General features: G+C 42.5%; 48 protein-coding genes, 3 long non-coding RNA genes, 3 other non-coding genes and 1 pseudogene across 80 annotated transcripts in view; 32 read left to right on the top strand and 23 right to left on the bottom strand.

Annotated features, from left to right (window-relative positions):
• The first annotated feature begins 4,572 nt into the window (after window positions 1–4,572).
• On the top strand, window positions 4,573–8,649 carry LOC6527439 (tetratricopeptide repeat protein 30 homolog). The gene is made up of 5 exons (XM_002088495.3): window positions 4,573–6,077; window positions 6,135–6,313; window positions 6,391–7,392; window positions 7,526–7,736; window positions 8,058–8,649. The coding sequence occupies exons 1-5, from the start codon at window positions 6,018–6,020 to the stop codon at window positions 8,571–8,573; spliced, it is 1,968 nt and encodes a 655-aa protein (XP_002088531.2). The 5' UTR covers window positions 4,573–6,017; the 3' UTR covers window positions 8,574–8,649.
• A 2,398-nt stretch (window positions 8,650–11,047) lies between these two features.
• LOC120320783 lies at window positions 11,048–11,971 on the bottom strand. The gene is made up of 2 exons (XR_005560336.2): window positions 11,195–11,971; window positions 11,048–11,137 (listed from the first exon to the last, which is right to left on the bottom strand). It is a non-coding gene; the product is annotated as an uncharacterized LOC120320783 (long non-coding RNA).
• Window positions 11,972–14,844: 2,873 nt separating this feature from the next.
• On the top strand, window positions 14,845–15,722 carry LOC120320691. The gene is made up of 2 exons (XR_005560215.1): window positions 14,845–15,108; window positions 15,382–15,722. It is a non-coding gene; the product is annotated as an uncharacterized LOC120320691 (long non-coding RNA).
• Window positions 15,723–18,330: 2,608 nt separating this feature from the next.
• LOC120320680 lies at window positions 18,331–18,708 on the bottom strand. The gene has a single exon (XM_039371055.2). The coding sequence runs from the start codon at window positions 18,538–18,540 to the stop codon at window positions 18,370–18,372; it is 171 nt and encodes a 56-aa protein (XP_039226989.1). The 5' UTR covers window positions 18,541–18,708; the 3' UTR covers window positions 18,331–18,369.
• A 254-nt stretch (window positions 18,709–18,962) lies between these two features.
• LOC26535359 lies at window positions 18,963–20,210 on the top strand. 2 transcript variants are annotated; one of them, XM_015199128.3, is made up of 5 exons: window positions 18,963–19,232; window positions 19,290–19,380; window positions 19,445–19,537; window positions 19,592–19,727; window positions 19,789–20,210. In XM_015199128.3, exons 1-5 carry the CDS (start codon window positions 19,089–19,091, stop codon window positions 19,832–19,834), a joined length of 510 nt encoding a protein of 169 aa, XP_015054614.1. In that variant the 5' UTR covers window positions 18,963–19,088; the 3' UTR covers window positions 19,835–20,210. The 2 variants fall into 2 exon arrangements, with proteins under 2 accessions (XP_015054614.1, XP_015054613.1); XM_015199127.3 differs by having other exon boundaries at window positions 19,592–20,210.
• Window positions 20,211–30,491: 10,281 nt separating this feature from the next.
• On the top strand, window positions 30,492–34,918 carry LOC6527440. Its single transcript, XM_002088496.3, has 4 exons — window positions 30,492–30,668; window positions 30,729–33,353; window positions 33,478–33,926; window positions 33,984–34,918. The coding sequence occupies exons 1-4, from the start codon at window positions 30,630–30,632 to the stop codon at window positions 34,822–34,824; spliced, it is 3,954 nt and encodes a 1,317-aa protein (XP_002088532.1). The 5' UTR covers window positions 30,492–30,629; the 3' UTR covers window positions 34,825–34,918.
• A 7,655-nt stretch (window positions 34,919–42,573) lies between these two features.
• LOC6527441 lies at window positions 42,574–43,075 on the bottom strand. The gene has a single exon (XM_002088497.4). The coding sequence runs from the start codon at window positions 43,013–43,015 to the stop codon at window positions 42,695–42,697; it is 321 nt and encodes a 106-aa protein (XP_002088533.1). The 5' UTR covers window positions 43,016–43,075; the 3' UTR covers window positions 42,574–42,694.
• A 275-nt stretch (window positions 43,076–43,350) lies between these two features.
• On the bottom strand, window positions 43,351–43,771 carry LOC6527442. The gene has a single exon (XM_002088498.4). The coding sequence runs from the start codon at window positions 43,726–43,728 to the stop codon at window positions 43,435–43,437; it is 294 nt and encodes a 97-aa protein (XP_002088534.1). The 5' UTR covers window positions 43,729–43,771; the 3' UTR covers window positions 43,351–43,434.
• Window positions 43,772–59,340: 15,569 nt separating this feature from the next.
• On the top strand, window positions 59,341–60,862 carry LOC6527443 (glycogen synthase kinase-3 alpha). Its single transcript, XM_002088499.4, has 2 exons — window positions 59,341–59,441; window positions 59,510–60,862. Exons 1-2 carry the CDS (start codon window positions 59,438–59,440, stop codon window positions 60,682–60,684), a joined length of 1,179 nt encoding a protein of 392 aa, XP_002088535.1. The 5' UTR covers window positions 59,341–59,437; the 3' UTR covers window positions 60,685–60,862.
• A 440-nt stretch (window positions 60,863–61,302) lies between these two features.
• LOC6527444 lies at window positions 61,303–63,882 on the top strand. Its single transcript, XM_002088500.4, has 2 exons — window positions 61,303–63,007; window positions 63,100–63,882. Exons 1-2 carry the CDS (start codon window positions 61,460–61,462, stop codon window positions 63,793–63,795), a joined length of 2,244 nt encoding a protein of 747 aa, XP_002088536.1. The 5' UTR covers window positions 61,303–61,459; the 3' UTR covers window positions 63,796–63,882.
• A 187-nt stretch (window positions 63,883–64,069) lies between these two features.
• On the bottom strand, window positions 64,070–65,877 carry LOC6527445 (dnaJ homolog subfamily A member 2). Its single transcript, XM_002088501.3, has 3 exons — window positions 65,674–65,877; window positions 65,161–65,607; window positions 64,070–65,086 (listed from the first exon to the last, which is right to left on the bottom strand). The coding sequence occupies exons 1-3, from the start codon at window positions 65,740–65,742 to the stop codon at window positions 64,433–64,435; spliced, it is 1,170 nt and encodes a 389-aa protein (XP_002088537.3). The 5' UTR covers window positions 65,743–65,877; the 3' UTR covers window positions 64,070–64,432.
• Window positions 65,878–66,373: 496 nt separating this feature from the next.
• Window positions 66,374–70,441, top strand: LOC6527446 (NAD-dependent histone deacetylase sirtuin-1). Its single transcript, XM_002088502.3, has 2 exons — window positions 66,374–68,006; window positions 68,216–70,441. Exons 1-2 carry the CDS (start codon window positions 66,806–66,808, stop codon window positions 69,499–69,501), a joined length of 2,487 nt encoding a protein of 828 aa, XP_002088538.1. The 5' UTR covers window positions 66,374–66,805; the 3' UTR covers window positions 69,502–70,441.
• A 71-nt stretch (window positions 70,442–70,512) lies between these two features.
• LOC6527447 (polycomb protein Sfmbt) lies at window positions 70,513–76,777 on the bottom strand. 3 transcript variants are annotated; one of them, XM_002088503.3, is made up of 7 exons: window positions 76,585–76,777; window positions 75,319–76,198; window positions 73,534–74,832; window positions 73,142–73,391; window positions 72,569–73,080; window positions 72,120–72,478; window positions 70,513–71,635 (listed from the first exon to the last, which is right to left on the bottom strand). In XM_002088503.3, the coding sequence occupies exons 1-7, from the start codon at window positions 76,729–76,731 to the stop codon at window positions 71,303–71,305; spliced, it is 3,780 nt and encodes a 1,259-aa protein (XP_002088539.1). In that variant the 5' UTR covers window positions 76,732–76,777; the 3' UTR covers window positions 70,513–71,302. The 3 variants fall into 3 exon arrangements, with proteins under 3 accessions (XP_002088539.1, XP_015053112.1, XP_039226587.1); XM_015197626.3 differs by having other exon boundaries at window positions 72,189–72,478; XM_039370653.1 differs by lacking the exon at window positions 75,319–76,198 and having other exon boundaries at window positions 76,585–76,717.
• A 79-nt stretch (window positions 76,778–76,856) lies between these two features.
• On the top strand, window positions 76,857–77,950 carry LOC26535227. The gene is made up of 2 exons (XM_039370656.1): window positions 76,857–77,637; window positions 77,727–77,950. The coding sequence occupies exons 1-2, from the start codon at window positions 77,470–77,472 to the stop codon at window positions 77,907–77,909; spliced, it is 351 nt and encodes a 116-aa protein (XP_039226590.1). The 5' UTR covers window positions 76,857–77,469; the 3' UTR covers window positions 77,910–77,950.
• Window positions 77,951–78,084: 134 nt separating this feature from the next.
• LOC6527448 (sorting nexin-29) lies at window positions 78,085–79,961 on the top strand. Its single transcript, XM_002088504.4, has one exon. It carries the CDS (start codon window positions 78,210–78,212, stop codon window positions 79,770–79,772), a length of 1,563 nt encoding a protein of 520 aa, XP_002088540.1. The 5' UTR covers window positions 78,085–78,209; the 3' UTR covers window positions 79,773–79,961.
• A 208-nt stretch (window positions 79,962–80,169) lies between these two features.
• On the top strand, window positions 80,170–84,576 carry LOC6527449 (UDP-N-acetylglucosamine--dolichyl-phosphate N-acetylglucosaminephosphotransferase). The gene is made up of 5 exons (XM_002088505.4): window positions 80,170–80,555; window positions 80,614–80,755; window positions 80,818–81,031; window positions 81,147–81,381; window positions 83,904–84,576. The coding sequence occupies exons 1-5, from the start codon at window positions 80,410–80,412 to the stop codon at window positions 84,394–84,396; spliced, it is 1,230 nt and encodes a 409-aa protein (XP_002088541.1). The 5' UTR covers window positions 80,170–80,409; the 3' UTR covers window positions 84,397–84,576.
• LOC6527450 (beta-1,4-mannosyl-glycoprotein 4-beta-N-acetylglucosaminyltransferase) lies at window positions 81,387–83,617 on the bottom strand. The gene has a single exon (XM_002088506.4). It carries the CDS (start codon window positions 83,440–83,442, stop codon window positions 81,979–81,981), a length of 1,464 nt encoding a protein of 487 aa, XP_002088542.1. The 5' UTR covers window positions 83,443–83,617; the 3' UTR covers window positions 81,387–81,978.
• LOC6527451 (radial spoke head 1 homolog) lies at window positions 84,552–85,809 on the top strand. The gene is made up of 2 exons (XM_002088507.3): window positions 84,552–84,656; window positions 84,768–85,809. The coding sequence occupies exons 1-2, from the start codon at window positions 84,582–84,584 to the stop codon at window positions 85,725–85,727; spliced, it is 1,035 nt and encodes a 344-aa protein (XP_002088543.1). The 5' UTR covers window positions 84,552–84,581; the 3' UTR covers window positions 85,728–85,809.
• A 71-nt stretch (window positions 85,810–85,880) lies between these two features.
• LOC6527452 lies at window positions 85,881–92,971 on the bottom strand. The gene is made up of 5 exons (XM_002088508.4): window positions 92,851–92,971; window positions 88,488–90,533; window positions 87,968–88,260; window positions 87,271–87,902; window positions 85,881–87,207 (listed from the first exon to the last, which is right to left on the bottom strand). The coding sequence occupies exons 2-5, from the start codon at window positions 90,486–90,488 to the stop codon at window positions 86,360–86,362; spliced, it is 3,774 nt and encodes a 1,257-aa protein (XP_002088544.1). The 5' UTR covers window positions 90,489–90,533; window positions 92,851–92,971; the 3' UTR covers window positions 85,881–86,359.
• A 180-nt stretch (window positions 92,972–93,151) lies between these two features.
• LOC6527453 (ER degradation-enhancing alpha-mannosidase-like protein 3) lies at window positions 93,152–97,776 on the top strand. Of its 2 annotated transcripts, none has more exons than XM_015198206.3 (8): window positions 93,152–93,584; window positions 93,658–94,051; window positions 94,419–94,565; window positions 94,620–95,439; window positions 95,507–95,900; window positions 96,108–96,352; window positions 96,547–96,645; window positions 96,711–97,776. In XM_015198206.3, exons 2-8 carry the CDS (start codon window positions 93,900–93,902, stop codon window positions 97,230–97,232), a joined length of 2,379 nt encoding a protein of 792 aa, XP_015053692.1. In that variant the 5' UTR covers window positions 93,152–93,584; window positions 93,658–93,899; the 3' UTR covers window positions 97,233–97,776. The 2 variants fall into 2 exon arrangements, with proteins under 2 accessions (XP_015053692.1, XP_002088545.1); XM_002088509.4 differs by having other exon boundaries at window positions 96,108–96,379.
• A 624-nt stretch (window positions 97,777–98,400) lies between these two features.
• Window positions 98,401–104,249, bottom strand: LOC6527454. Its single transcript, XM_002088510.4, has 5 exons — window positions 103,528–104,249; window positions 101,745–103,448; window positions 99,619–101,691; window positions 99,351–99,549; window positions 98,401–99,288 (listed from the first exon to the last, which is right to left on the bottom strand). Exons 1-5 carry the CDS (start codon window positions 103,985–103,987, stop codon window positions 98,562–98,564), a joined length of 5,163 nt encoding a protein of 1,720 aa, XP_002088546.1. The 5' UTR covers window positions 103,988–104,249; the 3' UTR covers window positions 98,401–98,561.
• A 643-nt stretch (window positions 104,250–104,892) lies between these two features.
• On the top strand, window positions 104,893–111,874 carry LOC6527455 (ethanolamine-phosphate cytidylyltransferase). Of its 3 annotated transcripts, none has more exons than XM_015198207.2 (7): window positions 104,893–105,367; window positions 109,111–109,361; window positions 109,422–109,488; window positions 109,680–109,792; window positions 110,490–110,653; window positions 110,720–110,905; window positions 110,967–111,874. In XM_015198207.2, the coding sequence occupies exons 1-7, from the start codon at window positions 105,276–105,278 to the stop codon at window positions 111,282–111,284; spliced, it is 1,191 nt and encodes a 396-aa protein (XP_015053693.1). In that variant the 5' UTR covers window positions 104,893–105,275; the 3' UTR covers window positions 111,285–111,874. The 3 variants fall into 3 exon arrangements, with proteins under 3 accessions (XP_015053693.1, XP_015053694.1, XP_002088547.1); XM_015198208.2 differs by having other exon boundaries at window positions 104,894–105,367; window positions 110,547–110,653; XM_002088511.3 differs by having other exon boundaries at window positions 104,896–105,367; window positions 110,526–110,653.
• Window positions 111,813–112,933, bottom strand: LOC6527456. Its single transcript, XM_002088512.4, has one exon. It carries the CDS (start codon window positions 112,829–112,831, stop codon window positions 111,890–111,892), a length of 942 nt encoding a protein of 313 aa, XP_002088548.1. The 5' UTR covers window positions 112,832–112,933; the 3' UTR covers window positions 111,813–111,889.
• Window positions 112,934–119,937: 7,004 nt separating this feature from the next.
• On the bottom strand, window positions 119,938–122,898 carry LOC6527458 (leucine-rich repeat-containing protein 24). Of its 2 annotated transcripts, none has more exons than XM_015197624.2 (3): window positions 122,751–122,898; window positions 120,630–122,443; window positions 119,938–120,565 (listed from the first exon to the last, which is right to left on the bottom strand). In XM_015197624.2, exons 2-3 carry the CDS (start codon window positions 122,287–122,289, stop codon window positions 120,279–120,281), a joined length of 1,947 nt encoding a protein of 648 aa, XP_015053110.1. In that variant the 5' UTR covers window positions 122,290–122,443; window positions 122,751–122,898; the 3' UTR covers window positions 119,938–120,278. The 2 variants fall into 2 exon arrangements, with proteins under 2 accessions (XP_015053110.1, XP_002088550.1); XM_002088514.3 differs by lacking the exon at window positions 122,751–122,898 and adding an exon at window positions 122,505–122,648.
• Window positions 122,899–123,429: 531 nt separating this feature from the next.
• LOC6527459 lies at window positions 123,430–123,625 on the top strand. The gene has a single exon (XR_005560460.1). It is a non-coding gene; the product is annotated as a U2 spliceosomal RNA (small nuclear RNA).
• A 12,933-nt stretch (window positions 123,626–136,558) lies between these two features.
• LOC120320879 lies at window positions 136,559–136,747 on the top strand. The gene has a single exon (XR_005560445.1). It is a non-coding gene; the product is annotated as a U2 spliceosomal RNA (small nuclear RNA).
• A 907-nt stretch (window positions 136,748–137,654) lies between these two features.
• LOC6527461 (actin-binding protein IPP) lies at window positions 137,655–141,301 on the bottom strand. Its single transcript, XM_002088516.3, has 5 exons — window positions 140,421–141,301; window positions 140,163–140,354; window positions 139,049–139,893; window positions 138,735–138,990; window positions 137,655–138,652 (listed from the first exon to the last, which is right to left on the bottom strand). Exons 1-5 carry the CDS (start codon window positions 140,883–140,885, stop codon window positions 138,518–138,520), a joined length of 1,893 nt encoding a protein of 630 aa, XP_002088552.1. The 5' UTR covers window positions 140,886–141,301; the 3' UTR covers window positions 137,655–138,517.
• A 220-nt stretch (window positions 141,302–141,521) lies between these two features.
• Window positions 141,522–142,887, top strand: LOC6527462 (peptide chain release factor 1-like, mitochondrial). Its single transcript, XM_002088517.4, has one exon. The coding sequence runs from the start codon at window positions 141,596–141,598 to the stop codon at window positions 142,772–142,774; it is 1,179 nt and encodes a 392-aa protein (XP_002088553.1). The 5' UTR covers window positions 141,522–141,595; the 3' UTR covers window positions 142,775–142,887.
• A 75-nt stretch (window positions 142,888–142,962) lies between these two features.
• Window positions 142,963–143,808, bottom strand: LOC6527463 (exosome complex component RRP41). Its single transcript, XM_002088518.4, has one exon. It carries the CDS (start codon window positions 143,727–143,729, stop codon window positions 142,989–142,991), a length of 741 nt encoding a protein of 246 aa, XP_002088554.1. The 5' UTR covers window positions 143,730–143,808; the 3' UTR covers window positions 142,963–142,988.
• A 274-nt stretch (window positions 143,809–144,082) lies between these two features.
• Window positions 144,083–145,921, top strand: LOC6527464. Its single transcript, XM_002088519.4, has 4 exons — window positions 144,083–144,243; window positions 144,365–144,781; window positions 144,842–145,429; window positions 145,488–145,921. Exons 1-4 carry the CDS (start codon window positions 144,225–144,227, stop codon window positions 145,832–145,834), a joined length of 1,371 nt encoding a protein of 456 aa, XP_002088555.1. The 5' UTR covers window positions 144,083–144,224; the 3' UTR covers window positions 145,835–145,921.
• Window positions 145,922–146,045: 124 nt separating this feature from the next.
• LOC6527465 lies at window positions 146,046–146,882 on the bottom strand. The gene has a single exon (XM_002088520.4). It carries the CDS (start codon window positions 146,782–146,784, stop codon window positions 146,290–146,292), a length of 495 nt encoding a protein of 164 aa, XP_002088556.1. The 5' UTR covers window positions 146,785–146,882; the 3' UTR covers window positions 146,046–146,289.
• Window positions 146,883–148,116: 1,234 nt separating this feature from the next.
• Window positions 148,117–149,948, top strand: LOC6527466 (protein Mabiki). The gene has a single exon (XM_039370548.1). It carries the CDS (start codon window positions 149,394–149,396, stop codon window positions 149,946–149,948), a length of 555 nt encoding a protein of 184 aa, XP_039226482.1. The 5' UTR covers window positions 148,117–149,393.
• Window positions 149,949–150,342: 394 nt separating this feature from the next.
• On the top strand, window positions 150,343–153,676 carry LOC6527467 (protein Mabiki). Its single transcript, XM_002088522.3, has one exon. It carries the CDS (start codon window positions 151,452–151,454, stop codon window positions 152,217–152,219), a length of 768 nt encoding a protein of 255 aa, XP_002088558.1. The 5' UTR covers window positions 150,343–151,451; the 3' UTR covers window positions 152,220–153,676.
• On the top strand, window positions 153,636–154,665 carry LOC6527468 (proteasome subunit alpha type-1). The gene has a single exon (XM_002088523.4). The coding sequence runs from the start codon at window positions 153,730–153,732 to the stop codon at window positions 154,597–154,599; it is 870 nt and encodes a 289-aa protein (XP_002088559.1). The 5' UTR covers window positions 153,636–153,729; the 3' UTR covers window positions 154,600–154,665.
• Window positions 154,666–155,323: 658 nt separating this feature from the next.
• LOC6527469 (protein Mabiki) lies at window positions 155,324–156,541 on the bottom strand. Its single transcript, XM_002088524.4, has one exon. It carries the CDS (start codon window positions 156,423–156,425, stop codon window positions 155,805–155,807), a length of 621 nt encoding a protein of 206 aa, XP_002088560.1. The 5' UTR covers window positions 156,426–156,541; the 3' UTR covers window positions 155,324–155,804.
• Window positions 156,542–158,313: 1,772 nt separating this feature from the next.
• LOC6527470 lies at window positions 158,314–161,021 on the top strand. Its single transcript, XM_002088525.4, has 4 exons — window positions 158,314–158,549; window positions 160,021–160,401; window positions 160,555–160,701; window positions 160,761–161,021. Exons 1-4 carry the CDS (start codon window positions 158,444–158,446, stop codon window positions 160,913–160,915), a joined length of 789 nt encoding a protein of 262 aa, XP_002088561.1. The 5' UTR covers window positions 158,314–158,443; the 3' UTR covers window positions 160,916–161,021.
• Window positions 161,022–161,898: 877 nt separating this feature from the next.
• LOC6527471 (circadian clock-controlled protein daywake) lies at window positions 161,899–163,387 on the top strand. The gene is made up of 4 exons (XM_002088526.4): window positions 161,899–162,059; window positions 162,113–162,487; window positions 162,542–162,688; window positions 163,159–163,387. The coding sequence occupies exons 1-4, from the start codon at window positions 161,981–161,983 to the stop codon at window positions 163,308–163,310; spliced, it is 753 nt and encodes a 250-aa protein (XP_002088562.1). The 5' UTR covers window positions 161,899–161,980; the 3' UTR covers window positions 163,311–163,387.
• A 310-nt stretch (window positions 163,388–163,697) lies between these two features.
• Window positions 163,698–163,848, bottom strand: LOC120320880 (annotated as a pseudogene).
• Window positions 163,849–164,293: 445 nt separating this feature from the next.
• LOC6527472 lies at window positions 164,294–164,414 on the top strand. Its single transcript, XR_005560447.1, has one exon. It is a non-coding gene; the product is annotated as a U5 spliceosomal RNA (small nuclear RNA).
• Window positions 164,415–165,726: 1,312 nt separating this feature from the next.
• Window positions 165,727–169,934, top strand: LOC6527473. Of its 2 annotated transcripts, none has more exons than XM_002088527.4 (4): window positions 165,727–166,365; window positions 168,867–169,283; window positions 169,348–169,497; window positions 169,556–169,934. In XM_002088527.4, the coding sequence occupies exons 1-4, from the start codon at window positions 166,149–166,151 to the stop codon at window positions 169,705–169,707; spliced, it is 936 nt and encodes a 311-aa protein (XP_002088563.1). In that variant the 5' UTR covers window positions 165,727–166,148; the 3' UTR covers window positions 169,708–169,934. The 2 variants fall into 2 exon arrangements, with proteins under 2 accessions (XP_002088563.1, XP_039226868.1); XM_039370934.2 differs by lacking the exon at window positions 165,727–166,365 and adding an exon at window positions 167,321–167,381.
• A 1,438-nt stretch (window positions 169,935–171,372) lies between these two features.
• On the top strand, window positions 171,373–177,415 carry LOC6527475 (transmembrane protease serine 9). Its single transcript, XM_002088529.4, has 5 exons — window positions 171,373–172,253; window positions 175,427–176,546; window positions 176,603–176,738; window positions 176,820–177,116; window positions 177,176–177,415. Exons 1-5 carry the CDS (start codon window positions 172,043–172,045, stop codon window positions 177,329–177,331), a joined length of 1,920 nt encoding a protein of 639 aa, XP_002088565.1. The 5' UTR covers window positions 171,373–172,042; the 3' UTR covers window positions 177,332–177,415.
• A 20-nt stretch (window positions 177,416–177,435) lies between these two features.
• Window positions 177,436–178,715, top strand: LOC6527476 (N-alpha-acetyltransferase 20). The gene is made up of 2 exons (XM_002088530.3): window positions 177,436–177,505; window positions 177,583–178,715. The coding sequence occupies exon 2, from the start codon at window positions 177,704–177,706 to the stop codon at window positions 178,316–178,318; it is 615 nt and encodes a 204-aa protein (XP_002088566.1). The 5' UTR covers window positions 177,436–177,505; window positions 177,583–177,703; the 3' UTR covers window positions 178,319–178,715.
• Window positions 178,716–179,069: 354 nt separating this feature from the next.
• On the bottom strand, window positions 179,070–179,699 carry LOC6527477 (N-alpha-acetyltransferase 20). 2 transcript variants are annotated; one of them, XM_039371008.2, is made up of 2 exons: window positions 179,620–179,699; window positions 179,070–179,536 (listed from the first exon to the last, which is right to left on the bottom strand). In XM_039371008.2, the coding sequence occupies exons 1-2, from the start codon at window positions 179,669–179,671 to the stop codon at window positions 179,139–179,141; spliced, it is 450 nt and encodes a 149-aa protein (XP_039226942.1). In that variant the 5' UTR covers window positions 179,672–179,699; the 3' UTR covers window positions 179,070–179,138. The 2 variants fall into 2 exon arrangements, with proteins under 2 accessions (XP_039226942.1, XP_002088567.1); XM_002088531.4 differs by having other exon boundaries at window positions 179,070–179,690.
• A 1,252-nt stretch (window positions 179,700–180,951) lies between these two features.
• LOC6527479 (putative mediator of RNA polymerase II transcription subunit 26) lies at window positions 180,952–204,378 on the top strand. 12 transcript variants are annotated; one of them, XM_039371000.2, is made up of 12 exons: window positions 180,952–181,132; window positions 181,463–181,652; window positions 191,559–192,229; window positions 192,498–193,324; window positions 193,927–194,409; window positions 194,605–194,671; window positions 194,935–195,148; window positions 195,288–195,359; window positions 195,965–196,242; window positions 196,602–196,646; window positions 196,754–196,891; window positions 197,397–202,682. In XM_039371000.2, the coding sequence occupies exons 2-12, from the start codon at window positions 181,642–181,644 to the stop codon at window positions 201,971–201,973; spliced, it is 7,383 nt and encodes a 2,460-aa protein (XP_039226934.1). In that variant the 5' UTR covers window positions 180,952–181,132; window positions 181,463–181,641; the 3' UTR covers window positions 201,974–202,682. The 12 variants fall into 12 exon arrangements, with proteins under 12 accessions (XP_039226934.1, XP_039226935.1, XP_043062777.1 ...); XM_043206842.1 differs by lacking the exons at window positions 180,952–181,132; window positions 181,463–181,652 and adding an exon at window positions 187,735–188,172 and having other exon boundaries at window positions 194,944–195,148; window positions 197,397–202,683; XM_043206841.1 differs by lacking the exons at window positions 180,952–181,132; window positions 181,463–181,652 and adding an exon at window positions 187,737–188,172 and having other exon boundaries at window positions 197,397–202,683.
• Window positions 185,173–186,110, bottom strand: LOC6527478. The gene is made up of 2 exons (XM_002088532.4): window positions 185,954–186,110; window positions 185,173–185,892 (listed from the first exon to the last, which is right to left on the bottom strand). The coding sequence occupies exons 1-2, from the start codon at window positions 185,954–185,956 to the stop codon at window positions 185,257–185,259; spliced, it is 639 nt and encodes a 212-aa protein (XP_002088568.1). The 5' UTR covers window positions 185,957–186,110; the 3' UTR covers window positions 185,173–185,256.
• Window positions 204,379–204,725: 347 nt separating the features above from the next.
• LOC6527480 (DNA fragmentation factor subunit beta) lies at window positions 204,726–206,813 on the bottom strand. The gene is made up of 3 exons (XM_002088534.4): window positions 206,473–206,813; window positions 205,998–206,121; window positions 204,726–205,946 (listed from the first exon to the last, which is right to left on the bottom strand). Exons 1-3 carry the CDS (start codon window positions 206,710–206,712, stop codon window positions 204,958–204,960), a joined length of 1,353 nt encoding a protein of 450 aa, XP_002088570.1. The 5' UTR covers window positions 206,713–206,813; the 3' UTR covers window positions 204,726–204,957.
• A 293-nt stretch (window positions 206,814–207,106) lies between these two features.
• LOC6527481 (UV radiation resistance-associated gene protein) lies at window positions 207,107–209,861 on the top strand. Of its 3 annotated transcripts, XM_015198212.2 has the most exons (6): window positions 207,107–207,124; window positions 207,182–207,618; window positions 207,677–208,544; window positions 208,607–208,929; window positions 208,983–209,393; window positions 209,478–209,861. In XM_015198212.2, the coding sequence occupies exons 2-6, from the start codon at window positions 207,245–207,247 to the stop codon at window positions 209,590–209,592; spliced, it is 2,091 nt and encodes a 696-aa protein (XP_015053698.1). In that variant the 5' UTR covers window positions 207,107–207,124; window positions 207,182–207,244; the 3' UTR covers window positions 209,593–209,861. The 3 variants fall into 3 exon arrangements, with proteins under 3 accessions (XP_015053698.1, XP_015053697.1, XP_002088571.1); XM_015198211.3 differs by having other exon boundaries at window positions 207,112–207,618; window positions 207,680–208,544; XM_002088535.4 differs by having other exon boundaries at window positions 207,113–207,618.
• A 382-nt stretch (window positions 209,862–210,243) lies between these two features.
• On the top strand, window positions 210,244–221,132 carry LOC6527484 (probable phospholipid-transporting ATPase IIB). Of its 3 annotated transcripts, none has more exons than XM_015198214.3 (6): window positions 210,244–211,504; window positions 217,621–218,458; window positions 218,536–219,310; window positions 219,366–220,710; window positions 220,772–220,845; window positions 220,901–221,132. In XM_015198214.3, exons 1-6 carry the CDS (start codon window positions 210,897–210,899, stop codon window positions 221,032–221,034), a joined length of 3,774 nt encoding a protein of 1,257 aa, XP_015053700.1. In that variant the 5' UTR covers window positions 210,244–210,896; the 3' UTR covers window positions 221,035–221,132. The 3 variants fall into 3 exon arrangements, with proteins under 3 accessions (XP_015053700.1, XP_039226941.1, XP_002088574.1); XM_039371007.2 differs by lacking the exon at window positions 210,244–211,504 and adding an exon at window positions 215,737–215,816; XM_002088538.4 differs by lacking the exon at window positions 210,244–211,504 and adding an exon at window positions 216,352–216,725.
• LOC6527483 (translation machinery-associated protein 7 homolog) lies at window positions 213,223–213,713 on the top strand. The gene has a single exon (XM_002088537.4). It carries the CDS (start codon window positions 213,349–213,351, stop codon window positions 213,541–213,543), a length of 195 nt encoding a protein of 64 aa, XP_002088573.1. The 5' UTR covers window positions 213,223–213,348; the 3' UTR covers window positions 213,544–213,713.
• A 1,947-nt stretch (window positions 221,133–223,079) lies between the features above and the next one.
• On the bottom strand, window positions 223,080–230,126 carry LOC6527487 (the record flags this gene model as incomplete). The annotated part of the gene is made up of 5 exons (XM_002088541.4): window positions 223,080–225,518; window positions 225,589–225,769; window positions 227,952–228,315; window positions 228,403–229,585; window positions 229,642–230,126. Coding segments are annotated over 5 exons (2,931 nt in total), but the record flags the coding sequence as incomplete, so codon positions are not given.
• On the bottom strand, window positions 225,809–226,752 carry LOC26535329. Its single transcript, XM_015199125.3, has one exon. The coding sequence runs from the start codon at window positions 226,750–226,752 to the stop codon at window positions 225,976–225,978; it is 777 nt and encodes a 258-aa protein (XP_015054611.1). The 3' UTR covers window positions 225,809–225,975.
• LOC6527486 lies at window positions 226,838–227,895 on the top strand. The gene has a single exon (XM_002088540.4). The coding sequence runs from the start codon at window positions 226,838–226,840 to the stop codon at window positions 227,675–227,677; it is 840 nt and encodes a 279-aa protein (XP_002088576.1). The 3' UTR covers window positions 227,678–227,895.
• Window positions 230,127–230,247: 121 nt separating the features above from the next.
• On the bottom strand, window positions 230,248–250,888 carry LOC120320671. Its single transcript, XR_005560195.1, has 2 exons — window positions 250,567–250,888; window positions 230,248–230,298 (listed from the first exon to the last, which is right to left on the bottom strand). It is a non-coding gene; the product is annotated as an uncharacterized LOC120320671 (long non-coding RNA).
• A 17,023-nt stretch (window positions 250,889–267,911) lies between these two features.
• LOC6527488 lies at window positions 267,912–269,045 on the top strand. Its single transcript, XM_002088542.4, has one exon. It carries the CDS (start codon window positions 267,935–267,937, stop codon window positions 268,967–268,969), a length of 1,035 nt encoding a protein of 344 aa, XP_002088578.1. The 5' UTR covers window positions 267,912–267,934; the 3' UTR covers window positions 268,970–269,045.
• Window positions 269,046–270,629: 1,584 nt separating this feature from the next.
• LOC6527489 overlaps window positions 270,630–273,941 on the bottom strand; it is a 5,637-nt gene continuing 2,325 nt past the window's right edge. For all 3 annotated transcript variants that reach the window (XM_039370575.1, XM_002088543.3, XM_039370576.1), the window contains 5 exons: window positions 273,604–273,941; window positions 272,716–273,419; window positions 272,458–272,628; window positions 272,241–272,394; window positions 270,630–272,175 (listed from right to left, as the gene is read on the bottom strand). The exon at window positions 273,604–273,941 is cut by the window's right edge and continues 75 nt beyond it. In XM_039370575.1, the coding sequence (XP_039226509.1) occupies window positions 271,624–272,175; window positions 272,241–272,394; window positions 272,458–272,628; window positions 272,716–273,419; window positions 273,604–273,941 (1,919 nt within the window). In that variant the 3' untranslated portion in view covers window positions 270,630–271,623. The remainder of the gene's footprint in view (window positions 272,176–272,240; window positions 272,395–272,457; window positions 272,629–272,715; window positions 273,420–273,603) is intronic.

Genomic DNA, 273,941 nt, shown 5'->3' with positions numbered 1-273,941 from the left:
AGATCTCGCAGTAAGCGAGCAAACATTTCGAACAAACCAGCCAAATGTTCGAAAATTCACATAAACAGAGAGAGAAATGGGGAAAAAGTGTGGGGAATCTAGAACAAATACAATATATACATACATACCCGTACATATGAGTGTAAACAAATATATGCCTAGAACATTTTGTCTGAACGATAATGAAATAAAAACAAGTTCACTGCACGGAAGTATCAAAGCATTCGGGTTTCGGGGGGTGACAGCGTCACAAATCGAAATAGAAATAGCAGAAGAAATTGAAGCAAAACAATAATAATTAAATACTAGAGCAGGCACGACAACAACAATTTCCATACGTCATCATCGTGTGGGCACAATGATTAATTAAACATTTGGTGGGCAAGTGGGGCAAGGGGGGCAAATGTGCGTCGTCACAAAAAGGTGGGAAAATTCAACAGAACTCAGCAAACAAACATGTGTGCCAAAAGGGAATTGAACATTAAACATATAAAGTTTGAAACTGTTTAATCTTTAAAGCACGTAAAATTTTACAAACCTATTTCCTCCAGTTGAAGTACATAAATTGTGTTTAATTCTTGAAAAGAAATACCAAATATAAAGTGAAATGTGTGCATAAGCTACTTAAATAGTTATAGATAACAGGCACCATGAACCTTTCTATCTTTCAACATGAAATTCTTAAAGCTCCAAAGCTCCAAAGGCATGTGTGCCATAAGGGAATTGAACATTGAACATATAAAAGTTTGAAACTGTTTAATGTTTAAAGCACGTGGAATATGCCAAACATATTTCCTCCAGTTGAAGTACATAAATTGTGTTTAATTCTTGAAAAGTAATACAAGAAATTAAATGAAATGTGTACATGAACTACTTAAATAGTTATAGATAACAGGCACCATGCCCCTTTTTATTCTTCAACGTGAAATTCTTAAAGCTCCAAAGTCTGATGTATAGTGAACCATCCTGCGGCCATTTCCCACCCACAACCAGCCCAATCAATTTTCCACCCTGTTTCGAACTCGCCCTCTGCACTTACAAGCTTTAAATTAATTTGATCAGCTTAAGTTTCGTTTGCGGCGAATTTCATTCATTCTGGCCATTTGTGAAACCTGCTGCCCGCACGAGCAGAGTTGCCGAAAAAAATGAGAGTGGCCAGCGAGCTTCGGGGCTTGAGATACATTTTATGGACATCATCGTTAAAGTAATCAGCAGTAACAACAAGAATCATCAGACGGCGGCATTAAACCAAGCCAAACCAAACCAAACCAAAAAAAAACCACATATACGCCTATATAAAAGGCCAGCGCAGCGAGCGAAATAAAGTTAAAAGACTTTTAACCAAATTCAAGGTCAACTTCGTTTCAATAAATTGCAAACGGAATGGTACGGCCAGATCTGTGGGCAGATCGGAGTCGACCAGATGACAGGGGACTGGCCCGAAGAAGATCTGCGACTTTTGACTGCATGACGCAAATGAGGCAAAAACCTGGCTTACCTGTAACTGAATCTTAGCCCTCCTCCTCCTTCTTCTCAAATATCTGGAAACATCCCAGTGCCAGGCAACGATTTTTCAACCGAATTTTTAGCGTGTTAATAAAGACTGTCGAAAATTTAAAGAAAGGCTTTAAAGAAGCACAAAAGCAACGAAATTAATGAAGCGAAGGAGAACATCTGGTTGATAAATACTTCTTCCCAACGCAATATATAAAATAAAAAGTGCAATTTTATTTACCAATAAAATTGCATTAAGGCGCATTTTAGATCATCCACAAGAAAAATATTTTCGTGGCAGCTTAAACAAATTATAAGGTCGAACAAATTGGCCAAATCAATATGCAAAATTTCGTACCAAGATTCAATTATACTCTGTAAAACCACAATGAGACCAAAAGCATTTTGGGCTAAATGCACTCTTCACATTTCACTCTTGCAATAAAACCGCAAAATACACAAATATTTCCAGCATTTATTTAGCTCTGCGCTTAATTTGTTTATTTTACCTGTTAACCAATTTATTTCTGATAAATTGTTTATATGTCGTTGGCACACACAAGTCTGGGTCTGGTATCCGTTTCTGCTGTGGCTTTTGTTTACACATTTTAAATGAGCTTCATGTATTTTAAGTTCAATCAACTTTGCACCGCAGCCAAAAAAAAAAAAAATCCAAAAACACCGACCACAACAATTGATTAATTAATTAATTATTTATTGAACATGCAGCAATCAAAGATGTGTTTTTCACATTCTACGTGAATGCGTTAGTCAAAAAAGCACGAGGAAAAAAGATTTATCGATGTAATAAAATTATGTTTATTGCATAGCCATCAAATATTATCTACTACTAATGGACTAGATACATTGCATATCTAAGTTGCTTATAACAAGGACAATACTTTTGGTAAATTAGCTACCTAAATATTGATAAAAACAAAAAAGCGTGCATCTGATTAATAAAATACTTGTGAGCATTAGAAGCTACGAAGTATAGTAAGCAATAGCATGATCCCAAAATTGTATATTATAATAATCATTTATTGATATCCTCTGCAGCCACAGAAAATCATTGCACCACTCACTCACAATTAGTATTTTTTAAAATACTTACTTTAGAAAAATTATTTTTCTTACGTAGGACTTTTGAGAAGCGCAGAGAAGGGTACCTTTATTTTGGTATTATTTAGTATTAAGTATCTAGTATTATTTAGTATTTAGTACTTGGTATTATTTATTTTTTAGTATTATTCATTATTTCCTTTTAATGTAACGTAATACTTTCAGCTATCTTACTTATAATTTAAAATTTTAACTGTGAATGCAAAACACCCGGGTGTTTGCTATTGCCGAAAATATAGTGTGTACAAACACCCGGTGTTTAGCGGGTGCACTTAGAGTGCCGGTGGCTTGCTGCAGTTCTCTGATATGCACTCTATATATACACATATAAATTTAGTTGTTTGTGTGTTTCTCTATAAAATTTAAACTCTGGCACTTCGCACACTTGGTAGACTCCAAACAAGATGCAGCCAGCGAACTGAGATGAATAAGATGAGGGGAAAGCTGGCGGGAAAAGCTGTATGATTTATCGCAGCGGCTCCAGCAGCTCCTCCATGATGCACTCAAATGCCCTTCAAGACAGCCCCCACCAGCCACCAAGCTTATGGAACGGATTATCATTATTATAGATTTTCAATAGAATTTATGTTTGCAAGCCCAAAATGATTAGTTTAAAAGGCTTTTAAAGCGAATGAAACAATAGTTTGTTTTTCCAGAAATAATTTAAGCAGTAAATGCAAGTCCTACGTTGAAAAAGTTCGCTTTGATTCTAATCTTATTAAACAGCTTTCCATTTACAGCAGCCAAAAATATTATATTATTCAATTGAAAAACCATATTCCCTTTGTTTCCCTCCAAAGCAGGAAATGCTCGCGATTTGATTCTTTTCACTATTTCCTCTTCGATTTCTCTGTGTGGTTTCTCATTGTCAGTTCTCTGGGGCCAAGTTTTTTATGGCTGCGGGACAGGAAAAGATTGTGCCACAAGGTCAGCTGAAGTAAACCGCATTATTGTTTTTAGTCGTTTTTTTCTCTCGCCACTAATTTACAACTGAGATGATGTGCAGAGATGCTAGCTAACGATAATGATTTTCTAGGTTTTCTTAGACAGTCTCATGCAAATGTCTAGAAAATCGTGAAGAAAAATATTGAGTGGGTAGTTAAGAAGAATTTATGACTCAAGTATTGGTGTGGACTTAATATTTGTGAGGAGTGTTGAATATTGTTTGAATAATATAAGTAAGAGTTCTTGAAAATGAATGTTTCTGATCACCCCTCTCTCTACTATTCAATGATCTTTTGCAGTCTAAGTACCTAGCCAGTAATTTCACCCTTGACTCGATGACTTAACTAAACCCTTGACTCCACCGTCTGGCCATAAAATAAAATCCACTTCCAAAGTGCAGCAGCAGCAGCAGCAGCGGCCGCAGCAAAAGCAGTTGAAACAAGACTTTAGGACCGAGCAAGTGTTAATTTGTGGCCACATCAACCCGAGCTCTTGTTGAACCCGGCAACCCTGAAAAGCAGCCCTCCGGCAAGTGCAACTTAAAAAAAGCAGCAAAAATTAAGAGATTAATACGAGACAAGCAAATGCAAAATTTCAGCCATAAACAAGTCGGGAGTGCTCGGCACAAGACAGGGAATGCGATAAAAGCAGCAGGAAAGTAATGTCAAATTCGGAAGTCGAGGCGGGAAATACACTCGAAAAATCATGGCCACTATGGGCCATGCCGATTAAGAATTTCCTTTTTCAAATCATTCATAATACTGATAAGATTGGTACCTATTGATATGATTTATATAATCGAATTTAAAATAGATGATTTACTAATTATCAAATTATAATATTTATACAAGTAAAATAAATATCTAAATGTATTGGTTTAGTAAAAAGAACTTTTATTTAAAGCTCATCACAATCAATATCTAAACGGCAGTATATCACCATATACATCATATACATAGTCTCATAAATTTTATCTTGAAAACGTGTCGCCAAACCGTTGATGAATTTTAATTTTATGGACATCAAGGAAAATTATAGCACCCAATACAGCGAGGAGTTCAAAAGAAAACGATACTCGAAATGATACTTCATCTGACATTATCTAAATGCCTCGCCTCGTGTTCTGGCCGGAGTCTTGGGGCAATTAGGCCTGCGATAATTCAACAAAACAGAAAACAAAACTTGAACTTCAGCCTGCTGCTGGCACCTTGGGAGCGAGTGCTTGTGTGATATCTGGTAATTGCCAGCATCAATTGCATTACTCATACGCCGCGTTGTCGCTGTGGCTGTGGCTAACTGCGGTTAGCCTTAGGCTCGGGATCGAGAAAAACTAATGCGCGACGGGTGACATTGTAAGAAAATGCAGTTGCACTTGATGCTGCCAACTAAAGATGCGAGCAGCGATGAGATGACATGAGAGGAAAACGTTTAGCTGGCATCAAATGCATTTGCTGTATCGCTGCCAAGATTTCCAGTTCACCATGAAACGGGACGCAGCTGGCCCCAGAGTCTCATGGTCGCGTTTTTGAACCATTTTCGCCAAGAGCTGGAGCTGGAGCACGAGAGCGGGCCAAAACCCGTTGTGCAACATTTGGTGGCCGCCTTTGGCCGCATTTAGCCAGACGGATGACGGCAAGCAACCTTGACCCGGTTCTACTAAACTTCTAAAGCCTGGTCACCACATAACCTCCATTCGCGCTCGACTACTGGCCTTTTCCACGCTCCCAGTTGGCTCGGCTATCAGACAGACACAGAACCTAATTAGCATTTCCGCACGTTCGCTTTGTAGTAGTGGTAGTACTAGTAGTGAGTGTGGGATTTCCACAGGCGAAGGATACTGTTGCTCCTTGGGAAACCTAATTAAAAGTGCTCCTTGAACTCGCCGCCTGAAAGGTTTCAGCACGGATTAATGCCTCCGGTTGGCAGCTTCCAGTTAACACTTTAAGTCTTCCATCGCAAACTCAAGGAGCGGGCTGGTGAAAGCTGGCGAAAGCTGCTGAAGGAGCTGGCCATCAAGATGCTAAAGTTTTCAATTAGAACATTTTCTCATTTACATTTGAAATGGATTTGTTGCGCCACTTGCGCTCGTTTGACTCTATCTTAATTGGTTTTTATCGCAGAGTTTTTGGCCAGGGAATGAATATTGTTTGCTTTTCTATGTACTTGCTTAAACTTTATGTGGTTGCTTAAACATATCATATACATACATACAAGATAAACTCTTAAAAAACAAAATTATAGTATAAAAATAATTAAATATAAGACTTTACTTAATAGTAAGCTGTCTGTTTCAACCACCCTAACTTCAACCAACTGTTGCCGGTTGCCAAAGGAAAAACGTTGCCATGACACTGGATGGAAAAACAAATAAAGGTCTCCACGGAAACACCGACGAGCGACCATAACAAAGGGCTTTTAAGTGTGTTTTTCATTTACCAACGCACCGCTCAGCGAAAATGTTGCATCAGGGAATTATCCTGCGTGAGGGACATGTGACCAGGACCATATATAATCTGGTAAGCCGTAACATAATTACAATTAAAATGCAAACACTGAACGACGTAGTGCTGCAGATCAAGGACAAGCGCTACGAGGATGTGATCGAGTGCATAACCAGTTTCGGTGAGGCGGCCAACACGAGGGCGGGTCTATCCACCCTGGGACACTGCTACTACCACGCCCAGAAGTACGAGGAGGCGGCCACCTGCTACGAGCAGCTCTGCCAGCTGGCGCCCAAGGAAGCCAAGTACAGGTGCCACATACTATAATTCAGTAGTCTACTAGTATGATTGGGAAGGATCTAATTCAATGCAAATGTGTTCGTTTCAGATTCTACTATGCGCAGTCACTCTATCAGGCTGGCATCTTTGCCGACGCTCTGCGTGTGCTCAAACAAATGGGTGACCAGGCGGATGAGCTCCGGGAGCAGTGTCTCCAGCTGCAGAGTGCGATCCTCTACTCCAGCGAGGACTTCGCGGGAGCACAGAGCCTGCTAAATCAGCGGGCAGGTGGCACTGCAGAAACCCTCAACGATGAGGGATGTCTGCTCTTCCAGGCGGATCAGCACGAGGCGGCGGTGCAACGCTTTCAGGCGGCCCTCCAAGTGGGTGGCTTTAACCCTTTGGTGGCCTACAATGTGGCGCTGGCGCATTTTCAGAAAAAACAGAGAGCTCAGGCACTGGACTACACATCCGAGATTGTGGAGAGGGGAATGCGCAATCATCCGGAGCTGGGAATAGGTGCCCAGGTGGATTTAGCCGATGGCGGTGCCAGGAGCGTGGGCAATCCCATCACCATGGCCATTTCGGGCATTACTCAGGCACTTAATCTCAAGGCAGCCATCGAATTTCAAGACGGCAATGAAGAAGCAGCCAGGGACGCCCTCCTGGACCTTCCGCCTCGAGCCGAGAGCGAACTAGATCCCGTCACATTGCACAACATGGCCTTAACCGATGTCCAAGGACCTGTGGCGGGTCTGAGGAAGCTGGCATTCCTCCTGGAGCTGGGTGCTCCCTCCTGCCCGAAGGAGACCTTCGCCAACATCCTGCTCATCTGCTGCAAGCACGAACTTTACGAAACTGCTGCGGATATCCTGGCGGAGCACACGGACCTCACCTACAAGTATCTTTCGCAATATCTGTACGAGTTATTGGACTCCCTAATAACCGCACAAACCAGTGCCGAGTTGGCCGAGAAGAAGCTGGGCACTCTGGCCTCCAGTCTAGCAGGCAAGCTGCGCAGCTTGGCCGCAAAAGTCCAGGAGGTCAGGGCCACCAATGAGCAACAGGCACTCAGGGATGCCCTCAAGGACTACGAGCAGGCACTGGAACTGTGAGTTAACCTTAACGTCCTATTTATTTACTAGCATTTATTTACATTTCATTAAGTGTGGCATCCGTCGGGATTTGTATATATTCCATGCAATAGTATTTAATTTTATGTTCTAACGCTTTTTTAAACGTAGTTACTTGCCTGTGGTGATGGCTCGAGCCTGGATCTCCTGGCGGGATGATGACTTTGTCGGAGCTGAAAGGGAATTCCATGCAAGTGCCGAGTTCTGTTCTGAGAACTCCATTTGGCGACTGAATGCAGGACATGTGCTCTTCATGCAGGGAGATAAGTACAACGAGGCGGCTGCCTTTTATGAACCCATCGTGCGCCAGCACTCAGATGATGTGAGATTAAAACATTTTAGCTATTCACACAGATATTTGCTATTTGAAGGCCCGGTACTCAAAGTGAATGCCACCAACAGGTGTTTGAAACATAGTAAGGGAAATATTTATACGAGTGTCCGAGTTGTCCGTATAATTATACGGACACTTAATGTTGCTAGTAATATTATTCTGTCGAAGTATTGAATTCTACCATCTTAAAAACTCAGTAACGAGCAGAATGCCATTCACAAGAGTAGCGGGTATCCAACAGTCGGTACACCCGACTACACCATATCAGGTAGCACCCAATTTTAATCTGCAATCCCTCATGTCAACCAGATCATGTCCGTCCCCGCTGCGGTGCTGGCCAACCTGTGCGTCGCCTACATCATGACATTCCAGAACGAGGAGGCCGAGGAGCTGATGCGTAAAGTGGAAAAGGCCGAGGAGATGAAGGGCAACCTGGGCAAGCAGTACCACCACCTGTGCATTGTCAATCTGGTGGTGGGCACACTGTACTGCGCCAAATCCAACTATGAGTTCGGCCTCTCCCGCATCGCCCACGCCCTGGAGGGTGGGTCTGGGAACCGTCTGTATGCCGACACCTGGCTGCATGTGAAGCGATGTGTCCTGGGGCTTCTCACCGGCATGGCCAAGCAGAACATCATCCTGCCCTATGCCACCGTGCAGGAGGTCCTCAACTTTCTGCGCTTTTGCGAGGCCTACGGCCTCTTTACGCCGGCCAACATATTTTCCGCCACCGAACAGGTGCCGGAGGAGCCGCTCACCATTGGACTGGAGGCCAGGAAGTTGAGGTATCTGTTGATTAGGCTGAGCGAATACGATAACTATTAGATTCTGCTTCACTGTTTAGTAAATGCAAACGTGGAAAAGAAACTTAGTATAACTTATAAGAAATAAATATGAAAAAGATGTAACAAGTGTTTATTTAGAGTAATTTAGTGTTCGGTATATTTTATTTAATATTATTTAACTTTCGTCTCTGCTCTTCACAACATTTATGTACTTTTAAGATATCATCGCATTTTCCTGTACCACTTGAACATTTTTATTTAAGTGTGATAAGGAAAAAATGAGATACCTGAAGTACCTGCAGAAAAATAAGATGTAACCTTAGGGATTAACCTGTCCTGGCTCTGTGACAGTTGGTAATTCCATCAAGGACTCTGGCCGATGTGAGTAGGCAAAATAAGGTGGATAATAAATATAAATTACACAAAAAAGTGGATAAACAAAAATCTGTCATAAATCACAATAATGGCAGACTTTCATCAGGCAGGTAGGCGCAACCAGGAAGTGGATTGTATGCCAATCTATTGACAAAGACCCCGAACAGCACGTGCTAACCGGGGTGAATTGCCTGCCCATTTATCTACTTTTTCCCAACCCCATAAGCGTTCTGCTCGGCGAGCACGTGAGCACTCACGCGTTCGATTTGACAACGTGTTTATGTCGCAGCTCGATTCCGCATTGACAGCCTCATCGAATGTTGACATCATCATCATCCTCATCCTCATCCTCATCAATGGCACAAAAAAGTCGAGCATGAGCACCCGACTAACAAATACTTGGTACGGAACTTGTAGAAATGAAATTGCCTACCTGAAGCCGATTCCTCGACAGCCAGTACCATTAGGAAAAACGGAAATCAATAGAGACATTTTTTTGAAAAGGGAATCAGCAATGGATTACACATAAAATATTCAATCTTTGTTTTAGTAAACGTTTATGGTTTAAAAATATAGAAGTAATATGGTCAGAAAGTGCCGAAACATATAAGATAAGATCTAATTACTAAACTTTTTTAACCAATAATTCTATACCATTAGTGTCAGATACATTTTTTAAATTTCCTAGCAAACATGCTTGTTTTGTTACTTTACCAGTTATTTTAAGTACTTTTTTCTCTTATTTTCTGAACTCCATGCACTCTGTTCCAAAATGAGGTATTAAAATTGCGACAAAAATCGCTAGCAAGCACTTTAAGCTGCTTTTTCTGGGTGCTGTGGCATGCCCATGCCCTCTCCACATATTCACTCTGTCATCATCCCCATTACCCATCCCCATTTCAAGCCCCATTCGCATCCCCATCACCATCAGCATTGATGTTGTCATTATACCCATCGACATCCTCCTTGTCATTACGCGACGCATACGAAAAAAGAGGAGGAACATACGTATAGAACATGGAAACACTTGTCATTAACACAAACAGACTGAGCGACTCGCCCTCACGAAATCTTGAGGACATGGAATGGCGCCTGCATCGGTCTCTAAGCGAATATAGCAACACCTTTTGGGCTGGAATTTCGTTATACCCTGACGGAAAGTGGAGCACTTAGATCTAAGCGGCAGATATACTTTGGCTGGTATCCATAGGTAGGAGGTAATCCAAAGAATAGACGGGAAAACCAATGAAAAAATTAGAAAATTAGCAAAACATAAAACCAATTTATTTTTATGCATCTATGCAACGTTTTCGCATTTATAAATGGAATTACCGTTTTTTTTTTGCCTATTAGTTTAAATATCGAAACCAGCTGAAAAGTTTTATTAGATAATATGACAATGTGGCTATTCTATTTATTCTATTCTATTCTATTTATAAAATGTAATTATTTGCTTCGTGCTTCTTATTTCGTATTTCTTAAATATAATTGAATTCCCAAAGAGTACACAAAACGTGGGTTAACCTTTTTTAGCTCACTTACTTTTTCTGTGACGCCGTCGAGAGTTTCTCATTTTCTTTTACTTTATCATGTCTGCTTGTTAGCCGCCTTTTGTTAGAGCCTCTTGCCTCCTGATCCGTTCGTCCTTTACGCTCCTTCTGTTTCTGCCCAATTCCATTTCAGTCTGTCTCCAGTAAATTGTGCATTTCAACAGCCTTAACACTCTGGTGCCCCCGATTTTCCACTTAACCCATCAAGCGGTATGTCGATTGTTAATATGAACGCCTTTCTAGCAGTTCGCCCCTCGAGGGCCAAGCAAAAGTCAAGTTTTGGCAACTTTAACTAAATTGCGCCTGCCACTCACTCAAACAGATTTTCCAGGCCATTTAAAGCAGCAAACACGGAGAGCCACAAGCACATAAATATGCATTTTTCTAAATGTCCTCGCAAACAGCTTCAATGCAGCCACCAACTCGGTTGTCTGATCCTGTCGCTGCCATTGTGTTGGGTAAAAAAAGCAAAGCTAACTGTTTCTAGTCGATACAAACATACTCTTAAATATATTATACAATACTATATTATATAAGTATGTAGTTTATAAAATCTGAAAAAAAAGGGTTGAGTTCAAAATTACAGTTCTTAAATTTTCGATGTTTATCCAAATAAATTTAACACAACTCAATATTTTTATATAACAGACTCTCTATATAGGCGTTTACTTAAGTCCATCTGTAAAAATTATAAAGATATAATCTAATATATTATGACTAGCTGTAGGTAGCTTACAAAGTTTAAAATACCCGTTGAAAGGGTATAAATCCATTTTATAAACCGCATTCAAGTCAAAAATCAATAAGGCTTTATGGCTGCTCCTGTTGTGATTCTTGTTGTTTTTGTTGACCGGCGGCATTTGGCGGGGCAATTGTTGCATGTCGATGTGTCAGTGTGAAAGTGTGTGTGTGTGTGTGTGTGTGTGTGCGTTTGTGACCGGTTAACTGTGAGCGAGGAAATAACTCAGGCGGCAGTTGGAAATCCAAACAATATGAAATGGGAAAAAGCTGGGAAGGGAAGGAACGTCGGCATTTTCAAGAGGAAATCAAATATTTTGCTTTTCCGGTCTCTGCCAAGCGATTGAGCGAACTAACGTCCAACCACAAAATATTTAAGCTCTGTTATTTCATTTAAATGTTGTTGGAAAACATGTTAAATAAAACACAAACAAGTGTTTATCAGTCATTAGGTAATAGGTAGGTACAGCATTCATTGCAAATGGTGGTGAGCAATCAGCAATATCGCAAACCCTTACTACACACGATTCCTTCATCGTTTTGATGAAACCTTTCAGGCCATCCTTTCTGTCCTGTCGACAAACTCACACAAAATTTTTACCCGCGGCTGTCAAGAACTACTAAGCACAATAAATCAAGCTTTGATTGCTTTTATCGACAGAATAGCAACAGAAACTCAGACAGCGGCGAATAGAAATAGTAAATCACTTTTCGCTACGGTCAGAGCAACAAATAACGCTTTTGAAACGGCACGAGTACTTTCTCACACACAGATACATATGGCAATGAAAAATTGTTGGAAATTCGACTGAATTGAAAGAGGAAATTGTCAAGGCGTGTTTGGGGTTTCTACTAAAATGTTGTTACATCCATTACGTATACGCAGCGTAGACAAAAGCGAAAGAGAATCAAAAGGGGCGAGTCGAAAGGAGAGGCGAAATCAAATATCAAATAATTGCTGGCCATCTTGAATGGATGCCAAAAGAGCTGAGTTGGCCATTTATTCGTATTTACACGAAGGCAATAAAAACTGTCGTCTAGGAATTAAACTGCAAACACTATTAATGATTCAACGCCATGGTCCTGGCCATGAAATGCAATCTGGAAACCATTTATTTTAGTTAATTTTGAAACTTTTCAGACCAACATTTTGTCATTGGTGTTCTCATTAATCAATAGCTTTGCCAAAAGGCAAAGAAGGGTCAATATTGACATGTATCTTCCACTCATGATTGATGCAACAATGTCATTCAAGGATTGTTGGCTTCCTTCAATCGCTGGCAGCAGCAAATATTTGCTTCAACACGTTTCTTGAAGAAACTGTCCAGACAGCTAAAGCCCAGAAAGTTTCCCTGGGGAGTATTAAAATTTTCTGCGCCATTTGCCCGAACTGCTGAGCTTCCAGGACAATGAAGACCTGGAGCTGGGGCAGACTCCTTAGCAGCGGCCAATAACCTTAACAGTACGTTGGACCCGGTTTTAACATGGCCTGTGAAGGGTGTAAGAGTACTGGGGTAGTTCTCCCTTAAGAGAACTGTCAACGAATATATTGTCCCTAAGATAAAGAGATTAAAAAGAAGTCATTGAGCTCAGGCTCAACATCAAATAAATAATATGTTATTTATGGCTGACAAAAAATGTGATTTTGAATGTAGTATTATTATCATGTAAATACTGCAAAAAACGGATGCTCATACAACAATTTAAAAATAGCTCTTATCACCTTACTATAATTACCTGCTTTATATAAATAGATCCAGATCATATCAGCCAATTTAATCAGCACGCTGGCTGCACATGAAATCTCTGACATCTAGATGTTAGTAAAATATAAAAAAAAATAAAGGAATAGAATCACAATAAAAATGCCACTATTTAATCTTCTTATTGCCTAACATTTCATAAGCATAACATTATCTGCTAACTTGAAGAGTAAATACCAATTGCAGCGAAAGAGAGGTGTCTGCTAAAGAGAGCATCATTGATAAGTTTCTCTTGAACTTGAAATCATTTCACATCCTCAACTTCTCTTAGATTGAATTTAACATTTGCTGATTAGCTCTAAAAACGCAGATTAAGATTTGTGAGTAAGGTAAGCTTACGCATCGGAAAAATAAAATACGTTCTTTAATTTCTAAGAAATTGATAAGAATGGAATCGAAAAACCTCCAAGCTACCTAAACAAAATTGGCTTTACCCAAAAGTCACACACAATTTGAGTTTCCAAGGGGGAAACTGAAGAAACTCAGGCAGTCAGCTTCAAGGCAAATTTTTCACGAAGCGACGAAATAAAAATAAAAGACCCAACAAATTGTGCATGAAATGCTTCCCAGGCGAAGGCCCAAGAACTGGACGCTGCCATTTACATGCGATATATACATACATACATAAGTATATACTGTATCCCCGAGTCATTTGAAATTTGCACAAATGAAAATTGTGGCAGTAAATTGAATTACCCAAAACAGCAGCAGCAACAACTCTGACTATCGCAGTGGAAACAAAACAATAAAAGCGACGGGAAAAGAATAAAAGTTGAAAGGACGAAACGAGCCTCCTGACTCCTTTTCCATTGTAACCACCAGTTTGTTATCCCCCAACCTTTGGCAAGCCAGCTCCTTTTTAAAATAAATAACAGCAGTGGGAAAAGGACAGAAGATGGATTTAGGCGAGGTTTTGCGACTGAAAGATACCTGTTGTTATAGAAGTTCAGACTAGTGAAAAAATTGAATAATTTGTACAAAAAATATGTAAATCTATTTTAAAAGACATTCAACTATTTGTTATACTTTAATTTTGATAGTAAATTAGAAAAAGCGTATTTTATGTATTAGTCGTAAGTTTTTTTTTCCAGTAAAAATACATTTTTTTTGCCATCCCCTAAAAAAGAATAGACATCCTTTCCGTGATGAATACGGGGTAAGAATAACCACTGGCTGCAAAGTCAAATGAAAATCCCCGCGGGGCCGTCTACCCCCCATCCGGGCAGGAATTGCCATTGCCCCACGATGTTGTCACATTAGCCACGCCACGCTGTGCGTCCTTAATGAGCATCCCAGACATACGAGTATGCCATGGGGCATGGACCAGGAGTCTTGAGCCTTGAGTCCTGACCAGGGGGCGTGGCCCGGGGAGCGGCGGTCAGAGGTCGCGGGGTCCTGGATGCTTTTATCGCAGTCCAAATCTCTATACTCCCGGCCAACGTAAATTGGTATGTTTAGGTTGCCCTTGAATTGCCGCATTGGGGGTGGCTGGATGCTATGATGCTACGGTTTTAAAAGAAAAAGGACACCCCTCGCCCTCCCCCTCGCCATATGTAAATGTCTTCATTGTTGTTCATCCAGCACTGACACTGACAGTTGCCATGAGGAGGGGAGCTGTTCGGCTGCGAAAATAATAAGCAACATATGGTGGGGATATTGAAGGACCTCGCTCAGTGAGGTAAGCTTGGTAGGAAGATGAAAATAAGAAGGATGTTTGCCATGTTAACTATGACAAAAACAATCAATGAACTCTAATTTGAATTTCACTTTCGTAATCACTTATATATACATATTTCAAGGTTCAGTATTTTAAAATGCATGCTAAATTGCACATATATTTGATCCATACGTGAGTTTTAACCAAACATAGAACGCCGCCAATTGCGCCACGTTGGTCGGCAATCAACGTCGCGATTATCATTGGCATAATCATGGACGATTCAAACTTTTTGCGGCTCTCGAAGACCCGTGATTGAAAATCATTTCGAAATAGCATCGGCCAGAAATTCGTAGCTGGCACACATCCCATTTGCAGCGGAACCACATTTGCCAAACACCCTACTTTTTTCGCCCACAAAGACCCACAAATCTACGCGCGATTTTTCCTCCGCACTTGTTGATGTTAATGCACATTACGTATACGCACGCTGTACGTTTTTATTTCTCTCTTTTCTCGCTGCATTTCGCATTTTGCATTATGCATTTTGCATTTTGCGATTTGCAGCTCGCCGTCTGCCGCATAATTCTTATTTTAATGCTGCACTTTAGGCACATGCCAAAAATGAGATGGTTTTTGGACGAGGACGTTTGTGTAAATGAGCGAAAAAAAATCCAAAAACCTCCAGACGGAATACAGAATTCGAAATACAGAAGAACTCTGCTTGTGCCATTTTTCACGCTGATTTTCGGTTTCTCGTTTCAGCTGCGAGTTGCAAGACAAGAAGTTGTCTAAACAACTGCAGATGCATGTAGGCATGTTGGCATGGTGTTTATGAGCTTATGGGCGGGTGTTCCACGAATGCTGCTGACGTCAACCGTGCCTGCCACACGAGTCTTGTGGGAACCATTCGACGGAGAAGAAGATGTTGGCCACATCCATCCAGACTGCAACTGCAAATGCCATTTTTGATTCCCCGCTGCTAAGCAGAAAATGTTTTGTGTAGTCACTCAAAATTTAATAGTTAGCTTTTTCTCAGAGAAATATTAGCAACTGAAATAGGAAAACTTTGAAAAAGGAGCAAGAAATGGTAATAAATACTTATTTAACCATTATTACAAAAGTCTTTACACTAAAAGTCTATATTTACAAAGGTGACTAAAAGTAGGCAATCATATTATTTAGTTCCTTTTTCATTGTGAGATAAATCATTGGGGTTAGAATATACTGTACATTATATGCTTTAAATGAATATCTGCCAAGAAATAAATTAAATACAGTTTCTGCATTTTTCTAAATAAAATGGTTGTAATGCTCTAAAGCATATTATGCAAATGGATTTGATTAAAATGGAATGCTATTTAAACATCTTTTTCACCATCCATTAAACTAAATTAAATTTGCATATAAAGCCGATATTATCCGCGAGTTCTTTCTTTTTTTTTATAAGCTGTAGCTGCATAATCAAAGCCTTTTTCTAAACGTGTTATTTCGTTTATTTTTCTTTAGCCCGAATTTCTCTAAAGTTTTTAAAATAACATGCCTGTCCTGGCGAAAATTTTGTGCGATGTTCGGTTCGCTTCTGTTGGCTGCAGTTTTGCTCGATTTGCGGCAAATTAAGTTGGCCTGGCCAGCAGACCATGCCCACCCATTGGAGCAGACCCACCCAACCACCTAAAACCTAACACCACCCACCACCCACCACCCACCGACACCCACTGCCTTTGGGTGGTGCATTGTTCACGACGTCGTCTGGTTTCGGTTTCGGTTTCGGATTGGGGGTCTGGGGTCTGGCTGCTGCCCAAAAATGCAATAAAATTAAATGTTTTTGTGTAAAAACTTTATGACTTTGTGTTTATGTTCGCAACACGCTCAACTCGCGCAGCAAGTTTTGTGCGTTGTTTTTTGGACTTTTGGTCGGACGCCTGGCCTGCTTTAGTTTCTGTGCCTGATTGGCAATTGTTTTTGCTCCGGCTGCGGCTCCTCTTCTTGGCCATTTTCATGGCACTGGTGGTGGAGCTGCCGCCTCGCATGTGTTGACAGTAATTAATTTAACTGGCATAAATGAAATTTATATGAGCAATACATTCTGCGATACTTTGACAGACAGCGAATGTAAAATGTTTTCAAACGAGCTTCGCCAATCTTGCAAATACAATGAAGACGCCTTTCATAAACATGCTTTCATATAACACACAATAATATAAATCAAGAGAATAAAAAATAAAAATGCAAATAAAACAATCATTTCAAACATTTTATTTGATTATACCTATTAAAATACCCATTTATTGATTTATTTGCTTAACTTTCACTGGCCACAGTTACTGCATTGTTACTATATTTTTCCCCCCTTTAATATGGAAGTGTAATTTGTTATATTTTCTAATGTATCTGGGCTTTCTTAAAACTTTCTTAAAACACTTACATACGTAAGTGTTATCCTCACAATTTGTAATCCGTATCATCATCATCTGCCTGACTTATCTGGTCATCAAATTAGCTCGGTCGATCCCAATAAGAGCCCTCATCCATAAGCCAAGTTATTCCAGACTGCCCACCAATTATGGTTTCACTTTTCGCCCTTCGACGGAGTTTTCTCTTCTCGAGCAGCCGCAGTTCTCTTCGTGGAGCGCTTTTCTGGAAGGCTGGTGAAATCATCGAGTGGCAGGCACGTTCGCCCTTCAATTGGGGGGCGTGCGAAGTGCATCATAAAAATCAAATATGAAATATACTTTTTAACAGCTCACGCTTTTTGACAACATCATTGAGGAGAGCTGCTCGAGGTGTGGCCAACTAAATGCTTATTAATTATGAGTCTGCAGGCTGGCATTCCATAAACACCCGTGTCCAAGTTCCGCAAAAGTAATTAACTTAATTATCGCTGTAAAAAGAAAACTTTTTTCGCCCAACTGTCGTAAAACAAAAGATACCAGAGGCAGTGGTAAACCAAAACAGCAGTCATAAAGAAAGAAATTAAGCTGCAAACTCCAATAATATTGAACACTTTATCTGGCAGAACAACACGATACTTGTAATTATGATAAAAAGGCCGTGACAAGGGTAAAATATCCATCCTTTCAAACTGCATTAACCACTGCAATGCACAAAATCAAGTTTAATATTCAAATCCCGTTTGACCTTCTGGACCGGGCTATGTATTCATATCACCCATATTGGCATGTGGAAAAACTATTTAAAGAGCAGCTCTCGAGGGGGGAAAAGTGGGTGCTCAACTCCCGCGATTGATTCACACAGTGAACTTCCGCAGCCAGCGAGCAAACAAAAAGTTTACGCTTCATAGCACAAATTGAATAAATCATTTGACGTTGTCGAGCAGTCAAGTTGGGAAAATGTGGGCGGGGGGTGGGCGTTGGGAAAACCAGGGCTAAAAGTTCGTGGGTTCACATAATTGTTGCGCCAAACTGACCAAAAATAAAAGCTCTTCCATAAGCGCAAAATTCGGCAAGAGGAGGCGGCGAATCTGCACTGATTTAATTGAAAATAAATAAATTATGCTGCTTAATGGCCTTAAAAGTGTAGCAAAATGCTATGCGGCATGGAAAATTTTAAGACAAACTTAGATATAATAGGTATTTACTTATTTAGGCTCCCTAAAATATATATATATATGTATATTAATCAGGCAAAAACACCTCTAAGCGAAAAGTTTTGATATCAGCTTTTGTCACCCAAAATGATTATACACTTGACTTCATAAGCACCCCCACTTCCACTTTATTAGCCCCATTTTTAGCCAAGCATAAAGTTAAACCACTTGGTGTTCTTGTTGCAGCACGGCCACTGGGGAATGTTGCATCGTGCAGATGGGCAGGTGCAGCAGGTGGACCACACCTCCACCAGTTCCATCAGGATTAGCAGCACCACAAGCCAAGACACGGAAGAACACAGCGATGGAATCATTCTACCGACTGGAATAGAGACTCACAACTCGGGCACCAAGGCACATTGCAAGCTTGTCGAATCGGCGAACCAAATGCGGATGACATAAGCTCATCAGCACCAGCAGCTGCAGATGCAAATGCAAATGCAATTGCAAGTTGCTGGATCAGAAATTGCACGGACCAAGTTAATACGTCGACAGACAAGGGCGAAGTGCCCGTGTAATTGCGAGTGTCCGTGCCCCATTTCCGATTCCGATGCCGCTGCACGTTTCCGTGATGGAATACGAGTATGTACACATCTGCGAAAAGAAGCGAAAACAATCACATAGTTGAGGCGTCATTCGTTGTGCAATTGCAATTCCCTCGCTCATGGAAACACTCAACAAAAGTCAAATAAGTGCAGCGAATACAACTAAAAACATTGGTCGAGTGCCACACGTGAGATTTGACCACATTGGAAAGCCAAGTAGACGCTTTAAAGTCCGCGTCGAATTCATTAGCCAAGCCAAATTGATAAGCCAAATAGCCGTATATTCATTTTAAGGCTATTGTGAAAACATTGTGCTAATGCAGTTGACCTATTTCATATGTGTTGCTCTGCTTTGGCTGTTGCATTTGTCTCAAGCAGCAAAAAGAACTCGTATGGTAACTGCCCTTGAAGTAAAGAAATGCCTTAATGTTACAATCCTAAAAAATGTGAATAAAAAAAAGGTAAGAAGTGGAAGCTAGAGCTCAGCAACTGCTCAATAAACTTTTGATTTGCATTAGTTACTGGGCGTTTGGTTCGCTTATGCAACAACACCTGTGAATATACCCGTCTATCAACGTCGTTGTGCATCGTACAATGTTCAGAATAGTCGTAAGTTTTGGTAGTTACATGCTGCAAAATTGTATTTTTTTAAATATAAATTAAATTTTATTAGCGTATTTCGATACCAATATCGTGTATACGGACTACAAGCACGTAGTTATCACCTATGACTGCAAGTACAACGATATGACCATGCTGTACGATCGTAAGTACGGATTAAATAGTATTGTTTTTATTTAAACTATTTAACATTTTGTAGTTAAATTGCGCGTTTTAACACGCACTCGGACGCCTTTGGCGGCACATTTAAACAAGGGAATACGCTTTCTAGAGTCACTCTCATTCCCGATTAGTAAATTGGATTTCCTCAGGGCGAGGGCATTTTGCTTTGAGTGGTACGTGTTGAAATACCACTTAAAAAACAGACCAGGAGCATACAATGCCCCCATCAACCAGGTTTGGGATCACTAATTACGTGGCCGTTGCTGTCAGCATGAATTAATTGCATAACTATCGCCAATTATTACAACATAATCAATGAAGGAGCTGCAGACGTGGAGAGGAAATCGTATAACTTAATTAGCCTGGGCTGGCCCAACCAAAATCAATTACCAACGACAGTTTCACTTGACTGATTGGGCCCGGGTCCTTCAAGGAACCCAATTGTGCTGATTTCAGTGTCCTTGCTCCCAAAACTCACTTACATATTTATATCTATATATACATGAACACATATCGACACAAAAAGAAATTTAAACTTACATACTAGCATTTGCATTTCATTTGATTTCAAGAAAATATATAGCATTCTTATACATTTAAAATAATATTAAGCTACTTACACAATCTAAATAGAATAAATTACTTTTCCTAAAATATTTATTACTTGGAACTTTTTTTTCCACAGTGTACACAGACACATATGGAGCGCAGACAGCCTCCTGGTATTGAATTGATGCCTTGCCCATTCTGGCGACGCTTCAATTCAATTTACCGAAGGGGATTCCTCTTCCGAAAAAAAAGGGAAACTGGGAAATTTCTATGGGCCTCCGAAATTTGTGTGTCTCTGCCCATTTTCATTTTCACATTTTTTTCCGGTCGGCTGTTTGGCTTCCTCTGTCCAAATTGCTCGGGCCAGTCTCAAATTGGCTTTGGGGGTCCTGGCTGTGGGCAATAAAATCAAACCCATACTGGGGCCCACTTGGCGTATGCGTAACTCACAATTATCCCTCATTGTGTGGGCGTGTCCCCACAGGCATGACGATGGGGGCCATGGCATGTGGCATTATAGTCACAAGCCAGGGATAATTGTCATTGTCATGCGAATTTCGGATCCACAGGACATGAGAATCTCGCTTCCGGCTCCTAAAGCTACTCCTACATCCCATCCCCCAGGGCCAAAAAGCCCCCGGACAATCCCATTCACGAATTTCCATTTCCATTTGCATTTGCATCCGCCTGAATGCCCATATTTTACTACTAATTCGTTTGGACTTTAAACGGTTTTCTCGACTGAGTTAACCTACTGTGACATTTCGTTTGTTTGCGAAATTGAATTGTTTGAGGCAATTTGGTTAATTTGCTTGGTCCTTGTGAATAATTAATGTGAAAGTCGTACAAATTGTGCGTAATAATCAGAACAAGTTTCAAGCCACGCTCTTGAGATAAGTTAAACCTATAAGTCGCACAAAAATTGAAGTTTGGAGTTGATGTTGGCTTTGTTTTGGAAGCATCCTTCAACATAAGACTCTAAAATTCAGGTTACTCGGGGATCAGCTACCAAATAAGAACAAGCCTTATGAAAATCAAACACAGAAACCGCACTATAAGCATCTGCAGCAGCAACAGCTGCGTTGCAACACAAAAAGTCGCAGCAACAGTATCACAATATCACAAAAACAGAGGCGGCAACATCTGTTACGACAACAGCAATTGTCGTTTAACAGCGGACAGCAACAGCGAGCACCAACAGTGAGCAGCAACAGCAATTGCAGTGACAGCAGCAACATTGCCAAGAACACGAATGTCACAGTGTGCAGTATATAAAGATAGGTATATACATATATACATGGCTATAAGCCTAATTGATGCGCTCTTGCCAACATTGCCTGGTTTTGTTGATCTTCTTGTTATATAGCTAACTGCTGTTGTTGCTGTTGCGACTGTTTTGGCTTAAAGCTGAAGCTAAAGCTAAAGCAGTTATTCAATTTGATCTACTGGCAAACTGCGCGGTTGCTGCCGTTGTTTTAGCCATTTGCCTGTCCGTTGTCATTGTAACAATTTTATGGTTAGTACGTTTTTATTTCCACCGATGTCAGTGATTTTCTCTAGTCTCTTTTTTTTTTTTTGTTAGCAAGCGCCGGTTTTTGTTTCGATTGCATGACGCATTTAGCGATTTCAAGTTCAAATCACTTTTCATGGGTCTTTATGTAATCACGTAAGCGTCATTTGTGGAATACGTATGCGAGAAGCAAGCTTTGAATCCAGATGATGATGATGACTGTGACTTCATGCAGAATGAGACGATTCTAATAGAGTTGCATTTAAATTAATGGCCGCGAGAACGTGGATATCGAGATCTGTTGAATACGAGTTAGCTGGCGCTAGCCAAAAAAAAAAAAAAAAGAAAAAAACTCTTAATTAGCCGAAGAAGTTCTTTTGGCTTGTCCACTTCAGTGGGTTTGGCTTTTTGTCGTCCGCTCAGCTGGTCATCTGGTCATCTGCTGCTCGACTGGTTCCACCAGTTTACGTTTCATTTCGATTTCGATTGCGGTTTCGTTTTCGCTTCTTTCACGTCCAAGAACAAGAACAACAAGAGCTCGAAGACAAGATGCTGAAGACGCCGCCAAAACTAAAACAAAAAGAGCAACGGCAAAACGACTGCGACAAAGTATATGAAATAAAAAAAAAAACACAGAAAAAGAAAAAGAATAAACATTTATTGATGTGATAATCTAAAGATCAAGGTCTTCCTTTTGCCATTTCAATAAATTTTGTTGTTGAACTGCGTACACTTCGTGGACACCCAAAACGTTCAATCTTCGAATCCGACGTAGCAGAAATGAAACTAGCATTCCGATCCGAAAGATTGGGCGATAGGGCGAGCAGGAAGTACGGAGATCCACTGAAATAAATTGTATACTTCTGAAGATTGCTTACTAATTAGTTGCTATTACAAACAAAATATATAACGCAACAAACTATATAGCATAGTTCAACAAACTGGTGCAAAGGTGCAAGTAAACTATATCGCTTTATGATTTATGTGTTGAAGGGGTGATGAATTCATATTTCATATAGCAATTATTACAACTGATCTTAGTAATATTTTCCTGTGTAGTGGCTGACGCATAAAAAATACGGAACACAGAGTAGAAAAAGAAAAACCGAAAGTTCAGACAGCCAGAAGTGGAGCATAAGCCCAGGATTCAGTTCAGCTTTGGGGAACAGTCATGGTCCCATCCTCCGGTTCCAACTCTCAGTTATGTAAAACATATGCTAAACTAATGTGGGTAGTTGCCGCAAGGGGGGCGGGGGTGACCTGGGTTTGCAATTCAAATGCAGTTTGCAAGTTGCTATTCATTGGGGGATTTTCTCGAATGCAACTGCAGTAGCAGCCGCAGCAGCAGCAGCAGCTGCAGAATCAGTGCAAGTAGTGATGAGTGATGATTTCGCTGCTCCATCTTCCTCCGTCTATTGCCCACCCTCTCGCACGGCATGTGTTGTCTCTGTCTAGTTTGCACGAGGAGCTATAAACTGCAAAAGTCGGAAAAAACTACAAATGTGACCAAAGATTATATGCTCTATTGCAGTTTTGAAATAATCATGTATTTGAAAACTCTGCATTATACCGAAAGTATATACAATATTGTATATTTAACATTATTATGCGGTAATAGACAAATTGATAAAATTTGTTATAACTAAGAACAATTCTTCAATTATGTGGTTTTTATATGTCTAACAAAAAAAAACATGATTAAATTTTAAAAGTAAAAGACTTTTGTGATGTCTCCTTCGACTTTCTCAATTTATAACATTTCAAGCAACATCCCTAAATCTATTTCGTTATTTGCATAGCCGTCAAAAGGTTCCATTTTTTAGCCAACCTCATCGATCCCTCAGAATGATAAGCCTTAAGTGGCATCTAGCATCCTTGATAGGCAAGTTTCCATGCCCGAAAAGGAGAAAATAGAGTGCCAGACAACAAATCCGAGTCAAGCGTTCAGGCAAACAAATGGTTGCCCCCAAATGGGGAAAAGCGAAGAGTCAAATGCTCACACAAATATGTCACGCACAAACAACAAAAAGAACTACAAGAAAAACGTAAAAAATAGAAAACAACGCAAAAAAAATGCTTCGAAAATATATGTAAAAGCAAAAATAAAAGGGAATGGAACTGGGTTCGTCGGGTTCAAATGAGGCGAGTCAGAGGCACAAAAACTCAAAGAGCGCCTCAAACTTTTTCCATCGCCCATTTGCTTGTGTGAAGGAAGAAGCAACAGTTTCGATGACATCCAAAGCGATACCAAAAAACGCAGAGTTCTGAAGGGGAAAACGAAACCGAATCGGAATCGGCATCGGCATAGGAAACTAAGAAAGCATCAGGCCGACTGAAAAAATATGCTTAAGAGGGCGTCAAAGTTGACGCTTATCTGCGCCTCATTTGCCAAAGGCGGCAACAAAAGCCTCATCAATTTCAAAGGCCTCGACCGTCGGAGCACAAGATTGAACCACTGACAGCTGTCTGCAGGAGGAGCAGATAGCATGGATGCTGTGGCCGCAGAACTAGATACATTATATCCAAAGTAGCAAAAAGATGCAGATTATACCGACCGTGCGATACACTCTACTTGTGAGTAATCAACATAGAACGTAAATATGTTTCCTGTTTCTACACTTACAGCAAACATCCTAAGAACTCCGATCTACTTGTAAGATGCAACTACAATCTCTTAAATATACTTCTAAGATTCAACTACGATCTCTAAAAGATACTTCTAAGATCCAACTGACAATGATTTTCATATATTTAAGATCAATAACAACCGTTGCCTGCATGCCAAGTACCTATTTTCTGCTCTACAAATAGCCAAATTAAGAGGCAGAACAGTGGACACTGTCGCGCCAAAGTTCACTCAACTTTCAACTCGTAATTTGTCATTGTGCCAGGCGCCGTGAGTAGCCAACTGAAAGCGACTCCCGACAGCTGCCACCGCCTTCCACTTTCCAATTTTCCCCATTTCCCGCACCACCGCCACAGTTTTCCTCAGAACTGGCGCAAAACGTGTACGTCCAGCAACGGACAATGCCATCGCTGGCCAAATTATAAATATTAAAATCGTTTGCGGCAGTGGCACATTCTCACCGGCGTTTCCGAATCGGCGAATCCCCAAAAAATCGTAACAGCCGTCTGCTCGATGCCACTGCAACGCTGCGTATACGCAATAAAATTTATGTTAATGCAAAATACTTTGGACTGTCGCATTTTTGTGGAGAAAACGGCTAACGAATGTCACATGGCAATGCGACTCGTATGTGGGTGGTGATTAATTTGCGTATTGTTCTTTGAGATATATTTCTCTTTTCAATATATTCCTTATTCCACCCATTTTATTTTTTATTATTTTCCCGTCGCGACATTTCCCCAGATGGTTTTCGGCTCGGCGGCAGCTGCCATGTGCATTCAACGCATGGTGCTCCTCTACGGATGTTGTGTCCACTCTTAAGTGGGTAAGGGCATTAAATGATTCCGGCTGGGTATTGAAATCCGTTTCAGAGCTTTCGCACAATTATGTAGCTTATATATAATTCAGCGAAATTTGTTTTGCATTGAATTGGACACCTGCCTTTGATTTGTTTTGAATAAAAAGCTTCGTAGATCTACAAATGTATATTAGAGCAATCTGCGTACGACTTTTCGAGTGCATGTATTTCGTACAGCCTTTTAACTTTTCCACTCATTTTCCGCAACTTAAATCAATTTGCCTTTACTTTGAGCTGACAGGATGGGGTTTTTTGCCCTCATCGAAGTCTGCCATATAATTTGCAATGCAAACAGGACTCATGTCCTGAATCCCAGCAACAGCATACGTGGTGGAATTATAATGGAGGGCGAAAAATGTATATATATTGGTTGACGATGTCGATGACGATGACGAAGAGTTTCTTTTGTGTCGTTAATAATAACAATAATGGCAACAACGATGGCAGCGCGGAAACCTCCTCCAATAATGAAATTTATATCTTTCGCAGGGGCAAAGCTTAAAATGCCTTCGGAAAATCTGAAAATGTGAACTTCAAAAGCTTGACATGAAATGAAAATTCCTCGAATTGCTAAGTAAATTGGCCTTGGTATGGAATTAGAGGCGGCTTTTTCCGCCACCCAATCATCATTATCGTCGTCATCGAGTCGAGTATAAAATGTAATTTATAGATACTAAGAACTCTGGCCAACAGGTTGCCAACTGGTTTTCAAATACGCTTATAAAACCCACCAAGAATTACAATAACGATGAAAAAAGAGCCCCAAAGCGGAAGCGAACACTACAAATTTCATTTACAAACAGTCCTTGAAGACCCCGCGCTGGCCAACAGATACAGATACAGATACAGGTGCAACTGGACAGGTGAGTTCCAATTAGCACATTACATGGAAGGAAAATCTAGCCGGCGAGGGCGAAGAGGGAGCTCTCGACTTGTCTTCGATATTGAAATGAAGAGGCGCTTCGCATAAATCGCATAAATATGTTAATTAGTCAAGTGCCGCACGAAGCGAACGTAAACATTCTGCGCTGTTCGCTTGAATTTGTTTAGAATTAATTTCAGCTTCATTTGATTTGCATAAATTGTGTGAATGTTTAATGGACTTGTTTGCCGCACAGCCAAAATCAGACGAAATAATAAAAAAATAATAATAAAAAGCGCGCGACGAAACGGCAGAAAGTAAAAGTTAATTATCGCATAGGACTAGAATCGTCAATTGGGTATCATCTAAAATTGGGTCAATGGAATCGGGGAATCGGGGAATCGATGAATGAAAATGGAATCGCTTGCACAACGGCATTGATACGATTTCAAATGGTTTAGTAATTTGAGGAGCCACAAATAGTTCCACAACACACACTTCTTGTGCCCCACAGTTGACCTCCGACAATCGGGCCGTGATTAAGCATACGCAGCGTGGCCGAGTCAGATTGTCTTAGATTCGCTGGAAATGTCTCAAAATACACAAGAAGCTGGGCCAAGGAGAGATAAGCCAGCTCTTTGGAGGATGGAAGAGGTCGCCAGCAGGGGCAAAATTGAAACAAAAACTGCCGCTCATCGCTCGAAAATCTAGTCTTTAAGAAAACCAGAAGCCAGGGGCCCACAAAAACCATGATAAGTCGACACACAAAATTAAAGCGGCCCAAAAATCCGATTCCAGCGACAGCGGAAGATTTCCACTCGGCAAACTGATTACATTTGTTTACTATGTCACTCCATGTTTGTGTCTTCTGGTACAGATGATGGCTCTGAACGTCTGATTTGATGCCCTTTTGTAGCTCTTAAGTCTCATAATGACAGGAAAATCATTGGCTAAAGTCTTTGCTCTGCTTCCCATTCCCATTTCCCCGATTTCTTATCGATGGAGGGCAAATTGAATTTGGACTGCTTTTGTTTATCAATTCTCACTTATCGGATATCTGAATTCGAATCGGAATCTCAGCCAAAAGATATGGCGACTCTTGTGCCAAATATTTGGCAGATAACAGAGAAGTGGAACCAAGGAGGAGGACGGCACCCAACCCAAAATCCGAACTCCAAAATGCAAGTACGTGCCGAGTGCTGGTTTCTTTGGAGAAGGGCACTTTCCCCTTTGGGGAGCAGAAGTGCAGTGGATTTACGATGGAGCTGCGATTGAGGTCTCGTCGGGTTACGTGGGTTGTTTGGCTTGTTCTGTGTGTGTCACAGGGCGATAAAAATTAACTCGTTGAGCTGAGAAGTTGGAGGCCCTCTAATCCACGTCTCGGGTTTACACGTGCCACCATTTGGCTGTCCATTGCTCGATGAGTTCGGCGTTATCAACGAAACCTGAGCGAAGCTCTGTCGCTTTTTAATTTCGGTTTACGGCGCCCAGTTCCATTGGTTCCACGCTCCTCGGACATGACTCAATGCGGACATTAATCATGCATCCAACCGAGTTTCGGTTAGTCGTACAGATGTATGTGCGTTTTCCAACTAACCAGCCAAACAAAGGGTGTTAGAATGCTTTTTGTTTCAGCATCGCTGAGCAGAGATTTAAGAGTCGCTTTTTGGTGGAGGCTGTCAGGGGATGGGTGAGGCGAAAAAAAAGCAACCGCAAAACAACAATAAAGAAACCAAACGAAAATTACTTTTCTACTAATTGCAACTCTGGAAGTGCTGAGGTCATCAGGTGGATTGCGAACACATCGAGCGACCAGGGGGCAGATCATTTGGCCAACAGTTCAAAACAATGCACAGGAAATTCGCATTTACCCAGTGCCAGAGAAAAGGCAACAATAAACCAACAAAAACGCCATGCCACATCAACATTTTCCTTTGCCATTGTAGAGCGGAATTTGCACAAAGCCTTGGATTGAATAATGATGCCAGCGGGATCAGAGGAAAACGGAGAAGGAATGGCTTATTTCCAGATTGAAATTCCTTTCTTCGCTTGGGGTTTTAGCAAGTGATATGTACAGCCAACGAGGATATTGAGGGAGTTTTGTCCATTTTATTAAAACATTCTCTTTCCGAAATTTCGTATTTTCAAGAAACAAATTGGTTTCCCCGTTCACTTAACTCATAATACACATAACTCTACAGAAACTCTAAATTAGATACAATTCCTAAAAAATTGGTTTAATGAAATTACACATAACTCTACAGAAACTCTAAATTAAACAGAATTCCGAACAAATTGATTTAATGCAATTACACATAACTCTACAGAAACTCTAAATTAAATACAATTCCTAAAAAATTGGCTTAATAAAATTACACATAAGTCTACAGATAAATGTAATCAAAACTTATATAACTAATGGAAAAAGTTTCAATTCACTTGTGTACTTTGTGGTTACAACTTTTAAGTACCCAAACTGAAAATCATAGAAATAATACGAGTTACCGTTTTTGCGTAGACTTCAAGTGCAACACTAATCTAGTTCCTATAATTCTGAAGCATAGCTAAGGTTTTTCCGTGATTTTTCCAGTGCTCGCCTGCGAGTAGAACCCCAAATCACTGCCCTTCGCCCACATTGCACCATTGCATCAACGCTGGGTTGCCAATTGACGTGGCAGCCAGCAACCTCTATTGCATAACACCTGACAAATGCAATTCAGGCAAAATGCTCCACGAGGCTGCTGATGATGATGGCCTCAAGTGAAAAACACTCACGCAAACACGCGACGCACTTTGGGCTCTGGATTGGGATTGGGGGTATTAGGTATTAGCTATTGGGTATTTCGTACTTGGTATTGGGCATTGAGTGGCTCCATTCCAATGGGCACTTTAATAAAGTGCAGTCCAAATTGTGGGCCATCGGGTGACGGTGGCCCTGCATTTGCCGGCTTTGTTGTTGCTGTCAGTGGTGCTGATGCGGCGGTGATGCGGTGGTGCTGCAGTTGCAGCCACCGTGGCGTCAATTATCGCCGCTGTACGCAAAGTGGGGCAGGCAAACAATAAAAACGCGCCCAAACGCAGTCGTCAGGCTCAAAGCACTTCATTGTCAAATGAGCTTAAACACCACGCCCCTCGGCCCCGATTCCGCCCCCTTAAGACCCACTCCCCCCGATCCCCGACTCCCATCAGCATCCCCATCTCGATTTCATTTGTGCAGCACTCTTTGCTGCGTTTTCGTTTTCATTTCATTTCAGCATCTCACTGTTGCGATACCCTATAATGGGGTTATAACTCTATACAAATTCATTTTCAATGATTTGATTTTATTAATGTGTTCTTTTTTTAATCTAAAGAAAGGTTTTATGTTGTGCTTTTATTTTGTAGTTTTTAAATTTTTTTAATTTAAAATTCGTTCTAATTTACAATACATTTATTTCAAAATAATATTTTTCCGTAAAATTAATAGTTTTGATTAAGCCACACTATTAATCACAAAAATAAATAATTTAATACAAAATCAAATCTTCCTTAAATAAAAATTTCAAGATACATTATAGATGGCTCTACAGGGTATATAATAGCTTTAACGAAAACCACCTCTCCCTGGCTTATTTTTATGTTTTTCTGCAGTTTTGTTCGCCGTTTTCACGCCTCACTTGCCACCTTGTTTGCCTCGTTCGCTGATTTGCTGATTGATGGCGACGTCTGCAATTGAGACGGCAACTGCGACTCCGACTGCGACTGGAACTGAGACTGAGACTGAGACTGGAACTTCGGTTCCGTCTCCGCGCAGGTGTCGCCGCCTAATTAAATGAAGGCAACGCTCACGCATGCGTAACCTGCAAACACTCCCTGCCCGGCCCATTACCCTGCCCCGCCCCTCGAGCGCCGCCCTTCGCAATGCATTGTTAAGAAAATGGGTCAATATGCAATTATTGCATTTATTTTTTTACATTTTCTTTGCAAGCCCCAAGCGGACTCGGCTTCGTTTGCGTCACTTGCGGAGAGTTGAGAGGCGAGTTCGCAATAATCATAATATGGCTACTTCACTTGGCAAAGCAATCAACCCGAGGCCTCCGATGTGTTGATTTTGTTAATATTTTTCCTCCTACCCAGAGATGCCCCATCCACTGCTCCACTGCTCCACAGTTCTGTGTCCACCGCTCCCGATTCGCGGAACTTGGAAGTGAGCCGATGCATCGGTGGATGTGCAACAGCAGCCAGTTCTTTGGTTTAATGAAGCGACGCCAAAGTTGGTTTGCTCTGCTCCAATTTCGAGGTTAATGGCAAAACACTTTAAAGAAACTTTAAATTGATTTCGGGAAGTGCACGATCAACTTTAAGAGAAAAACTATCATGCTGAGTAAAAGGTTTTTATACTCCTTCAAGCGAAATTACTGATAAAAATGAAAATATGATATGATGAAAATTTCATATTAAGCTGTATTATTTAATATGTAAGCGAAATTACTGATAAGAATGAAAATATGATATGATGAAAATTTAATATTAAGGTGTTCAATTTAATATGTATCAATCATGCAAAAGACTTGGCTTTCAGAAAAATGTCTAAACTTTAAGCAATGTTCTTCCTAAAATAAGCACCCCTCTAAAATACAATACCTTTCGGCCCACACCAACTAAATTAGGCCTTGTTTGAAATCGCGAAATGAGAGTCCTTCTGGGCACCAAATGCTTTCTGAACCTCGTAAGTGCCACGTTCTTCTAGACACTTTGAAACTGTCTATCTAAATGTGATCACTACCAGTGCAAGCACCGGATACGATGGCACCACAAGGGCAGTTCCTATCTACCTCCTCAGCAGCTCTACGATGTAGCAAGGAATGTCATCAGGACCCACCGATTAGCACTTTCCGCACGATTTCTATCAGGCAAAGGAAAACCACCGGAAACTCCAACTTTGGATCTAATTTGTCGGGCATTGGCATCAGCGAAAAACTCTGTTGACGGTGGCAAGCCGAAAAATCCATTAAAACTTGAATCCATGGGTCAGATATCTACTGGTTCCAGCAGCCAGGCATTTACCAAAAATACTCTTCCTATAAAAGAGGAGAGCAAAACACTATTGAAAAGCGAATTGGAACCGGAGTTGGTGTACTCAAAAGCTCCGGAAGTATTCAACTGCAAGAACTGTTTTGAGTATAGTTCGGAAATAATGATTGTGAACTGTAAAGATTGCATTGGAGATAACAATCAATCCACAGAGTCAGTCATGGGAAAGGGGACGTTAATACTGCAGGACGATAGTACAAACGAACCAACCAGTGCTTTAAAGGAGCCTCCAACTTCTGCATCAAAACCATCGGTTGGCGACTCTCCACCATCTATTGCTGCAAAGAACACATCACTACTACAGGAAAATAGTACAAATCAACCAAATAGTGCTTTAAAAGAGCCTTCAACAAATCAACCAAGAAGTGCTTTAAAAGAGCCTTCAACAAAGCCTGCATCAAAACCATCGGTTGTCGAATCCCAACCATCTGTTGCTGCAAAGAAACCTCCAGTGTCACCAAGTTCAACTTCTCTCAATGAGAGATTTACCATGCCCCAAAAATCCGCTTTTCCCTTGGGAAGAAACCCCTGTACAGACGGCAAAAAAACTACAAAATCTAAATGTCCGCCACCCAAACCCAAACCTTGCACCTCATCGGAAGGTGAACACAAACCACCGGCTAAAAAAAAGCCACCTTCAAAACCCAAACCAAAAAATCCACCTAAAACCGTCGATTCTAGTGCATCAGGTGCACAGAAAAAGGAAAATGATCCTGCAAAGCCAAGGATCGCAAATACACCTTCGAATAAACCTCCATCAGAAAAATCCTCTGCAAATCCCAAGGTTGGATTTTCTATGCCGTCGAATACGGCTTTTCCATTGGGCAGAAATCCCTGCGTTGATGGGAAGAATGAAAAGAAAGGACCTAAATGTGCAGCCTCGAATCCAAAGCCACTACAAAAAGCCGAGAAAGACGATAGGAATCGAACGGAAATTAGCAAAAATGCAGCTCCGATTAAAAAAGCAGCTACTGTACCAAGTGGATCACCTAAACCTCCGGAAAGTGTCGTACCAAAAGCCAAACCTCCAAAGAAAAAGTCAATGAGGCAGGGTATTGTCAATCCAAAGGAGCCTACGGTTAAACCAAAGAGTCCTCCGGTTAAAACAAGGAGTCCTCCGGTTAAATCCAGTGCTTCTCCTAAACCGGCTCCTAAAGCTATCGTACAACCAAAGAATAAAGAGCTACCAGAGCTGTCAACTTCCCGTTTTTCCATGCCACTGATGTCAGCTTTTCCCATTGGAAGAAATCCCTGCCGGGATGGCCCAAGGGGATCAGCCAAGGATGAAAGTCCATGCGGTAAAAAGGTGGTCAACATTTGCCAATCAGGATCCGATTCCTGTAAAGCTAAAAAGAATAGATCGAATAACGCCAAATTAAACGTTGTTCCGCAAAAAGCTGTTAAGAAATCCGATGCATCAAAGACGAAGGCTTCCGTAGAACCACCGCCTCCTGCACCACCAGTCAAGGAAATTCCTGTGACTTCTGATCCGGAGAAACCTGCACCCAAAGTTCGCAGTCACACAGCAGAAAAAGCACCAATGCCAAAAGGCATAGAAGCCAAGGAATCTCCAGCTTTACAGCCTTGGCCTGCAACTTCTAAGACAGAAATCAGAACATCTACTGAGCAAAAAGTAAAATCTCCTACACCAGTTTCTTCAGAGCCGAAATATGTAGGACCAAAAAGATCGAATTGCGAAGTGAAAACACAATGCGCTGCTACAAAAGCCAAGAAAATACCAAAGAAATGTGAGGAATCGAGGGTGCGTCACCTAGCCGATGCCAACAACGATCCAAGTACGAAACCCAAGTTAAAAAAGTTTCCAGCACTTCCGCTCAAGCAAAGTATCGCCAGTTATTTAAGCAGTATTGAGCCATTTCTTAGCAAAGAGGAACTCAAAGTGCAACGGAAGGTGACCAAGGAGTTTGTGGACAACGAAGGTACACAACTCCAGGAGCTTCTCGAGAACGAAGCCGAGCGTTCGGACAACTGGCTAACTCCCAGATGGACACGTTCCGCATATTTGACCTATCAGGCTCCATTGACCGTCTTCTCCAGTCCGGGTCTCTCCTTTCCCATTCAGAAGTTTGATGGAACCAATGATTTTCTCAACTTCACAGCTAAAGCCATCTACGGTATGTGCGAGTTCAAGCAGCTAGTTGACCAAAACAAAATTCCAGTGGTCAAGATGGGCAAACATTATCTGGACAACAGCCAGTTTGCCAAGATCTTTGGCACGGTTCGCAAGCCAGGTCGATTCTGCGATATCATCGAGCAGTACAATGATGCCGATTATATTGTGGTCGTATATAATAATAATGTGAGTACTAAGAAAATAATCTTTAATCAGTATTTGGAACTATTGAAATACAGCAATCCTAAAAAGTTCTACTTCTTGATCTAAATTTTAACAGTATAATTGGCTTACCTTATCTCGTTCGTAGTACTTTAAGTTGCCCATTTACTCCGAAAGTGGAACATTGTTGCATGTGCATACACTGAAAGACGCGTTGGCGGATATACTTGAATGTCCACTTGAAGTAGGCGAACACTTTGGCCTTTTGACCCACGACAATAGAAGCAACTGGGCTGAGGCGTATACAGTACTCTGTCGACTTCATGGAAACGCAGATACCGTGGAGACCATTGAGCAGTCCCTGTTCGTGGTCTGTCTGGACAAGTGTGTACCCACTCTGAAGGGCGAGGAGAGGGTTGTCCAGGCCCATCAGCTCCTCCACGGTGGTGGAGTGCGTCAGAACAGCGCCAATCGTTGGATGGACAAGACCATTCAGCTGATAGTCAATCCAAATGGCCTGGCCGGATTTTGCTATGAACATTCGCCCGCGGATTGCCAGCCACTCGCCATGCTGATGGACTTTGTGCAGCAGAAGGTGTAAGTATATCTATAAAATATATTTTTACTTAAAGCCAAATATATCTTGTATTTCAGCCATGAGGAGAACTATGGCTGCGGTGGCTGTGAGGCGGACAAGAAGGTCACGTCCACCCTGTTGAAATTCCAGCCAGTGAACGAGTGCATCAATTTGTGGTTGTGCCAGGCAAGGCGAAATATTAAGAGGATCGCCAGCCAGCTGCAGGTGAATGTGATGCAGTTCGAGTGCCATGGCAAGTGCTTCATCAAGGCGCAGGGTCTGAATCCGGATAGCTACATCCAGATGGCCCTCAGTCTGGCCTACCACTCCATGCACCAGAAACTACCCGCTCAGTATGAGTCCGCTCACCTAAGGATCTTCCATGAGGGGCGCACTGAAACCATTAGATCCACGTCCAATGAATCCAAGGCCTTCCTCATGGCCATGCAATCGCAGACGGCTTCAATGAGTGAGAAATTGTCTGCACTTCAGAAGGCGGTGGATGCCCACGAAAGGTTGATCAAAGAGGCCATTAATGGACAGGGCATCGATCGGCATTTGTTTGGCCTACAGGCGATGGCTCTGGAAAATGGAATGCCACTACCGGAATTCTTTCGGTCCAAGGGTTACGTCAGATCGGTGACCTTTCAACTCTTCACCTCTCAGGTAGCCACCTCCCACGAAGGATTCATGGCATACGGACCACTGCTGTCCGATGGATATGGAGTCTGCTACAACCCACAGGAAAAAAAGATCATCTTCGCCATCTCCGCTTGGAAGAGTTGCCCACAAATCAACGTCATACGATTTGGCAAAGCCATCAAGCATTCCCTAAACGACATGAGAAAACTAATCCTGAACACAGGAGGTGATTCTGTGGGCGAGCATCCATGTAAATGCGAGAAAATACTGCTCTAGAAGGGCTTACCCTATAGATTTCTGTTCAGATACCATCTTGTATTACGTTTCAGAACAAGGCAAATGTACACTCGTTTTTTTTAAGTTGCATTAACCAAGCCATTTTAATTGCGTTTGGGTTCAGGGTCGTTGAAAAAACGAACGCATATTAGTCACCCCAAAAACATCTCACCTTTGACAAAAAAAACTGGAGACCCGTGAGATTCTCTTCCAGAGTATTAACCTGAGATCATCCGAACTCGCCCACGGGGCTTGTTAATTAAAAAATAAAAACAGCTCGCGAAAGAATAAGTAAGGTGGAGTGACTCAGTTTATGGGTATAATTGAATCGTAAAGAGTGACCAATATATGAAATATTTCATTAGAATGAAGTAGTCTTTTGTCAAGTACTCAAAAGTTACAAGATCGCTAAGTAAAAGTCTCCATTCCGAAGAACTACTGACCCACTTCCATCATGAATGCGTCGCCTTCTTCTCCAGGGGACAAAAAGTCAAACCGCCTTTTCTTGCCTCTTATATTACTTCAATATCATCTCATATTTGCCTCGCCAGTTCTTATGCAACATTTGCATCGGTTTCGCTGTGCTCTGCTTTTTGCTGGTTGCAGTTTTATTGCTAAATTAGGTAATTGGTACAAGAAGCCGCCATCTCTTCAACCCCCACCTCTCTTGCCCCGCTGTGATTGCCGCGTATCTGCAGAAGTATCTGAGTATGCGTATCTATTATACCGCTGCATCTGGGCATTGCAGAATGAGAAGTGTGCTCTGTGCTCCTCTCTTCCTCTCGGTTCTTTGGTATTTCACTTCTGCTTTCCATACTAAATGTGATGTGCAGATGCAGATTTCAATTCAGTCCACAAAAAGCCAGAAAGAGAGGCGTAGACTACACATGATCAAAGTAGTGCAGCTGTACAGATACTTTCACATCTGTGAGGTACATCTCTATATATATCGCTAAGACTCTGCAGCAGAACAATCATCATCATTCCAGCGAATTGCGACTTATTTTCCTCCGAATCCTCAGCACTGCATTGCTGTCATTAGCCAAACTGAAGGCATTCTAATTGGCTCACTCCATTTCGCCTCACTTCGATTCACATCACTTAAATTTAAATCGGTTGAAACTAATTATAAAGTGCACTTAAAAATGCTATACATAAGGGCACTTATTTTTAATTGGTATTTATAATGAATTTGTTTTATTTTAAATATATATTTGACCTGTTAATATAATCTTTACTCCTTAAAAGTTCGTAGCTGTTAAGTATATCAATGTTTTTCAAAGACGAGCAGCTGATGTAGCTAATGAGCCGAATTTAGTTTACTTTGCCATACTCATCGTGTGAATCACACGCCTTTCGGAGCAGCTCGGCAGTGGGCGTGGTCCGGCGGTCAGCCCTCCTCTCACGTGCTGCTCGTCATCGCCGGTCGCAATCTGATCTCATTTTAATCACAGCTAATGAATGTCAACACTAATTGCCACTTGAGTGCCAACACTCAGTTGGATGGGGGGTGTGAAGGGAAAGGGCGGGCCCCAAAGGGGTGAACCCCAAAAAGTGATCTCAAACAAAACAAAGTTAACAAGCTGCAAACAGAAAAAGACGCAAACAAAAGGCAAACAAAACTGCGAAAGCCTAATTACTGGTTGTTATTACTATATGGGGCACAAACCTCTCCTTTTTCGGTGGGCTGGTAGAGGGGGGAAAAAAGAGTTGAAGGGCGGAGGAGTGCGTCACTTAAACGACTTAATATTTACAAAAATTTACACAAATTAATTAACCAATTAAGTGAACGTAGAGCAGACACAAGTTCGGTCATTAATCATGGAGTGTTTCTATGACCAACCACAAAGTCCCCTCAAGCTAATGAAGTGGTAAAAACTCAATTCAGAGACGCTTTAATGGGTTTATTCAAGATTGATAGATCGATTAATCGATCTTTGGAATTGTCAAAGCCCTAAGCGTGATTTAACCCTATTAAGAGTTTAGCACTCAATGGGATCTTTGATATTATATGCATATTTTGTACCATGGATTTTTTCCAATGTGAGATTTGTTTATACTATACACAATGCCTATTGGATGAAGTTTAATTACTCGGTATACGGTATTATTATATTTCTGTATTATTAAATAATCATAGTTATATACATATACATTAATTCAACCAAAAAAGTATCCTACTTCCACGCTTGCAAATGCAGGCAGATGGAATCAAGTTTTTCCACAGGCCACATGGCGTATGAGTAATCAGCGCACAGGCTTAGCCATTTATGGAGCCCCTGCAGCATCGATCTTGACTTGGCTCTAAAACCGCCTCTTGGACAACGAATTCGATTCAACGATTGTTTGTTAGCTTATTTGTTTGTTTGGTTGTTTGCCTCTTTGGGTGCCTGCTTGGCGTGGCACTCAGCTGCGATTCCGATTTCGAGTTCGAGTTCGTTCCGTGGCCATTTGGTGCCATGTCATGCTCCGCGCTGCAGTTTGCCAGCTTGGGAGGATAGCCTGCGACCAAGTTGGGGTCGCAATTCTTTATTTGTATTCCGAGTAATTGTCGTCGCTGCTGACGCGGTGATGTCATCCGGCAGGTAGATATACATAGGTGCCAAAAGGTGACTTTTTGCAGCAGTCATCGTGGCGAGCTGCTTGTCGTTGATGGATTCGTTGAGGCGAATCTCGGATTGGCTTGGATTGGATTGGATTGTATCCGATTGAATTGGTCAGAGTAGGTGCTCTTGTCTTGGCCGCTTGCTGCGCATTTTGACCAATTTTAGCCAAACTCAATTAGTCTTAACTGATGTTTCGTTTGTGCTTTTTATAGAACTCTGAGAAAACAAGGAGCGGGTGCTCATGGGTGCTCATGGGTGCTTTCTGATATCATTGGGGTCAAGGACAGGGTTCAGCAATCCCAATCCCAGAACAGAGATCTCGGAATCGTGGCTGCTGCGCAATTCAAAGAAAGCCGTGCACATAAATTCAGTTGGCTAAATGTGCACATACATCTGAATATACAGCATTCTGAGCTGGCTTCGATCCGGCGTCTTTAATTAGCACTGAAATTAAACTTTTTTCGGCCTGAGCTTTTTTCCTTTCATTTGTCGCATTACCTGAGACTCCATTTACCCAACTCTCGAGAACTCAGTTCGTTTGAGAGTCCCGAAATTCCAGTTCCCAACGGGCTTCCGCTGATCGACCGACTAATTCTTCTTTAAACAAACCGAGAAGAACCGAAAAATGAGCAGCACCAGCAAAAAAAAAAAAAAAAAATAAAAGTAAGTTAAGAAATCTTCATAAACACGCTAACAAAAAGTTCTTTTGCCAGCGACCTTGGGAATTTCAGTTCATCTGCTTTGCGTGCTTCATTTTATGGTATCTCACCCCCCATTTTATTTTATTTATTAATTCGTAATGCCATTTTACGTCTGGCCATTTGGATGCCATAAAAAGTTTCGGTTCAGTTTCGAATTTCTTTGAATTTGTTTGCTTTGATTCTCGAAAGGAGCGAGATGAGTATGCATATGTGAAAAGAACGATGCCCCAAAAGAATCTTTAGAATGCAAGTAGCAGAAGCGATACCATTTTCTCTGCAGTATCTGCCAAAGTTGCACAACCCACACTCGCATTCTAAGTACTTGCTTTGCTCGCCGCCTGGCCTCTTTGACTTCGTTTTCCTTTTGTATATTTACATTATTTTGGTTTTTGCCTCGAACCCGCATTCAGCATACGCCCTGTTGCCCTCACCACTTCGCCAATTGCATCTGCAAAATACATTCGCCATGGAAGGCAGAAGTAGAATGCCAAAGAAGAGCACAGAGCGCGCTTCTCATTGTGTGCCGCTCCGCGATGCCCAGATGCAGATACGAAGCCGCCAGCGGTCTAATAGATACAGATACTCGGCCAGAGATACCCAGATACTCGCACAAAGGCAAACATAGCAGAACATTTAGATTGCAGAATCCAAAGCGAATGCAGCTCTGCCGGAGGAAAGGGATGGGAGGGCGGCGGATGTGATGCGAAGGCGGCTTCTTGTACCAATTACTTAATTTAGCAATAAAACTGCAGCCGGCAAAGAGCAGAGAAACGAGAAACGAAAAACGAGAAATCGAGAGCGAACTCAAAAGAATTGCATCTGCAAATGTTGCATAAGAACTGCGGAGGCAAATATGGAATGATAATGGGGCAATATGGGGGGCGGGGCAAGGCAGGTTGACTTTTTGCCCTCGGGAGAAGAAGGCGCCGCATTCATGATGCAAGTGGGTCAGTGGTGCATCGAATAGGGGGAACTCTATGGTTATGATTAAGAACTATTTGCTATATGATTCCAATTGGGCGCAGAATCTATTTTAGTCTCTTTCTTTGTATAGACATGTATATTATAATTGCTAAAGAATAATTGAATAGTAATAAGCCACATTAACACCCAGACAGTAGTAAAGTATTTATTTGCGGTCTTTTTCTACAAGTGCTTAGGTTAATTAATTTCCAATGAATATTACATATGAATAGCCCGACAGTTTAATGATTATTACAAAGGCAACACTAGTATCTTCTTCTCCCAGCTTTCAACTCTGTTGCATTTATGTGTAAGAACCCGATCTCTTCAGCTGGGTAATAGATTCCAGTAAAATGCAAACCCAACTACAAACTTATACTCCATTGTTCGAATACATGCAGTATGATTTAGTGCCGCCGCCGACTTGGCTGAGTTATTAATTAGCGAGCAGAGTAGGTGAGAAAGATGAGCTGGGCTGGCTGCACTTGACTGATCTGCCGCCCCCCTTTTCTCCGCCTCTGTCCAACCCCCCCACGATTTCTGAGTCAGGCTAATACTCACGATCGTTTTGGGGCCTTGTCAAAGGTGAGTAATAAGCGGGAGATCGTATATGGATGTTTCCACAGAAATTTGCCAAGTTTCGCGGCAAATGCTCACCTTGAACTTGGCCAGAGAAGCGAGCAGAAAGATATTAGTTAGCAGTATGAATTTGAGTTTTCCTATCTATTGCCCCCACTTTTTTGCAGTTGCATCGCGCTGCTCAACGAAGCTGAAAATATTTAAATGCTAAGCAACGTTTTTTCTTTTTTTTTTTTCATTTTTTTGTTCCTTTTTTGTGGCGACTAAACAAATATGAATGCGAAATTTGTTTGGCGCTGCGGCTCACCCACGAACTGGTCATGACAATGCCGATGCCGATGCCGATGCCGCTGCCGATGACGATTTTGTTGGCCTGGCCAAAAAGCAGAACCACCACAAAGTAATTACGTCGAAGAGCGAGAGGGAGAGGAACAGCAGGTTATGCAAGTTCAAGGCCAAAAACTCTGCATTAATTATAATTATTTTTGCATTTGTTAATCGCAGAGGGACAACAGCGACAACAACAATCATCAAGCTGCCTGTGTTAATTGTCTGGGCGAATGCAAAAGAGGAAAAACAGGTAAATGCAGAATTTGTTTTGCTCGCATGTGGTAATTAATTGTGGCCAGCAATCGATGGCCCCATCGAATCCCCCAGTCACGGGGGTTAATGCCAAGACGGAGTTTTTATTACTTTGTAATAAAGAACGTATGATTTAGAAATCAAGAATATCATTATACAAATATTCCGTAGAAGTGAAACAACCAAAATCAGGGAATTACCAAAAACTGAACTTAAAAACAAGAAGCGCTAATGTTTTATTACTCTGAAATAAGGAAAGTATGCAGAACAAAGCGAAGAACAATAGAGAGCATATAAAATAACCTCGTATTTTTTTGCACATTATTTTATTCCACTTTCACCCAAAAGAAAGTGCTTTCAACACACGTACTGCACTTTTGTGCTGCCTCCACTTTTGTTATCAGCAAAGTATTTGGCACAGAGCCAGTATATCTCGTATCATTTGCAGAGATTTGGGATACCCGATAAGCAAGTAAACAAAAGGCTGATAAGCAGCAGTCCAAATTCAATTTGCCCCCCATCGATAAGAAAACAACGAGGGGACGTGGAACCGAAGGGCGACTTAAGCCAACGATTGCTCTGCCATTATGGGTCTTAAGAGCTAGAACAGGCAATAAAGTAAGCTCTTGGAGGAGGGGCACCAGCCATCCATCCAGCCATCCATCCATTTAGTGAGACACAGACTCGGAGTGACATAATAAATAAATTTAATCAGTTGGCTGCGTAAAAGCTCTGCTGATGCTGCTGACTGGAAATGGGAATGGAAATGGGAATGGGGGAAGTGGAAACCCAATCCGAATCCGCATCCGATTCCGTGGCAGCTTTAACTTCTAGTATCATTGACTTTCGGATTTAAGAATGTACTTTAAGATTGCCGCCGTCTGTGTCATCAGTTCATATTTCGAGTGCTTAGCGCTCATTTCTTTCAATTCCGCCCTTTTTATGACCTCCACCTCTGCCATCTCCTCAACTGGCTGGCTGGAGCTGGCTTATCTCATTGAAAGCCCGATTCTAATTCCGTTCTTGTGTCTGTCGTTGGGCATGGGGACAATGTGGCTGTGCCCACGTTGCGTATACGTAATCGAGTTCTTAAATCCGACTCAAAGGGCAATTGTGTTGTGACACCCAGCGAGTTTTCATAGCCGGCAGCTAACATACTTTTCAAATTATTTCACGTTTATCATTACGTTCTCCAGTTTTAATGGCATTATTACCACATTCTATTTACCGCGACTCGTCGTGCGAGTTTTCCATGATTTTCCACCCTTTGGAAATTTACATCCTTTCGGCTATTTGTGTGTTTATTTACTTATGAGGATTAAAGCCCCAATTAAAATTCATTTAATGTGACTGAGAAAACTCTGCGCTTTCACTAAAGTGTGTGTGTGTGGAAAATGGGGTGAATTTAATAAGGGAAACGTTTAAATATAATTGCAAATTTAAAACAGAAACCTGCTGTTTGTCCTGTGGCAAAAACGCAGCACAATTGTGCGGTTTCCATTATTTACACCTCGAATTCGCTGCTGTAATTCTTATTTTAACTGGGCAAATAACTAGCACAAGCAATCATTTAAATTTAAGTCAAAATTAAAACGTAAAATTGTTTAATTATACGAATACAGTCGTAACTTTGTGCCCAGAGAATTTGCATAGTAATTGATTGCATTGCAATCAAAATAGTTGATTGTTTTGTTTGATGTTTGTTTTTGATTGATTTGTCGAGATAGAAATTACGTTGTAATCTGGGTAATTAAATTGAGATTTGTTGTACGTTTAGGAACTAATATTTTATTTGTCGTTTTGATAAAAGGCCAGTAAAAAAGTAACTAGAATTTTCAGAGGTAAGAGCTAATTACCTTATTTTTGATAAGGTCTTGCGTAACATTTTCCTCTGATTAGCACTGAATAAAATGTATTCATGATGCGGAAATCGATTTCATTTCTCTTGATAGCCTTCTTTTAGTTATAGTTATGTATAACTGGTTAACGCTATGGCTGAAGACTGAAACTCGGCTATTAACACAGAACGTTGGTTAGACCATAAAATCGCATAAATATGCTAATTTCTTTTTGTTTTCGTTTTCATCGTCATAGTATTTCTATTCTAAGCTCAAAATTGGTTTCGTTTTTTTCTATTTATTATTCAGCTAATTAGCATAAGCTGTTCGATTAAATACATTTAGTGAGGGGCGCAATTTTAACTCGACAGTAAAAGTGGATTTTCTTAATGATTGCACAAGCGAAAGTAAGTTGGAAATGGGTCAAGGCTTTTTGGATTTGTTAGAATAGTTTAGGTCATAAAATAATAAATTTGTTAGTTAAAGCAATAAAAGCGATATCTCTTTATTATACCTATTTGTTAGTCTTTCAATAAATTTGATTATAAACATGAAAGAAACATATACTTTGTTTAGATTGAGTATTTTAGCATCGTAAAGCTTAGCCTGTGCTTATAAACTGGAATCCACGAGCGGCTTCACTTGAGTCACCTCCGGATCTATCGATATCGAATCCAGAACTCCTTGCGGCATCGTTGCCCCAATTATTTCTATCATTCCCATTGTTATCCAATGATTCCAGAAGCTTCAGGGTCCTATCGACATCAGAACTGTGAACACTATCGCTCCAGTCGAGGTTGCCATCTGAAGATCGTGTTCTTCCTGCCTCGCCACCCAGGTTTATATTCTGAAATATACCCGATGCACCGATCGCGGTATAGATCAATTCAAACAGCACCAGCAGTCGGAGAATGGATTGCATTTTTCTTTCGATTAGCTCTGGCTGCAGTTGACTGAATGTCAGTCGGCTCTTGAGCTTGGCTTTTATAGCCTAGCCCTGGGTTATCAGCAGTTCTAAATGATTGCTTTAAGACTTTTAGACTGAGGTGAGTGTGGGAAATTCCAGCTTTACGACGAACATTGCGAACCAACTACAAGCTAAATTAGTATACTAAACGAGCTACTGAACTCAATATATGACTAGTACTTAATGCGAACTCTTATATCGAAATTGCTGAAGGGGCTAAATTCTCACTAAAATAAATATGATATGGTCCCTTGATTGAATTCAAACCCACTTATTATTTTACTTAATAATTATTATTGAAGAACTAGTTTATTCATAGACATGAGGAGAGGGTGACTTAGAAAGACTGACATGCAATACTAATAATTTCAATATTAAATCGCAGGCTGGGTGGTAATATCCGTGAAATCCAAGGTAGTCTCATCGTCATCAACACTTGGGTAATCGGTTGAGTTCTCATGGGCTGCATCGTACTCCTGCCAGCGTCTGACCAGCTCGTCCATGGCAGTCATGAACTCTTCGGCACTGCTGTAACCACTGCCGGAATCAGCCAAGGATTCGTACGTAGAATCTTCCGGATCTGCAATGAGGTCGTGCGGATGGGCGGCAATTGGAGCCGCACAAATGATTCCCAGTAGGAGAACCAATGGAATAATGTGGCTCTTCATACTGTTCACTGCTCTGCCGGCAACTGCATATCTAGTTGCAGTTTCTTTCGTTTTTATATGGATCGTGTTGGTCGGTAATAAGTTCAGTGGAATTCTGGAAAATCCAGTCTGGGCTAAGCCCAAGTGGCAAGCTGCTTGGATTTCCTCATTCATATTTATGCGTTGGGCGGTGCTGGAGTCCCCTCATCCATTCAATCTGAATCATCGCAGACCAAGTCAACAAGCATTGCGCATACGACTCGTTGCCACTTGCGGATCAACAGTCATGCAAGTAAGTCTATGATTAATTCGAAATAATTGCAATGTCTGTGAAGAAAATTCTCGGCCATGCCAATCATCTGTCAGTTGCTAGAGAAGTGTTAGTAAGCTCGAAATTATAGTCAGAGGTTATACTCTAAATACAAGATCATAAACTTAGCAAAGTGACTGTACTTAGCGACTGATTTCCTTGTGGGCCGCAGTGAGTGCTGTCGGCAACCCTTAAATGACTTGGTTGCGAACATCGAGCACTTTACTCCGCTTCGTTGCCTCAAACCTTGCCTCTTTGGCTCCTCCGGCACTTTATTCAATTTTCCAAAGCGCGCGCACTCGGCTGCCAGTACAAGCGCACTTTGCCACCCCAAAAACCAGGAGCCCATCCACGAAAACCTGTGGTAAAAACATGCAATCTACTCACGAGGTTAATGCCCTTTTATGGCATTGGAGTGTGCCGCATCAGCAAAACGGTGCTGAATCGCTGCTGCCAAAGCTGCAGCATTCAACCTCCTAACCACCAACCTGCGAACAACGCCATTAGATGGGCCACCAGACTCGATTCACGGGGGCTGCAGCTCATTATCCTCCGGCAAAGCACCAGTCCACCCACTCACCCATCCTCCGAATTGCTGGTGGACTTGTCTGCAAATATGTCGCTCATTTGCATCATCATCATTGGAGTCTAAGACTGCGCCATTGAAATCAGCGTTAGCTTTTACACGGATCGTTTTCAGTCATTTTAAAAGCACTCCACAAAATAATTTATAATTATTGTGCAGTTATTTAATTTTTAATACAGATTGGTTTTTATATTTTTGAAATTTAAAATATTTATATCTTTAAAAATACATATCTTTGTAAATTTCAGACAATTTCTTTAGCTTTTGTTTATTTTCTGCTATCTTCTTGTTCGACTTGTTAGCCTTTAAAAATTCCCGATACCAGCGGCGCAGCAAGTCAAACTGGGTTTTGAGTTTTGTTCAGTGTTTTTCAAGCCATCGTGAATACCCACTTCTAGGTGTATAGAACCTTAGCAAGTGCCATTAAAAAGATACAACTGAAATGGCCCAGGCACTCCGACATAAAAGTACGACAGTCAGTCAAATTAACATTTCAGGCACACAATGACCTTCACCTAGAAGCCATCAAAGCGTACCCAAACGGCGGCCCAGCCCAAGCCTCAAGTCCCCAGCCCCAAAACCCCAAGCTCCACCGGAGACCAAAGCCAAAACCAAATCCAAAACCAAAGCCAAAAGCAACTTCAACGCAACGCGACCAAATAACATAAAAAACCAAAGTCAATCAAAAAAAGAGGAAAAAATAAACATTGTCCAGCTGAAGTTTAAATACCCTTTTTTAAGCATAGCCGTTCAATACTCAATATATAGAAGTTGTAAAAACGTAACAAAAAAACATATACGCTACAATAAATTACAGTAAATTTATTAATTACAATGATTCTTTGCTTTTCTATTTTTAAAATTATAATAACAAGTTTAATATCATGTCGATGTTCTTCCATTTCAGCAACTAAATACAACTTTAAAATTTTAATAATTAAAAAAAACCCTTACCTTACTTTTTGTGTATTTTGTTTAGTGTTACAAACCTCTTTTATAAATTATAAAGCCCTTCGGAAGTGAAGCAGAAATTTATGAAAAACGATACAAAGTCAAAGCTGGCTTTTGCTCAGTCGGTCGCGTAATTTTGTTTTCGTAGCCACTTGATTAGCACGCTCTGAGCCATGTTTAAACGTGGGCTGTTTAGCCAAACGGCAGCCGATACACCCGACCTGGTCAAAAGCGAACCGTCCAAATAGCAGCGATGGCAGCAACAACAGCTCCGATATCGGCGAACAGAATTCAGCTAAAGACCGCACTAAAGACTTTGACGCAAAAAACGTGCGAGTACGTGCGGCTGATTAGTAAAACAAACAAATTAAATTGGTCTCTGCTTTTTGCCCGATTTTCTTCTATTTTTCGGCTTACGACTTTTGGCTAAGAGCTACACAAAAGAGCCGTGTTGGCTCAAAGAGATTTATAAACTTTTCAAAGAGAACTGCTATGAACTAAAGCCAAGAGAAGTCATTAAAAGTTTCGATCTGCCAGATGAAACAGATGGTATAGTTTTTTAACAATATTTCCTACTAATTTAAGAGTAAGGGAATCAACTTTTTTCTCAATGCTATAAAGTTTACTATTTACCTATAATTGCTGGTCTTTAAACGCTAGGTTAATGAAAAAGTATTCCCATTTTCAATGCAGCAAGTGGTTCTTGATCGTGATATTTATAATTCATATTTAAAAGATTAGCTCTTTTGACCATCAAGGTCCACAACAAATCGATTTGATCTCTGCGACTACTGGTCTTGGCTTATTTGCAGGCATGGCACCTGTTGGTGGCCAGCAGATCTATGAGGTAAAATGAATATTTATATAAGAATGGATTGCATTGGCATGAGTAGGCAAACGTCTCGCATTCTTGGCTTTATTACTTGGCCCGTGGAGCAGGAGAGTCAGGTTTGTTAATCCATGCCAAATCAATATGCAGGTCGCGACTTTGACTCAATTCTTATTTTGCCCGATACGTCATTATAACCGCAGTGTTTTCGGTTGGCGAGGGGGTTTACTTGGGCTAAGCCCATTACTGGACACCAGTTGGATAACTGCTGGCGATGCTGCTGGTGCTGCACAGAAAAAAAATAAAAATTAAAACAAATATTGGTAAATAAACAGAGTAACAACAAAGTTAACAAATACTGATATTTCTGAATTTATTGACATACATTAACAAGATGAAATGGTTATCAACTCAGTCATGATATTCTGGACTTAAACCAATTTCCCTTAAAGAAATATCCTCCAATGTGGCTCTATCCTATCAAATGCCTTCTAGCACTATACAGTTTTTTTTTCAGTGTACTGCTGCCAGTGCTGCCACTGCTGCATTGTTCTCGGTGGCGTTCTTAACGAGCGCAGCATGCAAAACAAGGCGCAAGACGCCATTTGGCTAACAGAAACACACAGAGGGAATCGCAGAATCGTTTTTATGGCCGCTGCGCCACCTGAATGACAATGATAATCGAGTCCCAACTGGGTGAATCTCTGACTTTGCCCTGTCCAGTGGACTGCAGTCCAGTCGAGACGGGCCTGGGTGCCTCTGTGAATTTTTCTGCCTGATTGTGCGCACGCGCTCATAATCAAAGAGTCGGCTCCTCCCAAACCCTCTATACCCTCGAAAACCCACCAACTTGGCCAACTCGCTGCTGAGCTGGCCTTTTATGATGGATGGAGCGTTGGCGAGCGATTCGCCTTGACGTTGATGCGCCATCAAGGAAAATTATTGCGTGCGCGCAATTAAAACTAAAATAAAGTTGCAAAAATATGAATCCAAATTTGCATATACCAAAAAAAATGACAGTACTCGTATATATCTGAACAATGCAGCCACTTTGCGCGAATGAGTAAGTCATTTGGTTTCAGCGACTTCCAATTGTGTCTGCCATTGCGACTTGCATTGTTCAAATGTTTGGAAAAGTATTGTAATTCTGAACTTTAAGGAATCATGTGTTTGTATGCTTTTTCCAAAAGAAAACTGTTAAGAAATGTAGGTGCAAAATAGTTAACCGAGCAGAACGCACAGTGGCACTTTTAAAAATCAATTTATATCATATTTCATCATATGTCACAACAAAATCAACTGTACAAATTTGTATCTCATACTAAACCTAATAATTTAGACAAAGAGACTTTGCCCAAATTCATCCGAATGTCTGTTTTAGCAATCCGAAATTTTCATTAAAATTTTACAATTGCAACGTATGCCCAATTTAACTTCTTTTGCACATTTAACCCTTTACATTGATGGCTTTAATCTCATCACGTTTCAGTTGAATGAAAAGCTTTAAATATTTTGTAGTGTGCAATGGAGTTTTCTGCTGAATCTTTTAAGCACCGCTGATTCAATTTGGTCTGTCTGTTCGTACCTTTGAAAAAATAGTTGGGCAATGAAGCGCACAGCTTTGGTTTTCGTTTTTAAAATTTATATTGGTTTTGCGCATATTTATGGTATTTTTAACGTGACACATGGGGAAAATGCTTCCTTTCCTGTGGAGCGGAAGCCCTTCTCGTTTGGTGACAAAAAAAAGAAAGAGGCGACATGGGGCATCCCAAAATCATCGGACTCCGGCGCTTAACAGCGACATTGTTGACATATCTGGACACTTGGATCGCTATGTTTCTGCCACGATATGTTGCCAGTACCATTATATATATTCCTACATATATACACATGAAACGAACCCTGTTTGTGTGAAAATTTGTGTTTATTTGCCGGTTTCGCTTTTGAATTTATGGTAGGGAACGAAGTGGTGATGTTGGAGAACTGCCAAACAAGCCTGAAAAGTTGTCAGCGATACTTTATGTGTATAATACATATATGCTGGATATGCGTCTGCTAGATTTGTTAGGAAATTCTTGTTTAATTAGGACATACGATAAAGGATTAATAGATATTTTAGGAAGAGATGGGATTTGTGGCAGGAGGAAATTGTTTAACTTTGGCCTTGATTAACTAACTCTAATTGTGGATGTATAGTATTTCCTTCAACTATGCGAATTATTGCGATCTAGGACTTAACTGAAATGAATTATGCCATAGAGCCATCTTGTCCTGAACTATAAGAATCAGTACTTTAAAATGTATATCGATTAAATTTTGGGTTAAAGAGATGTTATCTGCATCTTAGCTACCACATTCAATTATTTATTTTTCAATTGAATTAAGTGCCAGAAATCGCCTCCCCAGCAATTGCTGTATTTTGCGTCACAAGATCCCCGGGAAAATGTACATACATATTTACTATATGTTTGTATATCTACCGGTAATCAAATTATAGAGCAATTCGAGACAAGTCAAGACCACTTTGGGCTGTCAATATTTCATATTATTATCGATTTTGTAACCAAGCATACTGAAGCGGTGCAAAATCATAACAAATTCTGGCCTGGGCCACTAAAGATGGATATCTGGCAAAACATATTGGCGCAGTAACAATATTTTGCTTTCCAGGCCAGGCTCCAAATGACCGAATGACTGACTGACTGACTGACTGGATGACTGACTGGCATCAAAAACTGCGGGAATACATTGAGCCTGTTTATCAGCAGCCTTAGTTTCAGCATCAACAACGGCCAAAAGCCGGAGGCGAAGCACGCGTTCTCCAAATATTTATGAGCCGCAAAAACAGAAGGAGGACGACCAAATCAGAGTGTGGGATGGGGGATGGGGGAAAGTGGCCAGGGGGACTTTTGGCCAAGTGATTTACCGACTGAGCTTCAAGTAGCCGAAGCAGCTGTCAATCAGCCTGCAATCAGCCTCCACTTTAAGCCTATAAAAACGTCTGCAGTTAGCGGTAAAGCAAAGCCAAGACCCACCAAAAAAAAACATATACATACGAGTACGAGTATAAGTATAAATATATCTGAGGCAAAAAGTAAAAGTGGCTTACGGTAAAACCATATTCGACAAAAAGAAAGAAAAGAATTTCATACATTTCATATTGCGCCGCACCCAAGATCTCCATGAAATGGAAACGCGTCCCAAGTGTACAAAGACAATTAGTGACCTCAAAAACGTTTTGCAGTTAAAGATTTTTACCCTGCAGTTGATCTTTTATGAGCGATATGGCTGGGGGCCCTCATAATATCGTCGGCTGCATTTAGTTAATGAGATCTTAAACATTGATGGCCGGATTTTCACTTCTCGTATGGCTAAGAAGACGTGAACGCAGGCCTAAAGTGCTGAGTGCTCCTAAAGAAATATTTTATATGAAGTACTTCGCATCAGTTAGATTTTTTTATATTTAATAAACAAATTGTAGCTTTTTATATGATATTTATAAGCCTATTTTTAAGTACATCAAAAGTAGTTCTTGAAAACAAATTAAATGCTTTTGGTTTCTGCTGTTATTACTCTAAAAATCGTAACTTTAATTGGCGTGTAAATCCGTTACGCATGTTGTGAAACTTAACTTTAAGACATTACTCACATACCTTGAAGGGTGTGGTTGGGCTGTTGGTTCCCCGAAGAATGGTCATCCAATTTGGGTATCGGTCACGCGGCCAATTTCTACCTGGCCAAAAATTATTTATTTGTATTTGTATATGGCTGTTTCTTTTTTGCAGACCTTCAGTGCGGCCGAACGCAAATAAAATCCCCAAGCAAATTAATGTTGTATCTGTTATTTTATTTATTTTCTTATTTTTTTGTATTTTTTGTATTTTTTATTGGCCAGCAAGAAACGAAACTGTCAATTGATGTCTTCGGCGCCGGACGAGGCGGCTTTTGGTATTTCCTTGGAATTATCTTAATGTGAAATCTTGAACTATGTTTGGGGCATGGTCACAAGGAGGGCCGGCCGGCGAAAATACCTAAGACCATTTTTAATGGATTTCGCTCTTGACACGACATGGCCGAAACGTCTTAAGGCGCAATTAATTGCAAAGTTTTGTAACATCAACATAGTGTCACCGAAACCTGGCCTACAGCGAAAGCAGGCGGCCCAAACGAAATACAAACAGGAATCAAACTAATAAGCTGTGCTCCAATCTTTGTGCATATGTACATATCTACGGCAAAACCTAAAGCAATTTTGGACTCTTATCTTCCTTGGCGTTGCCTTTAAGCCAGATTATGCCCACTTTAGTGAGCCACAGAACCCTTTTCGCATCCCGGCGATTACACATAATTTTCATGTTAATGGCGGCTGGCAAATGCCAAGGTACTACAAGGGGGAAAGCCCTTCAGAACACACAGAAAAGGAGTAATAAAATGGTAAGAATATGGGAGCATATGTGAACTGGCGTGTGCAGCTAAGCGGAAATCTAACCGACATTCCAAACCGAAAAACACAAGCTGAAAGCGAACGTAAAGGAAGGTGTTTTCACTTTATTACGACCCTTCAAGACTTTCAAATGCTCTATAAAAGTCGTGAAATTTCATAAATTTTTAATAGACTAGGTTTCAAAGAAGAAATATTAATTATGAATCAGTTTCTATTGCGAAACTTTAAGGAGAAGTGTTAATAGTAGATAATGTGTAGAAATGTTAAAGTAAAAGTAAAAGTAGTAAAAGTTATGATAGGGAATAAACAAACATGGTAAACTTTTGAACTTTTTAAATTAGATAAGTAACGCATTTAGAGTTAAACATTACTAGATAAATAAAAGAATTAAAGGAACATAGCTTATAATAGTTTAATAAAATAAGCGCTTATTAAATACAATTTAATTTAAGGACTAAGTGCAGCCATAACAGCCAAGCAATCAGCACAAATCCGACGATTTGTGACCCAATTTCCAATTGAAATAACTTCCAACTATATAGCTTTTATGCATCCGCCTTTTATTAGTTTACACCCGGCCATAAGGAAGTAATACTCCAGATTACGTCACTCAGCACGACTCCTTCGGCAGGACAACAAAGTTGGGGCTTTAAAACACCGGCGGGATTATATGACCAGACGAAACGAGACCCGGGCTAAGCTGCACGACAAAACCCATAATATCCTGCAGTGGGGCATAAAAAATCGGGAAGGGCAGAGCAAATAAAATGGTCCACAGTCTTGCGATTCAGGTGTGCAGGAGCGGCCTATGGACCAAAATCCACAGACTGACATTTCGTTTTTTTTCTCCCGCCCCTGGTTCTGCGGTTGTTTGTCTGACTTTTTTTTCTGTTTTCAACAACGCTCGGAAACGGATGCGGATACGGATGCGGATGCGGATGTCTGCCATAAACGAGCTCATTAGTAGGCACAATGTGCCATGGCTAATGTGCTCCAATAGATACTCGGGCGGCATTCCTCCAGCGACTCAAGCGATTTAAAGTTGAGCTGTTATTTTGGCCACAAGAATATCGCGCTGGCACCGAGCATTAAAGCCAACTTTTACAACAGTTTTAAAGTCGTAAACACCCAATGAAATTTTAATGACCGCTGGCAGGTTGTGGCCACGCCCCCATTCACTTACACGCTGAAGCGAGACGTGGAGCAGTAAAATATAAAAAAAAAAAACCAAAGGGAGAATCTGGTCCAGCGATTCTCGCATCCTGTTTAAAGTTGAAAAATCCAGGACTTATTGATTTTTTCTGTGCATTCGCTGGCGCTCGTTTCGTTTGATTTTGGACAGTTTAATGCTCCATTGAATGTTCCCGGAGTGCGGAGGTGGTGGAGGTGGTGGAGGTGGAGGTGCCCCCATAGGATGTCCATGTTTATGCCTGGCTGCTCCACAACCAGGAGGTCCTGCTGCTCCATCTTACCCTTTCCCTTTATTTCCTGCCGGAGATACAGAGTGTGCACAGGAACATCCTTCGCCCTTTTGTAGACTCGATTGGCAACTTTGTTTGGCCAAATTGTCTCCTCACCCGCCTGCACTTTTCACCCACTTTCCCGGCTTTTCCCCCCCGCCGCCGCAGCTTGAAATGTCAATTGCGCTTATTAGGGTAAAAGTTCACTGCGCTCTAAGCGAATTCGAATCCTAGAGATGGACCATCTGGAAATGCTGAAATAAGCACTAGAAATCTAACTAGTAAAGCAAAAGAATACATTGATATTTAAGGAAATTTCTAATAGTAATTTTCGAATAAATTTCTTCATACATATTTGTATTTAATATTTAGGAGGACAAAGAGCAAACTATATAAGTTAAATCACTCGACTAATATGCAAAATTGAAAAAAATTAGCTTTAATTTTAATTTTAGTATTTAATTTTTTCAAACTAAGAAAAGCTGATCTAATTATATATGTCCTTATATTTGGACGTTGTTATTTTCACGAAGCCATCGCAAATCAGAAAAGGAATACCTAAGTACGTGGAGGGCAGTGGGCGGAAAAGCCGTAGCCAGGCTGACTAACAAAAGTGGAAAACATTCCGCCACTTGACGGAGGTGTTTTCGAAAGTTGTTCAAGTGTGTGGCATATTCCGCTGAAGAAGCCAAAGGAGATGCTGCTCAGTTTCTTCCAATGGAGCGAAATCCCAATGCTGATGACACTGCAAGTGGGAGGGAAATAACTAAGTAGTTTGTTAGTCGGCTAATGACAGATTTTAGCTTTCGGCAAGTTGCTGTGTTTGTGGTATGAATAATTTTTACCGGGGCAAGAGCATTAAGACAATCAAATTAGTCAAAGACGAAAGCTTAAAGCCAACTGATAGACACGGACAAAATGACCAAAACAGCTGGCAAAAAGTCGCATAAATTTTTCCATTTCCCGGCAGAAATTGCGTATAGGAAAGATGCCTTTTGGGGAGTCTTCAACGAGATTTATTTGCCAACCGAAAGTCCGGCCAAGCTGTGACTGAGAACCTCCATTTTGAGTTTGGTAGTCGGGTAAATTGGCTAAAATGTCGCTCGATTTATTTGAAAATGCAAATTAATCCTCAAGGTGGTCCGCAGTCTAATTAAAAAGTTGGGTAGTACTTTAGCCCCTCGAGTAGGCCTAATTACGTTTACATTTTGCTCAGAATAAAGTGATTTTTAGCAGTTAAGTAAGAGCTAGAGATAATTGCTAAAAATAAATCTCTTAACTCTGCTCATGAAACTTTAGTGTAAACATTTGCAGGAACAAAAACGTTTTAAATTGATCTAATATTTTGTTCAATAAATTTTGAATGCCTCTATCAATTAGCACTTTGTGTTCGATTTGTATTTGCTTGTGTAAATTTGCGTTATACCCATAGTGTCGTAGTTTTTGCAAAGAAATTTTCATAAATATGCAAAACGGCAATTTCGTGTTGTATGTGTGGCCAAAAATGTTGTCGCACATCTTTTTCAATGGCATCTAAAATTCGCGTTGAATATTGCATTTTATGCGATTGAATAATTTGAATTTAAATCGTTTGGGTTCAATACCCTCGAATAGCCAAACAAGTTGGCTCCGCTCGCTTTTTGTTTAAACGCTTTCGTTGCTCGGACGATAAATGTCAGAGGGGATTAGATGCGAAACAAATACATTTTGTGGAGTAAACATGCCTCCCGCTCCCGTTCGCTCCTCTTTCGGATTTTAGCGCACAACACGGCGTATGATTAATCTGCGAACGACTAATGCACTTAGCGAGCAGGGCTATGACATTAAAACTTAAGTGTGTGGCCCGCACTTAATTTAAAATGCATGTTAAAACGCCATTAACTTGCAAGCAGGAAGTGCTGATGCCCATATAATGCGACTACTACTACTGTTCTTGATGATCATCTGACCCGGGACTCGGTACAGGGATTTCGGATCCATTTCGCGCGTTTATTGAACTCCAACGAGGGGCAATTGGACAAAGCAATTGGCTACCATGTCGCCATGCAGCCAAGCGTTGCATATAAATTGCCAAAAATTATGAAAATCCGATGCCTTAACAGGTAGCTATAATTACAGGGTTCACAGCTCATATGACTAATTAGGTTTTTTTTTCGGCGTTACGCTTGCTTTTTACTTGGTTTTTTTTTTTGTCGTGGTCTGCGATTGCATTTGTCAGCCAGCTGGTTCCGAGCTCTTGAACCCCGACCACCTCATAAACCAGTCGAAGCAATTAAAAACAGTCTTAAAATACAGAGCAACTTGCAGGCTGCGTGCGATTTGTACGATAAAAAAAGGGGCGAGCAAGAAATTCGTTTCTTGTTCCCCGAAAACACGAAAATTACCTGTTGGCGACTGTCAGTTTGAATTATTAAAGCTTACTTATGCCATACATTCAATCGTTGCAAACTCGATTTTCGCGAAGCTGTTCAAGCACTAAGAGCATCCCATGAAAAGTTAAGAAGAGAAAAATTTATATAAGATTAAAAACTTAAAATAAACTGAGCATTTATACTTTTTGAAATGAGGGAATATTAAACCTGTATTGATCACAGAAAATCCATACATTTTCCATATATTCTTCTTCTATTCTGAATAAGGTGGATAGAGAAAAAGTTGGTCCTAACATTTTTGACCCAAAATGCAATGCATTGCTTTTTAGTTGACAAGGACTTACATTTGTCCCGCACTTGCAATATGTGTTAACTAAACACTGAATACTTTAGAGATTTCTAAGTAAATTTTAGAATATTACTATCCATTTTTTAATGGGGTTCTAGATTTCGAAGTTCGTCAGCAACTCTGTGGGGTGGGAACAGTTTGGCTAGCCCCAGTTCGCCTCGAACATGTTCGATCGCAACTTGATTATGATCTTCGCTGCCGTGGAGCAGAGCAACCTTGACCTGGTTCTTGGATCTCGAAAAGGGGCGACAGCGCCAAATGGCAACAAATCGCACAGTTGTCTTTGGCCGCAGCCACATGCAGTTGCAAGCAGGAGGCACTCGGAACCGGTTAGCCGCTCTTTTCCCACCAACCTGCAATTATCTGGCTTTTTTGCAGCTCTTAACTTGGCCGCCGCCCGCGGGGCACTCACGCAATGCGGTGGGCGTGGCACGGCACGTTAAGCAAAATAGGATTTTTTGGCGGTCAACAGGTTGGTGCGTGTAAGGCTGCGGGGGCGTGGCCTCAAAAAAAAAAATAAATAAATAAAAATAAAAAGTCGAGCAGTTAAGGAAAAAAGAAGCTTTCAATCCGTACAAACTATTTATTTGACAACAAAACACCAAAAAAAAACATATATGTCTTTAAAATCTGTATAATGTATAAAATGTATTAAAAATTTTATCTTAAAGTATCTTACATGTTTATAGCACTCCTTTAATAATCTTATGTATAATTACAGCTTCCTAGATTTTACCCTATGGCATCACCATATGGCCTAATACCATTTGAATTAATTTAAATTAATATGGCCTAATACCATTTGAATTAATTAAATTTAATCACTGTGCGCCGTGAGGGAGTGCCAAAAATGTAATCTTATTCTGCCCTATTAGCATAGAAGTTCATCATCATAAATGTTACATCATTAATCCTTACCCGAGGGGTTTAATTTAGTGCCTTCTGCTAAATTAAAAATTCCATTTGGGTTGAACTCAGTATGTCCTCACAAGTGGCAAACCATTTAATTTAATTACGATTATACACCTAGCGCGTAAACTTTGCCCGATTCTGAATTGTTTGATATGTAAATTAGTAGAAATTGATTAACTAATGCATATTAACAGTGAAGAAGTTGCTTCATACGACGATTGGGATAAGGTCCATCACAAAAAGGCTCTTGATAATTTTATTACCATTACCATGACAGTCGTGTCCACTACTTTTTCTCGTTGGCATTCTGCCTGTAAGTGATTTGAAAGGGCTCCTATGAATTGAAACGATTACTAGATTTTATTGACTGATTATCATACATGGCAAATGTTACCTATACAAATCTCCCACAACAAAATAAATAAGTCGCATCGACGGCAATCATTCCGAGATAGAACCAAACAAACGAGATTAAGGTTCGTTCATTTGAAATTTAAATTCCATGAATATTTGCAACTTGCCCAGCGTGCAATTGGTTTTCCAGTTTACCCTTCATTAAGCCGCTCTCTTATTGTTGGCATTACCTGGTGCTTGTCGCCGATTTCTTGCGCATTACCCGTTGCCCATTATTTTGCAGTACAAAGAGCCTCCGAGAGCCGGTAACCGGTTTTGAAGAGCCTCGCATCTAATACCAAGTTCAAGGTCGAGTCCGAGACCGAGACCGATACCGAGAGCACAATGCATCGCAAAGGTGTGACTATATCTACATATACACCACGTATACCAATCCAAAACCACCAGCAACGACCAAGCCAGCAAGCATTCCACCAAGTTCTAACCTCATGCACTGAGCGAAAACCATTAGCAAGATCATAGTACTTAAGACATCATTAAAATTGTATACAATGTATTGCATCTTTTTTGCAAAACATTTAAATATCATTTAAATATTTGCTTTTTGCTTTATATTTTTTATTTAAGTAGAGTTAAGTATCCTCAGTGTATCATGAGCATTTCAAGTTGTTATGGTGGGCGGTGGCAGGCGCGAGACTCATTCTCCTAACTCATTCCCATTCCCCACTCATTCAAATCTTGCTTAATTATACAGTGGGTAAGTCTAAACAGCTTTGTGTTCTGGGGGCAACTGCAATTGAAAGATTTTCCCACGAATTGCGAATTTCCATTAAGCCATTGGCTTTGAGACGTCAAGTGCTTGGCCACGAGAACCGAATACAGCACGTTTTCCAATTGAGCAGCGTCGAAGAATGCTCTCCACCCGAAGGGTACTCACCAATATAAATATTTATTCTGCAGTTAATTTTGGCATTGCACTGATGACAAAAATAATCGTTTAATAATTTAATATTTATTTTTCAAACTAAAAGTTTGCTTTGGTTTATCAAAAATGATAGGCTGTTAATTGCACATTAAGTGAAATCAAACAAAAGATTTACTTATACTTAAATATGTTGTTGAATTCCAGCATTTTTTCTTAAAACTTCATATATTTTTATATTTAACAGAAATTTCCTTTCATTATTGGCCCATTCTTTCCAGCCATTTGCCCAAAATGCTGCATGGAAAATAATGCAAATCCTATAGCATATGCTGCCAATTCAAATCTCTCCACGGGTTGCGCACAAATCACATTAAATGCCAACGCATCCGAGTTCGAACAGGGAAAAATATTGATCAAATGGGGGGGGAGTGGGAGTTCAAATATTGATAAATGACCCGATTTGGATGGAGGAGTAACTTTTTGAGTGGCCACATGTGCGGTTTGATTTATGAACGTACCGGCAAAGAGTTGAGGTTCATTAAGACCGTTTTGATAAATGCGATAGACGTCTAATTTGCATGGAGCTGGCAAAATGCTCCGGCACACATCGAAGCTTCCAAAGCACATCCATTTGAATCCATTTGAACATTTGAATCCATTTGAGTCCATCTGAGCCAGCCACTTTGTAATTATGCTGCCGAAACGCCCCAGAAACCAGTCAGCATTGCAATGGATGCTGCTCCCTGCGCAAAAAAAAAAAGTAAAATCCGCAAATGCCGGAAAAAAGGATGGATAGAGCAGGGAGAAAATGCTATTTAAACGGATATCCTAAATGTCTGGCCGGATGGGCGATGCTCCGCACTTTTGGCCTGACAGTCATTTCCGTTAGCAAGTTTTTCACTGCTTCCCATGGCGATTTTACGGGCGTATGGGGTGCTGAGGTCCTGATGGGGACCTGTTGCGCGGAGACAGATCTATGCCATCGTAAAATATGCCATTTGGATTTGGGAATTTAGTTTTAATTACCAAAAGGGATGCGAACGACGGAAGTGGGAAGTTATGTTTATTTGGGTTTGGTTAGAGATGCTCAATAGTTGCGATCATCTTTGACAAGATGACACACATTATTATTATTAATGTTTATTTACAAAATCAAATTTGTAAAGCTTATATGGGTTTCCTATTTTAGTGGTCGCCCAAAAGTATGCAATGTTTGTATATACAATTAGAACACAACGTAGGATAACGTTCATTCCGGTTCCTGAAGTCCTTTATAAACAAATTTTTGATTTTGGAATTTGTAATTAAAAGGGACTAATAAACTTTAGGCCCGTAGTGTTCATTAATATAACTCACTTATTTAATCTGTCAGCATAGTCGGTGTCACGATAAGGAATCATCACTATCTAAGGATTCCCCCACAGAATCCGTTTGAGCAAATACACCGCTCCCTTCCACGCACACACACACACACACAGACATACACGCATCGGCCATTAGTGTGAGTGCTCGTCCTTTTTCTCTTCCAGCGGAAGTTGTCTGTGTTAATGGAATTACATGAATTCCAACTCTGAACCGCAGAGTAAAAGCGAGAATACACTGGCAGGCGACATTTCCGCAAATGCATGGCCCATAAACTTTGACGGAGGGCGGTGTGGTGGGGGTGAAAGCTTTTCCACAAAAGAGCGACAGAGAGGTCTAAATGAAGGGCGAGAAAGAGAGATAGAAATAGTTGCAGCTAAAGCGGAAATGATAATGGCTAGAACCAACCACCGACGACCGACTTTTTATCGCATTACAGACTTTGCCCCATATACATAATCCACTTTTGAGTTTCCGCTTGCAGAAACAAAATCGAAACAAATGTGTCGAATATTTCGAGTTGTTTTCTCCCCTTTTAATGTTATTTAATGTAATTTCAACGAGCTTCAACAAGTTTTTAAATTAATAAAAACGTCAACAGCTGTTAAATTTGCTGAATTTTTGAATACTTAACCAATACCATTTTTAAATCATAGACTAACCATAGATTGGTTGTTCCTTAATATATTATATTTAAGACTAAAGTTGCCAACACTTATATTTCCATTCGCAACACCAGTTTTGGAATCTAAAAAGGTGGCAATGCCCAAGGAAATTGACAGTCGGGCTTTAGTACTATTTTCTTAACTTGCTAGTTTTAGTGGAGAAATAAATACGAGTAGTTGCTTTCATCAGTACTTCGGTTTTTCGTTAAAAATGGGTATTGAATAAATTTCTCCTGACAATCTTTACTTAGGATTTCCTTCAAATCACTCTTTCCTCCATTAGAAAATAAAGATAAGAAGCTAAAGTCCTCGAAACGCCAGTCCCAAGTTCCCCTCATCATTCCCAAGGACTCGGTGGTCAGCACCTATGCCTTCAGTCGGCTAAGCGTGGAACCTGTTTCGGCGAGGATTGAGATTAAGGAACTGATAGGGAGTGGATCCTTTGGCCGGGTGTACCGGGCTCAACTGGACGAGTCCGAGGAGTTGGTGGCCGTGAAACAGACCCTTTACAATCCCAAGTTCTGCCAGCGCGAAGCAGAAATTATGGGTCAGCTAATGGACCACAACAACATAGTCCGGCTCATCATGCACTTTTGCGTTAACTTGGGCGTTCCGCCAATGGACTACATTATGCTGGTCATGGAGTACATGCCGATGACTTTGCTGGACTACATAAACAATCACCTAATGGAGTTGCAGCCCGCAGAGCTCCTAGTCAATGTCCGCATACTTTCGTATCAGATCTTCAGGGGATTGGGATATCTGCATTTATTGGGCATCTGCCACCGGGACATCAAGCCCGAGAATCTGCTGATGGACAACCAGAAGATGGTGCTCAAGCTAAGTGACTTTGGCAGCGCCAAGCATCTGGTGCCCCATGAGCCCAGCCTGAGTTACATCTGCTCCCGGCTATATCGTGCCCCCGAGCTTTTTGCCAAATACGAACTTTATACCTGTGCCGTGGACATCTGGAGTGCTGGCTGCGTCCTGGCGGAGCTGCTCAAGGGATCTCCCCTCTTTTCCAGCCACAAGCACGACCGAAAGCAGCTGCGGCTCATCGTTAATATGCTGGGCAGCGATGGCTTGGAACGAGCTCCTGAAGTACGCTCAAAGTGTGGAAACTCACTGCATCCTCGGACTACACGCCCCAGTTGGGATCTTCTCCTGAATGCGGCTGTACCGCAGGATCTGTCCGATCTGCTGAACTCATGTTTGATCTACGAATCGGCGGCTAGAATCCCACCCTTGGTGGCATGTGGTCATGGTTCTTACGATGAACTGCGCATCATGGACGCCCTGGGGCTGCGCATGCCCAATGGCAATCCGCTGCCGCCTCTGTTCAACTTCAACAGCCAGGAGATGGGTACAGATCCAAAGCTTTGGGTTAAGCTATTACCGATCCATTTGTCTTCGGTGGATGATGAGTATTCGGCCGTGGCAGCCTTTGAGGAAGTCTAGATGACTTGCAAAATAATCTTTGATCCTATTCTTAGTAAGTTAAGTGTCGTCGTAGGACTTAGAGAAAAAAAATTTAAAAAAAATAAAACTTTATTTTTAGGTATAGTTTTATATATTCTCTGTGCATAGCTCATATAAAAATAAATAAATACAATAGTTAAATAACATTTCTGCAAAACTTCATAAATAGTTTTTCCAACAAGATTTAGACTTAGGTGCAAAAATGATAAAATTTGACATTTCATCAGACAAAAGTTTAGTATATTCTATTAAAATTATTTTATTAAAATGAACTTATGTTAAGATAAAAGAAGTGAACCACTGAACCAAAGCTGAAACACTTCGAAACGTTTCCCATTTTTTAAAGGGCAATGAACCGAACCTTGAACCGGAACCAGAAGTTTTATATTGACAAAGAAGAAGGGAATCTTAGACTTTAAATGTGGTTATGTGGAGGAAAAAAGATATTTGTATATTTTTATAAGCTATTAAATAACTAATAAATAAAACCAGTTGTAAGTGGTCTTATGTTCTTACCCGTAGGAACTCCAAATTTTTTATTTTGAGTTAGTTAAAAAACTTCTCAAATCCCTAAAAACTCTTTTTTTGTCATTTAGCTGATACCGAAGTAGCCCTTGAAAGAACTGAAAGAAGTCTAGCAGCAGGACCATTGGAAAAGTGCCTCAGTCTTACAGCAGATCTCGCACCGGACAGCAGAAAAGTGTTGTGTGAAAAATCGAAGGGAAATTTTGGTTTGCTGATATTTTGTCGAGTCATGGAGTTGCCATCTATGGTGGAGCGTTCGGGTGACCGCCTGGTGGTGCGCAGCTTGGTAAATGGTGCTCCAATTTATCAGTCGTCCTTTGAGGGTGGAGCTGGTGCGGGGCTGCCAATGTCCCTAAGCTTGCAGCCGCTGATTGGTTCGGATTTCTTGGAGCTACAACTGGAGCAATACAAGGTGAACAACTTCATGTTGCCACTCTCGGTGCCCGGTTTTGTTTCCGCAGAAACTGCAGAATCCGTGGACTTGGCCAAGGAGAACATGGAGAACTCTCTCCCAGAGGGTAATCGGTCCAACAACGAGGAGGAGCTGCCCCAGTGCAAGATACGGCGTAACTACAGCTGCAACCAGTGCGCCTTCTTTACCCAAAATCCACGCAGTCATCTCTCCCACCTGCGCGATGTCCATGGCGAGCGAATTGTGATCAACGAGTGCAAGTTGTGCCTCTACGCCTCGCGTCATTTCCAGAAGCTGGTGCGGCACATGAAAATGGTGCACGGCTGTTCCGATGATGGCGGCGTAGTGCAGGGATCAGGTGCTCAGACGCGAGGTAAGCGAAATCTCTCCAGGGAGGTGCGAAAGCGCCGTCTGGAGGAGAGCATTGAAGGCCAGGGCGCGACTGGGCAGTCCATAGACCCCAACCTGCAGCGCATGCTCCAGAATGGACCACCACTGGAGCAGCTTAAAATAGAACTGCAGCAGCAAGAGAAGCAGCTACTGGCCAGTGTCCAGGCGTACAATCGGCAGCAGGATATGCTGCAGCTCCAGCAGATCGTTGAGAGCCACGACAACATATTCTCCATGGCCTACGAGTACCAGACCAAGCTGATGCCGCCCAAGGAAGCAGAGTCCTTGAAATTGGACCAGCACAACAGCAGCTCCGACTCCGAGGAGCCCCCGAAGAGTCCTTCGCCGGATACCCGTGAACAGCCGCCGGGTGTGGAGCAGTTCCAATGCCAGAAGTGCTCGTATAGCACTCCCATCCGTGCCAGATTTAAGAAGCACGTCAAGTACCACTCCATGCCGCTGATCAAGTGCAGCTCATGTGATTTTCACACCCCCTACAAGTGGAATCTGGACCGGCACACCAAGAACCATGGTGCCAATGGGCATTTCAAGTGCTCGGCCTGTGATTTTAGCACGGATATCAAGCAATCGCTGACCATACACGAATTAAACCATCACGTCCCAACGGTGGGTCACCAAATGGGCAACAGACGTCGAGATGAGGCAGAGGATCAGCTGGATCAGCTGCCAAGTGGTTCCAAGAAACCAGAAACGCTTAAAGTGGGTCCTTCCATTGCAGCCGTGGAATCTCCCCTTCCGCAGCCTTCGGGGATCGTTTGCTCACACTGCCAAAAACGGGTGGCCAATGCCATCCAGTTGATTAACCATCTACAAGTGTGCCCTTCGGCCTTGCAGAACACAACCCAACTGCAGAGTTCGCTCAACGGAGAAGTGGATCTTCCCGATGAGGATTTTCCCAGTGCTCCCACTGATCTCAGCTATTGCGGCGTAGAAACAGCTCCTGGCTATGGAGAGGTACATATGTTCTTAGTATATAAATATGTGGTGTTCTTATACCAGTTTGGCTTTTAAAAACAGAACACCTATCTTATTTATTTTGCTTTCAGGTCACAGAAGTTTTGCCAGAGGAATCCGATGATTCGGCACCATTGAAGAAGGTTTTTAAGTGTCCCCATTGCACTTTTTGGGCCGCCACTGCATCTCGCTTCCATGTCCACATCGTTGGTCATCTGAACAGGAAGCCCTTTGAATGCTCTCTGTGCGCTTATCGCTCCAACTGGCGCTGGGACATCACCAAGCACATCCGCTTGAAGGCCATCCGCGACAGATCCCATAACCAGGCCCAGGTGCTGATGAACGATGAGACCGGGAGGCGCAACTACGCCAAGTACAACCAGTATCTGACTATGATGAAGGTAAGCGCTGAACAGTTAGCCGATTCCAAGGGAATGCGCACGGGTGAGATGATTGTGATGCCGCCCGAGAAGCTAGTCGACCATCATCCAATGGAAACGGAGGAAACCATTGAGATGGTGGACAGTGCTTATTCGACGTCTGCACTGGACTTAAGGAAACCGAGAGACGACCACTCGGAAGAGTTAGCATGTAACAGCAACAGGAAGCCACAAGAGGGAGCCAAGTGGCATACAAATGTAGAACCCCTGTCATTCAAATCGCTGAATTCATCGACCACCAAGCCAAATTCCAAAGAGTCGCCTCTGGATTTGACCAAGTCAGACGGTGGTCAATCAGACGAATCGACATCCACTGATGACTTTCAAGAATCCAATGAAAGCGATTAGAACGGACCCTAATGCTCTGCAACAATATTATATAAATGTATTGAAAATTTGAATAAAACGAATAAACCTTACAACTTTTCATCCAGAGCAGTACTTTGCTTCTTTTAGGTAGCTTCAACTAGCCGAAGCTTAAATACCCTTGCGGGTATTCCAAGTAAGAATAATTTATGATAAAAAACGACGAAACTTCTCTTCTATTGTGTTCAATTTTTGTCCGACCATACAGTATAGTTATCTACATTTAAGATTCCTATAAAAGAACTAACAACCTTTCTACGGTGAGATTATTGTGTAGTGGTTTATTGTTTTGTTTGGATTATTAGGGCAAGTTTAGCCAAAAAAAATGTAACAATAAATAAGTAGTTAATAGTGTTAAAACAGTAAATTTAACGTGGCTAATTTATTGATGACACATCTATTGAAGATCAGATCAGCTAAGCTTTAGTCTCGAATAATAAAACTACGAATTTAGATCACGCGCTTTTCACAGCAAACATTCCTGTATGAAAAATAATACTATGCATATCAGGACGAACAGCGGCACCAGGAAGCAGACTTCATCTACGCTGAGAGTGCCCAGTATAAGCCACAAATCAAGGCAGAGAAACCGCGCCTGCAGGAGCCACAACCACAGGCACTAAGCCGTCTGGCACTGTACGCCCTCAAAGTGAGAGGACTGTCCGTCCTCGTCTTCCTGCAGTCGCGGCTGCGGCTTATAGTCCGTCATTTGCACTTCCTCGGCGTTCTTTGGGATCACAATCGGCTGCCTGGGAGGAAGTAAATCCTCCAGCATGGCCAGCTGCGGCGCCGTGGCAAAGTCGTTGTCCGGAAACCTGACCCTAAACTTCATGTAGAGATCTCCACATTCGGTAGCCTCGTTGAAAACGGGCATTCCACTGCCTCGCACCATCTTTATTTGATTGTGCTGCAACACTTCACCCGGATAGGTGCGGAGACAGACGTTTCGTCCATCCAAGTGCTTGAAGCAATGCGTGTAGCCGCACAACGCCTCCGTGATGTTGATCTCCAGGTCTCGCATGTACAGATTGGCATGGCGGCGCTGAAAATGTGGATGCTCAAGCTGGCCTATTACTACAATCAGATCCCCAAACTCGCCGCCTCGCATTTGGTGTCCCTCATTTGCGAAGGGAACCTTTAGCATGTGCGGTGTCCCTCGCTCCACGACCAGGTCTCGCTTCATCTTCTGCTCTACAAAACCACTGCCCTGGCAGGGGCTGCACTTCTTGTCGTCCTTAATGGTGAAGCCCCTTCCATCGCAAGTTGGACAGGTCTGTGTGGGATTACAGGTATTATCCGGGTGCTTAGTCAGTGTCGGGTATTCAGCATATTAACCATCTTACATACCGTATCGAAGGGGCTGAGACCCATAAAGGTAAATGCGGCCGCACGTCCTGCTCCGCCGCAGGTCTCGCAACTCTCGTGCGCTTCCTTGGGACCACCGTCGCCGTTGCACTTGGAGCACAGCTTCTGGCGCTTGTATTCCACCTTCTTGTTCATGCCGCCGACGTAGATCTCTTCCAGAGTCAGCTCCACCTTCACCACGACTTTGCCATTGCGCCTGCCCCGACCTCCGGGCGAAGCCCTATCGAAAGGAAACCACTGGGCGAAGAACTCGGAGGCATCAGAGAATCCATCGGCGCCCTCTTGCAGACCCTTCAATCCGTAACGGTCGTAGATGCGACGCTTCTCGGGATCGGACAGTACTTCGTAGGCGAAGGATATTTCCTTGAACTTGTCGCCCGCATCGGGATTCTTGTCTGGATGGAACTCTTTGGCCAATTTTCGGTAGTTCTATTGGAGAAAAGGTGAACACAAAGTATTTACCAACAAATCGAATTGGGACTGTTACATATGTACCTTTTTAATTTCCTCATCAGTTGCATCCGGAGCCACTCCGAGAACCTCGTATAAATTTAGGTTATCCATTTGCTATTGCACCCCAGTCCCCCTACAAACTAAAACAATTGTACATTGTAAGTGTACGACTTATTTAATAATTTAACAATGTATTTATGACAATATTTTCAAGTCATATTGGGTGGCAAGTATGCCCAAGTGCTACCAATAAACTTTAATTTTGGGGAAAGTACCAAATAAATACTTAACATCCCAGCATTTTTTTCGAACAGTAGGCACTTGAAAGAACTTTCTAGAAATCTGTTTACACATTTTTGTATTTATCAATTTCTAAATACATCAATTTTAATCTTAAATGTGTTCATTGTGTGAGTATATGCCCTAAAATATGTTTTTTGCTTAGTTTTTAATGCATTAAGTAAGTATTCTAAATAAAAAATTTGGTAAAAAAAATTTGAAGCATTGTTTGAATTACATTTTATTTACTTTTTGACCAACTATTCAAACGGTGAATTTCACATTTTAATGAAATTTAAATTAGGTTTTGGTCAGTGGGTAGTACCCACTGTAGCAACACGTAATCACCCCTCGAAATCCCGAAAAATACCAGAAATATACCAAGATGAGTCATGCTGGCGGCTCTTGCCATACAAAAACGCGTTAGCGCTTTCCGCACGACGTGTCAGGGTCCCACCCGAATCACGTTCACTAGCGCACATACACACACAGGCGCAGCTACGTGTGCCATCTTGCTTTTTTCATCGGAAAATTTTCCAGAAATTACGCTCGAAAATTACGAAAAAATCGCGACCAAATGGTTTCGAAATTTTTTTAAAATTTAAGTTTCGTGCAAATACGTGAAATAAAGTCGGGTTGGTTGAAAAAAGCACCACCAAAAGATCGCTGGAGAATTTTTTCAATCAAGCCAAATGGGTGCGAAGCTGACGACGTAAAAATTTTTGTGTGTACCAACGAAAGAGCGGAGAAAACGGACGAGGCGAGAGCGCAAAGCGGAAAGACCGAGGAAACACTCGCGCAACAAGAAGAAGAGACAGCAGCAGCACCAACTACGAGAGTTTTCTCTCCGTGAGTCTGTGTGTGTGCGCGTGTGCGCGCGCTTGGGTTGGGAAAAATGATGGAAAATTACGAGGAAATTCGCCTGGGCCATATTAGGTCTAAGGATCTGGGCAACCAGGTTTCAGACGCTCCGCAATTCTATCCGCCAGCTAAGTTTGATTTTGGCGCCGAAATTCTGGCCTCAACGTCAACAGAGGCAGAGGCCGAAGCAACAACAACAACCATAGAAACAGCAACAAGCGAACTTGCTGGCAAAGCAAATGGTGAAATCAAAACAAAAACATTGGCTGCCATGGAAGAACAAGAGATTGGCGCCAATTTGGAGCATAAAACCAAAAATCCCACAAAGTCAATGGGCGAGGATGAAGATGATGACGAGGATGATGAAGAGGACGACGAGGAGGAGGAGGACGATGAGGAGGAAGTCACCGGGACAAGCAACGAGGACGAGGACTCAAGCTCCGACTGCTCCTCATCAGTGGGGCCCGACTGGAAGCTGCGCTGGCTGCAACGAGAATTTTACACAGGCCGTGTGCCGCGCCAGGTTATTGCCAGCATCATGCCGCATTTCGCGTCTGGTCTTGCGGCCGACACCGATGACTCCGTGCTGTGGGACTATTTAGCCCACCTGTTGAACGAGCCCAAGCGACGCAACAAGCTGGCCTCTGTGAACACCTTCGACGATGTCATCAGTTTGGTCAAGAAATCACAGAAGATCATTGTGCTAACGGGAGCCGGGGTATCCGTCTCCTGCGGCATTCCGGACTTCCGCTCCACCAATGGCATATATGCGCGGTTGGCCCATGATTTTCCCGATCTGCCCGATCCGCAGGCCATGTTTGATATCAACTACTTTAAGAGGGATCCACGACCGTTCTACAAATTTGCCCGCGAGATATATCCCGGCGAGTTTCAGCCCTCGCCCTGCCATCGGTTCATCAAGATGCTGGAGACCAAGGGCAAACTGTTGCGCAACTACACCCAGAACATCGACACCCTGGAGCGGGTGGCTGGCATTCAACGAGTAATCGAGTGCCACGGCTCCTTTTCAACGGCGTCGTGCACCAAGTGCCGTTTTAAGTGCAACGCTGACGCCCTGCGGGCCGACATATTTGCCCAACGAATTCCGGTGTGCCCACAGTGCCAGCCCAATAAGGAGCAGAGCGTGGACGCCTCGGTGGCCGTAACTGAGGAGGAGCTGCGCCAGCTGGTCGAGAACGGCATTATGAAGCCGGATATCGTCTTCTTCGGCGAGGGTAGGTGCCATTTTAATACAGATTTATTATATATTATCAATAGTCTTGGTGAAATAAATGCTAGAGCTTCAAATTCGACGATCAGAATGACTCTTTATTTCAGTACAAACCATAATTTTTTCAAAATTTTAAGTGATAAACTACTTCAAATACAGAATAACGCTATATACCATATATCATATTGTGTTTTCTTTTCCTATTGCCAACAGGACTGCCGGACGAATACCACACGGTCATGGCCACCGACAAGGACGTCTGCGATCTGCTGATCGTAATCGGTTCCTCGCTGAAGGTCCGACCTGTGGCCCACATTCCCAGCAGCATACCGGCCACGGTGCCGCAGATCCTTATCAATCGCGAGCAGTTGCATCATCTTAAGTTCGACGTGGAGCTGCTGGGCGACTCCGATGTGATTATCAACCAGATTTGCCACAGGTTGTCGGACAATGATGATTGCTGGCAGCAGCTGTGCTGCGATGAGTCAGTGCTTACCGAAAGCAAGGAGCTGATGCCTCCAGAGCACTCTAATCACCACCACCATCATCAAGCCAGTCATCATCTACATCACCACCGCCACTGCAGTTCAGAGAGCGAGCGGCAATCCCAACTGGACACGGATACGCAATCTATCAAGTCAAATAGTTCGGCAGACTACATTCTGGGCTCAGCTGGCACCTGCTCGGATAGTGGGTTTGAGTCATCCACTTTTAGCTCCGGAAAGCGTTCCAGTGCCGCCGAAGCGGCAGCCATTGAACGCATTAAAACAGACATACTAGTGGAGCTGAATGAGACCACCGCCCTAAGTTGCGATCGTCTGGGCATCGGAGCCCCTCAGACACCGGTTGAGAGTTATCGCCATCTTTCCATTGATTCCTCTAAGGATAGCGGCATCGAGCAGTGCGACAACGAAGCCACGCCTAGCTACGTGCGACCCAGCAATCTGGTTCAGGAGACCAAGACAGTGGCGCCCAGCCTGACGCCCATTCCGCAACAGAGGGGAAAGCGACAGACAGCAGCCGAGCGCCTGCAGCCTGGAACATTCTATTCCCACACCAACAACTATTCGTATGTGTTTCCAGGAGCTCAGGTTTTCTGGAACAACGATTACAGCGATGATGATGACGAAGAAGAGGAAAGGTTACACAATAGACACAGTGATCTCTTTGGCAATGTGGCGCCCAGCTATAAGGATGAAGATGAGGATGCCTGTGATCTGAACGCCGTTCCATTGTCACCATTGCTCCCGCCTTCACTGGAGGCTCACATAGTCACTGATATAGTGAATGGATCCAACGAACCGGTGCCCAACAGCAGTCCCGGCCAGAAAAGACCCGCCCGCATTATAGAGCAGCAGCCAACGGTCAACCCATCGCCCGCTGTTGAGACGGAAATTCCCCCCCTGAAGAAGCGGCGACCAAGCCAGGAAAATGAGCAGCAGACCCAAATGGAAAGATCTGAGGAGAGTCCGCCTCCAGGACAGTTAGCAGCAGTGTAAACGTAAACTTAGCCCTGCTAGTAGTTTAGTATTTATTTTAAATGCAATTTAAACCAACTTGTAAACACAACACAACAGAATCAATGTCCAGAGAAGCTCCGAAATCGAAGCAGAGGGCCATGTTACCAATTTCATTCCCCGGAAATGTAGTGGAATCGGAAATGATACAACGTTTACTTGTTATTTATTTAAAATATGAAAACACTTCTATTCCGGTATCACGAAGTTTTCAAGAAATGAAACCGGAACTAGGACCACTATTTTACTCAATTCGAGGCTTTAGAGATCTGACCTTCGTTGCTTTACAATCCACCCCCTATGCCCAATCCCGTTTTGATATTTTAAACTCTTAGTTTATTTATTATCTCTTTTCAAAACAAAACGCTGTAAATGTTAGTATTTTATTATATTAAGTTGTTATTGAGGCCTTTTTAGATAAACTAAAAGAGATAAGCGGAAAGTTGAAAATCCTTTAGAAAGCAGGGTTTCTTTGTATTCAAAGAGAAACAGCGCCTCAACTTTAAATCTAGTTCTAAGCGTAATATATTCAAAATTATGCAGCTGCAAACGGAAAAATACGTTAGTTTAAATTAAAAACTAGACACAAACACTCTGTATATAAGCACTCGCCCTTAATGTGTACTGTAAATGATTATTTTTCTACTTTTTTGTGTTATCCTCTTCCTTTTCTATTTCTATCGGTTATGGCAAATATTTTTTAATATTAATACACTCGCACCCACATCAAAATTGATAAGCGCATGGATTTACAGATATAAATACCAGTTTAAAATTTGGTGTGCGTGTTTGAAATGTTTATTCAAAACCTAGCATAAATATATAGCCACCAAACGCAGTGTAAACATAGCAGTAAGAATTTAGTCTATATGTCTTAAAAGTGTATTAATATCCAGAATATAAACCAATCTAAAAAACACAAGGAACAACGCATTTTCATTGTTAGATGAAGCCATCATAAATCCCGACCAAGATGAAAAGCATTCGGCGATATTTCAATACTTGCAATTTTGAATTCGGTTTTATTAAAGTATTTTGACATTAGCTGGTACCTTAGGGATATCTAAATACATATTTTATCATTAAGGTTGCCTTCTTCAAAAGTTCGCCTTACACCAATAATGCCCTCCTTCTTGCAGAGATGTGGGATACCGGAAAGAAGTTAACCGAAGGAGAGAGCGGCTAGTAATCGTGGATCTTACGGACTAGGAGCGACTTGCAATCGCTCGGATTACGACTGAAAGTTGGACATGTTGCCTGGGTTGTTTGCTTGCGCTTGGTTCTATATAAAATATGATATTCTTGTGTCCTATTTAATCGGCGACGGTTTTTATGTACAATTTACAAACCCATGCTGTGCAATCCCCATATATAAAGGTGAATATATGTGTTGCATGCATCGTTATTACTCTTACTTTTATAAAAATATGCGTGATTTAAAAAAATGTCACTGTCCCCAATTCAATGATCTCTATACAATTGTTGATATAGAACTCTGACTGATATAACATGAGCGTACGGCTAAGGTCTACGGTTTACAATGTAATCGGTATAAAATAACGCGCTGTGAGACTTGAGTTAGTTATACAATTGTATCATGGATGGTTGATCCATTCTAGGCAACGTTTGTGTTTCGATTTCCACTGCTAACAAAATACTTCAATATCTATATATATTTGTTATATATATTCTATATGCATAAGCACTAGTGTACACGTATAAAAGTGTGTGTTCTATCGGTGATAACTTTCGTTTCGCTTTGAAAAAAAATGAAATCCGCGCACTATAAAAACGGAGATTTGTTGGTCTTGTGGGATCTGGCTCTGCCCGGGTTAACCTTGCACTTAAGCTGTGCAATAAGGTCGGAGATTTTCAAAGCTGGTCCCACCTTCATGCCCAAAAGTGGCATGATATCGTCCTTGGTCAGCTGCAGGAGTCGCTTTCCGTCGATTTTGTTTCGGCTGAAGGTGTCACAGTGGGCTGTGCAATCGTTAACCCGCAAGAACTGGGATACGTCGTACACGTTCCATGTATCCGGGACCAGCTCCAAGTGGGGTTCACTCGAATCGATGTCGGCCAGACGAGGAATGTACTTATTATTCGTCGCACAGGAGTTCTGCAGTGGGGTAAAAAGACGGGCAATTAGTGAACGTTTAATGTTGTATTCCTTTACGGGTTGATGGCGGATCGATTGGATGTCGGTGTGTTGGGGCTGTTGCAAGTACCAAAAATAACAGTGCGTAAACTAAATTATATACAAATTGGCATTTTATGAACGATTTCGGTTATATACATTTATGCAGTAGTGTTACGGAGCTTTAGCACAGTGGTTTAGCTTTGGCTTGACAATCTAGTTTATATAAAAGAAATAAAAACGAAAGCTTTACAAGGACTATTAATAAGAAGTAACTGGTACAAAAGTTAATGCTTTTAGTTTGAACGAAAACCATGTCAAATAAAATGTGGATTTTATATTAAAACGAAAACCACTATGCTTTTTTGGTCTCCCTTTTAGATGCATGAGCTGGACTTCAGGCGGGCAAGCAGGCTGGCTGGCTAGATGGATGACTCTACGCACTATTATTCCGCTAAGTACTCACCGCAATGTAGCTAGTGGCTTTGCGGCCCACAGTTGGTGGCGCAGGAGATTTAGTAGTAGATTTCTTTACCGTTTTGTTACTGCCCGTGGCGAGAGTTACCAGTGAGGTGGAGCCACTTCCGCTGCCTGATCCTGCGATCAGATCACTGGAGGACTGTGTGGTGGACTGCTCGGAGATGTGGCTGGTGCTTCCGTCGCCGTCGCCATCGCCGTCCGCATCGGGATCCTCCTCGTCGCCCTCCTCCTCGGGCTGATTGTTCTCGTAAAAGGCAGCATTGTGATGCTCCGGCTTTAGCTCCAGCTTGATGCTCAGCTTGGGTAAGTGTGGCGTGGTCTTGAGCGCAATAGTACGGGATTTGACTGCAATGATAATTGAATATATATTTGCAATAATGATGTTTTGATTTTCACGGCTTTAATACAATGCCTAGATTAAGAAAAAGTACTCACCCGACTGTGTGCTATTGTCGTTTGGAGTTTTGCCTCCGACAGCTCCTTTCTTGGGCTTTCGTTTTCGCTGTATCTTGGGCTTTGGTACCGGTTTCGGGGCCTGCTGATGTGCAACCCTCGGTGGGCCTTCGAGCTTGTGGTTCACAAGTACGCACCATCCAACTGGATATATGTCGGCCGATTCGCAATCCAACCACTGGTCATACTCATCCGTCCACCCGTCAAAATGCACTTTGAGTAGTCGACCCACAACTCGCGCCACCGTGGCCACGCAGACGAGGCGGGGATCCATGAGATCTGCACACTCCAGACTCATACCCACCTCGAATCCATGGTCAGGAATAATCCGATGAAATAGATGCTGGCCAGCGGCCACGGCTCCCGTGTCCCGCAGATAACCCTCCCAGGTGAATGTACGAGAGTCGTAGCCGTTCGGTGGGGTAACCGAAATGCTGTTGACGGAACAGAATCCAGCCGGAAAGATGCACGGACTTTTTTCATGGTAACAGAACCTAAAAAGACAACAGAGGCTTGTTGATTTTGCTGACTTTAATTGAAGCCTTTCAAGCTCACCAATCCGACCCTGAGGCATCCGGTTGATAGGAGTCAATGCGTATCATCATGTACCCGAACTTTAGAACCGCCATCACTGTAGCCGGGCAAATGGATGATAGATTAAGAGGATCCACCGCTTCCAGCTTCATGCCCTCCACAAAGCTATTGGTTTTGCCGTCACTGTAGTATTCGTCGAAGGTGAAGTTCATCTTGAACAGCTCGATTGTGGCGTCGTCCTCATGAACCTCGATCATGGCTTCGCGACCAGCTGAAAGTGGGAAAGTTATAAAAAACGTTATTAAAAAGCTTTATATGAAGGGGTCGGTCTTTGCAGATTATTTCTAGCCAGGTACATAGAAAAGGCTGTGTGTAGAACAGGTTGTAAATATTATTTCTAATAGCCAACTTACCCAACATGCGCTCCAAGTAATCCTGCGGGGCAGCCAGATTATGGCCAACTGTGGTTGCCCAGCCGACTGGATGGATGATGGGCGAGTCCTCGTGACACCAAAAGCCATCGTCGGAATCGAAGTACCGCAGGAAGAGACGCTTTCCCACGATCTTGGTGACGGTGGCCAGGCGCACCTGCGAAATGCGATCTTTGTCCACGCACTCGAGATTCAGGCCAAGGCGGAAGCGCGACTGGAGGCTGTCGTTGATTTTGTTGTAAAAGTTGGAGGGAAGGGTGCGGGCTCCGGATAACCTTCCAACCAGGAAGTCCTTCCAGTCCTTGTACTTGTGCTCGATGGTGCGGGGCGGGATAAGTGGCTTGCCCCGGGTGGCACACCAACCCACCGAATGCACCTCGGCGTTGCAGAGGTTCACCCAGAAGTCGTGCGAGTCCGTATCAAAACCCTCGTAGCTCATTAAAGCCTTATAGCCCTTGATTTCCAGGATGGTGGCCACCCAAAACGAGGTAGGAGTCTGACCCGGTTGGATCACTTCGATGCTATCGCAATCTGTATTTTCCACTTCAACCTTCATGCCCACACCCAAATTGTCCCATACCTCGCAACCGGGTGCATGAGGAAAACAGGTGACAGGTGCCGCATTAAAGTTCTCCTTGCTAAGGCGGGGCAACCAGTCGTAGGAGTGTGTGGGATCGTACATTCGCCGCCGAATGCTGATTATCTTCTCCATTTGCGGACACGGTACCGGAAGACGCTCGTATTTGGGAATTTGCGGCAGATCATCCTGTGGATAGATGTCCTTAAAAAGTCGCAAGGCCTTTGGCGTGGGAGCTGCGCTCAGATAAGAATTGGGTGTGGATGCTCCCTCCTCGTTGCTTCCCGGAGCTGCGGCATCTCCCACAGCTCCGCCGTTCAACGCAGCAATTGTTTCATCTGCTGCCATTTGTACATTATTGGCAGCTGCATCGCCGCCTAGAGACATGGGTTCGCCGAAGCTATTCAACTGGGTAATCTTCGATTGATCCGTAATGCGAAAACGGTAATTGGCATTCTTAATATGCGCCGCATGCAGATCCAGCTCAATATCCGACTGCGACTGTTGCTGATCGCCAGGCAAATCGGTTGACTCTGAACCCGCTCCAGGATCTGGGGAACTAGTGGTTGCTTGGTCTCCCTCCATCTTAGTATTAAGTACCAACGAATAGAGTTCGCCTCGGGCACAGGCCATGCTGCAAAAACGTCGCGATTTTGTGTAGAATGTGTGCTTCACTCCAATGGCTCCGCAACGTTTACAGACGGCTGTAGAAGAAAAAAATGGATTCGTTTAATTACTTTTACATATAAACGTCAATTTTGTATTTCATTTAACTGCTATTCTGCTATACAAACCCAAATTCTTGCAAAACAACCCCAAACCAAACATTAAGATAAGTGAAACTAAACTAGGATTTAAACTAAAAAGCTTGAAAATGAATAACGTGTAGAGTGGGTCGATTGCAGATTTACAGGGACGGTGGTTTTCATTGCTTAAATAACCGAATAATTACCTATTACTTATAAACAAATAACTGTATACGTTGCCACAACATAAACTAGTCTATAGAACAAGCCTTTTAGACAAAGGCCTCTAGGATTTTAGACAAGTGAAATGCATATTTAATTGATTAATTTTAATGATACATAATACAACTAAGATTTCTACCATTTAGTGTTATTTTAAGTTATACACTCCTCCCACAATGGTCTAATTAGGAATCGACCCACTCTAGTGCACAGCAACCTTACCCATGCCATCTTTCTGTATGGGGATCACCGATGGGTCAATGTTTCCCCTGTAGGCGATGGGTGTCTTCAGCACCAGTCCTGGCCTGTTTACGGGTTCGATCTTGCGCGTCTTGCGTTGCGATCGCAATGCGGAGGACGTGGAGGCACTGCAGCTGGCGGTGGTTGCGGTGGAGTTGGCTCCCTTGGCCGTACTGTAGGTGCGCTGCAATTGCTTGCTGGAGCTCACGCATGGTGCTTCAGAGTTGACCATTATGTTGCCAAAGGCATTGCCATTAAGCGTACCCATCGCAGGTGCCAGGGTTGTGCCCAGGAGCTTGTGGTGCAGCAGGCCATCAGGTAGTGGAACCAAAAGATCGTGCTCGACTCCAGGGACCCCTAAGCCTCCGGGCATCTGTGTCATGCAGGAGGACGAGGACTGCGAAATGTCTTTATCGGAGGAGGTCATGAAGTCGGTGCCATCGTACGAATTATTGTCCTCGTTCATCATCACAAAGTCGTCGATGTTGATAATCTCCTGCTTGGGCTCCAGCTCTGATCCATTATCATCATAGTTATTGTCCCTCTGACCGTACACTTGATCGTCATCGTCCACAACCGGTTCGCCCACACCCACGCCCATTAGACCACCGCCGTGCGCAGCCAGGCCAACCATGCCGTTGTCCACATCGTTATCCATTGCCTCCGCATAGTTCTGGAAAACTGCCGCTGCCGCCGACTGCTGGAGCAGTTGCTGCTGCAGGCCGCCCATGTGGGCAAATCCGTACAGGTTGTTCGAGTTGGTGGCAATCAGGGTGCCCGGTTGTACACCCAATGCCGCAGCTGCCGCCGCCGCTTGACCAGTGAAATCTCCCCCCATTAGGCTCATCATCGGATTCATGTCCTTTTATTGAGCAGTGTGGGTTTGGAGATTGGAGGTGGTTCAGGTTGAGGTTCGATCATTGGTTATGTGTGTTTTTGTGTCGAGATTTAAATTGTAACCAATACATAAATCATAGAAAAGAAAGTAGAAGAAATAAGTAAACAAATTCCAATCGGTTTTAACTGAGACAGACAAAAAAGATAGTTTGGAAATTTGGCCAATCCCCAAAGAGTACATGTTTAAACCTAAGGAATTTGGGTTTGTTTCCGACTCCGAGGACTATCAAATATAATGGAGTGCCTTATTTAGACACGTATCTCGTTTTCGCGATTTCATTTAATAGCAATTTATATTTATTAGTCTTCGAATTGAGAGATTGGCTTCTGAATCAAACCGTCTACACTCACCAATGTTGGCTGATGGGCGGAGAGATCCTCCATGACAGAGAGTCCAACAGTGGGATGACCCAACAGAGTGGCCGCATCCTCCAGTGTAATGCGCTCCGAATTGTACTGACTGCTCATCCACATCATGCGCAGCTCGGCTGGATTCATTCTGAGCGAATCGATTCCGGATTTGTCAGTATGGCAAAAGCATTTATGGGACCACTTTCCGGGTTTTCTTTAACAAATATTGCGTTCTATTGTTGCGATTCGCGTTCCTTGTTTTTTTAACTCGCATTGGCTGCAAAACAAACATATTTAAAGAGTTTACTATTTTGAAATATTACAACTTAGTGTGGTTTAAAAAACTTGGCCAAGATATTCCCTAGCTATTCCTGTCTAAACATTTTAAAACTTATTTAATTATTACTTAGTCTATTGTGAACTAATTCGGATTTTTAATTGAATATTCGCAAAGGAAGTTTTAAAAATGTTCGAATCTAAATATTAGACTGCCAAACGTGAGTATTCCTAATCGAAAACTTATTAGAAGCTGTTGGCTTATTTGGCTGCAATTCTATGGCAATCCAACGTAAAATGCTCTCCGTTTGTTGAGCTGCGAAAAGCTCCTGGACCCGGCAAATGTTCCAGCCATATGGGCTGTAGATCCTGACCGATTCCCAGTGTTCCTCGTTGTCCGTTTTGTTTGCCTCCTTCTGTTCTCCGCCTTTTTTACTTTTGCTTTTCTGCACGCAGCTGCTGCGCAGGGAGGGAAGGGCACGGAAATGTGATTAAAGCCTTCCGTGGCGGTCGGAACTTAGGGGCTACCTTTGACGGCGCCGCCTCAGGAAATTCCACTTAACTGGCCATTAAATAAGGTTCGAACATATATCCAATTTATCCAAATTTATGGTTACAATTGATGGGTTCACTCTCGAAAAGTCAATGAAGCGTTTGCGCAGACAGCGAACGCGAACACAAAAGAAAATGCACGATGTTGCTGCCACTGGCTGCAAACTTACACTTTTGCACGTTGAACGCGTTCGACTTGGGTTTCCCCAGTTGCTAGCACTTGCGGTACGACATTTCTTTGCCTTTTCAATCGTTTAGCGATGGTTTTCTACAGATTTTTGTGAGCTAACTTCTTTTGCATTTGCGCCGAGCAGGGATGGCAATTAAGTGCCAGGGCTGCACAGTCGCAAAACAGCGTTTTGGCATTCTTTTGCCCGCTAAATCGCCAGGGCTGCAAAGGTGGGCACGTTCAGCTAGCAATAACAAAGAGTGATTTTTCATTAAATTTTATCGATAGTTGTACTAAACTGTTTAACATAGCAAAAGCCCAATTTTAATAGAAATTCTTTTACTTTGTTTACCTATGGTAAAATAAGTCAGGTATTCATGATTTTCTGATTACACTGTCAATAGTTTCATAATTTTTAGTATTTTTAAGTATTTAAAACTATTTCCAAAAGATTTGTTTAATGTGAGTCACAGAAACCAAAAAAATCACAATCGGAGTGCTGAACGCGCCACTCCAAGACCTTGCAACACTGTTCGGCTTGTTTTGTTGTCAAGCAACCAGTGTTGGCACACAGCCGAGAGAGAAAAATGAGTAGAAAATAATATTAGTAAAATAATAGCCACAAAGAATGCCAGAAAATGCATCCAGCTCAATGCCCACAGAGGCAGGCTTCCGAAGCATGCGCAGCCAACTGGCGGGCAGTACCTTTGGCCAACGACGTGAGGACATCTTTCGTCGTCTCCAGGAAAGTGCGCATCAAATCTCGCAAAAGTTCAGTGGAAAAGAATTGGCCACGGAGCGAGATGAATCTGTTCAGGAGTTTTGCGAATCCTTCGAGGACCTAATCTCCTACGGACTGAGGCAATCGGCCAGCTCCTCCACTTTCAGTGCCTCCAGTTTCATCCAGAACATGCAGGAAATGGTGTCTGGAAATGCGGGCGGAGGCAGCAACAACAATGACGCCACTTTCTGGGAATTCTGCCAGACGCATTTGACGCCCCACGAACGGCAGAGGTACATGGACCTCAAGCAGATCTGGACGAATGTGGGCAGAGGACGTGCCTTCATACGCGCTACGCTGAACGAAAAGCGCCTGCATAGCCATGTCCTCACCTGGCTAAGCGACGAAGAGCAATTGCATCGATTTTACACCCCTTGGTCCCTGCTACTCAATGATGAGGCGGCCAAGAAGCTGCCAGAGATCATAGACTCCCTCAGGGATGTATTATTCGCCCTCAATGTGGACACCACAGAGCTCAATGCCCCCAGGAGGTCGACGTCAAGTGTTCCCGCCAAAGAGGAACCAATTATATTCACCACCAGTCCAGTGCCGGTGGTGGGACGCCAAAAAAGACCTATTATTGCCGTGGAACGACCCATTGAGGGCGCCAGCTCCACAGAGGATTTGTTGGGTGCTCTAAAGCCCATCGAGTCGGTGGAGGTACAGCAACTAATCTCTAAGGAATCCATCGAACAGGAGTTAGCCAAGCCCCAGGAAGAAGTCAACTTGGGTCCCTTCGACCCTATTGAACCTGAGCTGGAGTTTCTCAAGACGCCCTTGCCAAATATTGGCGCGCATGTTGGAGAGCCAGAGCTTTACGAAGACCGAAGCGACACGTCCTCGCAATGGAGCAAGTCGTCCTCTTCTGCAAACTGCGTGGCTAACAACCAACAGCAAGCGGCGCTGGAGGAGCACGTCAACCAGCTAAACGAAAGATGCGCTCTACTGGAAACCCGCGTGGCGGAGCTCAGCCTACAGAACCGCCTGCTCATTCGAAGGCTCACAAAACAGTTTGAGGAGACCGGCATCGATCCCAGCTCATCGCTGTGCTCCAATTTCCTGATAACCATTCCGCACGTAAAGCTGGCAAAGACACATCGATCTGGTTCCCACTACACCTACGAGGTTCACATCACGATGAGGCAGCGTTTGGAGCACTGGACGTTCTTCAGACGATACAGCGAGTTCAACAAGCTGCACAAGTCACTGCTAAAGACCCATCCAGTGGTGAGCGCGGTGGAGTTTCCACCAAAGAAGCATTTCGGCAACATGAACCTGGTCTTCGTGGAGGAACGCCGTCAGCAGCTGCAGATCTATCTGCTCAATCTGGTGGAGACCCTGCCGCAGGTGGAGGCCTGCAAGTCAAAGGCGGAGCTGCAAAAGGTCTTCCCCTTCTTCAGGGATAAATAGCAATCTTACCTAGATCTAAGCTAACCAAGCTCAACCAAGGAAGCTCGAAAAGAACAAGTATTTCGCAACATATTTTATCTATTTTGTTGTAGATATCTTTATCTATATGTGTAACAACGCAGTTGGTGCAAGTGCTGTAATCAATGATATTAAATAAAGTTAAGCCTTTTTCATCTGGTGTAGTTTTTACTTTCGGTCGTAATTTTTTTACCACTCTTATTTTAATTTTTTGAAAGAAAGAAAATTCCGTTCTCTGACTTTTGATGTGTGGGCGAAATTACCTTGAGATTTTTATTCAATAATTAAAAAATTAAACTGTGGTATTTTATTAAGTTATAATTTTAATTATTATACCAAAATCAGCTGTTTAGTACGTCCAAAGCCCAAAGTACGGGCACACTAGCCGCCGAACAGCTGAGTTTGTTGTTATCAGCAATTCGAGATTCAATTGCGTGTACTTTTGTCGGCGTAATTGATTTCTGCACCATGGTCGAGTGATTGGCTGGCTATCCACCGCCTCTCAATATCCTGATACAATCAGCACACTCCGTACGCGTGCCTCCGTCCCATTTCTGGGAACTCAGCACCACCACCTAATTGAATTAGTGCAAGTGGAGGTGGATTTTCAAGGCCGACCATGTCGGGAGTTGCCATAGCCATCAATGCGGCTATTTCGACCGCCGCCTACTGCATGACTGTGCGGATGATTCCGCGCTTCCGGGAGATGTTCATCAAGGCCAATCTCTTTGGCAAGGATCTGTGCAAGAAGGACAAGCCGCAAGTGTAAGTTGTCGCTTCTTGGTGTTGTAGGTTTTCTAATTGAAATGGTTTATATTTGTAGACCTGAATCCTTTGGCGTGCTGATTGGCTGTGTGTTCCTGGTCTCCTTGTTTCTGTTCATACCGATTCCCTTTGCCTTCGATGAGGCAGCTGCCACGGATGCGATTACTGGAGGCAAACCCGATACCTTTCCACATGATAAGGTATTTATCTAATTGATAGATGTCTTTGTGCGCCACCTTATCGACTTTTATTCCGCGCACAGTTCGTGGAATTGATTGCCGCCCTTCTGTCCATTTGCTGCATGATCTTTCTGGGCTTTGCCGATGACGTGCTCGACCTGCGATGGCGCCACAAGCTCCTATTGCCCACTATCGCCACGTTACCGCTGCTTATGGTGTACTACGTCAACTATAACTCCACTACAGTCATCATGCCCAACTTTGCGAGGGATCTGTTCGGAACCTCTTTGAATATAGGTACCTAAGGTTCCTCAGAAACGAAGATGTCTCTATCAAGTTGCAACTTCAATGGAATTGAGTTTAGAAGTAACGCTTTTGGTTCCCTACTGACAAATATTTTGATTTCTTCAAGGTGCCCTCTACTACGTATTTATGGGCATGCTGGCGGTATTCTGCACAAATGCTATCAACATTCTGGCGGGTATCAATGGCCTGGAGGTGGGACAATCCTTGATAATTGCGGGCTCCATTCTGCTGTTCAATGCCATTGAACTAATGCTCGGTCATCAGGTGGATTCGCATATATTCTCCATTTATTTCATGCTGCCTTTCCTGGCCACCACCCTGGCGCTTTGGAAGTTCAACAAGTAAGTATTCCAATTGATTTTTATTTAGAAATACTGAATTGATCTGGAAGGTTAACAAATTTTCGTCTAAATATAATTAGGGTGCTTAAGTAATAAACTAATAACACAAATATCGCTTCAAAATTGTAACCAAATCTAAATTCGATTAAATTTAGCTTGCCTTCTGATAACTGGTATCAGTATTTAAAGTAAATCTAAAAAGCTTTCTCATACAGATCGTGTGTGTTATATCTTAAAAATAATGCTAAATTCCGTTCAACCCATTTCACAACTTTTTCCAGCAAATTTGAGACTGCGCTCAGTTGGTTGTATCGTATCGACTTCCTCTCATAAATTCATTGTTTAGTTCTGGTTTTTCTTATCACAGATGGCGGGTCTATCTGTCCTGTCTGCTGAGCTGAGATACTAAATTTGGAATTCGCTTGGCCAAAAACACAGAAGGGCATTCGCATGAGTGGATTAGGCAGAGTATGATATGATGATTATGAGATTGTTAGACTTTGATGGGGACTCAAGCAGGCACATATAAATATATATTCGTAGGTTTACGCTGGTTGGATAGGGTGCCATGCCCAAGTCACACTTTGACAGGCGTAGTTAGTCTTCGTCCTGCAGATCTTCCACGACGTCCACATCGTATAGGTTCACCAGTAGCTGGCCGTACTGGCTGCTGTGCAGCAGCGCCTCCTCGGGAGCGAAATACTTCTCGCTCTGCTCCCGCAACCGGTGCAGCTGCGTTGTGCCATCGATGTGAACTCCATTAGCTATCAATTGCTGCATGTAGTTGGCATCGATGTGGGCATTGCGGGTATCGTTGGGTAGCTTTACTGGTAGCTTTCGGTGTCTGGAGCTCTGCAGCAGGAGCACAATCTGCTCAGGAGGCAGACACAGCTCGCAGTTCCATCCGCCGTAGTGGTTGAGATCACCCAATGTGCTGCTCGCCAGCCGGAGCAGCCGGTGGGCGTCCAATTGGGCACTGTGCAGGTGCCCCAAGGAACTTATCACCCCATTCAAGAGGGTCTTCTTCGGATGCTGCCAATAGAATCCGTACACGTTGTACTTCAAACGGAATTTCAGCGGCAGCACATCCTTTGCATAGTACTTGAGAAACTTGAGTGCTGCTGGCGCATACACAGTGCCACTGTCCCCGTGGAGCAGCAGATCCTGCGCCTGCATTTGGACACCACACTGCTGCCACAGCTGCCTTCTAAAGTGACTGTAGGCCATTGAGCTGCTGCAGTTGGTCTCGGACGAGCAGCGGAGTAGCGTGTAGCTCGTTTGGCTGCCCAGCATGGTTTCCAGACTCCGCTCCTTGCTGCCGTTGCTCACATAGTATATGAGAAAGTAGTCCACAACCTCGATGAGGGCTCGAATTTGCAGCTCCAAGAGCTCCAGACTAAGGTGGTCCCAGGCGCCCAGTTCCAGCATATAGAACAGGCGGTGCAGGGAAGTGGAACTGGCCTCGACCAGTTGAAGCGGTGTGCTTCCGCCTCGTTTGCTGGCCCGATTGGACGTCATCAGGGCTCGCCATATGATCTCCGGCTGGCCGCAATCCCTGCCGTGCCAGCCACTTTCACATCTGCACTGCGGCGGCGCCATTAGATAGTCCACATCGTTGAGCCGCTGGCTCTCGTTAATGGTACCTTCGCGATAGCACCAGAGGGCGGGCGTTAAGCCCATCTCCGCGTCCACATAGGCGGGCACGTGGTAGTCGGGCAGGTGGGTTTCGTTCAGTCGTTCCGGCTTCATTTGATAAAAGTCCCTGTCATAGCGATTGACATTGTCCTGCTGATGCGGACAGTGGGCTCCGCCCACAAGGGATGTCTTTTCCCTAGGAGCCTCTCCGCTGGCCACGAAGTTCACCCGTCCGCCAGCCTGGTCCACTGCACTTCGCTGCTGTGACTCCTGGCCACGGCTCATCTGCAGCAGCCATATGCAGCCGATGAAGCCCACCTGCAGCACCAGCACCAACCAGAGCACCAGCTTCTTGGTGATGGCCAGCCGTCCCAGGCCGGCTCCTGGTGGCTGGGTGTGGGTGGCCAGGATTGTGCTTCTCACCATGGTCACTGGTTCACTTTCTGCAGTATTTCATGCTCATTCCGTTGCGATTTTCCGTACTTTTCACGCTTTTCTTTCGCTGGCAAACACGCCCAAAAATTTTACGGTACCCCTCACCTCCCCCGCACAGCTGACGCAAATGTCCTCAGTCAGCTGGTCGCCGCTGCAGTTTTAATCTGGCTGCTTCGTTTCGACGGGCCTTACAACACTGGTTTCTACTGTTATCGAAATACTAAGGATATTATTTGAAACTTCAGTATACGTTATAGTCTTTTCCCGTCTTCTTAAATATAGTAACTGTAATTTGTACATTAAAGTATTTCTAAAATAAATGCACAGATATTTACAAAAATTTTTCTTTCTTACATCACATTGATTTTAATTATTATTAAAAGTACGTATTCTATTATTTCGGGTTACTAACTTTGCGTTGTAATATTTTCGCTATCTCCCTTATTTTTCAGGTATCCATCTCAGGTGTTTGTTGGCGACACGTACTGCTACTTTGCCGGCATGACTTTTGCCGTGGTCGGAATCCTGGGCCACTTCAGCAAGACCCTGCTCCTCTTCTTCCTGCCGCAGATCCTGAATTTCCTGTACTCCACGCCGCAGCTGTTCCACTTTGTACCGTGTCCGCGTCATCGGCTGCCCCAGTACGACAGCAAGACGGATCTGCTCCACATCAGCACCACGGAGTTCCGCCTGGAGGATCTCAACGCTCCGGGTCGCCTGATGGTCACAGTATTGCGGAATTTGCGACTGATTAGCTGGCACACCAAAGCGGACGGAGTTGTGAGGACCAACAACTTAACGCTCATTAACTTTGTCCTGGTCGTTTTCGGACCTGTCCACGAGCGAGTGGTCACCCAGATGCTAATGGGATTGCAGGTGCTGTGCACACTGATTGCCCTGACCATTCGATATCCCCTGGCCAACTACTTCTATGCGAAAACGTAGCCCTCGATCCTATCATTCTTCGATTCTGATATTTATTGTAGTAGCCTTCGCTAAGTTAACTATACAAACAGAATACATTTATTTAATGCCTACACTAAATATTTCCTGAAAGTAATTCGTAAGTAAAATTCTGTACTTTACTCGCCAATAAAGAAGCGAAAGAAGCGAGTTAACTCAAAATCACCATGGCCGCGACCGAAATATCCGAGGAGGACCTGTCGGCGCCCGAGGAAGAGGAGGATTTGGGACCCAATATAGGCGTAAGTTGCAAACTGGTTCTGAGTAGGATGGGCTGGCTAAAAGTAGTAGTACAGTTCAAAGGCTCCACTGTGCTCTAACTTTGATAAAGCTGTAAAATTCCTCGATCGCAGCTCTACATAGGCGGTCGAAATGGAGCGGGTCAGAGACAAGGCAGAGGTTGGGCTATCCTCCCCAACGGAGATCAGTATGATGGGAACTACAGGAAGGGTCGCCGTCACGGCATCGGGCTGTACGTGTTTAAGGATGGATCACGGTACTACGGACAGTATCGCTGCGGGAAGCGCTGTGGACGTGGCATCTTCATCTATCCGGACGGGTCCGTGTACGAGGGCAACTGGCGAAAGAACTTGAAGCACGGCAAGGGGCGCTACAACTATGTGAATGGGGACAACTACTCGGGGGACTGGTTCAAGGGTCAACGTCATGGTGTGGGAATATATAACATTAACAGCGGAACGGATGGCTGTTGCTTGTCCGTCAGAATAAAGTCCACCTGGAACAGCAATATGCGAACGGGTCCCTTCGAGCTGTATATCGGGAACGAGGACAAGTGCACAATACTCCACGGAATTTGGGATTCCCTATACCCGAGTGGACCGGCCGTGTTTAGCTTCAACAGTCGATACCTCTTGCTGGGCTACTTCCTGCCCGCCAGTTACAATTTGAAGGCGATTAACAACGAAGACGAGATGGAGGATGCTGAGGAGCGGTTGGAGGACGAAGCGGGCGAAGCGGTACCAATGGAGCCAACTCTGTGGTTTGCCCAGGAGATGGCCGTGTATGACTATTCGCTGCTGCCGCAGGAGCCCGTGCCGCTGGCCATTTCCGACTCCGAGCTGTCCGTCTGCTCGCTCTCCACGGAGCCCAGCATGCGCAGCGAGGAGAAGATCAGTTGGTATGGAGAGGGTGAGGAGGCCGAGGGCGAGGAGGGCGGCGAGATGGAGTGCTTCCCCTGCGAATGCGATATCACCGATCTCAGCGAGGTGGAGACGGAGAGCGAGGTGTGCAAAATTGACGCCAATCCATGCTGTATCGAGATCCTCAAGCAGCCAGAGTGTCCAGATCCTTAGGAATGCAGCTTCTAATTTACAAGCTTTTGTTATTGTTATTTTATGTTTCCTGCAAATAAAAGAATGTATCAGTATATCCTAATATATAGTTTAAAATATTTTGCATGGCATGATTTTATCGATTTTGTAAGCTTGGAAGCAAGAATTCGCCAATTGATATATGCTAAAGGTTTATTTGTTATATACGTTTTTATTTTCATACAGTTCAATTAAAATTTGTCAGTTTCACTTTAAAATACGCCTTGCACTTTACAGTTTTGATGCTTTACATTCGTTAAGTAATGAAATCACAAATGGGGGGCTCTTTTCAAGTATTATTGACGTGATACCTTAGCTATAGATTCCAGATGTGAATTGATCTCATTTTTAAATTCTTTAAGCTTGGTTTTTGATCATCTGTCGGTAGAACTTGTGTCATACGACTTGTTCTGATATTTCCTAATGTTCAGCACTTGAATTCATGTGTTTTGCTAATTAACTCTACATTTAATTATTGTTGTCTGCCTTACCATTATAGCGTAACCATTAACATTAACTTCATTCGCAGATGTGTGTTTGATTCATGTACCTCTATACAGTTTATATCTTCGCTACTTTTCAGTACAATTACTAATTTTAAATTTAAAAAATCTCTAAGTGCTGGCATGTTCAGGCTTGGTTGCAGTTGATGATAATGAGGCGGCGTTTGCCAGCTTGCTGCTGACCTGGCATACATCGCCGCAACTAGCGGCCATGCTGTTGGACTCACAACTGGACTCGGATGGTGGAGTCTCACTATTTCCTTCGCCGGCCTCCGGGTCCGGTTTGCACAACGACGCCGCGCCACATTCGTCCAGGATAATGTTCAGCTTTTCCGTCCTCGCCTGCATCGCAGGTGCAACGGAGGAGGTCAGCGAAGTGGTCTCCACGGGATTTAGGCGAAGCATTTGGTAGGGTGCTTCGCCCTCCTTCTGCAGCTCATGGAGAGTGCTACCATCGCGCTGTTTGGAAACCTTATAAATGGCCGGGCAAGACTTTGAGCTCTTTACATCGTTCAAGTCCTTCAGTTCGGGCACACCCAGTGGCTTAGCACTGATCTTCCTTAGCGGCTGCATCTCCTGCTCTTGATTATTGTCCTCCACGCTTATGAACTGCGATAGAGCTCCTGCTGCCGCCAAAGCCGCCGCCTGACCACTGCTGCTGGCGCCTTCGGGATTCATATAGAGCATGGGAGCATTGTAAAGCAATAGCTGAGGTTCCATTTTAAAATCGTGCTCCAACTGCTTTTGCTGGTCTAGATTCTCATCAATGTAGTTGATGTGGATAGGCGAGGTCTGCAGATTAAGTGGCGAACTGTGCATCAAATCATCGTCTGGTGGGGTATAGTAAAGCGACGCCTTGCTGGCTGAGTAATTATCAGCTAGGCGCGCTTTGATTTTTTGTATGTGCAGCTCCTTGGAGCCACCAAAGTCCATTTGGCCTTTGAAGTAGCAGTCTATGTCTGATAAAAAAAAATATTAAATATATATAAATACGACTTAAAAGTGTTTTGGCAATATTTTACCCTCGGCAATGTCCTCCTCACATCGTCCACGACAGTTCTCGAAGTAGAAACTAGGAAGGTTCTCCAGCACCTTGTTCAGCGTCTGCTGTTGGTATTTGTATCCCTCGCGAAGGCGCAATACCTGATGCGCACTAAACTTCCGGATTTTGTTCCTCTGGAAGACGTAGTTTTCCCGCACCCAGCTCAACTGGCCTGTGGAGTAGTCGCGCACCTTCTTCACCTGATCGTAGTATTGGTCCTTCAGCGTGGTAAGGTGATTCGAGCCTATATCGCGGAACTCGCGAATATGCTTGGCTTGACTGGTGTAGCTGCTCTGGATCCACTCCACCTGCTGGGCGCAGTTCTCCCGGATGCGGTGCACCTGCTGGGTGTAGTTCTCTCTCAGCCTCTCCAATTGCTGGCTCTTGTAGGTCTCGATGCTATCGAGCATAGCGTATATTTGGCGTTTGCGCGGTGACTTCTTCTTCCGATTGATACAGCAATAGAAGCGGTTACAGATACCCCAGCGTGACAGGCAGCTCCTCAATCCCTGCACCATCAGGGTTAGCAGTAAAAATGCGGTAGCCAATGCCGTGCCAAACAGTATGCTACCGATCTTAACTCGGTAGAACACAATGGGATCGATGTACAGTCTGTGGGAAAGGGGAAAACCCCTTTTAATAGGTATTTAAAAATAATATTAACTATTTAGTCTCACCGTAATCCTGCCGAGGCTTTACCCATCACATTGAAGGCATAACAAGTGTAAAGGCCACTGTCAATTCTCGAAATATTGTGCACCAACAGCGATCCGTTCTCCACCAGCACTACGCGTCTATCCACTAGGCTATTCTGACGTGTCCAGTTCAACGACTGGATGTAACTTTCGTCCATCAGAGCAGCTAGCTCCTGGGCGCTCGGTGGCTGGTGTGCATCCTCCTTGCTGTCGATGATGATCGGTCGCTTGTCAGGGTCAGCATGGTGGCGTAAGATCTTATTGCGGGGAGTAACCTGATGAAGGGTAAACGATTAACTCTCTGCCTCATAAAAGGGTAATGGAAGATCAATGCATTTAGTCACCTCTAGGAAGGCTAAATGATAAACTGGGTTCCATGAGAAGGGCATTATAAATACTAATATCATAAACAATACCTAAATATATCAATTTATACTTAGTTATACTTATTTTAAAGTCTACTACTTTACAATTAATAATGGCTACACTAACAAGGACTCACCCAGATGATGTCCGGCACTGGACTCCCTGATATCTGGCACTCAAGCTTGGCGGTGGAGAGAAGCAGGTGCATCTTTGGCTCGGAGAACTGCACCACCGAGGGCACCGAGCAGTTGAGATTGCTTAGCACGCGGAGCATATCGCCGGGATAACCATACTGACACTTGAGCGCATCGATTTGGTGGTCGATACTCTCGTATGAGTCCAGTGGCGTCTGGCTGGAACTGCCATTGCTGTTATTCTGTGCATGGGGCAGTTGGTGGCGCAGGCTTGTGCTGGTATTAGCCAGCCACGCAGTTAGCCAATACATGCTGCAGTCGCACTGATACTCGTTGCCCAATATATTTAGGTAGTGCAGCTGTCTGAGCTCTTTGATATTTTCGGGCAGCGATCCCAAGCTATTTCCACGTACACTGAGTCGCTGCAATCGCGACAGCCCTGAGATCTGTGTGGGCAGCTGCAGCAATCCGTTCTCGGCCAGCAGCAGCTCCCTTATATTTGGAGTATTGGCGAACAAAGTGGCGGGTAAATGAGTTAGTTTCCGATTCTGCTGCAGGGAAAGGTAACGCAAGCGATGGAGCACTTGCGGATCCACAAGAGACTCATCATAACGCGATATCCAGTTGGTGAACTGCTCTATGGGCGTCTCATCAATGCGTAGCAGCACCAGGGAGCGCTGTCTCTGAAACAGGCCACTGGGCAGCTGCTTGAACTGGTTCCGACTGAGATCCAACTGCCTGAGGGCATGCAGCGACTGGAAGATGATGGATGACAGCAGGGTCAGGTTGTTGCCGGATACGTTCAAGGCGAGCAGGTGATCCAGAGACTCGAACGCCTTTCGATCGATGACGGACAGAGAATTTTGGCTAAGATCCAAATGCCGCAGCTCGCGCAGACTGTACAGACTGTGCTTGCCGATGGACTTTAGCTGATTTCGCTGCAAGTGCAGCTGACGAAGCTGGCCGTTGCGGGCAAAGAAATTGTCCGGGAAGGAAAGAAGGCGGTTGTCGCTCAGGTCCAGCACTTGGAGATCGGCTGCCGTTTGGAAGAGCATAAATGGCAGCACGCTCAGCTGGTTTCCGGATAGATATAGCCGCTCCAGCTTCAGGGCTCCCACAAATATATCCCGTGGAAGCTCCGTCAACAAATTCTGGCTGAGGTTCAGCATGCGCAATTCGCTAAGCTCGCCCAGGAAGCGCTGCGGTAAGAAAGTCAGTTCACTTCTGTCCAAGTGCAGCTCCTGCAGTTGCTTCATGTGCTGCAGGTTTATCAGACTGCAATTGCTCAGTCGATTACCGCTCATTTTAAGTACTTTCAAGCGACGCACGGCCAGCGGAATGGCCCAATGAAGGCATTCCAGGCGATTCTCGATGAGATTCAGCCGTTCCATATACTCAAAGGAGTGCGGCTGGCGGGTGAAGAGTTCCCTGAGCGAATCATCTTTAAGGTCACTACTCTGCCAGGTGAATTCCCTCACACTTTCGAGCTGCGGCAGCTTCAGGGGATTATTAAGGTCCGCAGGCACATGGGACAGCTTAAGCTGGTTGTAGTTAATGTGCGAGCTTCGCTGGGAGAGCAGCTCCTGGTTAACTCGCCTCAGGTCCACATGCTCGCAGCTAAGCTTAAAAACATTGCCCGAGATATTAACGTGACCGACCGAAGGAAGTTCATGCTCCTCCACCTCTATGCTCTCTGTTCCGGCCTCCGCCGCATCCAGCCACAGACCCTCATCACTGTCACTATCATCTAGATCCGAGTCGACGGCATGGCCCACGAAGGGCAGGTGGAACTTGTAGCCCAGCAGTGAGAACTCGTGCTCCTGCCAGGTCCTTGTCCGGGGCCTGATCTGTGGACGATGTTGCTGCGGGCTTTGGGCCAGGTACGCCTCGGCACTGCTGTAAGTGGCCTGACAGTGGTTTCTTTCACCACTGACGGCCACAGCGGCGTTGACCACGACAAACAGGGCACACAATATCAGGGAAATCTTCGATATTGCTTCCATTTTTCAGTATGTAATCTCAAATATTTGTACGGTCGCATAGTACACCTGTAAGGTGGGAAGATAAGAGTATTTTGAGAGTGTTATTGATTACTAAAATAATAATATCATATTTTGTTATAGTCGACTATGTCCACTGCGTATATTCTACGCCCGTTATGCCCATCCTGCAGTTTGTGGATGTCTGGACACTAAATTGGACTAATTCGGGTTTTGGGTCATTATTGATTTTGCTTTTACCCTTCGGGAGCCCAAAAATTGTGTCGCAACTCTCATTTCAGCGGGAGAAGGAAAAGGCAAGACCGTGGAATGAACAAAATCAATAAGTTAGGTAAATAATATAAATAAAACAGTGGTCTAAAGGAGGCGGAGGACGCACAGTCCAGTTGCGTGTCCAATTGGCGACGCACAGAAAATGTGTGGAACCATAAAGTGAGGGAACTTTTGTAGTATTCTTCTTAAATAATGCATTATGATGGTGTCTGTCTGGATGTGAAGGAGTTGCCTCTTCCCCAACGCCAGATTTCCATTCGCACGCAATGAAGATTAAGAACTTTAGGGCATGCTGGGAACTACAATATGTGAACCATATTATAAAAAGTGATTATACTTTAGAACTTTTAATGCACACTTAAAAAAACCAGTCATAATAACTTTTTTAGTTAAACTTTTTGTTTTTAATACAAATTATGATATTATAACTTGCTTTTGCAGGTTTTCTCTCTGTATGCGTTTCTATTACTTGAAGTACTCGGTTTTATAGGTCTTAAGGCAGTCGTCAAGTTTTATTGAAATAAATGGTCAGGAAAACAATCGTAATCAGCATCGCTGTGAATCAGCAAGTGGCCATTATAATTTAGCATATATCTTAATTTTCCTTAATGCCGCCGCCTTGCATTTGTTTATAAACAAATACATCGAATGAATTCCCACCCAGCAACCGCAACCTGCACCAACAAAGCAATTACGAATAATATATACTACACTTCAGTTGCCAAGATTATTACTCAATAGGTTTGGGATAAAAAGACTCGAGAACTATAAAGTTATTCATTGTATAATATAAATATAGCCCATGTCTCGAGTGACTGACCCGATGCCACGTCGAATATATGTATGTAAATGGAATATGGAAGGCGTAAAGCTTTTCTATTTGTTGATAAATTGACAACGGTTAGTGGCCAGCTGTTGGGAAAAGCTGATAAGAGCAAATGAGCCCATAAAACTGATAAGCCGGCACTTTGCCAAAGTGATCAAGATGGATGGTCGCAGGGGTATTCGAATTAATCTCAAGTTTCAAAGAGCTTGATTTGCAAAGTAAATATGACTGTTGATGGCAAATATTCAACGCACACGTATGTAGATATCTGGCCAAAACAAATGCAAACAAAAAATAACGAAAAACCGATACAAAAATAGCCCAGCACACAGACAGAAAAACAAGAAGAGCATACACATGCAAAAATATGGCTAAAAAAAAATGCCACGAATCTAAGACCATAATTAAATTATATATGTACATATGTACGTTCGCCCCGTAGAGCGAGAAAGTAGTTGCCAAATTGAAGTGCTACCAATAAATAACACCAATCCGCTGATATGGCAGTTAGCTATGTATATTTTTCCATTAATTTAAATGCCATTTTCGTTGAGGCAAAGAATCGGAGCAGCCCGAAAGAGAGGGAGATAGAGTGGGTTGCATAATCTGTCATGGAATCCGAGCTCAAGACAGGGCGAGAAACAACCGTTTAACTGGGTATATAGTGCGGATACATAATGTACATACGATACATACGCGCGGGCACACACACGCATACGCATACAATTGCAGCACCTGGTGACATGTGAAAAGCCGCTAATGAGTCGGGCTAGCAGCAAAACGGCCAATTAGCCGAGACTCCCTGCTTCCCGCTGGCAGAATCATTCACCAAAATGGAGATTTCCCCGCCGTTCCGCCCACTCACTCACATAATTCATTCATCGCTTTTCGCCTCCTTTTTACCTTGGGAAAACTCATCTCAAGTGAGTGTGTGTGTGTGAGTACATATGTACGTACATACGTGCATGTAGTGCAGCTGAAGATGTTGCCAAGGGCAACAATTTGAGGCTCTGATTCGGATGCTGATCGGGTAATAACAGGGGTTATCTAGTTCTTGGTATTATGAAGCCACCGAAACTTCTGGTTTCGCTTTTTTTTCACCCTTTGTGCCTGAAGTAGCCGTTTCAGCTACGCACACACTCGCACCTGCCCACAGTCTCAACTTTTCTCTGGGCTACATAGAAAGTAATTTCTCCGTTTTTTGCTCCATCATGTTAGTCACTCAAAAATTATGTCGTGTGGCATTTTGTTTAATTATTATCTCACCGTTGTTTATATTCTCTGCATCTTTTCGCGTCTTTTTTCGTCTGGGTTGCAGTGTGACCGTAAAAGGACCGTTAAAGCATACCAATACGTTTTAGAAAAGAATCCCAAAAGGAAGTTGAAATATACCAAATGCCAGTGCTGTGCAATGATAAAATATAATAAATAAATATTATTGCTATAAACAATTAGGAGAATAATAATAAAATAGTTCATGTAATTTAATGCATTAACAACATTAAATTTAAGGTATTCCAACAATAATAGTTTAATGGTGGAGGGCCACACTCTTCCGCTCGTTGCACACCTGGTCACACTAAGGGTGCAATCACTTTTTTTCATGATAAAATTAAGGAATCTTGAGTTCATCGTTGATAAGCAGCGATCTGATAATTGCCAGCACAGCAGCGCGGAGAGCTATAAAACCAGACTCAGCTGGATATATAATAGCGAATCGTAATGCCCCACCGATCGGCTGGCAGTAGTAACCTTACGATTCTGACGCTCGGTTTGCAGTCGTGGTGTTTTGTTATTGGAGCAGAAAACATATTCCAAACGAGATTATAAATAGTCACAATGTATGTCGCAGTCGTCGTGGTCGTCGGGAGGATAAATGTGCAATTGCAGATGCCGTAGAAGCACCGCGCTTGAGTTTTATCCAGAGAAACCCGATCTTCTAGTGCCCGTGAAAACCGGGCGAAAAGCAACAACAAATTAGGTCGACATTTCGGGCACAGGTGAGCCTAATTTCAGTCGAGCAAAATTGTGTGTTAAATTATAAGCTAATTATGAGTTGGCTGTTTCAATTAGGCTACAGAGCCAAATCAAGCGGACCACGGACCCAAAGCGGAGTCAACAAAGAAGCGGCGCAGAGAAACATCGAAACATTGGTTTCAACACCACACGTTCAAAGTGAAGGTCAACGTCACAACGACTCGAGCGGCAAGTCTGGCGGCCGAAACCGAAAGACAACGCTATCCGCCGTCACCAGCACAACCTCCAGCGCCACCGCCAACTCCACCGCCATTGGTAGTCTCCAGATAGCCAGCACCATGTCCGCCACATCCTCCGAATCCTTCGTCCGTGGCCAGCGGCTAATGCTCATCTTCCTGGTGGCCCTGTGCATCGTAGTTGCCTGCGTACTTAGCACCGAGACCACCATGCCCACGCAGAACATGTCCAACAAGGAGCGGGCGGAACTCCGGTAAGTCTAGCTGAGCTAAATAAGGTTCCTTGTGTTTCGTGACCAGGACAACTTCTGCCGGCTATTATTTGTTAGCAAACGACGAATGATTCGGTTTTATAACACTTTTGATATTCAAACTGACTTTGGGTTTTTGGAGGATCAATGCAACTTATTTAAATCTAACCCATATATGCATCAGAAACGAGGAGGTCTAATTAGCATAACTCGTTGGTGATCATTTATGGTTATAAATTTAATGTGGTGCTTGTATTGTATATCCATGACTCTTATATAAATGGGAATATTTAAATGCTTATGTTTAAAAGTTGTTCTGAACAATCACAAAGAAGCTAAGTTGTGTGCAACATGTTCTGTTTGATTTCAGGGAAGAAGCTCGCGCTATGTTTTATCATGCATATAACGCCTACATGCAGAACGCCTATCCTGCCGATGAGCTAATGCCGCTCTCCTGCAAAGGACGTTACCGAGGAGTGACGCCATCGCGTGGCGACATGGACGACATTCTCGGAAAGTGAGTTAAAGAAACCCGGGTCTGGCGTTTACATTGATATGGTTTATTTTCTAGCTTTTCCATGACTCTGGTGGATACTCTGGACACCCTGGTGCTGCTAGGTGATTTCGCAGAGTTTGAACACGCGGTGAAGCTAGTTATCCGCGACGTTCAATTCGACAGCGACATTATTGTGTCGGTGTTTGAGACGAACATTCGAATGGTCGGTGGCCTGCTGTCGGCGCACATTCTGGCAGAGTATCTGCAAAAGCATGCGGACACGATGCATTGGTACAAGGGCGAACTGCTGGAGATGTCTCGCGAGCTGGGCTACCGATTGCTACCGGCGTTCAACACATCCACGGGCATTCCGCATGCGCGGGTTAATCTAAGGCTGGGTATGAAAGATCCGATGCTAAAGAAGTCCCGTGAAACGTGTACCGCTTGTGCTGGTACCATTCTTCTGGAATTTGCTGCTCTGTCGCGGCTTACCGGCGATCCCATTTTCGAGGTGCGAGCCCACGCCGCCATGGACGCGTTGTGGAAGCTAAGGCATCGTGGCTCCGATCTCATGGGCACGGTGCTCAACGTTCATTCTGGCGATTGGGTCCGTCGGGACTCCGGAGTCGGAGCGGGCATAGACAGTTACTATGAGTACCTCTTCAAGTCCTACGTCCTACTGGGGGACGACAAGTACCTCGCCCGCTTTAATCGCCACTACAACGCGGTAATGAAGTACGTCAGTGAAGGACCCATGCTACTCGACGTGCTCATGCACAGGCCACATGCTAAGTCCAAAAACTTTATGGACTCGCTCCTGGCATTCTGGCCGGGTCTGCAGGTGCTTTCTGGCGACCTGAAACCAGCTGTGCAGACACACGAGATGCTCTATCAGGTATGGTTTATCCTTTCCAAATCCGCTTATCCCATTTTATTACAAACATATTTGATCTTATTTGCAGGTTATGCAGATGCACACCTTTATTCCAGAAGCATTTACCGTAGACTTCCAAATACATTGGGGACAGCATCCCCTGCGACCAGAATTTATAGAGTCCACTTACTTCCTGTACCGCGCAACCGGCGATCATCATTACCTGCAGGTTGGAAAGAAGGCTCTGAAAACACTCCAGCAGTATGCTAAGGTATCTTGCGGCTATGCGGCTGTCAATGATGTGCGGACTGGCAAGCACGAGGATCGCATGGACTCGTTTGTGCTCTCCGAGACGATCAAGTACCTCTACCTCTTGTTCTCCGATCCCCAGGATCTGATCATAAACGTCGATGAGTTCGTCTTCACGACCGAAGCTCACCTGCTGCCGCTCTCTATTGCCCAACTAGGGAATGCCACGTTTAGTAAGTACTTTTGCGTTTTTAATTTGTTTTACGTAATCTCCGAACCGCTATCAGTAACTCTATCACAAGAAATAGCTCTTGATAGATATCAATTGATTTCACCAATCTATTTTATCTATGGGCTAATATTAATGTATTGATAGTTAAGAATGTTTTAAAACGTTTGTGGAAAACGGAGGTCTGATTAATTTCTGGTTTCCCTTACAGGCTTTCGCCAGACGGACGAACACAACGTACTCGACTTCATGCGCACCTGCCCCAGTTCAAATAAGCTTTTTCCTGAAAAAGTACGCAAGCCACTGCGCAACTTCATTACGGGCTCGTGCCCTCGCACCACGGCGGGAAAGCGACTCAGCGCCCTGGATTTTCAGGCAAGCAATGCAGATCATCTGCGAGCTGTTTACGACATGGGCATTACCATGGTTTCGGTAGGCGACCGCAGTCAAGGCAAGGTGCGACTGTTTCATAGTTTCTATAATGTAAGTTTTTTTCTGTTCTGCTTTTTGGTTTCGTTTGCATTTCGTTTGACACTCTGGTTGGTTACCTTTGCGCCACCAGTTTCCTCGATCTTCCGCTACCTCCTCTTCCTTCTCATCATCATCACACATATCGTGCAACAAAATAATGTGAATTTGACTTTATTCAGGCAAAAAGTCACGAGGAGGGCGAAATGGGACTGCAATTTATGCAGGAGATGCTTGAGCTGACCAAGATGCAAAGCATAAATCAGCTAGCGCAACTGCAGGTTTGTATGCTTCATTTTAAATGGAAGCATCATACTAATATTTAAAATGTATCTCTCGTTTCCAGGCCGTAGCCTATGCTACTGACGAGAAGCCACAGGATTGGATCGCCCTGATGGCCGGGCCCTCGCACTTTAGCCCGGAGTTAACTGGCGACCAGTTCGTCCAAGGGGACTTGATACTAGCCAAGCCGCTACGGGCCTGCGATGAGACCCTAGAGAATGCCGAAGAGGCGAAGGGAAAGGTCCTGGTGGCCGAGCGCGGTGATTGCACGTTCGTGAGCAAAGCGCGACTGGCCCAGAAGGTGGGGGCAGCAGCGCTGATTGTCTGTGATAATGTTCCGGGATCTTCCGGTGAGACGCAGCCGATGTTCGCAATGTCTGGCGACGGCAAGGACGACGTGCTCATTCCAGTCGTCTTCATGTACAGCATGGAGTTCGGCAAGCTGTCGGCGGTTATGCAGCGACGGAAACAGCCTCTGCGTGTTCGCGTCATGCAGATGGTGGAGTTCAAGCGCTGGCAACTGGCCAAGGAGCAGCGCCAAAACCAAACTGCATCGGTAGCACAGAAACCAGACAAAGAATTGTAGTGGACTGCTACGTCTGCTGGAGCGCCCTCAGCGTTAACTATTCATTTGGGGCTTTTAACGCCTTGAAATGGTTCTCGCCAAAATAGATATATATATTTTCTATATTCGTAAAATGTACAGTAAGCGATCGTAACTAAATTGGAATTTTCTGTACTTTACTAGACATGTAAGAACGATTTAATGCCACGAGTTTTTGAACTCAGTTAAAGGATCTTTGCATTTCGTGGTTGGTTCTCAGGCAGGCAATTGGCTTCCTAGTGGCAATATTATATCCGAATAGCATCGCATTCGCGTTCATTCTAATTGTATATTTGGTCCACCCCACAATTTTTTCGATGGATTTTACTTTTTATATGTAAGTGAAACTTCTGTATATAAAAGTTTAGAACTTAGAGACTAACAAAATAGTAAATAATGCTTAGTTTTAATAAAAAAGTAGTTCATAGGATAGAGAGTCGGAATTGATCGACAACAGAGTAGTTGAAATTGATTAGATATTATACAAAAATTAGTATAAAATATACGAACTATATTGAAAACCCAAGGCAAAACTTTTAATTAATGGGAATTGTTTTTGATTCCCTATGAGTGAGTATTCCTGGTACCAACAGGAGTTTTCCCCTATTTTCCGATTGACGAAGTTCTCGGTGACGAGCTCATCCACATCAAGATCCAACCAATAATAGGTTAGCCACTGGGCGAAATCTGGATTTATATAAAGCGGATGTTAAAGCCAAAGGCACTTTCGGAACTAATGCTCAAGTATTTTAAGCCAAAATTAAAAACATATCTGTGAATCGACTAATTTTGAAAAGTAATACAATTTCTCATACCACGAAACAAACACATTGTATTTTTAATAGATTTCCTTTTAATGACATTTATTTCTTTCCATTTTGGTGTTTCCATTTAACTAAGAATATGACACTTTTACTTCTAAAGTCGATAATAGGAAATTAAACAGTTGAATTCATAGGCCTAAAACTACGATAGCTTAGGCTAGTTTTGCTTTTCTCTTAGAAAAAATAAAAAGAACAAAAGAAACAAAAACACTTATTCCAAAATAGCGCATAATAAAGGCTACTCTCCGACTTACTTAAGATTAAAGCGAAATGTTGATATTATTAGATGATGATGATTGTTAGGACTACGGGGTATAACACGCAACTTATTATAGTTTCGTATATTTGAACTATATTTGGGCTGACAGCCAGAAGCACATTTATAGATCGGGTATTCTGGGTGATTTTCAACAAGGGTTGTGGTGAAAAAAACATAAACTTTGTTCTTCGACGAGATTCTCCACATGTCAAGTTGCTCGACACAGGTCTACGACGAGTGGGACTGCTGGACTGCCAATTTTAGCATGTGATTGGCGATACTATCTACAGTTAGGGATTGCGGGGACATCTCGATCACCTGGGACTTGTGGCGGGCATAAAAACGCTGCGCTCCATTGATTTGTGGCGCCAAATAGGTGAGCTGTCTGGGATCAGCGGCACTTATCCAGGCCTCGTCGTTCGATGCAGACTTGACGATCAGGTGATCCCCAGTGTTAACTGCGTCTGTAGTATCGTCAAATTGCGGCGATGGTAAGCGGTGTACCTGCAGCAGGCGGTGCGAGGGGGTGGCATGGGACAGCTCACAGGCGATTACATGCACCTCAGCCGGTTTGTTTGGTTCTTTGAGAAGCTGGTAAAGCACCAGCATGCTGCTTTGGTCCATGTCGAGGCTAGGATAGTGCATAGCTGCCAGGCACCGGCCCAGAGGGCGACCCAAGTCGTAGTTCATCAGAGTGTCCCCGCTGCGGTGATCCCAGACGGTGATACGCGTCTGTCCGTAGCCGATAAGGCGATCCTCTGAAAGGCACTCAATGTGATGCAGCTCGTGGCGCAACTGCTTAAACTCCCGTATGGAGGCCAGTGTATCCAGTGTGGGCGTCAGTGAGTACTTGCAGATGCCCGAACGCGGCTTGCCCATCACCAGTTCCTGCTGCCATGCCATAACAAAGTATCGCGAATCCGCTATAGTTGTGTATATGACATGCGGCCACTCGCTAAATAACGTAAGTTATTGGTTTAATCATAGAATTTATGCATACTTTGTAGTCAACCTCACCAATTTACGGCATCCAAGTGCACGGAGTGCATACGGGGTCGTAATTCCTCCTCGCAGAAGTAGTACACATTCACATGGAGGGAGGTAAGCTTCACCTCCCTCTTGTGATGGTCCAGCGGCCTGCTCCGCATTTCAAGGTACACCGGCGTCGAATTGTGCACGCAAATGCGGCTGCCAAAGGGCGTAAAGATCTCTTTCTCTGCAATGGATAAAACACAGAGGCTAGAAAGTTTCCTAAAATATACGTTTCTTAATGATCATAACCCACCTAAAGTTACGCGCCGCACTCTTCCGAGGTAAACCCATCGCGGGCCAACATCCAGCTCCTGCTCGGCGTCTTTGGGCTCGCGCGTATGTTGTTGAGGCAGCTGCGGAGAGGGCGATTTTCGGACACCATCAAAGGAGGGATTATATCGGGGCTGATGCAGGACGTTGAACACTTTGGAGTACTTCCAGAAGGTAATGCAGTTCTCCTGCAGCACAATGAGCTGTTCCAGCTCGTAGTACATGTAGAGAACCTGACCGTGCTTGGCGGAAAGTGGATTTGCTAGCGTCGAGGATCCCTGACTAAGCCGCATCAGGCCGCCCGGGGGAGTGGCCAGGACTAGGTCAGCGTGATTGATTTTTCCGGCTTGCTGGCGAGGGCGGTGCAGCTCCGTATTTGGTGGCGGTGTTGTTGGGGATGGCGGGTAAATAAGCACGGGCTGTGCATAAGGCGATTGAGCGACGGACGGGGAACAAACCAGGGTTTTATCTGCAGCTTCTTTGGCAGCGGAGCTGACCAGGTGGCTGTGTGTAGGCGCAAAGGCTTTTGGAACTTCTGGCGCCAAATTAGCGAGCCTCAACACAGTGGCATTAGGAACGGCTGTCACCGGTTCAGTCACCGTTTCAATAGTCGGGGGCAGTGACTTGGCTCGTACTCGCCTGGTCCGCTTGGGCAGGCGACTAGCCTTCGTTGCACTTGTCGTGGGATTTGCATTCTCCTTGACACCTTTCATCTTTCGGGGAGTGTTTGGCGGAGCCAATTGCTGCTGCTGCAAGCGATGCTGTTCAGGAAGCTTTTTATCTTCCTGATCCGGCCTCTTTAACGCCGCCCGTACAGCCTTGGGCATTTGTACCCTTTTGCTAGTTTGTGCTGCTCCGCCAGCAATCCGTTTCGATCGTCCCTGAGCCATTTCATCCGATAGGGCGTAGCTCTTAAGCAGGCTGACCTTGCGGTTACGAAGTAGCTTCGAATTAAGATGCGTGGTGGAGCGAGTAACCAAATCTCGGACGCGAGCCTCCTTTCCGGGGCTGGCAACTCCCACGGTAGTGCGGCGTCGTTGGGTTGCGGCCACAGGTTTGGTGGCTCCATGGGTTTTCCTATGCTTTGGTCTTTTGGCCATATCAACTGGTAAGGGGACAGGTGAACGAGAATCCTTAGCAGGACTGGTTATTGTAAGGCTTTTCTTCGGTGGCTGGGAAATAAGTGATGGACGCGGTGCGCTTACGTCACCAAAACCGCCCGTTGAGTGTAAGCGCGCCGGTGAGATGCGAGACTCTTGCCTGGTAGGCGATGGATTCGGAGGCGAGGCATTGCTTGTAGCCTTGATAATATAAATCGATGGCTTGGTCTCACGCGCCTGGCGCAAACGTTGCTGCATGCTCTCCAACAACTTGGACTGGGCAGGTGCGGCAGCCTCAAAGATCTTTGTAAATGCCGCTTCAACAGACTGAGCACGACCGTTCTCAGACTCCTTGTCTATCTCATGTTTCTTGTCTCCAGCTATGACGGATCTAGGACATTGCGTCTCCTGTTCTTTGAGCGATGGACACATCTCTCCATTCTTTGAGGATTTGGAAGTGGCTAGAAGGTTGGTGGTTTTGGGCGACTTCTTCGTTGACCATTCTTCCTCTTCCGCAAAACATGTTTTGTAAAAGTGATTCATCTTGCGTTTATGCTCGGTAGCCAATCGAGGGTCGAAGTGAAGATCTTCATCCCCCACCATCCTTGAAACGGATTCTGATGTCTGAGGTGGGGACGGTTCTTCTTTATCGGTGCTTAGCTCACTACTGGTGGTCAGTGGTATTTTCTTGTCCTTATCCTGTTGCCTATCTCGTTCCCTTTCGCGTCGCTTGCCACGCACATCACTACGCATCCTATCCAGTTGCTGTTGCGGTCTTACCCGCAGCGATCGGCGAGCTACAGTGCTGTTGGCTAGCTCCCTCATTGCGGTAGCCACGGCGTTTGCTGTGGCCAGTTCAGTGAGGCCTAGATAATTGCAGAATTCCTGCTGCTCGTAAAACATACTATCATTTGGACAGTTGACGTAAGGCTCCTGGTTAGCTGCCATTTGCACCTCTACAAATAAAATGAAACAATGTAAATACAATAAAACACAAATAAAGTCTTACCTTGGGGAGCCTGGGGGAGTTCCTGGTAGCGATACAACTGTGGCTGCTGCTTCATCTTTTGCTCCATAAATTGCTGCTGCTGTATTGTTTGCACCTGCTGACGCATAACATCTAATACCGCGTTGCTTAATTGTTGGTCCTCTGAGGGCCTACGGTCGCGGCCTACAGCGACACCTTCCAGAGCAGATGGACGAGGTTGAGCCTGGGAAACGGATGCAACCAACTCCAAATTCGGAGCGGTAGGACGTGCCTTTTGCGTAACCGCGCTAGTCTCCAGGTCCGCTGTTGAGGTTTCCTTAGTAAGGTTCCGAAGCTCATAGTTGTGGGAGTCCGTGTTATTTAAGCCTTCTACCCCGGGCAGCACCACCCCGTCTTCCTCCGGTTGTTGATCCTCTTGTAGTTCTTCCTCGGGAATCAAAGTGGTGACAGAGGCTTTTTCCATACCCACCACCTCGTAGCAATCGTCGTCATCGTCATCTAGCACAATTGTCTCCTCGGTGGGCTGGATGTGCAAATAGCGACGATGCACAGGCCGCTCCGCCGACTGGGAGCTGGCTAGTTCTTGAGTGGATTCGTCTGAGGTTTGCATAATGTCACGGCTGATCTTCTCCATGTTCCGGGCCAGTGTTTCACGGAATTCGGGAAAGTTGTGCTGTTTGAGAGATGCCGTTACAGCCTCGTACTGGTTGAAAGCGGCATCAAAGCTTTCCACATCCTCGACAGCGGCCCACTCCTGCCTGGGTGCTGTTTCCCAATTGGAGACTTTTTCGGCGGGACTCATTTGCGGTTGTGCCTGGCAGATGCTTGCCAGTCTTCGATCCATAGCCTCTCCGTGCAGAGTATTCTTCATCAGCGGCGGATACTTGCGCTTCAGCGGCGCCACTTTGGATGGAGAGCGGGCGCCCGTTAACTCGTCTTCAAAGTCATAGTGGTCGCTGGCGTTGGGCATGGAGGATGAGCTGACTGGGAATTCCGTGGGACTGCTGTGTTCGCGAGGGAATTTTCTTTGCAGATTATTTGGCGGCGGCTCCTGTCCCTGTAATGCAATAACGTCTATAGGCTGGTCTGGTTCTTCCGGGATGACTGCGTCCTCGCATTCTTCATCGTCGTGGTCCTCCAGTTCGTGATCATACACCTGACAAATATCTGGGCGTTCCTCCTCCATCGGAGTGTCGTCTAAGAATGTGGCGTTCTCGTTTTCCTCGGGCGCCTCGTCGTCCACAAGTTCCTGATGCACTAATGGCTGTACTAGCGCTGCATCACTAAGGTACACATTGTTTTCAGTCGCCAAACGTGCCTCGCCCTCACCCATATCTTCCACGACCTCCTCGATGTAGGCAGTCCCATTAAGACAATCATTCGCATCTCTTTCCTCGGGCAGCAAACCCAGCAATGCTCCGGTACCGTTTTCGGCCATGAGGATGGCCCTGGCGAACTCCTGCTCGCATGCCACTCCCTGGGTAGCTACTATGATTTCACAGCAGTGCTCTTCCGCTAAGACGACCATGTTCTCTCCATCCACGGGCTCATAGATCACACACTGCTCTTCTTCCTCGGCCACCTGAAGTTCATGTTCAGCCTCATCACTTTCGTGGGACAGCATGTCGAACTGGTCCACATTGCCATTGGTAAGCAGGACGCCGGGACGGCTGACTACAGTTTGCATTAGTGCAATGTTCGGATCCTGGACAGCTTCGGGCGAGTCTACAAAACAAGGAAGGTATGTGAGTTTAATATTTGAGAAATGAGTGATTCCTATATATTTATGGTTAATGGAACAAACCGTTGATCTCGATGACCTCGTGGCTGCTGCACGGACGTTTCGCCGGCGTGCAGGCGGCCCATTCCGGCGCCTGAGGGGCCTCTTCAGCCACCATCATTTGCCGGCGAAGTCCGAATATTAAGGGTTCAGTCTGGGTGACGAAACTGGAAGAAGGGTGCTCCTCCGGCCAGCCCTTGAAGCCACTGCCACTTGAGATAAAGCTGTAGATTTCCAAGTCGTCGGAAATCGCGGGTAGCATGCTGTCCACGGCAGGGTCCAGATCTGCTCCTGTTCCTGAAGATCTGGTGCCGGATGCAGCCAGATCCGTGAGACGCTCCCGATCCTCAGCCACGCCCGATGCGGCGCCTGGAGCTTCGCTAGCCTCCGCATCAACCTCGTCGCCTTCCAGCGGCGAGTAGCGGTTCAGCAGGTGCTCCTCCGCCGTCACGTAGGCCATCAGATTGGCTTCTCTCCTGGACATCGCGTTGGTACGGGGAATGGGATTGGGATTATCTAGCCCTCGTCGATTCGTTTAGCAATTGTGGTAGGATTTCTTGTAAATTTAGCACGTGAAATTTAAAAAATATACTTGATGCTGTCAACAAAACAGTGCCCGAACTGACTGTGCACGATCATGATTACATTATCATGGCTTAGTCGGTTTACTTTGATTGTTATTTTATGTATTTCTGCGAGCTTTGCGTTGTATATTTCTTATTTGATAGGCCTAATATTTTAAGTTGCTTTATCCTGTGTGACCGTGGGAAACACCGTAGTATTATCTCACATCGCACTGGCTTAAATACCATTGAAAATACTATCGGTATTATTTTTACAGTGGGATCAATCTGTGAATATTTTGAATTTCTTCCAGAATGCTCTCCAAAAGCTTTTTATTTAAATAAAATGATACAAGCTTTATATATATATAAAAACGTTTTTTTTATAAAATTTGTATATGGTGTGAAAATTGTGAAACAAAAATTTCCATTAAAATATTTTCCAGTTAAGTAAACTACATGTTTTTTAATGGAAGCTTGAGTAGTTTAAGATATATTTTATTGTCCTTAAAATAATTCCAAAATAAGTTGGTGAATGATTAATAAGACCTTTGTAGAGCTAGTACCTGTACTTTAATACAGCTTTGTGCTCGCCAAATATGAAGCCCATCCTTTAAATAATAGAAATTTAGTTTATTCCAAAGTACTTCCAGTATCGGGAGTTATCTCGATCAGCTGTTGCTGTTCACAACATCCGCGTTAGTTGGTATTCATCGCACTTGGCAGATGGTATATTTGGCCAAACGCCAATGCGTTCACTCTACTCTCACGGTACTCGGAATTGTGAGTAAAGAAATGAAAGAATCTAAAAAAAAAATCCAAGCTAAACACACCGCACTTACGCCCCGAAGAAGTTCCCATGCGCCCGCGCGCTGATAACGCAAGTCTGAGAATCCCATAACGATTCCGCTCCGAATCAGAATACGAGTCCGAGACCGAGTCCAAAACCGATAACGTAAACGAAAACTGAGTAGCTCGGTCGGAAATGGGAATTGATATATAGCGGGCGTCGCCGTAGCTCAGAACAAATAACACACAGCTCTCGAAGCGTGAACGTCGTTGTCGCCGAGTTTCCGCCTTGAAATCGAAATCGAAATCGAGAACTGAAAACAGAAACATCAAAACTATACGTACTCTCCCCGGCATCTAATGTGCGCCTGTTAGCCGGATTCTAAATTAAAGCGATTGCGAAAATTCAATAAGTCAACGATGGAGGACAAGCGGGCCAATGGCGATACCAGCGCCTGCAATGGGCATTCCGGCAAGCAGCAGAAGGATGTTCGCGTCTGGTGCGATGGATGGTGAGTCATTTGCGTTTACGCGCCTCCAGGAATTGGGCGCTCAACTCCCAAACGGTTCTTAGGGCACCCCATTGCGTCACGCCACTCGTTACTCAGTGCTGGCGGCGAAGTGAGTCAAGGCATACCCATTCCAAGACGGTCTCTTCTTTTCCATGCCACATCACGGCGAACCGAACCTTACCATTTCAATTCCAATTCCAATAGCAATACCAATACCCGTAATCAGCCGACGATAAACTAAACCCATTTTCAGGCGTGCTAAGAAGCGTTCAGGGTTCCTCAATTGATTAGCAAATCTTTGTGGAACTGTGCCGTCTCACACCAATTCCCGCTCCAGTAGCCACCCATTGCCGTCGTCCGGCTGAAATGTCTACTCAGGTTCAAGGTCTTTCAGATCCGAAATGTCCACATTCTCCACGCTTGACCGGGTCTTTTGCATTATATTTATACGCTACGCAATCTATTTATAAAGGGGTCCGCTAATTGTACACTTCACAGTGGGTATTCTAAAACTAATCACTATGGAATATGCCCATATCCCATATTAGCTTGCAGATTAGTATATATCTATATGTGATAACCGGATTTTTGGTTCATCTAATGCAAGCATTTCAGATCCGTGTATAGATACTATTGACGCACTTTGCCTTTTTGGGCACCTTCAAATTGTTCTATAGGCATTGCGCTCCCCCATATATAATTATTTGATTCCGTGCAATGCATCATTGGGAACCGGTTTATCTTTATCGGTAATGACGCGTTAGACTGCGATATGGATGGATGGCCTACCATAACAAGTTTGTCTGCTCAATTGGGGGACAATAGAGATTTCCTCAATTGTGGCTACCGCCAGACAATTCATTAGTAAAAATAAAAATACACCCATTGTTTATATTCGCTCTCGCTGTTCTTCTTATTTCAATGTATTTATACCCGCCGAATAAACAATGGCCCACGCTTAACAAACATAAATACAGTCATTGTACGATTTTGTGTATACAAGTGCTAATATGCTCTGACTATGAAAAACTTTCCGTCCTCTTTTCTTTCGAAAGGGACTTCAATTTTTCGGATGAGGGCTGCGTTTACGTGGCCATTGTTGACTGTGGTTGCCCGCCGGTTGTCCCAAACATCACGTGATTCTGGCCTGCGCATGCCTCCACCTCGCGGTGCCCCACACCACCAGCATTTGCACCACCCTCATTGCCATTGCCTCGCCATTGACCCACAATGCTGTCGTCATCGTCTGGCGGTCTTTCATGTGCCTAATTTAATTGGCATTTCGCTGGGCTTCTCCTGCCCTGAATAATCGCAAGGGATCGCCTTACTTTTAGGAGGTTATTTATATCACATCCGTTCATTCAACATGCTTATATTTCTTGTATTCTGCTCTTTGAAAGCCCAGAAACATATCTAAGACTTAACAAACCAGCTAAAACTTTGCTAAAAAATCAAATACATATGGCACATAATTTATTGCTTTAAACTTAGAGCAATTAGGGGCGATCTGTCCAAGAACATCATGCTCATTGGCGCTTCCGGGTAATTTTTGGCAATCTATGCTCCCTGATGTCCGTTGTCAATGGGTCTCGGCAACCTGCCACCAGTGCGGCAATCCTCTAGCTGAGGCTGATAAGACTGACCTACGTAGTCGCACTCCAACCAGATTAACACCGCTGAAATTCCACATCAGCTGCTCATGGGCAAAAACAAAAGTATAAACAGCATATTTGCGTGGAATCTGCCCAATAACCCGGCAGATGGGCATGTGGGGCACTTGGACCGAAATATTCTAATCAGCGGAGATTGATCATTGACGCAGGCACAAGTGCTCGGCTTGTCTCCTCCTTTCCACCCAAGTCAATGAACCTCTGCCAGCGGAAAAACAAATGAATGGGAAGCGCTGAGCGCTCGTAATAAGAGAGTCGGGGCCTTAAGGCATTCATATGAGTATACGCGTATAAGGGTCTATGGCATACTTTACCCCTGCAAGTCAATCCACTTTACTAGGCTGGGGTCCGGTCGTCAGAGCACAAATTCTACGGAGAATCGCGTGATATTTTTTTAATCAGCAAACTGGCGTCGGCGTTGCTGTCGCTTGTGTCGCTGCTTTTAGCTTACTCAATTGATTAAGCGGCCCCTGGGTCTGTTCCACATATAGAGTACAATGCTATATGGGTATAGTATGTTCGGCACAGATTTCTTGCTGCTGCAAAAAAATCTCCGGGAGCAAAGGTTTCGCTTCGATTAATGAATGGCCCACGTTTTTACTAGCTGCTTGGTGGTCATCTCTCTGGACTTGTTACTATCTGGACAAATCGAGAAATCAAGAGACTGGCCGGGCCTGCATAATTCAACATTTATTTTTAGGTGCATACCAGCGGGAATTTTTGGTTCCGCAACTTGCATTCATATTCTATGTTCTAAAACTATGTTCTTGGCATTCTTCGGAATTCTCTAATCTTCAATGGAAACGGTACTTAAAATACTTTCCGTCTACCTATTTCAAATGAACTCCCCCACAATCGATTACTGAAGAACCAATGGGTGTGATAATGGTGACGGTATTATTTCTTATCATATACGCAATTTAGTGAAGTGGTTACCTTCTGCATTAAATGTTAAAAAATGATTACTTAAAGCCCGTTTGGTGAATCATTTCATAACAAGTCACCAAAAGAGCTGGTTCCAATTAATTTAAGGAAAAAATATTTAAAATAATTCATTTCCGATTTAACTAAACATTTCAATAACAATTACAATTTCAATTACTTATGGTTCCAAAAATGCGTTCCGCAGTAAATACCTTCGTAATTGGTGTTAAGTGCAATTTGAGCAACGACTCACGTCCCTCGGATGCTATTATCGCTTTCCCAAGCCAAACAAAAACCAGGCCAGGGCACGTGTGCCTATAGCCATAAAGCCTAGAATCGGCGGAGAATGTAAACAACTGAATGGCGCTGAATTTGCGCTGTTTGTGGCCACTGAAAAGCTGACGCAGCAGCGCTCATAATTGCAATTAGAATTGCAAAACAGCAAGCAGCAAACACGGTTTCATTGATATCCCCTGTCTCGGTTGCTTCATCTCTCGGCATATTTGGCGTTCCTACTCTCGTGATCGAGTCCAAAGATCAATCTTGACCAATGCTGGGCAAAAGTGGATCACACGGTGGTCAGTCCGTCAGCTACTGGTCATTAAAAGCACTCGGCCAGACATCACTGACGCGCTTCGTCAGCGGTTTATGTAAACTATGTAAATGGCTTGCTCAAACCACTTTATTGCTTTGTGGTGGACTGGGTCATTAGTAGTACTGCTTCGACGGGATTACCTGGCTTCCATCATCAACCAAATGGCCAGGATTGCAGTTGATCGTCAAGATAAATGGACTTTTGTTGGAACTAAGGTTTATTATTTGTACATTCCAAGCGATAATTGTTTTTCTTCTTGGCGAGTCACGTCTTTAAACACGGCTTATCTTGCGAGCTCGAAAAATTGCTAATTTTAGGAAATATATGCCATTTTCTGAGTCATATTGGTATAGCCAAGATCGTTTCCATTAGCTTATCGACAAGGTCGGCGCAATCGGTGCAGTCACAGTTATCTCAGAATATGTTAAACTTCCACGAATGGGAAACAACATTTCCGGTGGCAATTAACGCGGCCATGTTTTGATAAGGGCTTGTTCTCGGCACGCGTTCGTAGACAGATATCTAATAATTATACTTCCTCCCATCCTCAACAGCTATGATATGGTGCACTTCGGGCATGCCAACTCTCTGCGACAAGCCAAAGCTCTTGGCGATAAAGTAATTGTGGGCATTCACACCGACGAGGAGATCACCAAGCACAAGGGACCACCGGTCTTCACCGAGGAGGAGCGCGTCAAGATGGTCAAGGGCATCAAATGGGTGGATGAAGTGGTGCTCGGTGCTCCCTATGTGACCACACTGGAGGTGCTTGACCAGAACAACTGTGATTTCTGTGTGCATGGAGGTGGGTACCAATGAATACAAATATCTGTGGATGTTACCTAATCGAATTGATATTTTGCAGACGACATTACCATGACAGCCGAAGGAGTGGACACATATCATTTGGTCAAGTCAGCTAATCGCTACAAGTGAGTATGAATGATATAATTTTCAGACATTTTTGGCGGTTTATAAAAAATATTTTGAAATTTGAAATCTACATACGACACATACGATTTGTATACGTTGCCGTGACCTTTAATTAACCGCTAGTTGTCTTGTAACGCACGTACTATATTTTACCAATTACTGACATCAAATTTTCTTATGCAATCCGCAGGGAAGTAAAACGCACAGCTGGAGTTTCGACCACTGACCTTGTGGGCCGCATGTTGCTCCTGACACGCAACCACTTCCGTCAGGGATCCGCCGAATATGACATCGAGAAAGAAGGTAGCTTAAGCTTGTTTCAACGCTTTTCTGGCACATTCAAGTTTCATTTTAATGTTCCTAAATCACAGCGCTCACAATTTCAGTCTTGTGCGCCAAATTCATTGTTTTTAACCATTACTAACTTTAATTTTAAGACAACTTTCTTTGCACACTTTTATTTTTTGTCTTTCATTTCCTTTTGTTGAACTTGTCTATTGCTCTTGCATGCTGTGCATAAACCAAAGTCGATCAATCAGTTACAAGTATGAACAATATTATACAGATATATTTAGTTTATACATGGGCTACGCACGATTAGTTTATGCATTTTTCTCACTAGATCCCTTTTAACGAGTTCAACTTTTAATTTGCTATAGTTGAACGCAAATAACTCCTTGGTTTATGTTGCTCTCTACAACTTTACTATTTCTCTTCTTTTTATTTCTATGTACGCACTGTTTACCACTAACCAAAATATAATCTAATGTACAAAACCTATGAAAACTATGCTAAACCTCAATATGCCAAATGTTTTGTGCGTGTGCGCGCCCGCGAAATGAATCCAAATGCCAAACCCAACGACCAACCTGCAATCAAAATATCCAAATCCGAATCCAAATCGAAATCAAATCCTAAACGTAAATTTTCGCTCTCAAATACACTCTTGCTCATTTGTCTGCGTTGCTTTACAATACAATTATCAACAAAACCAAAACAGTGTCAATTTTAAAACGACAAATAAAATCCCATCCAGGTTCTTCGAACATGGGCCAAGATTCGGCAGCCAAAAGTCCATGGACCGGTTGTAGTCAGTTCTTGCCGACTACCCAAAAGATCATACAGTTCAGTGATGGCAAGTCCCCGAATCCCGGCGATAAGATTGTAAGTTTAGCCTTCATTGTGCTATTGCGCTGTATATTTATTATTCATAATGGTCGGTATTTCCAGGTTTATGTGGCTGGCGCCTTCGATCTCTTCCATGTGGGTCACCTGGACTTTCTGGAAAAGGCCAAAAAACTGGGTGACTACCTGATTGTTGGCCTGCACACAGATCCCGTGGTGAACTCTTACAAGGGCAGCAACTATCCCATTATGAATCTGCACGAGCGCGTGCTTAGCGTTTTGGCCTGCAAGGTAAGATTGCAGTTGACACTTTTAAAAGGTTATCTCAATCGATTTTTTCCAATTTCCCCAGTTTGTCAATGAGGTGGTCATTGGAGCTCCCTACTGCGTTACCGAAGAGCTGCTTGAACACTTCAAAATCGATGTCGTCTGCCACGGACGCACACCCATTGCGCTGGAGAATGGCAAGATCGATCCATATGCCGTTCCCAAGACGCGAGCTATCTTTGAGCTGATTGATTCCGGCAACGAGATGACCACGGAGCGTATCGTGGAGCGCATTATTTCGCACCGGCTGGAATATGAGCGCCGCAACCAGGCCAAAGAAAAGAAGGAAATCGAAGCCTTTGAGGCACTTCAACGCCAAAAACAGACCCAAAAGGCCGGCTAGCCGGAACTCAATTCCGACCTCTCACACTAGACCGATGTTTCATATTTTGTAGTTTGTTTTGCTTAGTTAAGATGACGCTTTTATTTTGTTGCGTTAAAAGCGATGCGACGCTGCCTGAGGTGCCGGGCGGCCAGTATCTTTTAAAATCCTCGGATGCAGCGTAACGCTCGCTCGTTTTTTAGTACAATTTTTGAATATCTGCACATGCGCCACTTAGAAAGCCTTAATGATATAAGGTTACCATATATATAGCATATTTAAAATCTAAATTGTATGTATGTAAGCTCAAAATTTGTAAATTCTTTTTCATATGCTGTAAGTGTTGAGGAACAACAAAACTGTACGACTAGCAAAGATAAATTGTGACATGTTATCCAAACGGTTGGCAAAAAAAAAATCCTTGTACGAATTGTATATATATATAGCAATGTATCGCAAGTAGGATGTCCGGATCGGAAATAGCTGCTTTTATCAAATGTAATCTCTGATACTTTGCCCTAATTTATTAATGCGTATACTAAGTGCAAGTTCAAGTTTTATGTTTCAATGTTTAATCTTAGTCTTAAATACATGGCCAAAAATATTGCAAATTCCAAATATTTCAATTATATTCTTGCCTCGCTGATCACTTTCAGTTCGACGGTAAGCAATTGTTGCCACACATCTAAATCCATCAGAGGTCGAAGGTCCTCTAAGCTGATGAGGATCACGTTGCTATCGGTCTTGATGAACTCACTGCAGGATTGGTTCGACGACAATGGCAGCATCGGACGAGCTTTTATCTGCTTTGTGTAGTAACGTGCCGAGTTGGCCGGTTGGACCAGCAGCCGCAGAGTGATGGCCACGCCGTGCAAAGGAGTAGCCACCCAGATGGCCAGGACCTCGTGTTTGACACGCTTCCTCTCCGACAGCACCGAGTGCATGGTGCGGCAGGCGAAGATCATGAGGGCGCTATGCTGCGAGAAGCAGCGGTACTCCAGCGGCAGATGGGTGTTTCGGTGGCATTTCAGGGGGTTGAGGCCAATGCGCCGATAGCAATAAACCCCCAACAGCGAGTTGACATCTCTTTCCAGACTGCTGACATGACATGTTAAGGATACTCGCTTGCCCATTTCTAGCTCTAAGAACGGAATCCCCATTCCCGGCAGATGGTCACTTAAATAGTGACCCAGTAGAGCGCTGGGCTCAACCGAGCAGAGGCATCCGTGACATGGGCATGCCACTAGGCGCAGTCGGGTCCACGGCGAGTCACTGGAGGCGTTCACAGGGAGCGGGTTTTTCCTGCTGCTGGGCGGCTGCTTGGTAAGCGAATCAAAGTTCTGCAGCTGCAGTTGGAGCAGCTGATCCTCGGGAGGTGGGACAGCCATCGACACAGGCAGTCTGTAGTTCGAAAAGTGTTTCGTGTACAGCAAATTTTGCATTTCGTGCAGTCGCTGCTTTCGCTTCTCCTGACGCTTCCGGTTCCGGCTCAATCCATGGATGGAAGCAGATAGGTCCTTGGCGGAATCTATAGCCTGCTTGGCACGGGAGGTGGAGGGCGCAGTCATCGTGGTGAACAGGTTAAGAAATCAGGCTTCGGTAAAACTACATAATTTTGACACGAGATCAACAAATTGTGAAATTTGTATTGACAAGTAGGGCAATTTTTCAATAGTCTAATATTTATTATTCAGTTGGGCGAAAATCCCGGCGGTACTTATACTTTGTAAATTATATGTTATTTATTTAACTATCATTAATATTTTTTTACATCTGATATATTCAAAATTTAACATTCTTACATTAAGAATAACGATTAAAAAAAGCCTACGGCTTCCATATTTTATGCCGGTTTTAAATGCCTTATACGTTATTTATATTTCTCCATATAAGGCACCAGTTTTTCCGTTTCAAAATGGTATTTTGGTTGATATATTATTTTGATATATTCTTATTTTTAAGTATTTTTATTGTTTAATTGGAGGGAGCTTCACTTGGCAGGGTGAACGGCCTGATCCCGGATACATGCCACATAAATGTCCCGGGACCACCTTATAATGCTGTCGGCCACCATCAGTCTGCGCATCAGGCCAGCATAAAACTTGGAGACACCCAAAGTCTTGAGGACCTTTTCGTTCCTAGGGTCCCACGAGCCCAAGGCTCCGACAGTTAATGCCTCCAGTTTTACCTGGTATCCCATGGCGCGCAGGGCTTCAGCGAGGGGGCGGTATTTTTCTTTCTTCTCGCCCCTCGCGTTATCAAACGCTTCAGCCCCGTTCTCGAACGGAACATACTCCGTTCGTCGCGCTATACCAGGTCCGGCCTGAGAGCCGCCATGTCCTCGGCAACCCCTTCCACGCGGCAATTCACCCTGGGGGTCCCCAGCCGTGAACCAGCCTTGGCGAGGCGTTCCATTACCGTGTTGTGCCTCTGCTGCATTGCGTTTGAGTGGTGCATGCAGTGGCACAACACGTGTGGAATGCTCTCCAGACTCCTGGTATCTCTCTCTCTCCTGATATCCACAGACCCGGCAGCGCTTATCGCCGCTGCCCCATCGGATCGCTCCGGACTCCGGACTGGGAGGACTCCCAGTCGGGCTCTGTGGATAAACCGCCAGTCAGCAAACCAGGTACTGACTGGGGTTAGCGTGGAGAGCTTTGCCACCTTCCCCTGGTCGGGTTAGTTCAAGAGGATGGTCAGGAACTCATCCTGAGCTGCGCATCTAAGTCCTTGAATAAGTTGGGACCTGGAGTTCGAGTCGATGACCACTAGTCGGTTTCTTTGGCTTCTGCACTCAACCAGTAGCTCATCTCCTCTCCAGGCCCAACGCACTGCCAGATGCGCAATGTGGCACCACTTCGTAGCACGAAGTCAAGCTTCGGTGCCGCGAAGGTGCGGGCCGCGTCAATCTTTTGCCACGGGGCGAGCAGCGAGCCATCCATCTTGGCGATGTTCCCGACTATCGCTTCCATCACTGCCCTGGGTGTTTGGTCCACGTCTAGACCCACGGGGATGCCGAGATATTCGTAGGCATCCCCCTCTGTCATGGCCGGTATTGGCGGGCCATGGACGAGGAAGCCGGTCTGCACTGCCCTCCGCAAGGATTTCTTCCCCGTGAGGTGCAGGGTCGCGCACTTCCCGAGATTGATGTGCAGACCGGCTTCTATTGCGGCGTCGTCCGCAGCACGCAACAAGGACCTCATCTCCTCTGGGGAGCTCGCAATTAGCACCAAGTCATCGGCGTACGCCAGCGTGCTAATGCGGCTCCCGTAGAGCAGGTACACCGCATTGACGGCTTTGATTTTGCGAAGTACCCGCTCTATTGCCATGTTGAAGAGGATTGGGCTGGCTGGGCAGCCCTGTCTGACCCCCGCTTCGATCGGGATCTCTTCCGACATTCCATCAATGGTTTTAGCGGTGGTCGCGGCGTCGGTGGCCAGCTGGTGGATTATGGTCCGGATCCTCGGAGGGATCTCCATACCGGCGACCGCGTCCATGATGGTGGCATGCGGAATTGACCCGAACGCATTGGACAGGTCCAGCCAGCCCATGACGAGATCCTTGCCTTGACGTCTGCTTTCCTCCAGCACTTGGCCAAGAGAAAAATTGTGTTCATGGCAGCCTTCGTGCTGAAGAAAGCCTTTTTGCTCCTCACTGAGCCTTCCTCCGTTTGTAAGGAACGCCGTCAGCCTGTCCGCCATGACGGCCGCGAACAGTTTGGGGATGGTGTCACCCATGGAAAGAGGCCTCCAGTTTGACAGGTCAGTTCTGTGCCCTTTCTTGTGGATTAAGACCGTTCTGGACTTTTTCCACAAATCGGGGACATGACCTGTCCTCAGGCAGGCGTTGAATTGCAGGTTGTGCTGGGCTATTGACAGGGGAGGTTTGGGTGGCTATTGAACGGTTTAACAGTGGCCGTGACGTTCCCGGCCTGCCCGCTGTGGCGGTGCTGGTTAGTCTTTCGGGGGTCCTTTTGCTTGGGGCAGAGGAGGCCGAGACGGCACGGACGAGGACGGCGAACGGGCCGGTACAAAGGAGGTCGGCGGCTGGTTGCCGCTTCTCAGGAGCCGTCTCGTCACACCCGTTATTTGACCCGGGGCAGGGGGAACGTTGCGGGCAGGCGGCCGTTGACGGGCTGGTAATGGTGTCCTTGTGGTACAGCAGGGTTCGGGGCTGTGGCTGCCTCCACGATGATCTTAGCCGTAAGGCCCAGGAGCGATGATCTTAGTCATAAGGCTGAGAAGTGATCTACACTCTGATCTTAGCCATAAGGCCAAGAAGCGATGATCTTAGCCAATAGGCCGAAAAGCGATCTACACTTTGATCTTAGCCATAAGGCCGAGAAGCGATGATCTTAGCCATAAGGCCGAGAAGCGATGATCCTAGACAATAGACCGAGAAGCGATGATCTTAGCCAATAGGCCGAGAAGCGATCTGCACCTTGATCTTAGCCATAAGGCCGAGAAGCGATGATCTTAGCCATAAGGCTGAGAAGCGATGATCTTAGCCATAAGGCCGAGAAGCGATGATCTTAGCCAATAGGCCGAGAAGCGATGATCTTAGCCATAAGGCCGAGGAGCGATGATCCTAGACAATAGGCCAAGAAGCGATGATCTTAGCCAATAGGCCGAGAAGCGATCTGCACCTTGATCTTAGCCATAAGGCCGAGAAGCGATGATCTTAGCCATAAGGCTGAGAAGCGATCTACACTCTGATCTTAGCCGTAAGGCCGAGGAGCGATCTACACTTTGGTCTTAGCCAAAAGGCCGAGAAGCGATGATCTTAGCCATAAGGCTGAGAAGCGATCTACACTCTGATCTTAGCCGTAAGGCCGAGGAGCGATGATCTTAGCCATAAGGCTGAGAAGCGATGATCTTAGCCATAAGGCCGAGAAGCGATGATCCTAGACAATAGGCCGAGAAGCGATGATCTTAGCCAATAGGCCGAGAAGCGATCTGCACCTTGATCTTAGCCATAAGGCCGAGAAGCGATGATCTTAGCCATAAGGCTGAGAAGCGATGATCCTAGACAATAGGCCGAGAAGCGATGATCTTAGCCGTAAGGCCGAGGAGCGATGATCCTAGACAATAGGCCGAGAAGCGATGATCTTAGCCAATAGGCCGAAAAGCGATCTGCACCTTGATCTTAGCCATAAGGCCGAGAAGCGATGATCTTAGCCATAAGGCTGAGAAGCGATCTACACTTTGACCTTAGCTATAAGGCCGAGAAGCGATGATCCTAGACAATAGGCCGAGAAGCGATGATCTTAGCCAATAGGCCGAGAAGCGATGATCTTAGCCATAAGGCTGAGAAGCGATGATCCTAGACAATAGGCCGAGAAGCGATGATCTTAGCCGTAAGGCCGAGGAGCGATGATCCTAGACAATAGGCCGAGAAGCGATGATTTTAGCCATAAGGCCGAGAAGCGATGATCCTAGACAATAGGCCGAGAAGCGATGATCTTAGCCAATAGGCCGAGAAGCGATCTGCACCTTGGTCTTAGCCATAAGGCCGAGAAGCGATGATCCTAGACAATAGGCCGAGAAGCGATGATCTTAGCCAATAGGCCGAGAAGCGATGATCTTAGCCATAAGGCTGAGAAGCGATGATCCTAGACAATAGGCCGAGAAGCGATGATCTTAGCCGTAAGGCCGAGGAGCGATGATCCTAGACAATAGGCCGAGAAGCGATGATCTTAGCCAATAGGCCGAGAAGCGATCTGCACCTTGATCTTAGCCATAAGGCCGAGAAGCGATGATCTTAGCCATAAGGCTGAGAAGCGATCTACACTTTGATCTTAGCTATAAGGCCGAGAAGCGATGATCCTAGACAATAGGCCGAGAAGCGATGATCTTAGCCATAAGGCCGAGAAGCGATGATCCTAGACAATAGGCCGAGAAGCGATGATCTTAGCCGTAAGGCCGAGGAGCGATGATCCTAGACAATAGGCCGAGAAGCGATGATCTTAGCCAATAGGCCGAGAAGCGATCTGCACCTTGATCTTAGCCATAAGGCCGAGAAGCGATGATCCTAGACAATAGGCCGAGAAGCGATGATCTTAGCCAATAGGCCGAGAAGCGATCTGCACCTTGATCTTAGCCATAAGGCCGAGAAGCGATGATCTTAGCCATAAGGCCGAGAAGCGATGATCTTAGCCAATAGGCCGAGAAGCGATCTGCACCTTGATCTTAGCCATAAGGCCGAGAAGCGATGATCTTAGCCATAAGGCTGAGAAGCGATGATCCTAGACAATAGGCCGAGAAGCGATGATCTTAGCCGTAAGGCCGAGGAGCGATGATCCTAGACAATAGGCCGAGAAGCGATGATCTTAGCCAATAGGCCGAGAAGCGATGATCTTAGCCAATAGGCCGAGAAGCGATCTGCACCTTGATCTTAGCCATAAGGCCGAGAAGCGATGATCTTAGCCAATAGGCCGAGAAGCGATCTACACTTTGATCTTAGCTATAAGGCCGAGAAGCGATGATCCTAGACAATAGGCCGAGAAGCGATGATCTTAGCCAATAGGCCGAGAAGCGATCTGCACCTTGATCTTAGCCATAAGGCCGAGAAGCGATGATCTTAGCCAATAGGCCGAGAAGCGATCTACACTTTGATCTTAGCTATAAGGCCGAGAAGCGATGATCCTAGACAATAGGCCGAGAAGCGATGATCTTAGCCAATAGGCCGAGAAGCGATGATCTTAGCCATAAGGCTGAGAAGCGATGATCCTAGACAATAGGCCGAGAAGCGATGATCTTAGCCGTAAGGCCGAGGAGCGATGATCCTAGACAATAGGCCGAGAAGCGATGATCTTAGCCATAAGGCCGAGAAGCGATGATCTTAGCCATAAGGCCGAGAAGCGATGATCTTAGCCAATAGGCCGAGAAGCGATGATCCTAGACAATAGGCCGAGAAGCGATGATCTTAGCCAATAGGCCGAGAAGCGATCTGCACCTTGATCTTAGCCATAAGGCCGAGAAGCGATGATCCTAGACAATAGGCCGAGAAGCGATGATCTTAGCCAATAGGCCGAGAAGCGATGATCTTAGCCATAAGGCTGAGAAGCGATGATCCTAGACAATAGGAAGAGAAGCGATGATCTTAGCCGTAAGGCCGAGGAGCGATGATCCTAGACAATAGGCCGAGAAGCGATGATCTTAGCCAATAGGCCGAGAAGCGATCTGCACCTTGATCTTAGCCATAAGGCCGAGAAGCGATGATCTTAGCCATAAGGCTGAGAAGCGATGATCCTAGACAATAGGCCGAGAAGCGATGATCTTAGCCGTAAGGCCGAGGAGCGATGATCCTAGACAATAGGCCGAGAAGCGATGATCTTAGCCAATAGGCCGAGAAGCGATCTGCACCTTGATCTTAGCCATAAGGCCGAGAAGCGATGATCTTAGCCATAAGGCTGAGAAGCGATCTACACTTTGATCTTAGCTATAAGGCCGAGAAGCGATGATCCTAGACAATAGGCCGAGAAGCGATGATCTTAGCCAATAGGCCCAGAAGCGATGATCCTAGACAATAGGCCGAGAAGCGATGATCTTAGCCAATAGGCCGAGAAGCGATCTGCACCTTGATCTTAGCCATAAGGCCGAGAAGCGATGATCCTAGACAATAGGCCGAGAAGCGATGATCTTAGCCAATAGGCCGAGAAGCGATCTGCACCTTGATCTTAGCCATAAGGCCGAGAAGCGATGATCTTAGCCATAAGGCTGAGAAGCGATCTACACTCTGATCTTAGCCGTAAGGCCGAGGAGCGATGATCTTAGCCATAAGGCTGAGAAGCGATCTACACTTTGATCTTAGCTATAAGGCCGAGAAGCGATGATCCTAGACAATAGGCCGAGAAGCGATGATCTTAGCCGTAAGGCCGAGGAGCGATGATCCTAGACAATAGGCCGAGAAGCGATGATCTTAGCCGTAAGGCCGAGGAGCGATGATCCTAGACAATAGGCCGAGAAGCGATGATCTTAGCCAATAGGCCGAGAAGCGATCTGCACCTTGATCTTAGCCATAAGGCCGAGAAGCGATGATCTTAGCCATAAGGCTGAGAAGCGATCTACACTTTGATCTTAGCTATAAGGCCGAGAAGCGATGATCCTAGACAATAGGCCGAAAAGCGATGATCTTAGCCAATAGGCCGAGAAGCGATATGCACATTGATCATAGCCATAAGGCCGAGAAGCGATGATCATAGCCATAAGGCTACACTTTGATCTTAGCCATACAGCCGAGAAGCGATGATCTTAGCCAATAGGGCGAGAAGCGATCTGCACTTTGATCTTAGCCATAAGGCCGAGAAGCGATGATCTTAGCCGTAAGGCCGAGGAGCGATCTACACTTTGATCTTAGCCATACGGCCGAGAAGCGATGATCTTAGCCATAACGCCGAGAAGCGATAACTTGAAACGAAAACGGGCAGGGTCTCCATGAGCAAACGACCAGAACTAATTGAGAATTATAGACATATGCACGGGAATGAGTCTGGGGTAGGTCAGGAATGGTGGAAAGTAGGGCCAGGTAAAGAAACTTACTACAATTGTCCTTTAGAATCACATAACGAAGGAAGGTTTCATAAAACGGAAACCAAAAATCTAGCAAAAATATCCCTTGAATATATAATTTCATCAATATGATAATATAGGATTAATAAGAAAAACGCGTCTCCTTTTTCATTTAAAGGCATCACTTAAAACTTTTTTATTACATTCCTTTCACTTAAAGTGCGTGGGTTAAAACACTTAGAACTGTGTAAATAAATATTCTTATGTTAGTAACCTTTTAAAATACATAATTTACTACCAGAAATAAGGCGAGGTACATTTCTTCTTGATTAAGTCTCGCGGAAGGTTATTCTCTTATGTCCTCTTTTCTACTGGATGTCTAAGAGAGGTAGGGCTAGATAAGATTCAAAATCCAGGGACATACTAAAATTTCAATGGCATGGGGGTTACGGTGGCTTTGCAACAGTAAAAGGTGGGAAATGCCATATTATAAAAGGTAAATATATTATAATGAGGTATTATCACCACTAATGGGCCTATTACTGCTGTTATTCTTTATTCTAACGCTGCCGTACTTTTCCTTTAGGTACTTTTGCACATTCGTATTGTACTTGCTTCGGGGGTTAACTTCTCCTTTTTTCAATGGTGGACCGAAAGGATCATTAATACTTTTTAAGGCAGTGGGTTCAGTGGAAGGCAACAGATCCGGTTGGAGTTCTTCGATTTGTCCCTTCTGTTTTGAGCGGCCTGTTGATTGCGAGGAACTCAGCCGGGAATCCTTATCGAGCTCATCTAAATGGTGGAAAAACAAAAATGAGTTCAAATTCAAACACATTGGTATTTTGCATTCTATTGCCTTTCTGTTTAGGCGCTCCTTTTTCCTGGACTCCCGCAATATGCGAATAGAGCTCCCGATTCCGCGATGAAGTGGATTCCGTCTGATTGTCAAGATTTTCAATATAACTATTGCTTTTTAACCTTACGTCTTCATAATTTCTCGTGCCTGGGTAAATTTCGCCATTCGGATTGGATGCTATAATAAAATTGTAGTTACTTGATGGTCCACCAGTAGCACTAAATGGATCCAGCGCGATCTTGCTTTCCCGTATAACTCCCGAACTAAGCGCGCTGATGGCGGTAGCATCTTCACTACCAGGTGACTGCACGGGAAAACTAGTGGGTTGCAAATAAGTGTGCTGGCCGGGATGAAACTGCTTGAATCTCTTGAAAATCAGGTAAGTGACCAACGAAAAGAGGATCGACATGCTGAGAAAACCCACGGCTATAAGGCATACTATCGCAAAGAAGTTGCTGTCGAGCAGGGAAATGTGTTCCAGGTCCTTTTGAACCACCACACTTATGTGAACCGAGTCCCTGCCACCGGGATTCTCCGCCAGACAGGTATAGATGCCCTCATCGCTCTTCCTGGCATTAACTATCGTAAGACGTGACACAAAAACATCATGTCCGAATTTCCGAACCTTTGGTTCATCCTCCCGCAACAGTTCTATGTAAACACGCTGCTTTTGCAGACTTTTCACCGGCTTGGAGCGGGTTTCGTATACTTGATTGCTGTAGTCCCAGGCAATAACCGTATTGGGAGATCCGTGGACGCGACATATAAGCGTTACGTTCTCCTTGGAAGAGTTGATGGAAGTACTAAGCGTCGGATAGACTATTTTCGGCTTGCAGGCAAACGCCTCCGGCTGATCCACGATCCACAGACGACCACGTAGCTGCAAAGGATAGTGGCAGGATGTGGGCGGGGTGTATAGGTTCATACCTATAACGAAGTCACGAAACATCTGAAGATCGCAGGTACAGTTCCAGGGATTCTCGACCAGTGATAATGCTGTGAGCTTGTTCAAGTCCTGGAAACTCTCCACTCTCAGTTTGGTCAGCTCATTGTTGTCCAAATAGATCTGCGATAGAAGTGGTACTCCCACAAAGGCCTGGGCATCGATGCTAACCAAGCGATTGCGCTTAATTTCGATCTTGTGCAGATACTTGAGATTGCGGAAGACTCCATGGCGAAGTGCTTGCAACAGGTTGCCATTCAGCAATATAGCCCGTACTTTCGAAAGACTGTCGAACACATTGGGTAGCAAGTCCAGAAGTAGATTGTTGGACAAGTCGAGCTCTATTAGGATCTGCAGTTGGGTGAAACTCCGCTGGTTGATGTGTTTGAGGGTGCCATTTCGAATGAGTAGCTTCTGGAGATTTTGCAAGTTTGTGGTGAGGAAAGCGTTCTCCTCCAGGTAGAATATATGGTTGTGTGACAAATCCAGCACTTGAACCTCCGGACTGAGGTACTCTGGCACTCCACTTAGGCTCAAATTGCGGCAATCGGCAGTCTTTTTGCCAGAGTTCCATTTGCAGTGACAGTTTCCACAGTCCATTAGCCAATCGGCAGTGGCACTTTGGAGTATGAGTGCCAAACAGTATATCTTTAGTAGGAATAACGACAGGTGTTTACAGGAAGTACTACATGGATCGAAGCTAAGCTTGATGGCCATTGAGATTTTTCTAAGGAACGGAACGTCTAGCACATCCCAGTTAGTCTGGGTTATTGTTTGTTGCACATTTAAATGGTTGGGTTTAATTATCCCTCATGTCCAGTGTCCGTAGTCATTAAATCTTCCGTCTTGCATTACAATCCTAAAATCCATCCTGGAAAGTACAAAGAAAAAGATGTGTATCGGTTTATTTTTAATTAAATGTAAGGGCTTACGCTTATTCAGCCTATAACTTATAACTTATACACATGACTGTCATTTTCACAAACAAGCACTTTTAACTGTCCTAATCTTAATGATATATTGGCTGACAAGGAGTTCCCATTACCTGACCCAAGGGAACTGACTCTTCAAGGCCACTTTTCTCATTTTCCCTTTAACAGTATCGCATGAACATGAAAAATCGCGTGAAAAGCTGGCTGACACTGGCCGTGGAAAAATGCTGCACTTTGTTGGCTTACCAGATATAGAAAAACAATATAAATTTATTATCCCGCCACGCCTTAAGCTCGCTTCGAAAATGTTCTTCCAGGTGCCTCGGCGTATATCCGTCAACTGTTTTTCTATTTTGGTACTGCCCCACTGACCAGCGTGTTAACAGTATTTCGGCGCATGTCAAGTAGATTTTGGACTTTTTCTTCTTTTTATGTAAATTAACATTGGGATTTTTTCGTTTTCAATAATTTTTTATACTTTGTAAATAATATGTTATTTATTTAACTATCAGCAGTTTACATTAAAATTTTTTTACATCTGATATATTCAAAATTGACATTCATACATTAAAAATAACGATTAAAAGAAAGCCATACGGCTTCCATATTTTATGCCGGTTTTGAATGCCGTGTACGTTATTTATATTTCTTAATATAAGGCACAAATCTTTCCGTTTCAAAATAATAACGTATACATATGACTACGGTTTTTATGTAAGTTAAAAAACAAAAAAGTATTTAGCTAATTTTTCCGTTACAAATTGAAGTGAGTTCATTTTGTTTGCTCTGCAGACTACCCCTAAAAGCAGGCAATTCTTACTGAACAACTGCTGCGTTGAGTTATTTTTCGAGTGCGCGTATTTATAATTCCCAACTATTTCTGGTCGTTTGCTCATGGAGACCCTGCTTGTTTTCGTTTAAAGTTATCGCTTCTCGGCCTTATGGCTAAGATCAAAGTGTAGTATCTGTTCTTATCAGCTTAACATCTGATAGTTCCTCCATTGGAGGACAACAAATGTTAAACTGATTTTTGGAATCAGACGGAGTGCTAGGAGCTTGCTCCACCTCTGTCGCGGGTTGGCCCGGTATTGCAGTACCGCCGGGATTTCGGCCCAACTGAATAATAAATATAAAAGAAAATTTAAATAGATAAAACTGATATAGTTCTAAAATCAGTTGGTTAATAGAAACTAAAATTAAGTCAAACTGTGTTTTCAAAAAAAAAAATGTTTTTTTTCACATTTTTTGCAATTTTTGATGATGACATTTAGATTTTTGCCGAAAATCGATTTTCTGTGTTTTTGCGATTATAAATATCAGTATTTTGATCAGAACATTCAAAATATAGCTCCTAATATGGAATGTCATACCTCGTTGAGCTCGTAATTAAATTTCCTATCGAACTGTGTTTTCAAGAAAAAGTTATATTTTTTTCTCATTTCTTGCAATTTTTGATGATCACTTTTATATTTTTGCCGAAAATCGAGTTTCTGTGTTTTTGCGATTATAAATATCAGTATTTTGATCAGAACATTCAAAATATAGCTTCAAATATGGAACGTCATATCTCGTTGAGCTCGTAATTAAATTTCCTATCGAACTGTGTTTTCAAAAAAAAATTGTATTTTTTTCACATTTCTTGCAATTTTTGATGATGACATTTAGATTTTTGCCGAAAATCGATTTTCTGTGTTTTTGCGATTATAAATATCAGTATTTTGATCAGAACATTCAAAATATAGCTCCTAATATGGAACGTCATATCTCGTTGAGCTCGTAATTAAATTTTCTATCGAACTGTGTTTTCAAAAAAAAATAGAATTTTTTTTCACATTTTTTGCAATTTTTGACGATGATTTTGGATTTTTGCCGAAAATCGATTTTCTGTGTTTTTGCGATTATAAATAGTATTTTGATCAGAACATTCAAAATATAGCTTCAAATATGGAATGTCATACCTCGTTGAGCTCGTAATTAAATTTCCTATCGAACTGTGTTTTCAAAAAAAAATTGTATTTTTTTCTCATTTCTTGCAATTTTTGATGATCACTTTTATATTTTTGCCGAAAATCGAGTTTCTGTGTTTTTGCGATTATAAATATCAGTATTTTGATCAGAACATTCAAAATATAGCTTCAAATATGGAACGTCATATCTCGTTGAGCTCGTAATTAAATTTCCTATCGAACTGTGTTTTCAAAAAAAAATTGTATTTTTTTCACATTTCTTGCAATTTTTGATGATGACATTTAGATTTTTGCCGAAAATCGATTTTCTGTGTTTTTGCGATTATAAATATCAGTATTTTGATCAGAACATTCAAAATATAGCTCCTAATATGGAACGTCATATCTCGTTGAGCTCGTAATTAAATTTTCTATCGAACTGTGTTTTCAAAAAAAAATAGAATTTTTTTTCACATTTTTTGCAATTTTTGACGATGATTTTGGATTTTTGCCGAAAATCGATTTTCTGTGTTTTTGCGATTATAAATAGTATTTTGATCAGAACATTCAAAATATAGCTTCAAATATGGAATGTCATACCTCGTTGAGCTCGTAATTAAATTTCCTATCGAACTGTGTTTTCAAAAAAAAATTGTATTTTTTTCACATTTCTTGCAATTTTTGATGATGACATTTAGATTTTTGCCGAAAATCGATTTTCTGTGTTTTTGCGATTATAAATATCAGTATTTTGATCAGAACATTCAAAATATAGCTCCTAATATGGAACGTCATATCTCGTTGAGCTCGTAATTAAATTTTCTATCGAACTGTGTTTTCAAAAAAAAATAGAATTTTTTTTCACATTTTTTGCAATTTTTGACGATGATTTTGGATTTTTGCCGAAAATCGATTTTCTGTGTTTTTGCGATTATAAATAGTATTTTGATCAGAACATTCAAAATATAGCTTCAAATATGGAATGTCATACCTCGTTGAGCTCGTAATTAAATTTCCTATCGAACTGTGTTTTCAAAAAAAAATTGTATTTTTTTCACATTTCTTGCAATTTTTGATGATGACATTTAGATTTTTGCCGAAAATCGATTTTCTGTGTTTTTGCGATTATAAATATCAGTATTTTGATCAGAACATTCAAAATATAGCTCCTAATATGGAATGTCATATCTCGTTGAGCTCGTAATTAAATTTTCTATCGAACTGTGTTTTCAAAAAAAAATAGAATTTTTTTCACATTTTTTGCAATTTTTGACGATGATTTTGGATTTTTGCCGAAAATCGATTTTCTGTGTTTTTGCGATTATAAATAGTATTTTGATCAGAACATTCAAAATATAGCTTCAAATATGGAATGTCATACCTCGTTGAGCTCGTAATTAAATTTCCTATCGAACTGTGTTTTCAAAAAAAATTGTATTTTTTTCACATTTCTTGCAATTTTTGATGATGACATTTAGATTTTTGCCGAAAATCGATTTTCTGTGTTTTTGGATTATAAATATCAGTATTTTGATCAGAACATTCAAAATATAGCTCCTAATATGGAATGTCATACCTCGTTGAGCTCGTAATTAAATTTCCTATCGAACTGTGTTTTCAAAAAAAAATTGTATTTTTTTCACATTTCTTGCAATTTTTGATGATGACATTTAGATTTTTGCCGAAAATCGATTTTCTGTGTTTTTGCGATTATAAATATCAGTATTTTGATCAGAACATTCAAAATATAGCTCCTAATATGGAATGTCATACCTCGTTGAGCTCGTAATTAAATTTCCTATCAAACTGTGTTTTCAAGAAAAAGTTATATTTTTTTCTCATTTCTTGCAATTTTTGATGATCACTTTTATATTTTTGCCGAAAATCGAGTTTCTGTGTTTTTGCGATTATAAATATCAGTATTTTGATCAGAACATTCAAAATATAGCTTCAAATATGGAACGTCATATCTCGTTGAGCTCGTAATTAAATTTCCTATCGAACTGTGTTTTCAAAAAAAAATTGTATTTTTTTCACATTTCTTGCAATTTTTGATGATGACATTTAGATTTTTGCCGAAAATCGATTTTCTGTGTTTTTGCGATTATAAATATCAGTATTTTGATCAGAACATTCAAAATATAGCTCCTAATATGGAACGTCATATCTCGTTGAGCTCGTAATTAAATTTTCTATCGAACTGTGTTTTCAAAAAAAAATAGAATTTTTTTCACATTTTTTGCAATTTTTGACGATGATTTTGGATTTTTGCCGAAAATCGATTTTCTGTGTTTTTGCGATTATAAATAGTATTTTGATCAGAACATTCAAAATATAGCTTCAAATATGGAATGTCATACCTCGTTGAGCTCGTAATTAAATTTCCTATCGAACTGTGTTTTCAAAAAAAAATTGTATTTTTTTCTCATTTCTTGCAATTTTTGATGATCACTTTTATATTTTTGCCGAAAATCGAGTTTCTGTGTTTTTGCGATTATAAATATCAGTATTTTGATCAGAACATTCAAAATATAGCTTCAAATCTTAGTAATTTACCGTACGATCAGGACAACCGTTATGTGCTTCTAGACCGACCGACCAAATAAACACAAGAACGTAGTGGTGTAGTTGACGGTTTAATTGAAACTGAGTAATGGGAATTTCACAATGACTTCTTAAGCTATAATTGAGCGTTGCCAGATCAAAACATATAAAGCTTATTTAAATTATAACGTAATTTCAACACTTCCTCTTAAGCTATATATATGTGATGTAAAACGAAAATTAATTTAATCCAAGCAACTTAGCAAAATTCTGTTGCTTTTGCTTACACAAGCCTTTCGTTAGTACATCTGCAACATTTTTATCAGTGGGTACATATTCAAGAATTATTTCATTACATTCTACTTTTTCACGAACAAAATGATACTTAATATCTATGTGCTTAGTGCGTTTATGGTGTACTGGATTCTTCGCAATATGATGAGAACTTATGTTGTCGCCACATATGGTTATTGGTCCATCTAATGACCATCCAATCTCTAAAAGCAAACGGCGAAGATACACCGCTTCTTTTGCAGCCGTGGATAAAGCAACGTACTCTGCTTCTGTACTGCTCATGGCGACGACGCTCTGCTTAGCTGAAGTCCATGAAAACGCACTGCCTCCAAGGAAGAATGCATACCCACTGTATGATTTGCGATCTGACAGGTCGTTTGCCCAGTCTGCGTCGGCGAAGCCCATTACCTGTTCGCCGGACTTGCTGTATGTGATTTTGAGATCAACCGTGGCAGAGAGGTATCTCAAAACATGTTTCGCTGCAGTCTCGTCTTCACTGTGTGGATCATTATTTCTTTGCGACAGTTTGCTCACTGTATGCAAAATGTCTGGTCGGCTCAAGACTGCTAAATACATAAGGGAACCGATTAATGATTGAAATTGTGTTATATTTACCTTGACACAATTCTCATTTCTACAACCCATCTTATAACCAGGGTCTAGCGGCGTAGCTGCGGGACGACAATTTTGCATGCCATATTCATCCAATAGGTTTATGATGAACTGCTTCTGGCACAGCGAAATCGACCCTCTTGTACTTTCTCGTTGGATTTCCATGCCAAGGAAATAATTTAGTTGGCCGCCATCATGTATGTCGAATTTATTTGCGATCTTCCTCTTAATCGCGCTGATCTCGTTCTCGTCGTAGCTGATGATGATTAGATCGTCGACATATACTGCAATGTAACTGTGTTGTTGCTGCTGCTGCTTTACGTACAGGCACGCCTCATTTTTGCTGCGCTTGAAACCAATGCTCTTTAAAACTTCGTCCAATGTGTCATTCCAGACACGCCCTGACTGTTTAAGTCCGTAGATCGCCTTTTGAAGCTTTAATACTTTGTTTGGATGCTTCTCATCAATGAAGTTTTGTGGTTGCCTCATATACACTTCTTCTTGAAGTCTGCCGTTTAAATATGCGTTTGATATGTCAACCTGGTGCATGCATAGCTGTTTTTCTGCTGCTATAGCGAATAGCATTCTGATGGTTTCGTAGCGGATTACTGGAGAAAACGTTTCCGAATAGTTGACGCCCATCTTTTGCCCACAACCTTGAGCAACAAGTCTTGATTTAAACTTTTGTATATTTCCCTCTTTATCTTTTTTGACGCGAAAGACCCACTTGGATCCTATGGCCTTCTGCCCTGGAGGTAAATCACACAATGTCCATGTGTTATTTGAAATGAGAGCATCATATTCTTTCTGCATTGACGTCTTCCAGTCTTGGGCATGCTCGCCTCGTAAAGCGTCTCCAACGCACTGTGGCGTCTCAATGTCTTCAATGTAATTGAGGCTGTTGTATTGTTTTCTGGGTCTACCGGACTTACCACTGCGAATAATTTTTGGTCTGCCGGGTCCACGTCGAGGTGCGTTGCTTTCTTGCTCTTGTACGTCTGGTACGATCTCCTCCTCAGTGAGAATTTGTTTTTCATCGCTTGCGCTTACAAACTCCTCCTCCTCTTCACCGGAGTCATAGCTGTCGTAAGAATTACTGCTCTGCTCGACCACCATGGGCATAGCCTGCCGCTGCTGCTCTGGTACTTGGATGTTTGACTCGAGGTGAATGATGTTTGTAGCGAAGTCATTATTTTGTTCCGAAATAGTGCATTTTTCAGATTCAGGGTTATCAAACTCACCCTCTACAAATTTGACATCACGATGTGCAACAATGATACGTTTTTCACGATCGTATAAACGGTAAGCTTTAGCTGTTGAAGAGTATCCTACAAATATATACTCTTTTCCTTTTGCCTGGAACTTGCTTTTTCTTGTCTTATCCAGTGCAAACGCGCGAGATCCGAACACTCGTAAATGTTTAACGGATGGCTTCCTATTTTGCCATATTTCGAAGGGTGTAGCGCCCATGAGTGCTTTGGAAGGGCACCTGTTACGCAAATATGAAGCTGTGGACACGGCCTCGGCCCACAAAAACTCCTCCAATTTCGCATGAATCAGCATACTTTTGGCCATCTCGACGATCGTTCGATTAGCGCGTTCCGCGACGCCGTTTTGTTGTGGTGTATACGGAACCGTTAATTGCCTTTTTATGCCCCAGGTGTTCAAATACTCTGTAAACTGCCGGTTTACATATTCTGTCCCGTTGTCACTTCGCAAAGCTTTTATTTTCTTACCCGTTTGGCACTCGACATATGATTTGAACAATTTGAATTTATCAAACACTTCGTTCTTCGCATGCATAAAATATATAAATATTTTCCTTGAATAGTCGTCTATGAACGTGACGAAATACTTGTTGCCGCCTAAAGAACTAACATTCACTGGCCCGCACACGTCACTGTGAACTAGTTCCAGTACACTTTGCGTAGCTCTCTCGCTATTCTGTGGGAATGGCAATACGTGTATTTTTGCCATATTGCATGTGTCGCAATTAAAATTCACCGACATATTTTTAACGTCCATGCCAATTACTAGCTCTTTTTCTTTGATTTCTTTTAAACATTGAAAATTTAAATGACCAAACCGATTGTGCCATGTTGCCATGCGAGAAGAATCATTCAACAAATGAACCGCACCGTTTTTAGAGCTACTTGTAAATAAATACAAATTGTCTTCTTGCACTGCTCTCATCATCACTTCACCTTGTTTGTTTTTTATCACCGCCGCCTTTTTATCAAAAATAGTTATGTTTTCGTACTCCGCGGACTTGCTCACTGATAAAAAATTCATATGCAATGATGGAACGTAAATTACATCTCGTAATTCAATTTTTACATTTTGTGATTTAAGCATAACAGTCCCGATGCCGCTCGATTTCACGAACTTATCAGCTGCTAGCATAATCGATGTTTCCTTATTAATGAAAGATGTAAACAATCCCTTGTCACAACACATATGCGACGTGGCACCACTATCAACACACCATATGTTTTTCCTTTGAGTGGTAGCACTAATATGCATCAAGCAGTTTGATTTCTCCTTGCTTTCCCCTAGTTTTTTATGCCTCTCTTTGCTCGGGCATTCTCGTGCTCGGTGTCCGAATTTCTCGCAAATGTAGCATTTGCCCTTGAAACTATGTTTTTCAAGGTTATTTTCTTCGCGTTGTTTTTGCTTTGCAGTTCCATGTAATTTTGTATGTACATACACGGCTTGGACAGAACCTTCGCGATCGTCCCTCTCTTGCTTGCGCGCTCCTTCTTCCAGAAGCTTCACTTTTACCGTTTCGAACGTCGGCAGCGTGTCGCGTGTTTCGATCGCTACGACGAAATTTTCCCACGAATTTGGTAAACTGGATAACAACATGATGCTTTTTAATTCATCATTAATTGTTATGTCCATCTCAGCTAATTTGTCGACTGTTTCAGCAAATTTATTGACATATTGAACAACGTTATCCCCTTCAAGCATTCTCAGCCTTGATAGTTTTTGATATAACTGCACTTTTCTGATCGGGCCACCTGGCAAATGTACATCACACAACTTTTTCCATGCGTCTGCTGCTGTTCTGCATGCCTTTATATGCATTAACTGCGTTGCTTTTAAATTTAAAAACAAACTTGCCAGGGCCTTTTGATCGAGCATATTCCATCTTTCGGAATCTTCAGAGCCATCTTCTGGCTTTACATATTGGCCACAAACGACTTTCCATAGATCTGCTGTTATAAGCACACTACGCATTAAAATGCTCCATACGTCGTAATTGTCGTCGCCTAATTTTTCTATTTGAATTGACACACTCATTTTGTCGAATTCCGCAAATTAGTTTTTATTTATTTCGAGTTTCAACCGGACGCGTGTTAGTCCATTTAATTACTTTAAATTATTCAAACCGAAAACTTAGCTTGCTGAAGGCCCATAACCAACTCTTAGTAATTTACCGTACGATCAGGACAACCGTTATGTGCTTCTAGACCGACCGACCAAATAAACACAAGAACGTAGTGGTGTAGTTGACGGTTTAATTGAAACTGAGTAATGGGAATTTCACAATGACTTCTTAAGCTATAATTGAGCGTTGCCAGATCAAAACATATAAAGCTTATTTAAATTATAACGTAATTTCAACACAAATATGGAACGTCATATCTCGTTGAGCTCGTAATTAAATTTCCTATCGAACTGTGTTTTCAAAAAAAAATTGTATTTTTTTCACATTTCTTGCAATTTTTGATGATGACATTTAGATTTTTGCCGAAAATCGATTTTCTGTGTTTTTGCGATTATAAATATCAGTATTTTGATCAGAACATTCAAAATATAGCTCCTAATATGGAACGTCATATCTCGTTGAGCTCGTAATTAAATTTTCTATCGAACTGTGTTTTCAAAAAAAAATAGAATTTTTTTTCACATTTTTTGCAATTTTTGACGATGATTTTGGATTTTTGCCGAAAATCGATTTTCTGTGTTTTTGCGATTATAAATAGTATTTTGATCAGAACATTCAAAATATAGCTTCAAATATGGAATGTCATACCTCGTTGAGCTCGTAATTAAATTTCCTATCGAACTGTGTTTTCAAAAAAAAATTGTATTTTTTTCACATTTCTTGCAATTTTTGATGATGACATTTAGATTTTTGCCGAAAATCGATTTTCTGTGTTTTTGCGATTATAAATATCAGTATTTTGATCAGAACATTCAAAATATAGCTCCTAATATGGAACGTCATATCTCGTTGAGCTCGTAATTAAATTTTCTATCGAACTGTGTTTTCAAAAAAAAATAGAATTTTTTTTCACATTTTTTGCAATTTTTGACGATGATTTTGGATTTTTGCCGAAAATCGATTTTCTGTGTTTTTGCGATTATAAATAGTATTTTGATCAGAACATTCAAAATATAGCTTCAAATATGGAATGTCATACCTCGTTGAGCTCGTAATTAAATTTCCTATCGAACTGTGTTTTCAAAAAAAAATTGTATTTTTTTCACATTTCTTGCAATTTTTGATGATGACATTTAGATTTTTGCCGAAAATCGATTTTCTGTGTTTTTGCGATTATAAATATCAGTATTTTGATCAGAACATTCAAAATATAGCTCCTAATATGGAATGTCATATCTCGTTGAGCTCGTAATTAAATTTTCTATCGAACTGTGTTTTCAAAAAAAAATAGAATTTTTTTCACATTTTTTGCAATTTTTGACGATGATTTTGGATTTTTGCCGAAAATCGATTTTCTGTGTTTTTGCGATTATAAATAGTATTTTGATCAGAACATTCAAAATATAGCTTCAAATATGGAATGTCATACCTCGTTGAGCTCGTAATTAAATTTCCTATCGAACTGTGTTTTCAAAAAAAATTGTATTTTTTTCACATTTCTTGCAATTTTTGATGATGACATTTAGATTTTTGCCGAAAATCGATTTTCTGTGTTTTTGGATTATAAATATCAGTATTTTGATCAGAACATTCAAAATATAGCTCCTAATATGGAATGTCATATCTCGTTGAGCTCGTAATTAAATTTTCTATCGAACTGTGTTTTCAAGAAAAAGTTATATTTTTTCTCATTTCTTGCAATTTTTGATGATCACTTTTATATTTTTGCCGAAAATCGAGTTTCTGTGTTTTTGCGATTATAAATATAAGTATTTTGATCAGAACATTCAAAATATAGCTCCTAATATGGAATGTCATACCTCGTTGAGCTCGTAATTAAATTTCCTATCGAACTGTGTTTTCAAAAAAAAATTGTATTTTTTTCACATTTCTTGCAATTTTTGATGATGACATTTAGATTTTTGCCGAAAATCGATTTTCTGTGTTTTTGCGATTATAAATATCAGTATTTTGATCAGAACATTCAAAATATAGCTTTAAATATGGAATGTCATACCTCGTTAAGCTCGTAATTAAATTTCCTATCGAACTGTGTTTTCAAAAAAAAATAGAATTTTTTTCACATTTTTTGCAATTTTTGATGATGATTTTGGATTTTTGCCGAAAATCGATTTTCTGTGTTTTTGCGATTATAAATATCAGTATTTTGATCAGAACATTCAAAATATAGCTTCAAATATGGAACGTCATATCTCGTTGAGCTCGTAATTAAATTTTCTATCGAACTGTGTTTTCAAGAAAAAGTTATATTTTTTTCTCATTTCTTGCAATTTTTGATGATCACTTTTATATTTTTGCCGAAAATCGAGTTTCTGTGTTTTTGCGATTATAAATATCAGTATTTTGATCAGAACATTCAAAATATAGCTTCAAATATGGAACGTCATATCTCGTTGAGCTCGTAATTAAATTTTCTATCGAACTGTGTTTTCAAAAAAAAATTGTATTTTTTTCACATTTCTTGCAATTTTTGATGATGACATTTAGATTTTTGCCGAAAATCGATTTTCTGTGTTTTTGCGATTATAAATATCAGTATTTTGATCAGAACATTCAAAATATAGCTCCTAATATGGAACGTCATATCTCGTTGAGCTCGTAATTAAATTTTCTATCGAACTGTGTTTTCAAAAAAAAATAGAATTTTTTTTCACATTTTTTGCAATTTTTGACGATGATTTTGGATTTTTGCCGAAAATCGATTTTCTGTGTTTTTGCGATTATAAATAGTATTTTGATTAGAACATTCAAAATATAGCTTCAAATATGGAATGTCATACCTCGTTGAGCTCGTAATTAAATTTCCTATCGAACTGTGTTTTCAAAAAAAAATTGTATTTTTTTCACATTTCTTGCAATTTTTGATGATGACATTTAGATTTTTGCCGAAAATCGATTTTCTGTGTTTTTGCGATTATAAATATCAGTATTTTGATCAGAACATTCAAAATATAGCTCCTAATATGGAATGTCATATCTCGTTGAGCTCGTAATTAAATTTTCTATCGAACTGTGTTTTCAAGAAAAAGTTATATTTTTTCTCATTTCTTGCAATTTTTGATGATCACTTTTAGATTTTTGCCGAAAATCGAGTTTCTGTGTTTTTGCGATTATTAATATCAGTATTTTGATCAGAAGATTCAAAATATAGCTTCAAATATGGAATGTCATACCTCGTTGAGCTCGTAATTAAATTTCCTATCGAACTGTGTTTTCAAAAAAAAATTGTATTTTTTTCACATTTCTTGCAATTTTTGATGATGACATTTAGATTTTTGCCAAAAATCGATTTTCTGTGTTTTTGCGATTATAAATATCAGTATTTTGATCAGAACATTCAAAATATAGCTTTAAATATGGAATGTCATACCTCGTTGAGCTCGTAATTAAATTTCCTATCGAACTGTGTTTTCAAAAAAAAATAGAATTTTTTTCACATTTTTTGCAATTTTTGATGATGATTTTGGATTTTTGCCGAAAATCGATTTTCTGTGTTTTTGCGATTATAAATATCAGTATTTTGATCAGAACATTCAAAATATAGCTTTAAATATGGAATGTCATACCTCGTTGAGCTCGTAATTAAATTTCCTATCAAACTGTGCTTTCAAAAAAAAATTATATTTTTTTCACATTTCTTGCAATTTTTTATGATGACTTTTGGATTTTTGCCGAAAATCGATTTTCTGTGTTTTTGCGATTATAAATATCAGTATTCAAAATATAGCTCCTAATATGGAATGTCATACCTCGTTGAGCTCGTAATTAAATTTTCTATCGAACTGTGTTTTCAAAAAAAATTGTATTTTTTTCACATTTTTTGCAATTTTTGATGATGATTTTGTATTTTTGCTGAAAATTGATTTTCTGTGTTTTTGCGATTATAAATATCAGTATTTTGATCAGAACATTCAAAATATAGCTTCAAATATGGAATGTCATACCTCGTTGAGCTCGTAATTTCCTATCCGCTAAAGAAAGGTGGAGCGGGCATACTACCTCCACCTATCTTGGCTGATGTTCTAACTATCGCCCAGGCTCACCGCATGGTGTCTTGCCCTGGGGAGGTCGTCTCCCGGATAGAGGGCCTGAGAGAAGTGGTAACACGAAAAATAAACCGGGAGCCATCCGGCGACGAGATGGCCCTCTTTCTCTCAGGCTCCGCTCTATCCGGGGAGACAGCCAGCTTTGGCGACGCCGGATTCTGGTCGAGGGTGAGGATGGCCACCAAAAGGTAAGCTGTGCATCTGGGGGTGCGTTGGGCCTGGAGAGGAGGTAAGCTACTGGTTGAGTGTAGAGGACAAAGAAACCGACCAGTGGCCACCGACTCGAACTCCAGGTCCCAACTCATCCAACGCCTCAGATGCGCAGCTCAGGATGAGTTCCTGACCATCCTCATAAATAAACCCGACCAGGGGAAGGTGGCGAAGCTCTCCACGCGACGGTAGTTTTACCAGGTTTGCTGACTGGCGGTTTATCCACAAAGCCCGACTGGGAGTCCTTCCAGTCAACGGAGCGATCCGATGGGGCAGCGGCGACAAGCGCTGGAGAGCGTTCCACACGTGTTGTGCCACTGCATGCACCACTCAAACGCAATGCAGCAGAGGCACAACGCGGTGATGGATCGCCTCGCCAAGGCTGGCTCACGGCTGGGGACCTTAAGGGTGAACTCCCGCGTGGAAGGGGTCGCCGAGGACATGGCGGCCCTCAGGCCGGACCTGGTATGGCGCGACAAACGGAGTATGTTCCGTTCGAGAACGGGGCTGAAGCGTTTGATAACGCGAGGAGCGAGAAGGAAGAAAAATACCGCCCCCTAGCTGAAGCCCTGCGCGCCATGGGATACCAGGTAAAACTGGAGGCATTCATTGTCGGAGCCTTGGGCTCGTGGGATCCTAAGAACGAAAGGGTCCTCAAGACTTTGGGTGTCTCCAGGTTTTATTGTGGCCTGATGCGCAGACTGATGGTGGCCGACAGCATTATCAGGTGATCCCAGGACATTTATGTGGAGCATGTATCCGGGATCAGGCAGTTCACCCTGCCAAGTGGTGCTCCCTCCAACTAAAAAACTGAAATACCTAAAAATAAATAAAAATGAATAAATATAATAAAATTTAAAAACAAGGAAAAAATAAAAAATTTCTGAAAGATTTATATAATTAAAAAACTAAAACAAAATTAATGTTGAACAAAAAAAATTAATAAAAACAAACAATAGCGCTCACCCGGCCTGCCCCAGAGGCAGGCAAACATTTACTGGCCATATTATGGTTATTTTAAATCTGTTCTTATCAGCTTAACATCTGATAGTTCCTCCATTGGAGGACAACAAATGTTAAACTGATTTTTGGAATCAGACGGAGTGCTAGGAGCTTGCTCCACCTCTGTCGCGGGTTGGCCCGGTATTGCAGTACCGCCAAGATTTCGGCCCAACTAAATAATAAATTTAAAAAAGAATATTTAAGTAGATAAAACTGATCTAGTTCCAAAATCAGTTGGTTAAAAGAAACTAAAATAAGGTTGCACTTTAGTTAGTAGTAGGGATGTCGTGTTATTAAAAAAGTATCGTATCGATGACATTTTTTTTATCAAAACAAAATGATGATAGTATTTAAAATATCACAAAAAAATATTGATATATATGATATTTTTGAAAATTTTTTTTTCAAATAAAATTTGATTTCCCCACAATGAAAATATACAAGTTTCTTTTTAACTTAATTTTCATATTTAAATTTCATTTTCATAACTTAAATTCATGGATTTCTAATACAGATCATAATAATGATAATACGGGTATAATACAAATTCTCAGTGAAATTTTGAGCTTCTGAAATTTAAACATACGCACACATACATACACCTTATGACATCCCTTCTTTTTCGCACATTTTACGAAAACATCGTTATGTTTATTTTTAAGGTGCGAGGAGGACATGTTTGAAGTGTTTCCACAGGTTTTTATTATTCTTTCGAACAATTTGCATTTTGCAGTCCCGTTTTTTATTTCTATGTTATTTGATTTGATATCTATTTTATCATGTGCTCGTGTAGTTGGTATCGCGTCGAAATCAAAGTGAGCTAAGGGAAAATATCAAAAAAATATAAAAAAAAAATATCGCAATACCGATATTTGGGCAAAAAAAAATATCACGATATAAATATATCATTTTTAGAAAAAATATCGATATATTGATATTTTGATATATTATCAACAACCCTAGTTAGTAGCATTCCGACTATTATAAGTCAAATCTGAGGCATGAAATAATTTTCTGTCAGATTATAAACTTCTTTGTTAAGAACATATATTTCCTTTTAAAACACTCCGTAGGAAAAAAGTCGTTTTTAGTTGTTAGTTAATAATTCGTATATTTATTTCGATAATACACCTATTATGAATACAGTTCGCATCTTTGATTGTTTGTATTAACTTGCTTTGGTACTGTTAGGGACTCTTTCTTATCTTTATGCCATTTTATTAAAAGTAACGAAAAACTTGTTACGATATTTTAGATTTTGATAAAACAATAATAAATTAGAAAAGACTTTAAAAAGAAATAATCACTGACACATACGTTCTATAAAATTGCATTCATATAAATATTCGAGCATTAGCGATAAAATACTGTTGGGATGGAATTAGTCGAATTAACATTCAGATAAGGAAACGTCCCTAATGTCTAAACTTAATACAAAGCTCAGTGGAGATTTCGCTCTTTTCAAGGGCGCCTCAAACATTGTTCCTAACACTCTGGTCAGCATTCAACAATAAAAGTAGATAATTCATTTGAAAATAAACAAATAATTGATTTAAATAATGTTCAGCAATTACGATACGTTAAATTGGTTGTTTTCAAAGTGAATGCTTTGGTTTTTCGGTGTTTGGTTTCGCTTTTATAAAGGACAACTCCAACTACGGAACAATCTGAGGCTGGCTGCTTCCATCGTGGCTAACTATTAGCATGTGTACTAACTGGTGAATAGCTGCGCTATGCTCCCACATACAACATCAACCGTAACAACGCGCTCACATATCTTTGGCAAGTGACCACTACGTTCAATTGAATCGAAAAAAAGGGAAGAGATTTGTGATGTGTGTAACGTATACAATGTCAAAGAGCTACAGTTAAAGAGTGTTTTTCGCGTGTGTTTTCTTAAAACGACGACAGATTTTGTGTTTGACCATCTCGCACCAGTCCGAGGTCCTAAACAACCACTGCTCCGGCCTCCGAACGACTAACTGGTAGATCGGGACAGTTTTTCCAGGTGTCCGAAAGCGGATCATAACATTCGACAGCATTGATAGTCACTTGGGCTCGGTAAAAGTTAACCTCACAGGGCTGCAAAACGGCGCAGAAATAAGGATTATGAACGAAATAATTGGAAAAACTGGCTCCAATTGAATTGCATATATTTTGTTACCTGATCACCGCCAGCTACATAGAGTAGGCCATCGGCGGCGGCCACGGCAGGAATGGCTCTGGGCACGTTCAGTGCACAAACTGTAGTCCACTTATCCTCGTCGAAGCTGTAGCGTTCCACGGAGCTGAGAATGTCCTGGCTGATGCTACTGCCCCCAACCACATACAAGTACCGATCCAGAACGGCCACACCCATTTGACAGCGAGCTGTTTGCATGCGGGCCAGCTCGGTCCACTCTTTTGTCACTGGATTGAAGCTGCAATGGATTTTAATAAAGAACATTACTACGAATATGCATATATATTGTTAAATACCTGATTAAATCCGGCAGATGACGGGTTGTAGTTGTGCAGCCACCCACAATGTAAATGAGACCCTCGAAACTGACCACACCCATGCTGAATCTGGGCTGCGGCATGCTGCCCATTAATTTCCAGAGATCCTGCTCCGGATCATAGCACTCCATGGAACCGCCGATGTCGTCGCCAATCCATCCGCCCACGGCAAACAGATTTCCGCCCATGGTGCAGAGACCGAACTCGCAGCGCGGCACAATCATCGGGGCAATCGGTTGCCAAACATCGTTCTGTGGATCATAGACCTCGCCATTGGCCAGAATCTGTGACCCGCGCTCTCCTCCAACTACATAGATCTTGCCATTCAATGCGGATACACCTGGTAGGATGCGTCCCACCTCCATGGGCGCCGTTTCCGTCCACTCGCGGCGGAATATATCGAATTTGGCCACCGTCTCGAAGATGCAGTCGGCCGAGTTCCAGGTTCGCGGCGTGTCCCGGTGAGATCCACCAATGATATATATATTCTTCTTGGCCAGCTGGCGTGGACAGACCCGTAGTGGCACCAATTGTCCGCGCTTTGACGCAATGTCCCGGCAAATGGAGCGCAGGGCTATCTTCACGGACATGTCGCGACAGTCGTCCTTCAGTGCCTTGTCGATCACCTTCACCGGAACAAGGGCCATGCGCACGTGGGACAGGACATCGAAGACGTAGCAACGGCGCTGCGTCACGTCGTGCTTAATCCAGCGGAGTGCCGCCTGGAACACCTGCGACTCGGAGTCCACACGCAACAGCTCCGAATTCAGTAGCTGCGAGAGTAGGGTCTGTGGCGTTTCTAGGAACTCATCCTCAAGCGTTATCTATAAGAACAAAGGAAAGGACCATTCAATTAATATAGGATGTATGTAGGAAGACTAAAACTTGTCCAAATCGTGAAATCTTATGTTTTTAAGGTAGAAAACTTTTTTAAAGCAATTTATAGAAGTAAAGAAAGTATTTTTGAATATTATTATTATATTAATATTTTTACCGTTTATCGTTTAAACATTTTTAAATGCTGATTCAATGACCTCCTTTTTATTTGGGCGGTACACCTACAAATCAAGCCTTTCAAGTGTCTCTAACTCACCGCTGGGAAATTGGCGTGGACAAAGTTCAGTGCACTCTTGGCCAACGACTCGCAGTTGTGGGCCTCGGCGAAGCGTAAAATGCCCAGGGCATTGGAGGCGTGCAGCTCGCGGCAGAGGAACTCGCAGCACCCGTCGACCACCTCGTTCAGCTGCAGCATGTCGGCGGCGGCCAGCAGCTCCTGGACATTGGACTGTAGCAAGAAAGAAGGGTTTAGGCCATAGGGGAAAAGAAGCAGCGACAAACGATATGGGCTCACCTGGGTGATTTCGCAGCGACCCGTGTAGATGAAGTCAAGCAGGATGTGCAGGATATCGCCGTCGATTGTGTGCAGCACCACGGATTTTTGCTTGACCTCATTCAACCCGAGCTCGGGTCGAAACATGGCCTCGAAGTAGGCACTGGCTGCACTCAGGACAGCCCGGTGGGCACTCAATGTGGCCATTCCGGCGATGATCTCCACGTCGCAGAAACGCGATTGCTCGCGCAGTTGATTGAGATTGGAGAGCACCTTAAACGGATACTGGGCGTTGCAATAGGAGGGCAGGTTTGTGCGATGGCTGGACGCTGTGGCTCCCAGACCCGATCCAGATCCCAGATTTTGACCAAAGAAGTCACCATCGCTGCCGCCGGTGGGATTCTGATTGGCGTTCTGATTGGCATTTGCATTCGGACTGGGATTGCCATTGTATTCGTGTATCTGGTATGTTTTCAACGGTGGCATTTCGTCAACTGTTGGGTTTTTACTTCCCGGCGATCTTGAATTGGATATCGCCTTAATAAATGCACTTTTCGGGGGCGACACCACAGCTCAGACTCTTCGCAGTCAATTGTTTGGCTTAATTAAACTTAATTGCTGCACTCTGCGCTCACTTCACCCTCTGTTGTTGCTGCTGTTGTTGTTGTCGCAGTCCGTTCATTTTTCTCCAATCAGAAGGCGAACACACACACACACCCACCATGCAATACGAATGACTGCAGGCAAAAGGTTAGCATTTCACAAATAAAAACAACCGAAGTCCGCTACTAAGACACCTATTTATCCATTAAGATGAGCTAGTGGTTTTAATATTTACAAACTGGCATATTTCTGTAACTTTTCAATGCACTTTTGTATGTAGCTGGAACTGAAATCGATGTTTTTGGGGACTATCGATGTTGAGGGCAATTGGGGCAGTTTGTCTATCGATAAGATGTTGTAACCGTTTTTTGAAAAACGGAAAATATTAATAGGCTTATTTCTTATTAAGTAAGTAAATATTTCGGAATGTTTCTAAAATGCTAATTTCATCCCAGAATCATATTAAAAGTACTAAATATAAGAAACATTTATCGATAATAATCGCTGATTTCATTTTTGGTCCACCTCTTGTTGTTATTCAATTATTTGTTTTTTTCAATATTTTTAATCATTTTCAATGGAAAGCTGACAAAATGATGTCACGAAAACTGCTAAACCTCCGCCTGGGATACCTGGCACGCCGCTGGGCCAGCACAGATCCGCTGAGCATTCAGAACGAGAAGCTACAGGCGTATTTGGAGTCCCTACGCCAGGAATACTACGCCGTGCGAGTCAACGCCGCCGGAAACAGCAAATCCTACGCCCGTCTCGCCCAGCTGGAGGGTGTTGTCAGTGCCCTGGAGCAGCGACGCGTCCTGGAGCGCCACATCACCAGCGCCAAGGACATGGAAGCGGAGAAGGACGAGGATATGCGTGAGCTGATGCGTGAGGAGAACGAAGTCTATGTGGATCTACTGGGCAAGCAGGATCAGGCCTTACTACAGGAGCTGCTTACGCTCTCTGATGATGAGCAGTATCCGGCTCTCATATTCGGGCTGAATGCCGGCGCCGGTGGCCAGGAGGCAATGCTATTCGCCCAGGAACTGTACGAAATGTACACCGGCTACTTCGACCACATGGGCTGGAATTGGGAGGAGTTTGCCGGGGAGAGCACCGACATCGGTGGTCTGCGGCACGCCAGTCTGATGGTGAGCGGTGAGGATGCCTTCCGTTGGTTACGCTTTGAGGCTGGAGTTCACCGGGTACAGCGGGTCCCGGCCACCGAAAAGTCTGGACGCATGCACACCAGCACCGCCTCGATTACCGTGATTCCCCGGCCTGCCGACATCCAAGTGCACATCGCTGAGAAGGATCTGAAGATCGAGACGAAGCGGGCGAGTGGAGCTGGTGGACAGCATGTGAACACCACCGACTCGGCTGTGCGAATTGTCCATCTGCCCACGGGTCTGGCAGTGGAGGCGCAATCGGAACGCTCCCAGCTCAAGAACCGGGAGCTGGCCATGAAGCGTCTGCGGTCGCGGCTTGTGCAACAGCAGTTGGAGAGCGTTGAGGCTAACAAGATGGCCACCAAGAAGGCGCAACAGGGAAGTCTCAACCGAAATGAGAAGATCCGTACCTACAACTTCGTCCAGGATCGGATCACGGATCATCGAATTCAAGGCGGTACGCTGCATAACCTCGATGGCTTCCTCAAGGGTGGCGATCAACTAAGTGGACTCATAGAGAAGTTGCAAATGGAACATCGAAAGGAACGACTAAAGGAGCTTTTGGAAACGTGGGAGCCTCCAAAGGAAGCCATTAAGGAAAACTAGAGCTATTGTCGCTTGTTACTACATCTTTACGACTGTTTTAGAAGTTAATTGTAATTGTCGCAACTAAAATGAATTAAAGAATAACTTTGTCTAAGAGCAAGGTTGAAACACTATTTTGATTTCCAACTTCTGATTCTTTTTTTTCTATTTTACTATAAATGTTGCTGTTCAATTGCAAAAACGGCAAGTTTGGAATAGAAACGATTAGTTTATTTCAACAAACTTTCGCAAAGTCAGAGGCGCTACCCATGTGCAGAAGGTGCTCCTTGACTGCCGCCTCCAGAATGTCCCGAATCTCGCGGCAACCGGCCATAGCAGTCTCAATGACGGTTTCCAAATGATCGATGTGGAACCGCTCGCTCATCTCGAGGAAGGCGATCTTCTCGGCGGTGGGCAAGGCAGCCACGGTCAGCTTCGGACCACCGGATACCTCCTCAAAGTGCGAGATGTCTGTGAGTGGGATGTTTGATTTGCTTAGTGAGGCGGTGCAGGCGACAATGAACTCGTTGAGGCAGATTCCAGCATCAATTAGCGCCAGAGTGGCTGCATTTAGGGCCACCGCATAGTTGGCTCCGTCGGCCTGGAGCACCTCCACGTAGATGTCTATCTGGGAGCGGGGATACAGCTCCGATTTAATGGCGGCACTTAGCGCCTGTTGCAGGTACATCTTGAACTCCAGGGATTTGCGATCACCGCGCGGCCTATTCTTGCGCTCCGCTGTGGAGAAGGTGGCCTGACTGTACTGGCAATTAATAATGGACTCTGTCTGCTTGCCCTTGGCCTGGTGTGGCCCATAGACGGCAGCCAGAACCTTGGTGTTCCCCTGCTCCATGTAAGCACTTCCATCGGGCTGCTCGAAGACTCCCAGTTTGCACTTGATGCGGCGCAGTTCGTGTGGACGTCGTCCGTCCAGACGGAGACCCTGCTCACTGAGCAGCTCGTATTTACCAGCCATATTTTGAAACTTTTAAAATAAAATTATGTTGAATAAAAATAAATATCACACGTGCGGTGCGCTTTGTTTACAATTTTAACAGTAGTGTAAAAGTACAAAAAATACCTACAGTGTAAGAAAATATACCAATATACCAACTCGATTAAAATGTTTACATTGTAAGAATGTAAGAGTAATTTCCTAAATAATTAAATATTCTCAAAATTTTGCTTCATTAGGGCTCGATTTACAAATTCAATAGCAATTTTTTGTAAATTGTTTTTTGAATGTGCATTGATTACCCCTACTACAAACTTTTGACGTTTAACCACACTAACATATGCTGTAATCGATATCCGATAACGCCGTGCCGATAGTTGTTAAGAAAGAAGTGGTAACCCTAAAATATATAAATAGCTGCGAGTGCAAAAAAACTGAATTTATGGGAATAAAATAGATGAATAATTAACTAAATTGTGTACGAATCCGTGCTTGCCAGCACCGAAAATACGCACAATGTCCAAGTCAAGCGCAGGTGGGTCCAAAACACCGTGAAAGCAGCACAAACTGAACAGACGCTTCCGGGTGCAAAACAAAAATAGCAATTTAAATAACTCACACTTTGAAAATAATCGTCTTACTACCGGAATTCACAGCACGCTGGGTAAAATTCTTCAATGCGGCGGGTATCCCATCTCCTGCGGCCGCCGGCTATGCCCACGTCTTCGTGGAGAACCGCATCCAGGACGACATGCTGTTGGATCTTAACAAGGAGTATCTCCGGGAAATGGGCATCACCTTGATGGGTGATATAATTGCCATCCTGCGGCACTCAAAGACCGTCTGCGAACAGAATGCCCGAGATCAGGTTCTCACCACGGATGTGGTTCAACCAGTTGCCCGTCCGGTATCGCCAAAGCCCAAAACGACGGTTGCAACTCCCAAAGCAAAGGTATCTCCGCCTGCGAAACCGGCAAGGCGAGTGCTCCCGGAGCACGAGGGCAAGTACAAGGTGACACTGCCATCGGGAACCACCGAGCGCAGCAAACAGATCTTGGCCAAGCGGGAGAAGCGTAAGATCATAAATCTCCAAACAAGCTCAAATTTTAAAGCTCAAATCTTTCTTCTTTTAGTTTACTCCGATCGCGTGAGCAGCTCCAAAAAGTCGGACTTATTTTCGCGCCTGCATGCCGACGACGAGGCCCAGGAGGGCATTGTCTCCAGTTCCGGGGAGAGCAGTGTCCGCGTGCACTTCACCGGCGTATCAAAGACAGCGGCCACCTCCAGCAATAATTCGGTCTTTGCCCGACTCGGTGGCAAGCAGGGCGCTCTTTCGGGGGATTTCACTAAGACCAGGGAAATTAAATCGATACTTAAAAACACACATCGTTCGGTAGGAGGAGGCGGAGGAGGTGTTACCAAGAACTCGCCCATTGTGAAGGCCAAGAAGGTGGCCGCTGTGCCGCAGCAAAAGGTCATGCTTGTTCACAAGGTGCCTCTTAAAAAAGGCGACGATGACGACGACAGCATGGACGATCTCGGCAGCGACGAGGAGGACTACATGTCTAGCGGTGAAGGGGAAGACTTCGATATGGGAGCCGGTGAAAAGATTGTTAAATTCGCCTCCACAGCGGAGGTTCGGGAAATCGCTCCCGAAGCGGCCTACAAAAATAGGCACGGCAAAAATTTTGCGAATAACATCAAATCGAGGCTCGGAATTGGTATATTTGCGTGAGAGACTTTGTGCCACAGTCAATTAATCTATATATTTTTGTTTAGTATCCAAACTTCATGCCACCAAGAAGACCTACAACCTAAAGGCATCGCCTGCAAAGAAGCCACAGGCTCGTCTTAGCCCTGTTAAGGGCAAGACCATACGGATGCGTAGCGACGAGCTGTTTACCCGACAGGACACGATGCCCGTTCACAAAAGGCTGGGAAATAACTCGACCTCCGCTCCTCTTAGAGCTCCACCAGCCCCACCACATCGACAGCAGCGTCCTGAGCCACAGAAGAAGAAATATGTTCCGCCCAGGCGCCATAACAGCATGAATGCTGGTCATAGCAAGCAGCGAGATCAATCTGGCTCTGTATTTGACCGCCTGGGCTTCAATAACTCTATGTAAAATATAAGTAATGTGTCCCTCATAAATTGTTTTAAGTTCAACGCCCCTAATTAACTTTACCAGTAAATGTTTGAATTCAAATAGAAATTTGCTTAGACTGTATGAAATGGACGAGAAATGGGATGCTTTTTGATCTTATGAATTGAACTCAAATTCGATCTGGAGAACTGTAAGCACTCGATTCGCTTTACCCAACGATATATTACTGAAAGAGCTGCTGCAGTTTTTGTGAATTCGAAATTAGTAGTACCGAATGGCTTTAGAACACAAAACAATTTGATTAACTTTATGATGAAAAACATATTTATTTCGATTAAAAGTAATGTTATCTACAATTACGCTACGATTTCGCTTCCGTCCATATTGTACAATTTGTCCGCGGTCACTTAAAGGTCTATATCACTGGTTGCTAGGCAAATCACTCCGTTTTGAATGTATTCATGTGCGCATCAAGCTCATTGCTGCAGCAGAGCCTGGAGGGCCTGGCGCCATTCCAGTGGCCAGGTGTTGGCATCCGGGTTGATGTTGAGCAGTTGGCGCATCTGGAGCACGGCGCGTTGCTTTTGAAGCATGTAGGCGTATGCCTGATGATTGAAGATTGGTGAATGGGTGACCGGAACTTGGGAGACAGGAACTTGGGTGGCCGGAAGCGGATGCTGCTGGAGCTGGGGTGGTGTGGTGGGTGGCGTGGGAGGCAATGAGTGGTAATGGTGCAATGGTTGCTGCTGCTGGAGAACCTCCCGCTCCGTCTCCTGGCGCCGCTTGCGTGGTGTATTTTCGCTGAGGGCGTATGGCCGGAAAAGGGGCGTGGCGTTGGCTGTGGGGACGATATCCTTGGAGCTCTTCTTGCCAAACTTCTTGTGCGTATATCCCGCGGTCTTGAACTTCTTGTGGGTGTAGCTCTCGCCGACTTCCGACTCGTTGTGGTAATCCATGTTCGAGGGTGCCATGATTGGTGTTTCAAGATCTGGTGGTTTTAGTTGTGCGTTGTTTATAGAGGTGTTTTCACGACGGCTGTTAAGGCTCGACTATGCTCCTGCTGCTGCGCAACCAGGCTTTTATACTCCCGGGATCAGGAGTCCTACCTGAGAATACTATCATTAAGAGCGAACATGCGCCCTGTTTGTGGGAAACTCTTCGTTGACAAAAGGTTGGCATTGTCGTAAGGAGAAGAAGAAAAGGATTTCGGCAACACCCATACTACCTGTGAGCATTGACGACTACCTACCTGCTCATCCGAAAGTCCTTTGTAATTAATTTTTCATTTGCTCCAGCGCGCGGCTCGCACCTTCTATTGTCTCTGCCTAGTCCGTCTGGTTTTTCTTGGAAATTTCCCTGGAGTCTTTCACCAGAACCGTCGTTTACCTCGGAATCTGGCCAGCGCCTGCGCTTGCCACTCTTTGATGCTGGCCAAGTTGGCTGGACGCTTCGGAATCTGGATTCTTATCTCGCTTACCGCTAATCTGCCTCATTAAGTTCTCGTCCAGGGTAACCGGGGACACCTTTACCTTCGAGAAAATGCCAGCCGTTGCTTAGTCACAATGGTTATTGAATGGAAATTTATTGGGATTTTCCCGAATCGATGGATGGGCGGCCGTCCTAGTCTGTTCAAGGAACTTCTTGCGCATTCTTAGGTTCTTTTTGGAGTACTTTCCAGACTTAAGAAGTTGCATACCATTTAATTACTTAGAGATCATTCACGGCGATATAGTATTGCGCAGATCAGTTTTGTGCATACTTTTGTTAATTGTTGAGTCAAATTTTATGGAAACCGATTTTGATCATGGTATGGTTTTTATTGGTACCATTTTAATTATAAACATTTTTTAAAATTATTATTCTTTAATTTTTTAAATATTTGTTGTGAAATATAAAATTTTGGTTTTATAGACGTTAAATTATTAAATTCATAAAACTAATTTTAATTAGGGAACGGTTTAATGGACTGCAATCCGTTTATGAAACATTTTAATAATTATTATTTAAGTGTTACAATATTTCAATGTACACAACGAATATTGCTAAATTATTGAACTTATAGATTATAATTTAAAGGTTACAACATATTATCATAGAAAAATGTCATTAAAAAAGTTGAAGTCTAATGATAAACATAAGTACATATGTAATAATTTGGTACAAACTTTCTTTAACTTAATTGTACACTAACCAACTTTTATATTGAAGTAAATACTTTAACATTATATGTGACAATTAAGACATAAATACTTAAGTTTTAGTTTGTATTTGCTTTACATTTAAATCATTTATTAAGCTCACAGCGTGCATATAAAGAAACAAGGAGCTCTAAACGTTGCTATCATACAAAGTTAAATATTGTACTGTATTCTGGCTCAAACCAATTTTAATAATCTAGGCTTTTGTAGCATTTCTTGATATATCTCAGGAAATAAATAATGGTCTTCTACGCCTTAGAGTGATATATGGGAATCTCTTTTCCCACGCACCATCCTGTTAATTCAATATTATATAAGGTAACATTTAATTGTATCATTGGTGAAAGCACTTCCTGGTAGGATATTATAGCTCTTTCTAAGGTCATTCCCCCTCAAAGGATGAACAACACCTTCGAGGAGCCCATGCAATCGATTCTCCTCGTTCCAGAACAGATGAAAATTGATCAATATAATAAAAGGGAAACAATCAAACAATACGACAATCTTTCACTGTAATACTTCAGCCAAACAAATAACCAACTTCCACTCCGCTGCTGCTTATTGACTTTGGGATTCCTTGAGGGCTGGTCTCAAGCCCACCTGAAATAAATCCGCTTAGGCGGAGGAACAGTGAAATGTGAGAACTATCCATATATACATATATTCGTTCCCTGACTGCATAAATCAATGGACAAAGGGCCATTGAATGAAACGGAGAAATCCGACATAATGCCAAAGACACGAAACCAGAGAGCAGAAGGAGCATTCAGTAATTGCCGGTTTTCTAGGATTTGTGCCGGGAGATCCAGAAACTCAGAGATGGTTTTTCAGCTGGCCAAGCTGAAAGTCATAAATGCTTGTTTTTCGGATCGAGCATTGAAAACTGCTGCATGTCTGCTATTCAGGTGCCACAAAGGAGGCGAAACAAAAGCGGGTCGGCAGACAGCCTGGACGAATTGAGCGCCAGGATTAGAGATTACAAAGATCCTACACAGAGATCCCTTCTCTGGCCCGACAACAGGTAATTCCGTCGAAAATCGTCGGCCATGTAAACAGACTAGGCAAGGACAACAACTGGTTTATGACACCCTCGAGAAGATTGCCAGCCTGCGGATTAGGGACTCCCTGTTCCCGATTCAGGTAACAGCAACCGATTAGTTTTGGTCCCGTTTTTAGCGAATGAATGAAATGCGTTGGGGAAATACCTGATCCGCGTTCGATCCCCAGGTACGTGATGGGAAATCCTCGGGCATTTGGCTGCGCCGTTTTGTGGGAGGCTCTGCAATTACCTAATGTTGCATAAAACGGATGGCCAGGAGGAGGGGCAGCACAGTCGTCTCAAAGACAGCAAAGCGAACACCACTCCTTGATATCAATCTGAAATGGATAGCTACAACCACAAGAAATTCACTGGCGCCCTGAAGCGAAAGCGCAGCATGGATGCGGACTCCGATGACGATGTGGTCTTCATCATGGAGCAGCCGGGCCAGCGCACTCCAGAGCAGCCACAGCCCAAGCGACGCTTCTTCCGACCCTGGACGGATGAGTCCCCGGAAAAGGAGCAGCCACAGCCGCCCCGTAAGATTGTGGCTGCGTCGACACCGCCGCCACCGCAATTGGATGCCACCTACCACGCCAACATGGTGCGCAACCACCACAAGCGCCGCCAGCGCAGTCCGCAGGAGCAACTGCGTCGGGATCGCAACACCTTGGCCAGCCTGCGCCACCGCCGCTCCCAGCAGCAACAGCAGCAGCTCATCGAACAGCAGTACCTCACCAGTCGCATCCAGCACGAGGCCAATCTGCAGCAGCAGATCCGCCTGAGCCTCTACTACGTCCGCTTCCTGCAGCAGGCGATGGCTTCCACGGAGCCACTGCCTCCCACGCAGTCGAGGCACTTGATGCCCCGCCAACAGACCACCACCCATCATCCTTGAGGGGTGGACAGGGAGCTCCGACTTGGCGCTGCTCCAAGCGCTCTAACTTATTGTAAAAAGCTGTATAGCCTTGTGATTACTTTTAAAGTCTAATTTATTTATCTGTTTGACTAAACAATAAACACAAAAATTGTTATCGAAATAATTCTTAATTTTTCTATACTTATACTGGGACTGGAGGAATTTTACATCAGTTTTGGGGGTACGCAGGCTTTTCACTTTGTTCCTGATCAAATATATATCTATGTATGTATATTTCTATCAATTTAATATCTTCCTTCAAACTTAGTAGTAGAACTTAGAACTAGTAATGTTGCTCATGCTCTAAAAGTAAAAGTAGTGATAAGTATTTGCTTCTTTATGTTGGAATTAATTCGCTTTCGTTTGATGTGCTAAAATAATAAAACTATTGATTTGAAAACAATGGACTGTATGAATCTTAAGTGGAAGTCCGATTTTTTATTCTCCGACGTTTAAATCGTGAGGATTTATTCTAGACCAAAATTTACCGGAAACATCATCTGATATAAGTTACCGCATGAGGTTTTTCTGCCATTACATTACATTAAATACATTTTATGTAATTAATTTCTTGGGACTCCAATTTGCATTGCTAATTTAAGTGTGAAGTAATGCTAGTGATTCATGCCCAGAGTAAAGTGAGGATAGAATCGATATGGCACGAGTGACATATTGTGGGAAACACGGAATAAAATTACAATTTATTTCAGGTGGATTTAATTATTTAATTTATAAACAAATCCGCATAGCCAACGAACTAAGTACTGGAAAAATAATTAAAACATGGTGACAATAAGATCCGCCTTTATATTTAAATAAAATGAAATCATCATCATCATTGTTCGACGCATTCAAAAATTGCTACTGAAATAGTACGAGAAAAAGTCATATAATACTATTTAAATTTTACATTATTTCTAGGAAAGTTTTTTACTACAAATTTGTATATATATGTATTACATACAGCCCATGTAGATTATTTTAGTAATACCATTATTGTTAAAATATAATTCTTTTAATAAAATTATAGTACATTTACCGCTCAAGACTTCCATTAATGGAATTCCTTCTCCAAAAACTTAAATTGCATCTGCCAGCAGACTTAAAAAATCCATGACATATTCATCTGACCGCCGACCAGGTTATTTAATGCACTGTCATTCCACAGGAAAAGTGTTTGGAAAAGGACCCTCGAGAATTTCCAGGGAATTAAAACAAAGTGTGCTGATGAACCAGGAGCCAAACCAGGGACCACACACGCTGGCACAACAAATTGTGTCATGCAGGTCAATAAAAAATATATTGTCTGCATAACAGTTGTTCGGTCCACAATTTTCCTGTTCCGGTGGCCACATTTGTGCGACAGTCCAGGTAATCCACAAAAAAGGATAACGAGGCAATCCTGCGATGGCAATTAGCGCTGTGATAGAGCAGGTCATAAAATACGCAGCTTAATCCAGGACGACGATTACCTAATGCGGAATGGATGCGCTAATCCCTTTGTTGACAGACCCAAAGCAAATGGATTTCCCTATGTGGCTACCTGTGCCGCCTACCTACTGTGCATATAACCAGGATATCAATCTGGAAGCCAATCATTCAGCAAGCGATCGTCCAACGAGTCACATCATCACAACATATCTATTGGAGTCACATCAGCCCAACATAACCATGGAGAACTCAGCTAGCTATACCCACAAGAAGTTTGCCGTCAGCAAGCGGAAACGGGATGTGGACCACGACAAGGAGAACCTAACTCAGGAGTCGGAGCAGCCGATCTTCAAACGCCGCCAGACACAGGGCTTCTTCCGACCCTGGTTGGATAATGAGCAAAACCAACAGAGGGAGAAGGAGACGTCACCGATGGCCAAGCCCACTGGCCCCGGATCCTCGGTCAGCCAGTACCGTGCCAACATGGTGCGCCGTAGTCAGACCCATCGCCAGCGAAGCCCCAAGGAGCAGATGCGCCGGGATCGAAACACCCTGGCCTGCCTCCTCAGCCGGCGGGCCAAGCAGGCCCAGGAGGAGCAAGTGGGTCAGCAGTACGAGCAGTACCGGAGCCACCATGCCGCCATGCTGGAGCAGCAGGTGCGCCTGAGCCTCTACTACCGCCACATCCTCCAGCAGGCGGTGTTCCAGCGCGCCATCAATCCCGCACCAGGTCACATCCTGCCGCAGCAGCAACAGCAGTTCCTCCAGCAGATGGCCCTCTCCCAGCAGATGCTCATCTTTGGTGGTCAGCACTGTTGAGCTGCGAAGCATCATAATCAGCGACTATGGATAGCCCAATCATGTGATCTAGTTTATTAAGCCCTAATTATTAATATTTATTGTTGACCTTGAAATAAATCAAATTATAAATTTAACTCAAATTACCGTTTCTTTTGTTGGGGCTTATCACTTGGAAAATTCGCATTAAATCGTAAATTTTTATTGAAGGTATTAATAGGTCAGGGGATTGCAGCTACGAATTATATATAATGCTATTTTATACTTGAATACGAATTAGGTAAACAAAATCAGCTTTAATATGCAACTTGAAGAACTTTAATTGAACCCTTGTCTAAAAATAACTTGTGAAATTATGCAATTGGAGAATGAAACCAAAAACAGCTTGACCATTACAATACTACAAGAACTACTACAAAAATGATGACATCTGCTATCTTATAAAAGTTAATGGTAGAAAGGGCTTAACTGAAAGCACAGTCTGCAGTTTTGGCTTGGCTGACCACTGAGTAAATGACTCATTGAAGCATTGACAGATTTTTCCGAGAAACAATTTACCCACAGCCATACCCAGCAAAGTTCAACTAATTGTTGTCTTGCTAATTTTCATGGCGTTCTCATTTCGAGGCGGCTTTCGTCAAGGTTCAGGCCCGCCACAAAGAACCATAATTTCGACTGGGCCAAGCTTTTGGCATCGCCTTCAACGCGGTTGGTTAATATTGACAGAGATCGGATGTGGGAATACGGAGATATAGTCAAAGTCCGAGCAAAGCTTCAAGTTCAATTGGCCAGTGAGACGGAGTTTTGCAAGCGCACAAAGTTTTGCTCAAAGCGCAGAAATGCAATTTTCAATGTTAGGCCAGTTGGAAAAAAAAACGGCAAAAAGCAGCCACAAAAACTCGACAATTAACTGAAATTGATGTTTGGCTGCATGGTACAAGTGCAAAGTGGTTTACTGGGTTGTTGGAGCCGCGACGGAAATCTGCTCAGCACTTGGAAGCACTTTGCGCCATAGGAAGTCGGCTGTGGTGGTCCGACTGCCAAGTGCTATCAATGAAAATTAAAAGTAATTAACTGCGCTCGCAGCGATTGCGCAAGCGCCAAAGAGCTAATTATGTGCAGGGGACTTCCACGGCAGCATGAGCACTCGAATTAATCAAAGCAAAGCTCTTACTTTTCACTCACAGCCCGATGGATGCAGTTGGCTGCTTTTCAGGCGGGTGCACTCAATGACGAACATCTCGAACAGCTCGCCCATGCCTCTTTGTTTTCTCCAACTGATCGCTTGAACTTCCTTATAGACCGTTGATTTTCTACTTGGTTAGGCATTATGCAAGTCTAGCAGAGTGAAAGCATGCTGAGTTTGCAATTGCCTTTGCTTTGGTGTCCATTAAAGCCTTGTTATTGTGACCTCATTCTTTAAAATGAATAAGTAATTATATCAGTTTTCCAAATACTTTTAACTCAAGCTAGATAAATTCCCAACGAATTTTTCCTAAATAACTCGACGCAGTTACTCACACTTTTAGCCATGTTCCGGAATCAGTACGACAGCGACACAACCACGTGGAGTCCGCAGGGTCGTCTCTTCCAGGTGGAGTACGCCATGGAGGCCGTGAAACAGGGAGCAGCCACCGTGGGACTGAAGAGCGCCGACTACGCCGTGCTGGCCGCCCTGTGCCGCACCTCCAAGGACACGGACACGCTCCAGCGGAAGATCATGCCGGTGGACGGGCACGTGGGCATGTCCATAGCAGGACTCACTGCAGATGCCCGCCTGGTGTGCCAGTACATGAGGACGGAGTGCATGGCATACCGGCACTCCTACGATACGGAGTTTCCGATCCGCCGCTTGGTGGCCAATCTGGGTAACAAGCTGCAGGCCACCACCCAGCGCTATGATCGTCGTCCCTATGGCGTGGGCATGCTGGTGGCTGGCTACGATGAGCAGGGACCGCACATCTTCCAGGTGATGCCCACAGCCAATGTGCTCAACTGCAAGGCAATGGCCATTGGATCCCGTTCGCAGAGTGCCCGCACCTATTTGGAGCGGAATATGGAGAGCTTTGCGGGCTGCGACAAGGATGAACTCATATGCCATGCGATTCAGGCCATTCGGGGATCCTTGGGACACGATGATACCGAAAACCTCACCATAAATGTGGCCATTGTCGGCAAGGACTTGCCGTTCAAGATGTTTACGGATGCCGAGAACCAGTACTATCTGAACATCGTCAAGGCTCTGGACCCGCCTTTGGAGGCGGAACAGGACGCTCTATCCGAGGGGGGGATGAGCGATGACGACATGATGGACCACGGACCGAGTGGCAGTGGAGTTCCAACCAGTGATGCAACTGACATCAACACCAATGCGTCCACAGGTGGCAATGATGCACGCTAAAGGGAGCAGGCACTCACACAGTGTATACCAAATTTGTTGTTTCGTTAATAATGTTACTAAAGTTTATTTTATGTTTTACATTATTGCTGCAAGGAAATAATGCACTGAATTAGTTATAGGAGTGTGTATAGCATATACGCTGATTTTGCTAAAGCTTTAAATTACCTAATCGGATTTAAGTAATGGGAGCACTATATAAATTTTCCACAGGGGCTAGGGGTTATGCAAGTGAAAGCTTTTAGCGTGACCAATTCGATTACTATGGATTTGAAAATGTCGTAGCTGCGACTAGCTAAAGTGTTTAGTTTAACTTTAAGTGCGACAATGACAGGTGAGTGATAGACGGGAATAGGAGTAGTTAACTTTTAAGCCCACGTTCCCCTAGCTGCGGTTTTGATCAGGTTTGTGGTTTGACCAGGGTGCAGGGTTAATACCCAGTGAACTTTATCCGATTGGCTGCCCAGTCCGTCGATATCCAACATTGCTCCATGGGGCAATTGTCCACAGGGTTACCAATAACGATTGGCCCAAGGGACGGCTAATTGCCCATGACTTCACAGCGGATGAGGTACGAGAAGTCATATCAACGTTATTGTCACCAATTTCAGATTGGAAGAGAAAGGCATCGACGTTTAGAAGTTTTAAAGACCCTTGGTTTCTTAGAAAATCTAAAACATTGATGATTTTATAGTTTTAAATTTTGGAAATAATTTAGATTTTAATATTTTCCTGATTCTAGCAGAAAGCCCAGATTGAAGACAAAAAGTCATTTCACATCAATTCTTTTTCCTTTGATGGATGAGCACATCATCTTTGCCACTGGTGGATGTGGTCAATTAGCGTTTGATATATATGTGTGTAATGATTGCTCTTTAAGACTGTAATTAATTATTACTTAACCTTTATACGATTATTTGAAGGAAGATTAAAAATAATGCAAAACGAAATGAATAGCGTTTTTCTTAAAAAAAAAAAACATTGGCAATACACTTGCTTTTAAAAAAACTGATAGAAAGTTTAGAAATATTTATTTGCTATTTTATTTATTAAGAAGTTCCTGCTTAACCTTTAAAGGCTTAACCTTATGCTATATGCTACATTTCTTAGCACTAAAAGTTCTTGAAGAAGCTTAACCACCTACTATAATAACAGCATTACAGTAATACTTAACTATATAGTACAAAACACAAAGGAGGTAGGCGTGTCTACGCATTCTCCTGCTTAATGCCACCGATCAGGTAGTCGATGCTAAAGTTCCTCTTGGTATTCTCCTCCGGAGCTCTCCTGGCTGAGACCAGCGGGTGGTCTTCCTGCTTGACCAGCTGCTTGAGGTGATTCAGATAGACCTTGGCGCGTAGACTCTGCTCGGCGATCTTGAGGTGCTCCACGGAGCACTCCTTGTACTGCTGTTCGATCTGCAGGTCATCGAACTTCTTCTTCCGCCGACTCATCCTGCAGGCAATGGTGTTCTTGTTGCGGCGCTCCTGATCCTTCGGCGAGCGCTCCTTCTTGGGGAATTTCCGCACCATGTTGACGTGGTACTTGAAGATGTCCTGGATGGCCTCGGTTATGATGGGACTGGCGGAGTGGTAGGAAACGCTGGAGGATGAGGATCCCAAGCGACGGCGCTTTGGCAGCGGAGGAAAGTCAGCATCCTGGTCACTGTATCCCAAACTAAGGGACTGATTCGCCTCATCGAACGGACTCCGACTGGTACAGGGTGTGCCGCTCCGGGAGATTAGCTCCTCCTTGAGGAGCAAATCGCACTTCTCGATCTTTCGAGCCATGTCAAACTTTTTGTGGCGATAGATGTGATGGTGCTCCATTGTATGTTGTGGTATGGTATGGTATGGTTTGGTGAGTGTGTTCTTCTCGAAGTCTCTGGATTGACTGCTGTCCTGTGGCCTGGCGCACTAGCTTATATGGCGAAAGCCTTATCTGCCGCTCTTCGTAATCCACCCCCCCAGTTTTATAACTTTGTTTACACAAATCGACGCCGAATTTTATTTTTGCAAAACGAAAACAAGATCATAAACCCACACGATTTGCCTGCGCACGCGTACATGCCACCCAATCCCAATCCCAAAACCCAAAACCCAAATCCAAACCCAAACCCAACCCATCCCATCCCACTTACCTACTCGTAAGCATCCCTATCTGCTGGTCATGTTTATTCTTGCGTGCGTTCTGCTGGCATCTTTAGAATTTCAGATACAATACAATCCGAGTTTTTCCGGATCAGTAGGTGGCGAAATGCGCGCCCATCGATTGTCTGGTTCATTCAATTCGTGTTTGTTCCTCTTTGAAATCCATTATCTGCTGTGTTTTTCAATGTCGCCGCCTTTTGTAAAAGTCATACACATGGGTTTGGGCTACTCTTGTTCAATTCAATTTTCGCTCTATTCCAAAAGTATTTTGCGGCCTCATTTGTCCAACTCCTTTGGTGCCCTGCTGTTGATAAGGTGTGTGTGGCACTGATCTTTTGTTCTCCAGTTGTTTCTTATTTTTCTTATTTTTTTAGATATCGGTTCCTGGAACTCGGAGTGCCATTTCTGGGTTTGCACTTTAATGCCGAAGATGGCGATAAGATGACGTCTATTTGGGGTTGCAAAAGGGCACATTCTTGTAGACAGTCTACGTCTGCTGATAAGGTGCGTTTATCTCTTTTGTGCAGGTCACTTGATAGATCTTAAAACGCTCCTGGAGATTTTCTATTCGAACATTGGCCTGCCTTAAATAAGCTACTTATTTGATTGTCAATTAAGAACTGAGGTTTTTTTGTCTGACTCATTTCCAGCCATTTAAGCTTCGACGCACGTGACTAAGTATTTACTAATCAAGCACTACAAATATTGTTGTAAGGTGCAAAAAGGAGAATTAGCATTATAGCTGTTAACACGGCCACGCTTGACATCTATTGTTTGATTTATACTTTCATTACTAAGTAAAGACGAGTGTACTAACAAAGCGGTGATAGTATTTTAAAATGTTTAGGCTTGGAAGCAGAGAAAGAATGGTTTTCATAGCCTATAAGTTGATACAATAAAGAATAGTTTTCATTTTAGCATTCATAGCCCTATAAATTGATACAGTAATTTTTAAAAGAATTTAAAAGCCCTTCATTTTCTAAAATCTCAGTTGTGTAATATCGCACGATATGGCAATAAGCTCGAGCCCCGAGATAGCTAATTAAGTGGTACCATTTAATTAGCCGCCTGGGACCAAGATCTCCACAACCATATCACCATCACCAAGTCGAGGAAGCATCCAAAGCCTGGGACAGCTGCCGGTAGTTGGTAGGCGGTTATGTGATGGGTAAGTCGGGTCGCACTGGGGTCGCGATAAGTCAAATCGGATGGCTGGGTGGCTTCCACTTCACGACTTTACGGGGGAATTTAATAATGTCGTTTGTATTTCACTACTGTCTACTGTATACTGTCTGCTGTCTACTGTCGACTGTATACTGTCTATTGACTTTTGCATTTGCTTTGTTTTCTACAACTGCGACGGCGATTAGTTCCAAGCTATTTTTGCTATCCACCCACCGCCCACCGCCTACCGCTCCGCCCCAAAATCCCTATCATTTGCTAATGCCGAGCATCTGTGTTTGTGCCTCTTTTTTATTTTGCGTTTGCCTTTGCAATTTCGATTTGATTGGATTTGTTTTGTTTTCTTCCCATAAATAAAAGCTAGCCACCCATCGCAGCTCTCAGACGTTGATTCGCATTTGCATCGGTCAGGCAGGGCTATCTATCGGATGTTGAATAACTTCACCGAACGAAAACTCAATTGAGCCATCATTTGATCTTAACTTATTAAATTATATATTAAACAAACTATCCAAATGGGTCGTATCCTTGGCGCTGTTGCTCTAATTCTGATGGCGGGCTCATGTCTGCCAGCGGAAATAGAATTGCCGCCAGTTGAGTTCAAGCCGGTCCGAGAAATACGTGAGTGTCATTATACGTGAAAAATAAAACTGTACAATAAAATGAAAAAAAGGGAAAACCAAAAATGGCAAACTTAGTACATTTAAACAAAATACGTGTTAAAGTAAAAGAGAAAAAACATACCTTAATTTTAGAATCAAATTTTACAAACACAATATATTGAAATAGTAAAAAGTGGCAAAGATTTGTTAAACAATTTTTAATTTAAATTTCAGAAATGTATTATAAAAATTATTCGCTAATTGGTTCCAACAATTTAAAAATTACAAATTTTTAATTCGACACTTTAGTATCTCTTGCTATGCTGTCGTTATATTTGCGATTATCAGCTAAATAGAAAATTCGAAACATACAAATTGACTTCGTGATAGCAATAATCATGTGAAGCACGCAACTTTGTGTGAATTTTATTACAAAGCAATTCAGGCATCCGACAGTCAAAGTTTGAACCCAGTGTTCCTTAAAACAATCGCATTGCACAACGTTAGATGATATATTGCATTGCCTTAAATACAAAAATCCTCTTCTTTAGGCTAAATGATAATAAGACATTTAATATCTTAACTGACCTTTTAAAGGATTTTTTATTGTTCATAAAGCCTTTGTAAAACTCTATATAGAAATGAGATAGAAATTTGTATTCTCCCCATCGCAACAGAATAATAAACGGAATATTATATAGAAAAGACTTTGCTAAAAACCATATACACTTAAAGAAATATAAATCATGCCACAGTAACACGTGATGTGCAGAAATTGTCCTTGAAGTGAGCTTTAATTCTCAAGACATTTTTTTATGAATTCAACAAAATGATAAGTATCTAAATATAGTTCTTTGGCATACTGATTTCAGCGCAGACAGACCATGACAAACATAAAATGTAGATTGTCATGCTGATAGGTATTGTCTTCAAACAGTTTTGGCCAGAAATAAACACATAGCCATTTGAATTACCTCAGGCCACAATTGCACATGTGATTTTTATACGATATTTGCCGACCGCGTCATTGCTGTTGTATAGTATATTTAAATATAGCTTTTTTATGGGAGAAGTTAAAAATATACGACAAGTTCGCCGCTTAAGTCTTTTGTCCGGACTTGTAACTTCCGCCGGTAGAGCAGACTTCTCCCAAGGTAGACCAATAGGGAAATTGACGAGACGAACTTGAAACGCGAAAACAGACAGAACAAAACTCTTTAATTATATGCAGGAATTTTCGCTCAACTCTCTGACAAAATCAAATCTAATCAACAAATTAATTGCGCATGACGTTGACAATTATGTGAGCGGCGAAACGTTTAAGCGAACTGAAAATTCTCGGCTAGGAAAATGTCACGTTCTGATCATAGGCACATCGATCGTACGCGATATGGCTAACGTGTTTTATGCTGAACTAAATATGTCAAGGTCCATGCTCACCAATTAAATTTTGTTTGTTTGCTTGGCATTCGGCATTCGGCACTCGGCAGCCGGGGATATTCCGACCTGTCGGGAGGGTGACATCAACATCAGCGAGTGCATCAAGCAGGGCCTCCAGCAGATAACGCCACGCATGAAGTACGGCATCAGCGAGCTGAACATCCCGCCCCTCGATCCCTTCGAGATGGGCAAGAGCTCCTACAGCTACACCTCCGGCCTGCTCCAGGGACGGATCTCCATGAAGGACGTCGTGGTCCACGGCCTCAGCGAGGGCATCGTGGACAAGGTCAACTTCCGGCTGAAGGATGGTCGCGTGCGCATGGAGATCCTTTCGCATGTGCCCCAAATGTTCGTCGAGGGCTTCTACAAGGCGGACATCAAGCTCAACGACCTCAAGCTGAATCCAAAGGGCGCCTTCAACATTACCATGAGTAAGTAACTTAGAAGAACACATGTAACTGCACCAAACTGGTGATTTGTATACAATTATTAAGTCACATAGAGCTTGGCTAGACACATGTTCAATAAGTTGTTTATATTATTTAATTATTATTTTGTTTTTGCTTGACCTGTTTCTTCCGCAGCTAATGTTGCGATGAGGGCGAGACCCATTGGCGAGCTATACGAGCGTGATGGCCACACCTATCTGCGCCTAACTAAACTGGAGACTGAGCCCAAGGTGGGTGACCTGAAATTCTACGCCAATGGACTCGTTCCCGATCCGGTGCTGAGTAAGTAAAAGCCAATCAGCTATGTAATTGTACTTACTAACTGCTTGGTTTTTGTGCAGACGATGTCATCTTGGACTTTATCAATCAGTACTGGCGCCAGCTTTATGAGGCCATGCTTCCCGAGACTTTGGCCACCTGGCAGCCCCTGATCTTGAAGTCCACCAACGACTTCTTTGCTGCACTACCATTTGATATGCTTGTTACCAAGAATTGAGATACCTAACTTTAATATTGATTTACTATTTATATCCTGCGGATTCATCTGTTCTACTCAAGGTGTTAACATAGTTCGTACCGAAATAAAGATAAAGTTACCTAAATACTTCGCTACAGATACATTTTGCTAGAGTATAACTGACCAAATATTTCAATTTGCATTTTCTAATCCTTTTTTTGTTTCCCATTTTGGTTGGAATGTGTAACGTTTTTATACACATATTTTTATGAGTTATGTGAAAGGTTGTACTTAATCTAAACAATTAATCATGCGTCCATTTAAAAGTCATGATCGATTAAAAAGGGCTTGAATTGCATACTGAAAAACGTGCTGCTATAATAGTCACATTAAAAGTAATAAATTGAAATATTTTATTAGTTTATAGGTAGTTAGGAATCGATTGATTATTGCTCCCAATGGATGGAAAGCTATTTGATCGAATAATCGTAATGACTAAGTAATTAGTTATCGCCTATAGGAGCAATAACTCAAGACACTAATGGTTTTAATTGCATAACTTTTCACACGGCGTTCAGGCACAAAAACTGAATTTAGCTTTAAGCTGCTTAGAATATAATATATCTTAATTTATTTTTTGCGAAGTTTATAGCACAACTAACTTCAAATATGACTAACTTAATGACGAAACTTCTTTAAGCTCAATTTGGCAGCCCTTCAATGTCACCAATAAATAGCCGAAATCGGCAGCCCATTATTAGTATACGTACTAGGTAATTAGTAAATAAATTTATGGCAAATCATCGTTGCCATTTACTGTAGTACCTTCAATATATTTTTCCATTTAATAATACGACATTATAAATCAGGCAGACCGAGCCGGTTTGGCATTCAGTCAAAGTCTAGCTGCTTGCCGGCTAATGTTTCTGATTTACAAGTAAAATATACTAAGCTAGATTCTAACTTGCATTGTGTCGTAGTCTGCTGATTTGGAGAATAAAATAGCTCGATTTGCAGTCTGGGAGCTTCAGTTGTAGTTTATCGTTCTAGCAGTAGGTTGAAAGTCAGATTCGAGTCCCAAAAAGGATATAGTTTAGTGGTAGAATGTATTATATTATTGGATTGCTCAGCCTGCTGGCCTTGGGAGCGAGTGCGGCTCCTACGGATAAAAACTACTTTGCTGGTAGGAAAATCATATATTATTTTGCGTATTTTAAAAAACATTTCGCTTTCAAGATTTGCCAAAGTGCTCGACTGAGGAGAATCAACTGGGGGAGTGCGTCAAGCAGATATTTAACACACTGACTCCGCGCCTCAAAGACGGCAATCCAGAGCTGAGAATCGAGCCCTACGAACCCTTGAATCTCAACCGAACCAGCTTCCAATACTCCAGTGGCAATGTAAATGGCCGGATCACCATTCGCAATGCCAAGATCTACGGCTTCTCCGCCAATCGGGCCAAAGACGTGTCCGTCAAACTCAATGGCGACAAGGTGAAACTCCGTCTGGTCACCGAAATGCCCAAGTTGAACATTGTGGGCAGCTATAAGGCCGACATGCAGGTGAATCAGCTGCAGTTGAAGCCCAAGGGTGAATTCAACGTAACGCTCAGTAAGTAAATTAGTGTGTCTCTTTTTTGGTGATCACTTATCATTCCGGTTGCAGTGGATGTGGAGGCCACAACGTTGACCGATGGTGAGATCTACGAGAAGGATGGTCATCGGTACTTCCGAATGAAGAATATCGAAACGAAGCCAAAGATTCGGGATCTGGTCATCAAGGCAAACGGAATATTTGCAGATCCAGAACTGGGTAAGTTCAAAGTTTTTGTTTATATAAAACCAACGCTTGCTTTTTGAAGCAAGTATACACATCCGTATACACAAGGGTCATTTTGAAATGCTAATTTTAAGTATTTTAAAACATGTTCAATAGTACGGAAAAAATTGCCTTTTTGTTTCCTGATACTTACATAAATACTTAATTACTTTAAATACGTAAGCACTTTGCATTAGTTAAAAGTTCTACGTCAATACAATTGATTCCGCAATAATACATTTACCACTTTTTGACTTGAATATATACTTAAAGATTTACAAAGCAATAATGAAGTTTAAAAATGTACATCCCAAATCATTTTTGTTAGTTGCCACATTTTGTGATAAAATTTAATCAAGTTAATAAATCTTTAACCCATTAAACTAAAGGCAAACCAGTTTAAACGTACTGTTTTCTGTGTACTCAACGCACTGTTTAAAGCTCTTGATTATGTTTCGTTACAGATCAAATAGCGCTGAATGTGGCTAATCAGTATTGGCGCGATATCTACGGCATAATGCTGCCTGAGACCCGACAGTATTGGCAGCCCCTTTTGTTGCGAATGTTCAACGAGGCATTCGAACTGGTTCCCATCGACCAGTTTCTCAAGGAGTAGCTCAATTAGCTGATGGACTAAGCTTGTGATGATTGTTGTTTAATAGAAAATAAATTGTTCCATTAGGTGCTATTAAATGATATTTGTTTAAATTAAAAACATTTATTCCAGGCGCCAGTTTGGATTCCTCATTTGGAGCTACAATAATTAAGCCCGGTTTTAATGAATTTTTCATGCCCTAGTTGAGCGCAAGTGTAACACATTTTTACCGCTGTGTGACCCAATGATAATGGCGTTAATAGGTTAAGTGCGCACCCCGACCTTTGACCTTGGCTCCAATTGTCGAGTGGCAACTGAAGTGCGGTGCAATTGAGCAAGACCCAAGCGCCACTGGCAACTATCTCTGAACTTGAATTAAGTGGGAAATTTAAAATTTTAGATTTATTATTCAGTTGGGCCGATATCCCGGCGGTACTGCAATACCGGGCAGTCCATCTGATTGCAAAAATCAGTTTATCATTTGTTGTCCTCCAACGGAGGAACTATCAGATGTTAAGCTGAAAAGTTGAGTTATAAGTTGATACAGCCGTAAAGAAATACGTGAAAAAATTGCTGTATCTGCCGCATCTACCTTCATCTATCTTGGCCGATATTCTAACCATCGCCCAGTCTCATCGCATGATGTTCTGCCCTGGGGAGGTCGTCTCCCGCATTGCAAGAGAGGGCCTGAGAGAATCTTAGCCAAAAAGACCGAGAAGCTTGGAATGAAAACGAGCAGGGTATCCATGAGCAAACAGCCAGAACCGTTTGGGAATTATAAATGTGAAAGTAGAAAGTAATCATACTTTCTATTGCCTATTTTAAGGGTTTGGGGTTAATTTCCTAGAGGTAGTCCCGTTTCAGGTAGTCGCTTGAGATCAACTGAGGAAAATCCCTACCATAAACATACTTTAGGGGTTGTTTGGGTTTAACAAACAGCGTTATGATTCTCAACAAGTTCAAGCTCATTCTGAATGGTAGGGTAGGTAATTCGCGGTGTAAAGTTACTCTGGTTTCTCTTCAATTGTCGAATAAATCTTTCGCCTTTTACTAAAGATTTCCGTGGAGAGGAACACTCTAATGAGTCTAAAATAATTTTTTGTAGTGCCCGGTGACTTCGGTTGCTGGGCCATATGGAATACATTATAAAAGTACAAAACTTGATAGTATGGACTACCATACTAAGGTTACCAAAAAAGTGATGAAATTTTACTCGACTCAAGTTTGTATCGTAGACGGCGCTAAATGTGCCATAAATCAGCTTATTATACTGCAGGCAATTATATATTCTTAATGTCTATGGTGACTGGATTGTTTCGTGATGTGCATTCAAAACAGAAGCCAACTGTATAGAAAAAATAAACACGCGACTGTCGTCTGTCCAAAGACAGGCCCATCATATTAAGTGGGTGTTTTTATCTCTTAATTGTATACATTTGGAATAGAATTTGTGCAAAACTCGGAATATTGCTTCCGTGGCAAAGTTCATCATTGCAGAGTTCTGATTTCAGGCAACTTCTGGGAAGTCTCGCACTTGCACAGCTAAATTTTCCAATGTGTCACGTACTAGACTACCTTGAACATCGATTTGTACACCCACAAAGTCGCAGGTTCATGAATAATTTTATGTCGCATAAAGCTGCAAAGATTTACAACTGACCCACATTTTACATGAACACCTCGGAGGGCCTCACTGCGACTTAAAATTAATACGTGCCTTGCACTTTGACTGAAAACAGGGATTGGAGACTCGGGAATGGGAAAACGTCTTGTCAGTTTCCTCATTGTTGACTGTATTTGACAGATTTGTGGGAACAATCAGATGGATGCATTCAAATGGTATGGTAAGCTGTTGCTCTATAAAATATGCATGAATTGTAACTCTTGCAAAAAACATCTTTTATAAAAAGCGTACATCATTTAGCAAACAAGACAAATTAAAAGAAAAACAAACAATTTAAAAAAACTTATAAAATAATAAAGTTTTTTGGTTTAAAAATAGAGAGTACAATGAATAAACACAATATATAAATTTATAAAAATATTTTATAAACTTTATCATCAAAAATAAAGCATCTGTATATACAAAATGTTTCAATGTTTACAGACAAAAGTAAATACTGGTAAAAAAAAGAGGTGTTAAAATAATTATTTTCCAAAGGCAGTAAATAAACACATCGTAATTGTGGCTCTCAAACTGCGTTTTTGTGGTTCTTTTAAAAAAGCTTTTTTATCCGAGATGAGCTTTTGAGTTCGGCTTTTGGCTTCGGCAGAGACGGCCTAAAGCCTTCAAAACGACCGATTTTGTTGGGGCCTACAACCACATGTTGTTGCTGTTTGCTTTGGCTTCGGCAGCGGCTTGGAAAAACTTTTGAACGAGCACAAAATTCGGGCAGCTTGAAAACTATAAATAAACGTGCGATTTATGCAGCGCTCATTTCAAGATTTGCAAGCCACGGGCCGTCAGCTCAAAAAATTCGTTAGTCCATTTTCTGCGGATAAGTTTGGCAATTAGCTGGCTGAGATTGTGTGCATTTCAGTGCCCGTGTGTGCAGCAATTGCAGCAACAATTGCAGTTAACCGAGAAAATCGAAAAGCCAACAAAAAGCAACTGTAAAAGCGCTCGTGAAGAAATAAAAGTGAAGCCGGTTTGCAAAAATTACGCAAATAAAAAACCAAAAACCAAAAAAAGGAAAAACGGAGACAAGAAAATTACCGTCTGTACCGTATTCGTGTGTTAAATCAAGTCACACGAAAAAAGTCAAATAGAAAGAGTCAGTCCAGTAATCAATTGAAACGAGTTTACATCGCCCCATTGTGCAGAGGAAATCGGAAAGCAACAGCCAGCCAGTCCCAAAAATGCAATTGCCTTGCATCTCGCTCACTATTTTGGCCGCCTTGGCACTCGGAAGTGGCTATGCGGCCACGCTGCCAACCTCCGCACCCAGTGTTTTCAGCTCCGATCCCAAGCCGAATTCAAACTCCAGCCCGGTCGAGGAGCTGGCGGCGGAGTCTTCGAGCTTTTCCAGCAGCGATGTGGCTTTGCCCTCCAGTTCAATCGATTTTTCCGATGCAGGTAAAGTTACTTATGCAAGCGTACAAAGGAACTTGATAGTCAAACAAAAAGTCACTCCCTTCCCACGCCCTCAAATATATAGACACGTAATTAATGCAGCTCAAGTCAACGAGTTCGTTGTCTAAGTCTTTCGTTTGCTAAATGCAATTTGTCGTCGTCGACTGCAGTGTGTTGTCCAAACAAAATATCATGGTTCATATTATCATCATGAAACCTTGCATATCGCATTTTTATGTGTACTCTGTTCGAGGTAAAAATTCTTACCGATCGGACAAAAGTACTATAGTATATATCTGTTTAAATATTGATTTTTTACGATATTTTGCCTTTTTATTCCATTTGCAAATGTATTGCCTTTATTTTAATATTTCTAAATATTTTACACTTGTGACTTTATCTTAGAAATATTTATTTCTTAAAAAAAAAAAACATAGGCAAAAAATGATTTCTCAATTAATTTTATAAACTTCAAAGTTAGGAAACTAGAAGTAAAAAACTTTGTTTGCAAAAGAGTTCTTAAATTTTTCTGTAATAGCTAACTTCCTGTTTTCAAAAGTTTCTTCTTTCGCTGTATTTACTTCGCCGACAATATGATTTCTTATTTTAAATTCAGTACAGGCCGTGTCCGGTGTGCCTTCCATGCCAATCTGTGGCGATTACTCATTGTAAAAAGTTTACCTTCTTGAAATGTTTACCTGTATTGCGCATAAACTCGACACCATGTTTATAGGCCTGTGACCTTCAAAATTAGGAAAAGTACTGCCATCGTAAAAGATGCTTTAATGGGATTTGCAAACAGCAAAGTCCAGGCTATGGAAATGAAATTGCAATAGAAATTAGCAAGTGTATTTGCAGTAAAATCTTTTTATTTATTTCGCATTTTAACGCTTTTGAAATGGCGAGTGGAATATGTAAAATAAAGCAACAAGCAAGTCATCGCCAGTGCCACTTGAACTTGACACACTTACACATGATTTTTGTGGTAAAAGTTACCAAGCTGAGGAGCAAATCATTGGGTAAATAGAAATTGTGACGCAAGCTGGTCCGAGTTATAAATGCAGAATAAACACGAGATAATGCAGGCTATGAAATATTGCCAATTACATTAATTTAATCAAGCACGAGGTGTTGGCTACAGTATGCATGTGAGTGTGTATGTGTTGTTTGCGCTCTTGCGAAAAGAGTTCAGCGTCAACAAAAGCAAAAACGAGGCTTAAATCCGATCCGAAACCGGCTGCCGTCTCTACCAAGACTGTCATATACTACCGCCGAGCTGACATAAAGCGAAAAGCTGAAAAACTGACCTACATCAATGCGTAAGCGGCGCTGCTGGGCTTGTGCCAAACTGAAAGCTGTAATTGTAACTTGTCTCTAATTACGCAAAGAAACCCGCCAGCAGCAGGTACTAAAAACACGTCGAGCACAAATTTATTGACATTTGCCTGAGCAAACAAAGGACTTGGGCAACAAACTTGAGTTCGACCCAACCCTTTTCTGGCACCTCTTATTTTCGACATTTCGGGTTCGGATTTGCTTTATGCCATAACAGCTCACCTTTGACATTGAACTTGTCAGGCGAAACAGGGGAAAACATGTTTAAGACAAAACAGTGGGAAATTTCGGAGCACTCAAGCCAAATGACTTAATTGGGCTGTTCACGTGCGTAATTTGACTTTAAATTAACCAAAGTTTGTCTCATTCTTCAAATTCTTAATTACACGTCTTCAATTCGTGTTCATATATTTTGGATTTGGACTTGCCTTGCCAAGAAACATTAAAATAATTGCTTTCCGCTTGTCGTTAGAAGGAGAAGATAAAAACAATTAGTGGCGTGACTAATATCGTTGCAAGTAAAATTTAATTTTAACAACTCGTTGTTAAACTTCCTTAGCTTCATTAAGAAGAGGCATTTAAGTTAAAGCGTAGCTCAAATGTAAATTTGTATTATATTTTATTTTATATTTTTTCTTATAATACGCATACACTAAGAACATGCGCTTGCATTTAATATTTATTTATTAAATTAAATATCAAATGGAGAAATTTTGAACTCAAGTTTCTCATATTAATTGGTAATGTAATACCAATGCTTAGCTACCGACAGCAAATAACGATTGCTTCTCTTCTTCCTTCAGTTGCTTACCGCGTTAGTTGAAAAAATAATATTGGGTATGAAGCATACTTCCGAATTACAATACAAAACAGTTTTTTTTTTAAATTTATTTTTTAAAAAACCTTAAAACATGTTATCTTATCACAGAGGCCAGAGTCACCATGACACAAACCCCATTCACGTGTGACAGAAGACACGTGGCGACAGGGACACATGAACTTCGTCATGCCTGGTTGACTGGCACTAAAGCGAAAAATTTAATAAATATAATAGTTATGATCTCCCCTGTGGTCAGATACTTTTGCTATGGCTCAATGAACTTTACGACCTAAGCTAACCATGACTTAACCGACTTGTGAACTAATCTCGCATCACTTTCGCCTTGCAGTTGCACCAGCGGTGACCACTCTGTCCAGTGGCTCGAATGAGGTGACACCCTGTAGCTTGAGCTCTTCGGATCTGAACGAATGCATACGAGGCTTGATCCAGTCATTTGCTCCCAGGCTGAGATATCAGGGCGTGCCGGAGTTTAATATGGACTCGATTGATCCGTATTTCTACAAGAGGGGCATCTTTCGGTACACCAACGATGGCATCCAGGGCGGACTCCTGATCAAGAACATGGAGATCTATGGCATCAGCCAGTTGCAGGTGAACAGTGTTGGAGCCAATTTCACCGAGAACGGCTTCATAATTAAGTTGGGCGTTGAACTGCCTCAACTGAAGGCCGGTGGACACTTCAAGGCGGACGTGAAGTTCGGAGGACTGCGTCTGGTGCCCAAGGGGCCCTTCAACATCACCATAGGTGAGTGGCGGTTCGAAAAGTAAGTTCGGCGGAGCATGTGCCTGATACTTTCACATTCCCCCAGACAACATCAAGGCCACCATTCTGACCGATGGCCACATCGAACAGCTGCCCAGTGGTCAGCAGCGTCTCAGCTTACATCGCCTGAATGCCAATGTCAATATCGGCGATGCCAAGGTGGTGGCCAATGGCATCTTCTCCGATCGCAACCTCAGTAAGCCCTATAATTTCTTTTAATATTAATTAAGCTGATAGATTTTGTAACCTCCTAGATGCCATGATTCTCAATCTGGTCAACGAGAATCTGCCGGAGATCACTCGCGTCGGAATTCCCGCCACCCGCGAACAATGGGCTCCCATTCTGATTGCCCACATCAACGAGTTCTTCGCCAAGGTACCCATCGAAAAATTCCTGGTTCAATGATCCAACGCGTCCACAAGGAACACTTAGCTCCTAGTTAGTTTAAGCCTAATGTTAATGACTACAAATTTATCCTAAGCGCTGTTTCCAAATAATTTTCTATGCACAAACGATTTGGCAATCATTTGGAATGATTTTAAACATAACCAATTTGTATTTATTTATGTCATCCATTCTGAACAAAGATAGAAGTTATGTGAAAATTTTAAAATAAATGCTCTACAAAAAGGTGTCTCTTTTTTTTCCTTATTTTGTTATCCCGAACTATAGCTGTTTTTATAATTAATAAGTGTTACAGAGCTTTTGCAAGTTATTTTTACCGGGCTTATATCATCGATCCTGAAAGTATGCTCTTTCCGAATAATCGCTTGACTTACAAATTTTTTACTTACACTTGACAGGTAAATTAAATGTATTTTACCTGCAAATCTATTCAAGTATGTTGTATTTTACATGTGTTTTTTAAAACTGCGTTTTAATTTTGACTACCAACTGACGTTATTTGATATAAATATTTGTTCTACAAAAATTGTGTATTTTTTTTGCTTTATTAAAATACAAGGACGTAAAGAAAAACCTTTTAAATTTAAAGCTTTATATAAAAAAAATATAAATAAGCTAATTAATAAAGTATGAACAGCTCCAATTCTAAAGAGGTTCATGGAACATTGAGTGGCCGATGTTCCCTTGTCAGAACATCCAATTGTTATGTCTGAAGATGCTGAGAAATGCACACTCGATCGATACCAATCCCACTGGAGAGCCTTTCATGAATAATATTCAACACTCCCAATTGTCGATCAATCAGAGGTGCGAATGTGCCTCAAGGCTTCCAATTACCAACAATTAGTTGGCAAAATATTGAAACACAATTATCCCGCAAAGGTCCAGGCCGTGACACTTAACTTTCCATCGATCAATATATGGAACTGGGGTCGAGTGCTTTTTTATTGAAATGATCTGGCGGATTCTTAGGAAACAATTGACTTAATTTTTATGATGCGTCTAACACCTAAGGCGCCGCCCGATCTCGGTATTAATAATACGATTGAAACAAAACACTGATCAATGTTGGTTATTTTTAAATCCTGAGACAAGAGGTATCCTCCATGCAATCGCTAAAATGCTCGCTAAACGTCGTAAACTTTGCTATGTTATATACTAAAAACACTTACATCAGTCGCTGAATTCAAACGGGTCTTCTTCTACTCACCTGGTGGAAAATAAAGATCCCGATGCATTTTGCACCTTGGAATTTAAATGGAAACTTAATCCAGTCATGCAGTGAGAGATTGAAATGGTATGTTAGCTGAATTGTTATGGAAAATTAGTTTAGTAGTACAATATGCTGTTAATAAATATGAAAATAATAAAAAGAAAAATAATAATAATTATTATGTTGGTAATCAAAAGAAACAAAATCAATGATAAAATCACCATAACATTTTATTATTATTATGCATATATTATGGAAACAATTGCTGAAAAAAAATGTAAAATAATTTACAGAAAACGAAGTTAGTTAGAGTAAAGACTAATTTTTGTACTTTTTTACTGTTAAATTTTTTTTCATGCATATTAATGGCCAACTGAGCCAGAACGAGAAGATGCAACCGCATCTGGATTTTTCTTTTAATAGTATGCAGTCGCGCAACTTCCCGGCGGCTGTTCAGTCTGATTTGGTGCGTGTTCCGGATCGGATTCGGGATCGGGATCGGTATCGGGATCGGGATCGGAACCGGGTTAGAAGACAGACTGCCTGGTGGGCAATGGAAATGGAGGCGTTGCTGGAACTAGTTTACTCGTAGTCGCAGTTTAGTGACCAGCGTCGCGTGTGCATTAGAAGGCGGCCCAATAAGTCGGCCAAAAGTGATCCGGCGAAAGAAACGCGTTCATAATTGACATTTCTGCTGCTCCGGCCACAACATTTCTGCCGACGTCGCTGCCTTCGTCGTCGTTTTGGCAACGGAGCTGTTAACCAATCGCCAGAACCTCTGTTGGCTCAGAAGCAATCGGACCTTCGAGCCAAAAAGACGGTCCTGTCCGTCTAACGTACGAGTACTTGAAGTCAAGAATCGAGTACCGAGTATCGACTACCGCGATCCAGAGCAAGTCCGAGTCCAAGTTCGAGAATTTCGTCTTCGGGATCGTAGTCGTGGTCAGGTGAATGCCATCGGGGCAACGTGCCTGGCATTCCAGAAGAGATATATATTCTGAGTCGCGATTCGTGTTGGCGGTTCTTAATACAATATAGCAGTCAATTTATATATGGTCTGCTCCGTTCAAAACGAAAACAAATTGGGAAGATATAACCGCAGCGAAAGCAACAAATATCAAAATGTTTGCATTTTTGCCAGTTTTATTACTTTGTGTGCATTTGCTGCATTTTAAAATCATCTCTGGAGCAGATCTCCCATCCGTTTCGGGAGGGGCACTAGTTCCAGCTCCTGTGTGGCCAAATGGTGAAATAAACGCGGCGCCCGAGGCAGGATTCTTTAAAGCCAATGCCAATGCCACAGCTGAGGAAAATCTTGGAGGAACGGTGGTGGGTAAGTGATATGACTGGATTCAAGGAATGAGAACAAGAAGCACAAGTCGGTTGAAATGAAATCGAATGACTTAAGGCACAAACTTAGCAAATTTTTGTATAACTAGCAACACACTAAATTGTGTTTACCAGTAATATATTAATACATTTATTTGTATAAACATTAAAATTAAAATTAATTTAAATTTTAATTCTTTGAAAAAACTGGGTTTAAGAAAACTGATGTCCCTACAAAAATGTATCCCTACATTTGCTTTTAAAAATGTTGAAAAATTCGAACTATGCAATTTCTATAAACTGTCCAATTTTTCCTTTCAATTTTCTGAGTGAAGCGGATATTTTTTAGGGAACATTTTAAGGAACAGTATTCCCTAATTTTTTTTTAGCAATATTCGTTTAATTGTCTAGAAATTATTATTGGAATAAAATATATAGTTTCAGTCACTCTTCGATATACGTCACTATTATAAAATGAGGTTCAACGACACCGAAATAACACTTTTCTGATTCGACAGTAGAATTTATGCGCGGCACGCACCAAGCATTACTTGTATGACCTTCAGAAATCTATAAATCGCTTAACGTTTGAGGGGAAAATGCGACATTTGGCTCTACGAGTGAGTGTACTCAACATTGTTTACCTTATACCCACATACGTAGATAGCTTGTCACTAGGCACTGCCCTTTAGGCCAGTTATAGAGAACTTTCTATTGCAAAAACAACTGGAACTCATGTAGGAGTGAATATTGGGATCAACTTCGTCGCTTGTCGATCGTGTTCCGTCGCCTGTCAATGTCCCCGCCAATCTGTTCTCTTTTATTTACGGCCAACAATTAGACAATTAGACAGCACTTTTGATGGAGAGGCGTGATCTGTGGTGATGTCTTTTCGGGGCGACGACATAAGCCTATTAATTCGGGATGCCCCGCAGATTGGGCCATAAACGAAAGCCATATAAAAGGCCATAAGCCGACACCTTTCTCGGATTCAACAAGCCATATTCATTAAGAATTAATTTTATTTGCATTTCGTTCACATTGCTCGATTGGAATCGCGATAAATATTCTTTATATGACCGTTGGTCATATAAAATTTACAAGCCACCATAAAGTAGAACTCCACCTCGAAGTCTCTGGCATCCTGCGTCGGAATTCAGGTTTTCAGTAGCACATGAGCTGTAACGGTCTTGCAGACCTTGAACTTGTAACTTGCCCCTGATTCTTAGTTAACGCTTTGCAAGTCTTTTGCATCAAGTGTTAACGATTTGCACAGAAAACCTGTTGAACCTCGGTTTGGGTGTGTTTCGAGGATCATTCAAGTTATAAGAACTCGAAAGATGCAGTCATATGTTACTTATGTAGCTAGCTTAAAGTAATAATAAATTACTGTTCCCCAAAACTTCAGCAGTTAGCTTAGTGTAGGCGATTTTATTGTTTTTCTAAATAAATGTAATATGTTTTTTTTCGGCAACATTTATATATATTTAATCAAAATATTTCATTATTTCTTTTCTTTTTTTTTTGAAGTATGAACAGTCTTAAATTTTTATTCCCTCATAAGTGTGTCGAATTCAAAGCAGGATCTCCAATCAATCAAAGAGAATTATTTGCCCCTGACAGCTTGTCATAACAATTTAAAAAGAATCAAAGTAATGTCGAGTAAGCTATAAACAAAAAACACCAATTTTTAACGATATTTGGGGCAAATGAGTAATATTTCGGTGACTTTCTTTGGGGATCCACACAAACATAGGATTCATTTAACAATTCCTCTCAAGTGAGTCACGATTGGCTTAGCACTTTTCGCTGGTGGTAGGATTTATATTGTTAAATGAAACCATTTTTCAGAAAACCAAAAAGTTATGCATATTCATTACCGATGCGTATCACGACCTGAACGTATTCTTCATTACGACTTGTGTCAGTAAAGCAAAAGCCACGTGCAGATATCTTAGTCTTTCCTGTGACAAATTGCTTTTATGCTCGATTTAGAATCAATAAAACTTACACCCAACGAAAGCATTAAGGTTTTTTAAGGCCTGTCAACAAGATCGTTTAAATTAATCGCCACAAAAGCAAATTGCTCGTTAGGAATAAAGTTAGGAATAAAGATAAGCTGAGCATACCACTTATTTAGTCAAATTTTATGCGCTGCCGAGCCATTCGAACTATATTTGTGGGCCAGAAGCTGACCAAAACATGCGTAATAAATTAAAAATATGGCAAATTCATGCTAAATAGCAACAACAATCTTTCTACGATAAAATCAGAGAATAGTTGGCGACCTGAACAAAGGCCTAGACCAATTTTAAGAAGCCGCCAACGAACATGACAAATATATGACAATTGACAGTAGAAAGTTGCCGCAGTGGGGGGCAAGTTCAGCATCTGTGAAATGGCACAGCAATTGTCATTCCGTGTGGAAAGAGCTTAAGTTTATTGTCAATATTCTGGCCAGCGAAATATGTCAAAATATTGAGTAATCGCTCTCGACTGGCGGAGAAGCGTGGTGGACCCAAAACTGGAAACGTGAACGAATGTTAAGCAAATATTGGCTTGGTCTTTTCTCCACTCATATCTGTTTTTTGTTATTTGGGTGCTTTGTCAACAGCGCGACAGATTGGCCAAAAAATGGGTTGTAAAGTACCATAGTTTTGGTTAGACAATTGCGTATGTAGCTCAAATCTTTTCAGGGTTCAACAAACTCTGATCTCGAGTGCCCCTCGAAAAAACGATCAGCAGTTCGCCAAGTGCCACATATATTTTCCAAATATAGAATGATTACTTCATTTATGTTACACCCGAAACTTAACATTTATATAGGTTAAGCACAATCTTCTTATTTATAAACTATTTTTGTAGTAAATTAATTTAAAATGCTAACTGCATTAAAATTTAATATATTATATTACATCTTTTAAGGCTAACGATTTATATAGTCACAACCTAAATTGGAAAGTTTTAGTTGATATGTTTAGTGTCTCTGTACTAATTACGTTTTTGTAATTTGTTATAAGTTTCGATAAGCTTTTAATAGAAATTTCCTATAACTACCACAAATTGAATATGTTATTAGTATATGTATGTATATAAAATACTTAGAGAACTCTCGGTTTTTAAGTTTTTAGAATATTCTTCTTATATTTCAATTCTGAACCCTCTTTTTTCCTGCAGATGCCTCATCACCTAATTTAAATCGCCAGCGACGTCAGTTCTTCTTCGATCCGAGCATTTTGCTATGGCAAGGAGCTCTCGGAGCACAGGGCGTTTCCGGTGGCTGGGGTCCTGGCGAAGGATCCAAGTGCTTGACATCCCGTGGCCAAGCAGGTGTGTGTGTCCGCATCGATGGGTGTCGACAGTACTACAGGCTGGCCCGCCAATTATCCATCTTCACCCTGCGGCAGTGGCCACAGACGAATGGACTTGGGCTGAACGGCAATATGTGCAACTTCTTCGATTTGCTGGGCAGAGTTAACAATGGCATTTGCTGCACCGATATTGATGCCAACAGTTTTGGGGTGTTTCCACTGCCTGGAACGACGACCACGACTACGGAGAAGCCTTCAGTGGTGGCTGACGAGGAGGATAGGGAACATCTGATTCCCGAGGGAGAAGTGGAGGGTGAATATCCTGCGGATGCTCCTCGACCGGAGGAGCCCATCGACAATGGGAACAGTGTGGAGGATATGCCGGATTTCCAGGACGTTAACACAATTGAGGGTAATCCCCCAGAAGCAGATCAAAAACCAGAAGCAGAACCGGCAGTGGAACCGGTGGAGCAGCCCGTTCCCACCCAGCCAGCGTCTACCATTAATCCCTACCAGTGGCCCTTTGGCTCCTTTGCGGGCGGCCAGTGGCCACCAGCGCTGCCAACCCACCCACCCACAACTGGGGGTTGGCCACCACCGCTGCCCACCCATCCGCCAAACCACCATTATCCTACGCATCCCACCACAGGCGGCGTTCCAAGCACCAAGCGCACCACTCCAAGACCCACAAGCCCCACCAGACCGACAACCACCAGGCGCCCCATTTATCCTGGTTATCCCACGCCAGTTGCCACCACGACAACTACGAGGCGTCCTGTGAGCGGAACTAGTCCGGAGGGACTGCCGCTGCAGTGCGGCAATAAGAATCCAGTGACGCCCGACCAGGAGCGGATTGTTGGCGGCATCAATGCCGGTCCACACGAATTTCCCTGGATAGCTGTGCTCTTCAAGTCCGGAAAGCAGTTCTGCGGCGGCAGTCTGATTACCAATAGCCACATCCTTACCGCAGCTCACTGTGTGGCACGGTGAGAAAAAAGTTCGATTCCTTTAAAAATATCTTATAAACTTGCGGTGGTTTCAGCATGACCTCGTGGGATGTGGCGGCCTTGACAGCCAATCTGGGTGACTACAACATCGGCACGGACTTTGAGGTGCAGCATGTGTCCCGCAGGATCAAGCGTCTTGTGCGCCACAAGGGTTTTGAATTCAGCACCTTGGTAAGTGAATCTAATCTACCTTTTGGGCTTAGTAATATTATAAATTGTATTCAAATCACAAACGGTTTAACTCTTTCCCAGCACAACGACGTGGCCGTACTGACGTTGAGTGAACCGGTGCCCTTCACCAGGGAGATCCAACCGATCTGTCTGCCCACCTCGCCCTCGCAGCAATCCCGATCGTACAGTGGCCAAGTGGCCACCGTGGCCGGCTGGGGAAGTCTGCGGGAGAATGGTCCCCAGCCCTCCATCCTGCAGAAGGTGGACATTCCCATCTGGACCAATGCCGAGTGTGCCAGGAAGTACGGACGTGCCGCACCTGGTGGAATCATTGAGTCGATGATATGCGCTGGTCAGGCAGCCAAGGATTCGTGCAGTGTAAGTGATGACATATATCATAATAATCGGCAGGATTCTCCGACTGATTATATCTACAGGGCGACTCTGGCGGACCCATGGTCATCAATGATGGTGGACGATACACCCAGGTGGGCATCGTGTCCTGGGGCATTGGCTGCGGCAAGGGTCAATATCCTGGCGTCTACACTCGTGTCACTTCGCTGCTGCCCTGGATCTACAAGAACATTAAATAAATATAGGATTCCGATTAGTCTAAGACGTGATATGCTGCAATATATTAAGAGCGAACGATTTAATAAAATGTCAACATTTTTGTAGACCTAGACTTTTGAAATGCCCAAAAGTATGCCGGGTTTTTGTGTCAAGTTTTCTTCTTTTTGAGAGCAATAAGAAATAGTTAAAAGCTCGTAAGTTGATCGGCGATTTCAAGATCTTTCAGAATTACCAAGATACTCACGAGTTTAAATTGTATTTTATACAATAGGGCAGATGTATTGGTACATAAATTGTACGTGAGAGATACACTTTTGGAAGCCGATGAAATATATTGCACAAGTAATATTGATCAAAACAAGGAACATAGTTTTATTATATCTCTGCGAATCATGACTGCTTCGCGGCTTTTCGTTCTCGAAGATATGTTCAAGTTTAACCACATTGTGATGGACCCCTTGGTGGAAGTGTACTCCTTGCCGTTCCTAATTCCCAAGATTCTGGAGTCGCCCGAACTGGTTATTGCGGCCGATGCTCCTGGCGACCGTCTCATCGGCTTCATCCTGGGAACACGCGTCGAGGATGCGACTGAATTTCTAAGAGACGGAAAGCATATGAGCTGGAGTCATGGACACATCTCTGCCCTGGCTGTGGCCCATGATTATCGAAAACAGGGCTTGGCCACTCGGCTCCTAGCAACTGTTAAGGATTTGATGGATCGTCAGAGGGGCTTTTATGTAGATCTATTTGTGCGGGAGAAGAATACAAATGCCATTGGGCTCTACGAGTCCCTGGGCTATGTGAAATATCGCTGGATGCCTCAGTTTTATGCCGACGATCATGGATATGAAATGCGACTGCCCCTGTCCCGCGATGTGGATAGGAAGTCTTTAGAGGGAATTATGATTAACAAATTCTTCAGCTTCGGCAGTAAGCTGTACTACCTGCTGATGCTGTACATATTCGGAATTGCCAGTATAATTATTGGTGGCAAAATGGTGGAGTAGGCAATGGTAGCTGCACAAAACTATTAAACTGTATCAAAATATATACATTAAACCATTTAGGAAACATCCAGAAAAAGTTCATTGCACTCGCCTGCCATCATTCAACTAAAAGTTTGACCAAATCGCTGGAAGTAAAAAATGAAGACCAGAGAATGTATGTCAGAAAGCATATGGAAACAAGATTTGTTTATATGACAACATTGAACCAGAATTTTCAAATGCTGTGCGTTTCAAGTTGCGCAAAATGGCAAATTGTGAAAATCATTGCGCGTGTTTCAGACACATGCCCCAGCCAGACTACACTTTATATTTAAATATATACATTTTCTAATTTGTTTGCTTTTGAGAAATGTAGCTAATAAAAAAGACAACAACGACAGCCTTGACCATCTCGAAACGGAAATTTGCAATTGAATTTGGTTGGCAAACGACACGAACATCAATGCGTTTGGGTTAAAGTACATATATATGTATGTACATATATGCATTGCCAGCATTAGGGTGGACCTTATCTAAAAGTGAGTATTGAAGTTTTTCATTAGATTAATTTAACGAGATTCTATAGATAAAGTTGTCCCATCTCGTAGCAGCAACGTAACATGGCGTATGAGTGATGACCCAAAGAGTGCTTCTATGTACTTTATGACTGATGTCCACCCAACATAACATTTTTATCTATTTCGACCTATAGTTCGCCTTTGTGCGTCAACGGAAATTGATCTTCCTTTCAAAAAATTCACCTCAATGGACGTTCTTTAATTAGCTATGTAATCTAAAAAAAAACATTTAATTTATTCTGAAGGCACCCCGATTGTGCTGCTTATTGAACCTCCATATGGCGGGGAACGTACTTTCTCAATTCGTAGGCACTTTCCGGATAATAGTCCGCGATGGTTTGCCGATGAGCGTAGCCCATGGAGGTATACAATTGATAGGCAGCCTGATTGCTGGTCCGCATAAAGAGGTTTACGTAGGAAGCTCCTTTGAGGTCTGAGACCGTAAAGAAATAATCCATGAGAGCTGTGGCCAGTCCAAGACGTCGATACTCGGGTGACACAGTCAGTGCTGCCACATGACCATAGGGTTCTTGGGTTTTCTTCAGCTGATACTGGCCGAATATATAGCCCATGAGTCTGCCATCGGGACCTGGAGCTTCGGCCACCTGGGAAAGTCCTGGAAACTGCGAGAGGTGCTTCACAAAGAAGGTCAGGCTGTAAACTTCGGTGAGAGCATCGAAAACCAAGGAATTAATTTTGAACAAATCATCGAATCGCATTTCTCGAAAGCTAGTCATCACTTACAACAAATTTGAGCATACACATTATGTAGTTTTACTTTTTTTTGATAACTCATAGATTGACAAACTAGTGGCCTGCTTCATCTCTTTGCTATATCCATTCATTGCCAGGGTTGTTTGTTGGGGTTATAGACCACACCCGATAAACATAATCAAGCCGGACAGTCGAAAGTCTTCGCACACGAGAATCGAAATTATTTCTTGATCTTCTAATGAATGAGGTTAATGTTCGAGGCACTCGTTGACTCAGCGCCCTGTGCGCTTTTCAACGATCTATTTATACGATTTAATGGCGCATTTTGCACAAAAATAAATAAAAGTACAAACCGTTATTTGTCTTTATACTATGTATGCCTACATTTATATGTAAGCCCACATTATCTTGGTAAAGAGGCACCAGTCTATTTATAATCGAGAGGCATCATCCCAGTTTGTTATGCTTTTCCATTTCCCCTGGACAGGTGGTCCAGTCAGGAACTTGTAAATACATATATATGTAAAATGCTAATGCGTCTGAAGAAAAATGATTTGCTAATTCCCCAGCATCGCTCTTTTCCCTTGTTTAGAATACATACATTTTCATATACACACTGGCTGTTTTTTCAGCGGTCTTTTTGTGTTATTTATTTTTCAGGCATATGTGATTTATAATGATTTATCATAAGATTTGGCTAGCAGGCGCGACCAGAACAACCAAATGGAATCATTCACATTGCGTAGCGGCTCTTTTGTTTGCTTATTCAGAGCCAACTCTTTATGTGTGGAATATTGAAATTTCCGAATGCAGTTTCTTATTTTCTGCTTCAACACTCAATAAATTTAAAAAAGAGCTACAAACTTTATAAAATTCAAATTTCAATCAATATTTAACAAGTGGAATTTCTCTTCCTTTCCAATACATTACAGAACTATAAACATTCTTTACGAAATAAAAGTGCACTGCCTTCAAATCTCTTAGAGTCAGTCAAGTGTGATATGTGGGAGTATCAGTAATTTATCTAAGTGCATTGCGCATTTACTCGACGATGATCGGCCCTGGGTGTAAATACATTATTAGAATTATTGTGTGGATCGGAAAAGAGGAAAACAATAAGTACAAACGTCCGCGCGGGTTTTCTCAACTTTTAGATTTCTTTCATTTAAATAAACTCAAAATTCATCGAATTTTCCGAGCAGACGCACTTTACGTACGCACACAATCGCATTGTGACCACTACAAACACACCAATATAGACACGGACATGACCGATGGTCGAATAGAATATGTACTGAATAAGAAGGAGCATTTATTTCGAAATGTGAAATGTGCTTTTCGGCTTTTCGGCCGAGAAAATTTCGTGTGCGAATTCAGTGCGACTTGGGCTGCTAACTTGAACGCGTTGCAAACGAGAAAACCATCCGATATAAAGAAATTTTCAACTAGAAACTAACACATAGATATATCTATACCATCTAGCTGGGCTGTCTATATATACGAATATATATAGATATAGATACGAGTATTTTCTCTGGCAAAAGTGAGCAATGCGTCGTGCCGCGTTTTAAAAATAGCAAATTACAAAATATCGAAAAGAACGTTGGTGAAAAGGGTTTCAAAGTTTTGAAACAGTGCAAAACCCTAAATTTGTTGCCACACTAACTTGTTTCTATGCATATGCATTTGATAATCGACACGATATTGAACACATTATATTCTATGCATATGTATGTACTTGTGGGAAAAACTATTTCCGAGTGGATCGCTTGTGTCCGTGCCGCAAATTATATAAGAACGCGTGATTTTTGATGCAAAATAATTTTCGATTTAATATTCATAATATAATAATAATTTTCCATAAATTTTTCAGTGTTTTTGTGTGCATAGGCGTCGTTTGCAAAATCTTTTCGTAGAACTTGCGTGCGTTTGGCGAAAACCAACGCCTACGACCAAATCTAATATCGCGATTTCTTCCGACTGGCGGCTGTGTGTAGGCGTGGTGTAAAAGTGTTTTGAAGTTGAACTTGAAATACAAAAAAAGCGACTGAAATGAGTTCTGGGTAAGTTTAAAATGTGGTGCAAGTTGAAGTTACTTTAGTGCTAAAGAAAGCTGAAAACATAGTTTTAGTAATATTTTCGCATTTCTGAAAGGGAACAACAAAATTTACCATAATATTTCTATATTTTCTCAAAAACTAATAAAAAGTATGCCCGATTTTTGCCGGGGAAAATCCAAATGGAACCACCATACATAAAACAGATGTAGATATTTAAATCAGAATTCAAAATACTAGTGCTGACTTGGGAAAAATTAAGTTAAACCAAAAAGTTTGCTCTTTTCAATATTTATTTTTTCCACTCACTTTTAAAGAAGAACGAAAATCTAAGTGAAATTATTGAAGATATATCAAATCTTTTAAAATACTATCGTGGGCTTGTGTTTTTATAACAGTTGGCTTTGTGAGTCTTTTAGGCATTTTGCCCACGACTATTATTCTGACCACAGCTGTACGGGCCTATACTTATCTATAGTCTGAACATCTTTATGATCTCCGCTACAATTAAGGCTCACACATGAGTTTTTGAAGGCCATCGATGGCCTACGCCCACGCCTACACTCGAATCTCTTTATATATTTTTTTTTTTTGGCTGGCCCCATGTTGCACGCGCTTTTTGGCAGGCGACACTTTCGGTGTTTTCCCCTGCTGTTCTAAGCGAATTAATTAATTAAATTTCCCACTTTTCTACAACATCTCACTCGGACCCTGTGCTTTTGCACAGTTTTGTGTTTTAGACCCGGCAGCAGCTGTCTTTTGGCTTTGTCTAGAAGCAATTGGCACACGTGTTGGGTATTTAGACGGCTGACGGCATTCACCGGAAGTTTCCTTCGAAGCCACGCACATCATAAAACACATTCTCAAGAACCTTTCAAAACAAAAAGCCAGGAATTTGGCATAAAATGCATTTGTTTTATTCTTTTCTCGTTCCTCAGACAGCAGATTTTTTTTGCATTTCGCTGTTGACGTTGATGTGTGGCGCATAAATTTTCGGCACCCACGGAAATCCGCGATAATATATTGACAAAATTGGGTCAAGCATCAAGAAAAAATAAGAGGCACTAGGACCTCTATATGAATATTAAATTTCGGACTTTCTTAATTTTCATTGTTTATATTTTCCTCTCTGAAGTTTTGTCTTATAACAAGCTGACTAGGCGAAAGGCAATTTTCCACCGCCTGACTTTTGTCAAAACATCAAGTATACGCCATGTTTAACATATAAATGAAATTTATAACTTGTAAGACGGCCATTCAAAGACTATACGTACTTACAAATTTTACGTGCGAACTTGGAATAAATATTGACCATGTACACGTATTTAAAGTGTTAATGTTTATTTTAGTTTAAATTTTTTTTGCATTATAATGCCTGAGACTGTGATGCATTACCAGACATGACTTTGATTTTTGTCAACGACAATTATTTTCACACTTCTTTGTCGGTTTATTTTTCACTTTTGTTGATTGCGTAAATCAGGTGTGAGTTTATTTATTTTATACATTTTTGCATTTGTAAAATTCGTAAACAGATTTCTTGTCCCAAGTTCAAGTTGGTCGCAGTTGACCGTGAAATTTGTATGCGGTATAGGGTACTAAACTCAAAAGGAAGATTCCCAAGTGGATAAGGCAGAAGAAATAAAACCACACCCATATGACAGTTCAACAGCATTGGGAATCGATTATTGGACAGCGATGTGAATGTACCTAGATCGTTCCCATGATAGTTGACTCACTGATTCACTTTGCCTTTATGACTCTAAATAAAAATTGATTAATCACAATAAATGTGCAGACTGAGTTTTTCATTTATATAGACCAATTATTTTTTTTAAGATTTTAAAACTTCGGCTATTTTTAAAATATGTGTTAAAGTACAAAGTAATTAATTTAAATTTATAAAAAACCATCACATTATAGTAAACAAATTTCCAGGAATTTTTTAAGAACTAAATCCCTTTCTGAACTTATTGCTTAGATTTTTCCACGATTTTTATTATTTATTTATTTTCACGGAAAATGGTTTGAATGTGCGTGATTTATTTCTTCACACTTTCTCCACAAACGAAAATCGAATTTTCATGGTTTGGTTATTTTTTGTATTTTTACAAATCAATAACATGGCAATTTTTCAGCCAGCAACAATTCGAGCTGCAGGAAAATTTTGAAAAATCGAAAAAAGGCGCTGGCTGGATTTTGCTGCCTATCTGACCAAAAACGAGCGACGATGAATGACGACATGTGGTCATGTCGTTATAGGAAAAATATACAGAAATTCGCGCTTGTATGCGCATATATGTACATATATTCCGCAAGACAACTGAATGAGAAATATTACCGCCATCGATTGTGCAACGGGCTTTTGGGGCAGAGTCTGCGTTTCGCTTTCACCTGGGATCGCTGACGTTGACCCAGGCCAGATTAATATAAATAATTGCGAGTACCGACCAGACCCAAACCAAAACCCAAACCCAATCGCTAACCCAACGGCTCCCTGTCTGATGTGCGCATGTCATGCAATCAACGCAGCTAAATGACAAATGCAAAACGAGTTGCACACTCAAGTGGCCGTAGAAAGTGATGAATGGCTTCCCTGATTGCGTTTGTTTTTCTTTCATTTTTTTCGTACGTAAAACTTTTTTTCCGTCGTTCAGATAGTTTTTCAAGGTCAGATACAACAAAAAAGCCAGAAATATCATAGTTTTACACACGCTCGTGCCTTCGGTGGTGGGCGATGATGGGGAAAAGCTACTTTATTAGATTATCCATCTTTGTTTTTCCTTTTACTTTTCCCAAGCGATCGTTTTGTATTTAATGGCGTATAAATTTTGTTCGTTTTATGTTTGCAAAATTAAGTTTCTTATAAATAGCATCGCATCTTTGTATTAGTGAGTGTTTATGTTTCTTGCGTCTCTTTAATTTCACTACAATTTGTGTTAATTTATGGGACTAATCGCCAGACCAACAGGCGTTGATCTAAGCATTCGCTGTTGAGAATAGAATATTATTTAATTTTTAATGATTTAAAATAATTATTTATCCAAATCGAAGATCCTGAATGGAAATAGCAAGAACATAATTTGACAAGTAAAAAAATAGAAATGAAACTGAAACACAAAATTCATTTAATAATAAGGCTATATTGTTTCAAATATGGTTTATAAACAGAATGAAAAACCTGACATGAGAATAGAATAGTGTCCCACTGCAACCAAGTGGGTCACTATATGAAACGAAAGTGAGAAGAGAAAATAAAATGAATTTGTTTTTCGAAAAGAGCACAGCAACATTTAACACATAATTAAAAATCCCATTCTTCACGGCCAGAAGAAATGACTCTAGTATTTTCCACCATCAGAGGCCTGTGGCTAACTAATTAGATGGCCCTCATGATTGATGTCTGCACAAAACCAAATATCTCTGTCTGACCCAGTTTCTGGCCAGCCAAAACAGAAATATTGAATGGATAGGGAAACCAATTTTACTGACAGTTCTTTGAGGAAAGAATATTATTGACAGCCACTCGAATTTCAAGTGTGCGTCAATTGGCGGCGCAGCACTTAAGTGTTTATTGAACCAAATGAGTCACTCAATCGGACACCTTTTGCTAGCCATCCACTTCGAAGGGGTCGGGTTCACCGTGTAGCACGATCTTGACGTAGATCCTCCGCTGCTTTCCGGAGAGGCACAGCTCCCGGATGTCGGTGGCCGTGTAGAGGAGATAGTCCATGTTGCAATACAGCCGATCCGCGCTATCCTTCAATGGACTGTCCAGGGAATTGCGGAGGCAACGCAATCCCTTCTTCTCGTGGGCATGGGACCCGTCGAGGAGTGTTACATGGGCACTCACCAGCTGGGAGGACACTGGACTCACCAGGTAGAACATGTAGGCCTGTTCCGCGTTCAGAACAGGAGGACTCACATAAAGCATCAGTATAATGGGCAAATGGTGGACAATCTGCAGATCCGGAGTAACCGCAAAACTGAGACCCGTCTTCGGGGATCCGCCATAGGCTATAACTCCCATTGCATGATTCCGACCCGGTGTCAATTTATCCAGCTCCACTTCGTACTGCTGCTGCACGTCTTCACCGATCTCGATCATCGAGTCCTGTGGATCGTGACGCATCAGCAGATGGGCCAGCATCTCGAGTGGCGACATCTGCGACTGGCACTTGGTCACTGGACACATCAGCGGTATTCCATAGAGCGCCTCCAGATTCAAATGGGCGTACCGGTTGTTCTTGTTGGATTTTATAGAATGGTTGGTTTAAGCTGCTTTTCTTTCATTTATTTTAACTTACCATCGTTTCGGAACTGTACAAATTTTATTTCTCCAAGTTGTATTTAGGAAATTCGACTGGGAAGTCAGTTATGACAGTAAAATCTAGGGAATGTCAGTGTGTTCAAAGGAAATTTTTGTCTAATGAATGTAAAACTTTTTTACATTTAAAATAATAATTTACTTAATTATATATCCAATATATACCTATTTAAAGTCAACTATTCGAAATTCCTAAATGTGTATATAATTCACTTAAAAATTTAAAGCTAAAGCTCCGACATGGTTAAAACTATATAATGGGATGAAATGAAAGTAGATGACCAGAACTATCTACAATAATCGGTTGCCGATGTTGTCTCTCGACTTTCCCCTTCTTTGTGGCATTTTAAGTTTTTTACTTCGTACAAGTTGTGGATGTCGAGCGGCAAAAGAAAATTATTTTAGCCCAGTCATTCCGCGTTTTAAATTCCTTAACGCTTTCTTGCCAATTATTATTTAACTGAGCACAAAGCAGTCGCAAAAAAATAAAAAAAGACAGGAAAAAACAGCAGAAAAGATAACAACTTATTTGTCTGTCAAGGCTAGTGGGCCACATTTCCGCAGATGCTTGTTCAAATGAGTTAATTAGAGCAAGCCGAGTGCGCAGATTCGATAAAGAAATCCCCCGAACTAAAGATAATGCCGAAGTGGGAGATACCCGCTCTTTCGATTTGGCTTAATCGTGAAAAGCGACAGAAGTAATAAGCAGACGACATGACAGTAGAGTGAAAACAATTAGTTGCACGATAAGAGATGTAGATACAGCCGAAAGATACCAGCTACAGATAAACGAAAGCGTCGCAAAGGCTTTTTGGCGTTTAGCTGGAAATTTGTCGCCATCATCGAACTGCATTGACAGACAAATAAATTGCTCTACAGTCCGCGTGCCAGTCGGCCGTTTGTCAAGCGATCGGTTTTCCTTTTGAGGCACCACCAATACCAGCAAACCCACTGGAAATGTATCTGCAACAAGTTGCCGAACAACCCGACTCAGATGTGCCGTCCAACCTCTGGCGAATCGAACCCGACTTCAATGCGCCTCGAAAGTCCGCTGCGATCAGTCGCCCAGTGCGCTCCTCAGATACAGCTTCACAGATACAGATACAAGCGAACCTACGAGATACTTTTTGTGCGCAGCGCGTGTGTTTTCAATTTAATATCTAGTGAGTGAGTGATTAAAGTCGGATATTATCAGAAAGGCCAGACAAATGCCATCTTAATTTGGAGCAACTGTAGCTCATGCCTAAAAATAATTCAACTGCGTAAGCGTATCTCTGCGAGACGGAAAACAGCTGGTCCACATAGTGATTCTGTTATAGGTTCCCCCAAAAATTTCAGTGATTCTTCTGCGCCGAAGTGAGTCAGCAGCCCATTTGCCGGCTGCCCCTTGTCAAAAAAGGTTAAATTCAATTCCCACAATCGATCGTTGAGTCATTCGACCACCTAGGCTCCAATACAGCACCTTTGTTTGCATGTCCCCTGATCGGCCAAATGTAAATCGCTTGTACAACCCATTGTACTTGGCTGCTTGAGTTGTAACTCTTTGTTCGTTCTGCGCATATCTACTGATACTGATAAGGGCACTTGCAACCTGACAAATGGGTTGCAAATATTTTCATTTCAATTGTCTAACTTCTAAAGCGACTCAAAACAGATCTAGACAGCTAAGAAAGCAGAAGCCAAATGGGAAAACCCTGCCCTTTTTTAATTTAAAAAATAATTATTTATGTTGAACCTATAAACGAAGATCTGATGTGGATTAGATTGGCTGTGGCCTTGCTTAATACCGATTTGCCTGAACCCATTCGCAGATAGAGCTCCATTTGAATGAGAGTCGACTCATTTCCGCGCTATGCAAGTGTAATTCAAGGGCAAAATTCAGATAAAAAAGTGAACAACAAAATAAAGTAAAGTTAAAGTATAAAAACAAGTAAATAAGAGTCCGCGAGCAATGGCCACCTCAACGCTGCAATCTCCGTCGCCGTCGCCATCAACCGCCTCCGTCTCGGCCAAGAATCCACAGCTGAAGCGCGTTGTCTACTCCAAGTACCGGGAACTACTTGGTTCTTATAATGATAAGGCCAATGCCATCATCGACACTCTGCCCGCATATATGGTTCGTCAGGATCGCGGATTTCAGTTCAGTTCGGATCTCCCCGTGAATGCCGCGGATGCCAATCGGAATGGCCTGGAATCGTCGTAAGTCCGCTATATCTAAATATATATATATATATAAATGTATATATAGATAAATGTAGCTAACTTAGCTAAAATGCCAAGGCAAGAGGCATTTCCAAGTAAATATTTATCGCTAGATTAGCTCAACTGCGGAATGTGGGCGGCTGGACGGAGCACCCTGTACTCCCGATCTACCGATCTGCGACTTCAGGTCCCAGCTATTTATAGCCAAGACGGGCGGACAATGACTATCATTATGTCATGTTGCATGTGGCAGCTTTCAAGTTCTTACCTCTTCTTCTACTTCTGCTGGCTGCCCTTGATCTTGAAATATGCGCGGCCAGCTGCAACTGCAGATTCTTCTAGGCAACGAGTTTGCTTTTACTACAGGGTAGTAGGGGGTATGATGGAACTAGACTAAAAAATATTAAGAATATGTTAAATATATTCAAAATGAAAAACACGAGCTAATAATACTTACAATTGAAAATTACCATTCGTAAAAATGTATTTTCGTAAAGAATGTCACAGAATGTAATTGGTCTGAAATAATGCAAGAAGCAGTTATATATAAAGACCATATACGATATAAAACCATATAAGGGATACCAACGAGTCCATCACTCAGATTTCCAGTGCTTTCCAGAAGACATCACCCGTATCTTGTGGATCCACCCGGTTCCCAGTTAGTTGCAAATGCCTTCAGATGCATTTTTGCACGCTCATTTGCATGCGAAAAGGCAAAATTAAAGTCGAACACTCTACCACAAATTAGAAAAGTGAAAATGCGAATCGCACAGATGTTTTTCCATCATTTAAATTTAAAATTGTGATTTTTTTGTTACTATTGCGTGTTTTTAACTCACGCATGAGCAGCTGCGAGTAGAGGATTTCTGCTATTTTACATTTATTTTTGGCAAATCATAAAGCCCAGTCATTAGTCAGTAAAATGGATTTGCATTTATTTATAGAAATGTATGTTTATTTAAGGCAAAGTGCAAGTGCATCGCATTTGCATATGATTCACAAAGAAAATAAGTAAACTTGTGCCAGTTAATTAGTCATGTTGCATTATGATTATAGGCGAACTTTGTATGCTAGTTGATTGGTTGTGTACTTGGTTATTTCTTCCCGGTTCCTCTAAAGTTTTTTCCTGGTGCTCTGACATTTTAATTGCCAAATCTGTCAGCGGCTAGCAAACAGTTGGTGGTCTTGTCTTGTGGTCAATTGCTTCTTACCCGCATCCCCGAGTACCAAGTACTGACGCCATGTACCCGCCAATTGACGTCATCAGGCGGCATCTGTGATTTTAGCGCGTGTATCTTTAAGTTTTTAACAATTCTTTTGTTTTCAAAAAAAGTTGGCATCAAATTTTTTAGTTCACTGTGCGTGACGATCATTGGAATTGAGTGAAATGAATGGGATTTATATTTGTTTTGGGGTCAGGAAATGTTTAGTACATTAAACTGACATTTTTCCAGGTTTGTCACGGCGTTTAATAACTTTTTTAAGCCAGCCCAATATGGCAGCGCGCTAATGTTTAATACAGAAAAACAGTTAACAAAACGGTTGTGTAAGCTGCATTTCCTACTCGGCCATAAAACACCCGATCTGAACTGAACGACCTCTCAATTTTGGGCACGCCTCGACAATTATGGAAGCAGTTGATGCTATTAATTCGCACATAATCAATGGCAAGTTCAACAAAAAGTGTCCCAACCTGACTGGGCATATGTATCCATAGTTTTTGTTTTCCAACATGCCTATGTCTATAAGGAGCTGACGGCATTTCTTCGACCATCCCAAATATGGGGGTAATTAAAGATTTGTTTTGTTTCGATTCGATTTAAATGCGATTTTCTGTCACTAACCGCAGGGAGTTACGTCATTTGCATTTGACTTTGATGCACGCGCTCCAATTTGCATGTAAGCCAGTTGTGGGTGAGTTTCGCAACCGTTTTCCCACACAACTTAACCTTCGCATTTGCGGTTTCCAGGGTAGGGTGCTTTTTGTTTAGTTCATTTATTTCTTTATAATTTGGCGAGACCGCAGAGTTTTGGCCGTGTCAACTTTATGGAACAACTGCCAGGCATCACCAGGCATCACCAGACATCACCAGACATCACCTGTTCCTGTTCGCCTGACCCACTTGGATGCGAATCGGCGACATCATCCACGCACACCAAGCTCATGTCAAACGAGCCTGACAACTTTTCAGAACCCGATCCCGAACTCCATCACTTTCTTTCGGCATAAACGGGCTTTCTGGTCGAGCCACCGTTAACGAGAACGTACATATATTGTCGCCGAACCTCTTCGATTTTCGCTTTTAATTAGCGAATTGTAAACGTTTAACGCATTTAAAATAAGCAAATTATGCGGAGAAAATTCGCAGCTGACTGGGAAGTGGGATGCTCGTACATGAAGACATATTCAACGGGACTGGGAAAGTGCAAACTAGAAATTTTCACAAGCTTAATTAGGCATTAAATAAAGCCAACTTTACAACAAATACAAACAAGAAATCACAATCGTTGTCCAGCTTGTATAAGATCTACAGTTGTGATAAACCCAAACATATACGATGATTTATTATTAAAGGGATTTAGCTACTCTAATTATTTTATTCCCTATTACCTACGTATGTTTGTCTTACGAATTTAGTATATTGAAACTAATTCAGCCAATTTCAATAGACCTCTTTATGGCTGTGATACCACAATAACTTCTCACTTTCAACCTTTCAAATTTGGCACTTCATCGGTCGCCTCACCTTTTATGGACGGTCGTCCGTAACAACTTGAACTCACTTTCCCCCTTGATCGTTAAAAAATCAAAACATTGGCTCGTTGAACTATCGATGAGCGACTAATGAGTCGCAGCAGCGGCAATGAAAGGAAAACAATACAAGAGCGAAACAATAAATTAGAAAGATTTAACAAAAATTATGATAAATAGCCCCAACAAATTGGAGAGGAAGTCAGATTAGCATGACTGCTGCTGGGTTGCGAAAAAATAATACAACGTTACCTAAAAGATTAAAGTATTGTTAATGCGTATACCTTTTTGAAAGATTTTGGATTGTATTTATAAGGAATTATCATAATCCAACGGACTTATCGTTATCAGAAAACTCGTGTTTCCATTTTCTTTTTTATAATTAATAAGATTATGAGGATAAGTAGTGTGTACAGAATATATCTTACTTACAAATATGGAAAACAATATTATGTTTTCGGAACAAAGGTAATCTTGATTAATTAATCTTTTTTAATCAGCAATTTTGCAAAAATATCTTTCAAATTTCGAGGCACTGGTTAAAGAATAACCATCAAGGTTATTTTTAAACATACTTATGTTGAAATATCAAGTGGTTCACAGAGATTTGAACATTGTTTTCCTGCAGGTATGGACAGCGCGGAGGAGGCGGATCCGGAAACGGAGGCTACGAGGCGCCCGCATGCGTGCAGAACGCGATGATGACAAAAGACAAGAAGCCCTTCACCTACACGCCCGGCGGCATCGATCTCTCCCAGATCCGCTCGGAGCGGATGGCCAAGCGGTTGGCGCGCAATGCCCAATCGGAAGGAGCCAACGGAGCCGCCCAGCAGAACAGACCCGCCCAGCCACAGTCGCCAGGTGGTGCAGCCAGTGCGATCGGAGCCGCTGCCATGGGCATGCCGTTCCAGGTGCTGCCACCGCCACCACCACCGCCGCAACCACAGTCGGGTAAGAATGGCACCCAAGGTGCTAGCGCCGCACCCCCACCACCACCCCCACAACAACCCAGCACATTAGCGCCACCCACTGGCCGTCTGAGTGCACCCGGTTCTCCGGCAACGGCGCGCAAATCGCCAACTCCACAGCGTTTTGAGCCGCCGCCACTGGGATTCCGGCCGGAGATCAAGATACCGCCCAATCCCATGGCTGCGCTCCGCAAGGTGGCGCCGCCCGTGGAGAAGAACACGTTCTGGAAGGACGAGTACATTAAGGATCGCTCCAAGAGTCCCCTGCCCGAGGTGGCAACTGGCGCGAATGGAGGATTTAGCAGCGCACAGACATCCGATGCAGTTGATGGTGAGCAGAGCCCCCAAGGATTTGGCTCGCTTTACTTTTTGGGTGGTTTTGGTTCTGGTTCTGCTACTGATCCCGATACGACTCATCACACATCGCCAGCTCTTACTAAGCGGTTGAGGTTGCTTCTTCTAAAAGCCCCATTCGACTAACCAGACATCCAAAAGGCCTTACAAATAGGCTTACAATCCTCCCACTAACAGCACTAATAAACTGATCAAATTTAAACGGACTTTCGGTTAACGAATTATATTTCTTTTGTTAAATTTAGGCCCAAGACCATCTGCAGCTAGCGTTGAAAGCAGCTATAGTCCTTACACACCGACGCAGCAAGTGCCGCCCGTGGCCAAGAGTCCACCGGTGCAATATCAACAGCCAACGCCGCCGGCAACACCGCCGCAACAGCAGCAGCAGCTGCAGCAGCAACTGCAACAGCCGGAGCAGCAATCTGCAACACGTTCGGAGTTCCGCAGTGTGCCCATGCCAACATCGCCAGCGGTGAACGTCTACACACGTCAGACGGACAGTCCGAGATCGCCTTTCGAGCCACAGCAGCAGCAGCAACAGCAGCAGCAGCAACAGCAGCAGCAGCCACAGCGATCCACTGAGAGCCCCTTCCGGTTTGCACAGCAGCAACAGCAACTGCAACAGTCTCCGCAACAACGTCCACCAACAGCGATTTCGCCGCTGGCTCAGGTGCAGCAGCAACAGCAACAGCAGCTGCAACAGCAGCAGCAACAGCTCCAGCAGCTGCAGCAACAGCAGTTCCAGCAGCAACAACTGCAGCAGCAACAACAGCAGCAACAATTGCAGCAGCAGCAGCAACAATTGCAGCAGCAGCAACAGCAGCAACAATTGCAGCAGCAACAGGCAGCTCAATCAGTACCATGGCGCACTCAACGCGCTCAGCCTGGAGCACAACAGCAACAGGAGTCGCATCCACAACCCATCTACAACAATGTTCAGCAGCAACAAAGATCTCGCGATGTCTTCAGTCCGGCAAGGAATGAAACACCGGCAGCAAACACGTTCAATTTACAGCAGCAACAGCAGAACTTTGGCACTCAGCAAAACCAATTTGGCGGAGCAGCAAAGCCGGTGAGTGGTCTATAAAATTGTATATGATTATTTATTTTACTCTTTTTAAAAGCGACTTGCTCTAGATCTGCAATGCCACTTTTCTCAATATTTAAATTGCCCCACATATGCTTGTGTTATTTCCATATCGAATTGACCTTTAACTATATTACTCATACGCCATTGAGCATCATTGTGCAAGCCTATGAGTGGCCTATGAGTAATTCCTAAGTATACCGGACGCTGCTAATTTGACAAATACCAATATACATGTTAGGTAATATTAAATGTATTCATGTTGATACAATGCAAATAATTGGAACGCCTAAAATCAATGGTAATCTCTTTTCGCGGAAGCACATTAGGATATTTTTAAACCAAAATCTTTGAAAGAGAATCCGCGAAACACGCATGAAAATGAGCATTGAATGCATTTACCAAGTGCAGCGTCTAAAATTAGGCACAAGCAAAGGCCAAACACGAATTTTGAACTTGAGGAAGCTGGCTAGCGCGAATTTCATGGGAAAATTTTAAAATCAGACTAAACATGTTAAGAAAGTATTAGTGATTAACAAATGCTAACTAAATGTTGTACTATTTTTCCCATGATTTTCAATTTATAGACCAACGTTGGATCGCTTTACATAGCTCCATTGGCCCAGCCCACTGAACCGCAGGCCCAACGAATCCTTTTGCAACAGCAGCAGCAGTCATCTGCTCGGGATTCTCCGATGCGCCAACTTCCACAGCAGCAGCAGCCACAGAACAACCAACCCATGCGTTGGCTCAGCTCACAGCCGGCTAGCAAGGAGCAGGCTCCATGGGCTCGTCCCGAGGAGAATGGCAACGTGCTGCCCTCCACCTTGCGTCAGACCACCCCGGCACCGCAGCCCCAAGTCGTACCTCAATCGCAGCCACAGCAGCAGACGTCCTTCTACCAGCCGCAGTTGGTCCAAGGTAATGGCTATGGACCAACGCCGATTACTGCCGCTCCCATCAGTCTGCAGAACTTCGGATCAAATCCACAGCCTGGAGGACTGCGTTTGCAGATCAACTTAAACACCAATGGCAACAGCAGCAATAACACAAATCAAAGTGCTCCGCGGGTGAGTTTAAAACTGAAACATTTTGTCAAGAACGTGCCCTACATCCGACGAGTTCATGCCGGCACATGGTGTAATACAATCATATATCACTCGACAAGTTTCCAGAAATATATTGAAAAAATAAACAGTGCAAGCTTTGAAATGTTCTGTTGAATTTTTTTTAATTTCATATATAATAAAAAACTTTATTTTTAGGAGCGTATCATACCGATAACTCTTGAGCAGACGCCCACGTATGCCGCAGCCCAGCCCAACTTTGGTGGTAAGTTTTCAAGACAGCATATTGCTTTTTTGTTTTGTACAATATGTGTGGCGCTTTCCTAAAACCCGTAAATGTTTGTGACTAATACCCTACGTAGTTTATTCCCACCCCAAACCCTTCGAAACTCCCGTGCACTCTCCACTCCAAAGGAATGACTTTCACCCGTGTATGTTTTTCCCAAATCCCCGCTCTCGTCCAAATGTGTAACTCTCCAACTTTTACATCAACATGTGTCTATGTATACTCTTTCTTTCCCACGAAAGCGCCTGCAGGTCACATAATACGCTCAGCTAATCAATTTGTCGATCAAGGTTACCAGAACTACCCACCTCAAGCCCAGCGAGTCCTGTCGCCCAGTCAGCCATTAAGTGCGAGTAACAACACCAATGGGAATGCGAATGCCACCCGGCTAATCCCGATAGCCATCGAGGGAGGACGCGGTGGTCCAGTTTCCCAGTCGCCAGTGCTGCTGCAAAAGTAAGTCCGCTTTTGTTTGCGGAGGATTTTACCTTCCGTCGGCTATCCTTGTGCTTTACCAACACCAAACAATTGGCCCGCACTAATGCGATTTAATTTTGTGCTTTTCTACCAACTAAAACAACCAACAACTACTTAGTGGCAATTACAATTTATATGTGCACCAGTGTCCGCTCGAGGCGGAGATCCTCTACAGAAAGAATCGTCTCAGGTAGTTCGAGAGCATTGTGCCCACCAGCGAATATTGAACCACATCAATACCTCATGCCATGCATTCTTCTATATGTTATAATCTCAATTCGAAACTGAAATTCCTTTCACTTTTGGAACGATTTTTTTTATATATTGATCTATTAAACATAGGAACAGATTCTGTTGCGCTTTTCCTCAGAATATCTGTATCTTTGTGCGCAGTACAAGCTATGTTTTTAAAAAGTGTATTCTTAAAAGTATCATGAATGTTTCAAGTTTATAAAATAAATGCTTTTATGAATTTTCCTAATGCGAATTAATTTCGTATCCCAATAATATATAAGTAGATTAAAAGTAAAATTGAGTAGCTTTTTTCGCATCATAGTTAACCTCATACATTACATTCGCTTTTTTGCTTATAGTACAGTTTCGTACATTTATGCAAAATTTTACAAAAAATTGGTTTCGTTAAGTACCAATCATAAATCCAAGACAAAACCTAACCAATAATTAAAACGTTTCGTTCGCACCAAACAAAATCGTTGTAATTTGGTTAATTTCAGACATTTTCGATGGCATGCTAACCAACAACCTAACCTAACACACGCCTATATCTACTTGCAGCGATCCACGCTCACCGCCCATCCAATCAAAATCGTTTAGAATTTTGCAAAAGATAACCGACACCGTGGACGACGGCAGCGGGAATGGCGATTTGCGGCAGGATCTGCAGCAGACGCCCCAGGAGGCGGAGCTGCAGCGGCCGCAGTTCGCCCGCCAGATGAGCGCCCAGCAGGCCAGGAATAGTCCAACCATCGAGCAGATGCGACGCCTGCAAATCGGACAGGATCAGCCGAATAACAATCAGCAGTCGGGTACGCCACTTACTTGGTCCCCGCAAGGTGAGATCCGATAGGCTGACCTCCTCATTGCTCCTCGCCCATCCTCAGATATCACTTATTATACATAATACCGTACATAGCGGTGGGTAAGAGTGTAGTTGTGGTGAAAGATCGTAATCCTTGGGGAGTGTCCTTGGGTCCTTGGGTAACCTTCTACTAACACCTAAAACCGCTTTTAGCCACAGAGCACCTTCTGGTTGATAGAAACTAACCAGCTTACTGTGTCTGTCCTGACTAGACTCGCTAGAACTGGTGCTATGCCAAAATTACGCAGCACTACTAAGTAGAAACCTAACTATATTATTAAAAAATTCCTTTAATTAGTTGGCTTTAGTTTACATAGTAAATGTTTATTTCAGGTAACGGCGTGTCAGCTCAAAATCGATTTACGCAACAACGATATGGTAAGAATTAAGTATGGATACTTTTTAACACGATGAAAGCACGGAAAATTTAATACTTTGAGTAAAAATCGAAAAAAAACTTAAATTAACTTATTATTTTCCTTTAGATACCCCCCAACAACAACAACAGCAATATGTGCCGCCAAGTGAACAGCAAGCTCCGGAACCCAAAAAATACACAGGCAGCGCTATACCCAGTCGATCATTCAAAATTCTACAGGCAATGACAACACCTGAAAATGCCGGTAAGTACAGATGTGCCAAGAAGCCAATGTGCCGACTGAAACACTTGGAAGGATAAATCGTTTTCTGAAATGAAGTTACAAGACTTAAAACCAATACATACTTCAGACAAAAATCATGGCTGTATATATACTCAGAAACCATAGAGCATCACTAATCCTACTGATCACACGTTCACTCAGAAACAAGCACATGGAGCATTGCACCAAGGATCGTAATTTTTATAAAAACTTTTTTGAGAGATTTCACCTTTTTTGCTGAATGGTGTCCAGACACTAGATTGACCTAATCCCAATGGCTTTTGATATTAATTTTGAGCATCCCACAACATTTTGCTTTTACTCATGCGCCATTTACTTGTACATAGCTCGCTTTACCATTTAACCAATCAGTTATTCAGCTCGCAATTGATCGGATCAACCAACATTTTGTTCGCACTCTCACCGTGTCTATTTCTCTTTTTCTTCTTTTATATTTGATAACCGTGTACCACAAAACCGACCTCAGACCATAAAATTCACACCGAGCTGGACTCGGATTTGGAAAATGTTGAACTGAACGAATCCCCAAACAATAATAATAATAATAACAGTAACAACGGAAGTACTGAAAATAATAATAATCATAATAAGATTAACAGTAAAACCAATAAACGTCATAGCTACACATCATCCACATACACAACCACACCCTCATCATCATCCTGCACAGAACCCACCACACATTCATCAAACTCATCTCTTAGTTCGGATAGCTCTTGTCCCCCACAGCCACCCCGATCGCAATCGGTTCCACCCCAGTATCCCTATGCCTTCGGGTATCCGTATCCGTGGTACATGCCTCCACCTCCACCAGTCAATGGTGAGGGAGCTCCATGGCCATATCCCTATTCATATCCACCGCCACCCCCACCACAATCGATGGATGGCAAGCAGGCAGAAGGATTTCCACCATATCCCTATTACTACCCATATTATCCGCCTCCCATGCCGCCCTATGGACAACAACCTGGGGAAGTTCAAATGCCCCCCGGCTATCCTCAGTTTCATGCCATGCCACCCTATGGTCACCCGTATCCCTACCCAGTGGCTCCCAGTTACAGCCAGAGTTCCACAGAAGAGAGCAGAGCCAGCAGTGTTCTACCGGATATAATCATCACTCCCAGTACCGATGATATACCCTCGCAGGTCATTATGAAGCATCACATCCGAGTGGAGCCACGAGAGCCACCAAAACGGGCGCACTCTGTGGAGATAGAGGAGGTGGTCAGCAAACCGAAGGCCCGAAATATTTGCACCAACAATCACGAGGTCATCGATGTGCTGAGCCAACGTCTGGCCAATATCAACAAAATTGCCAGTGGGAACACCCAGGCCAATCTCTCCAAGCAGCTGCAGAAGAACTATGCAGGTGAGCAAGCCAAGGAGCTGGGCGAAAGATCCCCCAGCGAAAATGCCTCCAACTCGGATAGCCAGTCGGAGGAAGAGAGCAGTGATGACGAAGAGGATACCCCTAAGCTGGGAGCTCGTCCCGCTCCCTTGCAGTCCATTAAGTCAGTGACAAATGTGCAGGTGTACAAAGGTAAAACACTGGAACAGCATTTGGACTCCGAGAGCAGCGATGATGAAGAAGATGTGACTACTGCGGATGAAATGTACGATGAGGAGGAACAGATCGAGGAGGAGCAAGAGGGATTGGTCGAGGAAATGGAAGACGATTACATCGTGGAGGAGGACCTAAGCGTTATATACGAGGAAGAGAGCGAACTGGAACGCAGCAGTGAATATGCCAAGACAGTAATTCGAAAGGATGACTCCCGATCCACTTTAGTTGATGATATTGAAAAGGAAATCGAAGATAATGATGATGATGACGACGAGGATGATGAGTCCAACTCGGTAACAGTACGTTTGCCACTTCGCTTCTCCTTCAGTCGCAGCTCTAACGATGAAAACATTGCCACTGTAGAAGTCGGTAAGACAACACAGATCGAAGAAAAACAACCCAACATTGTAAGCTCGTTCAGTGTGGCCAAGGTCGAAAGTGATGATGAGGATGATGACTGTGAAGTCAGTGTGACCATCAGTTTGTCAAACTCTTCGCGCTCAAATTCAGTGGAGAAGGTTGCTCAACCCTATCGGCCCTCCAATGCATATCCAGTGGAGGATATAAGTACACCCATCAAAACTAGTGAAGAAGACGTCTCCACCTCGTTCTCACTGGGTATGCGCAACAAATTTATGGGAGAAACAACTGCCAATGATGTAACTAATAATATATCCCGGGATCAAGCGAAACCAAAGAACGATGTTACGGAAGTTGATAGCTCCCCGAAAGAAGAATTCGACTTCTTTGCCACTTTGATGGCCACCAAAATGCAGGCTCAGAAAATGATGGAGCAGTCTAAGAACTTTTGGAAAACTCCTGACTCTAAGCTAGTAGAAACGGAAGCTGAGAAACCAAAACTTCGACCCAAGGAGAATATTCCTGAGGCAAAACCACCAAGACCCATTTCTGGTGATATGTCCAAGACTCCGGCTTCGCTGGAGGCAGCCAAGAATAGCTTCTGGTCCACCTTTGCTACGACATCAAAGGAAACCGAGCCCAAAGAGCAAGAAGATGCAGCTGAGGAAGTCGACTTCTGGGCAAGCATAGAAAAAAAGGATACCTCTGATAAGGAAGAAAAACAGTGGACCAAGAAAAAGAAGACCGTAACCTATACCCCTTTGCAAAAAGAGGCAGTGACTAGGGTGGAGCACTGGACAACAACATTTAGGGCTCAATTGGAATCGTTACCAATGCCCCAAAAAGCCGAGGTGCATTTTGTAGTTGAGGAAAAGCAAAAAGAAATTGAACAACCGCAAGAGGAGACTCAGGGAGAAGAAACGGATTTCTGGGGATTAGTAAATCAAGATAAGATGGAAAACACAGTCAGTGCAACCTGGGAACGTAAAGAATACAATTCAGAACCTCCTCAGAGAGTGACAGAACAACCCAAGCAACCAGATGAGGACGTTGACTTCTGGGCCAACATTGAAACATCTGGTACTTACGAAGATGAAGAAAAGCCCAATGACATCACCTATGAACCCACAAAGTATCCTGCAGAGCCCCGCGAGGTGGATACTGATGAGGAGATTGACTTCTGGGCCGAGATCGAAGCCAGACGCAACCCAGCAGAAGATGACGACGAAGATGTCACTTTCCATAGGTCAGCAACTTTCTGGGCTCGCAAAGAACGACAAAATTCTATAGAGGAAACCCCTTACAAACCGGTGGAAATCAAAGCCTTCAGAGCAAAGTTACCCGATGAAGCAGCGGTAGAAATTGATGTATGGGCAACCCTAGAAGCAGCCAGAGGCCACGAGCCCGAAATTGTTGATCCCGCGGTGGAAGAGGAAAAGGTTCTTGCCGAGCAATTCGAGGAACTTGAACACGAGAGCTCAGAGGAGGAGGAGGACGATACGGAGGAAGAAAAGGAGCTGGAGCAGAAACCTCGGGAAGAAGTCCAGGAAAGCAATCTTAGCCATATGGACACCATGTCCCTGGCCTCGATGCATGAGCCAGCTACAGTTTATACATGGGCCCAACCACCACAGGAAGCTGATGATAATGAGGATGAAACCGATTTCTGGGCGGACATGGAAAAGGAACGATCCAAAAAAGAACAGTTCGAGGAAGCTGAACAGAAACGGCACAACTACCGACAGGCCATGGCCTTCTTCAACACCTCGATCGATGGTCAGCAGTCGCCTCCGCAAAAAAATGCCAGTCCCAATCGCAGCAGTGTTATCCTGGAAGTCGAAGAGCCACAAGAAGTGGACCTGGGACCACCCGGTGAGTACCAGTTAGTAGGCGAGGATGGCGTCATCGTAGAGGAACATAAGCCAGCGATAACCGAATCCGAGGAAGAGGAGCGAGGTGCTGCAACTCCAACCAATATGGAGCCCCAACTACCAGAGGTCTATGTGGAGCCCGAGCCGGAAGTGAAGCGCCTTGTTAACGGACTTCCTGATCTTGCCGTGGAGAAGTTTAGCGAAACACCCAAGATATCGGTGCGTGACAGGATCAGTGCCTTTGAGGTTATTCCGTCGGCAACAAGCGATGGCACTAAGGGATTACCAAAGCAATCCCTATCAGTGGATAGTGCCTATGGTAAGGGAACCCTCTCGCGAAACAGCAGCACTCAGCGTTCCGAATCGGAGATCGAGGAGGACGACTCCGGTGTAACAGACATGAATCGTCATCTGTCTGAGACGGACACAGAGTCCGAGAGTTTTCCGGAGCTGCGCAAGATGACCAGCTACCAGCGGGCAGCCACACATTCCAGGCTCTTTAAGCTGTTGCAGGACGAAAATGATGTTCCAGAAGCGGGAGTTCAAACCGCCGATGAATTTCAGCTTAAGCCCAGTCGCAGGAAGATTGTCCACAATGTGTCCATTACCAGGCGCCAAAATCCAGGAGCTCTGAATGACGCGGAGACCATGACGCAGCGCAGAGAACGACTTTCGCTGCCGCTTCGTAAGAATACGAGCATTGATGCGGACAATCCCTCGACGCCAAATAGTCCTGCCTCCCCCATTATGGGGCCGTCGACCAAGAACCAACGCGTGGTTAGCGATAAGTTGGTAAATGAATTGGTCCAGAGCCTGCTCCTCAAGAGCGACAGTTCGCATTTGAGAAATCTGCCCATGGAACGCCTTCAGGCGGCCGCCAAACAAGCCCTCGTGGAGGAGATGGACTCGGCACAGGAGAACAGTTCGCTGGACAGCACGCCGGCTCCCACGCCCAAGCATGATAAGGAGTATTCCGACTACTACAACAGCTGGTGCGAGGCCAGTGGCAGTGGCGACGATGTGTTGCCCTCCAAAAGCTTCCGTGCTCTGCAAGATCCACGACGCAGTCCTTGGACGGTGCGGTGTCCGCGAGTTCTCAGCTCCAAGACGATAAACCGGGACTTAGCCCGGGTTACAGAGTCACCGGAAATAGCCAATGGACGGGGCAGCAAAAGTCCCGAATGCTTTCGTCAGAACTCACACTCTCAGTCTCGGGAACGATCCGTAAGCAGTTGGCGAAGAGTTTAAGATACGGCAACGAATTGCCATTTGTATATAACAGGGCGGGTCTATAGTCTTTAGCAGGGATGTGGGACCGGCTCAAATGGGAAATTGAATCTCTGGAAGAGATTCAAGAATCGAACGAAATATAAAGCGAACTTAAATCGAAGCAGGAGATGTTTTTTAGTAACTCATTTCCTATTTCTGGTTACATATTCCAGTATCTAGGAAGTTGGTCTGGAAGCTAATCTACAGAGCCGGATTTCACTCCCGAACTTCTCGTAAACTAAGAAACTTCTGCATTTGGCCGAAAGAGACACTGCCTCTGGGAATGTGTGATATAAAAGAGCCAGCTTTGCATTTCTCATCTCACTATCATCGAACTACTCATCCACATTGTACATTTTGAATATCGAATACACACAACACATTAATAAACTAAATCTAATTAAACATGTAAATAAACCAATTGAAACCAATGAAAGGAAATCGTTCATTCGTTCGTTCGTTTGTTACCTCAGTAAAGCGCAATACCAAAAACCAACCAAAATCATTTTCTAAACATACATGAGTATTTTAAAATTTGTAAGCCGTAACTCATGAAATCGAACCAAATAACAACCAGCATATATAAAACTGAAAAAAATGAAATTCTATCAAGCGCCACAATAAACAACAATATAAAAACCAAATTCATCTCAACTCAATGATTTTGTAAAACTCGTTCAAAATCCTAAGGTACCTAAAATTGCAATTATTAAAAAATTACCCAAAACCAAGTTTTAACTAATTGAATGTTTTCATAATATTCCAAAATTTGTCCTCTTTCTATACTATGTATTTACTATTATTTTCGCCGCTGTTTGAATCTAATTTTGTGTGCCGTATTCTTTTTAATTTGTCTATAAAAATATTTGCGATCTTTGCGATTGAAGTCGAACAAATTAACTCAGGTTTGTATGCGAAAGTAAAAACCAAATAATTTAAAGTAAATATTATGAGTAATTGCATTACCCATTTCCCATTTACTACTGTTCAACGAACGCCAAATATTTTTGAAAATACCCTTTATATCGCAAATACTTTTATTACACTATTGTAGTTCCTTCCCCAAATGCTTCCTAAAAAATTGAGCTTGGAGAGCAAACTCCACCTTGCAAAGAACAACGAATGAAGATTACCTTATTTGTTGTTAAGACCATAAATAAATACTATCGAAATAATGGAGTGGAAAAATATAAAGTGAAAAATTGTACAATATGACTTGTCGAAAACTCGTTCGTTACATTAACCATTCATGAGTTTACAAATGCATAATTAAATGTTTCTTTTTCTTATACTCGATAACTATAACTTGTTTTATACACACAATAAGAAATAAATATTTTTAACAAACATTAATCGTTAACTTTAATAATGACAATGAATGGCTTTTACCCCAAAACTTAAATTGAATTGAACTTAATTGAATGAATAATACAAACAAAAGTTTACAAAAAAGGTGAAGTTTTCTCTCAAAATTGTTTTGGCTGCCTGGCACTTGCACTTCCTCAGTTGCTGCTTCAATATTTCTTATTTATTGTATATATTTTTATTTACTTTTGACGTTTACTTTATATGTAAGTCTGAACCTGAATAAGTGTTCATGGCCAAGTCAAGACTGGAAAGTTTTCACAATTTAGTGTTAGCTTTATTTGTTTGTCTCTACCACTTAAAATCATTTTAAAGTAACACTCCTCTTGGTTTAATCTTTTTCAGGACCTGGTCAATCGGATCTATAATTATTTCTCAACGCCATAGAAATCAATTATAGCAACTCAACAGCATCATACAGAAATCGAAACGAAACTGAACGTTAATCAGATTGCTTGTTATAGTTATCTAGTTTAAGTACCAGACACTCTTAAGGATCGCCACAATCAAATAACTTGGGAACGGGAACAAGTTTTTAGTAAAATTTCTTTACACTAACTAACATCATTGTAACTGAAGAGGAGAGTTTTTTGTTGAACGCGATTTGGTAGCAGCACTAAAACTTCTAACCCAACTACGAAGCAAATAGCGAAAGCGAAAATATACTAATCCTAAAATTTAAGATGAACAATGCAGGTGCAATGAGGTAACAACGAAACGAAACAAAATACAAGAAATCGACTATGCTGATATGTATCCGGATAACACGAAAGCGCACATCAAACACGACTAATAATATATTAAACATCTTTGTTACTTGCGAACATTATTATTTCATTTATGAATATTCTCTTTTGTTTGTCATCAATATTTATTATTTTACTCGGTTCGTATGCATACGAACTCTCTTCACATTTATTTGAATATTATTATTTGATACTTAATTAAAATATATTTTGTGTTGTACAATTTTATATGCAGTAAACATTTTTAGTAAATAAAGAAGTAAAATCAAGAAACTTGTATTTGTCTGTATACAATATCGATGGAAATAAAACCGACTATTTGGCTCTTAAGTACGTTGTCTATAAAATAAATAAATCACTTTTAGAGGTGCAGAGAAGCCAAGTGTAGCAAAACCTTTTCATACTGTTACGTTTTAGTTTAAATTCGTTACACGAGTATACATACTTCATATATATTTTCATAATAGTTTGGACTTGCTGATCGATGTGACGCCAACTCTAAATTCTCAGCTACTAGCGTTACAATCAACTAACTTTTAAGTCTAGATTATTTACCGATATTGCGTAGTCACATAATTCTAATAGTTTGAAAAGCTATATCAACATTAAATGCATATAAGTATGTTAATAGTTTACGTATTTAATATGTAAAAACCCTCAACAGTACGTTTATAGTTGAGATAATTTCCATTTGTACAACTTATCCCATATGAGATCAGCAATATAAAACATTCAAAAACTGAATATACAGTTTTAAAAAAAAGAGCAACCAAACTTGTAGATACATTTTGTAAAGTTATTGTGTACAATATTGCTTGGCTAGGTAACTTTTCAATATTTTTCACATACCATTTAAGAGGTTAAACTGTCTACTTGCACTTCCATCAGCTCTTGCACAATGCGATACTCATGACAGTCGGAGCATAGAAGGCGACCGTTTGAACGGTTTGACCGCTGCGCCTTTTCATGACACACAATGTGAACTAGTTTAAGGTTCTTTAGAGAGAATATTTCTAGAAAGTACTCCAGTACTGAGATATCGACCACTTGCTTCTTATGAAGGGAACACTTTATCTGCGGATGACTCACAAGTTCTTCCACATTTGCCACAAGAGCGGGAAGGATTGTGCGGCACAGTTCAATTTGGTGGTCCAGATTCCAGACCTGGAACAAAATGAGATTTTCTCGCGAAGCGTACGGATTGATAGTGTGCTGCTTTGAGCAGCTGTTGCCATTCTCCGAGTAGGAGCCCTGGCAATAGAAGTCACCCAAATCTGAGCACAAGGAAGTGGACCACTCGTCGAGGATGCAGTTTTCCTTTGTGTACTCTTTAATGACCTGCCTCAGTCTCTTGCTGGGTATTCTGCCAGCGTCTGTTTCCTCCTCGCCCAAGTGCTGCTGCAGGAATTCATGCTTTTGCTTGCAATTCCTGTCAAACATCATGGAGAAAAAATCACAACCGATGAGCAGGTATCGGAACTTCTCCAGCACTGCGTTTATCACTTGTCGGGCCTTGGCATTTTGGCGGTACAACGGATTACGGGTCAGTTCCTCCTTGGCCTTATAGTAGTAGCCGCGCACACGTGTCTGGGCGCGCATGGCCATGGCTTCTTCCTTCGAGTGGAACCGCTCCTCCCCGCCCGTGAACCATTCCATGTGCTCAGCCTTCAAGCTGAGGTGGGCCTTGCTGTTATCCAGGACGCGACGTTGCTTTTGGTGTTCGTACTCCGTGATCATGCGGCGAAACTTTTCCGGATGCTGTTCGATAAAGTCATAGAAAATGTCGGCCACCTTTAGCAAAGGCGATTGCTGTCGCATCTTCTCAAACTCAAAATCGGCATCTAAAGAAAGCCATATTAATTGGGAATAAGTTTAATATTTATGTAGCTCACCTGTTGTAATGACTGCATCCGGCCCTGAAACTATGAATAGCGTCTGGGCTGGTAGGCTTTTTAAGTACTCATCGTCGGTTACCTCGAATCCATCAGAAGCCAAATACAAGTGTAACTCGGGAAGCTAAAAGGTGGGAAACGATTTAATTTGAATGCCCTTGACATGGCCGAATTATAACGAGGCCAGGTCGATGGAGTGTCTCGCCCAATTTCTGGTTCAGGGGCCTTCAGCATGTGTTTTTGTTTTTTTGGTTTTGCCACGCAAGGACGCTCCATCAACAGGTGGCTAGCTCTACAAGATAGGACATGCGCATTGGCAGGTACTATGGCATTGAAAGAGAGCCAAACAAACGCGGAAGCCACTGCCAGGGACATGGCCTTGAAAATAACCAGGGCCAAGAACTTTCTTCCCTACGTGGGTGGGTGTACATATATTTCGCGCTTCTACGCAGGAGTTTTATCTGGTTTTCCTTACCGGGAACTTTCCGTTTGCCTTAGCTATCAGCATTTCCAGGGAATTGGCTCCGATTCCGTACTTTCTCGTCCGCTCGTTATCAGTAACCTTGTAGCCACGCATTTGAGCACCCTCTGCTCTTATGGATTCGGATGAGCTCACATCCTTGAGAGCTTCGCCTGCTGGCTGGCTGTTTTTCTTGTTATTGGAGCTGCTGCGTGTTGTCGGTGACATGATTGCACATCTAATGTAGTTGAGCATCGTTCTGGCTCATAATAAAGTCAACTTCGGAATGTAGTAGTCCTCGCAGCAAATTTCCTTTTCGGCGGACAAAGCAAAATAAACCAGCAGAACCAGGCACTTTTCGCGCTTCTCAACACTGCATTCTCATTGAAAGATTTGTTTATCAGTGCTGCTATTGTAGCTATAAATAGCCAAATTGTATAGTTGGTTTTACTGTAAAGTTTTAGGATGATTGCTTCCCGTGCTCTTTAGTTTATATAATAATTTTATGAAATTGAATTTTTTATTGGTAAATTAAACTACATTATTATTTGGAATAAAAAAGAAAATAGCCAAATTAGATTAATAAAAGTTAAACAGTGTATTTGACACCACTATTGTGAGCCTTCAACGTTTTGCAGCACTTGTGCATCAAAAAACAGCTGTTCGGGTAATAATTTTTTTGTTAAAAGTTTCTGTGGAAAAACTATAACAAACGTAGTTTTAGTGTACCATGATCTTGGCTACGGGCTTCGCGTAATCCGCAGCTCGTCCGGAACCGCGTATTACGATGAATCTACGTCCTCGATGCCGCAAGTGGCTACCACTGGCCACACAGCAACTTCGACTGCGGAACCTCAACCGAATTCAGGGATTCAATATTGAGTTTGGACCGCATGAGAAGTCGCTGGAACTGGCGGAGCCGGATGATGTGCTCCTCTACTATACACTGCACACGGAAAAGTCCAGCGAGGCGTTCTACACCAGCGAAAAGCTGCCGCAGCGTCACCAACAGCAAAAGTGGGCGGAGATTTGTACGGACGACGAAGCCTGGCGGAAAACCAATGCGCAGTGTGTGGTTATCAAGGTGTGGAAGCACTATCCAGCGGAAAGAAGAGATGGCCAACCGCCTGAGGTTGAGCTAAGGAATAAGGATATGTGCGGGTAAACAGAAGTCTGCTTGCAAATAAAACTGAGCTATCATCACCTAACTTACTTTCAGAAGATCCCAGTTAACGCCCAGCAGGCTGCCACGCCCTCCCGAATTACTGTTCAGCTGGGGCGTCTACTTCTCCGGACTTATACCCTTGTCACCCCTTACCCTGTCCCAGTGTGGACGAAATTGCTTAGTCTTTCAGTTGAATGGCGAGCAGTTTGCCTCCCCGTCGATGATAAGCGAGCAGGGTTTGCAGTCGCAGCTCCATTTGCACTACCAAAAGTATGCGGAGGAAGAGGAACTTGAAGAGCCGCAAGATGGGGGCATAAACTCGCCGGCTGTCAGTCGCAGTTCAAGTCCCGTGCTGCGAATGAGTACGATGCGTTATGCACAGCTGAAGTGCCAACGGCAGGAGATTCGGCGCAGCAACAACCTGGAAAAGCTTCTCACGCTGCAACGTCTGCAACGATTGCATCAGCAGAAGAGGCGTCAAATGGCCGAGGTTTGTCGGGAAATTGCCCGCCTCAGTGTGCACTGTGTGACCAGAAACGAGCTGCGTTTGAAGCCCCGCACCACATCCTTGTCCGGCGACCACTACGCCCATCAGTACCATTCCATGGGTCGCGCCCTTAGCGTGTTGCTCGCCGAGCAACAGCAGATCGCGCCCCTCACGCTTTATAACGCCCAGCAGCTTACGAGAAGAATCGAAGCGCTAAGCAGTCAACAACGACTACTGAAAGCGGAGCGGGAAACGTTTCGCCAACGTAACGAGCGAGCTCGTCAACGTCTGGAGGAGATGAGGGAACAGCGGGAGGCACTGCAAAAGCAGCTACACAGCCAACGACATCGACTTGAAAAGGAACGCCTAGAGCTACGAACCCTGGCACCTCAACATCTGGAGCAGCGCGATCAAAGAAGACAAATAGTACGACAGGTGGGGGACTCGGAGTCTAATAACAATTAAAAGGTATTAATGAACATTTTGACCATTCCAAGGTGGAACGTCGAATGTCCACACTGGTGTTGGAGCTACAGGAGATCTACAACATCCAGAATGTGGGCGGTCGTCAATTTAGCATCTGCGGCATCGCCTTCCCTCACATGGAGCAATACACGAGCGAGTCCCGTCAGGCGGCCAATGCACAGTTGCTGGATAACGTCTCGCCGCTGGCAGTGAGTGCGGCACTGGGCTATGTTGCCCATCTGGTGCAGATGCTAGCCATCATTATGGATCGACCCCTGAGGAACCGTATTCTGTACGAGCCATCGAAAGCAAGGATTGTGGACGATATCAAGGAGTTAACGTACACAACAAGAGAGTGAGTACTTCGAATAAATATAGCCCATTGGTATCTTATTTGTTCCATTTCAGATTTCCTCTGTACACGCGCTCCATTTTGCCATCTCAGCAAACGAAGTATGCCATCTACCTTTTGCGCCAGAATGTTTCACAGCTGTGCTTCGACATCACGGGACAGTGCGATCTGCGAAACACCTTTGGCAATCTGCTGGAGCTATTCAGCACTCTTCGCTACATCGAACGAACGCAAAGGGATGAGGTCGACGAACGGGATGGAACTGCACTTGGAGCTGGCGGTGGAGAAGCGCGCTTGGCAAATGGTTTGACTGCTCCGCACCTGTCGCAATCGCACTCTTCGGTCGACATGAATCATGTGCCACTGCCGACTGGCGTCAATGCGGTCAAGGACGCACTGCTCCAGCAGCTGTTGCCGCCGGGAGTGAGTCAGGCACTGGCTATCGAAGGCTATGCGTCAACCCAACGGTAATATATTATATATAAATATATTTAGAGCCAAGCTGAATAACTTTACCGGACTCATAATGTCATAATGTCATCTTCTTCCAGCATTTGCCGTTCGGTGGGTTCCTATTCAGATGGCGAGGATGAGTTTCGACCGCGACTGGAACATAACTATTCCAATTCGGACTCCAATATAACCCTGCAAACTGAGCGCAGCTGAGCTAGTGCACCCAAAAGTGTTATGTTTCAAGCGTTTATATCCAACATCCAAGATAGCATTGTTTAGCGGCTCCACCTCATCGTGTATTTGGTATTGGTCGCGTATTGTATAATTTTAAATTATAAAAGTCAATGGTAAAGTATATGTGAACGGCAGTCCATTGCAGTAAAATTATTTTTAGTTGTTTAAGATCTCTGTGTAAATTCCTTTTATTGTTTGTTTGCTAATATAAGCTACGAATAAACATTAAATATTTTATACACGCCAAATACCTATTTAATGTGCACACCGAATGTTACACATTCTTGGATAAAGATAAAGTCAAACAATGTCAACCGCAAGTTGAAAATATTTTTCTAATTACTAATGAATGTTTGAATGAAGCGCCAATTAGTGTTGCAAAGTGTGAAAATCAGTTTCTGCTTTATCTTAAGAAGCTTATAACTTTGGCATACGTTACTTATTTCATACTGTTGCATAATATGTATATATGAGTATGTTTAGGTAAATGTAAAATTAACTAATTTTTCCTTTAAAAATTTAATTATTGGTTTAAAATGTTACAGCCAAGGCTTGGTTAGTGCTGCATAACGTTCCGTTCCCTTAACAGTGGTCTGTAAAGCCAGCTGATTACCATTTGGCCAAACTTATTTCGCTGGCAACTTGCTTCCGGGATTTGAATGTTTTTCGGGCTATATCCGGGCTATTAATAAATAAAAAATGTGCTGTCAGAGACCCAAAGCAGGACCAAACGAAATGCGATAATCGAATTAATAAATGAAAACGCGAAAAGCCTGCAAATCAACGTGCTAAATGTGGTGCATGTGCATATGTGTGTGTGGCCCGGGCCTTGGCCTTTTATTTATCGAAATCGTATCAATTAAATTAAAACGCTGAGCAATAGCAGGCAATTGGCATTTACGGTGACGATTTGGTAGCCGGCAACCGTAGCCACTGCTGATAAGCGGACGACGGGGAATGCCTGTGATTTCCGCGTATATAGTGTTTGCCCTACCTGTTTACCGCTCAAACAAAAAATAAAAGAATAAAACGCAGGTGTGATAAGGAGCAGCCGTCGTTTACACCTGGAAATTGCTCAATGAAAACGTGGCAATAAGACTTACTGAGTACCCAGCATTTAATTTATCTGAGATAATATCAGCTGCTAGTAAGAGTAAAACTGCATTTCTGGTGCTAATTAGTTCAATTCAGGCGCCAAAACTCTTCTTAACAGCTCCCTTAATCATAATTTACTAATTTAAGCTGACTACGCTTGCTCTCTCTTAACCTCTCTTTGTTCGAAAATGGCTGAGAGCAATGTACCGCTGCGAGACTTTGACGAAGAGAGCGAAACGGATTCGGAGACCGAATTGCTCATACGCCGCGATGTACCGAGCGGTAAACAAAACAACAACAACATAAGGGGGCGACGCAAAACCTCCATGGGCTACAGCGGCGTCGACGCCGACGCTGGCAGCTCTGCCGCCGGCGGCGGAGGCAGCTTTCTGGGCAATCTCTTCGGATCCAACAGTTTTGGCTCTGCCGCCGGCCAGATACGTTATAGAAATGAGCGGAGTCGCGAGCGCGCCAAACACTCAAACGGTAGCTACAGCAGCATTTCGAAACTGGCGCAATTAACGCACACGTCATCGGGCGTCTCGGGGGCGGGATCGATCGGTGGCGGTGGGGGTGGTAGCGGTAGCGGTAGTGGCACCGGCATTGGAGTAACCACCGCCGATGGTAGTGCAGCAGCATCTGGAGGTCCTGCAGCCACGGGGGATCTCAGCAATGGCGGTACGCACAGCACCACCATCGATCCGGAAAATGGCTCATCCACAGTCTTCTACCAGCACAATCGGCGGAAAAGCAAGAGTCGCAGTCTTGGCAACGTCTGCAAGCTGTGCCTCTGCAGGTGAGTCTGCATTCGGTGCGATCCAGTCGTCACCCTCCGCCAACGCTGCGTATGCGCAATATTTCAATTTCACTGCTGCAATAGTTGGCGGCGGGAGTAACGCGAGTGTATATAGCGCTGCAACAGCTGTTCACTGGCCAGCAAAGCATCGGTAACTCAAGTGTTGCCTCTAGGAAAAATGTTTTTTTTATATATTTATATATGTTTTAGGGTGTCTGAACCCCATTGTTATTACCAAAAAATATAAATATAAATATTTACACATATAGAGGACAACAATATTGTTTAATCTATCACAATAAGGCCTCGAGTAAAGCCTTAAAATTTTAAATAAATAAGACTACTTTGAAGAAATATCATCTCTTAATAGGATTTCTTAATTGCTTCCTTTTAAATGTTGTGTGAATTTTTAAAATTTGTGTTTCCGTAATCCCCATAATGGCAATGCAATAAATATAATTCAATTGCTGGCTTAGAACTCAGAATGCCTTGTCACATAAAATTATGACAACAATAGGTATAAAACAAGTTTTCCCAAACTTATATAAATAATTTAAATGTTGTATATTAAATATTTGGCAAGAAGAAACGTTGTCCTTTCTATTTTTCTAGACATTCTTACACTTTCGCAATTCAACAGTTTTATGGCCAACAAGTTGTTGTTTTGTTCCTGCCACTTGAAATATTTGTTTATTTTTTTTTTGGCATGAGCCAAATCTTTGTGAGATTTCTCAAACTGAGCAGCAGAGTGAGTCAAATTACGTTGTCTTGCATTTTGATGTTCTTTTTAACTTAGAACTTTTACGAAACACATTTCCAAGAAAATAAATTCTAGCTGAATGAAGATGTGTGCGCCACATGCATACATATGTGTGACATACACACAATGAATGCAACTGTATATAAAGAATACATATATAACAGACGTAGCATTATAGCGATTCCAAGATATATTTTTAATTTACCTAATTAGAGAGGAAGCACAATAGAACTTTTGAGAAAGGCCGCACATGCGAACAAGCAGCCACGTCTGTAAGTGGATCGTAGAACGAAAATTAAAAACATTTCGGTTTCTGCGCGGCGACGGACTGTGCAAATCGATAAACGTGACGACTTCCAAGTCTGGGGGAAAGATTTCAACGAACGGAAAATAATAACAAAAACACGGCTATAAATAGTGGCCAAGACCAGCGACTTGGTTGGGTGACAAGGCATAAACGAAACGCAAACATTGCTATCCGTGCCCCCTACAATTGCTCCACACCCACTGAGCGCTTTTCTTGTAATTTTTTGTTTTGTTTTGGAGTACAAACTCTTGTTGCCGCAAAACTTTGGCCAAAAATATCACACACAACTCCACCCGTTAGCTGTGCATTTTTAATCGATGTTTGCCGTGTGACTTGGAACCCGATTGGTGGGAGAGCAAAAAGCGACTCAAGAAGTCACCAAGAAATGCTAAAAATTCGAAAACCAGTTCCTCAGCTGGTTTCGGCCACACAATGTTGTATTCAAGGTTTCTAAAAAATACAAACGAGTTGCACAGAAAAAGTGAGTCGCTTTAGGGTTTTTATTTTTACCTTTTGGTCAGACTCGGCTTTTTGTGTTTAAAATTGAAAGTTTCTCTGCCTCGAACTTTTCGTGGCTTATAAGAATCGCTCCATTTCAATTGATTGATTTTACATTTAAATGTTTTATATAAATACACATACATGACACATACTCTCTAACTTTGACAAAGCGTACCCTTGTGAAAACTTGTTGTCACTTTTTGTCGGAAAAGTAAACATAGATAGATACTGATATAGAAAATCGACAAACGTGGAAAAAGGCAATAGCAAGTCAGAATGTCTGGACGCGAGGGCGGTAAGAAGAAGCCTCTGAAGGCGCCAAAGAAGGACTCGAAGAATCTAGACGAGGAGGACATGGCCTTCAAGCAGAAGCAGAAGGAGCAGCAGAAGGCTCTGGAGGCAGCCAAGGCTGGTGCCTCCAAGAAGGGACCACTTGTTGGCGGCGGGATCAAAAAGTCGGGCAAAAAGTGATCCCTAGCCACGCCTTCATCTTCTTTTAAATCGCACCCATGTGGATTAAGAAACCTAATTGCAACCTTAAAGAAATCGGTATCATGTAATAGTCGTGCTGAATTACTTTCACATTATCGAAGAGCAATGCTTTCAATATATTTACTGAAATACTTGTCTTCATCTCCACATTCAATGCTTCAATGTCATTTGCGTCTTCTTAAGTGCGTCTTTAACTCGTTATCGCCCTCTGACCACGAACATATTTTGAGGCCTTTACAGATTCAACTTCGCTCAAGGTTTTCTTACTCAAAGCCTAGCTTTTTCGGGGAGCTCGAAACTTTTCCCGGGTTTCTCGTTACATTTTGTTTGACGCTCAACTCCAATTGCCGTTTCGGTTATATGAGGCTCAAAGATTTCGACAGGCCGATTAGAATTGCAAAGTGAGGCGCCAGTTTGTTGGTGTGATTGTTGTTGCCACGGTGGCCACTGTGGTGGAACCAGCTCGCCGCTTATATTTCCCCTATTTACCAAAATATTCCATTACCCCATCAAGTAAAAGAGCTACTGATAACACTACGCTTTTGCGTTTTACATGAATTCACTTGGATAAACTTGAATTCGCTTAAATGTATAAACTATTGGAAACTCTTTCAGGAGTTCAGTGAGATTTTGAACCGTTTCAATAATTTGCTAAAGACTCGAATCAATCACACTTAAGCTAATTGTAATTGCTACAACCGAAGCCACTACCAGCTGACAAAAAACTTTTCCCAAGCTTTTTTCACTTAGCCGCATGCAAATTAGTGCGCCACGCCCCCAATCCCCCTGACCGCCCCCGCGGACGCCACGAACTGTCAATGGTAACGCCTAATGTTATTATTTTCTAGTCGCCGTTAGCTGTTTATCTAGTTGCGAATGCAAATGGCTGGGAACAGAAAAAGCTACGGCAAAGGGGTGCATGAGCGGTGAAATGCCACAACGATTGACGCCCGCAACTTGGCCTGGCATTGTTTTCCACCCACCGGCAATGTGGGTTAATAACCAAAAGGCAGAAGGCAGAAGGCAGCGCAAGTCACCAAGTCACACTATTCATGGCTCGCCTCGTTCCAATCCGGTTACCCGTGAAAGGGTATTGTACACGTGTAAACGTTCCACTCCCTCCCGAATAACCATATTTGCCTTTTCCGCAATCGCCCTATGTGCATATGATACATATGTATGTATGTACTTCTCTGCTGTTCTAAAATATATATAATAATATTTATTTATTGCTAAATTTTCCGGCATGTAAACTCAAGATATTGAAAGAAAATAATCAATGTTTCTTTCAAATGCATAAATTACACAAAACATGTACTCATGCACTTTTTCAAACTATATCAGTGAAAAATTTTATTCCATTGACGGTTTCGTTGCTTTTTATGTGTGCTAAACGTTTTAAATTGTTATATCCGTAAAATGTTTGAGCTACAATGTTGATGATTGTATGTCAAGTTTGGTTTCTCTTTACATGTATTAACTATCAGCTCTTACCAACCAAAGTAATACTTTGCAAATGTTTTGTGGGTCAATGATAACGCACTGCTATCAAGCCACATACAACTGTACTGATAAAAACATTTATCTAATACCTTCGTTTGAGGGATTTTCATTTGATGTACATAAAGGGTAAAAATAATTTGTCAGGCGTAACCCATCTTGAAAAAAGTTATTCATAGCTCTAATAATTTTGTACAACGGCTTACAAAAAGTCTGAACCTTTATTTAAAATGAAAGACTCTATTTGTATTTAGTTAAAGTATTGGTACAGAAAATTACATTTTTAAATTGCTTATATTGTGAAACTAAACCAAAAACTTGGAATTTTGAAATTTAGAAGCAGAAAAAGTGCACACTTGCACAAATCTCGATATTGGCAGCTGTTAAAATATATACTTAATAGGAAAGGCGGAAAACAATATTTGCTTGAATGCCGTGGAATCCAATGTGCTGAGGTCTACAAATCGTTTTGAAATTTCCAGTTAATTACTGAGAACGAGACGAATTGCGGCAATTGTTTGTTATGGCCACTGCAATTGTTGACGATTGCATTTCAATTCAGTGAGTATACAGGATGAAAGACCTCAGCTGAATCGGTTTTCGACTGATAGGCGAGCCTCTATAAGGGAAAAATACATAAAAAATCGCATCTAGGCGTATTTAACTAGCGTGACACACTTCGGGATTATGGCGGAACCCGAAGGCTTGGACGGTAAAAGCGCTGACTTTGAAGTGCAACATGAGTCACACAGGTGAGCTAATTCTGATGGCTCTTTTCTTTTGTCTTTGGCTGCAGACTGGTCGTTGAACTTTCCCTTCAGCATTTTTGGCAACTTTTTCTTATGAGATCATGACATGAAATCGTCTGGCCGACGAATGTGTGTGTTATATTGACAAAACTTTGAAGCGCGCTCCTATTCGCACACGTCTAGCGCAAGCAGCCAAATAGAATGGTCGTAAAAAAAAAACTGTAGAAAAACCAGTTCGCTCGTGGGCAAACAAATAAGAGGAGCAGCACATCGCTAGTGCTGATCTAAGCAGCTGAAGCGTATACGACTTGCAAGAGCTTATTTAATTAACATCCGAGTGCTAACGAAAGCGACGAGAAGACCTGTTGAGTGAGCAATAAATGTGTCATAAAGATCCCCACCCGTTAGGCGGCTTATTTGAATTTGGCGCAAAAAGTACGCGCGTTGCCAGATTCTGATAGCAAACACTAACGGCAGCTCTGTCGAAAAACAACCATATAGTTGTCCCATTCCCTCTTATTGATTTCCATAGAATCACAGACACAGGGTTGTTAAACGCGCAGACGACGCAGTTTTCATACGGAATTTTCACTTTTGCATTTGTTTTGTGCATAAGAATTTTGCATAACGCACTTTAATTATTCGGAGTGCTTTCTGAATGCGTGTGCCATGAGCCGCGCCTGTGATAATGTGAAAAGGGCCGAAGGAAAACATCGAATTGAAGTTGCAGCTGCGACTGCCGAGAACAAAAGACTACAAGACTACATAAATAATTTCGGGAAAATCAAATAAGTGCGAATCTCGGCCAGCAAACATGGATGATGCTACCTCCCAAAACTCGGCTGCAACGCCCATGACGCGCGAGAACATTCCGTTGCTGAATCGCCAGCGAAATCGCTGGTATCTTTTTAGGTGTGAATCATAGACTTAATTAAGTGTGCCACAGTTTGCGGGGGATTTTTTCCCGTTTTCTTATCAGCTTTTAGTTGCTGTGTATGAATATACATACATGAACTAAACTACAGTTAATCTCTTTCTAACGCAAAGCCAGACTTTCCACCTCCCACTCGCACACTCTACCTCATTCACTCACACCCACACTAGCATCCGCACACAAATTCATATACACCATAAGCGTTGATTGTGGTCTGAGTTTTCACTTTTCTTTATTTTTCGAGTTTTTATTATCGATTTTCCACCCAAGGTCGTCTCCTGTATAAACATGTATGTATGTCTGTAGCTCCCAGACTTGTGATTGAAATTTTAATTCGCTGTGCAAAGCACTTGCTACCAAATAGGGATTTCCCATCACAATGAATATTATAGATTCAGTAATGTTGGGAGCGCCTTAAAAGGTTAACTGTTCGTGGGAATTCATCAAAATATGGAAGTCAATGGCTAAAAAATTCAATTATATATATATATATATATATATATATGTATTTGTATAATAAGATTATTATTATTCATATTTTAATTATTAGTTTTGTATGACGTGACACATTATCATTTAAGTTCTACAGATTTCATTTAATTTACTTATGTTAAAGGGTTTTACTACAAATGAATACTTTCGATTCGATTCAGCCCCTTCTTTTCGTTATGTTTCGAACTATAAACAAAATTCTTTGTAAACCAATAAAGATCGAATGACTGAAGTTTGAACCTCGTAGGCTCTGCTGTTCTATAATTTTCGATAGTGAAATTAAGAGGGTGTATGATGACTGGGAATATTGGCCGGAAGGATGTTTCTGGCTCACACTCTTACCGAAGGCGGCGTCATACTAATCCTCGTCTGTCTTTACAGCTGCTGGCGAAAATGGTTCCGGCCACGGGAGCTGAGGGCCCGCACCGTAAATCTGGGACGGGTCAACACGGAGAAGTTCCCACCGAACGAGATCCGGAACCAGAAGTACAACTTCATCACCTTCCTGCCGCTGGTGCTGTTCGAGCAGTTTCGCTTCTTCCTCAATCTGTACTTCCTGCTGATGGCGCTGTCACAGTTCATTCCGGACATTCGGATCGGCTACCCGTACACCTACTGGGGTCCGCTGGGCTTTGTTCTGATGGTCACTATTTGCCGAGAGGCGGTCGACGACCTGCGTCGCCATCAGCGGGATCACGAGGTCAACTCGCAGAAGTACAAGCGACTGTCGGCCACCAACGGCAGTGGCTACGAGATGGTACCCAGCTCCAAGCTGAAGGTCGGTGACGTTATAATCGTGGAAAAGAACGAGCGCGTGCCAGCGGATCTGATCCTGCTGCGCACCAGCGATCGCAGCGGATCGGTCTTCGTTCGTACGGACCAACTGGATGGCGAGACGGACTGGAAACCACGTCTCGCCGTTCCGTATACTCAAAAACTCAGTAGAGACTCGGAGCTACACAGCATCGATGCCAGTTTTTACGTAGAGAAGCCACAAAACGATATTCACAGCTTCATTGCCACGTTCTGCATGGCAGACGGCAGCGAAGACACCGGTCTCAGCGTGGAGAACACCCTGTGGGCCAACACTGTCGTAGCCGCAGGAACAGCCACTGGAATTGTCATATACACTGGCTGCGAAACGCGCAGCGTGATGAATAACTCACAGCCAAGGTCCAAAGTGGGACTGCTAGACATGGAGATCAACGGACTGACTAAGGTGAGGACGAAATTACATTATAAATATTATCAAAAATCTAACGATTATAAACTTCCCATCTTATCTCTTTTCTACAGGTTCTGTTCTGCGCCGTGCTAGGACTGTCGCTAGTCATGATGATGCTTAAGGGTTTCGGCGGACCCTGGTACCGATACATGTTCCGTTTCGTTTTGCTCTTCTCCTACATCATTCCAATCAGTCTGCGTGTCAATTTAGACATGGGAAAGGCCTTCTACTCGTGGCAAATGCAAAACGACTCGAACATTCAGGGAACTGTAGTGAGATCGACTACCATACCTGAGGAATTGGGCCGCATCTCCTACGTATTGACCGACAAGACGGGCACACTCACACAAAACGAGATGGTTTTCAAGAAGATCCACTTGGGTATTGTATCGCACGATGCAGACACTTTCCATCACATTGGGCAGATGATACAGAAGCTATCGGGAAACATTCTGCAACAGCAGCAGGGTAGTTTATCGAGCTCGAGCAGCGGCGGAGACTCGACTAAGCCAATGATGTTTGGCAACAGGATGCGTCGCCCGGAGGGATGGAGGGAATGGGAGGCGGTGCGAGCACTGGCCCTATGCCATAATGTTACACCGGTTAGCGATGACGAGGACAACCGATCCGTGTCCACGGCATCGACTGTTACCGGCGGTAACAACTCGCCAACCAAATCTGTGATAAACATCGAGGCACCTGGCAGTACGGACACAGAGCACCAGTATCAGGCTGCTTCTCCAGACGAGATTGCCCTAGTAAAGTGGACTGAGCAGGTGGGCTTAACCCTTATTGCCAGGGATCTCAACACGATGACGTTACAGGTTAAGACCCCCAGCGAAGACAGTAAGTATTTCTACAAAACAATCATAATCCGATTCTTATCTTATCTTCTTCACAGATGACATTCTACTGCACTATCAAATTTTGCAGCTCTTCCCCTTTACCAGCGAGAGTAAGCGCATGGGGATTATAGTGCGTGAGAGCAAAACGGGTCAGATAACGTTTTACCTGAAGGGTGCCGACGTGGTTATGTCTAGCATTGTGCAGTACAACGATTGGCTTAGCGAGGAGTCAGGAAACATGGCTAGGGAAGGTCTTCGCACTCTTGTTGTGGCTAAGAAGGTTCTTACCGAGGAACAGTATTCTGACTTTGAGACGCGCTACAATGCTGCACGACTGAGCATTACCGATCGTGTCGCAAAAGTGGCCGCAGTCACTGAATCCCTTGAGCGTGAGCTGGAACTGCTCTGTTTAACAGGAGTAGAGGATCGTCTGCAGGAGAACGTACGACCAACGCTGGAGCTGCTGCGCAATGCCGGAGTTCGCGTTTGGATGCTGACGGGCGACAAGCTGGAGACTGCGTGCTGTATTGCCAAGTCCTCACAACTGATTGGCCGGAACCAGGGACTTCATGTTTTGCGTTCCGTTAAGACGCGTACCGATGCTCACCAGGAGCTGAACAGCTTCAGGCGTAAGCAGGGTCATGCACTGGTCATCTCAGGCGAATCCCTCGAGGTTTGCCTGCAGTATTACAGACCAGAGTTCCTGGAGCTGGCTACGGCCTCACCGGCCGTCGTCTGCTGCCGTTGCTCGCCAACCCAGAAAGCACAGGTGGTGGCCCTCATTCAAAAGCACACAGGCAAACGAACCTGTGCCGTGGGTGATGGTGGCAACGATGTTAGCATGATTCAGCAGGCGGACGCTGGAGTGGGAATTGAAGGACGCGAGGGAAGACAGGCCTCGCTAGCCGGCGATTTCAGCATTCCGCAGTTTTCGCACATAGCCAAGCTCCTGCTTATCCACGGTCGCAGGAGCTATAAGCGTTCGGCGGCCCTGTCCCAGTTCGTTATCCACCGCGGCTTGATCATAACCACATTGCAAGCGGTCTTCTCAGCAGTTTTCTACCTCAGCTCGGTGGCCTTGTACCAGGGCTTTCTCATGGTCGGTTACTCCACGCTGTACACTATGTTCCCGGTGTTCTCATTGGTGCTGGATCAGGATATCACATCGGAGACAGCCGTCACATACCCGGAGCTGTACAAGGACTTGTCAAAAGGACGCAGTCTTAGTTACAAGACCTTCTTTATATGGGTACTCATCAGCATATACCAAGGCGGCGTTATTATGTACGGAGCACTAATACTCTTTGTGGACGAGTTCATCCACATTGTGGCAATCAGTTTCTCAGCATTAATCATGACGGAGCTCATAATGGTGGCTCTCACCGTGCGTACTTGGCATAGGTGAGTTTTGTCAACTTTTTAAACCTTTTGTGTGTCATTAACTTTGCCCCTTTGTGCACAGGTTAATGGTGCTAGCGGAACTATTTAGTTTGGCGCTTTATCTCATTTCACTGGCCGTGTTACATGAGTATTTCGGTATGTTAAGTGTCATGTTTGCCATTCGTTTTATATAACGTTATGTTCTTTTCAGACTGGGAGTTTATTTGGTCGTATGATTTTCTTTGGAAGGTTTCTCTCATCACGCTGGTCTCCTGCTTACCATTGTACATAATCAAGTTCTTGCGCAAGAAATGTTCGCCGCCCTCTTACTTGAAGCTCTCTTAGATGGCGGCCTGGCAAATGAAATACAAATTACAAATTATCCTGACTATATTTTCCATTTAGTTCTGTTCACAATTTAAACTTCCTTTATTAGTTACCAATTGATGCGTTGTTATTTTAACTTGGCAGCCATCCCTCAACTATTCTTTGTTTTGCCAATACCCGCACCAATCCCAAATATACGTGATATCAGGTTAAACTCCCCATCTTCGACACTACACTTCTTTATGGTATTTTTGTTACACAAAATACAAAAGAAGAAGTGGTTCGATTATTGTAATTTAAATCAAACCGATTCTTATTTGTAAGCGTGAGGCGTAAAAGTTTTAATATGTCCTTCAGTTTTGTATACCTGTGTGTATTTGATTAATATTTAAGTCGCAAAAACCAAATTATGTTACTAATTATTTAAAGATAAAATAAATTAATAATAACTGTAACTATGACTAATAATGAAATCAATTACGATGGTATAAGAATTAAAAATTGTAAAACAAAAAAATATAGATTTTGTATAAGGATTTAGAAATTGCATTGCATTGTGTAATAATAATTATAAATAAATATACATATATTAATTAATGAAAAGGAAAATTTTATTCGTATTACTGGGGGTGAGAAAATTATACAACAAGGCAGATCTTTTTTGTATTGTACATTTTTTATTTACCATTTTGCTTGACATTTTGTTTCTGTTTATTACTAATTCACAATTCTTTGCTTGAAATACATAATAATTTTAATAATATATTTTATTATGCATGTACGCACATACAAACAAACTTACGTACGTAAGTTAATGAATTTTGTGTTGTCTTTTGTCGGTAATATAATAGTTTAGCTTTTGCTATGCTCTTAAAATGCATGACATCCATTAGCGTTTACACTTTCATGGTTTTTCTAACAATTAATTATTTTCTTGTTTCGTTACTTGGTTGTTAATTGCTTAGCAAAACTTCGACTCATTATAGGTTGAAATGATGAAGCATTGGTTTACGATTTTGCTTAAATGCGCAGAAATACTTTTGAAGTAAACAATTTGGTTTGTATTTTATTTCCTCAAATTTCACAACATTGAAATTTTATTTCTTCATCAACACATGTAGTTTTTTAAGATTTATTCTTGGTGTGCTTTGTTATAACATTTTGATTTTCTTTGTATACTCGCAGCAACTTGCCTTCCGCTAATACTGAATTCTGTTGAGCCTTTCGTGTACTACCTGGTGAGCAAACTCCTTGCCAAGAACTCAATTGAGCCGTTTAGTTCAACTTTTATGTCGGTGTATAAAAGTGTCGTCCAATCATTTTGGTTTCTTAAAGCTTTTCCATTTCCTCATTTGTTCAATCAACAATTTCAACTCTAATTCTCAACTTGGGTCAGAGAGCTGAGCTACATTTTGAAGGGTATGGGGGATGTATGTATATATTTGGGATAAATATTTTTGTAGACATATGCGCGTGTGTTGAATTCGGTTCTCATAATCTTTCACTTCTAATTTACTAAAAATCTACAAAATATAATATTTGAATTTTTCCTCTGTTAAATATATTCTGCATATACATACGTTATAGTGATTGTTTAACATTTTTACATTTTTTTATGCAAGTTTTACTTTCTTACTGTGGTTTTTATGTGTGGTTCTTGATGAGGTCAACTTTGATTTGTGTTATTTGAAACTTTTGCTATTCATCTCTTTGAATATCTTTATATTTAGAATGTTTTCTCTAATTGTTGATATGTGTTTACTGTTGTATGTTTTGGCTAATATGAAATCTTGCGTTTTTCGTTTTATATTTTTACAATTCCAAAAAGATTTAACCGCTTCCTTTTACATGTTAATTCGGTTATATACTTTGTTGTTTTTTTTTTTGCTTTTTAATAATATTCAGTCTATATAAACATTCATTTATACATTTATGCTAAATTTTTGGAAAACAATTTGGGAAAAGCGTGCGAAACTGACATTTTGCAGTCCCTCAACCAAAACTGGTAAAACTTCTCTAAAAAGAAATTGGGTTAAAAGAATGTGGAAATAAAAATACCTGAATACCTTGTGGATGATCTGTTTTATTTAGGAGAAAGTGTTTAATTTATGTAAATCTATCAAAAATTAATGGTTGTTTACTTTACCTCGCTATTATGTCTTACATCTTTATTCAATAATGTAGGTATAGTTTGGGCATGCTATTTGCTCTGCATTCGCTTCTGTATATTTATTTATATATATTTGTTTATATTTGTTTTCTTGTTTTGCTTTAGCTTGTTAACACATTCCTCTTGACGAGTTTTATTCAATGCATTTGATTTCATTTGTATTTTTCATTGCTGTTTCTGAATTTTTACTTAAGGTGGCTATACCTTTTCACGGGAACCGACATTTTCCTCACCAGATTCCTAAATTTTTGCTATGCATTTTGAATATAGATAGAAGTCGATCAACATAAACGAAATCAACTATTTACATATACTCGTATAGGTTTCCGTCTGGTAATAAATCTAGTCACTGTTTTCAGTATTTAGTAGCTCTTCAAGTCACATACTCGCAGAAACCAACAAAAGCAAGACGTCGGGTTTTTGTAGGGTACGTATTTGGATTCGAGTCAAAAGTAAAACGTTTTGCAATATATTTTTCAACATCGTATGCTAAAATATTTATTTCTGATATTGTTAATCGTAATACTTTACGTCGTGCTTTCTAGAATAAGGTTTATTAGAGTGTTCTAGCAGCGACTGAGCTTGCTGGGAAAATATTCATATAAAGAAACGTATTTTATGTTATCAATTCACTAATTACTAAGCAAACCAATGCCAAGCGTATCCTAAAATTAATGTTGTTTGCTCTACATACTCCTTGTTCGGCGCCTTTTAGCTCCTTTAAAAAACTGCCAATTCTATTTGCCATCTTTGTGCTCAATAATCCAAGACTATGAACAGAGCCATTCCATCCCAATTAAATCAATTATTAATTGTTTATCCCTCTGCCTCGGATGTTGATGCACGAACTGGCTTACACCTGCACCGATATATAAAATTTGTGTGGATAAATGGTTAACTTAGCTAATAAAAAAGTTCCTAACTTAAATCATTGTAGGCAGTATGTCATGTTCTTTTCTCGGTTCTCTCTAGCTGTGTGGTTCGTTTTGAGTTTGGGGCCGAAAATAATTGCTGACAGTGTGTTAATTTGTTATTGAACACAATTGCTTGATTACGATAATTACGATCAATTAGATAACTGAGCTCCAAATAAAATACTGTGAGTTGTTTGCTTAATGTATATATCATGTTCAACTTAGTCCATTTAAACGTTTTAAACTGCTGGAACGACTTGCCGAAAAGATTACCATCGAAAAAAAAGTCTGAATACACTCGACGGTAATCCTTCGCATAAAGGAACAATTCTAATTTTCTAAATCTTTGTCGTGCTATATATGCATGCATGCTATGCGGCGCACTGAGAAGCGTCTACACATTTAAAAAGGATTGGCAAAGCTTTTACAAAATTACGAAACTACGGTTACAAACTACTTTGCCACAAAAAAAAAGCAATACCATGTGCAATACTGATTTGAGCCCGATCAATCGATTTGGCCTGGCAGGTATTCGAAAGCTAGACGTCTCGAAAGCAAATCTAAAAACTAACCACTGTGCTCATGCCAAATGGCGCTCCTCCTCGCAGATGGCGCTGCGCGTCGCCTCGCACTGGGCACAGTGCTTCTCCAGAAACTTCATGGACAAGTGGAACGTATACCGGTGCCGGGTGCAACGCCTTTACATCTTGTACTCGACGATTTTGTTGGGGTTGAGGAACTGCTCCCGTTGCGACGCATCCAAGTGGGCTACGGTGCGCGTCAGTGCCGAGCCCGATCCCGATCCTGAACCCGATCCCTGACCCTGTCCCTGTCCCGATCCTGCTCCAGCTGCTGATCCCGAAGAGGACTTGTGCTTGCCATCGCCTCCGCCACTGGTGCGTCCAGTGTCCGTGCCAATGGGCTGGTAGACGCCCTCGGCACTGATCACACCCACATTGACCCCGGCGACCACCGGCTGTTGCAGATATCCGGAGTACTGTGGCGGCAGCTGGTAATTGCCCGGCGGCTGCTGCTGCTGCTGTTGGTGGCTGCCCGCCCGCGGCTGCTCTGTGTGGGCAATCGGATACTGCTGCTGATGGGCGTACTCCTGGCTGCTGCCCACAGCGCCAGCGCCAGCCACCGAGCCACCAGCTGCTCCTCCGCCACCGGCCGAACCTCCACCACCGCCACCGCCCATGCGGGAACCGGAGTCATCGTTGAGGCCCTCACCCATTTCACCATCCCGATTGTGCCGTCCGCGGATGCACAGCTTGGTGAAGAGCCAGACGCGTCCGCGGTAAAGGAGGTAACAGCAGAAGTGAACGAAGAACGTAAAGATGATCGCACAGGCCGTCACTATAATCGCCTTGCCCGGCTTGGTCCAGTCCATCATCGGGTAGATGGCAGTTTGGTTTTTCCTGCAATCGAAAACAGCAATTTTGATTGCTCCCCTTTCCTTCAATCATATCCAGTGCGGATGAAAGTCACCTGTCTGTTCCGCCGGCCAAGAAATAGATTCCCGTGAATATGGCGTAGGCCAGGCCAATGCCAGTGGTGAAGTAGGCGTGGCTCATCTTGATCGGGTGCCCCACTATGGCCAAATCGATGAGCATTATAATCGTGTTGAGCACGTGCACCATTATGTTCAGCGCATCGATCTTGTGGATTTCTGAAAGCATAACCATGGTTAAATATAGGATCAAATTGCTTAATATATCGATGTTTTCTACATATACGTGTTTTTTAATTGAATGGCTAGTTTGAGAACTGTTGAGTATAAACGATATAAAATGCACATGTTCTTTTCATATATTTAACCAATACATTATTCCCTTCAGGGCAGGCTTTTTCAGAGTTCTCCAATTTCGAAAATCCCTATTGCGAGTCCATGAACATATCCCATTGGCTCTTAATGGATCTGGCCATAAACTTTAGATTTGCCGCCTGGCCGGCGTAGTAGAATTCAAATCCCACTTCATCGGCGGAGTCAAGGAAGATGTAGCAGGCGAGGAAGTCGAACAGGAGCATCGTGGAGCAGAGTGGCCTATCCAGGATCGGCGGCAAGTTCTCCCAATAGCCGGATATGACCTGCGCCTGGAACACAATCAGTGGGCAAATAACTTGCCAGAGCACAAAGTGAGTGGCTACTTCATAGGAGTAAATCAGATCTGACACGTGGACACAAACGGCGACCATTAGGACGACGGAGAACACAACGAAAATGAACCAGGTGAGGAACAGGTGGGCTATTGTTGGGCAATCGGGAAGTAGAAAAGAGCCAACCAGCAGGAGCAGCGCCATCATGACAAGAATCTCCAGGCTCAGGAGCAGGACGTGGACCGTCCGCTGGCTTGAAAGGGTGGACACCGTGCCCAGTGCCAGACATGCGGCGATGCAGCAGCTGACTATCCAGTTGAATGGAAACTTCCGGCGCAGCCATGTCACGTTGACATAGACGCACAGGCTGACCAATCCGATGACAAAGAAGCAATAGGTGGCCACTACACTCGGAACCAGGGCATATTCTCTCAACAGGCCCGGCAAGATGATCAGCCCAATGGCCAGGACAATGAACACCATGGCGATGCCGTAGATCCACTGGTACACCTTGAGACGGAGGCGCACGACGCCATCGCCTGGCTGATCACTCATCGATGTGGGGGATTTCCTCGTTTTCTGCTCGTTTCCCGGCGCCCGTGTCAAGTGTCAAAGGCGAGAGCTCGGCCTGACAGCCAGTATGTTAAGTGTAACCAGATCAGCCCCAAATTTCAGCGTGCGATCCGTTGGATCCTATAGCTCCAAGAGCCATTTCGAGGCTAATCCCAGTCAGCAGGAAAGCCAGTTTTCGGACAGGGAACGCTTTGTGGAGGTGGCCACCAGCATCAACCATTTTCCAACGAGGCGGAAACCGTCAACCTGCATTTTCCGCATCTACGTCTGCCTGTTGTTGGTTGGCCAGGTGATCCTGGCCTCGCTGCAGTGGCTCGGATCCACGTACCGCTGGAGACCCGAGCTGAGTGCGGCCAACCGCAGCCTGTCCGTTCTGCTGCTCCTGCTCTCGTGGATCAACATGACGCTGGCCTTCATGGGCTTTCGCCGGCTGCAGTTCACCTTCCCACTCAATTGGATTATCTTCGGATGCATCTTCGAGAGCCTCACGCTGCTGGTGGTGTGTCTGCACATTCTGGAACAGGATCTAACCTGGCCATTTGTGCTGATTGGCATGGGCGTGCTGGTTGTCTATACGCTGCTGGGGCTGTGGGTTCCGGGCTTCCTCACCGCCGAACTGTGGATCCTAGTCCTGGCGAGCTTAGTGGTCTTCCTGGTCTCGACAGTGGCTCTGGGCGTCCGCCTGGAGATGCGATACTATGTGCCCGCCAGCGTCTGTTTGGTGTTCTTCGGACCCTGGGCCATGTACAACTCCCAGAAACTCTTCCTGCGTCATAAGCGGTCTGGTTACGTTGCTCACCAGTACTTGGAGGCGTCCGCCAGGATGTTCATCAACTACGCCTGCACTGTGAGTGGCATTATATTTGCCCACCGCTTCTCAGTGGACACATTGGATGCTCACAGATAGGATATGGTGATTCCTTGGTTGGAATTCATGTTGTTTTGGTAATTAGATAATTTTTGTATTTCTTTCTTAGTGCTCTGCACAGTTAAATTAGGTGTCGCGAAATTTTTTGTAATTGCTTTTGTTAAAACTTCCTAAATATAACATTGTGTACTGGAGAAAAATGTCAACCATAGAACAAAAGCATGTATAAGAAATAAACTCTTCATACTCGTTTTCAATGCGCTTTCGGTTGAACTTTGGGCACAAATACTTAGGTCATGTGGGGTTTCCTTACCGGGATTGTGGACCAGAAGCCAATAGCACATGGTGACGATGAACGCGTAGACAGTGGCACAGGTGTAGAGCACCCAGTACAAGTGGTGCAGGCGACTCTTCTTCGCCTGCCGCACGATCTCGAAGTCCTCGCGCTCCACCATCATGCCCTGGGTCACTATCCAGGCGGCCAGCCAGGCCTGCACTGTGCAGAAGAGCAGTCCCCAGTGGGTCAGGTAGATCCACCACTTGGCGTAGTGGTGCTCAAAGTGCTCGTCCGTGCGCCCGATGTCCAGCAAGGAGCAGACCAGTGCCGCCAGGCAGGTGATGGCCGTTATCCATCGGTAGAACAGGTAAACGATGCGCACCTGCGTGTTGCGTTGCCACTGAAAGGGGTGAAAGTTAATCAAGTTAATCTATAATCTGTATAGAAAAGAAAACTAAACTTGATATCAAGATTAGAAGTGACTCACCTGGCACAGATAAAAGTTGTGGCGATGCACATGGTCCGGGGTGAACTCCGGGAAGCAGCTGTTCCACAATTTGCTAACCATCATTCTCTGATTGCCCAGGCAGCTGCCCGCGTTGCTGGCGAATTGGTTGAAGCCCTCGCAGCTGTCCTGCGAAGGATATTGGTACGAGTGGTAGGACTGCTGCTGCAGTTGCTGCTGCGACGGCTGGAAGTGTTGATGTTGCTGTGGGAAGTTCGGCTGATGCTGCTGGTGATGTTGCTGCTGTTGCTGCTGCTGATGCTGCTGCTGATGCTGCTGCTGATGCTGTTGCTGGTATTGGTAGGGCTGGTATCGCTGCTCCTCAAGGACACGCTGCGACTGACCACCAGCACTCCGACCGTCTGTGCCCGCCGATCCTGCTCCTCCCGCTGCGGCTGAGCCGTGCTCCGTTTGGTACTCGTGTTGCGGCGGCGTCTTGTGGCTGTGCAGGCTGTCCCGGCCGCTGCCGCCGTAGGGATGTAGAAAATCCGGCAGGTCAAGGATGTGCGCCAGCTGCGTGGCAACCTCCTCGTCGTCCTCGTCTTCGTCCTCCTCCTGCAGATGGAAGAAGCGCAATTCCTCGAGACTCGAGCAGTCCGTGGAGAGCAGTTCCTGCGGCAGGCACTCCTCGAGCAGGTCCTCCTCGTCTTCAGTGGTGCTGGCAAAGCCAGGCAGATAGCCGTAGTTGTCGTAGGCGTCGTACCGCCTGCGGGGCGTGGCCTTGTAGCGATAGCCAGCTTGCAGCTCCTCCGCCGCACTCCCGTACTCCCGGAACGGCGAGGTGGAGACCGCTGATACTGATGCTGATGCTGATGCCGCTGCTGCAACGGCCGCCGGAGTGGGCGGTACCACCGGTGGCGGAACGGTTCGTGTGCTCCGGCTGCTGAAGTAATAATCGGTGGCTACACTCGGCGCTGGTGGCGGTGGTGGTAAGGCTGCCGGAATGGCCAATGGTGGCAAGTAGCCGGGTGAACTTCCCGCTGAGGCTAACAGCGGTGTCGGCGAGGCATCGAAGTTGATTAGCGCCGCTGCCGGATAACCTCCTCCGGAATAGCCGCCCACGCTCCGGTACGGATACGGAGGATAGGCTGCGCTGGCCGGTGCACCGCCGCTGCTGGTGGTTCCTATATAGATGTGCGCCGATGTGGACGGCAGATGGTACCAGCTGGAAACGTATTTCTTTATAGGATCACGTTAGAGGTGAGTGGGTTGTGATATTACCTGGCTAGGTTGCCGCTGCCCAGACCGAAGCCCAGGCCCAGTCCGAGACCCAGATCGGTGTTGGTGCTACCGCGACTGAAGTAGTAGCTGTACTGCTGCTGCTGCTGTTGCTGCTGCTGTTGTTGCTGCTGGTGCTGCTGGTGCTGCTGCTGTTGCTGCAGTTGCTGGTGCTGCAGCTGCAGCTGCTGGGCCGCAAAGAGCTGCTGCTGCTGGGCGAACTGCTGGTGCTGCTGATGGGGGGCTGCGTAGTCGGTGAGCCAACGTTGCCGCAGGCACGAGTAACTCTGCTGCAACTCACGCTCGAGTCGCTGCAGCAGCAATTGTTGCTGCAGCTGCTGTATCTGCAGTTGCTGCTGCTGCTGGGCTAGCAATTGCTGCTGCACGAGCTGCTGGTGCTGTTGCTGCTGCTGTTGTTGCTGCTGTTGGCCACTAATTGGCACCGCTCTAAAGTAAAACTGCGCGAAATCCAATGTGATGGCGTTCCTCTACAGCTTCGACGCGCGTCTACCGCATTCACGCTTGGCTATAGTTTCCTTCGCTTCCCCGCTGTTGCAGTTGCAGTTGCAGTTGCTTTTGCTTGTGCTGTCTTCTGTGTCCTTTGTGTCCTTTTGTGGCTTGTGCTCCTGCTGCAGTTGCAAGTGGCAAGACGTCTGAAGCCTGTAAGTGGAGCAAGGCATTGAGGCATTGAGTCGAGTCGGCTGCATTTCAAATGCGAGTGCATAATGCACTAATTAGGCGGGCGTTAAGTATACGCCGTGTGTACACAGAAAAACAGGGGCGAGTGTGTAAGTTAGTTTCTTGTTTATAAAATGTATATGCATTTTATAAGTATCTGTATAAATGTACAACTTCATAAATTTATGCCTAACAATGATTATATTCTCTGTTAACTAGAAAACCAAAAGACTGTAGGCCTATATGGTTTATGCTATTATACAAGTTAATAAACATGAAATGGTTTTGAATAGGCTTAGTACATCTTGGTCCCGCTTTAACCCGACTACGGATCCAGGATGATAAAAGATGAAAAGTACGATTCACTGCGCACACAGTTGATGGCTGTGAAAGCGTTTCTTTGACATACCAATTTGCAGTTCTCCGTTTTTGAGAAATTAAAACGAGCACAAAAAAAAAGGATAAAACAGTGGGGTGGAATCCATGAAGGCAATTCCTCTGCAAGGATGTTCGCTACACTCGTTGAACTTCTTAGAGGTCTAGAGGCATTCAAACACATAGTAGCTCTCTCTTGAGCGTTGAACTCTGTTGAACTTTTCAATTCAAGTTGCACTCTATACTTGAGAAAGTGTAATGATTTGGTTGGCATTGCAAATGTAGAAAAAGATACAAATTGAAATTACTTCTGAATAATCCGTAATTGTTTACTCATCTTCTCTAAGTACTAATATTATTAGTGAATTCAATTTGTTCACATATAATGTGCAGCAATTCTCGCCTTATTATCGGGCTTAGCTGTTTCCACGGCATTATCCTTTCGCTGCAGAAATTGGCGCTTAGCAAGTGTGGGCGGGGCAATAAAATCAAATCAAATTGCGCGTGCCTCAGCAAAATGCAAAACGCAAAACGGCGACCAGGAAGCGCCGTTGTGGCAATTTCGGTTGCGTTGCTTTTCCGCTGCAGAATTGAGTTGCAGTTAGTTGAGATGTCTGCTTCGCGTGGGAAAATGTCGGGGAAACTGCAGGGAAAATTGCTGTGTGTGTCTTTCTCTGTGTGTGTGTGTGTGCATTTGTGCTTTTTGACGTCATCAGCAAATACTTTGCCACTGGCACTGGCACTCGTTTTGTTGCTCTTGTTGTCGCTGTTTGCACAGCTGCCATGGGGCCGCATTTAGTTGTTGCCACTACCGCTGCCTGCAGCTGGTTGTTGCAACATTTACATTGGCAATTTGCTTGGAAAAGCACTTGCACCACCATCCTCCTTGTACCAGCCATTCGTGGCACACACACTAAACACACACACACAACACAGACGCCAACGGACCCACTTCCGGCCACAAGTCTGTGCTTTTGGCCTAAACCGAACTTCCGACATTTTCACCATGACCTGAACACCCTTTTGTAATGCTGGTCTTACTCCAGGGAAAATCAGGGTGCATTCCATTTATAATGTGCATTAATAAAAGTAAATAGATAATTTTATGCCAATAGATTTGATGTTTAAATGTAACTAGCCGTTTACCCTTGAACTCGAGAAATTCGTTTCTATTAATTAATTATAATAAATCACTTTACGTCTACAAGGCCAAGAAAGTATGATAAAAATTATAAATAACTTATTATTCAAAATCCATGATAAAAATGATAAATAACTTATTATTCAAAATCCAAAAACCTAAATTGCCAAATGATGACATTGTCAATGTACGAAAGAGAATTTCCAGTGTCCTAAGTAAAACACATGTGCGCTGACACAGCTCGTGTTTTTTTTGTGTCTTTTTCCTACTTTGTTTTAAATTCCACTTTTCCTGTGGAAAAACTAACTTGTGTGAAAACTTTTTGCTTTCATCACTTTAAGACTCCTCCGCATGATGGCAAAAACAAGCATGAAAAGATCCAAAAAAGAACGAATAAAGTTTGGTTTAACATTTAGTTAAAGTCGTTTCGATGGCTGTTTCCACCCTGGCTGTTTATTTATAGCCCACTTGGCGGACAAAAGTGCAGAAAAAAGTGGAATTTGACAATAGTTCTTGCAGCGGCAATTAGGGGCACGCAGTACGTTGCAGGTCATAAAGCCGAGAATGAATTACCCAACAAAGTTGCAATTGAAATGGAAATTGAAATTTAATGGCCGTTTGCTGGGATCGCGCAGCATCCAACGTGGAGTCGTACTCCATAGCGGGGGAATGGCTCAATAGACGGACAATTGTGTGCTTAAGCTGCATGATAAATTCACTGAAGTGCTTGCCGGGCAAACAAACACAACACACACGTGGCGGACAACGTGTCGTATGCGCGATTTCGGACGCTTTGAAAGCGCTCAATGAACTATGACATTAATGCTAATTTAATTAGGAAAACGTGTCAATGCATGATTTTTTGTGATATACAACAAAAACTGGAAAATTTACATGAGCTTTATTTCGATATTATTTACCCATAATCTTGGACATTAAAACTTCTTTCTTGTCTACAGCCGAGCTCAAATAGCAATTACTAATTTTCGCATTCCCTGAACAGTTTTCCTCTAATCTTTGACTGGAATCCCCATAAGATCAGAGCAAGTTCTTTCAGTTCAAAGTCAAAATAAACAGCAATTCAGGCACATAAAACTTGCCAAGCACTTGAAGCCTTAGAAATTTGCAGTATTTTCCCCGGAAGCAACTCACTTCCCTGTTCCACTGAAATAAGCGAAAGTAAAAAGAAAATTCGTTCATTTTAATTAAATTGCATTCTCCTCGCAGTGCCACTTTCATCTGACGCAGGATACGAAGGATATGAAGGATACTTTAAGCGAATCTCCCTCCAAAATACGCACACTTGGCTGACTTGGAATTTTTGTTAATCAAACCCAGCGTTCAGCATGAAAACGCTTAATTGCATTATTACATAACTTTTATCCAACCAAATGGATCGGCAAGTATGGGTGTGTACCAAGGATATTCCGCATTTTACTCGAGACACGAGTCGTTGCCAATTAATCCATGTGTTTGCCGAAATAAATCGATGCGTTCTCAAAGGATAATTAATGCGCCACCATTATCCAGAAATCTGAACATGACAGCAGCCAGGCGAATTTTATATATGCCATAACTTAAGTGCTCGATCAATAGCAAACATAATGTGAACCGATGTACATAAATACTCAACCACAATTAAACCAACGAGATGGCAAATTCTTAAATCACAGATTTAACGCACATTAAATACAAATAAGTACACGACCAAATGTAAATACATTTCTCATATCCCAGTTCCAGTTAAAAATTCATATTGTACCGAGATGCAGTTCACGTTGCATAAATACAGCAGTTTTCGTTAACCAAATGTCAGGCTATAATTTCCTAGAACTCGTTAAGTAACTTATTGAGCCAATTAGTGCTTTTTCGAGTGCATTTCCACTAAATTCAAATTCATGCGTATAGGCATTTCCTAGTATGACTGTTGTGTTGCAAGCACAATCCTTGCCGTGCTGATATACATTTTAGGGCAGTTGGAATGGAAGGGGTGATCCATCAAGCCAGGATATGAGGACTTGGGGGAGGAGGAGGAGGGTGTCTGTGTAAACAGGAAGTGTTGCACCGCAGGCAATGTTGCAGCAAAATAGCCAGTCAAACAGGCACCCTGTACATTCCACCGTCTACCAGTTGGGATTTTGAAAAAATATTTGCATACATGGAATTATGAGGGACCATCATTTAGTGAATGGCCTGCCACCTGTGCACGCTCTTAATGAGCTAAAATAAGAACTGTGTTGCCAGGCGGATGTTAACTGCGGATGTTTGCCAACGTGTGGCATAAATGAGGGTAAGAAGCTTTTCAACCACACTCTGGTTGTGTTGTTTTCTTTGATTCTGTGTACAATGCACTGTACCTTGTCGTTATGCCACACAACATAAAATAGCAAATATGGTTTACTGCGGCTTAGCTTTCCCAAATTAAGTTCAAATAAATAGTGATACAATATTGCATTTAAAAAGCAGTTAACCGATATTAGGCTTGAAAATAGCAATATTTGCATTTTGCCTGTTTATCCTGTTTGTGGCACACTCAAATAAATATTCGCACACAAAGCACTTAAAACCAATTGTCTGCAGGACTTGAAGCCAACATTAAGTTGGGTTTCTTTCACCGAAAATTAATGGCCCGGCATTGGAATCTTGTTTATGGCATACTCGTATATACACAAAATAGTTTGGCCAAAAGTCATAGCCGAAAAAAGTCATAGCTGCCATAAATCAGAAAGAAAAAGTGAGTGAGCAAACTGGGGGCCAGCACGAATATTGCTGCCACAGCATAGGAAAAGTTTGAAAAAGGGCTTCCAGAGGGGAAAAGCCGAGGAACTGGAGATTCCACGACACATTTGTGGCTGGCTGACGGGGAATGAAAATGGAAATATATTTCCGCCAACGACAATCAGGTGAAATGCAAAGAGTGTCGAGGAAGTTGTCAAAACACTGAGATAACATTTTCTGCCCAGGACATTGATGGCCAACGAGCTGGAGAAGATGTGCTATATCCTGGCCCTAATTAAGGATGGGGTCCAACTTGTCTCTGTGGGTTTTTAAAGCACTTTTATTTGTGGAGGAACTTTTTCATCCTGGCCGCTTCCGTAGGCTCCATCTTTATTTATTATGCCACAGCTTCAGCGAGGGCAATATATTTTCCCTGCACTTTACACAATTTTCCCCCCAAAGCCGCTATCTGCATAATTTCAAGGATTTTTACACAGAAGCCTTCAGAAGAAATTAATCTTGCCGACGCAAAAGCAACGAAAATTTACGAGGTACCTTGCCAAAGGTGAAAGCACATTTTTCCGCCAATAAGTATTTGTATTCACAACCATTAATTGGGGTCTTAAATATATGTATGTATATGTCGCTTCAAGAGAAAAAAGTTAATCAACATGCCACGAAAACAAACCACGACTAATCGATTTTAATCAATGTAAACAATTGCTGTCATTTAATTAACACATAGAAAACCTTGTTAGTTCCCAAGGCTTGGGTGGGTAAGTAATTTGAAAAACTCGGCCAGCGAGGTAAACAATTGAGGAATCCCAGTAATTGAAAGGGATCCGAACAACAAAACCCTTTGGCACAAAAGCCGCTGGTGGAAAAAACAATTGCTTCCCAGCTTTTTCCCTGCCAGCTAACTTTTTGCAGCCACTGTGCAACACACTACACATATGACCAATCAGTTTTTATTACATGTTCGAAAAACCCTTTTTTTTTGTGGTCAATATGATACGGTTACATGTAGGAAAGCAAACTATAATCACAGCATGATGCTTTGAGTGGTAATTGTGTTACGACCTTTTGGCCTTTAATTTATTTAAATATAATGCCAGTTAACTTATTATATGCGTGGTCATTATCCTGCAAAATCCCATACCCACCTTCCTAGTGAACTGTGAACCCATTAACTTCCACTTATCGTAAATCAGCTGTTCGTGGTTGACATTCTTGAAAAATCATGCAGCGCTGCCCCTGCAATATTGCAAAATGGTTGAATGCCGCAAATGGGCGAAAAACACAACTTTGGCATGCAGGTCACCCATCGACCCCTTGCTCCTCCTACAGACTACCATAAATCACATAAATGTGTGGTCGCATCAGCGGCATTCGCAGAAAAACGTAAAAAGTAAGTGTAAAACCGGCGAAACAACGACGGCAGCTCAATATCAGCATCAACTTTTAGTTCAATTAAGCGAAGCATTGATGGCTTTCCAGAGCCGAAGGCTGCTTAATTTATAGCTTTCATAGGAGGGATTTTCATAATACGATGCACCGTAAAAACTGGAAATTCTTAATTCGTTAATGTCCAGTTAGCCACAATTCCCAATAAGCCACAATTGCTTAAAAGTCGTTATATAAAACCATGATATTGGCATACCTTTGAACATGAACGACACTTGACAATTCATTATTCCTCGAATCTCATCACACAACGATTTTTACTTATGCACTTCATAAAAATTCAATACTGCTGTCATCCGCATTCATCAATAAAGCTTATAAATGCACACGAAAATGGGATTTAAATAGAAATCAGCAATATAGATTTTTCAGGCAGGCAAAGCACTGGGCTGTTTAAAACAAACAGCTAAATTCCAAAACGAAAATCAGTTAAATTTATAAAAAAAAAACGGGATTTTTTGTACTAAAATCTTAGCTGGGCAGGCAGTGCAGAAACCGCAAGCATAACAAATGCATAGCAAAAACTGAAAAGAGGTCGAAACGGGCAAAAACATTGGACAGAAAACACAGGCGGATGAACACGGGTCGGAAAATGCTGCAAATGCGTTCGTTTGCTGCGAATCAATATGGATCCGAGGCAGGGAAAGGGGAAGGGTGCGGGGAATCAACAATAACAACATACTGAATAACGTCAAACTAGACCATGAAAACGGGGGAAATTCCAATGAAAAGATACCTGCCACGCACTCAAAAAAAATATTACAAGTATTAGCATGTCAACAGGGACAGCAAATAGTTGGCAGAACCCAAACAATTAAACGTTAATAACGTTTGATTACAAAATTTACTGAGAAATTCGTAGATGAATATATTAATATATTAATAATATATTAAGTGTTCGCCTCAGTGTAAAAGCCATAGAAAAAGTATACGCCCCGTTGCACGTGATGCACCCAAAAGTATGCAACGCTCCTTCTGCAGCAGCCCAGTTCTCTCTGGAAAACTGCGGTTTTGGTTTTTATTATTTTGAATTTCTCCATTTGCCGCTTAGAGCCAAAACACAAAATCGCACCACGTTGACCGCAATTAAAGCGAAATGTACAGATGATGAAGGTTTAGGGGCGAAAGTGGGGCAGGTGGAAGCACTTTTTCTACCTTGCTGGCCGGCGACAAAGAAACTTCCCCGAAGAGCCCGAATAGACAGTGCTCATCCATTCTGACAGTTGAGTGAGAATTCAGCGCAAGAAATTTACTGTCAGCCAGAAATGAATAAGGCTTTTCGCTTGAATTTATTTCACTGTTCGCAAGAAATTAAAAGACAAAGGTAGCCACCAGGAAATGGGAGGACAATTGTGGCCGTAGCCCTAGGAAGTATTGTATTCTTCGACTTGGAGGCATGTGTACCTTGAAAGACGAGCTATGGCGCATTAAATATTGTGTAGCATGTTGTCAATAATCTCAAAAAAGTTTAAAAAGCTGAAATTTAACATTTGCTTTCATAGAATGATACGATTTTGAGGTACTAAGATGCAAATTTTGTTGTAAAAAATATATGAACTTGGTAGTTTTATTGAATATCGATATGATTACCAGCAAAAGCGTTATGGTTATTATATCAATAAAACCCACCCAACATTTTCGCTTCGGTGTTCATGAAAAGGGAGGAATTGCACAGAATACAATTAGTGTGTGATAAATAGTCTCAGAAGACAACCGTCCCCTTGAGACATTTGATGCAATGCCAACAGGGGGCAACAAACATGATATATCTAAGTTCATCTATTGAAAGTCATTGTGCTGCACTAACTACCGACAGATGGCTGCACTTTCAGTCCTTCGGACTGCCAGCCATGTGGTTGAGGCCCCTTGGGCGACCACCAGACCACCATGCCATCAGACCACCAACCCATCGGTCCTTCATCTGACATATTGTGTGAGTCGAGTCAGCTGCTCGGCCTATTTGGCATTTTGCTAGACGACATTTCTGAGCCCTGGATGCGAGTAGTTTGGGCTGCAATTAAAATTGTTAACCCTTGTGTAAAATCGCATTGGGGCTGCTGTTCTTGTGGGCCAAGATCCGGCAGCTGTCGCCTCTTTCGGCTACAACTTGGAATTTATGGCATAAATAATTAAGTATAGGCAATTTAGTGGTGATGAGCAAATATAGAGCAGTTACCAACCCAAATGGAACGAGGCTAACGTAGGTTATTGACATTGGCACCATGTGAAATGTGGCCATGACTTAAAGCTGTGCGCTTTTCTGTGGCCAACGACCATCCTGTGGGTTCTGCAGTTGATGGCCAAAACATCAGTTTTCCCGGAATGCCAATAAAGCTTCTTCTGGCCATTTCGATTCACAGATAAAATGTTCAATGATGTTACCACTCACTTCTCGTGAGTGAGGGAATTTATATGTACATACGCGTAAATACGCGAATTTATGCTTGTGATTGTCGCCTTTATCGGGGCATAAAAACTGCAGCAGCCAATTTGGGCACATCTCCAGTTTGAGCTGGAACATGTGTCATCCCATCGGATGCAATGCCCGGAAATCGACAAGTCGCCTTAAGAACATGCAAATGGATTGCAAAAAGCTTTAGGAACTCTGGTTTTCCAAGGCGAAAGGCGAAAGGCGACGGCGAAAATTGTCAACGGCTTGTCGGCGCCTAAATGTATGCCATGAATTTGTGTGCGCCCGCATATTTGCAGATTTCGCTGGGAAAGTTTTGCCTTCGGTTCACAACCTTCGAATTTTCGCGAAGGAAAAGTTTTGCTGGCAGTGCCCCTAAAAAATACAAAAACATATACCCAGTTTGTCTGCCAAACAATTGGCAAATATTTATAGTCTAATTGTGAGTGCGATTGAGATTGTACAAATACGCTCTCTCTCTCTTAGAGCCTCAAGCCCACACCTTTTTGCACCGATATCCTGGGACCCACTTTGTGGCAGAAAGCACAAAGAAGTCTTCAATTTAGTTCTCTAAAGGATGTGCAGTGGGTCGTGGCTTGTTCGGGTGGAGGACAGGGAAGGTCGGGTCGGGTTGGGCTGGGTCGCATTCGCAATCTCCGATCCCAACCGGAGGTCGCATACTCATACATTTATGTATGCATTCAGATATCTATACGTCCATATCGAAGGCGCGCCTTTTGTGCTTCTGACACTTGTCAAAGCTATAGGAATTTCGAAATAAACAATGTAGGTATCAGTCGACAGTGCACAGTGTGCTAAACTAGTTGGAAAAGGGATTTCCACATGACTTCACATTCGATTCGAATGGCATGAACTTGTAATCCGGTGGGATTCCTCACTTATCGGCGACAAAATAAATGAAAAGAGTTGCAAGCTCTTGGAGATTGGGGAATTCAAGAAGAGCAGCCAATTATTCTGGTCCGAATCAATTTACAGCATTTATGAAGGTAGATTTTTCAATTTAACTTAACTTTCTTAGATATTTATTGTTACTTAAAATGCAGGTAAAATAAATTTAAAGGGAAGGGAATTTTTTGATCTTTGGCCCACTGTATTTTCCCACGACTCGAGCTTGTACATCCTAATGGTGTGTATACATATACGAAGAGACGGTTTGTTGAGCAGCTGCTGGTTGCAAAGGACATGGGGCACCAACACCACTGCACACCAGCACACACCAGCACACACACACACACACCAACACACCCACGAGGGCCCCCAACTGTCATAAACTAGGATTATGTTGCATAAGCCTGCTTCCTCCTGCTTCATTGTTATTGTTGTCGTGTATAGAACTGAGATGCCTACACGGTTTAAGGAAGAAAAAGCTCTGTTGCTCCAAAGCCGATAATTAGATTTTGGTTGAAAATTGATGGGTATGTGTCATTCGGCGCCGAGGCCGCACTGCAAAGTCCTCGTAAACTAATTGCTGCCTATCGACCTAGCCGATTCCATTCCCACTCGTTTGAAAAGCCAATTAGAGCAGCCGACATTTGTTAGTCAAAGCTTAAATGCGTAATTTGATCTATTTGCCAAGATAAAATTTGCAAGCCCAGTGGCAAGGACAAGCGATGCGAACTTTCTACTTCCACTTCTATTTCCATTACCGCCTCGACCGCCTGGAACTAAATCAAATTTTGCCGTGCACGGCTAAAACGACAGCTTCCGGGGGCCGCATAATCAATAATTTCGCTTGTGTGGCCTCTGTGTTCTCGGCATCCAGTTCTCAGCTCTGTGGGCACTGGCACAATGGCGAAAGTTCGACTTGCTGCTTCATTAAATTTAATTTATAAACTTGCCATAAGCACTAAATCACTGTGCAGCATCTGGAGGAGGAGTGGCCATTCCAGTGCCAGGAGATACTCGCTGCTGGCTGCGTCTCCGCTGCGTTGTTCCTTGTGGAACTGCATAAAATGGCGACCAGTGGCCAAAATGGCGGTCCATAAACATCCGGTCTCCACTTGCTCAACCACTTCCTCTACCTCTTCCTCTTGCCGTTTGTGTTTTTGTTTCTGCAGCTGCTGACCGTTATTTACATGGCAACAAAATGGCTGAAGGAAAAGGGGCGACAAAATAAAAACCCAAAATATGATCATATTTATGCAAAAGAACCCAAGGCTGCGAGGAATGGAGCACTTGACAAGCAATCGACGAAAACTTTGCAGATAGAGAAGTTTCATTCGCAAATTCTCAAGCTCAAAAAAGGCAATAAGAATCGGGTATTCCACCTTACTTGGAGACTTTTGACAATCTACCAGCAATAGTTTTATATCCATTCATTGATTCGACTTGTGCTAAAGTAATCGTAAAAAGAAAGAAGGTATTTAAATAGGACAAAGAAATCAATGGATGAATAGCACCAAAGCTTAACATACAAAACTACAAAAACATCGGAATCAACCATAAAAGGGCTAACATTTGTTTAATGTTTTTGTTGAAGCTGTCTAGGTCGACATTTAAGCCATTTGTTTGCTGTTGACATTTTCGTGCTTTTTCGCCTTCTGTTGCTCAAGCATTTCCGCTTGGCGCTAAAATGTGTGCTACATTTTTTTGTTCACCCCACACACACACACGCACACACACACTGTTTGAGCTGGCTGCCTGTTTTTGTCAGAGGCCGTCTATAAGAAACGACAATTTATAAGACCACGCCCCCAAATGACGTGGCCCCGCCTTTATTTTTCCCCATTCTGCGTGTGACAAGCGCGTGTGTCGAGTGATTTCTGTGCGAACGGACTTTTGATAATCGGAATTAGTCTGCTACAATTTCACTTGCCAACTGTGAATGGATGGGATGGACCTGTTGGGGGCTTTAATTAAGTTGCTTCACTGCAAGGACGTGATCTGTATCAGCTTTCCAGAAGTTTGTCTTCATAATTGTCATGTTCATGGCAAAACTTAATGAAGATATTCCAAAATGAAATTTATGTCAAAGAATCTGCAATTTAAACAAAATCAAATCCTACTTGCTTTTATTTTTATGATAAAACGAGGATGTATTCAGTTTAGTTATTTTGTTAGAAAGTGCGCACAATTGGCCATAATTGCCTGGAAAATATATAGAATGGTTTTTAATAACTAAGGCAGTTTTTTGGTAAATTGAAAGCATTATAATAGAGTTATTAGAGGGGAATCTATGTAATGTAAGCTGTCTGTTTGGCCCATCCGAAGATAATCAGGGCCTAAATCAGCAGCATTTGAGAGGCATTCAGACGGCGAGGCGCCCACTAAAAGTGGCATAAGAGCCATTCCACGAAACCCTTCGACTCGCGGCCCATTGAACCATAATAGCAGGTGAGAGACAATTGGCGCCATCCAAACGGCGATCCTTTGAATTATGTTAAGTGGACTAGTGTCTCTGCAATTCTGTCCATTCCATTCGGCTCAATTGTGTTTATTTGCGCGAACTGCGCCCAATGGCAGATGACAAAAAGCAAAAAGACGCTTGACCTTATGGCGCTAAAGGCAAGTCCTGAGTGCCCACTCACACAGGACGAAGGCGATGTGTCGCCAGCGAAAAATTCGTTACTCGCAGTGCGAAGTGCCACGCCCTCGGCCTGGCCTCCGCCCACTTTCGCAGGCTCATAATGATGAGATTCTTTTCTCTCGCTCTCTAGTTCTGTCTTCTTGCGTCTGTCTTTTTCGCAACAACAGCGAAAATTTTCAATGTTGTACGCGAAATTGTTGACAAAGTTTGCCTCAAGGCAAACAGAATGCCAAAGTGGGCTGGGAAGTCTCAGTTTCAAGGCAGCAGCAGCACCCACCCACCCACGCCCCTCGTTGGCAACATAAAAATAAAATTACACAAGAAATTAAATTAGCGCAAATAGGAGCGCACTGCAAAGGAAAAAAAATAAAGGAAAATTAAAATTTACTTGCCGTAAAAACGACTGTTGTGACACTTGAAACGATGGGCGAAAGACAAACAGCGGCCAACAAACGAAAACAATAAATTAAATTCAGAGCAGCAGGGCCATAAGCGTCAAAGGCGACTAAGTGCTTCGAGTGGCAGGCTCAAGGATCTGCAGTGCCACCTCCTCCAGCCGCTCCTCCAGCATCTCCTCCACCTCTAACCACTACCCCGCCCAGTCAGATGTCTCGCTATCAACATCAAGCCTCCACCTTCGACTCAAGTAGCCTCATAATAAACAGGCAAGTGCAACAGTGACGCATTTCCAGTCGGCGCCACTGAAATCCTCCAAAGCATCGCCCAAGTGCGGCGATGGAACATATTGTGCGAATGGATATGGAACAATTGGGCCCAGATGAGCGACAGGTGGACAACTCAACCTTAAGTGCAAAACCTATACAGGACAGCACATTTTGGTTGTTCAGTTTGATGGTAAACATAGCTATCTTAGCATAGAAATATGTGTGGAAGACACTTTGAATTAAGTTTAAAGATTTTACATTATATTTATAGCAGTATCAACAAATTTATCATATCTTAGTAAATCTAAACTTGGGGTTTTTTAATGTAATACAATATAGAGATCTAATGTTAAAGCAACGACGTATGTTAAAAATGCAATGCAACAAAATGTCATATAGGCATTAGTTTAGATCTAAAGCTACCCCTTGGGCGCCCTATAAAATATTTGAATTAAAGCCATTATTTTAATTGCTTTCCCTCGCTTATTCAGCCTCCAGGTCCAGTCAGTCCGAGCAGCTTGACAGCAAATTTGCAAATGGATTTCAGTGGGCTATTTTTGGCAAATGCTGCATACCTCGGGGAAAGTTGCTGCGAAGGACAAGCGACTGCTACCCCTTTCTCCCACTGCAATGGCCATATGTAAATCGTGCCATTTTTGCGCTTTACGTATATCAATTTAAAATGCAATTCGAATAGCGACAGCTATGTGGCTGCAAACTGGCAGTGGGACTTGTGGCGTGGGAGGATATGAGCCAGTTTATCCTTGATGGTTGCACTGTGTATTCTGATGAGCGGACGTGGCTGGGTCTGTGCCAGCTAAATGAAACAGTGCGTCAAATGTTAGCCATTCGAGGCAAAAGTTTTGCGAAACTGCAACGAAATGCGGCAAAAGCCGCAGCACAGTAGGCGGGCAAAAATTTGTACAGGCGCCCACATAAGCCGAACCAGATGCAGATACCTACATAGATGCAACTGTCTAAATACCCAACTCTCTTCTTGTGCTCACAGTGACCCAGGGGACAAGTTGTCAGAGCTGGTTTGTCTGCCAGCCAACGTACTTCTTCCCACCTCCGCCAAAAATCACACAACAACATCACACGCTCGGAGTAGAAAAAATTGACAGATGCTTCAAGTGTTTGCAAGTGAAATATTCACTCATGTGTGTGCCAAATTTTAGTCGAGAGAGCGTGGCAAAAATTCCTGAAAGTGTTCTCCACGCCAACATGACCAATTGAAAATAAAACGTGCAAATATCAAAAAGGAGCAGTTACTTGCGCACGTTTTCAGTTCGCAGTACAAAGAAAAAGCAACAAATTTTCTTCGACACAGATTCGAGTTTTCGACAGTTTATTTTATAAGCCGGTGTTAAGTATTAATTCTGCATAGGAACCATCAATATCTATTTCAACTTCTGTAGGGAAACCAGCAGTGCTCCAGCCAAGTTAAAAGTGCAGGCCTGGCAGTCTGAATGGAAATCCGATTACGCGATTCAACCGCGCTCTGAACGCTAATTAAATTTGCAAAGACCCGCCAGCATTGACTATTCCATCAGCCAACATTATGATGCACACACACACACACACACCGCGAGGCAAACAATATGGGCCACAATTCAAATTTAAAGCTGGGCACACGCAAATACAAGTCAATAAAGGTTCAATGCCTAATCATACCCAAACAAACCTGTTTCATTATTTAAGCAATTTTTTTGTGCAAACATGCGGTGGCGTCGAAAAGATACGTATAAATATAAATTGAAGCGAAATGTAAACGAATTCCGATGCGAGCAGAAATCTCTGATGGGGAGTGATGAGGCAGCTGATGAACTGATGGGCTGATGGGACAACTTTAAGCGGCCCAGAAAGTTGCCTACATTTCGGGCTGCTGCGCAATCAATCATGGCCGAAATCAATTTTAACGAAAGAAGGCGAACGAAAACACACCCATACTGGCTGAAGTGCGTAGTTCGCCGAATGACATCCTTGCCGTGGATCCATGGATTCAAGTATCCATGGCGATGCCCTTGGTGCTGTCTATTTTGCCAGCTGCTGAAGGTGAAGCAGTTGCAGACGGGGTATCAGGAGCAGCAGGAACACAAACAATGCTCATTAAAATTGGCAAATCATGTGGAAAATGTGTAAATAGCAATTACACAACCCCCCCCCTCCCCCCCAATGCGCACACTGCGTATGCGTAATACTGACTTTGTTTACTTCGCCGCTGTTAATTAGAAATATGCGCAGAACCACTTGCAAAACAATCGCATGGATTAATTTGAATATTTTTGTAGTCCTCTACCGCGACATTTCCGACCCATTTCCCAAGTTATTCCAAGTTATTATGAGATTCAAAGAAAATAACACATATTTTGAGTGTTTAGTTAGCCATTAAACATAATGGGACCTAACACTATCATTAGGTTAGTAAATGTTCAATAAAGATATATATGTTTTATTGTAATGTATTATTTTATAGCTCAGATAAGTCATAATTTAAACAAATATATTCCTATTAAATGCATTTTCAAATCCAGTTATATAATGCAACCAAGCCATTTGCCTAAATTATTACCTTCTTAATTTGCCGAAACGGAATGGAATTCATTTGAAAATACTTTGCTCCTCTTGGCAATTTTTAATTACTTCTTTTTGGGATACAAAAAGATAAAAGATAAAGGAAAATGAAAGTCACCTCCCATGATTGATGGCCTATCGAGCGACCTTGTTGGGCTGGCGAAATTTGCATTAGGCACGTCGGTCATTTCAGGCATGATTGCCCCAGAAAAGTATGTATTTGGGGTGGCGTAGAAAGTTTGTTTTAAATTATGGTCAATTATAAAACGGCACATTAGCTTCACATTATTTGGGCTATTTAAACGCTTGACTGAAACTCGTAATAGGCATGTGGAGTTTCTGGTGCTCGAGGTGTAATTATCAGTGATGATGTGGCTGGCAGGTAGCTACCGATTAGTGTATTGAAGCTTAAATTGATTTGCGGTTTTGCGCGTGCCTAAGCAGCATATGTGCATATGTTTAAATCAACATTTAAATTATCCTGAAGCCAAAATCAAGATTCAAGTATTTAACTGCCGCTAGGTGGCGCCTGTGTATACTAAAGTACTTTAAAGTACAAAGTGGGAGTATTACAAATAAGATAGTGCGAATGCTTGACTTCTGCGTTTTGCTTTCGTTTTGAAAATAACATTATTTTGCTGCTTGGGAATAAAATGGTTTGCAGTTTGCACCACTTGCAAATTTTAGCAGAATTTCAGTGTATTGCGTATTTCGTCTCCAACGAAGCACACTAAATCCCCCAGTTCTACGCAGTTGATTTTTATGCTCCATTGAAGCGCTTAAGTCGTTTCTACACCTAGGCGGCAATTAATTTGGGCCAACTCTCGAAGGGAAGTAGGGCTTTTAGTACCGCCTGCAGCGGGCGGTTGGCCCAAAAATCAATGCCACATGTTAAATATCGTGGGAAAAACACAAATACCAGCGACGGCGCTTGGGGGCGTGGCAGTTGGAGGGTTAAATGTTGAATGAGGACAGGAGGACACGAGGACAGGAGGCAGTGCGAAACATAATGAACATTGTTGTCGCACTTCCTGTCTCTCAGTGCCTGCTCTTCTGGCTGTTCGCGCTGGGTCATAAAAGATGGAAATACTTCAGGCACACAAAAGCCAGCAGCATTGACGGAAAGTCAACATATCCACCGAAAAAGGACGAGGACACACTGCCTGGTGGGCCGTTAAGTGTGCAATATTTATTTTGTATAAAACGCGTGCCACGAATAACAACGGCGGGTAAAGCAATGCCATTAAATGGAACGCAAAGGTGGAGACTAATGCTTTCACTCCACGAAAGAATGTTTTCTGCTGCGGTCATGAACTTTGGGCCAGTTAAAGAGTTAGCGCCGCCACTTGGAAGCACTTCATAAAATGTTCTCTTGTTTTATTAATATACTAAAATAATATATATTTTGGACTATGAAACATTTGTACAAGCAGCATAATAATTTTAATAAAAAAATGTAGAGGGTATTATTTCTGCAAGACACGCACAGTATTTCGCATTGTTTTGCGATGTGCGACTGCGCTGCAACATTAATTGAAATATTCATGCCAGATTTCCTGCTGAAGTTTATTTTTAGCCTGGCAAGGGACTGGTAATATATTTTCTGTAGTTAATTATTCATTTGCAGACTGGATATTATTTCATGTTGCAGTCGGGGCTCTTGCCAAAGTTAGTCAACTGGAACTGATAATCTGCCAAAAATAATAACCTGTTTTTTGTGCGATTTACTAACTGCTAACGCTCAGTTATTATTGTTTTTAAAAATGTATTTGTATTTATCGCAACTGCCAATCCAAGCGCATCGAAACACATCGCTTACTTTTTTTCTAGAAAGCGAAAACATTTATTTAGGTTGTTTACCGAAGGACAAAACCACAAGCATTTTTAATAATTTATTCGTATGGTTTACCGCATTTGCAACTTGAACATATTATTGCCATTAATGCCCTTAATGGCCACATATTTTCTGTAAATTTAAATGATCCATTTAATGACTTAAGGAACTTTAAGGCTTAGCAACTTCAGTGATAAAATGGAAGCGAATTGTAAATTTCTTTCAGTTTTCAGCGAATTTCACTTTCTTTGAAAAACCTTAAATTGCTAGACAGAAATAAAGGAGTAAAAGTTCATATGATGAGTAATATGATATAATATCATTTCCCACTAGCAGCTAGTTCCGCATACCCTATGTACCAGACATAAATAAAATCCTGCAAATCATTCAATTAACTTTGAAACCTTTTCGGTTAATTGAAATTCGGGCGCTGATCGCACGCACTTGATAATGTTCGGAGAACATTTTCCCACAATTTTGATTGCAATTTGTATGCCATTTGTCAATATCAACAGATAATTCAATATATATTTAATTGACTCAATTGAATCAGTTGGCTGCGCCCCTCATAAATTTCAAAATCATACCAATTATGCAAACCGATCGATTGACCAAAGAGGCAAAGAGGTGATCGCCATGGATGCATTGACTTTGAAATACCTATATTCATTGTGACATTGCCCTCTCATCCGCAGTGGATCAATTTTGGGTGGTAAAAGCATTGTGTCAATTGAAGGTGATGCTTGCCCCAAGCTTATGCGATGCGAGACGCTTCATTTTGGGGCACGTTGATCAATCGAGTGATCGTGATCGCAATCGTTTACTTGCCGCCTTGGTTCAATTAAATTGACCGTTCTGGTGACGTCGCACATGCAATAAACTCATCGGCGTGGGAGACCAGCCGCCTTCGCCAATATATGGATGGTCTTTAGTAGAGAAAGTGCCACTGCCACACAACTGATGCGTGTATTGCCGCGTGCCGCAAGGTCGACCAGATGTCAATTGGACCGCCGCACGTGAAAAGTGGATAGTGGCAAGTGCGTGTGCATCGCCCAAAGAACCAACCATAAATGAATGCAACGTGCAACGTGCAACGTGCTGCAATGCAGCCACCGCAGCCTCTGCTAGGAATTTATGCTCTCCGCTTAAATAATTCACGCGGTGTGGGCTCAAGGACATGGCCGCAAATAGCGAGAGCCCTCCGAAGTATGCAACGCCAGGAACACTCGCAGGATATACAGTACTTATGCAGTATGGAAGCCGAAAATAAAATGCCATTTTAATTTCATTGCAACGCGCTTCACTAATTTGTTTTGCTTTCTGTTTTAGTTCCCTGCCATTTCCACACCCGCAACCGCATTTTACGAGAGAAAAAAAGCAGTCCAAAAATGTTAAGAGCACTGCCAAAACATCTCATTTTTATTTGTCGTCCATTAAAATGCATTAAGTGCGTTGCTGGATTTCTAACACTAGGGAAATACTTTTTTCTAGTGCTTCTTCTCTAAAGCCGTCTTTTAACTTTTCAATTTGCACACCAAACATTCTATTGTGCGGTTGCAGCTTTATATATGTACTTAACAAAATATATATATTTGTATTCATTTTATAGCTTCCCAGAATGTGAATACAATTTCTTCTTGCCAAAAGCCGTTTTCAAAAACATACTTAAAATCCAATTAGTCTTCCTATTGCCCAAATCCTTCCTGCTAGTTTGGCATTCATTTTTAATTTCCTTATTCCCGTTATACTGCAAAATTTCAGATACCAATTTGGCAGAAAAAAAAGGAGCGTTGTGCTCCGGGTAATTATGCGCTTATCTCTGCTTTCCATCCCCAACAAATTTTACCAAAGCCCGGTTTAATTTCATTAGGCATGCAAATCGCGCAGTTTTCGCCATCTGCCGATTGTGGCCAAGTTCTTTGAAAGAATTTCGAATAGGAATTTACGATTGTTTCGCCCAAAAGAATCAAACGGAAGTGATGTTTTACTGAAACTACAAGGAATTGTAAACACCCTATCTTCAACAGAAATTCTGATCTAATTTTTTTTTACTCATAATCTGCCTTAAAAAATATGTGTTAAATGAGGAAAATAACATTGAAAGAAATTAAATAATATTAAAAATATTTATACGGTATAATATATAAATATCTAAAAACACATATTTTTAAACGCTTGATATGACAACAAATATAAATATATGGACATCTTGCGTTTGTAAAATCAAACTGCCTCTGATGTCAAATATACCCACTCAGACCGAAGGCAAAGCCAAATTTGAGCAAAAATCTCATTAAAAGTTTTCGGCATTCTTGGTTCGTCTTTGTTGCGTCTCGAATTTGGCTCACAGCTATTGGGCATAATCAGCCAGAAGTCGCGTGCTAACCTGTCCAGGACTTTTGAGAGGGTTTGTTGGTGACCATTGAAGCGTGCGGGGAAAGGGACGCGAGTGCGGCACTGACAAAGGTTACCACATAACTTTATGTTTTATGTATTTTAATTTGTTTTTTTTTTTTTGGTCGGAAGCCGGCGACTAAGAAACGCGTGCAGCTAACAATTTACAAATTCGTCTAAACAGAACATGCTTATTAAAATAATTAGAAACCCTTGAGGTTATTGTTTGTGGTTGTGTTTCAGGATATAAAAAAGAAACGTGCGTTACTAGGCAGTGGTTGTTTTCGTTCAGAAAAACGTGATCCTTTCGTTTTTAAAACAATTATGATACATATTTAGAGGGATTCTAAGGGTGATTCACATTTAGCATACAAACTTCATATACATATATACATATATGATACTTTGATGACTCACTTGTTTAAAATATATATCTTTTAGTCGTAAACAAATGTAATTAACAGAAAAAAACTGTTATGTATGTAAGGTTAACCAAATAAATTTATAAACATTTTTATTCAAATTTAATATTTCTAAACAATATTACATTTTTTTATTAATGTAAGAATGTATCTTTAAATAACGTTTTGAAATAAAATGGTTTAATTTCTTTGTTTTGATCTTGTGTGGGGAAGCTTAAAAAGTAAGTACAATAGAAAGAGGAAACAAAACACAATTTCCTGAAAGTTTTATAAAACAAAATAAGTGAAACACAGCAACAAAACCATTCAAATTGTTTTTAAACTTGTGCGGCTGCAAGTCGACGATGTGCGGTGGGCGAAAGTGATAATTTTAAAATTCAGCCGAGGAAAAGGGTGCTCCTAATTCCCTCGGCTGCTGGGTGCTGGGTGCTGGGTGCTGGGTGCACATGCCCCTGACATTTAAGCTTGGAACGAGCCACTGGCTACAGGACGAGCTGAAGGAGCAAGAGGAGCAGGGCGCGCAAGAACAACAACGTGCCACCGTTTGAGGCAGCCAATGTCAGAGAACGCCACTCGCTGATTGGCTGCGCCCGCTGCATGCAGCATGCTGCATGCTGCAATCGGAATTGCTTTTCGCCTGGCCTGGCCCGTGTTTTCGTTACGTCCTGCTGGATTGGGACTTGTCCGGGACTTGTCAAATTCTCACCTGGACTTTTGGCGCTACATTTGATTGAAGACTGACGTCTGTCGTTCCGCTGCCGAATGGATTTTCCACTAACTTCTCACACAATCGAATCACTTTGCATTTTGTTTGTAAATGGCGCTTTTTGCGGTACAACTTTGCCCGTTTTGGGTCACACGCACTCGTATATTCGGGAGTATCCTTTTTTGTATTTGATTTCTGTGCAGGTGCAATTGCTGAGTGTTTGCATTAGTTTTCACCAAAGATTTCCAGGTAATGATCACGGACCACAAAATTTCCAAGCTCTCGATTTTCTGTCGAGTCCAGAGTCTGTCGCCCAACTGAAATTGTCGAGCGAGTCGGCAACGTAGAAAAGCAGAAAAGCTGCCTCACTTCCGTGCATGTGTGTTGGTGCGCGAGAGCGGGTGTGAGAGTCGCCTGCGTGTGTATTGGTGCCAGGAGCCACGTGAACGTGCGTCAGCTGTGCTGGGCCAAAAACCAGCATAATTGCCTCTTCGAGTCGCTCTCAAAGCTCGGCTCTCCGAGCTTCACGTCACCTGATGTGGCGTCACTTGATTCTATTTGTTTTCGTGTTGTTGTTTGTTGCAAAAAGCCGGTTTTCCTCCCCGTCAAACGAGGGTCCTGGTGCAAGGAGTCACATCAGGCAGGACTCACTCGGGTTGCAACAACAGCAAGTCGCAGGGTAAGTCCGCGTAGCGCGACTTCACTTCCAGCCAGGTGGGCTTACAAGTGATGGATGAATCATTTGTCGGTGGCGGGTATTTTGTGCGAATTGCCGAAAATCGATTCAGGGCGGCATACTGAAAGGGATAGAGACCTCAATTGATTTTGAGGTGATTCAAAAAACCACAGATTAAATAATTCAATTCAGGACCACATTTATTTGTATTTTTAAAACATTTTGGTTCAAGGTTTGAAGTTATATGTAAGTTATTCTTACATGCTTTTATATTGGTTTTATATATTATATTTAACTACTCCATATAAGATTTTTGAATCTTCTAAATGGAATTAAAAATAATTTAATTATTTACCCATTTCATATTAATATTTTTATATAATAACATGTGCTGATAATATTATCAAATCTATAAGTCCACTTAAAACAAATAAATTGAATCATAAAATAATTAGGGATCTGCTTAATCTTCTAGTCCTGAAAAAGGATAACTGTGAAGCATCTTGCGACGCCTTGAGCCTCTTCCGTTCAGTTAGACACAGAGGCGTCAGCTCTCCCGAAGCCGAAAAGGACCCTCAATGGCAGTGCTCTCCTGGTTTCCGGATGTCGCATTCTCTCGCGCCAAAGGATGCCGTGCACCTGCCTCAATGTGCGTGCTCAATGAAAAGCTTGGCCAAGAAGGAGAGCGAGCTCTCCGCTCCGAGAGTTGATGTAACCGAGCTTTTTTTGGCTCGGACCATGCAGGACGCTTCCTGTATGTGTGTGCGTGTGCTTTTTTTTTTTTTGTAATTTTTTTTGCTCACGGGGGGTGGCGCCTCGCTTTTGCGGCCGCTGAAGGCCGTCGCAATCACTTTTTATTAGGAAAGGTTAGTTGTGGTTGCTGCTGTTGTCGTTGGCCCGGTTGTCTGTTAAACAGACAAAAGCTGCGCGCCGTGCTTTTTGCGTGAGGCGTGGGCGTGGCACTCTGGCGGAGTTGCAACAACGAAACTTGCAACAGCGCAGAGCAACCAAGGAAACGTAATCACAATAGTCAAATAAAGCTGGCCAACAAAAGGATTGTTTACCCACCACCGGAGTCTGTAAATGAAAGTGAAAGTTGTGTACCCTTTTTGATAGGGGCTTTTACTTATTCTTAATTTCCAGCCATTTCACCCACTAAGATTTGCGTTAGCATTCGAAGCTAATAATAAAACTAATAACTTAGTTATAGTTCTTATCAAATTAGTTTATATTTAAAAGATTAATTTAGATTACAAGAAACATTTTTTCCTACTGAAATTATGAAATGTGACATATTTTAAGGGAATTAAAAATATATTTTAATCTTGTCTTTAAATCACCTAAATATTTACATTTTATAATAGTTATACTTTATTGCAAATTCGATTAAATATTAACATTTTATAATAGTTATACTTTCGTAGCAGTAGTTTTTCTAAACATTACAATTTTATTGCAGATTCGAATAAAAATAGAAACTTGTTCGATTCAAAATTTTGAAAAATGTAAAAAGCTTTTCTTCATACGTACACGTAATATGTACGTTGAAATAACTAAAGCTTTGCACACTGCCGTGAACTGCTTGCTTGTCTTGAAAAGCTCAAAAACGATAACTTTAAAGTTTTGTACATGCTAGCAAGCTTTTGGAAAATTAAGCTCAAGGATTGTAGTTTTTGTACATGCCTTTTACATAGGCTTCCCAAAGCTTTATTTGTTACTTTTCAGACATTTTCACAAATTGTATCAATCTACATTACAAACAAAATTTTTATTCTCTATTTAGTGAAAAAAAAAATTTCTCAAGGTAAATACTTGCATCTACATTTCTATTATAAACCATTTTTTAAGCATTTTAAAATACAAAGCACAATGCATAAAAATTATATAGATTTGGCTAAAACTAATGAGGTTTCGTATAACAACTGGTTATAGATAGATAGATATACATAATTACTTTATATATTATATATTACTTTATAAGATATACTTACTCAAGTGCATATTTAAAATATCCCAAAAAAGACCAGTTTATACTTATATTTACTTACGATTCCTTGTTTATAGCCTATGCTAAAAATCAATTGATCTGATTGAGCTCTATCATTGTGATACTTTAATCCGTTTATGTTCACGGGTGACAACAAGCCAAATATTAATTTAATTCCATAATAGTCAATTAATTGATAAATATATCAGTCTATATACTTACACATATTCACGAACCCAACGCTGTGAGAACACATTAATGTAAATATTTTTGCATTTGTCAAATGAGAAACAGAAAAACGGAATGAAATTGTTGCTCGGTAATTTCCAACTGAGTTTTTATTTCAATAAGCAAACAAAAATCTGGTACACGTAGAATATTTTTTCCGTAATAAACGGCAAACCATTAGCATACCTCGTTTAGGATATATAGTTTTATAAAATGTATGTTATACAATTGTTAAACATTTGAAATGAAAGAAAACATAATTAAGAGCCCTAGAATATTTTTTATATACATATTCCTGTTTTTTGTCCATATCTTGTATATTTTTTTGTGTAGGCCGCTTGTTAAATATTAATAGACAGTAAAGCGATAATTTTTTCTGTGCGCCGCAAGATAAGTTCGACGTCAATTGAAGCTTGCAATTTTTTTTTTCGTTCACATTTAAATTGTGTTTGCGGTAGTTAATTATGTTTTACAGCTAATGGCGAAATGTCAAAATAATTAAAATGCCCACAACAGCTCAGCAGTGAAAACTGAAAACTGAATACTGACCAGCCGAAGGTGCACATACTCGTAATATATGTAGCATGGACTTACATATATGTAAAGTACGAGTATTCAGGTTATAATTGACAAGCGGTTTTCAACTGTCAGCGGCGATTAAGGTGCAAAGCCGCTTAACGATAAATTAAATATAAATATATGTGCTGTAAGTTACACCATTGTCACTCTAATTGACTTTGGCTTCAGCATTGGTTTAATAAAATTTAATAAATAAATTTGTTGATAAACTCCAGGATGTTTATGTAATATGTTCTGTGGCCGAATGGAGCTAATGCATTTAACTGCCGATTGCGAATGTATTTAATGAAGCGGCCTAATGTAGGCAGCTCTGAATGGGAATGAGAAATTTATTATTAATAGACAAATGCGACTAAAGCGGCGGAATTTGAAACGTTTTGTAATTAGCCAGTTACGCCAGTTGTGATGCGCCCGAACATAAAGGCACACGCAAAAAAGTTGGATAATTACACGGAACGAATGCAAGTTTAAAATTATATATTAAAATCTAATTAAATTAGCAGTCTGGCAGGCAATTGTCAAACCGGACCATTTGCTAGGATTTGAAGGGAGTGGGCGAATAAATGCGAATAAATGCATGTGCACCCATTGACCGGCAAAGAGGTCGAAATATTACGCGCCAATGACATCACATTCTGAAATGAGCATTTCAATAAATCACAGATCCAATTAAACCATTCGATTGCACTTTACGCTTCGCAGAAGGTGGATTTAAATTTTACTGCATTTTTTTTATTTTGTTGGCGCTTAGTTTGTTAAGTATATGCCCAAATATTGTTGGACCCATGTATAGTTTTGGAAAGGTATGGTTTTATTCGTATTAAGCTTTTCAAGTGGGCTTAAAAAGTATCAAACAGGAAGTAAGAATCGTTTCCAATCCTATATAGTTTCATATCCTTAATCAGGATCAAGCCATGTGCCCCTGTCCGTTCGCCTGTCCGTGTGTCTGTCCGTATAAACGTCGAGCTCTCGAAAGCAATAAAAGCTAGAATGTTAAGACTATGCATGTAGATTCTAGTGACGCCTAGGCATTGCAAGTATGATTCAGAACATTGGCATGCCCATCACTCCCACTAGCTAAGTAACGGGTATCAGATAGTCGAGGGATTCAACCATATTATTACATAGTCTAAAGCCTAGCTAGTTGCTAAACTGCTGATTCAAGGAGTCAATATTTAAAGCATTTCGCTTACGACAAGTTAAGTTCTTTGGCTAATTGCCGTCTGAGTTCATTACCAATGCCCTCCAACTTTCTTAAGTGCCACATATGTTTGTGCATCTATGCCAGTCTCATTAGCATAGTGATATTGATTTTCTGGTTAACCATCAATCAACAAAACGTTAGACACACAGGCCCCAGATTGCTATGCAATTGAGGCTCCAAACCGCAGCACGCCATGCTCGAATGCCTTAAAGCGCCTGTTGGCATGCAGCAATTTATGTGCACATAACTTTGTGTGTGTAGGAGGCTCCAAGGATGCGTGGATGTGGATCCTCCGCCCCGAAGGGAGCTGCGCCGGAGGCAAAGCCAAATTCGTAGCTCAATGTCCTTGCGCGACCAATGGTTCTCGATAAACAATTATGCCAGAGCTTCGCACAGCCAACAGAATGCACAGAACGTCGAGAACAATTAACGTCTGCCCAGATGTCACTAATTAACTATTAAGCTGAATACCCACCATCCCACTCATAATTTGTAAATATTACACACAAAACCAATAACGAACTGGGATTAAGTCACTTGAATTCAACTATTTACTAGCACACAATCGATTTAACTAAGTCAATTGCATATTTCACGCATAAAACCTTTAACAAAAATTGTTCATATATTCATTGGATAAGATGTTCCTTAATCTCATTTGTATACAATTTGAATACAATTTGTATCAATCTTTGCATATTGAATAACTAATGTTCGCACATGTAAGAAAAGTCAATAAAGTCAATTGTAGATAAAATATCAATAAAATCTAAAACAGTTTTTCCCTGAGACTTGTTAAAAGCTTAATAAAATGTTTTACGTTTTATAAGCTGCCTTATTTTTATAGTTATTGCAAATGGCTTTTGTTAAATAGCAAGCAAAAACTTTCTTTTACGTAGTTTTAGAATTTCATCGAGCACTTCAAGTTCAATTTAAAGAAGACCGAACAGAAATGTGTAAAGTTGTTTATGCCACAAATATTTCCCACATAAGCTGCAAAATTGCTAGGAATAAGTTGCCACTGCAAAAGTGGCATCGGCAACTCGCATTGATTTCCACCCAGACGCACCCTGCCCTCCGGTTACTCCTGAATCTGGATCTCTGAATCCGCACCCCCATCTTCCGCCCAATTCTTCGAGTCAAAGACACAATCAAGTCGCCTGAACTTGGTATTGCATTCGTTGACTGACTTCCGCTCTATTTGCTGCGACAAAGTAATAGTAAAATTTCATACTTCCGCAGAATCTGTGTTATCCGTTGGTTCTTTGCTTCACACGCAAAGTTCCTAGCTCTGGTTCTGGTTCTATGGTTGGGGCTGGGGCCACGCCCACATTTTTGTGCCATCGACCGCCCTCTGGCTTCAGTCGCTTGTCGCATATTTTGTGCTCGCTCAATTATACGCTAAAATGAAGCTGCTTTTTAAGTCGCACCCGGAGGCCAACGTCAGTCCAACAGTCCAAGCCCCAGCCCTCCCCGTCCATCCTCATCCAACCCATTTACCCTTTCCATCCAATCGCGACCCAGCACCCAGCTCATCTCATCCCATCCCATCCCATTCCATTCCATGCAACCAAACTCCTTGCATTCCGACTGCAGCCCTTACCCATGCGATTTAACTGTTCGGTTTTGTTGGCATTTCATTTAAGCGCAGCAGCATATTTTGTTGCCATTGTTTGCAATGCGTCCGCATCCGCATTCAGTTCGGGGAACACCCATACCATCTCCATTCCCATTCCCATCTCCATTCCCATCCCCATTCCCTTACCAAACCCTCTCCAATCTGAATCCTCAGGAGGAGCGCATGGCCTGGCCCGCTGTTTCGCAGCTTATTTGGCGCAGATTTGGCGGGAATGTAAATCAGTTATTGATAGTCCATGTAATGAACGATTTGCATTTGCTTTTGATCTTTGGGTTTCTGTTTTGCTATTGACTTATGTCTTGTGGTGAATCAAAAAGGCATTGGAATTAACCTGAAACTAATAATTTTACTCAGTGGCTGGCATATATTAACGGTGTATAGTTAGATTAGTAATGTTGTTTACCAATATTTACAATTTTAAAGTTGTATCGTTACTTAGAAATGACCTTAAATCCCTGCTGAATTTTGTATCTCAACCAAAGAATAGCAATGCGTTACAAGTAAGCTTTAATCCAAATAGGTTTATTTTCAAGCATGCAGACTAGAGTTATCTTGATGCTGAACCGAATACTTAGCAAATCCACCTGCACGAAAAACATCTCATTACGAAATCCGCCAAGTCAGTTGTGCGGCAGGAGCGACACCTGCAACTGGAACATCAAAGAAATGTGTCAACTCAGACATGGTCTGTCCATGGGAAAAAGAGAACGCCAGCGAAAGTTTGCAGCGAAAACGATGCGCCAAAATTGGGCGCGGGGCAAAAAGCAGGATGCATGGCCATATGATGTATACGCCGTGTGTACTCACTCCTGGCTGCGGAAGAACAAAAAGCGAAGGAAACGGAGACCCTTGACACGTGGACAGGTACAGGTACAGGTAGCGGTGGAGGTAGCGGTGGAGGAAGGGGGTAGTTGTGTGGCGGGGCAGCAACTGACATTGAGTGTAATATGCCAAACAGAAGCCAAAGCCAAAAACCTTCATGCCACCGCGTTCAACCGTTGCTTATGCGACGAGTGGGCAAAAAAAAGGGTAAAAACGTGTTGCACATACGCCCTGGCAAAAACTTTAACTACTTTTTCGATTGTTTGTAAAATGCAAATGTGTCGCCTGCTCCCCACGAATCGCTCCCAGCCAGGACACAATATTCACACAATATTATTCCTGTTTTTGCGCTGCCTAGCACCTTTTTACATCCATTGTTTCTGCCAACTAGGATAAATAATAATTTAACGCAATTCGCTATTCTAATCTTCTGCTTTTCTGACATACATTTATATATTCCATTATTTTACTATTGTACCAGCACATATGTTTAACAATGTCTACGCTCTTTGTATTCTGTTTTATGTTCTTTAGATATAATCATGTATATAATATACTTTTACAACCTAACATTTTTTTCCTTTCCTTAAGCCCTTTCCCGAATAAGGAATTCAATCCGAGCTGAAAAAATAGGCACCTAGTTATGACCAGGCTAAGACATGATGGCTCATCATGGCAATCATCTGAGTCGGCAGCAAACATCAATCAGTCTGCGGCACTGAGCCGCACTGTCAATCGCTTTCCGCAGACAAGTAGGCAGCTATTTGCTCAAAGCTACATATATTCCTGCATATTGCTATATACATATATCTACGCCAATCTATATATATATATATCTATATAGCTGCAGCACACAGACTAGTTCGCGCCAATTATGGCAACCTTTGATCATCAATCAAGGCGCACAGTAGCGGGCGCCAATTGTTTGACCCCAAAGAACCAGACATCCAAGCAGCCGAATCAGTTGGCCTCGAACTAATAGACCACTGTCTCAAGGACTTGGGGGCACCGCCATCCCCAGAGCGTGTGTGCAAATTTTTGACAGCTGCCAAACAAACGTTGCACATTATCAGCAATTGCTTTTAAATTGATTGATTTGCCTAGGCGAGGAGATGAGCGCCCACCGACGCCAAAGACGCCGACTGCCCACCAAATGGTTGTGTGTGTGTGTGTGTGTGTGGGCGTGGGAGTGCACATGCAAACATTGGCAGGACGTGCAGGACGAGCAGGACGTGCAGTCCTGCCACTGACGGAGCGACCTGATTGCATTCCACCCACAGAGACACCACCACCACTCAAAAATCCACCGATAGCAGCCACACCACTTCGCTCAAGCAGCTCTTGGCAAACAAAATATGATTGCTCGCAATTAGGCGCCACGATTTTGGCAGGCTTCAAAACCGACTGCGCCAGTAACACCCACATTCCGCCACCCACCACCTACCAATTTCCCGAAACACCCGGCAGGCGCATTAAATAAGAAATTTTCAAAAATTGTCCCGCAACACGCCAAAAACTAATTACCGCCGACTGACCAACGGCTGCACTTTATCTGCAGTCGAATTGCTAATGAGGATGGGCTGCGAACGAGGAGGTCCTGCCGAGGGAGCCTTGTGGTTGCACTTTTTCCGCCATCTGTCAAAATCCTGCCACAGCAGCCAGACAAATATAATCCAATGGTTAATCGGGCTATTTTAATCGAGCTGCTTTGATTTATCATTTGGTGCAGTATGCATTTTAATGAAATTATTTTTATATGACTTTTAATTACCAATACAATGAGCAGAATTGTATTTAAATTCTTGATTACTACGTATTTTGCTGTTATGCGGTATGGCTATTTATATTGAGTAACTTGTTTTAACTAATAACTTTGGTTTGTGGCTTTAATCGCCAGCTACTGTCGTGGGCTCCTCAAAATGCAGCCTAACGATTTCGGTTAATAGGCGATGATTTCTGGTGGCATTAACGCTGAAAAGGATGCAAGCCCTCAATTCTGGCCCAACGCACTTTTAATCAACAAACTGTTGATGCAGCAGCGGCTCCATTCGGCTTCGAATTCAACGCCCTCCGCTGCCACGCCCACAATGGGGGCAACACAATGCAGTAGGGCATCCGAAATTGCCAATTTTAACCTATCGACAGTTTTCGGAGCAATCAATTTCGATGCAAATGCACTTGTACTTGACGACTCAGTGAATGAGGCAGGAGTCTTTCTGCCACTGCTGAATGGCCGCCTACTGAACAATCTTTGTAATCAACATGATTAAATGCTTTGATCTTGCTTCGTTGCCCTTGGAATTCCAAATATGTATGCAGTTCAATTGCTAGAACTTGAAGAATCCATTAAAATCACTCGGGTTTTAAGTGCTTTAATGAAGGTGCTCGAAAATATGCAAAAATTAAGCTGGAAATATTTATGTCAATTTTCAAATTTTAATTGAATACAAATAGCGAATGTGAATAAAACGCGGCTGCAGCGAGCACAAAAAATTAAATTTACTCACCTTTATTTGTTTATTATAATTTATTATTTATTTTAGCAATCAATAATTTGATTTGTTCTCAATTAAATATTATTGACTATGGCAGCTCATCTAACCTACTCACCATATGACTTTATGGCCACTGATTAAAATATTTTATAAACCTATTAAAATAGCGTAAAAAGAAATCATTATAGCCTTATTTATATTTAATTGTTTATTGCGTGGCTGGTACTTTATGACTGGTTCTGTCTGCCAGGGAAAATGTACAAATGTACGTGTGAATTGCATCAAACTTATGCGCATTCATTTCATGCCTCTTCCCATTCCGGGCAACATGATGCCGTTTAAATGGCGCTTTAACTTAATTTTTATTGTTGTCGTGATTTCAAGCCCCTCCGAACCTCTCGCCAACCACCACCACCACCACCACCATCACCACCACCATCCTCGTCAGCATCATCATCGTCCACGGAATGTGTGGATTGCATTTTTATTTTAATTAAAAAGTCGTCATCACAAAGCGAATCGGCCGAGACCAATCCGCGTTTCAAGTGGCCATCGTCCGATGCCAAATGTATTTACGGCTTCATTTTGTTCGATTGTTTGTTTCCCAGCTCTTTTGAGATCCATCCAGTGCGTTAGTCAATGGTCAGGGCTCTCCATTCGCATATTGATCAATTAAAGCGACTTCGGTCTATAAATCCTGATTATTATTTCACATACTCGTATTCTTAAACTGATTACACTGCGAAATTGGCTATATTGGAATTTAGTGCAGCTGCTGGAAAGAGTTTTAGTTGTTTCTTGAAGTACATCTATGATTTTACGCCTAAAGGTAAAATGTTTCCAAGGTTTGGTAAGTTAACATGTTATTTCCGAGTGTAGATTCCGAGTTAAGCCTAACATTAAATTAAAACTCAACTCAAATAACACTGCAGCTCAACTCCAACTCAATTGCGAACTTCTTAACATTTTAACTCATTTTCTCTTAATTCTAGTAAAGAGCGGCATTTTTGGCTCAATGTTTGCATTTGAGCTCCTTTCGTGCAGCTCACTCTGAGTTGAGCTGTGAAAAGGAACTCTTATTTTGCAACTGAACTCAGAAAGCGAGGCGAGTAGATGATTTTCCACTCTACGCATTTTCCATACCGATTCTGCATAGCAGCTTGCATTGTATTCTGTTTTTCCTCACTAATACATGGACGTGCTGGAAAATTATGGCGCTCACACACACGCGTGCAATGCAGCACAATGAAGTGCATACATGGGTGAAGGTGAATAAAAAATTGTAGCAATTTGCAATGATTTATGATTTTGATAAATTCTCTTCGGGTGACTTTATTATTTTTCCTAATAATGATCTATGAATATGTGCGGATCTGTACATAGCGGGGCATTAAGACCTGCGGTACAATACCTTCAGGTTTTGATGACCAAAAGGTTGAACACTAAAAAACCGAAGCAGTAGCCTCTGCAAGGATACAAAATGAATCTTGTGCATTTGGCTCAAATATTGGTCTAATTTTATATCTTGTGCATTTGGCTCAAATATTGGTCTAATTTTATATCATGTCGCGTATTTCTAATCAACCAATATCTAGTATCGCCAATATAAACATCAAACTGTGCACAAGCACAAAATTGGGAACAATAATAAATGCATAATCGTGTAATTACCTTGTCTGATAACCAAGTGGGTGGCTCGCCAAAAATGTAACAAGTTTATCGACGCAAAAAGTTTGGCATGTCAGCAAAAAATATTCGAGGGCACATGAAAACTAATGCCATAATAACAAAACGCACAGAAGCTACAACACATAACAAATGAAATATTTGAACAATAACCCTAGAAAACTTTCGAAAACACCATAGCGAAAACAAAAAATGAACAAAATTGTGGGGTTACTTCCAAAACTAAGCATGTACTCTAATTACAATACATTTAAATTTTCCAAATAATACTTCATTGTAATATAACATAGATATACACACTTCTTGCTTTTCAAATTACTTAATGAATATATGAACATTTTTATAATCTTTGGATATGTAAGTATACTTTTTGAAAGGGTAAACACACCCCGCTATAAAAGCCCAAACTAACAACACGAAAAACACGCAAAATGGCCAAGCTAAAAACCAACAAACTGGCTAATATTTTAAACCAAAAATTTAATAACAATCATGGATTTCGGCAACCAAAAATTGGATGGTGCTGCCCTTACTTGAAACCTTTAAATTTTATCAAAATCATCGACTTATAAAAATGTTTGGTTGATTACTTTTCAATCCGTAAAACCAATTATCCAAAAGCTCACATGATTCGATTGACAGAAAATGCAGGGCATGAGACAAAAATGCATATGAATTACTGCAGTTCAACTAAAATTCGAATCCTCACCAGGACATTTGGCATGTCAACATAATTGCCTCTAACTTTTCGCTTTTGCCATCCAAAGCCGTTTACCAGCTACAGAATTTCGGGGTCCGGTGTTTTTCTGGTGCGAGCTGAATCATTTTACATGGGCCAGGCCAAATAATTTGGCTCGGACAAAGTTTGATTATATTTTTGGGGCCAAATAGTTTGTGCCGGGCGTTGTTTTTGGCTGCTTTCTGGCTGCTTTGTTTTGCGTTAGCTGCGTTGATTTATTCAGCACAATTGTGTGCCAACGCAGTTGTCTGCGCTTGCTAATTTAATTAGCGGCTTTCATGGGTCTCCATCCTGAGAATACCACCATTCTGCTCATGTCCACCACGTCCGTTTGACAGTCGTATATTTTCGTAAGCTAATAAGCCATTTGGGCGATGTTGCCACATACCGAACGAGTCGATTTAAAAATTTCACTGTCTATCGATTCTAGATGCTGTGATACGCATCCTGCACACAGCAGGATTTTAAAAACCAACCATTACAGTTGTTGGGTTCTTCAGATTTTTAGGTTGATGATGAGGTAAAAAACTAGCAAAAAACATACAAAATATGCCTTCGATTATTGCAAGTAATTTAAATTTCTTATTATTATTTCCCTGTCTTACGAGCGACATTATCAATCGACTTGTCTGGCCTGTGTGTTCAACTTTCCATTTTCAGCATTTTAATTTAATTACCGAACGAATTTCAATAGGCGGGTTGGGCCTACGGTGAAAATCATATATCGGTGCGATTTTTTAATATTAAGACCCCACGCACACACATCATGCGTTTGCTTTTGTCACACACTCGCCGACTCACCCACACTCAAAGGATTCGAAGGATGCACGCACCCAAACGCCCACATATAAAGGCCTATCGGAGGTCCTGCAGACGCGACAACCACGTCGGCTCAGCTGCCTGGACTCGTGGGCTGATTAAAACAGATTTATTGCTTTAAACGCAATTTACATAAAAATCAGACAATAAGTCCTGCAGAAAACGTTGGCAAACGGAAGGTTTTCACTTTGCAGTGGGAATATATTATTCGAAGCTCAACCAAAAATTACTTTACTATACACATTCAATAAGTAAATTTAATTTGAATATTCAATTTCGTATTCGTGGTTATATGTATTAATTAATCCCTGAAAGTATAAACATACGATATGTTGTAATATATTGTTTAAACGCCACGTATGCAATCAATCTACATCTTGCTATATTGTATTATCTATCATTTCATTTCAGTTCTGTTAATGGACCAGGTTGCTGGTACATCCTGGCCTGCTTTTCCCAACCGAAATTACACTGTACAGCTTAAATCTATTCAACTAATTGTAGGGCCAAAATCCAACACATCATGTTGATAAAATAGGATACCTAAATATAATTCCTGTTTCAATCATTTTGGTAAAATTAATAAATAAACTAAGCGTGCAGCACCCCAAATCCCTGCAACATTTGGAGTAGCAACATGATTACAGTTACTTTTAATTATATAAATTAGGTACATTTCCCTCTTATTTAACGAATTAATTTACTCCCAGCTTTTGTGTCAGCAGATCGCTTGCCGAAATTTGCCTGGCCTGAAGGCAGGTGAATAAGGTGATGGCTCCTGCGGCTGGCCGCATATGTGGGCCAACTTAGTGGCAATAAGTTAAATTAGCATAAACTTAATTAGCATAAGAGTGCTGGCCCAACTGGGAGACTGTAGATAGAGCGACCAGTTGGGTGGTGCAGAGTGGAAGGTGGGCTGGGATATGGGATATGGGATATGTACCACCCAGCCCACCTTCCACTCTGCATATATTTCACAGCAAATCCGCAGCGCATTAAAAGAAAATACGTGGCAAAAAAAGAGTGCAGGTTGCTGCATATAAAATAAAATAAAATGCACAGCAAAACAATGAAGGCAGCAGCAGGGGCGAGCGTTTTCGAGTCTGGGGATTGTGCCAATGAAGTAACGACCGCACATACAGATACCCATACAATGTTGCCCAGCTCGTAGGTTGGTGGCTTGGATTGCAGAATAGCAGGATGGCAGGATTTCAGTATGGTAGGATGGCAGTATGGTAGGATGGCACTGCGCTAAGTGACTGCTGTTATACATTTAGCCGGGGCTGATGGGATTGTGCCGAGCGATACGGAGGAGCAGATATGGCCAGAGATACAGGTTTACAGTTGGAGTCGAGAGTGCGCCTCCTGGCCACCTCATATGCTCGCATACGTGTACACTCGCCTCTGAACGAATGTACAAATGTAGAAATGTACAAATGTACTCCAGTGGACTACTACGCTGCCACCTGGCGCCACCACCTGGTCCCCAAAGCGTCCAGGAGCGCGACAAGATAAAAGCTGGCGCACTAAATCTGCAGCTATGTGCGCCACGGGACACAGTGGCCAACCTTCCACGGCAGCTCCCATTCTCGCACTGCTCCTTTCGAGCGGGCCACGCTGCGTATGAGCAATGCTGTGCGCGTTAAGTATACGTATTTGTTTGTCCTAAAGGATTTAGAAAAGCGGCCCTCATCATGGTCGCCTGCATATGCAAAATAATGCGCTCGAAAATTTTCCACTCGTTGCACTCACTTAGTGCAATGGTATTTTTTTGGAAAATATGCAAGTGCACTCAGTGCTTTTATGCATTTCATTCTGATTTTCATGAAAGTTTATATGATCATGAAAAGTTATATTTATTGTGCTCTGTAAGCAAAGCAAGTGCACGGAATTGGGAAAATACTACATTTCCGAACAGAGTGAAGTAAATATTGATCTATTTAAGCTGTATTAAGATAATTGCTCATACAAATAACTTTGCGAAGATTGTTGGGGTTATTTTAATTCTCACATGTGCAAAAACGAATTAATGAACTTTTATCATCCATTTTTCGCTGAAGCTGCAGTACATTTTGCAGGCCCCTGAAGCTCGATGGCCATCATTAATGCAGCCATTATTTCCCATGTTTTTTGTATTTTTTTTTTTATTTATATCTCTCCTTATCGGAGGCAGGCCTGAAAGGGGGCCAAGTTAATTTCAGAGAACACTTTACGTGCTGCAATTTGGAGCGTTTCAGTTGCATTCGGACCCGGGCCAGCAGCACATTTGGTAAGCAATAAATTGACCCGCCAGCCGACGCCATCATCTACTTTAAAAGCATTTGTTGCCACACCGCCACCACCCAAAACCGGTAGCCGCACCCCCCATCAGCTGCACTTGGAGCCATCCGCCGCCCATTGACCACCCAGAATCCCCTCCAGCTGCCAGAGCGCCACACTCGAAGCGGCGACGACGCTAAAAAGATACCGGAAATGTTACAGGAAACAAAATGACTTAATGGCCGCGATTGCAACGGCATGGAATCGTTTCAGGCATCCTTCTCCTGATCCTGGTCCTTACACTTTCCTCCATGCTCCTTGGTCGATAGCCTGCTGGCATTCATGGAGGTTGCCGAGGTCAGCAGAAAAGCATAAAGGACAGGTTATGGCACAGCCATGTGCTGAATGGATGCCCTGCTACAGGTCATCTTGTTTTGTAAACATATTTTATTTCAATAAATCATTGGTATTATGCTTAATAAATATCAAAATGCTTAAACCTCTTTTAAGTTCCAGCAGAGTACAAGTACAGTATTACTTATTATAGTAAAGTATAGAGCTCAAAGAACAACTATTATTAAACTACTAATCTATTCAACACTATGTTGTATTTTCCCATACTAATAAATACGTAGTATGTGTTGGACAAATATATTCTATTGAGGTCAAGAGATATATGTAAAGTTATTACTTTGAGCAAGCATTTAAACTTATGCTACTCGGATGGCCCACATAATTGCTTTCCGGATATAAAGCAGAGTTCCCCGCACCACACGTGATGTTCTTTGAATCGGGGCGATGTTGAGCGTGATCCGCCAAAGGCAAGTTACTGCCCATCCGACCCGACCGACCTCTTTCTATTAAAAGGTAATTGCAGTTGCAGCATCATTATCATAAGCTAAATGGAGCTGAATGCTATTGAAACGGTTTTGAGGTTTGAATTTCTTTTGAGGTGAAACATATTTATAATTATATTAATTAAGCAAAGCGAGAATATGGCAAGTATGCAGGCCAATTAGTGGAAAATGCAAAATTAAATGTCTGTGCATTGAAGAGAAGGTGTGGATGGGTGGTTGGGTGGTTGGTAAAATACCAGGAAAAAATGGCAACCAGAAGTCTGTGGGATCGCTCCGCCATTCCATTGTCCTTGTCCATGGAGCACTTTGTTGGCCACTCCGGCAATAATTGCGTTGAGACATGTAAGCTTTTGTTTTGCAGTCGGGCGTGTGGCTGTGCGACAAAGTTAATGACAGCATAATTAAACAAAACTAACAGCAGACTAATAAAATGTTCATGCTGCATGTCGCCCAAGGCCTTGCCACATCACCAACCCATCACCTCACCCCACCCACAGTGCCGTCTCCTTTCCACATCTCTGAATGTACATATATACTTATATATGTATACTTACCTGGCGAGCATTTCATGTCGGTGTGTGTCAACGTTTGTCAAGCGACAATTAAAGTCATAATAAAGGCATGCCGAAGACAATTATTATGTGTGCTCCACGCCTGCCACGCCCCCCAAAAAGGACCTCCCAGTTCGGTTAGTAATGCAGAAAGTCCGCCACAAAGGGTTCAACCTGAGCGTAAACACTCGCTCCTTTGTCTCGCAGGCATATAAATTTCAAAATTAAAGCTGAGTTTAACCTTTGTCCTTGTGCAAATGCAGGGTGGGATTATAACCACCTGCGATTGTGTGTGGCCCGCATGAAGAGCCTTTAGTTTTAATGCACGCGAAATTGACTTATTTGATTTATTTTCATAGTTTAAGCCAAGCGGTTTTATTGTAAGCATGCTTTAAGGGAAGTGGATTTTAGGAATGTGCAAGGTAAAAGTTATATTGTATTAAAATTTAAATTCGCGCTCTGGTTGCAACTCTCTTTATGAATTTATGATTGACTGCTGCATTTTGCAGTGATTACAATACTACAAACTAATGTGTTTGAGCTAATTTTTGTTCATCATACTGAGAGCACATTATACCATTACTAAGTAGTGTAACACGTTTTCGTTAAAGAAATGTGCCGAGAGCTTTCTTTGTAAAGTTATCCAACCAGCATGCACTATTCACTCATTATGAAAAGCGGCTGATTAAATATTAACTAATTTAGTAAAATGCCGCCCTGCTCCAATATTGAACTAGTCAGCGAACGTATTTGCCCAAGCGCACGTAGCCGAGATATATAAAAGGTGCTCCAGGGTGCGGAATGATTAGGCTATCCGTCAAACGACGATGCATTCGACCAAGTCAGCCGTGTTCCTTCTCGCCTTGGCCATCAGCGCCAGCTGCGTGGTGGCCACACCGCATCTGGAAATCTTGAATGATGTCTTCGAAGCCTTCAACACGACTGGGCAGCAAATCATCAGTGGGCTCGTGGATGCCACCAAGAATGGCACGGCCATAGCTGGCGAGTTCCTGGACAGCATAAGGAACTCCTCCGCCCAGTACACCCACGAAACGGTGGAGTTTGCCCATAAAATCGCAGATGCTGTTCATAGAGCCGCCACCGAGGGAATCTCCGACTTCTCGGAAGCTCTGCGGGCTGCCATCGACAGATTGCACCAGGAGATTGATCGGGTGAGAAACATCCTGCAGCGACAGACGCTTAAGAATGCCCTCGCAAAACTGCAGACCATAAATGCAGCCGTAACTGATCTGGAAATTGCCGTGAATAACCTCAATGATAGGATCGACGAGAAGAAAGAACAGTATTCCCTCATAATCCAGGAGAAGTGGAGCCAGTGGGGTGACGCCCAATTGAAGCGAGTGGATGAGCAGACGAACGGAGTTGGCAACGAGGAGGCCGAGGAGATCCTTGATGAGCTGGTCTCTCGGTATTCCGCATATCTGCACAGCTGCCTGGAGGAGCTGCAAGCGCAGCAAGCCTCGTATGAGCAAAATGTCCATGAGGCCGTCGTGAAATACCATAATGCCACCAACAATCTGGCTGCCCAGATCGAGCTCTGCGCCGAGTCCAACCTTAACTTCCTGTCCTGCAGCTATGGCATCAATAGGGCGCTACGCGGACTCGCCTCGGCTCCCGCGGACCTTATCAGCCTGAAGCTCCAGGGAATCCGACTGCTGGCCATCGGCCTGAATGCCAGTGGCTGTGTGGGCCAGACCCTGGCCCAGTACGAGCTGGAGAAGCCCAGCGTGGAGCGTGAGCTGGATGAGATCATCAGGAGTTACCAGGAGCAGAATAGCTCCACCGATGACGACTCTAATTCTGATAACGAAACGACCACCGTGAGTGAAGAATCCTCGTAGAAATATTCAAACGATCGTAAAATATTTAGGTTTTGGGAAGAAGCAGCAAAATAAATTACTCTTTAGTGCAACTAAATTAAAAATTGTTTTTCTTCATCGTGTTTCTTAATAAACTATGCCAATACTCTCAAAAAAATGCATATCTTTTATCAAGACTTTACAACGGATTCTATCAGATAAATGCACAATCCAGATACCGATTAACTTCATGAATGCAGCAACACATTTCTGCGGTTGCCGGCGCTTTCGACTTTAATAAAATTACGGTGCAATATTGTCCCATTTTGTTCTTCAGTTAAGGCACGACAGCCGTTGCAATTTAATGCCATAAAGCTTCAGTTGATTAATTATTTAAATGCATTTGAATACACCTTTAGATGTCAATTAAATAAGAGTGCTAAATAATATAGAGACGGGAAAATGAAACCAACTCATAACATTAATTCTTGCACTCATAGCACTTCCCCTCCCTACAAATGAACCGATTGAATTCCCCTTAGAAGAACTTCCTCAGCTGTTATATTCGTAAATTGTTGTATACCAAAGGTACCGAAATGTATAACACTAAAGTACCTTCTCAACTTCTATAAAAATGAACTTTTGTGCTTTTTTATAGCCGCACGAAGAGTACTAAAGCGTTTGTAAACACTTTGAACTTTTATGCTTTAATATTTCTCTGTTCAAATGTCTTGGCTTATATAACATATAACAGATTGGCCACAATATTCAAATTATACCTCCGTACAACTAGCATACACGACTTCCATTGCAGTTATAAACTTAAATTGTTGTCTACCAAAAGTAACGAAATGTATAACATTCAACTTCATTCTCAATTTTTATGAAAATTAACTTTTGTGCTTTCCTAAACATACTCCGCGTGGTAGGTAAAGCGTTTGTAAACACTTTGAACTTTTTGGCTTTTATATTTTTTAGTAGAAAGTTGATGCTTTATATCCCATATAACAAATTCACCATATAATTCCAAGTTTACCTCAGTACAACTAGCAAACAGGACTTCTCCAGCTGTTATACGCGTAAATGGCTGTCTACCAAAAGTAACGATATGTATAACAACAACTCAACTTGTAGAAGATAAACTTTTGTATAACAATATACTTGAAAGAAACACACAAGAGTAGAACAGAGTTTGTAAACACTTTGAACTTTCTACATACAGCGAGTAAAAAAGCGTTTCTTAAACTTTTGTGCTCTAATATTTCACATTAAGAAAGGGTTGCTCTGTTTTACTTATAGCAGACTCTCCATAATACTTTATTTATACGAATTATATAATCTAGCATACAAGACCTCTAGCTGTTATAAACGTAAATAGTTGTCTACCACAAGTAACTGAATGTATATTCCAAACTTCTATGAAAATGAACAATATAAAAGAAAAACAAACAACGCGTATTACAGCGATTATAATGCTTTATAAAACATATTAAGGATTCGCCATAATATTCAAATTATAGCTCGGTGCAACTAGCATACATCCCAGCGATTCCCATCTATAAGTCATATACATAACTAATATACAGCTGGGTAATTTGAATTTATAGCTCATACGCCCAGTTTGAAAAGTGTACGATTTATGACTTTGTGAGGGGCACTGAATGAACCGCTTTATAATAAATATTTGCCGAAATAAAACGTGTTTTCTATCTTAATATGCTTACTTGCAATTTTATTGACTTCATGTGTTTGAATAGATCTTTTTAGTATCTGAAATTGTACCTTAATACCTATCTGTTTTCTGATTTCTGTTTATTGTTTACTTAAAAATTATACTTTTTGTGCGCTAAGCCAAACAAAAAGTTTACGGATTTCGAAGCATTAGAAATTCGATTCAGTTTTGTGATAATTCCTAACTTATCATTTTGAGTTTCTGCCTCATGCACAAGCCAAAAGACCACTAAAGAAGTCCTAAGCTTTTTAGCCCACTAATTTATAGACTAAGCGCATACCTCGCAGGAGCTTCTCCCTTGCTAACTGGTAATGTTGCTCTAACAACTTGCAGCAAAATGTCGATACATATTCATTATTTTGCATGCACTTGCTTCAATTTCATTTTTGTATACCTTATTGCTTATGCTACAACACGAAACAATGGCTTAGATTACATATGAATTTCGCATTAGGAATTTTCTGAATTTTGTTTAGGAATAATTTTGCATTAGGACTACCAAAATCGGGAAAACATATTTTCCAAATTAAAGAGAACAACCAAACAGTGATTAGTGCTTATAATTTCGTAGTTGCATCGCTTGAGTGTTTTTTTTAAGTCTCACATCCCTAGTTTCATACAGAAATATAACAAAAAATAACTAATATTATTCCCTAGCAATCAAGGGAATTTTAAATAATTTTCGGAACAACCAACGTGATTTTCGCTTATACCATGTTGGCTTGAGATCATATTGCTACAATCTTATGATATTGCTTTGATGCGTAAGTGCGTTCCTTTTATTTCTACGGTGAGCAAATGAACATACTTAAGTCCCTACGGTCGGTTAACCTGTTGAGCATTCTGATAATGGCCAAATGAAGTTGATAAACCGCACCGGAACACAACCAACTAAATCCTCAAACTAATTGGCACACAAATGAACCAAAAGCCCCTTTCAAATGTTTCCAGCAATGTCCCTATCTCATTGGTACTCCACCCTGGCCACGGGCACCCCCAAATCATTGATCTCGAAGACAATGAGCTTCCGTTTCTTGCGCACATTGGCCGATGGCATCGATAGCTTGGGTGTCGTCGATGTCCTGGTCGTGGTCCTTGTGGGTGTGGTGACTGGGTTGGACTGCTGCTGCTTCGTTGCCGCTCCTTTCGTTGTTGCCTTCGTCGTTGTTGTGGCTGTGGCTGTGGCCACTCCTTTGATTAAACTCTCATTCGTTGTTGCACCCGATTTTCTCTTTTGCTCCAGCAATTTGGGATTATCCTTGTGCTTTTCCTGGGGCTTTTCTTTAGTCTTTTCGTTAGTATTTTCCTTGGGTCTCTCCTTGGTCACTTCTATGGGTTTCTCCTGTGAATTCTCCTTGGTCTTGGGCAGCGGCGGCAGAGCTGGTAGATCGCAACGCTGGCGCAGATGACGATACACTGCATCCACCCGCTGGACCAAGCGATTCACATACTTTGTGGTCGTTCGATCTACAATCGAAGGCGCCTTGATGCAGTCGTTGCCTCCGAATTCGCAGACCTACACGGAATAATAAATTAATTAAATACATATTTTTTTTAGCATTTTATGCACCATACACTGACCCGATAATGCTGCAGAATGGCCTCCTTTGGCGGCACGTTGAGGGAACCCTTGCCAGGTGCGAATTCCCAAACGAAGTGGTTGCCCGCCTCGACAACTGCCTCTGGCTTACAGATGTACTTGGATCGTTGCTTCTGAGGGTGCAGCTTATATCGCCTGGGGATGTTTAGATATCGGTATATATGATCCCTACTTCTTCTTTTTAAACTATCGATTTACCTCCGTGTTTTCCGTTGAGTGACTAGATTGGCCCGTACTTTCGCCAGCTGGTCATTGCCACCCTCTATTCCAGAACTAGCCAGGCTGTCATCCGCAAACTGAAGATAGTAGAAGGCGTTCTGGAAGGAATAGGCTCCCGTGTTGCGATTGCGGAATCGCTGATTTAGGGACCTGAATAAACCACAAGTTATTGGAGTTTGTTTATAATCAAAGTTCAGAAGTACAAGAAAGGTCAACAAGTCCTTCTCTTCTACTCACCCAATGAGGTCATTTAACGTATCCGAGTAGCGTGGCACAATGAACTCGTCCAGATCCACCAAAGCCAGATACTTGTAGCGATACATGGTGCGGTAGAGGCAGTCGTTCAGGGCCGCAAAGAGACCTTCGGTTCGGATCTCCTTCTGGCTGCGCATGCGCAGATTCCACGGCAGGATGCTGACCGTGGGTCGCTGATATTGTGTCCTGAGAACCCGGGGAGTGGCATTGTTGGCTACCTCCGCTGGCGTCAGTGGCTCCAGATCGTGGGCGGTCAGATTGCCGGGCACCAGACCCTGTTGATAGTTCTCCAGGACGCAGGAGGCGTGGGGTCCCAAGGTGTGGTTGTAGAAGGTGAAGTGGGACACACCCAGTAGGGCATAGAACTCCAAGTACTCCATCAGATACAGCGCCTGGTCGTAGTTGAAGTGCAAGGGTTTCACGCAGATAGCTATGCGATCGGGTATGTTATCGCCACTCGGCGGTGGACGACCCACAGGCAATCCTCTCCTGGCACTCGAATTACGCGCCGGGCTCACCGCAAAGTCCGCATCCTGGTCGGTGTTCCGCAGGGTCAGCAAATTGCCTGGCGGAGCACGCAGGCGGGATACCACGCTCACGAAGTGGGGAACTGCCAGGGGAGGAGTTCGTACTGGACACAGGATAAAACAGGCGCTGTACTTCAGATTCCAGTTCTCACGGATAATCTAGAATGTTGAATTGGTATTTGTATTATGAAATATATACAACTTCCCATACCGATATATATACAAATAAATCTATATTCGGATTGCATTCTTTTGTATTTCAGTACAAGTCTATCAGTGCTAAAATATCAATTGCATTTCTGTGCGGTCGTGTGGAAAATGCGAAATGAAATTAAGGACTCACCTTGACGCGAGCCATCACAGTGGCCGAGGAAAACTTGGCACGTGCCGAGGAGGAGGAGGCACCCGCATCGGTGCCATTGCCAGAACTCGGTCCGTACCAGAATCGGCACCACACCCGCTCCGGACCCCGGGTCTTGGTGGCGCCCACCACTCGCACCAGGCGGGCTCCTTCGCGCCGGTCGAAGTAGGCGGAGTAGACAAAGAATTTGAAGCGGGTGCCGTTGACAACCTGCCAGGCGCCATCGGTGGGCCGTGTGCCAAACGGGAAGTGGGGCAGGGTCTCCTCCACCTTGTCCGGCAGCACCTGGCCCCAGGGTATGAGCGGTACATTCACGCCGA

Source organism: Drosophila yakuba, chromosome 2L, assembly GCF_016746365.2.
Source record: "Drosophila yakuba strain Tai18E2 chromosome 2L, Prin_Dyak_Tai18E2_2.1, whole genome shotgun sequence".
Lineage (NCBI taxonomy): Eukaryota > Metazoa > Arthropoda > Insecta > Diptera > Drosophilidae > Drosophila > Drosophila yakuba.
This window is presented reverse-complemented; position numbering and strand designations above follow the sequence as displayed.

Coding starts and splice junctions, on each gene's coding strand:
- LOC6527439 (XM_002088495.3), top strand. CDS start 6,018: ATGTTGCATCAGGGAATTATCCTGCGTGAGGGACATGTGACCAGGACC. Junction 6,078..6,134: donor CCAGGACCATATATAATCTG/GTAAGCCGTAAC, acceptor GTAGTGCTGCAG/ATCAAGGACAAGCGCTACGA. Junction 7,737..8,057: donor TGCGCCAGCACTCAGATGAT/GTGAGATTAAAA, acceptor CATGTCAACCAG/ATCATGTCCGTCCCCGCTGC.
- LOC120320680 (XM_039371055.2), bottom strand. CDS start 18,540: ATGATTCCATCGCTGTGTTCTTCCGTGTCTTGGCTTGTGGTGCTGCTA.
- LOC26535359 (XM_015199127.3), top strand. CDS start 19,089: ATGCAGTTGACCTATTTCATATGTGTTGCTCTGCTTTGGCTGTTGCAT. Junction 19,381..19,444: donor GTACAATGTTCAGAATAGTC/GTAAGTTTTGGT, acceptor AAATTTTATTAG/CGTATTTCGATACCAATATC. Junction 19,538..19,591: donor TATGACCATGCTGTACGATC/GTAAGTACGGAT, acceptor AACATTTTGTAG/TTAAATTGCGCGTTTTAACA.
- LOC6527440 (XM_002088496.3), top strand. CDS start 30,630: ATGAGAGTCCTTCTGGGCACCAAATGCTTTCTGAACCTC. Junction 33,354..33,477: donor TGGTCGTATATAATAATAAT/GTGAGTACTAAG, acceptor TCTCGTTCGTAG/TACTTTAAGTTGCCCATTTA. Junction 33,927..33,983: donor GACTTTGTGCAGCAGAAGGT/GTAAGTATATCT, acceptor CTTGTATTTCAG/CCATGAGGAGAACTATGGCT.
- LOC6527441 (XM_002088497.4), bottom strand. CDS start 43,015: ATGCAATCCATTCTCCGACTGCTGGTGCTGTTTGAATTGATCTATACC.
- LOC6527442 (XM_002088498.4), bottom strand. CDS start 43,728: ATGAAGAGCCACATTATTCCATTGGTTCTCCTACTGGGAATCATTTGT.
- LOC6527444 (XM_002088500.4), top strand. CDS start 61,460: ATGGAGTTGCCATCTATGGTGGAGCGTTCGGGTGACCGCCTGGTGGTG. Junction 63,008..63,099: donor CAGCTCCTGGCTATGGAGAG/GTACATATGTTC, acceptor TTTTGCTTTCAG/GTCACAGAAGTTTTGCCAGA.
- LOC6527445 (XM_002088501.3), bottom strand. CDS start 65,742: ATGGATAACCTAAATTTATACGAGGTTCTCGGAGTGGCTCCGGATGCA. Junction 65,608..65,673: donor CTGATGAGGAAATTAAAAAG/GTACATATGTAA, acceptor TTTCTCCAATAG/AACTACCGAAAATTGGCCAA. Junction 65,087..65,160: donor GTCTCAGCCCCTTCGATACG/GTATGTAAGATG, acceptor AATCCCACACAG/ACCTGTCCAACTTGCGATGG.
- LOC6527446 (XM_002088502.3), top strand. CDS start 66,806: ATGATGGAAAATTACGAGGAAATTCGCCTGGGCCATATTAGGTCTAAG. Junction 68,007..68,215: donor TATCGTCTTCTTCGGCGAGG/GTAGGTGCCATT, acceptor TATTGCCAACAG/GACTGCCGGACGAATACCAC.
- LOC6527447 (XM_002088503.3), bottom strand. CDS start 76,731: ATGAATCCAGCCGAGCTGCGCATGATGTGGATGAGCAGTCAGTACAAT. Junction 76,199..76,584: donor CCGCCCATCAGCCAACATTG/GTGAGTGTAGAC, acceptor GCTCAATAAAAG/GACATGAATCCGATGATGAG. Junction 72,479..72,568: donor CGACAATAGCACACAGTCGG/GTGAGTACTTTT, acceptor TTATCATTGCAG/TCAAATCCCGTACTATTGCG.
- LOC26535227 (XM_039370656.1), top strand. CDS start 77,470: ATGGTTACAATTGATGGGTTCACTCTCGAAAAGTCAATGAAGCGTTTG. Junction 77,638..77,726: donor CCCAGTTGCTAGCACTTGCG/GTACGACATTTC, acceptor TGCGCCGAGCAG/GGATGGCAATTAAGTGCCAG.
- LOC6527448 (XM_002088504.4), top strand. CDS start 78,210: ATGCCAGAAAATGCATCCAGCTCAATGCCCACAGAGGCAGGCTTCCGA.
- LOC6527449 (XM_002088505.4), top strand. CDS start 80,410: ATGTCGGGAGTTGCCATAGCCATCAATGCGGCTATTTCGACCGCCGCC. Junction 80,756..80,817: donor ATACCTTTCCACATGATAAG/GTATTTATCTAA, acceptor TTCCGCGCACAG/TTCGTGGAATTGATTGCCGC. Junction 81,382..83,903: donor GCGCTTTGGAAGTTCAACAA/GTAAGTATTCCA, acceptor CTTATTTTTCAG/GTATCCATCTCAGGTGTTTG.
- LOC6527450 (XM_002088506.4), bottom strand. CDS start 83,442: ATGGTGAGAAGCACAATCCTGGCCACCCACACCCAGCCACCAGGAGCC.
- LOC6527451 (XM_002088507.3), top strand. CDS start 84,582: ATGGCCGCGACCGAAATATCCGAGGAGGACCTGTCGGCGCCCGAGGAA. Junction 84,657..84,767: donor ATTTGGGACCCAATATAGGC/GTAAGTTGCAAA, acceptor CCTCGATCGCAG/CTCTACATAGGCGGTCGAAA.
- LOC6527452 (XM_002088508.4), bottom strand. CDS start 90,488: ATGGAAGCAATATCGAAGATTTCCCTGATATTGTGTGCCCTGTTTGTC. Junction 87,903..87,967: donor AAAGCCTCGGCAGGATTACG/GTGAGACTAAAT, acceptor CCTTTCCCACAG/ACTGTACATCGATCCCATTG. Junction 87,208..87,270: donor TGAGGAGGACATTGCCGAGG/GTAAAATATTGC, acceptor TTTTTTTATCAG/ACATAGACTGCTACTTCAAA.
- LOC6527453 (XM_002088509.4), top strand. CDS start 93,900: ATGTCCGCCACATCCTCCGAATCCTTCGTCCGTGGCCAGCGGCTAATG. Junction 94,566..94,619: donor ATGGACGACATTCTCGGAAA/GTGAGTTAAAGA, acceptor TTTATTTTCTAG/CTTTTCCATGACTCTGGTGG. Junction 95,901..96,107: donor ACTAGGGAATGCCACGTTTA/GTAAGTACTTTT, acceptor TTTCCCTTACAG/GCTTTCGCCAGACGGACGAA.
- LOC6527454 (XM_002088510.4), bottom strand. CDS start 103,987: ATGTCCAGGAGAGAAGCCAATCTGATGGCCTACGTGACGGCGGAGGAG. Junction 103,449..103,527: donor CGAGGTCATCGAGATCAACG/GTTTGTTCCATT, acceptor CTTGTTTTGTAG/ACTCGCCCGAAGCTGTCCAG. Junction 101,692..101,744: donor ACTCCCCCAGGCTCCCCAAG/GTAAGACTTTAT, acceptor TTTTATTTGTAG/AGGTGCAAATGGCAGCTAAC.
- LOC6527455 (XM_015198207.2), top strand. CDS start 105,276: ATGGAGGACAAGCGGGCCAATGGCGATACCAGCGCCTGCAATGGGCAT. Junction 109,362..109,421: donor TGATTTCTGTGTGCATGGAG/GTGGGTACCAAT, acceptor GATATTTTGCAG/ACGACATTACCATGACAGCC. Junction 109,489..109,679: donor AAGTCAGCTAATCGCTACAA/GTGAGTATGAAT, acceptor TGCAATCCGCAG/GGAAGTAAAACGCACAGCTG.
- LOC6527456 (XM_002088512.4), bottom strand. CDS start 112,831: ATGACTGCGCCCTCCACCTCCCGTGCCAAGCAGGCTATAGATTCCGCC.
- LOC6527458 (XM_015197624.2), bottom strand. CDS start 122,289: ATGGCCATCAAGCTTAGCTTCGATCCATGTAGTACTTCCTGTAAACAC. Junction 120,566..120,629: donor AGGAGCGCCTAAACAGAAAG/GCAATAGAATGC, acceptor TCCACCATTTAG/ATGAGCTCGATAAGGATTCC.
- LOC6527461 (XM_002088516.3), bottom strand. CDS start 140,885: ATGCCACCGTTGAAAACATACCAGATACACGAATACAATGGCAATCCC. Junction 139,894..140,162: donor TCCACGCCAATTTCCCAGCG/GTGAGTTAGAGA, acceptor TTGTTCTTATAG/ATAACGCTTGAGGATGAGTT. Junction 138,653..138,734: donor ATGTAGCTGGCGGTGATCAG/GTAACAAAATAT, acceptor GCCGTTTTGCAG/CCCTGTGAGGTTAACTTTTA.
- LOC6527462 (XM_002088517.4), top strand. CDS start 141,596: ATGATGTCACGAAAACTGCTAAACCTCCGCCTGGGATACCTGGCACGC.
- LOC6527463 (XM_002088518.4), bottom strand. CDS start 143,729: ATGGCTGGTAAATACGAGCTGCTCAGTGAGCAGGGTCTCCGTCTGGAC.
- LOC6527464 (XM_002088519.4), top strand. Junction 144,782..144,841: donor CTTGGCCAAGCGGGAGAAGC/GTAAGATCATAA, acceptor TTCTTCTTTTAG/TTTACTCCGATCGCGTGAGC. Junction 145,430..145,487: donor CAAATCGAGGCTCGGAATTG/GTATATTTGCGT, acceptor ATTTTTGTTTAG/TATCCAAACTTCATGCCACC.
- LOC6527465 (XM_002088520.4), bottom strand. CDS start 146,784: ATGGCACCCTCGAACATGGATTACCACAACGAGTCGGAAGTCGGCGAG.
- LOC6527466 (XM_039370548.1), top strand. CDS start 149,394: ATGGATAGCTACAACCACAAGAAATTCACTGGCGCCCTGAAGCGAAAG.
- LOC6527467 (XM_002088522.3), top strand. CDS start 151,452: ATGGATGCGCTAATCCCTTTGTTGACAGACCCAAAGCAAATGGATTTC.
- LOC6527468 (XM_002088523.4), top strand. CDS start 153,730: ATGTTCCGGAATCAGTACGACAGCGACACAACCACGTGGAGTCCGCAG.
- LOC6527469 (XM_002088524.4), bottom strand. CDS start 156,425: ATGGAGCACCATCACATCTATCGCCACAAAAAGTTTGACATGGCTCGA.
- LOC6527470 (XM_002088525.4), top strand. CDS start 158,444: ATGGGTCGTATCCTTGGCGCTGTTGCTCTAATTCTGATGGCGGGCTCA. Junction 158,550..160,020: donor CAAGCCGGTCCGAGAAATAC/GTGAGTGTCATT, acceptor GGCACTCGGCAG/CCGGGGATATTCCGACCTGT. Junction 160,702..160,760: donor CGTTCCCGATCCGGTGCTGA/GTAAGTAAAAGC, acceptor GTTTTTGTGCAG/ACGATGTCATCTTGGACTTT.
- LOC6527471 (XM_002088526.4), top strand. CDS start 161,981: ATGTATTATATTATTGGATTGCTCAGCCTGCTGGCCTTGGGAGCGAGT. Junction 162,060..162,112: donor GGATAAAAACTACTTTGCTG/GTAGGAAAATCA, acceptor TTCGCTTTCAAG/ATTTGCCAAAGTGCTCGACT. Junction 162,488..162,541: donor TGAATTCAACGTAACGCTCA/GTAAGTAAATTA, acceptor TTCCGGTTGCAG/TGGATGTGGAGGCCACAACG.
- LOC6527473 (XM_002088527.4), top strand. CDS start 166,149: ATGCAATTGCCTTGCATCTCGCTCACTATTTTGGCCGCCTTGGCACTC. Junction 169,284..169,347: donor GCCCTTCAACATCACCATAG/GTGAGTGGCGGT, acceptor ACATTCCCCCAG/ACAACATCAAGGCCACCATT. Junction 169,498..169,555: donor CTTCTCCGATCGCAACCTCA/GTAAGCCCTATA, acceptor GTAACCTCCTAG/ATGCCATGATTCTCAATCTG.
- LOC6527475 (XM_002088529.4), top strand. CDS start 172,043: ATGTTTGCATTTTTGCCAGTTTTATTACTTTGTGTGCATTTGCTGCAT. Junction 176,739..176,819: donor GTTTTGAATTCAGCACCTTG/GTAAGTGAATCT, acceptor ACTCTTTCCCAG/CACAACGACGTGGCCGTACT. Junction 177,117..177,175: donor CAGCCAAGGATTCGTGCAGT/GTAAGTGATGAC, acceptor TTATATCTACAG/GGCGACTCTGGCGGACCCAT.
- LOC6527476 (XM_002088530.3), top strand. CDS start 177,704: ATGACTGCTTCGCGGCTTTTCGTTCTCGAAGATATGTTCAAGTTTAAC.
- LOC6527477 (XM_002088531.4), bottom strand. CDS start 179,612: ATGACTAGCTTTCGAGAAATGCGATTCGATGATTTGTTCAAAATTAAT.
- LOC6527479 (XM_043206841.1), top strand. CDS start 187,925: ATGGCCACCTCAACGCTGCAATCTCCGTCGCCGTCGCCATCAACCGCC. Junction 192,230..192,497: donor GACATCCGATGCAGTTGATG/GTGAGCAGAGCC, acceptor TGTTAAATTTAG/GCCCAAGACCATCTGCAGCT. Junction 195,149..195,287: donor TCGCCAGTGCTGCTGCAAAA/GTAAGTCCGCTT, acceptor ACAACTACTTAG/TGGCAATTACAATTTATATG.
- LOC6527480 (XM_002088534.4), bottom strand. CDS start 206,712: ATGCTCAACTACATTAGATGTGCAATCATGTCACCGACAACACGCAGC. Junction 206,122..206,472: donor AGGCAAACGGAAAGTTCCCG/GTAAGGAAAACC, acceptor CCCACCTTTTAG/CTTCCCGAGTTACACTTGTA. Junction 205,947..205,997: donor GGATGCAGTCATTACAACAG/GTGAGCTACATA, acceptor GGCTTTCTTTAG/ATGCCGATTTTGAGTTTGAG.
- LOC6527481 (XM_015198212.2), top strand. CDS start 207,245: ATGAATCTACGTCCTCGATGCCGCAAGTGGCTACCACTGGCCACACAG. Junction 207,619..207,676: donor AGGAATAAGGATATGTGCGG/GTAAACAGAAGT, acceptor ACTTACTTTCAG/AAGATCCCAGTTAACGCCCA. Junction 208,545..208,606: donor GAAGACAAATAGTACGACAG/GTGGGGGACTCG, acceptor GACCATTCCAAG/GTGGAACGTCGAATGTCCAC.
- LOC6527484 (XM_015198214.3), top strand. CDS start 210,897: ATGGCTGAGAGCAATGTACCGCTGCGAGACTTTGACGAAGAGAGCGAA. Junction 211,505..217,620: donor TGCAAGCTGTGCCTCTGCAG/GTGAGTCTGCAT, acceptor CTGTCTTTACAG/CTGCTGGCGAAAATGGTTCC. Junction 219,311..219,365: donor TAAGACCCCCAGCGAAGACA/GTAAGTATTTCT, acceptor TCTTCTTCACAG/ATGACATTCTACTGCACTAT.
- LOC6527483 (XM_002088537.4), top strand. CDS start 213,349: ATGTCTGGACGCGAGGGCGGTAAGAAGAAGCCTCTGAAGGCGCCAAAG.
- LOC26535329 (XM_015199125.3), bottom strand. CDS start 226,752: ATGAGTGATCAGCCAGGCGATGGCGTCGTGCGCCTCCGTCTCAAGGTG.
- LOC6527486 (XM_002088540.4), top strand. CDS start 226,838: ATGTTAAGTGTAACCAGATCAGCCCCAAATTTCAGCGTGCGATCCGTT.
- LOC6527488 (XM_002088542.4), top strand. CDS start 267,935: ATGCATTCGACCAAGTCAGCCGTGTTCCTTCTCGCCTTGGCCATCAGC.